Here is a 283,813-nt window from a genome sequence, read left to right as displayed (position 1 = left end):
AACGATCTGAAAACCAGGAGAAGAGCTTCCAGGGTACCAGTGCCCGGACATGTCTCAGAGAGGTATTAACCCCTCACAGCATCTCATCCTCACCCCTCTGCACTACTGTAAAATCTAGGTGGTCAAGTCTCAGAGCATTCTACTGGGCCAGGTTTCCTAGAAGTGGAACTCCAAAAGAGGACCAAGATCACAGCTTCCCAGGTGTGACCCTCTACCTGCATCTCCCTGAAGCTGGAGCAGTGGTCTTGGGAGGTGAGAGCATGGCAGAGGTCACCATATATCAGAGGGGTCAGCATGGCCCCCTCTCCTGGGACACAGCTGCCCTTACATGGACTACATTCCCCCATTTCTCACATCTCGATGTGGTGGTGGCCTAGTTCTCATAGATGGAACATGAGTGGAAGTGATGTGTCACTTTCAGGCACCTCTCCCTCAGTCTGTCTCCCCATTCACCATCAGAATGGAATCCACTCCCAGTGTGGCAGAGGAGAAGACAGTTCTTGATGATCAAACAAGCCTGGATCCCTGAGTCAGCTTGAAAGTGAGCCACCCGGCCAGGTGCGGTGGCTCACGCCTGTAATCCCAGCACTTTGGGAGGCCAAGGCAGGCAGACCATGAGGTCAGGAGATCAAAACCATCCTGGCTAACATGGTGAAACCCCGTCTCTACTAAAAATACAAAAAATTAGCCGGGGGTGGTGGCACACGCCTGTACTCCCAGTTACTCGGGAGGCTGAGGCAGAACAATTGCTTGAACCCAGGAGGTGGAGGTTGCAGTGAGCTGAGATCACACCACTGCACTCTACCCTGGGTGACAGACCCAGACTCCATCTCAGAAAAAAAAAAAAGTGAGCCACCCAATCCAAATAGGACTTTGACATGGTGAGCAAGAAATGAACTTCTATCCTATTGGGACCACTGAACGTTTTGACTTGGGTTGTTGCAGCAGCCGGTGCTCCCATAGGAAAGGTTGCCTCCCTCCTCCCATTACCTCTCTCAACCTCTCAGCCTCCCCGCCCATCTCCTTGGACACACTCTCTGTCTCCTCTATGGCTGCCAGGCCCCCAGCCCAGCCTTAGGCCAGTTCCCTGGTAGACCCTGGTAGCTTCATTCCCCCTGACTTTAATATGCTTTTTTTTTTTTTTTTTTGAGATGCAGTCTTGCTTTGTCACCCAGGCTGGAGTGCAGTGGCACGATCTCGGCTCACTGTAACCTCTGCCCCCCAAGTTCAAGCGATTCTCATGTCTCAGGCTCCCGAGTAGCTGGGACTACAAGCACCCACCACCATGCCTGGCTAATGTTTGTACTTTTAGTAGAGACAGGGTTTCGCCATGTTGGCCAGGCTGGTCTCGAATTCCTGACTTCAAGTGACCCACCCACCTCAGCCTCCCAAAGTGTTGGGACTGCAGGCATGAGCCACCACACCCGGCCTTTAGTAGGCTTTAATGGGTTAGGTTTTCCCCTATAACAGTGAGAAGATCTAAGGTTCAGGTGTTGAGGGTAAACAGACTGGGTCTCACGCTAGCCCCTATGTGGGGGCCCAGGAGGGCCATTCAGCTTGGCCCTCATGTTAATGAAGGGCCTGAAATTTAGACCCTGCTGTTATCTCTGATAAGATTATATCTACAGGCACAGCAGTACTCTGACAGGATGGGAAGAAGAAGACATTCACCAGATGGGTATCATTTGTCCCATGACTGGACCATGAGGCCTACAGCATGTTCTGAATTCATTTTATTTTTATAAACCCTATAATTATTCTGTGATGAGTACAGTTATATTGCGTTGCAATTTCTATGGGAACAGTGGTAGTTCATTAAATGCTGACATTTAAGACATCCTAAAATGGTTGATAACTGTATTTGGCATTTCTTCCTTTTTTTATATATGTGGAGCTTCAATAAATGCAAGTGGTCTAGCCTTCCTTGACCTCTGAGAGGCCCTGGTCTCATATCCTGCTTTGTTTTAAGGTTATTTGGGCCTAAGTAACTTAGGGAAATGGTGCCTTCCACCTCATCTAGCCCAGGGTTTGGATTCAAAGCCCCAGCTTTGTACTTTTTCCTTTATGCATATCTTTTCTCTCAGGGCCCCTACAGGGACGGGGCTATAATCTAGGAAAGATTTAGGGATCCCTGGATTTTCTGCCCAAAATGCTACCTTAATGTCATCATAACAGCTCCCGATCTCACCCCAGGCCCTGACCCTGGCCTGCCTCTCGTGCCTTGATCACACCCGGGTCTCCTGATCACGCCTGGGTCTCCATCCTGAGCCCCTGCCTCACCTCCTTGTGGAGCACCATGTTGCACATGCACTCGGTGGCCGCCTGCCGCAGTTGATCATGATTCTCAAACATGTAGTTCTCGATGTCTGGCAAGGCCCTCTCCTTAAAGATCTTCTGCCTAGCGTAGGATAGTGGAGGAAGAAAGACCCTTGAGTCTTCTGCAGTGACCATAGGGGTTTTCTGGCCACCCAGGGACCGTTCTTCCATTCTGGTGCTGTCCTTCCCACATCCCCAGCCAGCATGGTTGATGTGGCATCAAACTGCCCCCAGCTCTAGGAGGGGCACCATGAGCCTAAACTAAATTGTATAGCATGGCATCCTGGCCACAGCAGTGGGTTCTGGATATCACCCAACTGGAGAGCCTCTGTATTATTGCAGTAAAGAAATTCTCTCTCTCTCTCTCTCATCCTGGATGTAGATCCAAGAAGATGTGAAGGCCAGAGCTGCCCTTATAACCATGAGAGAGCAGAAAAGCCCATTGAGAATTAAACAATACAGAAAGGAGAGGAGAGACAGAGAGAACAGGAACCTAAGGCAGCTTTGTAAGCCCTGCACCAAGCCACACCTGAATCTTGTTACCCCAGACTTTTTATCTACATGAGCCAATAAATTTCCTTTATGCTTAGGGCTACCATAGTTAAGTTTTCTGCTACTGGCAACCAAAAGAATCCCAACCCAGTATATGCTGACATACTCCTGCTTCCACAGAGGAATACACTTTATCCCACTATCCACCTGGATATCTTTTTTTTTTTAATACTTTAAATTCTAGGGTACATGTGCACAACGTGCAGGTTTGTTACATAGGTATACATGTGCGTGCCATGTTGGCTTGCTGCACCCATCAACTTGTCATTTACATTAGGGTATTTCTTCTAATGTTATCCCTCACCCAGCTCCCCACCCCCGACAGGCCCCGGTGTGTGATGTTTCCCGCCCTGTGTCCATGTGTTCTCATTGTTCAACTCCCACCTACAAGTGAGAACATGTGGTGTTTGGTTTTCTGTCCTTGTGATAGTTTGCTCAGAATGATGGTTTCCAGCTTCATCTATGTCCCTGCAAAGGACATGAACTCATCCTTTTTTATGGCTGCATAGTATTCCATGGTGCATATGTGTCACATTTTCTTAATGCAGTCTATCATTGATGGACATTTGGGTTGGTTCCAAGTCTTTGCTATTGTGAATAGTGCCACAATAGACATACATGTGCATGTGTCTTTATAGTAGCATGATTTATAGTCCTTTGGGTATATACCCAGTAATGGGATTGCTGGGTCAAATGGTATTTCTAGTTCTAGATCATTGAGAGCCAAATCATTAGTGAACTCCCATTCACAATTGCTACCAAGAGAATAAAATACCTAGGAATCCAACTTACAAGGGATGTGAAGGACCTCTTCAAGGAGAACTACAAATCACTGCTCAACAAAATAAAAGAGGACACAAACAAGTGGAAGAACATTCCATGCTCATGGATAGGAAGAATCAATATCGTGAAAATGGCCATACTGCCCAAGATAGTTTATGGATTCAAATGACTTTCTTCACAGAATTGGAAAAAACTACTTTAAAGTTCATATGGAACCAAGAAAGAGCAGGCATAGCCAAGACAATCCTAAGCAAAAAGAACAAAGCTGGAGGCATCACCAGGGTCAGGTATCACGCTACCTGACTTCAAACTATACTACAAGGCTACAGTAACCAAAACAGCATGGTACTGGTACCAAAACAGATATGTAGACCAATGGAACAGAACAGAGGCCTCAGAAATAACACCACACATCTACAACCATCTGATCTTTGACAAACCTGACAAAAGCAAGAAATGAGGAAAGGATTCCCTATTTAATAAATAGTGCGGGGAAAACTAGCTAGCCATATGTAGAAAGCTGAAACTGGATCCCTTCCTTACACCTTACACAAAAATTAACTCAAGATGGATTAAAGACTTAAATGTAAGACCTAAAACCATAAAAACCCTAGAAGAAAACCTAGGCAATACCATTCAAGACATAGGCATGGGCAAAGACTTCATGACTAAAACACCAAAAGCAATGGCAACAAAAGCCAAAATTGACAAATGGGATCTAATTAAACTAAAGAGCTTCTGCACAGCAAAAGAAACTATCATCAGAATGAACAGGCAACCTACAGAATGGGAGAAAATTTTTGCAATCTACCCATCTGAAAAAGGGCTAATATCCAGAATCTACAAAGAACTTAAACAAATTTACAAGAAAAAAGCAACCGCATCAAAAAGTAGGCAAAGGATATGAACAGACATTTCTCAAAAGAAGACATTTATGCAGCCAACAGACACATGAAAAAATGCTCATCATCACTGGTTATCAGAGAAATGCAAATCAAAACCACAATGAGATACCATCTCACGCCAGTTAGAATGGTGATCATTACTACTTTAGAAAGAAGTGCTGGCTGGGTGTGGTGGCTCACACCTGTAATCCCAGCACTTTGGGAGACCAAGGCGGGCAGATAACCTGAGGTCGCGGGTTTGAGACCAGCTTGGCCAACATGGGGAAACGCTGTCTCTACTAAAAATACAAAAATTAGCTGGGTATGGTGGCGTACTCCTGTAGTCCCAGCTACTCGAGAGGCTGAGGCAGGAAAATAGCTTGAGCCCTGGAGGCAGAGGGTGCAGTGAGCTGAGATAGTGCCACTGCACTCCAGCCTGGGTGACAGAGCAAGACTCAGTCTCGAAAAGAAAAGAAAAGAAAAGAAAAAAGAAAGAAAAAAAGAAAAGAAAAAGAAAAGAGAAGAGAAGAGAAAAGAAAAGAAAAAAAAGAAAAGAAAAGGAAAGAAAAAAAAAGAAAAGAAAAAGAAGGGCCTTATAGCATCTTTTGGCTTTGGTATAGCCACTGTGTGGTTTACTAAGTGCTAACTCAAATCCCACCCCTTGCCTTTGATGTTGTCTTCGGAGAAGAGCATTCTCAGCACATTATGTGAAATTTCAAACAAACACTTTTTGAGCCACCTCTCTCCACCCCTGCCACACTCACCACACTCACCGGAGTTTGTCACTCCGCCCAGACAGGTTGGTGAGGCCTAGGAGAGCCTCATAGTTCTGAAGCCCATCCCTCTGTGTGTCCAAGAGTCTTACGAGGGGCCGCACCACCTCATATACCTGTTGGGGAGGGGTCAAGGGTTTGGTCAGGTGAGGACTTTGTTCCCTCACCTGATTATTTTCTTTACTCTATAGAAAGGATAACTGAATTTTGGAGAGGGCAATCCTGTTTGTCAGAGGCAGAACCAGGCCTGGAATCCAGGTGCCTCCATGCATCACCCTCCCTGTAACAGCACCATGCCCCTGTCCCAGGCTGGAGGTAGAATGACAAGGAGAAAGGCCTCTAGGAGCAGAGGAGACCCCTCCCATTGCCCTATCCCATCTACCCAAGCACCTACCCGCTCCCCAGGAAAAGCAATGTCCGGATTGGAGACAGCAGCTATCTTTGCTAAAGCGTGGGCTGCCTTCACCTTGCCCACATCTGTGCCCTCCAAAGCCAGGGGAATCAGGGCCTGCAAGAAAGGGCAAGGTCACTACTTAGTCACAGACATCCAGAGGCTTCCCTCCTATCCTCCTTCTCCAGGTGCTATCTGTCTGTCCCACGGGACGTCCAGGAAAACTCTGCCGTATAATCAGCCCTTACACATCATGGAAAGCAATTAAATCCTTAATCACATATTCACTCCTCTTGGTTCCCAGCGCACATTCAGGTCTTTACTTCCTCCCACCCACCTAAATATTCCTTCAGCTTTTGGAAAAATAAATAATTCAATCAACAAATTTTTTACTTGCTGCCCAAGCCAAACTCAATCTTTTTGTTTGTTTTGTTTTGTTTTTTTGAGACAGAGTTTCGCTTTTGTTGCCCAGGCTGGACTGCAATGGCATGATCTCGGCTCATTGCAACCTCCTCTTCCTGGGTTCAAGCAAGTCTCCTGCCTCGGGTTCCTGAGTAGCTGAGATTACAGGTGCACGCCACCACGCCCAGCTAATTTTTGTATTTTTAATAGAGACAGAGTTGCAGCCAAACCCAATCTTAACATGAGACATCTATTGAGCACCTACCATGAATCAATACTTTCTATATTTTCTCTAATTCTTGTGACAGTCTGCAAAGTGAAAGTGTGATTTTTCCCCTATTTTACAGATGAAGAAGCTGTGGCTGGGAGATTAAGTATTTTGCCTGAGGTTATGCAGTCAAAAATGGGAAGAGCAAGAACTCAACTACAAGTCTTCTACATCAAAGTCCAGGGTCTCTGTCTTTGCATGGTGCTTCCTTCCAATAGCAAGGAGGATAGATGCAATTCCAAAGTACATACCATCAAAGCATAAAGTCAAGCAGAAATTGGCTTGGGGCTATGAGCACAGACAGCGCAGATAACTGGTGGCCGTATTCCAGGAGGTTGAGTTGGGGCAGAGAGTACATTATTCTTGGGCTAGGCAAACAGCATGCACAAAGGCACCTTCTAGGATGGCAAGAACCATGTCCTGCCCAGTTACCTTGCCACCACCTTGAGCCACAATGGTGCCTCGGTCCTTTGGGTTGTCACACAGTGCCAGGAACACCCTGTAGGACCGAGAAGAAAGGAGAACAGTTAATGCACCAGCACACCTTCACAGGCAGCAGCAGCAGCAGCAGCAGCAGCAGCAGCAGCAGCAGCAGCAGCAGGCCAGCCAGTCAGAGCCAGTGAAACCCTGGGATGAAAAGGGAGACCATGGAAAGTGCCACTTGTGTGCCCATGCCCCAGAATTAACCACCTTGGGAAGATGACATCATGGAAATAATTGGCTGGGAAGGAAGTGAGGCCAAGTGAGGCTGCAAAGAGCACTCCTCACTATCACTATTTAGGGACACAACCACCCAGGAGAAGCTTTTCAACATGGATGTGCCCCAGGTGCTCCATGATCTGGCTCTGGCCTCCTCTTTTGTCTCATCCAGCACTAGCCCTTCCTATGCATTCTCTGCCCCAGACATATTGCAGGAGAACCCCAAATTCACTCATTCTCTCTCCATCCTCAGTGTCTTTGCAGATGCTATTCTCTCTGCCCGGAACCTTCCCTCTCCTGCATTTAGGTGGCTCCTTTCCTTCCTTCACAGATTGAGTTGTCACATCCCCCAGGAGGACTTACCAGCTGCCCACCCACCTCCCCTCCAGTCTGGCTGGTTAGGGGACACTGCTTGTGCTCCAACCAGCCCTTTGTGCTTCCCACATCATGGCACCCATTGCATCGGACTGTAGCTGTGATCTTGCCTGCCTCCCTGGCCAGGCTGCACACAGACTGTGCCTTTAATCTCTGGGAACAAGGTAACAAGAAGGAACAGAGGCCTCCTTTCTCCTGATGCAAACTTTCACCTGTGATGACCTGCCCAACATGCCACTTCTCTTCCTTCCTTTCCTTCTTTCCCTCCTTCTTTCCTTCTCTCCCTCTTTCTTTCCTTCTCCTTCCTTCCTTCCTTTCCTTTCCTTCCTTTCTCTTTCTTTCTTTCTTTTCTTTTCTTTCTTTCCTCTCTCCTTCCTTCCCTCCTTCCTTCCTTCCCTCCTTCCTTCCCTCCTTTCTTCGTCTTTCTTTCTTTCTTTTTCTTTCTCCTTCCTTCCTTCTTCTTTTCCCTTCTTTCCTTCCTTTTTTCCTCCCTCCATCCCTTCCTTTCTCTCTCTCTTTCCCTCTTTCTCTCCTTCTTTCTTTATTTCTTTTTTGTATAGAGACAGGATCCTGCTCTGTTACCCAGGCTGGAGTGCAGTGGCACCATCATCATTCACTGCAGCCTTGAATTCCTGGGCTCAAGTGATCCTCCTGCCTCAGCCTCCCAAGTAGCTGGGAGTACAGGTGCACACCACTGCGCCAGGCTAATGTAAAAATTTTTTTGTACAGATGGGGTCTCAATATGTTTCCCAAGCTAGTCTTGAATACCTGGGCTCAAGCAATCCTCCCACCTCGGCCTCCCAAAGCCCTGGGATTACAGGCATGAGCCACCACCCCTGGTCCCATGTCACTTTTCAAAGCTGATGCCCTCAGACCTTTCACCAGGCTTTCCCAGTAGTTTATCTTCTCATTTAGGCCCCCACCATTTCTATCTCCCTGCCCAGTGTGCTGCACTCTAGGCCCCTCAGCCCCCAGCCCTAGTTCCAAGCTTTGGTCCACTGTAGCCCCACCTGGCCAGCAGCTCCTTGGTCTGGTCAGTGAGGATGGCACTATCTGCTTTCACCATGCAAGCCAGGGCAGAGATGACACCCGCCTTCAGAAGCCGCTTCACCCGCATGTCTATAAAGTCCTTCTTGTCCTGGGGAGATGAAAAGACGGCAATGTGGGAGGGTCCTGGGTGCCAGGCCAATCTGTATTGGAACCAAAGATGGTACTTTCTGAATTCTTGGGGCTGGTTGAATAATGGCCTCCAAAGATGTCCATGGCCTGGCCGGGTGCGGTGGCTCACGCCTGTAATCCTAGCACTTTGGGAGGCCGAGGCGGGCAGATCACGAGGTCAGGAGATCAAGACCATCCTGGCTAAGATGGTGAAACCCCACCTCTACTAAAAATACAAAAAATGAGCTGGTCGTGGTGGCGGGCGCCACCAGCTACTCAGGAGGCTGAGGCAGGAGAATGGCATGAACCCAGGGGCGGAGCTTGCAGTAAGCCGAGATCGTGCCACGGCACTCCAGCCTGGGCGACCAGTGAGACTCCGTCTCAAAAAAAAAAAAAAAAGATGTCCATGGCCTAATCTCTGGAACCTGTGAATGTGGGACCTTACATGGCAAAAGGGATTTTGCAGACATGATTAAGCTAAGGATTTTGAGATGGGGAGGTAAGCCTAGATGTCTGTGTGGGCCCAATATAATCACCAGGATCTTTATAAGAGGGAGGCAGGAAGATCAGAGTTAGTACTAGGAGATGTAACAATGGAATGGAAGTGAGGTCGGAGTGGTTCAAGGTCACCAGCCAAGGCATGTAGGTGGCCTCTAGAAGCTGAAAAAGGCAACAAAATGATTCTCCCTTAGAGCCTCCCAAAGAAACCAGCCCTGCTAACACCTTGACTTTAGACGAATGAGACTCATTTTAGGACTCTTGACTTCCAGAGCTATAAGATTTTTAAAACTGGGCCAGGCGTGGTGGCTCACGTCTGTAATCCCAGCACTTTGGGAGGCTGAGGTGGGTGGATCACTTGAGCCCAGGAGTTTGAGACCAGCCTGGGCAACATGACGAAACCCCGTCTCTACTAAAAATACAAAAATTAGCTGGGCATGGTGGAGCATGTCTGTAATCCAAGCTACTCAGGAGGTAGAAGCAGGAGAATTGCTTGAGCCCAGGAGGCGGAGGTTGCAGTGAGCCAAGATTGCACCACTGCACTCTGCCTGGGCGACAGAGGGAGACTCAGTCTCAAAAAAAAAAAAGTAAAAATTGTGTTGTTTTAGGCCACAGAGCTTGTGGCAATGTGTTTTAGAAACAATAGGAAACTAAGACACTTCTCCAGATTCCCTCTTCCCAAACAACTGCCAAGAGGTATATAGCATGCCCTGCTGTCGTGTGTGACTGTCTCTCCTCTTCCTTGCCTTCCCTAATCCCAAGACAGAGCCTGAGGAGCTGATAGCATAGAAAACCAGTCCCGAAGATTCTCTCATTCACAGAGGAATGAAATAAAAGGAGGATAATCCAAAAGACTAAATGATGCATATATTGTTTTTCTTGGAAAAGGCTGGGGTGGGAGTGGAGGTAGAGAGAGGGTATAGGCAGGAGAGAAAGAACACAGTGGATGAAGCCGCCATAACAATGGATTGGGTTTGCTGGAAACCCAAAGTCAACCCAGGGTTAAAGAGTCCCTACAGACAATCCCCAGAGTGGGGAGTGATGGGGAAGGGGCTGACAACCCTGGGCAAGCCCTGGAAGCCACACTGGAACTTCACAGCCACAGCACATGCTCTGTACCGTTGCCTGGATGAATCATGCAGCTTTCAAAAATGATTCAGAGGCTGGGTGCGGTGGTTCACGCCTGGATTCCCAGCATTTTAGGACGCCAAAGTGGGTGGGTCACTTGAGGTCAGGAGTTCAAGACCAGCCTGGCCAACATGGTAAAACCCTGTCTCTACTAAAAATACAAAAATTAGCTGGGAGTGGCGGCACATGCCTGTAATTCCAGCTACTCGGGAGGCTGAGGCAGGATAATCACTTGAATCGAGGAGGCGGAGGTTGCATTGAGCCTAGGTCTCACCACTGCCCTACAGCCTGGGTGACAGAGCAAGACTCTGTCTCAAAAAATAAATAAAATAAAAATGATTCAGAGAATGAGATGGCAATGTGAAAAACATATTTTTCCAAAATCGGGCACAAAATGATAAATATATTCTGATTATAACTGTGAAAAGAAAAAAGATACATAGAAAAAAAGCCTCTGGTAGGTAATATAACATCAAAATGCCAACAGCAGTCATGTGGAGATGACGTAATCATGAGTGGTTATTTTCTTTTCTCCACATTTTAACTCGTTTTGCAGCATGATTATATTACTTTGATCATTAAAAAAACTAAATGATTTTATTGGCTGGCAATATCTTGCATATATTCTTATGCAAATCACACACAAATCTATCTTCATGTGCAGGGAATTGTTGGAGAGGGTTCCGGGGGATCTGTGACTTCTGGGCTAATGCTGACCATGCCTCTCCTCTCATGATTCCTACTTAGCACCCATGTCACAAAATCCAGAAATCTGAGAAAATCAAATTGTTATCTGTTGGAGACATGAAATAAAACTGTCTTTTATCCATAAAATCAACAACACAAATTGCAAAGTGTCCATCATGGCTCCGTTTGTTTTCTCAGACTATAAATTGTTGGATTTTTTTCAAAATAGAAAATAAAAACAAATAAAAAGCATGAGCACCATCTGGTGGGAAAGTTTACCATTAACATATTCAGTGTACATGTATCTTACCCCCAACCACCCAAACACACACCGTGCCACTCCTGACACTACTCCTTTTGCCGTTCCGCCTCCTTTGGAGGCCTAGTGGCACAGACCAGACCCCTCCCAGGTCACGCCTGAACCTACCTTGGGGTGTTCCTCCGGCACATGCTGCTTGGAGAACTTGGCGAGCTGGACAAGCTCTGGGATGACCTCCTTGACATCGTAGCTGTTGGTGCAGTTAACCAGGGTGGTGGCCACCGAGTACAGGATGGTCTTGTCACTGGTCTGGAAGGCACAGGGTTGGGGAGAGGGAAAGCAGAAAGGAAACTTTAGGACAAGCCTCTGCTTCCAGGATGCTCCCTTACATGGCCGGCAGGTTGGTGTGGGAGGAGTGCAGTTGGTAGGGCCCATTCCGAGGAAAGACAGCAGCGCAGGAGAGGAACAGCTCTGCCCATAAAGGCAGGCAGCAGTGTCTCCTGCACCCTCCACAGTAGCTCTGACAGTATGAATAGGAGCTGTCCCACAAAGATCCTCGCTTTGTGCCTCTTCCACAAGCCCAGTCTAACACTTTCCCATCCAACTGGAGATGAGGCGGGAGCTGGACATTTTCCGGTCCTGGCGAAAATCTCTCCCATGCTTCCTACCTTTACTGGTAGACAAGAGCCAGGGAGTTGGCCCAGCAGGTGAGGAAAGGAGTCTGGGAGGGCCTGGGAGGGAGGGCAGGTTCCCAGAAAGGCCAGGCACAGCCTCTTTTATGTATTTATTTTCTTGAGGCAAGGTCTCTCTCTGTCACCCAGGCTGGAGTGCAGAGCTGCAATTCTAGCTCACTGCAGCCTCGATCTCCCAAGGCTCAAGCAATCCTCCCACCTCGGCCTCCCGAGTAGCTGGGATTACAGGTATGTGCCACCACACCCAGCTAATTTTTATATTTTTTGTAGAGATGGGGTTTCACCATGTTGCCCAGGCTGGTCCTGAACCCCTGAGCTCAAGCCATCCGCCCGCCTCAGCCTCCCAAAGTGCTGGGATTACAGGCGCATGCTACGATGCCCCGCTATTTTTTTTTTTTTTTTTTTAGTTGCCTCAGGTCCTTCAAGACCTCACCTCCTGAGGGCCCCAGGAAAACAAACTGCCCTCCTGTGCATCTTCCCATCTCTGGAAGGCATTGGGAGTCGGGAGTCCATTTTACAATCAGGTAAAATGAGGGCCAGAAAGGGGGAAATAACCAATCACATTTACACAGGGGTAAGGAGTGGAGCCAGGAGGAAGACTGGGATCCATTCCCTGTGGGTCTGGACCCAGCAGACGTTTCCTGAGGTTTGTGGTCGGGCCAGACTCCCCGACACTTGCCTTGGCCAGCTCAAACATGGCCTGCAGGGCAGGGACGTCCTGGACAAAGTCGTCCTTCACATCAGCGTCCAGCGTGAGGTAGGCCAGGCCCTCCACTGCCCAGCGCCGGGTCCGGGTGTCTATGGACGTATTGCACAGCCACCTGGAAGTGAGGAGGGAGCACATATGGGAAGGGGCCCAGGGCTCAGGTCAAGAGGGTGAAGCGATTTCAGGGTGGTGAACCAGGGGTGAGGTCCCTTTCACACTCCACTGGAGCACACCCCAGAGACTCTTGCCCGAAGGCGCGTGAGGAGGTGGAGGGCCTGGGAAACACAGCCCCCTTACTTGCGACACTGTTTGGCCAGTTTTTCTGTCGACCCTTCTGCAAACTGCCTGAGACCGTAGTCTGTGCCGCCTGCAGAGCCGAGCTTACAGAGCCCCTGTGGAGGAGAGGAGACAGCAGACACATACAGGATCAGAGACACCAAGGCTTGGGGATGAAGCCTTGCTCAAACAGGTTTCTATGGCCAGAACACTTCGCCCCTCTTTCTTTGCTTGGATCCACCTCTGTGCAGACTGTAAAACTCAGCTCAGGTGTCACCTCTGCTGAGATACTTTCCCTGATGCTCTGGGTTACGGTAGAGGCCCATAAAGTTGCAAATTCTTGACCTGCCCCCTTCCCCCACCATTTTGACCCCACAGATGTATTGTGCCTGCCATTTTGAAAAACCAGCAAGACCAAGTTAACCACATCTGAAGCTTCAATGGGGAACCTTGTTATGGCACAGAAACTGACAGAGAAATCCTATCTTCTGGATAACAGATTCAGATGTGCAAAATTTTACCCAGACAAAATTGGACTTTTCTTAGGGGGGCGGTTTCATAAGAGAAAATTCACTTTTGTCAGAAGCTAGAATTTGTTTTTAAAAAATTGATGCTGGGTGCAGTGGCTCACGCCTGTAATCCCAGCACTTTGGGAAGCTGAGGAGGGTGGATCAGTTAGGCCAGGAGTTTGAGACCAGCCTGGCCAACGTGGCAAAACCCCATCTCTACTAAAAATACAAAAATTAGCCGGGTGTGGTGGCAGGCATCTGTAATCCCAGCTACTTGGGAGGCTGAGGCAGGAGAATCGTTTGAACCCAGGAGGAGGAGGTTGCAGTGAGCCGAGATCATGGGGGTTGCAGTGAGCCAATATCATGCCACTGGACTCCAGCCTGGGCTACAGAGGGAGACTCTGTCTGAAAAAAATAATAACAATAATAATAATAATAATATTAATAATAATAATTTCAGGCCAGGCACAGTGGCTCACGTCTGTAATCCCAGCACTTTGGGAGGCCCAGCGGGGTGGATCACCTGAGGTCAGGAGTTCAGGACCAGCCTGGCCAACATGGCGAAACACCATCTCTACTAAAAATACAAAAATTAGCTGGGTGTGGTGGCACATGTCTGTAATTCCAGCTACTCTGGGGGCTGAGGCACGAGAGTCACCTGAACCTGGGAGGCGGAGGTTGCAGTGAGCTGAGATTACGCTGCTACACTCCAGCCTAGGTGACAGAGTGAGACTCCATCTCAAAAAAACAAAAAGTAAAATGAAAGTGGAAAAAAAAATACCTTATAGAAACTGATTAAAGAAAGTGACTCTTCAGAATTTGCTCTGAAAATGCATTCTGGACACAAGATCATCAGTGTTCATGTTGTTCATAAGCAGGGAGACGAACGTCCTCAGGGTTAAGCAGCAGAGTTCACTGTTCTGAATCTACATCCTCACAAGCCCCCTGGATATTGCCCTGTTCTGCAGGGGTCTGTGGCTGGGTCTGGTGCCCCCTTGAACCTAGTCTCCTCAAGGACAGCAGCCTCAACTCATTCATTTTGGTGTCCCTGGTGCCTGGCATGGCACCTGGTCCTGAGTAGGAGGGTGGTACCGAGCCCACTCACCACCAGTGTGCGGATCTTGATCTTCTCATTTTTGGTGGTCTTGTAGATCTGTTTGAGCAGTGACACTCCATTGGTGATGATGAAGGTGGCGCGGCTGAGCTTGGTGGAGGCATGGATGAGGGCCTCCACAGCCACCAGCTGGTCCGTCTCGCGCTCTGAGCCACATAGTGCCACCATCATCTCCATCACACCTTTCAGTCCCAGCAGCTGGTTGCCCAGGTCAAAGGGGCCCTGCAGGATCCCTGACACCGTCTGGATGGCATTCAAGTTCTTGTCCATGTCCTGGGGGTCAAACTTGCCCCTAATCAAACGACAAGGGTGGTCAAGAAAACTGGCCCAAGAGAATGGAAAGAGTGTGAGATTTGGAGGCAGACGGATTTGGATTTGCATCCTGGCTCCACCACTCATGTGCTGTGTGATATTGGGCAATTCAGTGAACCTCTCTGAGCCTCAGCTCCTGTAAACTGAGGATAGTACTACTAGTTCTCAGAGTTGTGGTGAGGATAAATGACATAATAGATGTGTCACAGGGTGTGCCTCTGGGAAATACACTCTGACTCAGGGATTGATATGCAGGAAGTTTATTAGAGGGAGCTCTTGGGAAGAGAAGGAAGCAGGACTGGGGCAGAGGGAGGCATTTTGCAGTCACCACAAAGCCTCAGCCTCCAAGAAGTTCTGGAGCTGGAACACCCTTTGCAATTGTTTCAAGTTGGAGTGAGTCTTTTTTTTTTTTTTTTGAGACTGAGTCTTGCTCTATTGCTGGAGTGCACTGGTGCCATCATAGCTCACTGTGACCTCAAACCCCTAAGCTCAAGCAATCCTCCCACCTCAGCCTCCTGAGCAGTTGAGACTACAGGTGCACACAATCATGCTCAGATAATTGTTTAAATTTTTGGTAGAGACGGGATCTTGCTATGTTGCCCAAGCTGATCTCAAACTACTGGCCTCAGGTGATCTTTCCACCTGGCCTCCCAAAGCACTGGTATTATAGGTCTGAGTCACCTCAACTACCCTGGTGTGAGTCTTTGCACACTGGCTTCCCTGGGAAGGGTGAAACAGCTCTCTCCAGCTGAGACAAGTCCCAAAGAGAGATAACAGCTGAGAGCTGTCAGCTGACAGCCTTTCCAGCAGCTGCTGTGTCTGGGAGGACAGTACAGCATTGACAACAACACAAAAAGGCCTAGCGTGATGCCCGGCACACTGTATCTCTCTGTGACATGGCCTGGGCCAGTCACTCCCCTCTGGTGATCTGGTCTTAGTCCCTTCCCCTGTTGGTGAGCATGTGGGCTAGATATCCAGGAACGTTCTGCCTTGCTTTCAGAATCTATTACCATCTACTCTAGGGGAGAATCTCTGCGTGGGAATGTCAGAGGTGACATGTCTTCTGATGCTTCTCATCTGCCCAGGTTGGTGCATTGTGGGAAACAGGGCAGATGTGCACAGTGGAAATGCAGCTGTGTATAAATGCAAGAAGGCAGCATGGACTGGTCAGGAGAACTCCACACCGAGAGTCCAAGACCTGGTCTCTGGTCCCATGTCTGCCTCTGATTGCTGGAGGATCTCGGGCAAGTTCCCCTAGGGAAGAGGACTCGGCTTTGGAAGCTCTGAGAGCCCCTCCAGCTTGAGCATCCCATGTCCTGTGCCTCATCTCTCCACTCAGTGCCCAGGGAACCAGCATCCTTCGTAGTTAGTTGGGGTCTGACCTTTGAGCTGGCACTGGGTCCCCACACAGCCCCCACCCCGATGAAGCGGGGTGTATTCCACTCTTGCTAGGGGCAGGTTTGGGCACCATTTGATGAAGGCAGCGACCCCTCCTCTCAGCATTCCACAGGCTGACAGGAGGGGGCCTCAATCAACAAGCCAAAACAAGAACTAGCTGGATGACAGGTAATGGAAGTCAGTTGGGGACCTCATGAGGGACTCAAGAAGTCAGCAGGAAAAGTTGAAACTGAGGTAGAGAAAGAGAGAAGCCTTGAAAAGAGCTAAGTGAACCAAAGTCAAGGTAAGCAGAAGCCATGGGGTAGAGAAGCAGTTGACAAATCCAGGGAGTTGAGAATAGCTTTCACCTTATTTTATTTTATTTGAGACAGGGTCTCACTCTGTTACCCAGGCTGGAGTGCAGTAGTGCATTCCCGGCTCATTGCAGCCTTGACCTCCTGGGCTCAAGTGATCCTCCTACCTCAGCTTCCCAAGTAGCTGGGACTACAGGGGTGCGCCACCACACTTGACTAATTTTTATTTTTATTTTTTTGTTTTTTATTTTTTTAGAGATGGGGTCTCTCTACGTTGCCTGGGCCGGTCTCGAACTCCTGGCCTCAGGCAATTCTCCCACATTGGCGTCCCAAAATGCTAGGATTACAGGCATGAGCCACCACACCTGGCCAGCAGCTTTTTGCATTTTTTTTTTCTTTTTGAGATGCAGTCTTTCTCTGTCGCCCAGGCTGGAGTGCAGTGGTGCAATCTTGGCTCACTACAACCTCCACCTCCTGGGTTCAAGCGATTCTTCTGCCACAGCCTCCCTAGTAGCTGGGATTACAGGCATGTGCCACCATACCCGGCTAATTTTTGGTATTTTTAGTAGAGATGGGGTTTCACCATGTTGGTCAGGCTGGTCTTGAACTCCTGACCTCAGGTGATCCGCGCACCTCGGCCTCCCAAAGTGCTGGGATTATAGGTGTGAGCCACTGCGCCCAGCCAGCTTTTTGCATTTTAAAGCATTTTTTAAAATATGTTGACAGAGACTTATATGTCCCACAAATACTAAAATATTTACTCTCTGGCCCTTCATAGAAAAAGTTAGTTGACCCCTGGAATACAGAAAGGAAAAGCAGAGTAAAGGCAACGTCTTCACCCACCTAAGACTCACCTGGAGTGCTTTTAAGCATGCAGCTTCCTGAGCCACACCCGAAACTACCGAGTCAAGAGGGGATGTCTCAGAAATCTGAATAATTTACAAGTCTGGGAATCATTGCAATAAAGAATTAAAAAGTCATGCACTGGAGTCACACTGATGCTGGAGCACCAGTGAGGAGACTCAGGAACTGCAGCTGCTGAGGGCCCTAACCCCTGTCGAGCTCTGCAAAGCCACATGAGTCTTAGTCTTGAAAGAACCGGGCCTCCCTCCTTGACAAGCTGACATTTGTTCCTTTCAACCACAGAAGCCAGTGGTAGGTATAAAATACGTCCATGGCTGGGCAAGGTAGTTGATGCCTGTAATTCCAGCACTTTGGGAGGTGGAGGCAGGAAGATTGCTTGAGCTTGGGAGTTCAAGACCAGCCTGGGAAACATAGCAAAACAAAAAATACAAAAATTAGCCAGGCGTGGTAGTGCACACTTATAGTCTCAGCTACTCAGGAGGTTGAGGCAGAGGCAGGAGGATCGCTTGAGCCCAGCAGGCTGAGGCTGCAGTGAGTCATGATCATGCCACTGCACTCCAGCCTTGGTGATAGAAAAAAAAAAAAAATTAGCCCAGCATGGTGGCATGTGCCTGTAGTCCCAGCTACTCTGGGAGGCTGAGGTAGGAGGATCACATGAGCCCAAAAGTTTGAGGCTGCAGTGAGCTATGATTGTGTCACTGCACTCCAGCCTGGGGGACAGAGTGAGACCCTGTCTCAAAAAATAAATAAATAAAATATGTCCAAAAATATGTTGGCACCCCTCCCTTCAAAAGTTGAAACCTAATTTTTTCCCCTTAAATGTAGGCCAAACTTACTGACTTGCTTCTAATGAATAGAATGTGGCAGAAGTGATGACATGTGTCTTCTGAGGCTAGATAGAGAAGACATCTCCCTGCTGCCTTGCTCCCTCTTGGATCTCTTACTGTGGGACAAGCCAGCCGCATGCAGTGAAGACGCTTCAGCAGCCTATGGAGAGGTCTGCAGGGAAAGGAACCGAGGCCTCCCACCAACAGCCGGCACCAATGTGCCAGCTGTGTGAGTCCACCATCTTGGAAGCATTTTCCAGCCCCAGTCAAGCCTTCAGATGGCTGCAGCCCCAGCCAGCATAGGACTGTAACTTCATGAAAGACCATAAGCCAGAGCCACCCAGCCAAACCACTCCCAAATTTCTGTTCTGGTGTGAGATAATAAAACATTATTGTTTGAGCTGCTAAATTTTGAGATAATTTGTTACACAGCCATAGATAACTAAGACAGAGCCCGACCCCGTGAGGCCTCCACGAAACTTACGTGATGTATTCCTCGCAGATCTTGCGGAAGTGATCACGCTCCGGGTCACAGCGCAGGTCATCATAGAGCTTGTTGATGAGGACAGAGGCCAGCATGCGGGTGTTGTCAGTCAGGGGCAGGCAGGACGGCAGATCTGGAACCTGCCCCACGACCTTCAGGATCTTCCTCAGACCTGCAGGGTAGACAGTGGCAAGCCTAAGATTCCTGCTGGGCTCCATCCTCACACACACCGCTCACTCAGTGACTTGTTATCATCAGCTTCTCTCCAGCCCTGTCTGTAGAAAACATGTGGTTCATCTAGAATGAAGGGCCCTAGAATGGGGTAAAAGGACCCAGGTTATACAACTGACACTGCCCCCAGCTTGACCAATTCACCTCCCTTTAGGGGCCTCTATTTTCATATGTACAAAATCAGGACTAGTTGATCTCAGAGGACTCTACCAGTGCTGACATTCCATGGGCTGATGTATAGTCTTCTCCAAATACTATTTCATATTCTCTTCCTCAAGCCTCAGCTTCTTCATTTGTAAAATGGGAATAATACTACCTACCTCATAAAGTTTGAGGGCTCAATGAGATAATGTATGGAAACCCTACTGTCAATCCAGACACATTATTATCACTCAATAAATGTTTATTATTGAGTGTGTATTTATTAAGTATTTATTTAGTAAATGCCATATTTACATTTATGATGATGATGATGATGTCTTCTCATCTCTTCTGTTGAAAAATCTTCAATGGCTTCCTATTACCGTCAGGCAAATTCAACAGTCATGTCTTTGTTAAATAAATGAGCATCTTTGGGGTACTGGCTACCAAAATAACAGATACGATCCTGACCTCAAAAAGCTCACAATACAATAGGGAAAACTGACATATGAAGATTACAATGAGATGTGATAAGTACAGAAGGGTAACGCTGAAGATGAGGTGATTCACTTCAACAAAATAAGAGCTGCAATTTATTCTGAGCACTTACTACGTGCCAAAAGCTTTATACACATTAACTTCATGTAATCCTAACAATAACCCTACTGGTTAGGAATAATTATTTCCATCTTTCAGAGGAGAAAAACAAGACTTAGAGAAAAGTCAAGTAAGCTGCCCAAGACAAGTCAAGTAAGTTGCCCAGTGACATAGCAAGGACACGCTCCCAATCACGTCTTATTTCAAAGCCTGTGATGTTAGCTGTTACACTATGTTGCCTCTGGGGCAACAGACAGGTGGATTTCAGAGCCAGGTTTTAGAGGTGGCTTGGAGCTGGTCAGACCTTGGGTAGTACAGGTAAGTGGGAGGAAGAACATTCCAGTTAAAAGCTGGGAGGCATGAAACTCTAGATGTTAGGAGGGAATTAAAAGTGCCTGGAACCACCCTGGCCAACATAGCAAAACCCCACCTCTACTAAAAACACAAAAAAATTAATTGGGCATGGTGGCGGGCACCTGTAATCCCAGCTGCTTGGGAGACTGAGGCAGGAGAACTTGGGAGGTGGAGGTTTCAGTGAGCCGAGATCACACCATTGCACTCCAGCCAGGGCTACAAAGGCCAAACTCCGTCTCAAAAAAAAAAAAGGGCCTGGAAGTGGCTTGGTGGCTCATGCCTGTAATTCCAGCACTTTGGTTAGGCAGAGGTGGGAGGACCACTTGAGCCCAGGAGTTTGAGACCAGCCCGGGCAACATAGCCCATCTCCCCATAAGAAAGAAAAAGAAAAAGAAAGTGCCTGGCAATAAATTTTGTGCTATGTACATTTTACCACTTAAAGGAAAACTTCTGTTTCCTCCCTAAACTACTTCTACTCTCAGAGCTTACTTCTGACACCGGATGGGTGTCCTACAATTCAACGCTGACACTAACTACTTGGGGTTAGCACAGACCCCACAGGTTAAGGGCTCAATCCCACAAGACTACCCTCCTTTAGATGCCAGCCTCAAGTCCAAGTTGCCACCTGTGCTTCTGACTGGCCAACTATAAATCAGAGATTCCCACGACCCTCTCCCTCAGGTTTGATAATTTGCTAGAATGGCTCACAGAACTCAGAAAACCAGTTTAGTTACTAGATTACCAATTTATTATTGAAAAAACAATAACAGCAACAAAAACAGAAACTCAGGGACAGCCAGATGGAAGAGATGCAGAGGGCAAGGTATTGGCAAGGGGCGTGGCACTTCCATGCCCTCTCCAGGTAGCCATCTCTCCAGCACCTCCGTGTGTTCACCAACTTGGGAGCACTTTAAGCCCCTTTGGCTAGGGATTTTTTTTAAATAGAGGCTTCATTATGTAGGCACGGTTGATTAAATCATCAGTTATTCGTGATGAATCCCACCTCCAGCCTCTCTCCCCTTCCTGGAGGTAAGGGTTGGAGGGCTGAAGGTTCCAATCCTGTAATTGCATGGTTGTTTCCCCTGGCAACCAGCCCCCATTCTGACATTCTGAGGTTATCTAGGGGATCCCAGCCACCAGTTATTACATGAGCATACAAAAAGATACTTATCACTTCAGAGGTTAGCTGCGTGCCAGGAAACAGCAGCAGAGACCAAATATGTATATTTCTTATTATGCAACAACCATGCATTTAAAAAGTGCTCAGTAGGGCTGGGGAGTAACAGGAAATGCCTGATGAGCCAACACAGACTCCCCAGCCTGGGTCCCAAAAGCATCCCTCAAATGCACCTCTCCAATCTCATCTCCCAGTCTCCCCTTCCATTCTTGCCCACGCCTTGAGCAAATCATTTCTCTTCTGTTCAAACACTCTAGACCTTCTTCCTGTCTATCTTTGCCCCTTCTCTCACCCAAAAGCTCACTTCGGGTTTGACATCCTGACAGCTCCCTTACCGTGCCTCCCAGCCCAGTTTGCACAACACATAACGCCTCAACATTGCAGCTTTGTATTCGAATATCTGAATTTTAAAATCCACATTATTTTTACCCAAGTGCTGTCCATGTTGGTGCCCTTTACAAAAAGAACAGAACAAAAAATACTGCTCTCCACCTGTCCCATCCCATAACACGTGGATGAGCCTAGATCCTGGTGCAGAGAGAGAAGATCTGTTGTTAACGCTCACATTTCATGATATATGCAGAGAAGACCAGAATGAGGCAGGGAGGAAGTGGGATTTGGGCATTTAGCAGTAGAGTAATGTGTTAAAGTGTAAGCACTTGCACATGCACTTTGCTGAGGTCTATAAAAACCAAACAAGGGAAGTGCAATATCAAGATATTTTTTAAGCTGGGAAGAGTTGATCTGAATCTTTTAGAACAAGGTATAGTCTGTGTGTCATAAAACCTATGGAAGAATTTACCATAGCAGATCATGAAACCACAGGTATGATTCCTTAGCAATCAAAGAAGTTGACTGAGGAGAGAGGTAACACCTCAGAGCTGACAAATTGAGTGACTATCTGCTAGAACATGTGAAAGGAAAATAAAATCTTGGCCCGGTGCCATGGCTCGCGCCTGTAATTCCAGCAGTTTGGGGGGCCCAGGTGGGAGGATCACTTGAATCCAGGAGTTTGAGACCAGCCTGGGCAACATAGTGAAACCACATCTCTACAAAAGAAAAACATTAGCCCGGCATGATGGTGCGTGCCTGTGGTCTCAGCTACTCAGGAGGCTGAGGGGTAGGAAGATCGCTGCAGCCCAGGAGTTTGAGGTTGCAGTGACTATGATCACGCCACTGCACTCTAGCATGAGCAATAGAGTGAGACTCTGTTTCTAAAAAGAAATAAATAGACAGATAAACAAAAATAAAATCTTGGGACCCCCAACTCCCTAAACCAAAGGAAAAAAATTAAGCTGAAAGCTGAATCATGGCAAGAAACTGCCTTTCCTTTTATTCCTAAGCAGATAGCTACAGATAAAAGGTTAAATATCTCCAAAGGTTTAATAAATTACTCTAGTGCTTAAATATGTCCATTCTATGTTCACCTTATCTTATGTAAAGTAGTCATTTACTGAGCAGGAGACAAATACATAATTGACTATTTGACTATTCCCCTACCTCCTCCTTTCTCTTCCAACATGTGCATTTATGTAATGTGACCATATCTTCCCTCTTTCCCCTCCAGGCTGTCCTTCCCCTTGAAATACTGAAGCCCTTAAAATCATCTTTGGAGAAAGGCTCAGACCACAGACTGTTTCTGTGATTCTGTGTTTCCTCTCTGTGGGGCATGTCCGTAACCTTGGCAAAATAAACTTCTAAATTGATTGAGACCTGTCTCAGATACTTTTGGGTTTACAAACGTACTCACTGTGCTTTATATAAACTATACTTGATGCAATTTCCTCCCTTTTGAAAGGCCTGTGAAGTATTTTACCAACCATGAGACTTCTGGAATTTTATCCTGTGGTTGGTGGAGTCCTTGTCCCCATTTGCTAGGTTGCTCCACCCACATGTTTTGGGGATGTGTTTGGGCACTTCCTGGACGTGTTCAGGCTCTGAATTCAGAGGCTTGACCTGCACCTTCACAGGACCACTGGTGGATCCTGATGTGCCAATGCCTTTTCTCACCTTTTCAGTTAGAACTGAAGACCCCTTCAAAAGCCTCACATCTTCCATTTTCTGTTCAGTGCCCTGGTGCCCACTTAAAAGGCTTGAGCAAGCCCCAAACCTTCCCCTCTTCTCACCGTTATCCACCACATAGATGGTACGTGAGTTGTCGTGAATGGCAAGGTCCTTCCTGGGGACATTCTTATTGAGCAGGTTCAGCGCCTGATCCCTGCCCTGGCCAGACACCTTCTTGCTGACTAGCATGTCCAGCAGGTGGCTGGTGATCTGCTTCAGGACCTTCTTGGTGTCTGAAGAACAAGAGGACAGGGATAAGTAGAGAGGGGTAGGAAATCTCACATATATATGACCAAGAAGAGCAGCAGCTTCTAGACCCTGGAAATACTGAATCCACTACTTCCTGAATATGTGAATTCCCAGGGGAGTATAGTGTTGCCCATCTCACCCGGAAAAAGGGAGAGAAATCCCTAGACAACACCCCCAAGCGGTCCTCCAGCCACCCTGAACACTGACTTCTACAACAGCTCATTCCATCCTTGAGCAGTTCGGATTCTTAGAAAGTTCTTCACTCCTACCAGTGACTGGCAGAGATCCAGGGATGCTTTATGTGGTTTCTAATAAACTGATTTAATAAAATGCTTTCCAGAAGGGGAATTTATACTCTTTAGAGACATTTCACTCCCCACAGATTCAGGCATGCTGGGAGCCTGAATTCAAGCTTTTGCCTGTGACGCCTGGACTTCCTGTCCACTGGTAGATCTTAAAAGGAAAATGCCTTTTTTTCTGATTTTGCCCTCCCTGATACTTAGAGATTTTTGTTCTCATTCTAGGATGGAGCCCAAAGGTGGGCAAACCAAAAAGTAAAGCTCTCCAAACCATGTCAGATAAATAACTGATGAAGGAATACAGCTCCATCGCCTAAAGAAGGAAAGATGTAAGCAGATGTGACAGCTCGTCTTCAGACAGAGGCATGTCATGAGAGTGAGATAACAGACTCCTTCTGTGAGGCTCCAGAGGGCAGACTTTGGACCAGAGGCAGATGGAAGCTACAAGGGGGTAGAGTGGAAATCAATATGTGGAAGAATTTTGTAGCAGAGATGTTCAACCAAAGGAAGTCATGGAAGATTGTGAATTGGTGTCTCCCCGGGAAACACGACTCTCACTATAAATGCTCTTGGGTAATCTCCTCCCACACTGGCCCTGGGCTGCTTTTGTGACCTGTGGCACAACCAGAGGCTTACATGGCACTTGCACATTGGGGCTTGTCCATTTAGAATCCAGCCACCATGTTCTATAGAAACCCAAGCTGGCCACTAGCAAGGCCACAAGATCAACAAGGTCACAAGGCCACAAGGTCAACATTTCCAGTTGACTGCCAGCCATACAAGCAGCGCCATCTTGGATCTTCCAAAAATTCTAGCTCAGAAAAGGAAAGTGACTAGCTGACCATTATAATAATAGTAAGTCAGAGTCACATCAAGAATCCAGGACTTCAGGGCTGGGCGCAGTGGCCTGTAATCCCAATATTTTGGGAGGCCACAGCAGGAGGATCACTTGAGGCCAGGGGTTTGAGACCAGCCTGGGCAAGAAAGTGAGACCCTGTCTTTATGAAAAATTTAAAAATTAGCCAGGCATGGTGGCATGAGCCTGTAGTCCTAGTGACTCCAGAAGCTGAGGTGGAAGGATTGAGCCCAGAAGTTTGAGGCTGCAGTGAGCTGTGATTGCATTACTACAGTCCAGCCTGACTATAGTCTTTTGAGACAAGACTCTTGTCTCAAAACAAAACAACAACAACAAAAAAATTCTTATAAACAAATAAGAACAACATCAAGAAATAGGTAACAACATGAACAAACCATCCAAAGACAAAGGAATCCAAATGGCTAATAAAGATACAGAAAAATGATCAATCTGATGAATAATTTAGTTTGAATCTAACATGATAATTTTTAATCTACTGGATAGGCAAATATCTTTAAGAAGGATAGCATTCAAATCTGATGAGAATGTGTTAAAATGGAGACTCTCATCATTGCTTGGTGAGAGTATAAATTGATGCAGTCTCTCAGAAAGGAATTAGAGAGCAATATAGAGAAAGAACATTAGTTATTTTCATAGCCTTTGACCTAGTGCTTCTTTTCTAGGAATTTGACCCCAGGAAATAATTATAAATGTGGCCAGGCATGGTGGCTCACACCTGTAATCCCAGTACTTTGGGAGGCAGAGGCAGGCGGATCACCTGAGCTCAGGAGTTTGACACCAGCCTGGCCAACATGGCAAAACCCCGTCTCTACTAAAAATACAATAATTAGCAGGAGGCTGAGGCAGGAGAATCGCTTAAACCCAGAAGGTGAAGGTTGCAATGAGCTGAGATCGTGCCACCGCACTCCAGCCTGGGCAACAGAGCAAGACTCCATCTCAATAAATAAATAAATAAATAAATAAAAATAAAAATAAATTATAAATGCAAGCATAGATGCAAAAATGGCTCCTGGAGAGTTTTGTATAAACATGCAAATTGGAAATAACTGAAATCTCCAATAATATAGAGCTGATTGATGAATTATCCATACAAGGGAAGATTATGATATCCTTGAAAATAAAGTTTTCTGAGTGAACTTGCCTCTTTGACCCTCCCAGCCAGAGCAATATCTTCTAAATTGATGCCTAGGACCTGGATGTACAGGGAGAAGCATGAGTCTGTATGTGCATATGCAGGAAACAAATGTAAAATTAATTATTAAAATCAAAGGAATCCTTTTTAAGAATATTAAATGGTATGCAATATTAATATAATGCTCAGTGCAAAAAAAATATAACTATTCATAGCAGAATTTCAATTTTGTTAAATATTGATGATTTTAAAAAAAAAAGGAAAGATACGTGTGGTAATGGTAATAGTGATTACCTGAATGGGTAATTATAGGCATTTATTCTCATTTTTACATAGTTCTATATTTTCCCAAATGTCTTCAATAAGCCTCTCTTAGTTTTTGTAAGCTGTGGTAAAATTTACATAAAATTTACCATTTTAACCTTTTTTTTTTTTTTTTTTTTTGAGACGGAGTCTCACTCTGTCACCCGGGTTGGAGTGCAGTGGTGCAATCTCAGCTCACTGCAACCTTCGCCTCCCGGGCTCAAATGATTCTTCTGCTTCAGCCTCCCAAGTAGCTGGGATTACAGGCATGCGCCACCATGCCCGGCTACTTTTTGTATTTTTAATAGAGACAGGTTTTCACCATGTTGGTCAGGCTGGTCTCGAACTCCTGACCTCATGATCCATCCACCTCGGCCTCCCAAAATGCTGGGATTACAGGTGTGAGTCGCTGCGCCTGGCCCCATTTTAAACATTTTTAAGTGTTCAGTTCAGTGGCATTAAGTATATTCGCATCATTGTGCAAACATCAGCACAATCTATCCACAGAATGTTTTTCATCTTGCAAAACTGAAACTTTGTCCCCATTAGAAAATAACCCCCCATTTCCCCTCTTCCATCCTCTGCCAAACACTATTCTACTTTCTATCGCCATGAATTTGACTACTCTAAGTATCTCATATGAGTGGATTCATGCAGTATTTGTCTTTTTGTGGCTGGCTTATTTTACTAGCATAATGCCCTCAATGTTCACTGACGTTGTCACATGTGTCAAATTTTCCTTTCTTTTTAAGGCTAATATTCCATTGTATGTATATACCATATTTTGCTCATCCAGTCACCCACCAATAGACGCTTGAGTTGTATCCATCTTTTAGCAATTGTGAATAATGCAGCTATGCCTGTTACTTTTATAATCAGAAAATACATATAACAGGCCAGGTGCAGTGCTCATGCCTGTAATCCCAGCACTTTGGGAGGCCAAGGCGGGCAGATCACCTGAGGTCTGGAGTTTGAGACCAGCCTGGCCAACATGAAGAAACCCTGTCTCTACTAAAAATACAAAAATTAGGCAGGCATGATGGTGTGTGCCTGTAGTCCCAGATACTCGGGAGGCTAAGGCAGGAGAAGTGCTTGAACCCAGGAGGTTGCAGTGAGTCTAGATTGCGCCACTGCACTCCAGCCTGGGTGACAGTAAGACCCCATCTCAAAAAAAGAAAAGAAAATACATAAAACCAAGCCACCCCCACAAACAGGGAATGCCCAGTCTGAGGTGGCAACTGACCTTTTCTTTCCCCATCCCCTTGAATCAAAACTGAAAAATGTTTCCTACCTAGAACCAGGGCCTCCTCCTTCCCTCGATGCTCCCGCTTGTCCTCCCCAGACAAGGAGTCAATGATGGCTTGGAGCAGGTTGCAGACAGCCAGAGACATCTCCTCATTCTCCACGGCCATGAGGCTACAGATTCGGTCTGTCCGCACTGCATGCAGAATCACTGTGGCCTAGAACCCCAGCAAGAACCATGGTCAGCTGCCTTGCCCCTCCCTTCCAGCTGCCATGCAGGTTAGAGAGGGTATGATAATCCTCACCACCCCATCCCATGCAGTAGAGAAATCAGCCCAGGCAGCCATTGCCTCATGGGCCCCTCGGTCCTGGAAACCTCTTGACACAAGCCATGCCCGTCTCCATAAGTCAGAGCTGTGCCATCCCATGCAGCGGCCACTGGCCACATGAGGCGGTTGAGCTCTTGCACGGTGGCAGGACCATATGGAGATGTGCTGTAGTGTAAAATACACTCTGGGTTTCAAAGACTTAGCATGAAAAAATGTAAAATATCATAGCCTTTGCATTCACCACTTCTGCCTTAAGCACTTTCAATAATTTGTCTTTGCTTAGTCAAACTCATTTCCAACTCAAAGGGAAAAAGAGACTGGAGCACCCTTTGACTTTTTATCTGATTCCATTGATGCCAGCCACAGCCCTGACCACACGTCACCCTCCAGATCCTTGGACCAGCAGTCATCTGCTCCACATGCCCCATGGCCAGGCACTTACCCTGGCTCGGTGGCCGCTGCACATGCCCGACAGGGTCCGCACTGCAGCCAGCACCAGCTCGGGCTTCTTAGTGTCCAGAAGCTGCAGTAGCAAGGCTACTCCATTGTTCTGGAAGATCTTCTCAGCCCCTGCTTCCTCACAGCCTAGGACAATGAGATTGTTGGCAGCCTGAAGGAGGAAGAGGCAATAAGGGTTACGAGGGAGGTATGGCCACCCAGGCCTGGACCGTGGGCCAAGTACAAGAGCCAGTGCAAAGACTGGATCCTCAGAACATTGTTCTATTATCTCACCTTGTAATCCTCCTCCTGGAAACACAGCCCAAGAACATAATTCAAGAAAAAAAGCCATGTAACTTGCATCAAGACCAACTGGATGAAATATATTGCAGCCATTAAAGTCATGAATAAAAAGACTAAGAGCGATGGAAAAAGCATTGGTATGCAGAATCAGAATCAAATGTTTACTCCAATTACACTTATGTTAAAATAAAGATGTATATAATGCTTATAGAGAAGGACTAGAAAAAAGGTGGAGAAATGAAGTGTTTTTACACGGATAATCATTTCCTTAAACATTTTGTTGATTTTCTGTTCGGGGGACTCTGAAGTTCCCAGGAAGTGAGCAGCAAAAACACTAGATGGGACCTGAAAGCCCTGGGTTTGAGTTCTGATTCTGCTCCCTGCTAGCTGTATGAGCTTGGGTGAGTCACGGCACTTCTCTGGACCCCAGACTCATCTGTAAATTTAGGCAGTTGAGCAAGCAGGTTCCCAAGTCTCTTCCCACCTAAAGCCTTCCAACTTAAGGATGCATGAACCTTAAAATAAAAGGCTCCAGGTCTCAAGCAGGACCTGAGAACCCAGGGCTGAGAAACACAGGAGGTGGAAGAAGGGGAGGAGGTGGGCAAAGAGATGTTGAGTTGGGTGCTGGGGAGAGGGCTGATTAGAGAATTCCAGGCAAGCGTGACCAGAACCATCACTATCAACTAAGGGCTTTGTACTTTTCCAAAAAAAAAAAAAAAAAAAAAAACCAAATAAACAACAAAAAAAAAAAACAAAAAAAACCTTATTTTGTCTATAACAACTTATTATGTTCTCAGAAGAGTTTGTTAGGAAAGATATTTGCCTAGTTTATGGATTTATTGAACATAAAACTAACAAAAATTCCCCATTGTCTCTCAAGTTCTTGCAAATGTAAAACACTCAAATGTTCCATTTTTTTCCTCTGCAGAAACACTAGAAGAAAACATTAAAAAAAAAAAGTCCCTCCCCCTCCCCCTCCCCCTCCCCCTCCCCCTCCCCCTCCCCTTTCTTCGGTCTCCCTCTCCTTCTTTTTTCGGTCTCCGTCTGTTGGCGAAGCTGGACTGTACTGCCGTGATCTCGGCTCGCTGCAACCTCCCTGCCTCGGGCTCCTGTGACTCTCCTGCCTCGGCCTGCCCAGTGCCTGGGATTGCAGGCGCGCGCCGCCACGCCTGCATGGTTTTTGTATTTTTGGTGGAGACGGGGTTTCGCCGTGTTGACCGGGCTGGTCTCCAGCTCCTGGCCCCGGGTGATCTGCCTGCCTCGGCCTCCCGAGGTGCTGGGATTGCAGACGGAGTCTCGCTCACTCAATGCTCAATGGTGCTCAGGCTGGAGTGCAGTGGCGTGATCTCGGCTCGCTACAACCTCCACCTACCAGCCTCCTGCCTTGGCCTCTTAAAGTGCTAAGATTACAGCCTCTGCCCCGCCGCCGCCCCGTCTGGGAGGTGAGGAGCACCTCTGCCCGGCCGCCCATCGTCTGGGATGTGAGGAGCCCCTCTGCCCGGCCACCCCATCTGGGAAGTGAGGAGCGCCTCTGCCCGGCCGCCATCCCGTATAGGAAGTGAGGAACGTCTCTGCCTGGCCGCCCATCTTCTGGGATGTGAGGAGAGCCTCTGCCCGGCTGCCCCGTCTGGGAAGTGAGGAGCGCCTCTGCCCAGTCGCCCAACGTCTGGGAAGTGAGGAGCGCCTCTGCCCGGCCGCCCCGTCTGGGAGGTGAGGAGTGCCTCTGCCCGGCTGCCCCGTCTGGGAAGTGAGGAGCGCCTCTGCCCGGCCGCCCCGTCTGGGAAGTGAGGAGCGCCTCCGCCCGGCAGCCACCCCGTCTGGGAAGTGAGGAGCGCCTCTGCCTGGCCACCTCGTCTGGGAGGGGAAGAGCGCCTCTGCCCGGCCGCCCGGTCTAGGAGGTGAGGAGTGCCTCTGCCCGGCCGCCACCCCGTCTGGGAGGAAGTGAGGAGCACCTATGCCCGGCTGCCCCGTCTGGGAGATGAGGAGCACCTCTGCCCGGCCGCCCTGTCTGGGAGGTGAGGAGCGCCTCTGCCTGGCCGCCACCCCGTCTGGGAGGAAGTGAGGAGCGCCTCTGCCCGGCTGCCCCATCTGGGAAGTGAGGAGCGCCTCTGCCCGGCCGCCACCCCGTCTGGGAAGTGAGGAGCGCCTCTGCCCAGCCACCCCGTCTGGGAAGTGAGGAGTGCCTCTGCCTGGCCGCCACCCCGTCTGGGAGGAAGTGAGGAGCGCCTCTGCCTGGCTGCCCCATCTGGGAAGTGAGGAGCGCCTCTGCCCAGCCGCCACACCGTCTGGGAAGTGAGGAGCGCCTCTGCCTGGCCACCCCGTCTGGGAGGGGAGGAGCGCCTCTGCCCGGCCGCCCCGTCTGGGAGTTCTCAGTCAGGCACGGTGGCTCACGCCTGTAGTCCCAGGACTTTGGGAGGCCGAGGCAGGAGGATCGCTGGAGTCCAGGAGTTCGAGACCAGCCTTGGTAACGGCGAAAATCCATCTCTACTAAAAATACAAATAATTAGCCAGACATGGTGGTGGGCACCTGTAGTCCGAGCTACTCTGGAGGCCGAGGTGGGTCAGGATTGCTTGAGCCTGGGAGGTCGAGGCTGCAGTGAGCTGTGATTGTGGAGGCTGAGGCAGGAGAATCACTTGAACCCCGGAGGCGGAGGTTACGGTGAGTTGAGATTGCGCCCTTGCACTCCAGCCTGGGCAACAAGAGGGAAACTGCTTCAAAAATTAAAATAAAATAAATAAATAGTGTGTCTTCACTGGCCCAGCGCGGTGGCTCACGCCTGTAATCCCGGCACTTCTGGAGGCCGAGGCGGGCGGATCACCTGAGATCAGGAGTTCGAGACCAGCCTGGCTAACATGGTGACGCCCCGTTTCTACAAAAAATAAAAATAAATAAAAATAAAAAAAAAGCCGGGCGTGGCGTGCGTAGCCCCGGCCATTCGGGAGAGCTTAGGCAGGAGACTCGCTTGAGCCCGGGAGGCAGATGTTACTATCAGCTGAGATCGAGATCGCGCCATTGCACTCCAGGCTCGCAGATGTTGCTATAAGCCGAGATCGCGCCATTGCACTCCTCGCTGGGAGCCAGACAGAAGAGACCCCGAGACCTCGTCTGGGGATAGGGGTGGCGGGCGGGAAACGGCGACAAAACAGACAGCTAAAAGGAAAGAGAATACAAAAATAGACAATAGGACGTATACAGAATCTCTCTAGCCCAAGACTAAAATTTAGAAAACCACCCACGAAAAACACAATAGCTGCAACTGACAGCATACAATGCGAAAAAATCTTTCTAGAGAGCATGCTAGGCATAACCCAACATGCGAAACCATGGAGACTGTTTTCTGTTGTTAAACTCCCAAAAAAAAGAAAACCACTCAGACTGCGTTTTCTCTCTCTTACTCTCCAAACAGAAGACAAGAACGATCATCAACAGCTCACGGCAGTCATACTGAAACAACACCGAAAGCAAACTTCACACTCAAAAGAAAAAAACCTGCATCTCTTATTCAGGGCTTCCAGTACTGTACGCATTCAGGGAAACTTCTCTAGTAACAAACTATACAAATGATCTCTGGAAGTATAGTTTTAACATTCTGAGCTCAGCCTCTGCTGGGTCTACGTCAGCTGCACACTTTTAACTGATGGCGAGATACTTTCGCTATTTCCGATGCCATTATGAAACAAATAGGAAAATAGTTTGGCAATAACATCTTTTCGAATATTATCACTTGACAGATTTTGACGTTTTAGGTGGAAACGTAATTTTAAAAATTGTTTTAAGAAGTTTAAAAGCCGGCATGCTTAATTAGCATAATACTGAATGACAGCCAATCACAAACTGAATTTTTGAAGCAGGAAGTGTTTGCTTCTGGTGCGGTGCGCCCGCCTGTAATCCGGGAATCCCAGCGTTTTGCGAGCCCACGCCCAGGCCCAGGAGGGAGGATCCTTTGTTCTATGAGTTCGACACCAGCCTAGGCAATATAGCGGAATCCCGTCTCTACCAAGCGCGGGGGAAAAAATCAACAATGAGCTGGGCGTGATGGCACGGTCTGTAATCCCAGCTACTCGGTAGGCTGAAGCGGGATGATCGTTTGAGTCAGGGAAGCTGGCTGAGTTCAAAGCTGCAGTGAGCTTTGATCAGTCACCCCACTGCACCCCAGCCTGGGAGACAGAGTGAGATCTTGACTCTTAAGAACAATTTTTTTTAGGGGGGATGGTATAAAATAGATACAAAATTTACCATTTTAACCATTTTTCACATATACAACTCAGTGGCATTAAGTACATTCATGTAGCCATTGGCATGTAACCATCACCGTTATTTATCTCCAGAACTTTTTCGACATCCCAAACTGAAACTCTACCCATAAAACAAACTTCCCTTTCCTCCCTCTGCCCAGACCCTTTTAATCACTATTCTACTTTCTGTCTCTATGAATTTGATTCTTGTAGGTACCTCTATAAGTGGAAACATGCAATATTGTCCTTTTGTGTCTGGCTTATTTCACTTAGAATGACGTTTTCGAGGTTCATTCATGTTGTAACATGTTGCAGAATTTCACTCCTTTTTCAGGCTGGAGTGCAATGATGCATGACATGACAGCTCACTGCAGCCGTGACCTCCAGGGCTCAGGTGATCCTCCCGCGTCGGCCGCCTGAGTGGCTGGGATTGTAGGCACATGCCATCACGCTCGGCTAATTTTTTGTATTTTTTGTGGGGAGGGGGTTTCGCCACGTTGCCCAGGATGGTCTTGAGCTCTTGGGCTCAAGGGATCCACCCGCCTCGGCCTCTCAGGGGTGTGGGACTGCAGGCGTGAGCCACCACGCCCAGCGGTTTTCTTAATTACATTTTTGAATTGTTCCTTGCTAGTGTATAAAAACAACTGGACCGGGCGCGGTGGCTCACGCCTGTCGTCCTAGCACTTTGGGAGGCCGAGGCGGGTGTATCACCAGGTCAGGAGATCAAGACCAGCCTGGTCAACGTGGTGAAACCTCGTCTCTGCTGAAAATGCAGAGATTGGCCGGGCGTGGTGACGCGCGCAACTGTAATCCCAGCTACTGGGGAGGCTGAGGCGGGAGAATTGCTTGAGCCCTGGAGGCAGAGGCCGCAGTGAGCCAAGATCGCGCCACTGCACTCCAGCCTGGGTGACAGAGTAAGACTCCGTCTCAAAACAAAAAAAAAACACATTGACTAGCAGACTAGCTGTGGTAAAAGTGAACCTCTGTGTCTCGTTCCTGAACTTAGGGGGAAAGCTTTTAGTCTTTCGCCCTTAAGTATGATGGTAACTGTGGGTTTTTCACAAATACCTTTTATAATGTTGAGGCAAATCCCCTTGTTTCATAGTTTTCTCTATGTTTTAATGATGAAATGTTAGAATTTCTTAGATGCTTTTTTCTGTGTCAGCTGGAATGACTGTTTTTTTCCCTTTGTTCTAGTAATGCGGTATATTACATTAATGGATTTTCTTATGTTGAACCACCCCCTGCGTTCCTGGGATAAATCCCTCCCATCCCCTCAGCTGCAGCACCTGGTTAAAGCCTTCTTCCTTGGCAATAATAGTTGTTTTATGGTATGAGGCCACCACTTCTCCTGTTGTCCTTCCCAGTTTCTCCCCAACCTCCCCTTTTCCCTAGTTTGTAAGACAGGAGAAAATGGAGAAAGCAAAAAGTTGAAAAGAAACAGAAGTAAGATAAATAGCTAGACGACCTTGGCGCCACCACCTGGCCCTGGTGGTTAAAATAATAATAATATTAACCCCTGACCAAAACTACTGGTGTTATCTGTAAATTCCAGACATTGTATGAGAAAGCACTGTAAAACTTTTTGTACTGTTAGCTGACGTATGTAGCCCCCAGTCACGTTCCTCACGCTTACTTGATCTATTATGACTTTTTCACGTAGACCCCTTAGAGTTGTAAGCCCTTAAAAGGGCTAGGAATTTCTTTTTCGGGGAGCTCGGCTCTTAAGACACGAGTCTGCCGACACTCCCGGCCGAATAAAAAAACCTCTTCCTTCTTTAAAAAAAAAAAAAAAAGGTAACAACTTTGGTTAAGAGGATGATTATGTCGGTAAATATTTAAATTTTTCAGAATGACTTCTTTCAATATTTTTTAATAAAATAAAACATTATTTTAATGGGCCGTTATTTCTTAGGGCCGAAATTACAGTGAGGCAAGTGAGGTACTTGCCTTGGGTGCAAAATTTAAAGGGGCACCAAAGAGCTCAATAATCGAATAATAATCAATGCTATATTTTTAAAAATCAAAATCAATGCCAAAAAAATCCATGATGAACAAAACATCAAAATTTCAAATAAAGACAGGATCCAACCTTGCTGCATGACTCTCCTCACTAGATTCACCCAAATCGCAGTGCTTCTTATGGTTTACACTGTGTTCCAATGTGCTTAACCTTTGGCCAATTTTCCTTCCTGGGCTGCAAAGACAGGCCTCCGGTCCCCCTTCCCCCTCGGAATGATGCCACTGTCCAGACTGGCGGGTCCTTCTGCTGGCTAGATGTCATTGGCCAGCACTCACCTTTTCCCGCTTATCAGCCTCACTGTTTTCGTCCAAGAGGATCTCAAACATCTTCTGTACCCTCGAGTCTGTGGAGAACTGCACTCGGAGCTGAGGAGAGAGGAGGGAGTAGGGAAGGAGGCAGGTGGGGTCCACGTCATTTCAGCTCCACATTCAGTTCATCTCAGTAAATATCAGGGTGTCTACTCTGGACTCCCGCACATACATTCATTCATGTATTCATTCGACAAACATTTACTGGATAACTACATTGAATTAATAAATACAATAGAATTGTGAACAAAATCAAGTCCTTGCCCCTGAAGGCTCACCATCTGGTTACATTTGTTATCCCATTTAGACATCACAATAGTCTGGGAAGGCCTATAGGGTCTTCAGCCCAGTTTTAGAGTCTAGTAAACAATCTGCTATTAGACATTTAAATAGGGATAAACAGAAATATGTTTCCATACTCAGAATCCTGAAGCAGCTTTCTTTTTTTTCTTTTTAACACACCTGAAGTGTAGATGAAGCAGCTTTCAAGCTGTTTCAAGCAAATCGAACTCATTTTGTTTGGATATCTAGTCCCTCACAGTCCCCACTCCAACCCCACTGCCCTGGGTCTTCCATAAAGTGACCTAACTGATCATCATCCTTCACTCCGCCAGCTCGTTTTGAACCTCCTGTTACTTTGTTTGGGGGGTCCACACTACTCCCACCTACTTCTGAGCACATATTTAATTTTTAATTTTTTTTTTTTTTTGAGATGGAGTCTTGCTCTGTCACCCAGGCTGGAGTGCAGTGGCACGATCTCGGCTCACTGTAACTTCTGCCTCCCAGGTTCAAGTGATTCTCCTGTCACAGCCTTCCGAGTAGTTGGGATTACAGGCATGTGCCACCATGCCCAGCTAATTTTTATATTTTTAATAGACACGGGGTTTCACCATGTTGGCCAGGCTGGTTTCGAACTCCTGATGTCAAGTGATTCACTCACCTCGGCCTCTCAAAGTGTTGGGATTACAGGCGTGAGCCACCACACCCAGCCTATTTTTAATTTATTTTTAATTTTTGGTAGGAACAGCATCTCTCCCTATGTTGCCCAGGCTGGTCTCCAACTCCTGGGCTCAAGTGATCCTCCCGCCTTGGCCTCCCAAAGTGATGGGATTACAGGCGTGAGCCACTGCACCCAGCCCTGTGCTCATTTCCTTTGGGGGTGCGGAGAGGTCCTTCCTTCACCTATCCCTCTCTGAATCTCTCCTTAGTTTATATTTCCTCAGTCCTTGAGTCTGCACCCTGGACAGCATGCTGTGGTCCTACCACAGGGCTTCTCCAGATGTGTAGAAGTTACTGAGTCTTGGAGCAAGGGGCTGAGTGATCAATTACCTTACTGCTCTTACAGAGAGGAAACCAGCACCCCAAGAGATGCCCCACAAAACTAGCAGCTGAGCCAGGACTAGGGTTCAGGATTTCTCACCTCTGGTCCAGGTTCTCCCCACCCTACTCCATTTCCTAGCAAATATTTTATGCTCCCGGCTCACATCAGTAATCCCAGCACTTTGGGAGGCTGAGGTGGGTGGATCACATGAGGCCAGGAGTTTGAGACCAGTCAGGCCAACATGGTGAAACCCCACCTCTATCAAAAATACAAAAATTATCCAGGTGTGGTGGTGTACGTCTGTAATCCCAGGTACTTGGAAGGCTGAGGCACAAGAATTGCTTAAACCCAGGAGGCAGAGGTTGGAGTGAGCAGCTGAGATCATGCCACTACACTCCAGCCTGGGCAACAAAGTGAGAGTCTGTCTCAAAAAAACAATCATGCTCCTAATGGGGCCTGGCTCTCCTCTATCCCTCATCGATGTCCTCAATTCCCAGGTATTTTGTATTTTATAATACCTAGGAAGAGAGAGAGATCATGTTGCAGAAATACTAAGTTATAATAATATTTCTAAGCCTCCATCTGGAATTTTTTTTGAGGGGTGGGAGGGACAGAGTCTTGCTCTGTCGCCCAGGCTGAAGTGCAATGGCACATGATCTCAGCTCACTGCAACCTCCACCTCCCAGGTTCAAACAATTCTCCTGCCTCAGCCTCTTGAGTAGCTGGGATTACAGTTGCCCCCACCACACCCGACTATTTTTTGTATTTTTAGTAGAGACAGGGTTTCACCATGTTGTCCAGGCTGGTCTCAAACTACTTGACCTCAGGTGATCTGCCCGCCTCAGCCTCCCAAAGTATTGGGATTATAGGCATGAGCCACTGTGCCTGGCCCCATCTGGAATTTAAAAGACCTGTGTTCTAGCCTTGGCTGGCTTGTGCCCTCAAACAAGCATCACAGATAGAAGCACCTGCTTAGCTGTTCTGTGCAGCCTGCCTATGCCACTTGCTGTCTGTATCTCAGAGTGTGGAGGTAGGGCTAGCCCTGCCCTGATGACCCACCTCCCTAACCCATTCCTACTGGGAATGAAGAGAGAGGCTGGGCAGCCAAGGGTTGTGGGAAGAGGCCCAGCTTACCTTCTCCTGAATGCTGGTGTTGAGTCTCCTCAGCGTCTCCTGGAAGTTCTGGTTCCGTGGCTCGAGGGTGGCACAACGCTGCACGTCCTTGAAGGCCTGGTCCAGCTTCCCCAGGTGCTCCAGTGCCTGGCATCGCCGATACAGAGCCTTGATGTCCGAGGAGTTGATGTCGATGGCTATCAAGGGGAGACAGGGGATGAGGGCCTTAGGGAGCCAGACTACAGACCACCAGCCCCACTGCCCCAACTCCAGGAAGCATGCTCTTGCTGCGCTTCTGTGTCTTCCTTGGAGATTATCCACCCATGTGGACTCTCTGGCCCTTACCTCCCCTTTGTTAGGGAGACAGTAAGATCCACAGAGTTTCAAGGTGGGAAGACAGCTTCACGGTCATGTCATCCAATTCCTGACGCTCTAGTCTCTGCTACAGGATCCCTGCCAGGGGCTTAACCAATTGGTGCTTGCATACCTCCAGCAGTGGGGAGCTCCCTCCTTCTCAAGACAGCCAGGTGGGCCTGGCGCAGTGGCTGACACCTGTAATCCCAACACTTTGGGAGGCCAAGGTAGGCAGATCACGAGGTCAGGAGTTTGAGACCAGCCTGGCCAACATGGCGAAACCTTGTCTCTACTAAAAATACAAAAATTAGCCGGGCGTGGTGGCAGGCGCCTATAATCCCAACTACTTGGGAGGCTGAGACAGGAGAATTGCTTGAACCCTGGAGGCAGAGGTTGCAGTGAGCCGAGATCGTGCCATTGCACTCCAGTCTGGGCAACAGAGCAAGACTCCATCTCAAAAAAAAAAACAAAACAAAACCCAAAAAACAAAACAAAACAAACAATGACAACAATAACAAAAAAAGACAGCCAGGCAGCTTAATCAGAAAACATTTCCCTCTCCCTACCTGAAATGTGTTCCCTGTAACATTGCCCAGCCCTGGAACCCCTGAGATGAAATCCAATCCTTCTTCCTTGTGACAGCCTTTTAGGAATTTGAAGGCAGCTCTCTGTCCCACCTGGGAGTTGCCTTTTCTGGGCTAAATATTGCAGCTTCCCTCAACTGCTCTTCACAGGATATGTTTCCAGTCCCTTCTCCAGCTTGTTCTCTCCCTTCTGAAGACACTCCATACTCACTGTTTCTTCCCCCAAAATGGTAACTAGATTAAAACCCAGGCCACGCAGAGGAGAATGTGACAGGGCAAGTTTGGGGGTGGGAGGGGCTCACCTCTGGAGGCATCTGAAGCTGCCTGGACATAGCTCTCCTGAGGAAAGGGGAAGGAGAAGGAGACTCGGTTAATGTGGGCCCAATGCAGAGATGGCCAGAGAGTGTCCCCACAGTGAGGGGAGAGGGTTTGCTGGGGGAGCTGCAGGCTGTCAGAGGCCCAGGGCATGCTCCTCATAGGCATGGCAAAGAGGACAGGCTTTGACATCAGGCGAACCCAGGTTTGAATCTCAGCTCTGCTACTACTTGGGAGAGCTTGGGCAAGTTAATGAAGCCCTCTGGATCCCGAGTTTCTTATCTGCAATAGGGGGAGGACAACAACAGCTATCTCACGGGCCATTAGTAAGATGCCATGAATAACACATGAAAGCACCTGGCATTGGGCTGATTCTGCTCTGGATGAATTTCTGTCTTTCCAGGGCATGAGTCGGGGGGTTGGAGGCACCTTTCTCCAACCCCAGGCATCCAGGAGAGTCGGCTGGGATAAAGGGCAATTCCTATCAGGGTGAAGGGGCTGCCACTCAGCCCCAAGGCCCCTTTGCCTCACTCCCACCCTGTGCCCTGCCCTGCCCCAGACCGTTTTCAGGCCACAGGCTGCCCGGTTCCGATAAAGCGTGGCCAGCAGGGCCTTGTCCTTGGTCAGCTTCAGGGCCTGGCTGTAGCTCTTTGTGGCGGCCTTGTAGTCCTGCAGCTGGAAATGCCGGTTCCCTTCCTCCTTCAGCTGTACGGCTTCCACCTCTGCCATCTGCTGGGACAGGAGCAGTTCTGTCTGGTCAGCCCCTCACTGCAGACCCAGGGCTGGGCTCCTGGCCTGAGGTCTGGAGCTCCAGGGTCCCCTCACACCAGGGAGGATGGTGGGGATTCTGCCTGGAAGGGATCCACCCCCAGAACCCCCAAATCTATTGCCCCATGAGGACATTATAGCATTTGCTGAGAGCTTGGCCCAAGTTGAGAGTCCCTGTGCCTCACTCTCTGTCCCTCCCAGCCTGAGCAGGCAAAGCCACTCAGTTTGTGCCAAAGGCCTGAACTCTCGTTACAGGTCTTAGAAGTCTGCCGTCTCCCTCCCCAGTCCAGGGCACACCCCAGGCCCCTGCTCACTTTCTCAGTGAGGACAATGCTTTCAATCTGCCCTCTTGTGATGCTGCTCCCCTGAGCACTCCTGTGTCAACCTCCAGCCAGCCAGCCTCAGTCTGCCCCTCCCAGCCCCCACCCAAGAGATTTTCTTGCCTCAGCCAGTGGCTCTGGACCATATTTGGCCACAGGGGCAGGTGTCCCTGGAGTCTGTCACTGATACTTAGGGCCCTCCCCCTCCCCAGACTGGTCAGTCATGACCACGTGGAGGTGCTGACCAGCCTCTGCCCAAGCACCCCACTCTGGGGTATCCTGGGGGGGGCTTAGGCACTAACATTCCAAAGAGTGACAGAAAGATCCAGAAGGGACAGGAACCCCCCAGTAGACTCCCTCCCTGGGCACAGCTCTAATGCACTTTTCCACATCTATCCCAGATAAACAGCTTCCTCTCCTTCCCCTCAACCATTGCTATTTTTGGGAGCAGAGTGACAGCTGAGGGGCTGACAGACTGGGACACACAGCAGTTGCCCAGATCCCAGACCAACTGGAGACTTCCAGAAATACCTTTCTGGAGGGAGGGGGGAAGGAACAGGGGAAGAAAGTTCCTTCCCTTTTCCACTTTTGCGCAACACCTCAACCCACCCTGCTTTCACGTGTTCAAAATGTCTTTGCTTTTCAGAAAGACCAGCAGGACTTGCTAACTCAGTTTAGTGTTGAGTGAGTGGTTCGCTAGTTTCGGTCCACATGCGGTCTGCTGTTCCTCCCCCTGTGTATAGAGTGGATCTATTCAGCCTACCTCTCCCATCTGACTGGGAGCTCCCAGAGAGTGGGCTTTGTGTATCCCCCATCAGGCTGAGATCTCTTAGGGCAAGGGCTGGGTCAGACTGGGAATTCCCCCGAGACCAAGGGTCCCCCCACCCGACTGGAAACTATCCTGGGACACACTGAGGCTCCCTCCTCAGAAGGGGGTCTTCCTGGGACAAGAACTATGTATTCACCATTGCAGAGGGGCCTCTCCTGAGGCAGGAATGTTTCTCCTTAGCTAACTGGGAGTTCCTGAAGCAAATTATGACGTTGTCCCCAGTTGGACCCAGAACTCTTCTGCCTTTCAGTGCCCTCAAGCCTGGGCTGTGAGCTCCCTCCTGGAAGGCAAAGACAGCATCCCATGTAGCTTGTCCCCCAACCCCCTTCCTGCACAGGTTCTGGCACAGTCGGTGTCCGAAGTGTGTTTCCTGAATGGAATGAATGGATGAATGAATGAATGAATGAATGAATGAATGGTGTCTTCATGCGGATGATTTCCTCCACTCACCTCTCGTCCCTCTCCCCTCCACCCCACACATATCTTCAAACTTACCTGGCCAGAGCTGAGAAAGACACTGAAGAAAATCCCAGGTAGAATCATTCATACTAGATTCTACTCGCAGACCTGTGACCTTGGACACACAGCTATGTGACCTTGGACAAGTTGTAATGCCCTGCTGGACACAAAGCCCAGCCCTAACACATGTTTGTTGAATGAGCAAATAAATGAATGAATAGATAGATGAATTCCCTGCCTTCATGTTATCGCAAGCCCTGGGCCCCTCTGTGGGGCAAGCTCTCTGCAGCAATGAGGTAATAGGATAAAGGATCCTGACATTGGCAGAGACCTGCGGTTCTGTGACTTTAAGTCCAAGGGATCTTATATTCAAATGCCGATTCAGTAATTCATTCCACAAGCATTTCTTAAACATCTTTTTTGTTGTTGTTGTTGTTGTTGTTGTTGTTTGAGACAGAGTCTTGCTCTGTTGCCCAGGCTGGAGTGCAGTGGTGTGATCTCGGCTCACTGCAACCTCCACCTTCTGGGTTCAAAAGATTCTCCTGCCTCAGCCTCATGAGTAGCTGGGATTACAGGCATCCACCACCATGCCTGGCTAATTTCTGTATTTTTAGTAGAGATGGAGTTTCACCATGTTGGCCAGGCTGATCTTGAACCCCTGACCTGGTGATCTACCTGCCTAGGCCTCTCAAAGTGCTGGGATTACAGGCGTGAGCCACCGCGCCTGGCCCGCATTTCTTAAACATTTATTATGTATGAGGAACTGTGAAGCATAGAATACTCGTGAGGGCAAGGATTCGTGTCTATGTTGTTCCCTCACATATTCCAAGCATTTGTAATGGTGTGGGGCACAGTGGCTCACACCTGTAATCCCAGCACTTTGGGAGGCCAAGGCAGGCAGATCACCTGAGGTCAGGAGTTCCAGACCAGCCTGGCCAACATGGCGAAACCCCGTCTCTACTAAAAATACAAAAGTTAGCTGGGCATGGTGGCGGGTGCCTGTAATCCCAGCTACTAAGGAGTCTGAGGCAGGAGAATCGCTTGAACCCCAGAGGCAGAGGTTGCAGTGAGCCGAGATCACGCCACTGCACTCCAGCTTTGGTGACAGAGCAAGATTCCATCTCAAAAAAGAAGAAAAAAGAAAAAGAAGGTGCTCAATGCTATTTGTTGAATGAATGAAATAATTCCATGGATCTGTGATTCTGTGATTTCTTTCTTTCTTTTTTTTTTTTTTTTTTTTTTGAGACGGGGTCTCGCTGTCACAAGTGGAATGCAGTGGCATGATCATGGCTGACTGCAGCCTTGACCTCCCAGGTTCAAGCAATTCACCCATCTCAGCCTCCTGAGTAGCTGGGACTATAGTTGCATGCCACCTGGCTATTTTTTTGTAGAGACATGATCTCACCATGTTGCCCAGTCTGGTCTCAAACTCCCGGGCTCAAGTGATACTCCCACCTCGGCCTCCCAAAGTGCTGAGATTACAGGTGTGAGCCACTGTGCCCAGCTGGATCTGTGATTTCTAAATGTGAGGTATACCAGGCTGTTTTGAAAACATACAACAGGGAAATATGACATCATTTCAAAGGTTTCCCTGCATAAGTGATAAATGAGTTAATATACATAGAACTCCTACAACGTCTGGCAGAGAGTAGGCACTCAATACATTTATTGGATGAATGAATAAATATTCAAGGCAAGACCTGAAGAATGAGGAACTATTCCTGTATTAGTCGGCTCTGGCTGCCTTAACAAAATAGCACAGACTGGGAGGCTTCAACAACAGAAATTTATTTTCTCACAGCTCTGGAGTAGACAAATCCAAGGTCAAGGTGCCATGAGGGTTGGTTTCTGGTGAGGCCTCTCTTTCTGGATGCAAACAGCCACCTTCTCACTGTGTCCTCCTATGGCCTCATCTTTGTGTGTGCTCAGGGAGGCAGTGGGGGTGGGAGAGACAGAGAGAGAGCACTCTGGAGTCTCCTCTTTTCACAAGGGCACCAGTTCTATCTGTTTAGGGTCCTACCCATACAAACTCACTTATTAACCCTTCCTATGTCCTTACAGGGCCCATCTCCAGGCCAGGCATGGTGGCTTACACCTGTAATCCCAGCACTTTGGAAGGCCTAAGACAGGAAGATCATTTGAGGCCAAGAGTTCGAGACCAGCTTAGGCAACAGAGTGAGAGCCTTGTCTCTACAAAAATTTTAAAAAGTTAGCCGAGTGTCAGGTACAGTGGCACACACCTGTTGTCCTAGGTACTCAGAACACTGAGGTAAGAAGAGCACTTGAGCCTGGGAGTTTGAAGCTGTGTGAGCTATGATCACACTACTACACTCTAGTCTGGGCAACAGAGTGAGACCCTGTCTCTAAAAAAAAATAAATAATAATAATAATATATCCTATCTCCAAATACAGCCACATTCAGAGCTCGGGCTTCAATATATAAATTAGGGCAGAGGTGTCCAATCTTTTGGCTTCTCTGGGCCACATTGGAAAAAGAATTGCCTTGGGCTACACATAAAATACACTAATGATAACTGATAAGCTGGAAAAAAAATCGAAAGAAAATCTCATAATGTTTTAAGAAAGCTTACGAATTTGTGTTGGGCTGCATTCAAAGCCATCCTGGGCTGCATGCAGCCTGTGGGCCAGGGGTTGGATAAGCTTGAATTAGGGGAAGGGCACAATTCACTCCATAACAGTTCCAGACAGAAAAAACTGCATGGGCAAAATCACTGATGCAGGAAGAGCCATGCCTTGTAAGAACTCAGAAAAAGCCAGCAAGATTTAACCTAAAGAGAGGGGTGGCTGGACATAGCAAGGCTGAATGGACCATTATAAGGAGTGTTCTTTTTTCCTGCATGTAAGGGAGCCATTGCAGGGTTTGAGGGTGAAGAGCAACAGGCCAGATTTTTGGTCTGAAAAGATAACCCTGGCTGCATCGTGGAGAATGGGTGGAAAGAGGCAGGAATGGAAACGGGGGCTCATCAGGAGGCTGTTGTAGTGGTCCAGGCAGGTGATGATGGTGACTCTGACCAGAGTGAGGCAGTGGAGATGGGGAGAGCAGATTCAAGCTGTGTTCATGAGGATGACTTGGCAGAGCTTGAGACTGCCTGAGCAGTGGAGGGAGAGAGAGGAGAGTTGGCAAGGGAGATCCTTCGTTTCAGGCAAGAGAGCTCAAGTTCATTGCTGTCTGCTTCAGCTCCTCAGTAATATGGGGAGAAAAGGGTTGTAAGAATTAAATGAGTTATGTGGGAAAAGCACTTAGAACAATTCCTGACTCATTGATGTCATTATCACTATTATTGCTTTACAGCATTGATGATTGTAGAAATGGTTTGCTTTTGTACTCGAGTATTATTAATTTAATTGAGTTGATCCATTTTATTTATTTATTTATTTATTTATTTATTTATTTATTGAGACAGAGTCTTGCTCTGTCATCCAGGCTGGAGTGCAGTGGTGACAGCTCGGCTCACTGCAACCTCTGCCTCCCAGGTTCAAGAGAATCTACCACCTCAGCCTCTCCGGTAGCTATGACCACAGGTGCATGCCACCACACCTGGTTAATTTTTTTGTATTTTTAGTAGAGACCTGGTTCACCATGTTGGCCAGGCTGGTCTCGAACTCCTGGACTCAAGTGATCTGCTCGCCTGGGCCTTCCAAAGCGCTGGGATTACAGGTGTGAGCCACCACGCCCAGCCTTGACTTGATCCATTTTTTAAAAGGATACTAATTTCTAGGCTAGGCGTGGTGGCTCACACCTGTAATCCCAGCACTTTGGGACGCTGAGGCTGGGGAGTGGGGGAGTTGCTGCTTGAGTTCAGGAGTTTGAGACCAGCCTGGGCAACATAGTGAGACCTCGTCTCTACAAAAAATGAGAAAAAAATAACCGGGCAGGGTGTCATATGCCTGTAGTCCAGGCTACTCTGGAGGCTGAGGTGGGAGGATCGCTGAACCCAAAAGTTCGAGACTGCAGTGAGCCGTGATGGCGCCACTGCCCTCCAGTCTGGGCGACGGAGTGGAACTCTGTCTCAAAATAAAATTAAATTAAAATGGGGCAAGTATCCCTGTTGTGAAGAGTCAAAAGTTTACTGTGTCCTCTAAGACCCTGGCGAAAAATAAATATGAAGGCTGTTGAGGGGCGGGAGGAGCACCGGGTAAGCCAATTTCTAATCCCTGAGGCCGTGCGCAGCGGGACGCTTCTCCTCCCCAACAGCAGAGGGCGATGTGGCCGGCGGCGACCCCGCCCGACCACGGAGACGGCGCTCTGTCTTCCGGGCTCTTTCTCCTCCACGTGGGGACGCAGGATGGCGGCGGCAGTGGCGGTGGGTGTGCGTGGATGGGGGCGGGGGGCGTCGCCGCGGGGCGCTAGGGCCCGGGTCCCTGAGGCCTGAGAGAGGCGAAGTGGGGCCCTTCTGGGCGGGCGACGAGGCTGACTCCCGCCCCACTTGCTCGCGCAGGACGAGGCGGTGGCGCGCGATGTGCAGCGGTTGCTAGTGCAGTTCCAGGATGAGGGCGGGCAGCTGCTGGGTTCCCCGTTCGACGTGCCCGTGGACATCACCCCGGACAGGCTGCAGCTCGTGTGCAACGCGCTACTGGCCCAGGTAAGTGGCTGGCCAGGGCGGCCTCACATCTCCACCCCCGGGCGGGTGCGGTGGGGGAATCAGATTACCGAGGGTCTGCGGTTCATGGTCCCCCGCTAACGGACTGTGGTGACCCACCTGGCGTGAGTTCCCACCTATGTCAGAGATGGAATCAGTGGCAAAGCGCTTTACACGCCAACCAAAGGGGTCCACCTGCGGAGAGGGGCCTAGCTTTGAACGCACTGGATGCTGTATTTCATTGATTCTTTGTCACAGTCCCCCAGTCTGGGACACGTTAATATCCCCATTTTACAGCGTGGCCCGGAGGGACTCAATATTTTGCACGATGCTATGTAGTAGGTAGCAGATTTGGAATTGGAACCCAAAATTATCTGAATACCCATGCTTTTATTTATTTATTTACTTTTTTTTTCTTTTTTTTGAGACGGAGTCTCACTTTGTCGCCAGGCTGGCAAGCTGGAGTGTAGTGGCGTGACCTCTGCTCACTGCAATCTCTGCCTCCCAGGTTCAAGCGATTCTCCTGCCTCACCCTCCCGAGTAGCTGGGACTACAGGCGCGCGCCACCACACCCAGCTAATTTTTGTATTTTTAGTAGGGACTGGGTTTCACCGCGTTGGCCAGGATGGTCTCGATCTCTTGACCTCGTGATCCGCCCGCCTTGGCCTCCAAAGTGCTGGGGATTACTGCAGTGAGCCACCGCACCCGGCCTTTGCTTTTAACCTTTAAGCCAGTGTGTTTACTGAAGAGCTGCCCTGGGGACAGGGGAGGTCCTTAAAATTGCAGTTCCTGGACCCCATCCCAGGCTTACTAAACCAAACTCTGGGATGAAGCAGAAAGTCTACATTTTTTAACAGGCGTTTTGGGAGCTTTTTACACAAATATAGTGTGGTGTGGTAGTTTGGGAAACACTGCATATGCTATATGCTAATCCTATCTTGGACCTAAAGAACCTGAATTAATCATTGGCAATAGGACATTGAACTAATTACTTAGTTGTTCTGAGCCTCTGCTTTTGAAAACTGTCAGTGGGAATATTAGTATCTACTTCCCAGGGTTGTTATGAGATGCAGATAAAGAATTTCAGGCCAGGTGCAGTGGCTTATGCCTGTAATCCCAGTACTTTGGGAGGCTGAGGTGGGCAGATCACTAGAGGTCAGGAGTTCGAGACCAGCTTAGCCAATATGGCGAAAACAGTCTCTACTGAAAATACAAAAATTAGCCAGGCATGGTGGCAGGTGCCTGTAGTCCCAGCTCCTCGGGAGGCTGAAGCAGGAGAATTGCTTGAACCCAGGAGGCAGAGGTTGCAGTGAGCTGAGATCTCACCACTGCACTCCAGCCTGAGTGACAGAACGAGACTTCATCTCAAAAAAAAAGAAAAAAATTTCCAAGTGCTGTGTAAGTGTCCTACAACTGCTGTTCAGTGACTTAAAAGGTCTTGCTAGGCTGGGCACAGTGGCTCACGCTTGTAATCCCAGCACTTTGGGAGGCTGAGGCAGGTGGATCACCTGAGGTCAGGAGCTTGAGACCAGCCTGGCCAACATGGCAAAACCCCGTATCTACTAAAAATATAAAACTTAGCCAGGCGTGGTGATGGGCGCCTGTAATCCTAGCTACTCGGGAGTCTGAGGCAGGAGAATCTCTTGAACCCAGGAGGTGGAGGTTGCAGTGAGCGGAGATTGCTCCACTGCACTCCAGCCTGGGTGACAGAGCGAGACTCTTGTCTCAAAAATAAATAAATAAATAAATAAATAAATAAATAAATAAATAAATGGTCTTGCTCAATGGGCAATGATGGGGGTATCCCTAGCACGGTGGCTGAAAAGAAGAAGCTTCACCTCCCACAGCTCAGTGGGGAGCATCCCTGGCAGAGGGTGCCCCTGCACATCCTTTGATGCAGGTTTGTCCTTTACCATTGTCCTTCAGGAGGATCCCCTGCCACTGGCTTTCTTTGTCCACGATGCTGAGATCATCTCCTCACTGGGGAAGACGTTGGAGTCCCAGGCAGTGGAGACAGAGAAGGTCCTAGACATCATCTACCAGCCACAGGCTATTTTCAGAGTCCGGGCCGTGACTCGCTGCACCAGCTCCTTGGAGGGTCACAGTGAGGCAGTCATTTCTGTGGCCTTCAGCCCCACGGGAAAGTAAGGACAGCTGCAGACTCATGGAGGGGGTATGTGGGGGTGCAGTCTTTGCCTGGTTTGGGGAGGGTCCCCCAGAGTTATAATTGATGGGGCCTCAGGGCTGTCTACCATAGACCCATGCTCTGGACTCAGCTTGCAATTAAGGGACTTCCTCAGTAGGGCATGGTCCCCAAAGGCTGCTTAAGGACCCCTGCCTTGGACAAACCTTTCCTAGACTTGATTTTTCAGGATCTGAGCTGTGTGACTTGTATAAATCACTTAACCTTTCTGAGTTAATTTTTCATCTGTGAAACTCGGATTAGTTACTTCTTTCAAAATTAGAAAGGTAATGAGAAGCTTCAAAAGCTGGTTATAGCTGTGGAGAGGAAAGAAATGGCCTCCTGATGTATTCTCCCAGAGGACAGCATCAATATTGTCTTTCTCCCTTCCAGGGGCGAGGAAAGAGTCCAGTTCCATATTCTATTCACAGAAAGTGATTGAATAGGTGGCAGAAATGCACATGTGCAGTGTCAAGCATCCTCTCTTCTTCCCCAGGTACCTGGCCAGTGGCTCTGGAGACACCACCGTGCGCTTCTGGGATCTCAGCACAGAGACACCACATTTCACATGCAAGGGTCAGTATGCAATTAGCCATTTAGGGGGTCTTCTTTTTTTTTGAGACAGGGTCTTGCTCTGTCGACCAGGATGGAGTACAGTGGTGCAGTCACAGTTCACTTGAGCTCCTGGGCTCAAGCCTTGAACTCCTGGGCTCAAGCAGTCCCCCTACTTCAGCCTCCACAGTAGCTGGGACGACAGGCACTTGCCACCACAGCTGGCTCGTTTTTTGTTTTCATAGAGATGAGGATCTCACTTTGCAGATTACAACCCCTTAATATCCAGTTGGCAGCTGTCTGTTTCTAGGTAGAGACCATGTCCTTGAGCCCAGCCAGCCACTTAGACACAAGCAGAAACTGCACCAAGGAGTCAATATGGGACATGGCGAGAGGCTGACTGACTGGTAGCAAGGAGAACCTGGTTTAAATCCTGCCTCTGCCACAGTGGTTTTCAAACTTGAGCACAAATCAGAATTGCCCCACCTTGGGGGCTTGTTAAAATGCAGATTGCTGGCCAGGCGTGGTGGCCCATACCTGTAATCCCAGCACTTCGGGAGGCCAAGGCAGGCAGATCACTTGAGGTCAGGAGTTTGAGACCAGCCTGACCAACACAGTGAAACCCCATCTCTACTAAAACTACAAAAATTAGCCGGGCATGGTGGCGTGTGCTTGTAATCCCAGCTACTCGGGAGGCTGAGGCAGAAGAATTGCTCGAATCTAGGAGGCAGAGGTTGCAGTGAGCCGAGATGGCACCACTGCACTCCAGCCTGGGTGACAGAGTGTGACTCCATGAAAGAAAGAGAAAGAGAGAGAGAAAAGAGAAGAGAAGAGAGAAAAAAATACAGATTGCTGGGTCCCACCCCCAGAGTATTGGGTCTGGGGTAGGGCCTGGGAATTTGCGTTTCTAACAAGTTCCCAGGAGATGCTGATGATGCTGCTCTGGGGACCACACTTGAAGAACCACTGCTATACCACAGATTAGTTAAGTGATCTTGTGTGTGTAGGGCATGTTCCCTTTCTAAGCTTCAATTTTCTCATCTGGAAAATGGGGATGATAATTCTTGCTTTGCTCCATACCTTAGAGCTCTTTTGAGAAATAACAAGGGATGACATGTACAAAAACACTTCATAGTATGTGTCACATAAGGAATCATTAGAGAGTGATGGTGTTATCTGTGCAGCATGATGCAGAGCTCTAACACTTAGGGTGCGTTCTGTCCATCCCCAGAAAGCCTCATCACTCCTTTTGTTCAATCATTCATTTATTCAAATGGTTAAAGAGTACCTGGCACCTGACAGGCACTGCTGGGCACTGGGGATAAAGACAGATGTAGTCCCTTATTTCTCCCTCCTCTGCTTTCTTAGGACACAGACACTGGGTCCTTAGTATATCCTGGTCTCCAGATGGCAAGAAGCTGGCCTCAGGCTGCAAGAATGGCCAGGTAGGTGGTTCTCAGGGTAAATAGGCAGAGACTCAAGGGGGCCTTCCTAGGGGACAATTCAGAATCAGGTTCAGGAGTCTTTGGGGAGGGTTGGGTGGGAAGTTGTAGGCAGGGATTTTGGTGGAGCCAGAGACCTGTTGGGGAGGATTATTCAGTGAGCTTCTGTCCTTCAGATTCTCCTCTGGGACCCAAGCACAGGGAAGCAGGTGGGCAGGACCCTCGCTGGCCACAGCAAGTGGATCACAGGCCTGAGCTGGGAGCCCCTCCATGCGTAAGTGACACTGACGGAGCTGGGACAAATGACCCAGGGGATCAAAGCCATCCCCTTTCCCTGCCCAATGCATAGAAGTTTTATGTGAGGGGACAAGATGGGCAGCCTGAATGACCGCGATGGCTTGCCAGGCATGGGAGAAGGGTCTCGGGCAGACCTGCATTGCTGCTTGGGAGAGGCTCTCATCACAGGGTCTGCTGGTTGCAGTCACCTTGCAGTGCAGCCGGGTCTTAGTGTCAGAAAGCTGTCAAAAGATCGTCCATGGCCTTTAAGTTGGGAATGGGGAGGTGCCATGGGCAGACAGATGTTGCCAGGTCACAGATGAGGTCACATCTCCCTTCTCTCCAGGAACCCTGAGTGCCGCTATGTGGCCAGCAGCTCCAAGGATGGCAGTCTGCGGATCTGGGACACAACTGCAGGCCGCTGTGAGCGCATCCTCACCGGGCACACCCAGTCGGTCACCTGTCTCCGGTGGGGAGGGGACGGGCTTCTCTACTCTGCCTCCCAGGACCGCACCATCAAAGTCTGGAGAGCTCATGACGTAAGTGCTGGGAGGGTTCAGAAACCAGTCCAGAAAATCTCAAGTCACAAGATGCTGGCACTCAGAACAACCTTGACATCAGCGAGTCCAGTGTTTCCCAGATGTGTGCTGGGAGCCCTGGTCTAGGGAGGTGTTTTGGGAATGAGGAGTTCTGTGGTTGGTGTTGCACCATAGTGGAGATTGCAGAGTCCCCATGAGATTGTCACACTCTGGAAATTCCTCCTATAGGACACCTGTTGGGCTTTATCTGATCTACCATATCCCAAATGTATTGGACTGGAGCCGTTTACTCTGACATCCCTAACTCGTCCTCCATGAAACATTTTCATGATCTGGACTCCATTTTACAAGTGGGGAGAGACTTGACCCCAGAGGGGTGGTTTGATTAAGATCACAATGCATGAGTGATGATGATTCTTAGTCTTGTACCACCCATCTCCTGGGGCTAATTGCCCAGGCATGGGGAAGAGTGTGTGTGTCTGACCTGACTCGCTCTCCCGTAGGGTGTGCTGTGCCGGACTCTGCAAGGCCACGGCCACTGGGTGAACACCATGGCCCTCAGCACTGACTATGCCCTGCGCACTGGGGCCTTTGAACCTGCTGAGGCCTCAGTTAATCCCCAAGACCTCCAAGGATCCTGTGAGTGACTGGGAGAAGGAAGAGCGGGGGCTGATTGGGAAGGAGCCAGCTCTCTAGCTTAATGGGGAGTGTTTGCTCTTTGTGTTGGATTTTCTAATCGGCCTTCTTCCTCATCTCCTTTTCTCCCCTCCGGTACTTGGTCACAGTGCAGGAGTTGAAGGAGAGGGCTCTGAGCCGATACAACCTCATGCGGGTGAGTGTGTGCCAGCCACATGCACCCCTAGCTCTGTACCAGTCCTTAGCCGATCACTAAAACCCTCTCAGACCCTTCTCCCTTCTAGACCCAGCTCAGAATGTACCTATTCCAAAAAGTTGTTCTTCATAATCCTAGTTTGCAATCCTAAAATACTAATGTGCTAGAGATCATTTTATTTTGTTTTTTGTTTAGTTTATTTGCTTGTCTATTTATTACATTTCCAACATGCTTCTTTTTTACTTTAGTTTGTTGTTTTATTTAAGATTGTTTACACATTCACGTTCAAAAAATACAAAAGGTAGATCGCAGAGTCTCCCATCTCTATTGTAGCATCCAGTGCCACCAGTATCCTGAATCACCTTCCAGAGATTTAATATACAGACACGTGTCTATATACGGTATATATGTATAAGCACACACATGCATACATACATAAAATCCTTAACACATTATTTTGTGCCTTTTTCTGTAACTATGTATCTTAAAATTTTTTTCTACATGCATGTAGAGTTTCTTTTTCCTTTTGGATGAAGTGACTTGCCTGGGGTCACGTGCGAGGGAGTGGCCAACCCAGTCCTCATTGCTCCTAGTGCTGGCCTCTCTGTCCCTGGCATTGAGTAATCAGGGTGTATGTTTGCTGCCAAAGTCGGGCCCTCCTCCTTCTTTCTGAGACCACACCCAACACAGTGTGCTTTCTGCCTCCCTTAGGGCCAGGGTCCAGAGAGGCTGGTGTCTGGCTCAGACGACTTCACCTTATTCCTGTGGTCCCCAGCAGAGGACAAAAAGCCTCTCACTCGGATGACAGGACACCAAGCTCTCATCAACCAGGTGCTCTTCTCTCCTGACTCCCGCATCGTGGCTAGTGCCTCCTTCGACAAGTCCATCAAGCTGTGGGATGGCAGGACGGGCAAGTGAGTAGGGGTGGGTACTGCTCCTCTGTAAGGAGTGAATGGTGGGAGGGGCTTGGCACTGCCACTTACTAGCTGTGTGGCCTTGGCAGGTGTTTGGATTTTCTAAGCCACTGTTTCCTCTTTGGTAATATGCAGACCCCTTACCTCTCAGCTTTGTTACAAGGTGTTTGTTTTTAGAGATGACTTTCACTCTCTCGCCTGGTGTTCAAGTGGCTCGAGTGCAGCGGCACGATCTTGGCTCATTACAACCTCTGCTTCCTGGGTTCAAGTGATTCTCCTGCCTCAGCCTCCCAGGTAGCTGGGATTACAGGCCTCCACCACCGTGCCTGGCTAATTTTTGTATTTTTAGTTGAGACGGGGTTTCACCATGTTGACCAGGCTGGTCTTGAACTCCTGAGCTCAAGTGATCCAACTGCCTCGGCCTCCCAAAGTGCTGGGATTACAGGTGTGAGCCGCCATGCCCAGCCTAGTTACAAGGATTTAATGAGACAGTATGTTTAGGACCTGCACTAAGTGGTCACTAAAAATGCTAGTTCAGGCTGGGCGTGGTGGCTTATGCCCATAATCCCAGGACTTTGGGAGGCTGAGACAGGCAGATCACCTGAGTTCAGGAGTTCGAGACCAGCCTGGCCAACATGGCAAAACCCTGTCTCTACTAAAAATACAAAAATTAGCCAGGCGTAGTGGCACGTGCCTATAATCCCAGTTACCCTGGAGGCTGAGGCAGGAGAATCGTTTGAACTTGGGAGGCAAAGGTTGCAGTGAGTCGAGATCACACCACTGCACTCCAGCCTGGGCAACAGAGTGAGACTCTGTCTCAAAAAAAAATGCTAGTTTATATCTTAGGAGAGAAGTGATCTTAGAGCTAGCTGCTGAAGGGGTAGGGCTATAGCCCTGGAGAAGGTGAAGTGGTAGTAGGTAGGCTTGTGGTACAATTGTTACTTGGCCCTCCTCAAAGTGTGGGCCACAGACCAGCAGCATCAGCATCACCTGGGAGCTTGATAGAAATGCAGAGTCCTGGCCCCAACTCAGACCTTGTGGATCTGATTCTTCATTTTAATAAAGTTACCAGGTAACTCTGCTACCCACTCAAGTGTGGGAACCTTTGGTGTTATGAGGCACAATGCCCTTGGAGTTAATCGGATCAGAGGAGAGGCAAAGACACAGGCAAGGGGGGAGAAAAAGAGCCAGGGAAACCTTGTTGGGGCTGAAGGGGGGACCTCTGCGTCAGTCACTGTGTTTTTACACAGCAACCCTTTAAGATAGATAATTGGGTTCCTTTTTAAAATAAGGAAACTGAATCTCAGAGAGGCCTGATGGTTTGTCCAAAGAAACAGCTAGACTGTGTTGACGTGAAAGTTCAGTGGGCCCACTGTTACTCCATGCCACCTGTCAGCAGGCACCTGCTGTTTGGGGGGATGACAGGCAGATGGGCTAAGCAGATGGCCACGTTGGAGTCTAAGGCATGCAAAGTTGTGCAGGTATGGAGGGCAAGCAAGAGGCATGCTAGAAGCTACTCATTTGGAGAAGTTTTACAAATTGTAATGACTGGTAATGATTAAAATGGTCTGGGATGGGGACCAGGCAGTGTGATTTTCTAAAAGTTCCCAGGTATTTCTAACAGACAGCCGAGGTTGAGAACCACTGCCATGAGCATAGGGGACCCTTCAGATGTGTTGAAAGATCTAATTCAGACTAAAATCCATTATCGTCTTCTCCTGGACCAGGTACCTGGCTTCCCTACGCGGCCACGTGGCTGCCGTGTACCAGATTGCGTGGTCAGCTGACAGTCGGCTCCTGGTCAGCGGCAGCAGTGACAGCACACTGAAGGTGTGGGATGTGAAAGCCCAGAAGCTGGCCATGGACCTGCCCGGCCATGCGGATGAGGTAGGGCCAGCCCTCAGGCAAAGGAGGGACTGGGATTGGAGCCTGGCTGTCTCCCTCTCACCACCCCACCTGCCTTCCTTTAGGTATATGCTGTTGACTGGAGTCCAGATGGCCAGAGAGTGGCAAGTGGTGGGAAGGACAAATGCCTCCGGATGTGAGTGTGGGGGAAGTGGTGGTTGGCATGCACAGCCCTCCTACCCCTAAGGTCCCTCTTTGCACACTTTCCATTATGGCATAGAAGTCCGCAGGGCCCCTCCAGGTGCTCAGACTGTCTTGAGGAGGTGTGTGGAGCCAGAGTCTCAGTGGGCAAGTGGGAGGGCCACTGGAATAACAGAGGCCATAGGACATCTCTTAGAGGGCACGTCCAGGTCTTTCTATCACTGGACTTCAGAGTCGCAAGACCTGAGTTCAAATCCTGGTTCTGCCAATGAGTAATCACAGAGAACTTGGTTAATCAGTCTCTTGGGAATTATCAAACCTTCACAGACAGGATCAAAAACAGGAGGGTCAACACTCTGGAAGCCAAAGTGTTGTGTGCTTATAAGGGATTGTGACTGTTTGCTGGTGGGCATCCCGAGGGCCAGGCCCTGGGTGGAGGTCCTGGTGGCAGCAGGCAGTGAGTGGGCAGCCTGAGTTTGGGTGGCCAGAGCAGGGACGGTCACCCGGCTCTTGGTGACTCTGAGGGTGGACCACAGGCCGTCCGTCAGTTGACACTGGGATTATATGACAGCCTCCCTTTCCTAAGGTGGAATCCCCATCCTGACACCCTTCCCTTCTCCACAGATGGAGGAGATGAGAAGGCCTGCAGTTCTCTCTGACCCTCACCTGGACTCGGCCTCTGCCAGCTGCCTTCCCTGCCAGAGAACAAAGGCTGAGATGGCAGTGCACACACCCTCCCCACCAGTGGGGACCTGAGAATGCGTGTGGCCTGCTGTCCTTGACAGACCCGAATGGGGTCTTCCCACAGATCCCCTGCCTGTGGCACACCCCAGAGCCAGAAATCGAAAGTCACAGGAAGTTGTCACTGAACTTGGCCTGTGTCTGCTACTCTCTACCTTGCTGGTACAGACAGGGGTGGTGGGCGGCCAGGCTCTATGACTGGGCCCCTAGTGTCAACTCTGTACAGGGTCAGACCCCAGGTTCTGTGACGAAATAAATAACTTATGTTTTGTGTGTTGGGTTCTAATTCCTTGTCCTAGAATCCCCATGACTCAATCAAGGACTGTGCTAAATCAGATTGTCCAGCCCCCTCCCTTGCACTGGACTATGCCAAAACCACACTGACCAGGCACTTGCCTTCCCTCTCTTCCCCCATGTCGGTAAGAGAGAGGCCAGTTGTGATAGTGGCCAAGGAGAATCTAGGGCTGTATTGTTGTCCACTGCAGTAGGCACTGGCCACGTGGCTGCTGGCATGAAATAGAAGTGCAGTTCCTCCGTCGCACTGGGTAAGTCCTCCAGTATTGGACAGCACACACAAAGGTTTTCATCATCAAGAGAGTTCTGCTGGCCAGCCCTGCTCCAGGGGATGCCTCTGCCTTCCCATGGCACACTGCTTGAGGCCCTGCCAGGCATCAAGCACTGCCCTGGGCCCTTGGGATAGAGCGGGGAAGGTGATGGCTCTTCCAGAGGATTCCCTCAGATGGGGAGGCAGCAGAATGAGCTCTGAGCAGAAGTGGATATGGTTGATACAGAGGATAGTTCTTTGCCACAAGAGAACTTTCAAGTAGTGAAAGGAATTCCCATCAGGACTCAGACCCCAGGCCGAGATCTTGCCCTGAATGTACCCTGCCTCCGCTTTCTCCTGCTTCCCATGCTAAGCAGGGTCATGGTATGAACTACTCAGATTGGATTTCCAAACCATCCTTATGTAAACTGCTCAGAACTAGCATCTTGCTCCTTCTTAACCCTCCTCCACCCTTGTCTGTGCTTTTGGGTTTTGCCCGTCACCTAGCTGCGGTGCTTGGCCTCCACCTTGCACATCTCTGCAGTGAGGCTACATAAGAAGCGAACAAAGCTATCAGCCACTGAGCTCCTTGGTGCCAGGTGTTTGTCTGCTGTGCTCTCAGACTGCACCAGGCCTGGAAGGTTCTCAAGCTCCAAAACTTTTGATGAGGAAACAACATAAGAAATTTAAATGATTAGCCCATGCCCTCACATCCAGTAAGAGGAAGAGCCGGGATTAAACCAGGCCCTGCCCCAAAGCTTATTGTGCACTTTGTACCACATCCCTCCCTCCAGAGCTCAAGCTAGTTTGACAGCTCATGGGCCACCATGTCTGTCCATGACAGCTATTTCTGTATTTTTCTGGTGTAAGAGCCTTTTAGTCTTAGATCACCAGTCTCCCTGCCCTCCTCCCCCACCCCACTGGGGAAGGGGTAATGGCAACATCCTATTGCCTAGCTGCCTGTTTTCTATCTCCCTAGCCATGTAGACTCCGTCCTGGTGGAAGCTAGGAGGTAGGTGTCAGCCAGCCCATCTGAGGCTGTCTGCAGGGTAAAGCAGACTTTAGGGTGCTGGATGACCTGCAGTTCTTTAATGAGGGACCTGGACCCAGCCCAGATTTGAGGGAGGAGGGAGTCCAGCAGCTGTGGGCAGTGGCTGAGCCTGGCATGGCCTGGCCTGAGATGTCTCCAGGTGAATGGGGCCCCTATCTAGCCTAGGCCCCAGCCCATACCACTCTGCCAGGCCCCGGGCCCGCATGGTGCTGGTGGTATGGTAGGTCTCATGGTTCTGGTTCCTGAGGGCCTGGGGTTGAAGCTGAAAGTAGGTGAGAGGTGTCCTGGGGCCCTCCCCCTTAATAGGGAAATAGGTATTCCAGATCCTCCAGCCTCCGCATCTCCTCCGGCCTGATGGACACGATCTTTCGCCGGGGTTCCTTGCGCTGCACGGTGATCTGGATGGGATAGTTCTCCGGAAAGCTGCTGAAGTCAGTGGCCAGGGTTGCAAACTGAAGTGAAACAAGAAAACCCTTCAGAATTCCTTCCCAGATCTGAACCTGGCTCTCTCTCTCTGTCTCTATCACCCCTTTTTTTCTGTCTGCTAACTCAGACCTTAAACAGCCTTATCCAACCTAGCCATTGATGCAGGAAATTGGTGCAAAGATGCATGACTCAAGCCTGTGCCTCCTCCGTTATGGGATATTTCCAACCAAAGGGCTGTCTGTACTCAGGCCTCTATACCCCCGTACCCCTACCCATACACAGGCTGTTCCCTTCTTCGTCCCCCTTTAGCCTCTTGTCTTCCCTGTTTCTTTCAATGCCCTTGACTTCCCAGCCTACTCACAATCATTGGCACTGAGTTGCAGAGTCTAAAAACCAATGGCTTTGGAAGGGGAACATTAGAGTGATGCTGAAAAATGCATTCGTTTGCATTCCTAGTGGGCCCCAGAGTGGCTTAATCCTTAAACCTCCCAGAAGCATGCATTCTGGAATTGATGCTTCTTGACCCAGGCAGAAGGAAAGCTAGCCAGATGAGTCATGTGGGCATAGCGGTGTTCCCAACCTCCAAAGCCCTGGTTCCCTGGCTTCGGACTTCTCTCCACCCCCAAGGCCCCTCTTTTCCCAGGGCTCACTTTGTAGGGCTTGCACCACTTCCCCACCCCAGCTGGGTTGGCTGCACGGACACTGAGGCAGTAACACGTGTTAGGCTTCAGCTCCATCAGCTTGACAGTAGTGCCCAAAATCTTGTTGAAGATCCATGGACGATTCTTTGCCTCGGGCAACTCATTCTCCTGTGTCTTGGCCACCTCCTGTAACAGGAGCTGGTAGAAACTGACCGGCTGCTTGCCCAAGGCGTAGGTCCAGGAAATCTAGGGGAAGAGAGATCCCTGAGGATTCCTCAGATATGTCTTATCCTTCCTGTCCCCTCACCCTCCCAACTGGGGTCAGGACGTCCTACGCCCATCCCCTGCTCCTGCTGGGGCCCAGGCAGGTCAGACGGAAGGCGCAAGGTACTGCAGCACTGAGTGTGGAACCCCTGCCCCGAAGCATGTGCTACTCTCCTGGGCAGCCCCACCCACTTTAGAGTACACCCTCATTCCATATTTCTTCTACGCCAGGGGTCCCCAACCCTTGGGCCATGGACTGATAGCAGTCCATGGCCTGTTAGGAACTGGATAGCACAGCAGGAGGAGATTGGTGGGCGAGCAAGCGAAGCTTCGTCTATATTTACAGCTGCTCCCCACGGCTCACGGTACCACCTGAGCTCTGCCTCCTGTCAGATCAGCAGCGGCATTAGATTCTCATAGGTGCGTGAACCCTATTGTGAATTGCATGGGAGGGATCTAAGTTGAATGCTCCTTATGATAATCTAATGCCTGATGATCTGTCACTGTCTCCCATCACCCCCAAATGGGACCCTCTCGTTGCAGGAAAACAAGCTCAGGGCTCCCACAGTTTCTACATTATGGTGAGTTGTATAATTATTTCATTATATATTACAATGTAATAATAATAGAAATAAAGTACACAATAAATGTAATATGCTTGACTCATCCTGAAACCATCCCCCCAACCTGATCCATGGAAAAATTATCTTCCATGAAACCAGTCCCTGGTGCCAAAAAGGTTGGTTCTAGACTCTGTCTAGACTCTGTCAGCTGAGAGGGACCTTAGAGATCATCTTATCGACTAGGTCCAGAGAGGGCAAGTGACTGGTCCATCATCATACGGCAATTAAGTGACAGCCAGGGTTCAAACCCATAGCTCCAGAGCCCATACACTTTGTACTACAATGGTTGCCAAGCCTGGCTAAGCATCTCAGGGAGATTTTATAACTGCAGATTTCTGGGCCTGCTGCCTCCTGTCTGGTTTCTCCTCCATCTAGGCCAGTGGTTGTCAAACTTGGTGTGCATTCGAATACCCGGGAGGACTTATTAAAAGATAGATTGGGAGGCCCAAATGTGGTGGAGGGAGATGAGAATTTAAATTTCTAACAATTTGCTGAGTGATGCTGACATTGTCCATCTGGAGAGCACTTTGAGAAACACTGCTCTGGGCCATCCAACAGTGGAATTCCAGGCATCTTCCCAAGATACAGCTCGAATTGCTTTCATCATCTGATGTGAAGCTTTATACAAAGCTGTTCCCTATTACTTACAGAAAAGTCTATAAAGTAGCCTAACACTGGAGGACTCTGGAAGATGATCCCAGACTAACATTCCCTGTCCTGTCCCCTGTCTTCACTTCCCATAGTGTAGGACAGTGTTGTTTGACGTGTAGTCCGCGGACGGGCAGCACCAGCATCCTCCGGGAATCTGTTACTAGTGCAAATTATCAGGCTTCACCCCAGACCCTTTAGGGAGGAGGCTCAGCAATTCCGAGTAGCCTCACTTGATCCCAGGTCCTCATCCAGGGCTTCTCACGCTTTCTTGTTCCTACAGATCACCTACCATCTTGTTCAAATTGAGATTTCCTCCCACACTTTCCTGTGAGCTTTTGCTAGGGTCCGCCCCTCCAGGGAATGCCTCCCCTCCTCCACCTCTAGATGTTTACATGCTACCTCTACGTCCCAGCTCAGATGTTACCAAAAGCCACCAAGCTTATTCCCGCATCTGGAAATATCTTTCCCTCTGAATTCCTGGTGGTACTTGCTCTGAACTTTTCCTACAGCACTGTACCCTTTCTGTCTTGCACTGGAGTTTTTACAGACACGTCCTCTCCCTTCCTAAACCATGAACTTGAGGTCGACATGCAGGTGGCAGGCACCTTCTCACTACCCATGGAGCTCAGCTCAGTGCCTGGCACAATAAGCCTCTGCTGAACTCATGAGCAAGGGAAACGCACCACAGCTGTGGAATTGTTGACGGTGTGCTCAAAGATGAAGGGGGTGTCCGGCAGCTCCACAACCACAGAAGATTCCGAGTGTGTTGAGGAGGTTTCTGTCTCCAGCTCAGGGTTGTCAAGGTCCAGCAGGCCCCTTGTGGCCATTTGGGACTTCAATGGGCATGGGCAGGGGCTGAGGGCCAGGTCCTCGTTTTCTGTATTCTTGGCCACTGGGGAGAAGCTGAGTTTGTTCAGCTCCCCCTCCAGCATCCCTGCAAAGAAGCTGCTGTTGGGCTGGGTCACAGCTAATTTGATAGGGTTCGGCAAGGTGGATGAGAAGGCAGAGATGCTGGTCTCATCAGAGCTGCAATCTGAATCCTCCACTGGCAGTGGCTTCCTGTAGCAAAAGGGGAGACAGGTGAGTCAGATGAAGGAGGCCACCCCAGCCCGTTCCACCTGAGGGCTCCTGAGGGCAGGCCTTGGGCCTGACTTACCAGCATCCCCAGCCATTTGCAAACAGCTTGAAACAGCCTCATTGCTCTATAGCATTGCATTAGACTCACCAGGGCACTTACTAAAATGCAGACTTTTAGTCCTTGGTCCCCAATTAGCATGGGACTAAGGAATCTGCATCTTTAATAAGATCCTGGCTGGGCGCAGTGGATCACACCTATAATCCCAGCACTTTGGGAGGCCGAGGCGGGCAGATTCAAGGTCAGGAGTTAGAGACCAGCCTGGCCAACATGGTGAAACCCTGTCTCCACTAAAAACACAAAAATTAGCTGAGTGTGGTGGCTGTCGCCTGTAATCCCAGCTACTTGGTAGGCTGAGGCAGGAGAATTGCTTGAACCTGAGGGGTGGAAGTTGCAATGAGCCGAGATCGCACCACTGCACTCCAGCCTGGGCGACAGAGTGAAACTCTGTCTCAAAAACAAACAAACAAACAAAATCCTTAGAAAATCCTGATGCAAGTGTTCTGCAAACCACAATTTAAAAAACATGCTAAAATGGCAAGTCCTCCCTCCAAAGTGGGGTGCAAATGCCCCAGGGAATAATCACAAAGATCTACTCGGGTATAGAAGTAATACATTCAATTTCACTAATGTTTATTTACTATTGTTTAAATTTTAATGGAATTACTAATATTTACTTACATTTTAGTAGCATTTAATAATACCTATTAATATCTAGCACGTAAAATTAACACGAATACAAATACACATATGGGCCAGGCGCGGTGGCTCACACCTGTAATCTCAGCACTTTGGGAGGCCAAGGTGGATGTATTACCTGACGTCAGGAGTTCAAGACCAGCCTGGCCAACATAGTGAAACCTTGACTCTACTAAAAATACAAAAAATTAGCTGGGCACGGTGGCAGGTGCCTGTAATTCCAGCTACTTGGAAGGCTGAGGTGGGAGGATCACTTGAGCCTGGTAGGTGGAGGTTGCAGTGAGCCGAGATCCTGCCACTGCATTCCAGACTGGGCAACAGAGCGAGACCCTGTCTCAAAATAAATATACATATGTTGGGGTGGATGCTCAAAAACTTATTTCTTCCACTCTGAATTTTTAAAAATTATGAAGTATTTTAGTCTTATACAAAAATATCAAGAATATTATATTAAACCTCCATTTACTCCTCATCTAGCTTTAGAAATAAAACCTTATCACTATGGGTACAGCCCCCCCCCCCCGGACACTTCTGTCCCCCACCAAAATCCTCATCCTTTGACCGAAAAGTAACGACTATAGTAAAGCTTAAATTGTGTATTTATTACTCAATGTATGTCTTTATAGGTTTCTTACATATTTATGTTATCCTTAGGCAAGATCTATTATTTTTCACGTTTGTAGACGTTGTATAAATAAAAGATATTATTCAGCACATATCTATCTGCAACTTGCTTTTTTCACTCAACTTTGTGTTGACATTCATCTATCTTGATACATATAGCTCTGGTTCAGTCATTTTTACTGTTATATGATTTTCCATTACATGGATATTTGTTTTTGTTTTTTGAGACAGTGTCTCCCTCTGCTGCCCGGGCTGGAGTGCAGTGGCGCAAACTCCCGGGCTCAAGCCATCTGTCCACCTCCACCTCCTGAGTAGCTGGGACTATAGGTGCACATCACCATGTCTAGCTAATTTTCGTATTTTTCTGTAGAGGCAGGGTTTTGCCATGTTGCGCAGGCTGATTTCAAACTCCTGGGCTCAAGTGATCCTCCCAAAGTGCTTGGATTATAGGTATGAGCCACTGTGCCCGGCCTATATGGATATTTGTATTGTTATGAGTTATTTGCTATTACAAAGAAAAGCCTTGTACATGATCCCCACCACTTAACATTTTTTTTTTCTGTTTTTACTCTTTTTTCTTTTTCTTTTTCTTTTTTTTTTTGAGCCGGAGTCTTGCTCTGTCACCCAGGCTGGAGTGCACTGGTGTGACCTCGACTCACTGCAACTTCTGCCTCCCTGGCTTAAGCGATTCTCCTGCCTCAGCCTCCCGAGTAGCTGGGATTACAGGCCCACACTGCCACATCTGGCCAATTTTTGTATTTTTAGTAGAGATGGGGTTTTACCATGTTGGTTAGGCTGGTCTCGAATTCCTGACCTCAGATGATTTGCCGGCCTCAGCCTCCCAAAGTGCTGGGATTACAGGCGTGAGCCACTGCCCCCAGCCAAACAAAAAACAATATTTTTTTAACTGATGAAGAACACCAAGCTGAAAAGTTTGGCTTTCAAATCTTTTTTTACCTTTACCCAAAGTAAAATACACTTCCCATGGCAACTTAGTACATGCATATATACACCTATAACTAAAACAAACATTTCACAGACCAATACTTACTCTGTGTGCAATGGGCTCTGGAATTTCCAATGCTATTATAGTTTATTTTAATTAATTAATTAATTAATTTATTTATTTATTTATTTTTGAGATGGAGTGTCACTCTGTCAGCCAGGCTGGAGTGCAGTGGTGTGATCTCAGCTCACTGCAACCTCTGCCTCCTGGGTGAGAGTGATTCTCCTGCCTCAGCCTCCCGAGTAGCTGGGACTACAGGTGCGGCCACCATGTTCAGCTAATTTTTGTATTTTTAGTAGAGAAGGGGTTTCACCATGTTGGCCAGGATGGTCTCGATCTCTTGACCTCGTGGTCTGCCTGCCTTGGCCTTCCAAAGTGCTGGGATTACAGGCTTGAGCCACTGCACCCAGCCAGTTTATTTTTATCATAGTGGTCTTCACCAACTAGAAGGACTTCTTGACCCATTAATAGGTCACAATCCACAGTTTGTGGATCCCTTACTCCCATCCAGCCTCCCACGTCTTGGTTGATGAATGGGCCAAGTTTTTCCTCCCCAAGTTCCAGCCTCATCAGCCTCCTCCTGAGAAATCCTGATTAGCCCAGATCCCCTATGCTAGCGCTTGGTGGACATTTGGAATAAATGATTCCCCCACCAAGGTCTTTTGTAGACTGAAGAGTCTGGGTATTAATGTCATATGTACTTTAGATTGTCCTAATGAATTAATATTTCAGATTCACTTACTGCAAATGCTGGTACTGATGCAAGCACAGAAGGCCGCTAAGCACTGGCTACATGCTGAACATCTCCTCCTCCTGATGTTCACAACAGCTCTGCTGGATGGGTGTTAGCCCCATTTGGCAAATGAGGGGCTGAGGGTCCCTGATCTGTTGTTTTTTTTTTTTTAAATAGAGTCTTGCTCTGTCTCCCAGACCCCTGGCTGGAGTGCAGTGGCACAATCTTGGCTCACTGCAACCTCCACCTCCCAGGTTCAAAGGATTCTCCTGCCTCAGTCTCTTGAGTAGCTGGGACAACAGGCGCATGCCACTACATCCTGCTAATTTTTATATTTTTAGTAGAGACGAAGTTTCACCATGTTGGCCAGGCTGGTCTCAAACTCCTGACTTCAAGTGATGCAACCGACTCAGGCTCTCAAAGTGCTGGGATTACAGGCGTGGGCTACCCCATCTGGCCTCCGATCTTAATTAACTTGTCTAAGACCATAAATCTCTAAGTGGCAGAACTTGGATTTGAATTTGGGCTTCTAGCCCAAGATTCCCAGTATACCATGAAGTTTCCTACGATCATCCATCACTTTAGCCATACCTGCTTGCTTAAAGGCACTTTGGGGAATGGACACCACATCCCTCTCACATACTCAAGACCAGCTATGTAGTCTGTGGAGCCCAGTGCAAACTGAAGTACCTTGAGCCCCTTATTCAAAAATTATGAATTTGAAGATAGTAACAGCAAAGCATTAAACTAAGCACAGGCCCCTTGTAAGTGCAGGGCTATTTGTGACTGCACAGGTCATTCACCCATGTGGTCCCTCTGGTCCCTCAATGGCACTTACCAGACCATGTTGTATCATGATCCCCATCCTTTCACCCCTGACCTCCACATGCCAGACTGGGAGCTCCTTAAAGGCAGGGACTGTGCTTTCCAGCTCTGTGTTCCCAGAACTTAAACACTGGGCCAGACACCTTGCAGGTGCTCAAAGAGTTTTGTGGAATGAAGTAGAGGAAACCCAGACTTGGTGAGGAGGAACAGCAAAACCCAATCCGAAGGAAGGCAGGCTACTGGGGAACAGTCAGGTAGATGAAGGTACCAAAGAGAGAGGGTTGAGGAAGAGGAGCCATGGGGGTGTCGGGGGTTTGGTGATGGTGAGGACCATAGCCAGACAAGACAGGATAAGGAGCACTGTCAACAAAACTGACTAATCCAAGAAGGCCTCCTGGAGTGGGAGCTCCATATGCCTCCAAGAAGTGATTTGGGGCTCAGGAATACATAAATAGATCCAACCTGTCCACATGCTCTTCTCTGGGAGTCAAGGAACTGGGTTGTGACAAGTCATGGAAGTATAGCTTCTTTAAGTCTCTCTGCCCAGCCCCCGGCTCCAGCCTTTCTTAGAAACTGTAGGCATGGTGGCTCAAACCTATAATTCCAACAGTGTGGGAGGCTGAGGCAGGAGGATCGCTTGAGCCCAGAAGTTCAAGACCAGCCTGGGCAACATGGTGAAACCCTGTTTCTACAAAAAAAAAAGAAAAAAAAGAAAATTAGCCAGGTGTGGTGGTGGCACGTCAATAGTCCCAGCTACTTGGGAGGCTGAGGTGGTAAAATCACTTGAGCTCAAGAAGTCAAGGCTGCAGTGAGCCGAGATTGCACCACTGCACTCCAGCCTGGGTGACAAAGCAAGATCCTGTCAAAAAAAAAAAAAAAAAAAAAAAAAAAGAAGGAAGGAAGGAAGGAAGGAAGGGAGGGAGGGAGGGACCAGATTTGTGTCTTACGGTAGGTTGATGGTATCTTCCTTCAAGAAGTTGACCAAATTGCCATTTGAGGCTAGTGGGAGTCCTTTGGTAGTGATGGTCCGGTTCATAGACTTGGGGTTTGGAAAGGGTTTTGGCAGTTGGTCGAGGGCATTCATCATGTTGAAGTTTTCTTTCTTCAGTACAGCCTCCTCCCCATCTCCCACTTGATGGAGTGCCTCTGATGCCATCTGGTTTGTTTGGGATGACACCCGTCACCATGCAGGACAACCCAGCTGACCAGAAGCAGAGAGAAACTGTGGGGGCACTGGCCCACCTTTAGTTTGGGCAGTCTGCAGGTGCAGTGAGCTGACTTCATAATCATCACAGAGTGTAACAATTACAGGCCAGCCTCCCCCCTTGATTTGAGGCTACTGCTGCCAGGCTAGCTATGTGGCTGGCCAGACCAAGGGCTAGTGTGACTGTGAAGCAGTATCATGAGAGGGGTAAAACCAAGGAGCAGACGGCATGAGCCCTTGGGCCCCTTCCAGCTCTAATACTCCGTGGTGATAGCAGCCCTGCCCTTCTCTGATGATCTCAAAATGCCTGACACCTGTGCCCTTCTGCACTGCCCTGGGAAGGAGAATAAGGATGGTGAGAGATGGGCACGGGATGTAGAGGACGGCAGTGTGGCCCTGAGAGACAGGCAGTATTGGAAAGTGTCTGTTGGGGAGGGAAACTTTGTCCATAGAAGCTAAGGCTCTCTATCCTGAAACCACAGGCGGCAGACTCCACTGTGCCCAATGGGTTAGCGAAAGGGAAAGCCCACATGGTTCATAGGGGTTCATGGCTCACATATGATCAGACTTCACTGCTAGAATTCTAAATGTGCCACACCCACACTCCCAAGTACTTTCCTGTGTGGAGTGACAATGGTGGCAGTTGCAGTGGGATACAGAGATGGGCCACACATGATCTCTGCTCTCAGAGAAACCACCTTACAGTAGGAAAACATGTACACAGCTTCAGGGGTGGGGAGGGGGGCTATTAGAAAGCACTAGCTTTGCAGAGTCAGATGTGGATGTGAAGTCCAGCCCTGTGCTGCCTAGCTAGGTGACCTTTGGCAAGTGATTTAACCTCACTGAACCTCAGTTTCTTCATTGGTGAAACACGGATAAAAAATAGCGCCTCCCTCACAGATTTGTGATGAGATAACCATGTAAAGTTTTATTTCTTCCTGTGGATGAGGTAAAGCAAAGGACATTTAAAAATACCAAATCATATCTTTTTGTGTGTGTTCTATATAACCAAGGTTTCTTGCCCTTAAAAAAAATAAAAAATAAAATAAAAAATAAAGGCCAGGCACGGTGGCTCACACCTGTAATCCCCGCACTTTGGGAGACCAAAGCAGGAGGATTGTTTGAGCCCAGGAGTTCGAGACCTGCGTGGGCAACATGGTGTAACTCCATTTTGTAGAGGCGAAACCTCTACAAAAAATACAAAAATTAGCTGGGCAAGGTGGCACGTGACTGTAGTCCCAGCTACTCAGGAGACTGAGGCAGGAGGATTGCTTCAACCCAGGAGGTCGAGGCTGCAATGAGCTGAGCTCTCACCAGGGCACTCCAGCCTGGGCAGCCGACCGAGACCCTGTCTCAACCAAAACAAAACAAACTTTTGAAAAATTGACGCAGGTGCCCTCTGGGTGCTCTGCTGCTTCTTGACACCTGTCGTATAATCTGTAATGATGTGATTTCTGTGATTCCCTTTCATTGTCTATCTTTCCCTCGTTCACAGGTAAGCTCCCTGGGGGTAGGGGCGGGTCGTCTTGTGTCGCATTTTGTCCCCAGCGTTTGGAAAGGAAGCTGGCACACAGAAGGCTCTTTAGAAGGTCGGTGTGTGTGTTGCGGCAGAAGGTAGAGGCCGAACGTGGCCGTGGGTGGCGTGTTGAGCACGGAGGGGGTCGTGGGACTCGGGAACCTGTGCAGGCGGTGGAGAGCGGCGCAGCGGCTCTGCCCCGTGCGGCCCGCAGATGGCGCTGCAGGCCAGGTCCTCGCCGCGCGCCAGCCTGGAACCCGGAAGCAGCAGCGCGGCGCGACCCGGAGGGCGGGCTCTGGGCGCGGGAATCCCGGCGGATCCCGGGCGGGCGGATGACCCCCAGCCCTAGCCTTGGTGCCGCCGCCTCCTCTCTCCTTTCGCCTCCTGCACCCAGCGCGCCTGTGTCCTCTCTAGGAAGGGGTGGGGGAGGGGCGTCTGGAGAGGACTCCCGCGAATGCCCACGTGACGGGCAGTCCCCCTGGGGCTGTTCCGGCCTGCGGGGAACATGGGCGTGCTCAGGGTCGGACTGTGCCCTGGCCTTACCCAGGAGATGATCCAGCTTCTCAGGAGCCGCAGGATCAAGACAGGTGACCGGGTGTGCGCGTGCCAGGGAGCCACGCGGGCCTCGCACAGCCTGGGCAGGCCCCGAGGGCTGGCGCACTGCCCTGACATACCTGCAGGGCGCTTCCCCTCCATTCCTAGAGGGCCACGCTTCTGGAGAGGCTCAGGAAGGGTGGGCGTGGGGAGCCAAGCTCTAAAACAGGGTAGGGGATTCCTACTGTGTGCAGGGCACCGTGCCGGCTCCTGCAGCTTTGTTATTTCACACTGGCCTCCTGAGACGGCCTGTCGGGAGGTCGAATTGACACCCCATTTGACAGATGAGGAAAAACCAAGTGTGGGAGGGCCCAGGCCTCTCTGCCAATCCGCTATACGTATTTTGTTTTCAGTAGTGGACCTGGTTTCTGCAGACCTGGAGGAGTTAGCTCAGAAATGCGGCTTGTCTTACAAGGTGAGCTCCTGATCTCCACACTCCAAACCTGAGTGTCTTTAAAAAAACGTCCATCCCAAGCCAGCTGGGCGCGGTGGCTCACGCCTGTAATCCCAGCACTTCGGGAGGCCGAGGCGGGCGGGTCACTTGGAGTCAGAAGTCAGGAGTTCGAGACCATCCTGGCCAACATGGTGAAACCCCGTCCCTACTAAAAACACAAAAATTAGCTGGGTGTGGTAGCCCATGCCTACAATCCCAGCTACTCGGGAGGCTGAGGAAGGAGAATTATTTGAGCCCGGGAGGCAGAGGTTGCAGTGAGCCGAGATCGTGCTACTGCAGTCCAATCTGGGCGACAGAGTGAGACCCTGTCTGAAACAACAGCAACAAAAGTCCATCCCAAGCCAAAGGGAGCAGAGGGTTCTCAGATATTGAGAAGTGGGGTGAATGACACCTTGGGATACCAGCTTCTACGGGCAATTCGTTGCTGATTAGTCTGGGGCCCTTTGGCAGGCCCTGGTTGCCCTGAGGCGGGTGCTGCTGGCTCAGTTCTCTGCTTTCCCGGTGAATGGCGCTGATCTCTATGAGGAACTGAAGACCTCCACTGCCATCCTGTCCACCGGCATTGGCAGGTTTGTGTGTGTACTTGGGGAAGAAGGAGAGAGGCAGGAGGATGGGGCCGCCTCTCAGCTCTGCTTTGGATGCTTGAGTCTAGACAGGAGGGTTTTTTTAAAGCAATAATGGATGGGAAGGAAAGGGGTCAGGACATCTGAGTTCTTATCCTGTAACAGGGTTATGGGGTTTCTCAGCCTTGGCATTGTTGATATTTAGGGACAGGTAATTATATGTTGGGGGGTGGAGGCTGTCCTGTGCAGTGTAGGATGTTTAGCAGCATCCCTGGCCTCTGCCCACTAGATGCTAGTAGCACCAGCCCTGCTCCAGTTGTGACCATCAAAAATGTCTCCTGACATGGCTAAATGTCCCCTGGGAGGCACAATTGCCTCTGGTTGAGAAGCACTGTCCTATAACACAGGATGTCAGTATCTCATTATTTTCACCATCTTCTCTGGCCCTACTTCTTGTTTTACTTAAGGATATGGCAAAAGAGAATATTTACTGAGTGCCTACTATGTGCAGGCATTGCCTGTATGTTCTAGGTAATCTCTTCAGTGACTACCGGTTAATTAACCCTACTTGAGTTTAGCCTAAGAGAAGCAAGTGGCAAAGGTGAGGCTCAAGCCCAAGAGTATGTGGCCCAGAACTTGTTCACCACATCTGCAGCAGTAGGGAACAGGAGAGTTCAGATAAAGAAGGAGTTGCGGTCCGGATGCAGTGCTCATACCTGTAATCCCAGCACTTTGGGAGGCTGAGGCGGCAGATCACTGGAGGCCAGGAGTTTGAGACCTGCCTGGCCTGCCTGCCCACCCAAAATGATGAAACCCCGTCTCTACTAAAAATACAAAAATTAGTCGGGCATGGTGGCTGGTGCCTGTAGTCCCAGCTACTTGGGAGGCTGCAGCAGGAGAATCGCTTGAATCTGGGAGGTGGAGGTTGCACTAAGCCAAGATCGCACCACTGCACTCCAGCCTTGGTGACAGAGCGAGACTCTCTCAAAAAAAAGGAGCAGTTATGTTCCGCCACGTTGTTTGGTGGGTTGGGGAAGAGTTGCAAAGACGACAGACGTTTGCTGGCCAGTGAGTCTTGACCTTTTTCCTGGTCCGTTTGTTCAGAAATTGATGAATAACTGCCACCATAAAGGTCTTTGGATTGGTTTGGCCCTTTCTGTTTCCTTAACACATTCTCTTGGCAGGGTTCATGCAGCGTGGTGCTTGCTTTCCTTGGTTGGGGGTCTGAGTCTGTGATCCATCAAGCACTGGCTAAGGGCCTGCTGGATGCTTGGTATGTCCAGATGATACATACACGAATGAGGCAAGGCCCCTGCCCTTAAGGCCTCTAGTTGGGTGTAGGGGAAAAGCAAGTGAATACAAGAGAAGTGTAAGCACCGAGGGAGGCAGCGGTGAGGAGGGAGTGGTGAACAGGAAGCCAATTGGACCTTGGGCTTCGGGAGTTTATAAATCCAACAGACATGGAGGGTGCACTCAAGTGGTAACCTGGGAGGATTGCAGCTGCCTCAGGTCCCCACAGGGAGATCATGGAGTGGGGTCAGGAATGCTCTGAAGAAGGCAGGACTTGGGTATGGAGGAACAGATGGACTTTCGCTGAATGCTTTCTATGAACGAGGCACTGCGCTCAGCACTTCGTGGTACATTATTTCATTTATTCATCACAACCACCAATGAACATGTTACTGTTTAAATCATCATTCTAGGCAGGGCGCAGTGGCTCACGCCTGTGATCACAGCACTTTGGGAGGCTGAGGCGGGTGGATCATGAGGTCAGGAGATCGAGACCATCCTGGCTAACACAGTGAAACCCCATCTCTACTAAAAATACAAAAAATTAGCTGGGCGTGGTGGCAGGCGCCTGTAGTCCCAGCTACTCGGGAGGCTGAGGCAGGAGAATGGGGTGAACCCGGGAGGTGGAGCTTGCAGTGAGCGGAGATCCCACCACTGCACTCCAGCCTGGGCGACAGAGCAAGACTCCATCTCAAAAAAATAAAATAAAATAAAATAAAAATAAATCAACATTCTATAGGTGAAGAAATTGGGACTCAGGTTAAATGACTTGCTCAAGATTGTGCAGTTAGCAAACGGCAGACCAGTTATTTGAGTTCATGCTTGTCACACTCCTGAGTCTAAGAACGCGGCTCTTAACTCATCTGCCCGGCTGCCTCCCTGGAGGCGGGAGGCCATTGTGAAAGCAGGGTTATAGGCAGTGGGGTGGAGGTGTGCAGGGTGGAAGGGTGGCAGAGGCCAAGCAGGGCCCTGGCAGTGCTGGCCTGGGGTATGTGAGTCCAATCTAGGACAGTGGGAGACATGTTGAAGAGGAACTGTGACAAGGCCTACTACCAGGAGGAATGTATTGTGAAGAATCAAAGCTGACTCACCAGGTTTCTAGCCTTTCTTTCTTTCTTTCTTTTTTTTTTGACGGAGTTTGGAATGTATTGTGAAGAATCAAAGCTGACTCACCAGGTTTCTAGCCTTTCTTTCTTTCTTTCTTTTCTTTCCTTCCTTCCTTTCTTTCTTTCCTCCTTTCCTTCTTTCTTTCTTTTTTTTGACGGAGTTTCACTCTGTCACCAGGCTGGAGTGCAGTGGTGTGATCTCGGCTCACTGCAACCTCCGCCTCCCGGGTTCAAGTGATTCTCCTGACTCAGCCTCCCGAGTAGCTGGGACTATAGGCGCGTGCCATCATGCCCAGCTAATTTTTTGTATTTTTAGTAGAGATGGGCTTTCGCCATGTTGGCCAGGATGGTCTCGATCTTCTGACCTCGTGATCCGCCCGCCTTGGCCTCTCAAAGTGCTGGGATTACAGGCGTGAGCTACCGCACCCGGTCTCTAGCCTTTCTTATGGTGTACTGTGGACAGTTAATGGTGTAACTTTAGAACTTAGGAGGAGGGGAGTTCTGTAGTCAAAAGTTTGAGAAATGCCTGACTAATCCAAATTAAACAGCTTTCTCTGTTGTAGGCCGCCTCAGAGCCTTTAGTGCTGAGGTGCAATGATTCCTTACAGAGTGTTATAGCACGTAACGTACCTTGGGAAAAGCTATGTTGATGAGGGAGATTGATTATTCCTTACAGGCCAGAGCTAGGTCTATTCATCCCAGAGTCCCCTCGTTTTAGAATAAGACTGTCAGGAAATATGAGGCATTGAAGTGGTGTGTGAATGGATGACTGAAAGAATCGCTAAAAGGCAGTTTGGAGGGAAAGGCAGAGGATAAGTCCCAGAAATCACCTGTATTCTAGGCAGTGGTAAAACCCAGGTGTACTTCTGCTTCACGGGGCAAGACACGGGTCTCTCCCTGTTGACATGCGGAGTTAGAGGTAATGGGGACATATTGGTAGGAAGGTCCTCTGGGCAGTCGGAGAGGCATGGAATGGAAACTCAGGTGAGAAGTTGGCTGGAAGGTGGATTTGGGAATACCTTATACAGACTGATCTCCACAGCCAAGGATGTGGTTGATTCTTGACTAGAGTCAACACCAGTGCTTCAACCCCAGCTGCACGTTAGAATCATCTGGGAAAATTGAGATATCTGTGGTCCCAACTCTATAAATTTTAACCTAATTAGTCTAGGCCAGTGGTTCCCAAACTTGTGTGCCCATTGGAGTCACCTGAGGACTCTTTTAAACATTACGAAGTCCAAGTCTCCCCCAGACCAATTAATCTCATTCACTGTGAGTGGGACACAGGCATCAGTATTTTTTAATTTTTTAATTTGTTTTTTAGAGACAGGGTCTTGCTCTGTTGCCCAGGCAGGAGTGCAGTGGTGCACAATCATAGTTCACTGCAGCCTTGAACTCCTGGCCTCAGGCAGTCTTCCTGCCTCAGCCTTCCAAGTAGTTGGGACTACAGGTGCTCACCACCATGCCTGGCTAATTAAAAAAAAATTTTTTTTTTTGTAGAGACAGGGGTCTTGCTATGTTGCCCAGGCTGATCTCAAATTCCTGGGCTGAAGCAATCCTACCTCGGTCTCCCAAAGTGTTGAGACGACAGGTACAAGCCACCATGCCTGGCCAGGCATCAGTATTTTTTTGAAGCTCCCGGGTGAATCCAATGTACAGACAACTTTGGGTACTGCTGATATAGGCATTTTTTTAAAAACTCCCCTGATTTTATTTTATTTAATTAATTTATTTTTTTGGGATGGAGTCTTGCTCTGTCACCCAGGCTGGGGTGCAGTGGCGCGATCTCGGCTCACTGCAAGCTCTGCCTCCTGGATTCATGCCATTCTCCTGCCTCAGCCTCCCGAGTAGCTGGGACTACAGGCACCTGCCACCATGCCCAGCTAATTTTTTGTATTTTTAGTAAAGACGGGGTTTCACCGTGTTAGCCAGGATGGTCTCGATCTCCTGTCCTGGTGATCCACCTGCTTCGGCCTCCCAAAGTGCTAGGATTACAGGCGCGAGCCACTGCACCCGACCAACTCCCCTGATTTTAATGTGCAGGCAGGAGTGAGACTAACTACTCTAGTCTAATGGTTCTGAAACTTGAGCATGCATCAAAATCACTTGGAGGCCTTGTTGAAATTCAAGTTTCAAGTGTGGGCTGCATTCCCAGAGTTTCTGATTCAGTAGGTCTTGGGGAGCGGAGCTGTAAATTTGCATTTCTAGCTAGTCCTTAAAGGTTGCTGATGCACCTGGTCTGGGGACCACACTGGGGTTCCCCTGATCTCATTGAGAAGAATGGAATCAGGAGTGGCAGAGGCTGGATGCTTATTAAACAGAGATGGGGTGAGCACAATTATCTCAGGAAGCCACAGGGCTAGAGTGCTAACCAGAGTGTTTTGACTGGCAGGAACCTGTGGGTATAATTATGGGGAGTCCCTGGAATTCAAATGGATGGGGGCCAGGCGCAGTGGCTCATGCCTATAATCCCAGCACTTTGGGAGGCCAAGGCGAGTGGGTCACCTAAGGTCAGGAGTTTGAGACCAGCCTGGCCAACATGGCGAAACCCCCCCATCTCTACTAAAATTACAAAAATTAGCCAGGCGTGGTGGTGGGTGCCTGTAATCCCAGCTACTCGGGAGGCTGAGGCAGGAGAATTGTTTGAACCCGAGAGGCGGAGGTTGCAGTGAGCCGAGAGCGCACCAGTGCATTCCAGCCTGGCGACAGAGCGAGACTCCGTCTCAAAAAGAAAAAAAAAATGGATGGGATGCTTATTAAAGTGCTGCTCGGCATATACAGAGAGGTCATGGGAGGTCATCAAGAACCATCTCAAGGACTGGAACCTGGGAAGGTGATTGTAGGGCTAGGAAAGGGATGCATGTGGTCAGGCATTGGTACAGGCCGTGGCATAGAAGAAGCTTCAGCCTAGAGATAGGGCAGGGCATGGAAGGTAGGTGGTGACCTGTTTCATGTGGTTGAGGGAGAGAACCTGGATTAGGAATTGGCATGTCATGAGGTTTATCCCAAGTCTTTCACAGCCAGTGTTGATGATACAGAAGCTAAATAAAAGTGATAGCACCTTTCTGTTACTCGTTTTTCTGGAATGATTATTGGGTGCCTCCTGTGTTTCAGGCACTGTGCTAGTGCTGGGGATGCAATAGGGATAGGACCCAGTCAGTCCTTGCCCCATGGTGCTCTCAGCTAGATGAGCAAGACAAACAAAAACAAGCAAATAAAAAATAATTACAAACTCCTGGGACTAGTGAGGATACAAGACCAACACATACAAATCAACTGCATTTCTCTATACTCACAATGAACATGTCAAAACGAAAATAAAAAACACTTACCATTTATTGGCTGGCCACAGTGGCTCATGCTTGTAATCCCAGCACTTTGGAAGGTCGAGGCAAGTGGATCACCTGAGGTCAGGAGTTCGAGACCAGCTTGGCCAATATGATGAAACCTGGTCTTTACTAAAAATACAAAAATTAGCTGGGCGTGGTGGTGGGTGGTTGTAATCCCAGCCACTCGGGAAGCTGAGACGGGAGAATCACTTGAATCTGGGAGACGGAGTTTACAGTGAGCGGATATTGTGCCACTGCACTTCAACCTGGGTGACAGAGTGAAACTGTCTCAAAAAAACAAAACAAACAAAATGGCCGGGCGTGGTGGCTCACACCTGTAATCCCAGCACTTTGGGAGGCCGAGGTGGGCAGATCACAAGGTCAGGAGATCGAGAACATCCTGGCTAAAACAGAGAAACCCCGTCTCTACTGAAAATACAAAAATTAGCTGGGTGTGGCGGCGTGTGCCTGTAGTCCCAGCTGCTGGGGAGGCTGAGGCAGGAGAATGGCGTGAACCTGGGAGGCAGAGCTTGCAGTGAGCCGAGATTGCGCCACTGCACTCCAGCTTGGGCGACAGAGCGAGACTCCGTCTCAAAAAAAAAAAAAAAACGAACAAAAACACAATACCATTTATAGTTGCTTCGGAGAAAATGAAATACTTGGGTATAAGTCTAACAAAGCATGTGTAGAATCTGTATGCTGAAAATTTTTAAATTGCTGATGAAAGAGATCAAAGATGACTCGGATAAATGGACGACATGTACTTTGTTCATGGATTGGGAGACTGAACATAATGAAGATTTCAATTGTCCCCAAGTTGATCTGTAATTTAATGCAGTTCCTATTAAAATCCCAGAAAGGTTTTTTTTTTTATAGACATAGACAAACTTATTCTAATAATTACGGAAAGACCAGTTTTACCTAGATTAGCTAAAACAATTTGGAAAAAGGATAGCTGGAGGAATCAGTCTACCCAGGGTTAAGACTTGCTATATAGCTACATAATTAAGCCTAATGTGGTATTGACCAAGGGACAGATGGACACAGATCAGTGGAACAGAATAGAGAACCCAGAAATAGACCTCCACAAGTATACACAACTATTTTTTTTTTTTTTTTTTTGAGACAGCGTCTTGCTCTGTCACCCAGGATGGAGGGTACTGGTGCTATTACAGCTCACTGCAGCCTTGACCTCCCTGGGCTCAGGCAATCCTTCCACCCCAAGCCTCCCGAGTAGCTGGGACTACAGGTGTGGAACACCATGCCTGGTTATTTGTATTTGTATTTTTTTTTTTTTTAGACGGAGTTTCTCTCTATCTCTTTTTTTTTTTTTTTTTTTTTGAGATGGAGTTTCGCTCTTGTTGCCCGACCTGGAGTGCAATGGCGTGATCTCGGCTCACCGCAACCTCCGCCTCCCGGGTTCAAGCGATTCTCCTACAGGCACACGCCACCAGGCCTGGCTAACTTTTTTGTACTTTTAGTAGAGACGGGGTTTCTCCATGTTGGTCAGGCTGGTCTCGAACTCCTGACCTCAGGTGATCTGCCCGCCTCAGCCTCCCAAAGTGCTGGGATTAGGTGTGAGTCAATGCGCCTGGCCGGAGTTTCTCTCTTTTTGCCCAGGCTGGAGTGCAATGGCGTGATCTCGGCTCACTGCAACCCCCGCCTCCCGGGTTTCACCTGCCTCAACCTCATGGGTAGCTGGGATTACAGGTGTGTGCCACCACGCCCAGCTAATCTTGTATTTTTAGTAGAGACGGGGTTTCACCATGTTGGCCAGGCTGGTCTTGAACTCCTGACCTCAGGTGATCCTCCCGCCTTGGCCTCCCAAAGTGCTGGGATCACAGGCGTGAGCCACCGCGCCCAGCCTGTTTGTATTTTTTTATAGAGATAGGGTTTCACTATGTTGCCCAGGCTGGCCTCGAACTCCTGGGCTCAAGCAATCCTCCTGCCTTAGCCTCCCAAAATGCTGGGCTTACACACAATTGATTTTTGACAAAGGTACAAAAACAATGTGATGGAGGAAAGACAGCCTTTGAACAAAGGGCGCTGGAGCTATTGGACATCATAGGCTGAAAATATACAATAATAAACCTAAACCTTATACCTTATACAAAAATTGAAAATGGATCATAGACTTAAATGTAAAACCAAATTGTCTAATTTTTAGAACAAAACAGGAGAAAATCTAGGCAAAGAGTTCTTAGATTTGACACCAAAAGTATGATCCATGAAAAAATTTTTGATTAATGGGGCCTAATCAAAATTTAAAACTTTTGCTGTGCAAAACAGATTGAAAAGAGAAGTACAGAATGGGAAACATAGTTGCAAGCCATGTATTCAACAAAGGACTTGTATCTAGAATGAAGAAAGAATTCTTAAAACCCAACAGTAAAAAATCAAACAATTCAATTAGAAAATGGGCAAGGGCTGGCTCACACCTGTAATCCCAGCACTTTGAGAGGCTGAGGTGGTCGGATTGCTTGAGCCCAGGAGTTCAAAACTGGCCTGGGCAACGTGGCAAAAACCCTGTCTCTACCAAAAAAATACAAAAATTAGCTGGGTTTGTTGGCACATGCCTGTAGTCCCAGCTACTTGGGGGAGCTGATGTGGGAGGATCACCTCAGCCTGAGAGGTCAAGGTTGCAGTGAGCTGTGATCATGCCACTGAATTCTAGCCTGGGTGACACAGTGAGACGTGAGACCCTGTCTCAAAAAAAAAAAAAAAAAGAAAAAAGCCAGGCGCGGTGGCTTACGCCTGTAATCCCAGCACTTTGGGAGGCCAAGGCGGGTTGATCACCTGAGGTCAGGAGTTTGAGACCAGCCTGACCAACATGGAGAAACCTCGTCTCCACTAAAAATACAAAATTAGCCGGGCGTGGTGGCGCATGCCTGTAATCCCAGCTACTCGGGAGGCTGAGGCAGGAGAATTGCTTGAACCTGGGAGGTGGAGGTTGCGGTGAGCCGAGATCACGCCACTGCACTCCATCCTGGGCAACAAGAGTGAAACTCTGTTTCAAAAAAAAAAAAAAAGTTCAACACTATTAACTATTAGGGAAATGCAAATTTAAAACACAGTGAGCTATTATTACATACCTATCAGAAAGACTAAAATAAAAAAATAGTGATAATACCAAATGCTGATGAGGATGTGGAGACACTGGACTACTCATATATACATTGTTAGCAGATATGTAAAATGGCATAGCGACTCTGGAAAATAGTTTGTTAGTTTCTTATAAAATTAATAATGCATTTACCATACCACCCAGCAATTGTATTCTTGGGCATTTATCCCAACGTTGTAAAAACTTGGGTTTATACAAAAACCTGTAAAAATGCTTATAGCAGTTTTATTTATAATAGCCCCAAAGTGGAAACAACCAAATGCCTTTCAATGGATGAATCGTTAAATAAACTGTGATACATCCATACCATGGAATACTTTTTAGCAATAAAAAGGAATGAACTATCCATATATGCAACAACTGGGATGGATCTCTAGGGAATGATGCTGAGTAAAAAAAGCCAATCGCGGGGCCAGGCGCGGTGGCTCATGTCTGTAATCCCAGCACTTTGGGAGGCTGTGTTGGGCAGATCACTTTGGGTCAGGAGTTCCAGACCAGTCTGCCCAAAATGGCAAAACCCCGTCTCTACTAAAAAATACAAAAATTATTCAGGTGTGGTGGTGGGCGCCTGTAATCCCAGGTACTCGGGAGGCTGAGACAGGAGAATTGCTTGAACCTGGGAGGTGGAGGTTGCAATGAGCTGAGATTGCACCATTGCACTCCAGCCTGGGCGACAGAGTGAGACTCTGTCTCAAAAAAAAAAAAAAAAGAAAAAGAAAAAAAGCCAATCACAAAGGTGACATAGTGTATAATTCTATGTACATAACTTTGTTCTTGAAATAACATAATAGAGATTAGTGGTTGCCAGGGATTTGGGATTAGGGGTGAACGGGAGGAATGTGGCTATAAAAGGGTAGCAGGAGGAAGACTTATAATGATGGAAATGTTCTGTATCTTGATTATAGTAGTCGTGTAAATCTACATATGTGAAAAAATGGCATAGAACTAGACACATCAACACACGTGCTTGAATGCTAGGAACACTGGTGAAATCTGAATAAGCTCTGTGGATAGTACCAACATCAGTTTGCTACTTGTGATATACTATAGTCCTTTTTTTTTTTTTTTAAGAGAAAAGGGTCTTGCTATGTTGTCTGGGCTAGACTTGAACTCCTGGACTCAAGTGATCCTCCCACCTCAGCCTCCCAAGAAACTGGGACTACAGGCCCCTGGCTAGTACAATACATTTTGTAGTACAGTTGTTATTATTAAGGTAAACCAGGTGAAGGGTTCATGGACTTTTTGCAACTTCCTGGGAATCTATAATTATCTCAAAGTTGTTTTTTGTTGTTGTTGTTTGTTTTGTTTTTTGAGACAGAGTCTTGCTCTGTCGCCAGGCTAGAGTGCAGTGGTGCGATCTCGGCTCACTGTAACCTCCACCTCCTGGGTTCAAGCGATTCTCCTGCCTCAGCCTCCGAGTAGCTAGGACTACAGGCGTGTGCCACCATCAAAGTTTAAAAAAAAAAAAAAAAAGAAACGACAAATTTTGGGAAACGCTATCAAGGAAACCCACAAACAGCTGGGCATGGTGGCTCACGTCTATAATTGCAGGACTCTGGGAGGCCGAGGCGGGTGGATCGCTTGAGGTCAGGAGTTTGAGACCAGCCTGGCCAGCATGGTGAAACCCTGTCTCTAATTAAAAAAACTAGTCGGGCATGGTGGCGGGCACCTGTAGTGCCAGCTACACAGGAGGCTGAGGCAGGAGAATCACTTGAGCCTGGGAGGTGGAGGTTGCAGTGAGTAGAGATCGTGCCACTGCACTCCAGCACTCTGGCCTGGACAACAAAGAGAGACCCCGTCTCAAAAAAAAAAAAAAAAAAAAACGGAAACCCACAGGGCCTGAGATGAAAAATGAAAGGAGGACCTTCTGATGGGGTGGCAGAGGCCTCTCTGGAGAGCTGATCTTTAAGAGTGAAGGGATGAAGAGAGACCAGAGAAGGAACATTTGGGCATTCCCTCCTTCCCAGAAGAAAACACCAGGAGAAGTCTTCTGGCCAGTGATGTTCAAAGACAGAACCAGTGCTTGAAAGAAATGTGTTACTTTTCTTCTTGGTACCTTTTCCCCTCTCTTTCTCCTAAACTCTTGTGTTGATTTTCTTCTCTTTTGCCATCAGCCTTGATAAACTGCTTGATGCTGGTCTCTATACTGGAGAAGTGACTGAAATTGTAGGAGGCCCAGGTAGCGGCAAAACTCAGGTACATGTGAGGCCAGCAGTCAGGAGGATTTAGGGATGAGGGTGGTAGATACATAGCCCAGGGTCCCTGGGGGAGCTTCAGCGTACTAATGGATTCAGAGCCCTACAGAGAGAAGATGGGTGATAAGGAATGGGGCTTGTACTCAGCCCATTTGTGTTGGTGGAATCTGGGCAAGGTTTGGTGGGGAGCTCCCATTCTGGACCCTCTCTGAAGTGTCAAGTTCATCCAATGCCCCCACCCCCAGGTATGTCTTTGTGTGGCAGCAAATGTGGCCCATGGCCTGCAGCAAAACGTCCTATATGTAGATTCCAATGGAGGGTTGACAGCTTCCCGCCTCCTCCAGCTGCTTCAGGCTAAAACCCAGGATGAGGAGGAACAGGTAAGGGCAGAATGCTGGGTTCCATTGAGATTCTGACACAAGAAAACCCCATTATTCCTTAACATTGTAAGAATTTGGGTTGAATAGTCATTCCTTGCCTTCAAACTTGCTGTTCTATTAATACATCCCGTATTCCTTAAGCCACCCCTGTTGATGCCTTCATCCCATTTGGGATGCTACTCACACCGATTCTTCCAGGAAACCCTCCCAACTCTTTGCATGCCCTAAACCAGGGCTGGCAAACACCAAGCTTTGTGTTTCCAGTCCATTTCTCACCCATGAGAGGCATCACTAATCAGTCGTATCCCTCTTTCCCACTGAGTTCTGAGTACTTTACAGCTCAGCACCCAGGCAGTCACCACTGTGACAACTGACCCATTAGACAAAGCTCATTTGCCACCCTGGACCTGAGTCCTTGCATCCAGGTGCCTCTTCTTTCTCAGCCTTACCTCGACCCCCTACTCCCTCTTATCCAAAGCCCTTGCTTCTCTTTTCCACCCCTTCAGGCAGAAGCTCTCCAGAGGATCCAGGTGGTGCATGCGTTTGACATCTTCCAGATGCTGGATGTGCTGCAGGAGCTCCGAGGCACTGTGGCCCAGCAGGTGAGCCTGCTGTTCTGCCCCTCCTTGCTTAATTCAGCTTTCCAGGTGCTATCTCTGTGGGCAGGTGTCCTACTACAGACTGTTTGGAAATGCAGATGTGCAACCTGGTGACTCCAACTATGCTTGCTACTCCCACAATGGAATTCCTGAGCACCTAAATCACATACCTCATTGTTTACATGTTCATCTTCCCTGCTGAACAGTAAAGCCCCCTGAGTGGAAGGATCATGTCATATTTATGTCTGCATTCCCCACTAGGTGAGTGAGGAATACTTTTAGCTGCAAGTAATAGAGGTTGTCTGACAGAGACTTGAACCTTGAGGACATTTAATTATGTCACATGAGTTGGGAGGTTGGCAGGTCCATGCTATCAGGGCAATAGGTTGTGTGTCTGATTTTCTTGTTCTTCCCCTGATGGTTGCAAAGAGGCTGCCAAAGCTCCAAGCATCTTGTCTTCACACATTCACATCCATATTCAGGGCAGTAAAAGATAGATGGTTCTTTTCTTTACCTCCTCCCTTTTATCAGGGATGAAGAATCTTTCTCCAGAGCCCACTAATAGACATCCCTCTTCCCCTTACATCTAGTTGGCCAAAATGGGGTTAGGTGTGTATCTTGGACTAAGGCCTGGGCCCACCATCCCTGAAGTCAGATTTCTGCCCAGTCCCTGAACACATTCAGAGTCATGTTAATGGGGAGGATTTAGAATGGCATTTGGGTTGGTACTTTGCTACTCATGTTGGGTGCTTAGACAAGATTTGGTGCACTGATTTATAAATGACTAGATGTGGAGGATACCTTAAAGATAGAATAGTTTATCTCAAACTTTTCCTCTCACCCCAAAGCATGACATGTTCACACGGGCATCCCCACGACTATATATAAAGTCAATGATTTTAACAAACTTTAGAACATATAATAGTTGAACAAGCTGGGAGCGGTGGCCCACACCTGTAATCCTAATGACTCGAGAGGCTGAGATGGAAGGATTGCTTGAGCCTAGGAGTTGGAGGTTGCAGTGAGCTATGATCATACCACTGTACCTTAGCCTGGGCAGCAGAGCTAGACCCCATCTTTAAAAAAAAATGTTGAACAAATACTTACCTCAGAAGTCATAGCTGGTTATGACCCACCAGCTTGTTGAGACATGAAGCTGAGTAGTGCTTACCCCACTTTTAGGGATGAGAAATGTGAAGGCCAGAGAAGTGAAGTGAGTTGACCAAAGTTGACCATGTATTTAGGACAAGAACTAACCTTATAGCCCAAACCTCTCAATTCCAGATCAGAAGACTGTATTTTTTACTGTAGGACCATTAGATGATATATCTTCTATTATTGCATAATAAGTTACCAAAACCTTAGTGGCTTAAGACAAAGTATTTCTTATCTCACAGTTTCTAGGGGTTAAGAATCTGAAGCTGGGAGCGGTGGCTCATGCCTAAAATCCCAATGCTTTGGAAGGCCAAGGCAGGAGGATCACTTGAGCCCAGGAGTTCAAGACCAGCCTGGGCAGCATAGCAAGACCCTGTCTTAAAAAAAAAAAAGAAAGAAGAAAAGAAAAAGAACCAGAATCAGGATATAAGAAGTAAGGGAGAAGAGAAAAGAAGCATCAAAAACAGTTTAAGTCCAGGGAAACCAGGAGGAGTCTCCTGCTTGTGTAAAGACAGAAAATTATGGTTAGAAAGATGGCACCAGGCTGGGCATGGTGGCTCATGCCTATAATCCTGGCCAGATCACTTGAGGCCAGGATTTCAAGACCAGCCTGGCCAACATGGTGAAACCCCGTCTCTGCTAAAAATACAAAAATTAACCAGGTGTGGTGGTGTGCACCCGTAGTCACAGCTACTTAGGAAGCTGAGGCATGAGAATCGCTTGAACCCAGGAGGCAGAGGTTGTAATTAGCTGAGATTATGCCACTGCACTCCAGCCTGGGTGACAGAGCAAGACTTAGGGAATTTATTTGGAGGCATTTTAGATATGGAAGATGAGGCCTGGAGGCATGAAGGAGACAGTGAAGTAAAGAGAAGGTTAAACTCTTCAGCAAAGGAAGTTAGGAATTTGAGGGTGGTAGTTAGCAGGACAGGGGAAAGAAAGGAGGGAGTCAGAAAAGGAAAAGAAGGGCCTTACCACCGTGGTGGGAGGCTGGACACAGGAGAGAGATGGCTGCTGAGAGATCCATGACCAGAGGCCTCCGGACTCTATGCGGAGCTTTCTGAAATTTGTTGACTTTAATGTAGTTTTTAGTTAACTAATTTTTTTTTTTTTTGAGACAGAGGCTTGCTCTGTCGCCCAGGCTGGAGTGCAGTGGCGTGATCTCAGTTCACTGCAACCCCCGCCTCCCAGTTTCAAGCGATTCTCCTGCCTCAGCCTCCTGAGAAGCTGGGATTACAGGTGTGCACCACCATGCCCAGCTAATTTTTGTATGTTTAGTGGAGATGAGGTTTCACCATGTTGGCCAGGCTGGTCTCGAACTCCTGACCTCAAGTGATCCGCTGCGTTGGCCTCCCAAAGTGCTGGGATTACAGGCGTGAGCCACTGCGCCCAGCCACTTTAGTATAGTTTTGATGTCCTGTGATTTAAACCCTTTCTTTCTACCCAAGTCTTCATTGAAGGCTGTTACACATGCCAATGGGACGAGGGAGACATTGCTGCTGATGACATTCTGTGATGCCTGTGCAGCTTGCTGTATTTGGGATGAGGGGGGCTATTTCTTACTAGTTTTAGACAGAAGAGCAAGCTTGTCCTGTAATGTGTCCTAGAGGCTGACAGGTTCATGAGTGCTTCCCCCACATTTCTTCAGGTGACTGGTTCTTCAGGAACTGTGAGGGTGGTGGTTGTGGACTCGGTCACTGCGGTGGTCTCCCCACTTCTGGGAGGTCAGCAGAGGGAAGGTGAGTGATGTGGCAGAGCCTGGGGCCAGTGGAATGTGACCTCGCCTCCCAGCTCTGGAGTCTGGTCTCTGGCCAGCCCCATCCCTGGTTCCCCACTGCCCTCCCTCTCTGCTTTTCCTCCTCCTACAGGCTTGGCCTTGATGATGCAGCTGGCCCGAGAGCTGAAGACCCTGGCCCGGGACCTTGGCATGGCAGTGGTGGTGAGGAAGCAGGCTTGGCCAATGAACTTGATTTCTAGTTATTGCGAGCTCTTTATTTCCCTTAAATGTCAGCTTCTGAACCCCAAAGTGGCCCTTTAGGAAAGGGACATATCCCAGCTTCCCTGGGTCAGCTACAGCTTTGCACCATAAATAGCTAAGGGAATCAGGAATTGTCTTGTTTTTTTGTTGTTTTGTTTTGTTTCTACATTTTTTCTTTTTAGTCAGGTTTACTGAGGTATAATTTACATAGAGTAACTTTCTCCTTGTTTGAAGTTTGACTGATGGATATAGTTGTATCCAGTCTTGTGACCCCACCAAAAGGTCCCCCAGGCCCAGGCAACCACTGATCTGTTTTCCATCCCAATAGTTTGGACTTTTCCAGAGCTTCATATAAATGGATCTTTTTGATATTGAAGTAACTTTTTCTGCTTATTAGGTAGTTTTTTTAAAGTCTGTATGCTTCTCATAGAAAGGATAAAAGATAAATATAAGATTCAAATTTGTCATCTATCTCCATATCCACAGAAACCATATTAATATTTTTACATGTTTCCATACAATACTTTTTCTGCATATTTACTTATACTTTTAGCCAACTTTCTTTTTTTCTTTTTTTTTTTCTTTTGAGATAGGGTTTCGCTCTGTTTCCCAGGCTGGAGTGCGGGGGCACAATCACAGTTCACTGCAGCTCGACCTTCCAGGCTCAAGCAATCCACCCGCCTCAGCCTCCCAAAGTGTTGGTATTACAGGTGTGAGCCCACACTTAACCAGCTTTCTAACTAAACTAACCTCATGAAAAAAAAAAAATAGGCCAGGTGCAGTGGTTTATGTGTGTAATCCCAGCACTTTGAGAAGCCAAGGCTGGTGGATCACCTGAGCCCAGAAGTTCGAGACTAGCCTGGGCAACATGGAAAAACCCCACCTCTACAAAAAATACAAAAACTAGGTGGCCTTGGTGGCAGGAGAATTGCTTGAGCCTGGGAGGTCGAGGCTGCAGTGAGCTGTGATCATGCCACTGCACTCCAGCCTGGGCAACAGAGCAAAACCTCATCTCAAAAACAAACAAACCAAAACAACAACACAAAAAAATACCATCTGAGTCCATTTCCTGTGTTTTAAAATAGATTTTTTAGAAATATAATTTTTAGCAGCTATATATTTTTTCCAGTTTCTTTTATTGTGGTAAAATACATATAACATAAAATTTACTGTCTTAACCACTTTAAGGTATACAGTTCGGTGGTGTTAAATACATTCATAACACTGTACAACCATCACCACCATCCATAACTCTTTACCTTGTAAAACTGAAACTCTGTACCCATTAAAAATAACTCATTTCCCCCTTCCCCAGCCCCTGACAACCACCATTCTACTTTCTGTATCTATGCTTTTTGACTACTCTAGGAACCTCATATACATGGAATCATATGGTATTTACTTTTTGTGACTGGCGTATTTCACTTAGCATAATGTCCTGAAGGTTCATCCACTTTGTAGCATGTGTCAGACTTTCCTTCCTTTTAAAGGCTGAGTGGCTGGGCGTGGTGGCCCACACTTGTAATCCCAGCACTTTGGGAGGCTGAGGCTGGTGGACTGCATGAGCTCAAGAGTTTGAGACCAGCGTGGAAAACATGGCGACATGTGCCCCATCGCCTTCTGGTTCGGTTCAAACTTGAGGCATCGCGATTTAGTGGAAAGAGCGGGGCACAAGTCAGGAGGCCCAGGTTCTAGTTCCAGACCTGCCGTTAGCTTTTGTAACCTTGGGGAAGTTATTTCTCTGTGCTAGGCCTCTGTTTTCCTCTCTGTAAAATGAAGCAGTAGTAATAGATGTCCTCTATACTAGCATTATGGATCTGTAAGTCTGTTTCTGCTGCAGGTGACCAACCACACAACTCGAGACAGGGACAGCAGGAGGCTCAAACCTGCCCTTGGACGCTCCTGGAGCTTTGTGCCCAGCACTCGGATTCTCCTGGACACCATCGAGGGAGCAGGAGCATCAGGCGGCCGGCGCATGGCATGTCTGACCAAATCTTCCCGACAGGTGAGCCAGCCCCAGGAAGATGCCAGTAATCTTGGGCCCTGGAGGGTGGTTTCCATACCCACAGATGTCTTCGAGAAGAACTCTTTAGAGGCTGAAAACTTACAACTAAAGAAGCTACCCACTTGGGTTGCTTAACTCCACTGACTCCTTATTTCTTCTTCCAGCCAACAGGTTTCCAGGAGATGGTAGACACTGGGACCTGGGGGACCTCAGAGCAGAGCGCCACGTTACCGGGTGATCAGACATGACCTGTGCTGTTGTTTGGGAAACAGGGAAGCATTGGGGACCCCTCCCAACTTTTCTTCCCAGTAATGCCTGCTGTTTACTGCCACCTGGCACTGGTGACTACAGACATTCTCAGGCTGGCCAGAAGAGACATCTTAGGTTCCTTGGCCTCACTCTCTGTAAGCATATAAACCACAGGCGAAAGAGGATGCTGCATTGCGAGGACCCAGAAATTCATACTGGTGCCACGTTTCCTTCCCTTATTTCTAACGTGTATGTTTCGGGTGGAAACCAAGTTCACCCTGGCTGGGAGCATCTCTGAAGAGGCATGCTAGCGACTGGGTGGATAATCCTGTGCATCACCATTGTGTCCTGTGCTCCCTCCTAGCACAGTGGCCAAGCCGGGAAAGCCTCTAACTTGCCTTTGCTGCTGCTGCTGCTGCTGCTTTTTTTTTTTTTTTTTTTTTTTTTGTCTCTGCCTTTCCATTTGTTAGATGGGGGCCCACTCTTCCTTAGCTCTGTCTCTGAGTTACTGGGTGGAAATAACCTTATAAATGAAATACTCTTCTTCATCTCTGTTTTGCTCTTAAAAATATAAAAAGGCAATTCCCCGAGCCCTAGAGCCACCTGATTTCCCCTTAGAAGGCTGTTTTTCAGTTTCCGCCAGTGAGGCCCAAAGAACAGTTTATTCCTCCTTTCCTCTTGCTGATTCGGTTTCAGACCTGCCTGCATCACCGTGACTAGGTGAGAACGTGTGGGCTCGCTGCAGTCCCAGGGATATAATTTAACAGAAAGGGAGGATATGACCTGCTCCTGGTGAATCCAGCCACTTGTTTAATATGCATGGTGCCCTGTGGGGCCCCTCCACAGTACAGTGTAACCAGAGGTGCTGAACCATGGCCTTGCCCATAAACAGACAGAGGAGAATTTGCACAGTAAATAGAGCCAGCTGGGAAAATTGATGCTGATGTAAATAATACATGGCAAATCTAGTCCTTTAGGCAGAAATTCATTGCTGGTGGCTCCAAGATGCAATATAATTACACCTCTCTTCCTGCCAGCTGTACCACAGCTAGTGCCCTAGTGTATGAAATAATCCCCCTGTCTTTCACCAGCACTGTGGCCATCCATCTGAGAGCCATGACCCTGGCTGGGTGGGGAGGAAGACACCAGGGAATGGAAAATAAAAGGAAAAGTAGAGAAATGATCAGGATTGTTTACTGGCCATGTCTTTTAAAGGAAGGTCGTCTTTGTTGATTAGAGAGCCTGTTGTGTAATTAATCAGTTATGTCTTGGCTGCAGGAAAGGAGGGTCAGAGTTACACTCAGAAAGTAATGACTTTTAGAGGTGATGAATGCAGCAGGGATAGAACCATGGAGGCTTGGGAAGGAGTGGCAAACTGGCACCAGGGTGTTGGATTGAGGACAGGGTTGGTAAGCCTAAGCCTGGGGGAACCCTAGTGCTTGCTTTCACGGAAGACCCCAGGAGAAATTAATCTTCAGTATCTTTATACCATGAGTGATTGGCACATTCCTGCAACCACAGTAAGACGCAATACATGAAGCTGGAAATTGCAAATTCCTGCCACTCAAGGTACTATTTGGGCATCTTAAGCCCACAGCAGACATCACCAATCAGGCACAAGCACTCTTTTTTGTGGAAGTCAAAGTGTTTTTAGAAGTTTTTCTCAATACGGCACTCCAGGGAGCCACTACCAGTCAGTTGGAGTTGGTATTCAAGGTGGATTCTGGTTGCCATCTCTGCCCTGTTCCCATTATGTAGTGAGTTCAGGTACTTAATACCTAACTGAGGACCCTAGGACTGCAGTTTGAGATCATCTGGGGCCAGGCACAGTGGCTCACACCTATAATGGTAGCACTGTGGGAGCCTGAGGCAGGAGGATCACTTGAGCCCAGGAGTTTTAAGAGTTTAAAATCAGCCTGGGCAACATGATGAGACATCATTTCTACAAAAAAATTTTTTAAATTAGCTAGGCATGATGATGTGCACCTGTGGTCCCTGCTACTTGGGAGCCTGAGGCAGGAGAATCACTTGAACCTTGGAGGTTGTGGCTGCAGTGAGCCCTGATTGCACCGCTACACCCCAGCCCAGGTAATAGAGCAAGACCCTGTCTCAAGGAAAAAAAAATCATCTGGCCCATCCTGTTACTTAACAAAGAAGGCACCTGAGGCCCAAACAGGATGACTGACAGTCCTAGTGGCAGAATGGAGGTGGGATCTGGAACCCAGAACTTGATTCCTAGGCCAGGACTTTTTTTTTTTTTTTTAAATCCCCACATTGGCCGGGTGTGGTGGCTCATGCCTGTAATCCCAGCACTTTGGGAGGCCGAGGTGGGTGGATCACCTAAGGTCAGGAGTTCCAGACCAGCCTGACCAGCATGGTGAAACCCCATCTGTACTAAAAATACAAAAATTAGCCAGGCATGGTGGCCCATTTCCTGTAATCCCAGCTACTCAGGAGGCTGAGGCAGAATCGCTTGAACCTGGGAGGCGGAGGTTGCAGGGAGCTGAGATGGCACCACTGCACTCTAGCCTGAGCGACAGAGTGAGACTCCGTCTCAAAAAAAAAAAAAATAAATACAAAAATTAGCCAGGCGTCGTGGTGCATGCCTGTAATCCCAGCTCCTCGGGAGGCTGAGTGGGGAGGATCACTTGAGCCCAGGAGGCAGAGGTTGCAATGACCCGAGATCATGCCACTGCACTCCAGCCTGGGCAACAGAGACTCTGTTTCAAAAAGAAAAAAAAAAAAACAAATACCCACATTTTATTTAATTTCCAGTCCATACAGTTCTCTTCCTGCTAGGGCTGTAACTCCAGCTGAAGGCACCATATCTCTCACTCAAGGAGTTTCTGTGGCCATGGGAAGGTGTTGCATTCACTGCTACGTCAGACCACCACGTGACATTCCTGCAGGCTGTGCCCCTCACAGCCGGCTTCATCCTTTGGCTCCTCCTAGACCAGGGCTTTGTCTTGCCTGCCTGCTGCCACTGCACTCTCTGTTCGGGCCACACCACACTGTGCAGTCCCCTGGTAGGACTTGGGCTAGGCTGGCTCTCCTGTCCAAGTGCCTTTTGCTCCCTTTGCTTATGTGTCTGTCTCTGCCCAGCTCCCACTGTGTCTGGTGCACACCCACCCTGACATCCTTTTTTATGCCTCAGCTGTGATCTAGATAGATGCTTACAGTAACTCCCCTGTATTATTTATTCACTTGTACTTTCTGTTCATGTGTCTGCCTACAGGCTCCCACTTTTTGTCACTTTTTCTCTTTATACATTATGGAAGCTCAGTAATTATTAAATAGATGAATGATGTTTTAAAAATATATTTTAAAAAAAGCAAAGGACTGGCTGTATCTCAGGGGTTCCTTCCATAAAGTGTCAACTTTCAATTTCCCCTGTGGGGGTGGTTTGAGACCTGAGGGCACTCTCTAGTTCTTAGGAAAAAAATATACATATATATACACACACACACACACACACACACACATATACACATATATACACATATATATACACACACATATATACACATATATATGTATGAGCCAGGCGCAGTGGCTCACGCCTGTAATCCCAGCACTTTGGGAGGCTGAGGCAGGCCGATCACTTGAGGTCAGGAGTTCGAGACCAGCCTGGCCAACATGGTGAAACCCCATCTCTACTAAAAATACAAAAATTAGCTGGGTATGATGGCTTGCACCTGTAATCCCAGCTACTTGGGAGGCTGAGACATGAGAATCGCTTGAACCTGGGAGATGGAGGTTGCAGTGAGCCGAGATTGTGCCACTGCACTCTAGCCTGGGCAACAGAGTGAGACTCCATCTAAAAAAAATATATATATATTCACATACACATTGAGTCCCCAGAGTGTCTTCTTACATATGTTTTTACAGGGCATACTATTGTATGCCCTTTGTCTGACATCAGACGAAATTAATGTTGAGATCCTACTATGTGCTAGCACTTGATGGCCTTAATTAAAAATCAGGCATTTGAATTCCCAAGGACTCAGGCAGAAGGTCCATGTATCATTAAGGCTGCAAGTAACAAAACCTAGCTTAAAGAAGTGTAAACACTAGGGACACTTATTTACTTATATTTATTTCTTTTATGTTTCAAGACAAAGTCTTGCTCTGTCACCCAGGCTGGAGTGCAGTGGCACAATCACGGCTCACCGTACCCTCTACCTCCCAGGCTCAAGTGATCCTTCCACCTCAGTCTCCCAAGTAGCTGGGACTACAGGTGTATGCCACCACACCTATCTAAGTTTTGTATTTTTTGTAGAGACAGGGTCTCTCTGCGTTGCCCAGGCTGGTCTTGAACTCCTGGGCTCAGGCGATCTACCCTCCTTGACCTCCCAAAGTGCTAGGGATTACAGTCATGAGCCACCATGCCTGGCAGGGACACTTATTATCTCTGATACCAGGAAGCCTGAGGTTCGTTAATTTAGTGGCTTATTGTCAAATGGCATAGGGCCTTTGCATCCTTCTGCTCTGTTCTTTTATGTTGGTTTTGTCTTCAAGCTTGTTCCCCTTATGAAAGCTTGGCTGCAGCCATTTTGAGCATCAATCCAGACATGACAATATCTACAGGCAGAAGGATCACCTCCTGTGTGTCCTTTAAAGAACAAGGTGTTAACATGCCAGGAACTGTGGCTCCTGCCTGTAATCCCAGTACTTTGGGAAGCCAAAGTAGGAGGATCGCTTGAGGCCAGGAGTTCCAGACCAGCCTGGGCAACATAGCAAGACCCTATCTCTATAAAATAAAATAATAAAAATTAAGAAAACAAGGTGTTAAAAGACAAAATTAAAGCAAATATAGTTTTGCAGATTGTAATTGACTTTTATTTGCAATTCTAGAATTGGGCTGCCCTCAGAACCAGGACAGGTTCAGAGAATTCCAGAGCTGCAACATAGTCTGAAAGCATTTATGGTCAGAAAACAGAAATGAGATACAAAGACAACTAATTGGTTACAGCTCTGCCTTTGCCTTATTTGAAAATGGTTTGAATAGTTGGCTGCCTGGAACCCACTGAAGCTGATGATGTGATTGGCTGAGCCTCAGCAATCTGTTACAAAAGTATACTCCTAAGTTAGATTTTCAGTTAGTTTGCATACTAAGGCTGCATGCAGTTTGTTAAGGGCCCAAGTAAAGCCTCCTCAGGTCAATTTTTTTTTCTTTTTGAGATGGAGTCTTGCTCTGTTGCCCAGGCTGGAGTGCAGTGGCATGATCTCAGCTCACTGCACCTCTGCCTCCTGGGTTCAAGTGATTCTCCTGCCTCACCCTCCTGAGTAGCTGGGATTACAGGCACGTGCCACCATGCTCAACCTTTTTTGTATTTTTAGTAGAGATGGGGTTTCACCATGTTGGCCATGGCTGGTCTTGATCTCCTGACCTCAGATGATCTGCCTGCCTCGGCCTCCCAAAGTGCTGGGATTATAGGCATGACCCACTGTGACTAGCCCTCAGGCCAAATTTAGCTTTTGTTTGTTTGAGACGGAGTCTCCGTCACCTAGGCTGGAGTGCAGTGGCACGATCTTGGTTCACTGCAACCTCTGCTTCCTGGGTTCAAGCAATTCTCCTGCCTCAGCCTCCCGAGTAGCTGGGATTACAAGCATGCACCCCCATCCCCGGCTCTTTTTGTATTTTTAGTAGAGATGGGGTTTCACCATGTTGGCCAGACTGGTCTCAAACTTCTGACTTCAGGTGATTCACTTGCCTCTGCCTCCCAAAGTGCCTGGATTACAGGCGCTTAGTGAGGTTAAGGACATAAAGCTAATAAGTGGCAGCACAGGAATCCAGACACATGTCTGCCTGATACCAAACCCATTTCTTCCCATCTGCACGCTGCCTTCTGCTGTAAATATGTAAGTGTTTCCACAAAATTTTTTCATACTTTGCCCTGATAGCAGCAAGGGCTGCACATCCCAACCTCTTTTCAGCTTAGCTCACCATAAAAAGCGGGATCAGAGATCTACTTTCTCAGCTCTTTCTGATTTCCCCCAGGGAAGTTACAAAAGAATGATAAAAACTTGGAGAAGGCAGATATCATTAGTATTAAAGAGAACTGGAGGTTCAGGGGGAAATAAAGCTGAATAAAAAACAACAGGACCGGCTGAGCGTGGTGGCTCACGCCTGTCATCTCAGCACTCTGGGAGGCTGAAGTGGGTGGATCATTTGAAATCAGGAGTTTGAGACCAGCTTGGCCAACATGGCGAAACCCCATTTCTACTAAAAATACAAAAATTAGCTGGGCGTGGTGGCGGGTGCCTGTAGTTCCAGCTACTCAAGGCTGAGGCAGGAGAATCGCTTGAACCCGGGTGGCGGAAGTTGCAGTGAGCCGAGATCACGCTACTGCACTCCAGTCTGGGTGACGGAACAAGACTCCATCTCAAAAAAAACAAGACAAAACAGGGCCTATGCATCCCTGAGATGTGAAGTAGGGGGAGATAAGGGATTTAGATGCATATCCTACTAGGTTTTTGCTGTGTTCTGCCATGCAGTTGTCTGGGCAGGATTTATTTATTTTGTAATTTATTTCAGGGGCCATGCTAATCTTCTTTGTATTGTTCCAATTTTAGTGTATGTGCTGCTGAAGCAAGCAGTGGGTAAGGTTTAAACTGTCTAATTCTGTGTGTTGGGGTTTGGCATTGGAGAAGGCTCTGCGATGCATACACCTTAAATTAGAGTTAGGTATGTTATTAATCCAAAGTGATCCTGAATGCTTTCTATCATTTTTTCTTGTCCTATTGCACTGGCTAAACTGACTTTTAGTACTACACAGAATAGAAGCAACAATAACAATCATCCTTGTCTTGTTCCTAACTTTAGTGGACTATTTACAATATTTTACTGAGATAGATGCCTTAGGTTCCATGTAGCTGCTCTTTATCAAAGACCTCACTGGGTTTCCCTTCAGTCTTGGAGGAGTCTGTGTACTGGCCAATGACATTTGCCATGAATGATGGAGTTCTCTCTGCCAGGTCCTCATGCCCTGGAGCTGTATGGCTGCGCTTCAGCTGCTGCACGTTTGACTTTTTGAGTAGCCCTTGAATCTCTGCTCTTCCTTGGCCTCTTTATAGTTTTTGGTATAATAGCCGCAGCTTAAGTTTGAGTTTTGTAGGAAAACAATGGGCCTATGCTGACAAAGATACAAAGTCAAGGAACAGGATTTTTTATATCTCAACTAACTTGGTCCTAGCTTTGACATTTACTTGCCATATAACACTGGATGAATAGCAGTCTCTTTAAGCCTTAGTTTCATCCACTGTGAAATGGGAAAAATAATATCTGTTTCATAGAGTTGTTTTAGGATCATGTAGCTTATGTAAAACACTGAATAGTTTTCCAGGCATGACATAGGCACTCAATCTCATATTATGAATAAGCTTATGATGCATGGGGGGGTTACTGATGATAGCTTTCTTCTATCCAGGCAGGCCCAGCTACATGGTGGTATGACCAGTGCAGTCACACAGGGCCCCATGCTTAGCAGGGCTCTGCACTTAGTTTAATGCTCTGCTGTTGCCATCTTGCAATTCTTAATTTTTAAACAAGCGTCCCATATTTTGCACTGTTTCTTGCAAACAATGTGGCCAGTTCTGTCTCCAGGAATGGATCCAGCACTAGTACTGGCCCTTCTCTTTGGGAAACATCCTTCCATTGATTTCTTAGGGAGTAAATCCCTTGAAGAGTAACCTCCCATAGAAAAATTAGGGTTAGCACACTGTGTATGTTTATCTCTAACTGTTCCATTCTCAGTAACCTACACATCCTCTCTCATTAAAAAAACAAAACAAAACAAAACAAAAAACCCTTTATATTTTACAGAAGCTATTAGATCCAGAGAAGCCAGTAGGGGGTGCTGGTGAAATGGAATGGTGATTTGGGATTTTGGAATCAGGAAAAATATCTAAGTTCAAAACCCTGCTAGTCCCTTTCTGGCCGAGTTACTTAGACAAGGTAATGTCTCTGTCCTACTGGTAAAGTGTATGTTGCAGGGGAATTACATTTTCTTTGTTGGTAAAATATATGTCTCAGGGGAATTAAACAGATAATTTATGTAAAGTGCCTTTCACAGAGAGTCTGGCACATAATAGGTGGTCAGTCACTATTAATTCTTCCAGCTCTTGCCAGAAGTAACTAAAATCAGGGCACTAGGACTTCCAAGCCATGCTGCTACTAATAAAAGAAATAATATGATTTATTTTTTCACAACTGTTTGGGGAAAGGCCGGTGCTTCATAAATATGCATTGGAAAGTACTTAGCAAATGAGTAGAAATAATAAAAATATGTCTAAGTAAACAGCTCCTATAAATATGTCACTTGGTAGACAAATTCGTGTTTTATCACTACTAAATACTATTGCTGGCTGAAAAGGATTTCAGATTGCTTGCATAATGGATACATTATTGAATGCCTCTGTGGAAGGGCATGATAAAGATGAAAAATAGTGATGGTGGTAATGCCTAAGGTGGAGAAAGGAGGAGCGTGGATAAACAGCTCGGAGGCCTCTGTGCTGCAGTGATATGCACATTATTTAGCAGCATTCCAATGATTTGCTTGTAATATGGACCAGAGGGCCCAGAAAAAAATGATTTCCACAGGATGTCATGAATCCAAACTTCAATTATTGGATCCAATCAGTGGATTAAGTGCACCGCCTTTCAGAACTGAACCTTCAGGTTGTAAACTAAGTTTACAAAAAGACATCCCCAGGTCTCACCCCACCCTTGTTCTGGACCTATTAACTTTTTTTCTGTTTGTTTGTTTTTTGTTTTGAGATGGAGCCTTGCTCTGTCACCCAGGCTGGAGTGCAGTGGCACGATCTCGGTTCACTGCAACCTCCACCTCCCAAGTTCAAGTGATTCCCCTGCCTCAGCCTCCCGAGTAGCTGGGATTATAGGCGTATGCCACCACGCCTGGCTAATTTTTGTTATTTTTAGTAGAGATGGGGTTTCACTACATTGGCCAGGCTTGTCTCAAACTCCTGACCTCAAGTGATCAGGTCTCCCAAAGTGCTGGGATGACAGGCATGAGCCACCGCGCCTGGCCTGGACCTATTACTTTCTATAGCTATGATTTCTATCAAGAGAAAGAGTGATGTGGTGGAAAATGCTGTGCCTTCATCACAGCTAGGAACCTGTTTCAGAATTGAGAGGATGGACAAGGTCCTGGCATATCTAGGGAAAAGGAATTAGAGGGAAAGGAGGAGACCATAAATGCCTTTGGAGGGTAGGGCTGGAAATGAAGACTTAGAGAAAAGCAAACCAGACAGAATTGCATCAGGGAAAGTTACAAAAATAGCCAGGAAGGAAAACGATGGGTACATTTAATTCGGATGTGGGAGGCCTTTAGCAGGTCAGTCTTTCCATGCATTCCAGGTGATTGAAAAAATCCGTTTTAAATTCCAGCTTTTTGGGGCGCAGTGGCTCATCCCTGTAATCCCAGCACTTTGGGAGGCAGAGGCGGTAGATCGCTTGAGGTTAGGAGTTTGAGACCAGCCTGGCCAACATGGTGAAACTCTGTCTTTACCAAAAACAGGCAAACGAATAAAGAAATTAGCCCAGCGTGGTAGCGAGTGACTGTAGACCCAGCTATAGGGTGGGAGGATCCTTTGAACCTGGGAGGCGGAGGTTGCAGTGAGCGGAGATCACGCCACTGCATTCCAGCCTGGGTGACAGTGAGACCCTATCTCAAAAAAAAAAAATAAATAAATAAATTGCAGCTCCGTGTATTCAAGACACTTCTGGTTGAAAGAAAAAAAAGCAATACATTCCAGCTCCACCTTTTTCTAACCATGTGGTTTTGGGTAAATTATTTAATATGTAGATCCTCATTGATAACATGGGAATAATAGTACTCAGTTTGCTGGGTTGTGAGGATTGAAAATAATACTTGTAAAGTGACAGAGTCTGATATGTGTACGTGATCTTATTATTATTATTTTTGAGACGTCGTCTCGCCCTTGTTGCCTAGGCTGGAGTGCAATGGCGCGACCTTGGCTCACTGCAACCTCTGCCTTCCGAGTAGCTGGGATTACCGGCACCCGCCACCATTCCTGGCTAATTTTTTGTATTTTTAGTAGAGATGGGGTTTCACCATGTTGGCCAGGCTGGTCTCGAACTCCTGGCCTCAAGTGATCCACCCACCTCAGCCTCCCAAAGTGCTGGGATTACAGGCATAAGCCACCACGCCTGGCTCATGATCTTATTTTCCTTACGATATTCCTTGTTTGAAAATACAAATTGCTCAGAAAAACTGGGAGTTCTCAATAGAACCTAAAGCCTAAGAAAACTGTGTCACTAGACACCATTTAAAAGAAGGATTATAACTTAATATTATGTTCATGACTAGGCATCGTAGCCCACGCTGGCTAACCATCCCCTGGGCCGCCCGGCTGCTTGGCGGTTTACTAACCACAGTTACATGCATGCGCTCACTAAATCCTTACGCCAAGCTGCGTTTCTGGGATGAGAAAACCAGAGTTCGTAAAGGTTACGTACCTTGCTGAAAGGTGCATGGGTGAAGGGCAGGGATGGATCCTTGCTGAGTCATTCTCATTCTACCACAGCCTTCCTCAGCAGCTTCCTGACCTTCCTGAGGGGAAGTAGGTAGTCCTAGGGGTTTAGACTGGGCGGTGCTAGAGTGAGTGGGACAAGCATGGGTATTTAGGTCCCACAGACCCGGCTTCTAAAACCTCCCAGTTGTGGGACGCTGAATAAGCTCGTAACCCCTAGTGGAGCTGGGTTTCTGCAATCATGAAGCGGGGGAAACCATCGCCTGCTCATAGCACTGACGAGAGAGTCAATGAGACATGAAAGGCACCTTTCAAAGTTTTATGACATGCGTTCAGAGGTGTTGAGGGACTCGCTCAAGGTCACCAAGCCGGGTCTTGACCCAGCTGAAACTTGGACCTGGACCCTTGGGCGCCTCCCGCAGAGTCTTGTGACCAAGGTAACCAGCAGCGGCCGACACCATGACTTTGGGGAAACAACGCCTCCTACGGTCCCACGGCTCAGGCCAGCCCGGCCCCGCCTCCGGGAGCCTCAGCTCCGCCAGGGGGCGCGAGCGGAGGCCGCGCTCGAGGCCGCCGGGCGCCTCGCTCTTCTCTATGGTGGCTCGGGCGCGGCGGGAGCGGAGGCGCGCTCCCGAGAGGGGGCGGGGCCGAGTCAGGGGCGGGGCCGCGCGGAGGGCGGGAGCGGCCGGGCCGGGCCGGCTGGGGATGGGTTGGGGGGGCCGACTTCCTGGGGCCGCCAGTGAGGATGTCGCGACCGCCCCCGGGTGCCCCTCAGCCCCAGAGACGCCGCCGCGGCGGAGTCCGCAGCCTCCCTGCCTGAGGCGTCCGCGGCCGGGATCCGGCCCCTCCCCTCGCCTCCGCTCCTAGGTGCCGGCCGGGCGGGCGGCGGCAGCAGGTGAGGAGGCGGCGGCGGCGGCGCTGGGGGCCGCTGGGCGCCCGGCCTGGGGAAGGACGGGAAGGGGTACGGTCGGGGGCCGTCAGGCTGTGGTCTGGGGGCCCTTCCTCTGTGTGGGGCGCGGCCTGGGACTCTCCCTGCCCTACAGAGGTGGGGGGAAAGCCCTTTGCTGGCTGGAAGTCCCCGCCTTCAGGGCAGCCCACACCTGTCCTTTGAAAAGTCCCCTCAAAGAAAGCGTTTCACCTGTGGGGGCAGTAACAGGAGACGTGCGTCCTCGATTATCCCCAAGCGCCCTGCAGACCGGCAGGTCTAGTTGGCTTGTGGGGAAAAGATACCTCTTTGTACGTCAGAGGAAACTGAGGCAGGTCCGCGGCGGCCTGCTTACCCCTTTAAAGGAACCAGCCCGTCCCTACCTCTGTCTTAGACGGAGGCGGCTGGAGGAGGGAGGTTTGGAGTTTGGAGGTTTGATGGAGAAGTTTGGGAATGCGGTTCTCCCCGCAGGGTCCACTGTTGCCTCGCTTGGGAGTTGTCCTCTGTTCGCGATGTGTGTGAGGTCGCCACTGTGCGGCAGCGGTCAAGACCGAGAGGGAAATGGGGCCTCTCTTCAGCCGGCTGCCCAGGAGACAGTTGACCAGACATGGGGAAGTCTGGCGAACCAGGGGAGCCAGAGTCTCCGCTGGCACGTCTGCTCAGAGCTTGAGTTCAGGCTGGCAGAAGAGATAAACAACAGCATATTTTCTCCTTTTTGTTGGTCTGTCATTTGTTCTAGGGGGAAAAAAAACTGCTTGTGTAATCAAGAGTGTACCGTGCACCCCCCAGTCTACCATAAGGAAGGATAATTGTTAGCTTGGAAATAGGGTTTTACCCACAACTGTCACTTTGCTCCCTGGTTAAAGGCCAGAGTGACGTGATGAGCAAACATCCCGGGGTGCATGTGGCCTTCTAAGAAAGCAGTAAGTTGCTTATGTATCCCTTTGATTATTGGTTTGGAGGACAGAGAGACTTCCTGTTACCACTGTCGCTGCAACTGTTTGGGGTGCCTTATTTTCCCCGTGACAGTTCAATTTACTGAAATGTGGGCCGGGTTGCCCATTTATTATACCATTCTTCTAGGAATGGGAGTAGGCAGGGGACAAGGTACTGGGCTGAATTTGTGTACAGAGTTCTAGGGCTGCAGCCTAGCTGTGACAGCTCCTTTCTGTTCAGGGAATTTCAGGTTTGACAACTTCTTTATCCTTTTCTCTGATTACATTCTCTTTCACATTCAAGGAAGTAGATGATGGCAAAGGTTTCTGAACTTTCATTGTATATTTCCTAATTCTGAATTTTAGAGTACAATTCAGAAGTTACAGTTTATTTAGAGGTATTCTTAAGTTTGAAAATATTTGGGTATATTTTCATAACAATTGCAGATTGGTGTGGCAGGGCTAATATCTTGATTGTGTCTGAAGAAAATGTTCATGTAATCTAGGACACACTCATTTTAATGCCCATCTAATTACAAAGACCAGCCCGTTAAAAACTTTCATACGGATCAGGTAGACAGTTGTAATATCTTGTTTACATCGGGATCAAGGGTTGTAAATATTTAAATCGACCAGTTTAACCAGCTGCCAAAATAACATGCACAAAAAAAAAAAGCTCTTCTCAGAAACCTTAAAAATCAATTTCTTTCAAACCTTCTCTCACGACCAAGCCAGTTGACATAACTCTGCTTGGTACCATCTAATAGGAACACCTTTTTTTTTTTGGAGACAGAGTCTCACTCTGTCACTCAGACTGGCGTGCAGTGGCATAATCATGGCTTACTGCAGCCTTGACCTCCTAGGCTTAGGTGACTCTCCCTTCTCAGCCTCCTGAGTAGCTGGGACCTCAGGCATGTGCGACCACACCCAGCTAGTTTTTCTATTTTCTGTAGAGATGAGGTTTTGCCATGTTGTTGGTCATGAACTGGGCTCAAGCGATCCTCCTGCCTCGGCTTCCCCAAGTTCTGAGGTTACAGATGTGAGCCACCGCTCCAGGCGGGAACACCTCTTAAGGGTTGTGGAAAAGGCGTTTTTAGTGACCAGCGTTTAAGAAGACAAAACAAACAGCAACAATAACAAAAAAGGGCACAATTTCTTTTTTAATTACATGTGCATTGTTATTTAAATACAGTCACACCCATCTTTATGAGCGTCATGCCTAAGACTTTCTGAGAACACCTCTGTAAACCTAAGAAGTTGTTAGGGGGACTAATTCCACCTTGATTTTTTATTCTTGTCATAGAACCTTTAATACTGCCATTGTTTTAAGGATAGAGACTTTTATACCAAACTTGTACTAGTTATAGTGTTTATGTTTTTGGAGGAAAGATTTAACCTCTATACCTTAGACTCTCATAACTTGTTAATACAATAACAGAATTAAGGTATTAGAGTTTAATGAGAACACATAGGTTAAATTGCTATTGGTGAACTCTCAAGCGAGGAGCTGCTTCATTGTTGTTTGGTAATGGTTACTGGTTTAATGATGATTAATGGTTATTTTTTTTTCACTTCTGGTTATTGGTAATGGTTATTTGGTGTTTGTGTAAGAAAGATTTTGGCAATTGTAAATAGTCTTTTTTTTTTTTTTTTTTAATTGAGATGGGGGTTTCACTCTTGTCAGCCATGCTGGAGTGCCATGGAATGATCTCAGCTCAATGCAACCTTGCCTCCTGGGCTCATGCAATCCTCTTACCTCAGCCTCCCAAGTACCTGGGACCACAGATGTGCGTCACTACACCCAGCTAATTTTTGTGTTTTGGCTGGAGACAGGGTTTTGCCATGTTGCCCAGGCTGGTCTCAAACGCCTTGAGCTCAAGTGATCCTCTGGCCTCGGCCTCCCAAAGTGCTGGGATTATGGGTGTGAGCCACTGTGCCCAGCCTAAAGACAATCTTTTCATATACAAACAGACTCCCGGTTCTTTAGTAAGGAAATATCTGATTAACTTCTTATTTTGTGACTTTATATTAGTTAAGCAGTTTTAAAATAGTAAAACTAATTTGGCTGTTAGTAGGATATCCTATTATATCTCACATAAAAGCCATCTCAGATAGGTAGGATTTGGCCTCATGTATTTAAAGACCTCTGCCCTCCCTGTTTCCAAGATTTAACAGCTGCCATCAGGACAGCGGTCATAGCTAATCCTTTTATGCCAGTCTTAGTTTAAACCCATTATCCTTTCTCTTCATTAAGACTGTCATGAAGTTCCTCCTTTACTTTTCTTATGCAGGGTGAATATTCCACATTTTTAATGTATTTGGGCCTGTTAACATTCTGAAGTGAAGCTAAGCAGTTGGTTAAAAGAGTCATGCATGTTCTTAAACAGTTTCCTTTTTAAAGCATAAAATCTGCATCTTGGCTGGGTGCGGTGGCTCACTCCTGTAATCCCAGCACTTTGGGAGGCAGAGGCGGGTGATCACCTGAGATCAGGAGTTAGAGACCAGCCTGACCAATATGGTGCAACCCTGTTTCTACTGAAAACACAAAATTAGCCGCGCATGGTGGTGCATGCCTGTAATTGCAGCTACTTGAGAGACTGAGGCAGGAGTATCACTTGAACCCGGGAGACGGAGGTTGCAGTGAGCCGAGATCGCACCACTGTGCTACAGCCTGGGCAACAAGAGCGAAACTCCATCTCAAAAACAGCAACAACGAAAAACTGCATTTCCTCTGGAGTAAAACCAGCTTTTTGAATCTGATAATAAAACAAAAGCTGTTTTTTCCTGCTCTCTACTAATAGAAAGTCTTTATTAACTTTACCTTACTGGTTTTGTTAGTACAGTGACTAGTGACTGGTAGTAAATGATAACCTAGTGGTAATGGGAGATCCTGAAGTCTCCTGAATCATCAGTGACAGGTCACATTGTGTTTAGTGCAGCTTTAGCCTTTTGAGCGTGTTTTATTGTAAGGAGTTCCAAAAGCCAGCCACTCCTTGAAAGATGAGGTACCTGGTGATTTGCTGCTGAGTCACTGACCGAGATATTCTTTAAAAATGCAGATTTCCTAGCCCCACTTCCTGGAGATTTTGATTGAGTGGGTAAGTGATGACCAGGGAACTACCTTTTATTTTTTCAATTTTATAATTTATTATTACTACTATGAGGCCATACCACGTAGACGCTACCTTTTATTTTTGTTATTTATTTTTATTTTATTTCATTTTATTTTGAGACGGAGTCTTGCTCTGTCACCCAGGCTGGAGTGCAGTGGCGGGATCTTGGTTCACTGCAACCTCTGTCTCAAGCAATTCTCCTACCTCAGCCTCCCAAGTAGCTGGGATTACAGGCACCCACCACCACACCCAGCTAATCTTTGCATTTTTAGTAGAGACGGGGTTTTACCACATTGGCCAGGCTGATCTTGAACTCCTGACCTCATGTGATCCGCCCGCCTCAGCCTCCCAAAGTGCTGGGATTATAGGTGTGAGCCACCGCACCCAGCCTATTTATTTATTTTTGAGACAGTCTCAGCTCTGTCATCCAGGCTGGAGTGCAGTGATGTGATCTCGGCTCACTGTAACCTCCGCCTCCCAGGTTCAAGTGATGCGCCTGCCTCAGCCACCCAAGTAGCTGGGACCACAGATGTGTGTCACCACACCCGGCTAATTTTTGTATTTTTAGTAGAGACGGGGTTTTACTATGTTGACCAGGCTGGTCTTAAACTCCTGACCTCAGGTGATCTGCCCGCCTTGGCCTCCCAAAATGTTGGGATTACAGGTGTGAGCCACTGCATCCTGCGGGAAGCTAGCTTTAAAAAATCTCCCTTGCATCTTTATTTTCAAAAAGCTCCCCAAGTGCTTTTTATTTATTTATTTTTTTGAGTTGGAGTCTCTGTCACCCAGGCTAGAGTGCGTGGCATGATCTCGGCTCACTGCAACCTCCGCCTCCCGGGTTCAAGCAATTCTCCTGCCTCTGTCTCCCAAGTAGCTGGGATTACAGGCACGCGCCACCGCACCTGGCTAATTTTTGTGTTTTTAGCACAGGCAGGGTTTCACCCTGTTGGCCAGGCTGGTCTCAAACTCCTAACCTCAGGTGATCCACCTGCCTCGACCTCCCAAAGTGCTGGGATTACAGACTTGAGCCATTGAGCCACCGTGCCTGGCTTCCCAAGTGCTTTTGATGTGCAGTCAAGTTTGGGAACCACTGTTTTATTGCATTGATACTCTTTTTCAGGGTGGGGGGGGGCATTATCTCCTGTACATCAGGCCCCATGGAACTTTGAAAATTGGGGTTCACTTTTCTTCCCTTTTCTTTCTTTTTTTTTTTTTTGAGACAGAGTCTTGCTGTCTCACCTAGGTGCAGTGGTGTGATCTCGGCTCACTGCAGCCTCTGCCTCCTGGGTTCAAGCAGTTCTCCTGCCTCAGCCTCCCAAGTAGCTGGGACTACAGACATGTGCCACCATGTCCAGCCGATTTCTGTATTTTTTGTAGGGATGGGGTTTCACCATGTTGGCCATGCTGGTCTCAAACTACTGACCTCAAGTGATCTGCCTACCTCGGCCTCCCAAAGTGTTGGGATTACAGGCGTGAGCCACCGTGCCTGACCCGCTTTTCTTTTTTTAATTTTTAGAGTGAAATTATGCACATTGAAATTCCTTATAAATTGGTAGTCCCTCTAATAGAATCGTTATGCTATCCAGGATGTTTGATTTGCTAGAATAGCCCATTTCCTACTCATGACAGATAACAAAGAGCTTTTATAACTTTTATGTAAATTGCTTTACAGTGAGGCCCCCTCTGCTGTATTATCTATCACGAGTCATGAGGGAGGGTTTTTGGTGAAAGTAGCTTCGTTTATCTCATGAGTGGACAAATGAATGATAATGTGGAAACAACTAGAGGTCTGAATAGGTAGTTGAATCTAGTTACGATCATCAGTGTTGGACGGCAGAGATGCCTGGGAATTCTCTGTATGTCAAATTTTAGAATAAAGTCAGTTTGCCTGTTTTATTTCTACACAGCTGAAGCCTTTATTGAAAATAATAGGTGCGTAACAAATAGTTAATAAAATTTAGTCAGCAGCCGTTTGATGAGTTCATGGGAGGAAGAATAATTGCTGAAATATAGAACCATCTGATTTAAAACAGATTCAGGCACTAGATACGTTATCCCTAACGTAGTTTGTTTGTATAGACAAACCTGGTTTTGAATTCTGACTCCCCCACTTCCTGGCTGTGCTACCTTAGGCAAATTACTTAACCTCTGTGAGCTTCAGTTTTTTCATCTGCAAGATAAAAATACCTGGTAGGATTGTTATGTGGATTAAAAGGGGGAAAATATGCATGGGAGGATTAAAAGAGAGAAAAATATGTTTTTTGTATATTGTAGGCAACTCAATAAACGTCCCTTCTCCCACTTCCTGACACAATTTTTATTCTGTAGGCTTAAGATGCTTTTCTAAATCCAGCTTTCTCTATATCTCTTTCCAGGAATATCTATTCAGTCAGCTCTTTTAGAAAATGTATGAAAGAGTGAGGACTAAAGTTAAGAACCAGAGAATATGGGTAAGAAGAATGAGTCACAGGACAATTAGCAACACTTTAAACAATTTTTTAGAATGAGTGGAGTGTTGGCATGTGCCCAGAGTTACTATCTGCAGGAATAAATGAATAACATTACCCAAATTCTGCCATCTGTATTTGGACGGTAGCCCAGATTAGGCTAGGAGCCTCTGAGGGTGGCCCCATTAAGTAGCACCTGACATCCATTTCGTTCATTATCTTCTTTTCTCCCTTTTGGTCTTCGTTTCTTATTCCCTATCTCCTCCTTTTCCCTCTTTTAAAGCTGTCCTTCCTTTAGACTTGCCAATCATCATCATAGATGCAGGCCCAGTCCCTGGAACTTGAGGCTAAAAGAGGTTTCTGGTTGCTAACACCTGTCTCCTAGCTAAATGAATAAGCTCTTTTGTGGGCAGGATGTTAAAAAAGCTGATTAGTACAATACCAGCTTAAAGGGCCTATTAATGATACAGCATATGTAAATCACAGTAATTTAAAGCCATTTTAGAGATTAATTTCTTATATATTTATTTTCTATATTGAATTATGATGTCAGTTGAATTTTTACATCTAAACCATGAATCTGTTTATTGCCTAAACAGACTAATTTCTGTCATATTGATTGGGAATCATTTATATTCTGAAGAAGTTTCTACCCTTAAGGGCCTTTGTATTGTTTGGCAAATGTCTAACTAGTGTGTAATACAATTAAAGTTTTGTTCACTGCACTGCTGCCATAACTAGTTTAATTTCTGCTCCTTATATATTTCTGTTGGCAGCTGGAAAATTAAAATACTAGATGTTCCATAAAACTGATTTTTTGAGGGGTGATTTTACTGTCATTTGAATGGACTTAGGCCCCAGGGTACATTTTTTTAAGATGTCTTATTCAACTTTCCTGTAATAGTCTCTCTCTCTTTATATAATTAATGTATTAGACAGATAATTGGCTGTTTAAGCATTCAGAAGAGACAATGTTTGGCCTTTTACCCCGAGATTATTTGTTTCTACATCTCTTGAGGAAATGTGTGTCATTTTTGGAAACTCCTAAGTATATTACAGTTACACTAGCACGTGAATTTTTGCAAAGACTGGAGAATGAACAATTCCCAAATCATTCTATTCTTTTTAGATCATAGTGTTTCCAACCTGATGTGAAAGTAGAAAGGCTGTGATGTGATGCCTGGTAAATCCTCCTCATAATTTTTCTATATGTTTCACAGAAATATATAGTCTTCAAGAACTGAAGTTACTCTCAAGGAGACTTTACATTTAATTACTCAGTCCACACTTAATCTCCTGCAAGATTCTTGGAGAGACACTCACCAGGTTGCTGATTTCATGGAGTTGTGACCTACACAGGTTTTTATCTCTGTTAAAGCTACTAACCCCCACTTTTTTTTTAGGTTGAAAAGTGAGCTTGGTCTGGTAATTTCTTCATTGTCCTCTCCTCTAAAAAGATACAGCAAAACCTTCTTGCTCTCTCAGCAGCGTTTTTCAACTGCTACTACCGCCACGTGCTGAATTTGAATTTGAGCACACTTCAGTATATGATTTTGTTGAGCTAATGTTATCTGACTTTTTAAAGCTGCCGCTCTGCAATACTACAGTTAAACCTACATTTTCTGTTTTCATGTTCACATGCCTTTTCTAGAATTACATATAAAAATATGTTTTCATTATCTCTGGGTTGTGGAGTGTTCCCTGGGACAGTCACTTGTTTCTACCAGTGGCTAGTTCTAAGAGTAGGGGAAATCCACCTGGATTTGAACTACTTGCAGCCAGTATGATCTGCTGAAACATTTTAACTGTCTTGGTCCTTTTTAAAGAAATGCTGCCTAGTCATCTTGAAACTTACAGGAAGTTAGGCCAAGTGGAGGCTCTGCTGGCTTCTGAGTGGTTAAATGCAACTTATTAGTGATCAACACCATTGTTTATTTGCAACTGCTGGATTATGTTGAAAGATTTGAAAGGAAAAAAAGCTTTTCTTAAGTAAATCGTGCATCCTCCTCTCCCACCTCACCCTCTTCTTGTTTTACTCTTAATTTGCTTTGGAAAATCTTTCCAGTCTTGGTACCGATCACATGTATATAGTCTTAGTGGTAATTGAATCAGTGTATTTTATCCTAAAATATACAAGAAACTATGTGCCCTACCCTCTGCATTTTCTGCTAATCCTCTCGTGCTTTTTTACTTTCATAATGATTAAAATATGTGCCTGAGAAATAACCAAGCTTCATCCTCTATCAACTTCCAACCCTCTTCTAAGTCTTGTGTCAGTAGATGCATAACCAATTGCAGTTGGGTTGGATTGTACCATCTTAACTATACTAATTATTATTTTACACGGTGTGGAAGATCAGCCAGAGCATATGCTTTATTCTAAAATGCTGGGCAAAGGAATGTTCTAATTTGGGGAGAGAGGAAGGAGTGTTTTCTAAGGACTTAGCAGGAGTAGGTCCACTGAAATTCAGCTAGTTTGAGGAATCTGGATTTTTGTCAAGGGGTGGAAAGGAATAGTTAGGGGCTAAAATTATGTGCAAGCGGGGGTGGGAAGGAATAATTTATGAGATGAGGGCTTTCCCAGTCCACAGTGGAGAATTCTTAATCTTTCAGATTCTCTTATGTTTGTCTACTTATCATATACTGATGGAAGAGTTTGCATAATCCTTCTATGTCAGAGCTAAAGTATACCTTAGCCACTGTTTACTGAGAGGGTGAGAAGAGGGATGTCAGAATATTCTCAGCTTGTCAAAGGGCATTCCACCTTCCTGTTGTACCCTTGGCCATATGGTTGAATCCAGCACTTCAGATGATTCTGAATCATCCCCACCACTCCCATTGATCTAGTTCAGTGTTTCCCAACTCTGAAATGTTGACACAGTTAGAGACTAGCAGCTTGAGGAATAGTGACTGTGAACCCACCAATTAATGGGGGACATTAAAATGATAGTAGTTCTGCAGCTTCACCTCTAGGTGATCTTCATCAGATTCCTAAATTGCATTTACTTGATAAAATCTTCACCACAGCACATCAACATGTCTCTTGCACTACCCAAAAGCAGTATTAAAAAGGAAAATATGTTGACAATTACTATCTAATTTGGTTTTTATTTGAGATACAGGCTATCTATAACTGTGTTGTTATTTGTGGAAATGCTAGCAAAAAGCAGACTGAAATCTTTCTCCTTATGTTGTCGTTTTAGAAACAACACAAACAGGTTGGATGGTGGCTCACGCCTGTAATCCCAGCACTTTGGGAGGCTGAGGTGGGTGGATCACTTGGGTTCAGGAGTTCAAGACCAGCCTGGCCAACAGGGTGAAACCCTCGTCTCTACTAAAAATACAAAAATTTGCCAGGCATGGTGGTGCATGCCTATAATCCCAGGAACACAAACATTATAAAAATAAGCCTCTAGTTTTATTTGGGAGGGATCGATACACCATATTCGAGTTCTGAATATCGTGTCAGGAAAGCAGTTTTTGATGCCACTAGTTAAATGTTTGTGTGTTTTGATATACAGTTGGTCTTCCCAACCAAACATCACTTTTTTTTTTTTTTTTTTTTGAAACAGAGTCTCACTCTGTCACCCAGGCTGGAGTTCAGTGGTGCCATCTCGGCTCACTGCAACCTCTGCCTGCTGGGTTCACGTGATTCTCCCATCTTAGCCTCCCAAGTAGCTGGGACCACAGGCGCATGCCACCACATCCAGCTAATTTTTGTATTTTTTGTAGAGACGGGGTTTCATCATGTTGGCCAGGCTGGTGTCGAACTCCTGACCTAAAGCAATCTGTCTGCCTTGGCCTCCCAAAGTGTTGGGATAAGTGCTGGGATTGCAGATGTGAGCCTCTGCACCCAGCCTATCCCTTTTTAAGATGGGGAAAAATGGAAATTTGCTGTTATGTATTACACATATTATGAAAGCATATTAAAATGTATTTTCTGGGCTGGGCGTAGTGGCTCATGCCTGTAATTCTGGCACTTTGGGAGGCCAAGGCAGGCAGATCACTTGAGCCCAGGAGATCAAGACCAGCCTGGGCAACATAGCAAAACCTTGTCTCCAAAAAATGCAAAAAATTAGCCAGATGTGGTGTTGTGCACCTGCAGTGTCAGCTCCTCAGGAGTCTGAGTTGGGAGGATTGCTTGAGTCCAGGAGTTTGAGGTTATAATGAACTATGTTTGCACAACTGTACTCTAGTGTGGACAACAGAGTGAGACTCTGTCTCCAGAAAAAAAATAATAAAAATCAAATAACTTCTGTATTGGAGATTACATACAAATTGTGACTTTTTTTTATTCCTAAAGTCTTTAGTAAGGTTATATGTTTACTGCAATAGATCTTAAATTTTAGTATGGATCAAAAATCTCCTAGGTGCTTGTAAAAAATAAAGATTCCTGGTTCCTAGCCCAGCCCTACAGAATCAAAGTGTTTTGAATAGAGATGTGGGATTCTGATGTAGCTTATCTGCAGACCGCACTTGGAGAAAGAATTTATGTGAGAAAGAACCACACATAAAAAAAAGATTGAGAAATGCTATTATTTTGCAGAGGAGGAATTTAAAGCACAGAAAAGTCAAGAGACTCAGACTTAACTAGGATATCCAGCTAGTTATTTGACTCTTGCAGACCAGAAGCTAGGTTGGCTGACTACTGTGGATTTGTGCTCTTTCCATTAGATTATAGTCTGGGGTGTGCAATCTTTTGGCCTCCCTGGGCCACATTGGAAGAAGAAGAATTGTCTTGGGCCACACATAAAATACACTAACACTAATGATAGCTGATGAAAGTTTATGAATTTGTGTTGGGCCCAGAGGATGAAGCTTGGATTATGCCAGGGTGCCTCCTTGCTGGTTTATCTAATTGCCTTTAAATCAGAAGCTGTAAGATAATGAGGGCAAAGGTACTTTGATTCCTTCAGAACAATAATGACTGAACTGGCACTTCATAGTGTGAAAAGTTTGTGCTTCTTAAACTATCTGTGGTGAAGGACCAGCTTTGTAAGGGTTTCCCTTCACCCCTAATCTGTTGCCAGCCAATAATTTTGTAAAGTACAAGAAAAGTGAATCACCAGAAAAATCATGCACTTGGATGTCACAGCAATGTCAAGTGCTAGAAAAGTTTCTAAATGCTTACTGTGATTTTCGTGTTTTATCTTGACATGAATGGGCCTCCAGCAGTCTGACACACACACTTTGAATAGCATTGTTCTAGGTCGTTCTTAGGACATCTTAAGAACTTGATATCAGAGGTCCTTGATCATTTTCTTCCTCATGCCACCTATAACTGAAGCTACCATCTGAGAACTCCCATTCCTACCTAGGGAGAGAAGTTTCATGGCTTGGTGATTTCCTAGGTCAGAACCAAAGTTGATAATACTTAGGGACTAGTTAAGGAACTATATACTTAATTTATTTAATTATAAATAATTTATATATATTTAATATATACATAATTTATTTTACCATATTTTATTTTTATTTTTAAAAACCAGAACATTTATTGCATGACTAATTGTTGAAATTCTTAAGATGAACTGGATGCTGCAGCAGTTGCCCTCTTGGGTTTAGGTGGTGTTCTTTCACAGAATCCATGCCTGAATCTGCTGTATACAATTTTTAAGTGCCTCATTTGACCAGTTCCAGTGGTGTTTTGTCCTTTAGCCTTGGCACTCCAGTTATACTTCCTCTTGCGCTTGGCAACGTAGCCACGTTTGCTACAGGTCGACTTCTGAAGGTGGTAGGTCCTGTCGTGTCTTATTGTGATGCTTTCCAAACGATGATTTTCCCTTCATCATCTCGCTTCTGTTACTATTATTATTATTATTATTATTTTTTGAGACAGAGTTTTGTTCTTGTTGCCCAGGCTGGAGTGCAATGGCGCGATCTCGGCTCACCGCAACCTCCGCCTCCCGGGTTCAAGCAATTCTCCTGCCTCAGCCTCCCAAGTAGCTGGGATTATAGGCATGCACCACCACACCCGGCTAATTTTGTATTTTTAGTAGATGGGGTTTCTCCATGTTGGTCAGGCTGGTCTTGAACTCCCGACCTCAGGTGATCCGCCTGCCTTGGCTTCCCAAAGTGCTGCAATTATAGGCATGAATCACCACGCCCGGCCTTTTTACTATTATTTTTAAAATTACTGCTCCTTGCAGAGCAGGGCTACCCTGTAGGCAATGTGCGCACAGTAGCCAACCTTTAATATATTTAAGAATAAATTGAGGCTGGGCATGGTCGCTCATGCCTGTAATCCCAACACTTTTGGAGGCCTGAGGCGGGTGGATCACTTGAGTTCAGGAATTCGAGACCAGCCTGGCCAACATGGTGAAACTCCATCTCTACTAAAAATACAAAAATTAGCCGGGTGTGGTGGCACACACCTGTAGTCCCAGCTACTCGAGAGGCTGAGGCAGGAGAATCCCTTGAACGTGGGAGATGGAGATTGCAGTGAGCCAAGATCATGCCACTGCACACTCCAGCCTGGGAGACAGAGCAAGACTCCGTCTCAAAAAAAAAAAAAAAAAAAAAAAAGGATAAATTGATAGAATTTGCATTGGGTGCTTGTATTGGGAGGCATATTCCCCTCTTTTGACTAAATACTGGAAAGGAGTTTCTAACTTCTTGGCCTGTAACTTAACTCACAGTTAAGATGCTTAAAGATGGGAGACAGAAAATAAAATTTAGGGGTGTGCAATTTCTTCGAGACACTTTTGTGTTTGCTTTTTAGAAGGCTTTTGTGAACAGTCTACGAGGATGCATTATTAGTTTTTGTGGTTATAATGTCAAAATTAGTGTTGATTTGGAGCAGGCAGGGAAATCTCTCCATGCCTGCTTTTCATCCTGATTTAATTGCTTAGTTGGATGAAATGTCAAACTTGATAGATGATTGGAGCTGTTATTTTGGTAGTTAAACAATAATGAAATTGTTTGAATGTTTTTGGAGAACACTGCTTCCTGTGTCTGGACTTTGCACTGGAGAAAGTTTCAATTGTTCACAAGCAATACTGGTTAGAAAATGCAGCTTCTGTGGCTCCTAACACAGCTGTCTAAATTACTAGCTATATGGGGGCCTTTGGACAAGCACTGCTTAACACTTTTGGAAACAATTTGTTTCGGATTCCACAAATGTCGATGGTCGTTCCCTGAATACTTGAGAAAACTAGAAATGGGAAAAAGGTATTGCATGTGTGTAGGTTATGCCAGTCAAGTGTTTTTTCTTTAAGCATCTCTAGAACAAATTTACCTTTTTAGCTAAGGATGAGAGGTTTATGGAAATGTTGTAGCAGCTCCCTGGGCCTTTCTTTCCTCCTTGAAGATTGTTCAGCAGGGTAGCATGTTGTCAGCTTGTGTGCCAGCTTACGGAGGGCTTGGGTTATTATAACCTTGATTAGGAAAGAGGGATGGGGAACAGGAGTGAGAGGACAGATGTGTTTGAAAGTCCCTCTGCCTGCTATGTGAAATCTTGAATTTTCACTTTGAACTTCACTGTTGTTTGGTGACAGATGTTATAAAACTGTCTTTACAAACAATCCCCTTATTGAAATTGTATGTTGGCCACAGGAGCTAGGGAAGCATTGGGCATGCTCAGCAGGATTTATTTCACTCATTCCACTGTGTCAGATGATACTTTTTCTGAATGAAATTGTATGCATTCTTCAGTGGGAGTTAGGGGAAGGCTTATTCTTGTCTAAAAGTGTGGGAGAATTTGTGTAAGACTGATCAAAAGACTGGCACTTCTTTTGCTGTGTGATACTTCTCTTTGTGCCATATTTTACCTGTAGGAAAATTACCAACGGTTATTATGTGCTCTCCAGGTGCCAGGGACTTTGCTGTATTAACAAGTTTAATCCTCCCAACAATCCTATGAGGTGTGTAGGTGTTATCTGTGTTCCACAAATGTGAAAATGCCGTACAGAGAAATTAAAGAGGGAGCCCAAAGCCTCACAGTGTTGGAACCCAAGTATTCCAGCTGTAAAGGTTGAGCTGTCAACTACTGGGTGACAGCTGCCTCACACTCCTTCAGGATGATTACCTTTTGAATAAGTCTTTACAAATATGTGGGCTGCAGAAGTAACCAGTCCAGAATAAACGAACTCTCACCGCAGTTTTAGCTCAGCAAGCAGTGCCTGCTATCAGAAACATCCAAAAACAACAGCAATTAGACAAATAAATTGTGAAAGATTTGGTTTCCAGGTAAGATATGTGACAGGCTTCTTACTGCAAATAGTTTTTCTTACAAAAGGAGAAAGACTGGTGGGAGAGATGGTGGAAAAAATGAAAACAATGTTTCTTCTATGATTCTCTGGGCCCATCCTCACAGGACTTCATATGTAGTGAAGGCAGAATATTTGCCTCAAGCCCAGATGACCAACTTTTACTTTCTACACTGACTCAGGCTTCTTGCTAAAAATGGTGTTTCATCATTTATTCCACTAACATCACTTTTTAATTCTTAAAATAAAAAAGAATAGTTTTATTCATAAAACTACATGAGCCTACTTGTGTGGAATGTGATTTAAAAATGATGTTAGCAATACTTGTTACTTATTTTACTAGTTTTAGCTTTATTAGTGCTGAAGGATGTTTTATAGTTTATTCTAAAATTGTAAACGTTTTTGGTATGTAAGCCAGTCACCCTTAAAAGCACATTTGGCTAAATAAATAAAGCATTGGGTTAGAGAAGAGTTCACTGGTGGTTATTTTTTATGTTTTTTGTGTGTGTGTGTGTGTGTGTATCTGTGTGTGTGGTCTTCCTGTTTGTCAATAGGCCTTCCCAATGAATTGAATTTTACATAAGATACATAGATGTTAGTGCCCCATAGGTCCTCATCTTGTAAGTGATGTTAGTGGAGTAAATGGTGATATACCATTTTCAGTAAGAAGCGTGAGTCAGTGTAGAAAGTAAAAGTTGGTCATCTGGGCTTGAGGCAAATATTCTGCCTTCACTACATATGAAGTCCTGTGAGGATGGGCCAGAGAATCATAGAAGAAGCATTGTTTTCATTTTTTCCACCATCTCTCCCACCAGTCTTTCTTCTTTTATAAGAAAAACTATTTGCAGTAAGAAGCCTGTCACATCTTACCTGGAAACCACGTTTCATAACTTATTTGTCTAATTGCTGTGGTTTTTGGGTGTTTCTGATAGCAGGCACTGTCTGCTGAGCTAAAATTGCAGTGAGAGTTCATTCATTCTGGACTAGTTACTTCTGCAGCCTTCTGGCCCATTACTCATGGCTTTGGTGAGGCTCGATAAAAATATTGTGATGGATAGGGCACAGGTAGGTAGTGCCTGAATGTATTTCAGATAGTTGGGCCAACAACCAATCTATGCTTAAATAATCATCTCTCCTGCATAGTAGAGACTGCAAAATAGTATGAAACATGCTATACTCTATAAACATTTAGCTTTTTTTAGTTCCCCGTAGTGGCTGGACAGTTGACTGAATAATTTCACTTTTTTATTTTTTTATTTTTTTTGAGATGGAGTTTCACTCTTGTTGCCCAAGCTGGAGTGAAATGGCACAATCTCGACACACTGCAACCTCTGCCTCCCGGGTTCAAGCGATTCTCTTGCCTCAGCCTCTTGAGTAGCTGGGATTACAGATGCACGCTACCACGCCTGGCTAATTTTGTATTTTTAGTAGAGACGGAATTTCTCCATGTTGGTCAGGCTGGTCTTGAACTCTCGACCTCAGGTGATCCACCCGCCTTGGCCTCCCAAAGTGCTGGGATTACAGGCGTGAGCCACTGTGCCCGGCCACTTTTTTTTTTTATACTTTATTTTTAGGTAATTATAGATTCACAGGAAGTTGCAAAAACACTACACAGTTCCCATGTACCCTTCACCCGTTTTTCTCCCATTGGTTATGTCTCATTTAACCATAGTACAATATCAAAACCAGGAAACTGACATGGTGCTCTGTGTGTATGTGCGTGTGTATGTGTGTGTGTAGTTTTCTGCCGTTTTATCACAGATATGGATTTGTGTAACTGTTCTACCACCACAAAGATACCCCTTGTGCTACTCCTTTATTATCACGCATATCCCTTTTCCCAACTGTCCGAATCTCTGGAAACCAGTAATCTGTTCAGTGTCTCTATAATTTTGTCATTTCAGAAATATTATGGAAATGGAATCATAACAGTATGTGACCCAATATGTGACCTTTTAAGACTGGGTTTTTTGTTTTTTACTTTTATATGCATAGAACAATTGGAACTTTTTTTTTTTTTTTTTTGAGACAGTGTCTGGCTCTGTCGCCCAGGCTGGAGTGCAGTGGCGCAATCTCAGCTTACTGCAACCTCTGCCTCCCTAGCTCAAGCCATCCTCCCACTTCAGCCTCCTGAGTAGCTGAGACTACAGGTGCGCACCACCACACCCAGCTAATTTTTGTATTTTTTGTATAGACAGGGTTTCACCATGTTGCCCAGGCTGGTCTTGAACTCCTGAGCTCAAGCGATTTGTCTGCCTCAGCCTCCCAAAATGCTGGTATTACAGGTGTGAGCCACTGCGCCCAGCCTCGAATGTATTTTTTTGTAGAGATAGGTCTCACCGTGTTTCCCAGGCTGGTCTCGAACCCGGCATTTTTCACTTAGTGTCACACCCTCCATCCAAGTTATTGTGTGGCAGCAATAGTTTGTTCCTTTTATCTCTGAGTAGTATTCCATGGTGTGTATATACCACAGGCTGTTTAACTATTCACCTGAAGGGCATTTTAGTTGTTACCAGTTTGGGGCTATTACAGATGAAGCCACAATGAACATTTGTGTACAGGTGATTGTATGGACACAAGTTTTAGTTTCTTTGTGTTAAGCATCCAGGAATGAAATTGCTGGTTCTTAAGGTAAGTGTGTGTTCAGTTTTCCAAAGAAATTGCTAAACTTTTTTTTTTTTTGACAGAGTCTCACTCACTCCATCACCCAGGCTGGAGTGCAGTGGCGCGATCTCAGCTCACTGCAACCTCTGCCTCCTGGGTTCAAGCAAGTCTCCTGCCTCAGCCTCCCAAGTAGCTGGGACTACAGGTGTGCACCACCACTACCAGCCAAATTTTGTATTTTTAGTAGAGACAGAGTTTCACCGTGTTGGCCAGGCTGGTCTTGAACTCCTGACCTCAAGTGATCTGCCCACGATGTCCTCCCAAATTGCTGGGATGACGGGTGAGCCACCGTACCGGGCCAAAATTGCTAAATTCTTTTCCAGAGTTGCTGTACCATTTTACAGTCTCACCAGCAGTGTATGAGATCCAGTTTCTCTGCATCCTCACCAGCATTTGATATTGTCACCATTTTTAAATTTTTTTTTTTTTTTTTTTTTGAGATGGAGTCTTGCTCTGTATCCCAGGCTGGTGTGCAGGGGCATAATCTTGGCTCACTGCAGCCTCCGCCTCCCAGGTTCAAGCAATTCTCCTGCCTCACCCTCCCAAGTAGCTGGGACTACAGGCATGTGCCACCATGCCTGGCTAATTTTTTGTATTTTTAGTAGAGACTGGGTTTCACCCTGTTGGCCAGGCTGGTGTCGAACTCCTGGCCTCAAGCAATTTACCTGCCGTGGCCTTCCAAAGTGCTGCAAATACAGGCATGGGCCACCGTGCCTGGCCACCATTTTTAATTTTAGCTATTCTAATAGGTGTTATATCTGGTTTTTAAGTTCATCAGATTACTTAGTAAAACTGATTTGACTGACAAAGACAGAAGATTTTTGAATTGTATTTTTAGCTCTCTGGATGAATCTGCCTCCATACAGTGTCACACTGGTTTGCTGACTGGCTTTTTAGCACCCCTGCCATGGTTTCCTTGACAGCAAGAGCCTAGACAAACTCTTTTTGCCCAGCAATAGATAGCACAGCACTCCCAGTACAATACTGTCCATGGACAAATAATACAATTTCAAAACTGTGAATTTCTTGTTAATTTTTTATACTTTGCCTCCATAACTGTAGCTTTAAATGTACTCAAAATTTGGCTTCCAAAGGCCCTGAAAACTTTTTCAAATTGTTTTGGTTTATATTATCAAATGGTCTTAGGTACTTTATTTCTAATACGATGAACTTAAACTGCTCACACCTATAATCTCAGCACTTTGGGAGGTTGAGGCAGGAGGATTGCTTGAGCCTAGGTGTTTGAGATCAATCTGGGAAACATATTGAGACCGCATCTCTACAAATAATAAAAGAATTAGCCAGGCATGGTGGCATGTATCAGTGATCTCAGCTACTCGTGAGGCTGAGGTGGGAGATTGCTTGAGCCAGGGTGGTCAAGGCTGCAGTGAGCTGTGATCACACCACCGCACTCCAGCCTGGGCGAGAGAGTGAGAACTGTCTCAGAAAAACAAAACCAAACCCAGCTAAAATAGCATAAAGCAGAAGTTAGACCCCCATCCCTACTAGGAATAACTGCTATTAAATGGTTTTAGTATATGTGTGCGTGCTCGCTTGCTCTTTTGCACGTGCGCGTGCTCTCTCTCTCTCGGTGTGTATGTATATATATGTATGTGTGTATCTATCATATATATTTAAATATATATTCCCCCCTGCTGTTCACAGTGCTTTTTTTTTCAAATGGGTAATGTATTATGGAGCATTTTTTAATGTGAATTTTTTAAAGCATTTAGGACCTGGGATGGAGCTTTGGGTTCCTTTCTCCAACCCTTGTCTGTTCTGTTATAAAAGGGATAAGAGAGGTACCTTTGAAAGACCTAAAGAAAATACGTTTTCTTCCTTGTTACACAGGTTTCAGTTGAAATAAGGTTTTAGCTTTATTTGTGAGTAAATCAGTAGAATACTGGATGTTAGGATGCATCTATCCACTTTATTATAAATAATGCAAGGCTGATTTTATGATGTGATCTCTTGCAGATCCTTGGGGGAAGTGAGAACTGTGAGCACAATAATCTTCAGAGAATGCACAGTCCTTTGGGTATTTGTCTACTCATCAGCTGCTTAGTCAGATGGAGTGTTTTCCTAAGTACTACTGAAGTACACAGTTCGGTCTTTATTTTGAAATCTCTCCTTCTGCCTTCTCTCCCTCTTCCATTGCTTTGATTACCTTGATGGGACATTCAAGCTGTGCAGTCGTATCCTTTTATTTCTATAGCCTGCAGAAACCAGGTTGAAGATTAACTGTAGGTGAACAGGTAATCTTATCTACTTGGCTAGAAATCACCCTTCAAGATGAAACACGTGTTGACAAAGGCCCCCTAGACTTGGGGACATGAACAAAGGTAAGTTAATCTTGGGGCATTATTAGTGGAAACCAGGGTAGATGTTTAGGAAGTTTGACTTATTGGAGGCAGGGCATGTGTGTCAGGGAGACAGAGCATGTGAGTGTGTGTATTAGGAGAAGAGACGAATTCAGAGGTATACAGTAAAGAAGAATGATGAATTCAGGCAATCTTCAGAGTTGAATTACAGAATCTTTTTTCTGGGAGTATGGTTACTGGGGCAAGGTAGTAATAGGACATGAGCCTGCTAAGTCACTTCATTATGAAGCTATTAGAGTTTAGGTGATGGAGTTTGATGACAGGGGTCTTTTCCCTGCCCTTCTACTGTATTAGCTGCTCAGGGAAAAAAAACAGAAAACTAAGAAATAGCCTTATATAGAAAATTATACCCATCAAATGGTTCCAAGATTTCTGTTGCTGGGTTTCTGAAATGAGCTGCCCAAGATGGCAGTTTGGTCACGTCGCTGACTTCTTGCTGACTTCCTTTCTCCCAGTCTTGTCATTGGGTCCTCAGGCTGGGTCCTCACCCCTCTGGATTCTTTCTTTTCCTGCATGCTTGCTACTTTTTCAATTACTGACATACAGGAACCTAGTATTTCATTGTGCCTGAGGTAGGCAGTTGCTAGCCTCTTGATATTGGATACCTTTTCTGAGCTATGAAGTATTATACCATAGTGGATAATAAAGTACTCACAATTGCATTATAGAATAGATTCTGGTAACTGCACCAGTGGGGACAGACTGGGTTAGCATGCCCTCACACAACTGGGGGGTTGTTTTGCAGCAAAGTGCTGTGAAGCAGGTTGAGCCTCATGCAGTGCCAGTTCCTGTGTCTAAATGTGAAAGTGGCTTGTTAAAGATTAAAAGGACTGCCTGGTCCTTCTGGCCCCAAGATGGAATGATCTCTGCCATGGCGACAGCCTGTATCTCCCAGGAGAGGCCATTTTATACAGCAGGTTTGTGCTTCCAAATGTTACTGTAAGCCTGCACTGGCTGATACTCTGGTGATAAGTTGACATTTGGGCACTCTCAAGACATATGAGCTATATAGCATCCCATGGTTTGAATTTCTGGGCAAAATTGGCTCATCAGGAAGTCAAAAGCCTCTACTTTCAACCTGTTCCTTTGGGGGAGGTTTTCTCCTTTGTTTTATTTGACTATTCTGTTGCGTCAAGTGAACTTTAATTTTTAGCCATAAAAATTCCATTAAGCCCCTTGTATTGCATCCAGGTGTGAAAATGTCTCAGTATAACAAGACTGTGGGTGACAGGTGAAATCCTTAATGGTAGTTAGGATAATTGTCTCCGAAGGCTTGAAGAAAATAATGGTCCAGCCAACAAAGTAAATACAGTTTGTATTTTTTGTGGTTCTTGTGGGTGAGGGGACTTATGTTTAGGACCTGCTCAGTGTGACTACTGTTCAGCTTGGAGGTCTTTGAAAAAACTTTTTTTCATTTTACTCTAGACAGTGCTTAGGGAACATAGCTGTGTCCTTTTTCTCAAAACATGATCCAAGGCCCATCTGTATCAGAATTGCTTGGAAGACCAGGCGCAGTGGCTCACACCTATAATCCCAGCACTTTGGGAGGCTGAGACGGGCGGATCACTTGAGGCCAGGAGTTCAAGACCAGCCTGGCCAACATGGCGAAACTCCTTCTCTACTAAAAATACAAAAATTAGCCAGGCATGGTGGTGCATAGTAATCCCACCTATTTGAGAGGCTGAGGCAGGAGAATCGCTTGAACCTGGAGGTGGAGGTTGCAGTGAGCCGAGAGATTGTGCCACTGCACTCCAACCTGGGTGACAGAGCAAGACTCTGTCTCAAAAAAAAAAAAAGGCTTGGAAGAGAGAGATACTTATTAAAAATTCAGTTTTGGCCAGGCATGGTGACTCACGCCTGTAATCCTAGCACTTTGGGAGGCTGAGGCAGGTGGATCACCTGAGGTCAGGAGTTCGAGACCAGCCTGGCCAACATGGTGAAACCCTGTCTCTACTTAAAATACAAAAATTAGCCAGACATGGTGGTGCACGCCTATAATCCTAGCTACTTGGGAGGCTGAGGAAGGAGAATTGCTTGAACCCAGGAGGTGGAGGTTGCAGTGAGCTGAGATTGCACCATTGTACTCCAGCCTGTGCAATGAGAGAGAGATTCCGTCTCGAAAAAAAAAAATTCAGTTTCTGGGGCCTCCCTCCATGTCTGCTAATTCAGAGTGTCTGAGGGACTGGGATGAGAAATGTTCATTTTCAATAAGCACCCCTGTTGATTCTTAAGTACCCCTAGAGTAAATTGTTGGGTATCATAAAGTTTACTTCATTTTTCATGTTTAATTTCTGTGATTTATGAGATGATAAATGTTTGGTTGCCATCATATTGTTTTTCTTAAATAGTATGTTCTATAGTTAAAAAAAAAAAAGTTGTAAGGTCACTGAACACCAAGATTAGAATTTGGCAATCATTAATTATCAACAAGGTGAGACAGGCACTGATTCCTGGAAATGTGCATTTATCCATTCACCGACTTCTCAGTTAGAAAAAGGATGTGGACACAAGTAAGATTAATTTTGTTAAAAATAAGAAATGTGCAGTATCATTTAGGATGCTAGGGGTAGGGAAGTAGATAAAAGGGAGATGTTGAGAGGAAAGAGTGTGAAGAGAGAGTAAAGCAGTTTGTAAGCGATACAAACTTTAAAATTTTAGCTGAATTTTAAACTACCAAGTCATATTTGAATATATGCTTGTTGTAAAAAAATTTGATTTTTGGGGGGTAATTTGGATAAAGCTAAACATAGCTATTTGATCTTTATTCCTATTAAAGTTCTCTCCCTGCTATGTGCATCCTCCCAGATCTTCTGTATGTATTTGGTAATTTTCTGTAGATTTGGAAGACTACAGAATCCTGAGAAATGGATATTTTAATTTCTCTTTTGAAACCTGCTTATTATTTATAATGTCAAGATCTGTTGCAGAAAAGAAGGTAAATCTGGGATGTCAATGACATCACATATTTCTGTTCAAATGAAACAATGGGCACACACACATATGCACACTCATTAAATATCTGTTGGGACCACCCTATTAAAAAAAGCATAAATAATTTTGGGTGCTAAGTTACTTGAATTTTAAAATAATGTATTTTCTGTTTTTGTTGTTTTTTGTTTTGAGATGGAGTCTCCTTCTGTCGCCTGGGCTATATTGCAGTGGCGCAATCTCGGCTCTGCAACCTCCATCTCCTGGGTTCAACCGATTCTCCTGCCCCAGCCTCCAGAGTAGCTGGAGTTAGAGGTGTATGCCACCATGCCTGGCTAATTTTAAAATAATGTATTGAAAGAACTTAATCAGAAAGCCACAGTTATTATTTCTCCCATAGCCTCATATTCTCATAATTTTCATATAACCTCATAAAACCTCAAGTGCCTGAAACCACTAGTTCAAACGAGTACCTTTTTAAGCTCTAAAATGTAATCCTCAACCTTTCCACTTTAAAAGGAGGAACTAGGATGGAATGTGGCTATAATTTGGGGAAGTTGGTTAAAACTGTATCAGAGTCCCAAAGAGGGGAATGATAAGCTGCAGCAGCTCTGTTCACTTGCTCAGTGGTATTTCTCTTAGTCAAGTTAGGAGTTCCATGCCTTTGGCCTTTAGGCTGCTCTTCGTATAGTTCGTATCTGTCTCCTGGGCATAGTACTGTCTGGATTTTCTATTTTTTTTTTTTTTTGAGATGAGATTTTGCTCTGTTGTTGCCCAGGCTGGAGTGCAATGGCACAATCTCGGCTGACTGCAGCCTCTGCCTCCCGGGTTCAAGTGATTCTCCTGCCTCAGCCTCCCAAGTAGCTGGAATTACAGGTGTGTGCCACCACACCTGGCTAATTTTGTATTTTTAGTAGAGATGGGGGTTTCTCCATGTTGGTCAGGCTAGTCTTGAACTCCCGACCTCAGGTGATCTGCCCACCTCGGCCTCCCAAAGTGCTGCAATTATAGGCTTGAACCACCGTGCCGGGCCCTCTTTCTTATTTAAAGTTCACAAATATAGAACAGGTCAGGAACTTTTCTAATCATTTTTTTTTTTCTGAAGGAGGTTCCATATTTGTCTGTACCTTGAGAGTTGTTTCATACTAGAATTGTAACTTATCGTCAACTACAGAAATATTTTTTTAAAGTGTGGTTGAAGAGATAATGGTTGTCAGCTGCTTTAAAGATGTGTTTATCATTTGGAAAGGACTAATTAACATGCACTATAGGGAAACTTCTTTAAACAAAGCCGTTTTCTGAAAGGAAAACACTGAAGGAGAGGAAATAAAACAGGGAACATTTTATAATACCTTATAAAAGCTCAGCGTGGCGATCCTACTGGAATAATGTAATTAAGGAGAATTAAGTGAGTTGGATAAATAACTTTTTAAAACTAGCCCCTTGAATAGAAAATTAAGTAGTACAGTTTTTAAACCCAAATTCTATCTGCTTGTACATTTTAATTAACCTAACATTATTGAATGACAAGCTGAGTTGGCAGCTACATCCAGAGTTCATGCCATGTGAGACCTACCTTAAAGGATGAACGAAGCTAGGTGCAGAGGCCTCAAATGCCCTGCTAAGAAATAGCTGATGGCCATGGGGAACTGTCATACATTTTAAGCAGGAAACAGAAGGATCTAATAGGAACTTTAGTTTCTCTCTTGTCAAATTAAAGCACACAAAAAGCAAGGACTTGATTTTTGTGTGTGTGTGTGTAAACCAATGTCAATTCTAGCCTGTCAGGGCAAATTCAATAATTAATAGCTGTTGATGAGCCAGTCATTCTAGAATTGATTTTTTAAATAAGCAGGCTAATAAATGAGAATTGACATAAATTTAGGGATTTCTCTTTTCAGAGCAAGTGTTAAGGTGATTTTCATAGTCTTCTGTATTCCCTATGCATCCAGTAGGTGTGATGGTAAATGATTTGGCTTTAGCATAGAGACTGTGGCAGCTGATTAAAAAAAAAAAAATTCCAGTGCATCTATCTTAATGAGAGAACTTGAGTTGTCTAAAGAAATAGAGAGGTCAGAGGAGTCCTAGTGGGAAAAAAGAACAATGAGCCTGGTTAGAACTAACAAAAATTCACCCTAATGATTTGACTGGCTAATGATGACTGGGCAAGTTCCCTGAGTCCACTGACCCAGATGTTCTAATTTGTAAATGCAAAGTGACTTATTTATCAGCCTCCTGGGGAAATCTTCAGAGCTGTGAACCTGCTATGATCAGTAATCTTGCTGGCCCCAGCCCCAGCCTGTTCTCAGATGAAATTTTAGAAACTGGCCACTGGAACTTTTTGGGTAAGGGCTCTGGAGGTGGCCAAGTTACCAGCAGTGGGGGAATGAGGTTTACCTGCCCCCAGTAATCAGCACTTGATTTAAAACAATCAGTGAGGTGCCTCTTCTTTCCTAGGTTGCAGTTGACTGCGGTTGGTTCAGGCTGAGTTGTTTGGGAAATACAAATTTTGCCCAGCGTGAGTCAGCACTGCCCTGGGTAAACTCCCTGCTCTGTTGCAATCTTGCTTACCAAAGATACATCCCCAGGCGGCACCATTCACTTCACATGAAAGCCGCTGCTCTTGGTTCCTGAGATGATCTCATCTGAACATGGCTCCAGCGACCTCAGCCACAGGAACTAGAGACAGCTTGCTTTCTGTCACGGCAATGTTTTGAAACTGGCAAAATCAGGTAACCTCAGACTGTTTTCTTAAGTTTCATTAGCTAGATGAAGCTGCATTAGAAACTGGGAAAATCCTGTCTTCAGAAGTGAGTCAGGTTTTTTTTTTTTTTTTTTTTTTTTTTTTTTTGAGACGGAGTTTCACTCTTGTTGCCCAAGCTGGAGTGCAGTGGTGTGATCTCGGCTCACTGCAACCTCCACCTCCCGGGTTCAAGTGATTCTCCTGCCTCAGCCTCCCAAGTAGCTGGGATTATAGATGTGAGCCACCACGCCGGGCTAATTTTGTATTTTTAGTAGAGACAGGGTTTTGCCATGTTGGTCAGGCTGGTTTTGAACTCCCAAGCTCAGGTGATCCACCCTCCTCAGCCTCCCAAAGTTCTGGAATTATAATCAGCCTAGAAGTCACCTCTTCCACAAAGCCTCTTCTTACTTACCAGGGTTGAGTACTCAGGAGAACCTGGTATTTACTCCAATCATAGCATGTATTGAGAATCAGGGTCTGCTTTGTTAGAATTGTATCCATGGTACGTTGCACATAGTAGGTTCTCAGTAAGGGTAGAATGAGCAAGAGCCTGTACTGTACTTTCTCAACTCCGATCCTCTTATCAACTCTTTTTTTTTCCCCCTGAGATGGAGTCTTGCTCTGTTGCCCAGGCTGTAGTGCAGTGGTGCGATCTTAGCTCACTGCAACCTCTGCCTCCCTGGTTCAAGCTATTCTCCTGCCTTAGCCTCCCATGTAGCTGGGACTACAGGCACGTGCCACCATGCCCAGCTAATTTTTGTAGTTTTAGTAGAGACATGGTTTCACCATGTTGGCCAGGATGGTCTCGATCTCTTGACCTCGTGATCCGCCTGCCTTGGCCTCCCAAAGTGCTGGGATTACAGGCGTGAGCCACCGTGCCCGGCCTTGTTCATTCTTTTTATGCTCACATCTTTAAATGTGCTAAAACCTGTTGATTTTATTGGAGTACTGTTTGATGTGTGGCTTTTCTTCATTCCCACTGTCATTGCCTTAATTTACCAGAGGTCAAAACTGGACATTTAAAGTCAGGCTGGGCGTGGTGGCTCATGCCTGTAATCCCAGCACTTTGGGAGGCCGAGGTGGGCAGATCACCTGAGGTCAGGAGTTTGAGACTAGCCTGGCTAACATGGTGAAACCCCATCTCTACTAAAAACAAAAAATTAGCTGGGCGTGGTGGCATGTGCCTGTAATCCCAGTTACTCAGGATGCTGAAGCAGGAGAATCACTTGAACCCGGGAGGTGGAGGTTGCAGTGAGCGAGGATCACACCACTGCACTCCAGCCTGAGCAACAGTGAGACTCCATATCAAAAAAAAAGAGAGTTTGAGACCATCCTGGCCAACATGGTGAAACCCCATCTCTCTTTAAAAAAAAAAAACAAAAAAACAGCACACCACGCATGGTGGCCAGTGCCTGTGGTACCAGCTACCCAGGAGGCTGAGAAAAGAGAATTGCTTGCACCCAGGAGGCGGAGGTTTCAGTGAGCCGAGATTGTGCCACTGAACTCCAGCCTAGGCACAGAAGGAGACTCCATCCCAGAAATCAATCAATCAGCCTAAGGGCTTAAAATTTTGTGTGTGAATACTTTTAGGCACCATCAGAGAGAGGGCCTGTACTCTTCAAAGATTACAGATACCACCATTTTCTGACATCTTACACACTGAAGACTTAGCATTTTACCTGCATTGCCTCTAGGAATTTGAGTTTGTAACTCCTAGTTCAGACCCTTATCAAATGGCCACTCCTCCATAAGTCTTTCCTTGCTCCTGTCTTCTCCATATTGTTGCCCAAGTTATCTTTTTAAAGTCTACATCTAATCTTTTCATTTAAGGTGCCATTTGTTCCCTGTTTTCCACTTAGCTTGACTTCTAAAAGCTTTCACAGTTGGATTCTTTCCTACATGTTGCTGTTAACCATCTTATCTCCCTCTCCCCTGGCCATTTCTCTCCTCTCTAGCTTCACTGAACTTCTTATTTTAACATTCCGTGGATATACGATGTCTTTTAGGACTCTGCCTTTTCCCAATGGACTCTCCCTTCTCTAACTGGCAAGATACTCATCCCTCAGGACACTTAGTTCATATATGCATCTTCTCTGACTTCTCTGTCTTTTCTGACAGACAGCACTGTCTGTCTCTTCCACTAGACTGTTGAGTTCCTTGACTGAACTTGGTGTCCCTGGACTAGAGCTTGGCACCATCAGAGAGTGGCTGACTGGGATCTCCAGGGTCAAACCGTTATTCTTTGCAATATTAGAAAATCCATAAGCTTTTTTGTTAGATGGCATGGTTTTCATTCCTATTTGATGAACATGAGCCCATGGCTGCTTATTTTGTATGTGTTACCTGCAACCATCAAGTAATCATTCAAAGTTAATTTGAAGATTTAAAGGGTTTGCTGAGATCTAGTCCTGCAATATCACATTTTTATGGTGTTTTACAAAATTATTTCCCTCATATGGTTTTATTTGCGTTGGGTAGGCTTTATTTATTATCCCTATTTTACCAGTGATTATAAAGCTCGTCTGATACCAAAGCATATATACATTCAGGTAAGACTTAGAGAGAAAACATGGTTCTTACACTGCATTAAGCAACTGGTTTGTCTCTTAATATAGTAGTTAAATATACTCTATCAGGTTCCACAGAAATGGTGCCTTTGCTCGACAGGCAAGTGCTAATGGTCTTGCCTTTTACAAGGCTACTTTATCATCAAGGTAGGAGGAGGAGGTACTCTGAACCTGCCTGACCTATGGGAAGGCCCTGGTTGTGGTTAGAGACCTTGATTGAAATTAATGGTGTGCCCCCTCCAACCTCTCAAGTTTTTCTGTTATACTTCAAATATCTGGAAGTTGTGAAAACCTGCTGCCCTGGTGGAGTGTCAAACCAGGCTGGTGAGTGAAAGCAGTCATCCCAAAATGGAGTAAGCTGAGTGTTAAGGGCAGAAAACCTTTTATAGTTATAGTAAGTAATTAACTTTTTAGATCACTTCACAACTTTTGGAGTGCTAAAATGCCAAATTTGGGACTATGAGAAATTCCATTATAAAAAGATGAACCATTAGAGCTAGGAAATAATCTCTGTTAGATATTGGCATATGGTGTTCAATTTTGGGTCTGTCATACTTGAGAGGATAATTAAGATGATTAAAAGGTTGAAAAATAGGTCTTATCATTATAAGTTTTAAAAAGGGGGGAAAGATTTTAGCCTAGAGAAGGAAAAGCTAAGGGATAACTTCATTATCATCTTCAAATACAAGAATAGTTTTTGCCAGGGGGATTTTTATTAATTATTCTTCATGAACTTCAAAGATTTAAGAGGAAATGGTCTTAAATTGAAGGAGGAGCAATTTTGATGAATACGAGAAAGAGTTTTTTGATCATCAGAGCGAGGAACTGTTTGAATGACTGCCCAAGAGAGTGTTGAATTTCTGACTGTTTCAGTTGTCTATTGTGTGACAAATTACCCAAAGACTTTTGGTGGCATAACATGACAACCATTTTATTGCCTATGATTTTGTGGGTTAGTAATTCAGGAAAGGAGGACATATTTTTTTTTGTCCCATATGATGCTGATTGAGCTGGAGGATCCAAGAAGGCTGCACATGTCTGTACCTTTGGAGCTAGCTGTTGGCTGGGATATCTTGGTTCTCTGTGAGTTCTCTTTCTTGGTCTCTCATCACTTATAAACCTATATTGAATGGCCGAGTGTGGTGGCTCATGCCTGTAATCTCAGCACTTTGGGAGGCTGAGGTGAGTGGATCACCTGAGGTCCAGACCAGCCTGACCAACATGGTGAAACCCCGTCTCTACTAAAAATACAAAAATTAGCTGGGTTTGGTGGTGGGCACCTGTAATCCCACCTACTTGGGAGGCCGAGGCAGGAGAATTGCTTGAACACGGGAGGCAGAGGTTGCAGTGAGCCAAGATTGTGTCATTGCACTCCAACCTGGGTGACAGAGCGAGACCGTCTCAAAAAAAAAATGGGCCATAATGGAAGCTGCAGGATCTCTTAAGACCTAGGCCTGGCAGTCATACATCATCACTTTTGCCCCATTCTTTTTGTCAGAGTAAGTCACAATTATAGCCCAGATACAAGAGGAGGGGATGTTGACTTCACCTCTAAAGGATAGAGGGTAAAAATCACATTGCAAAAGGGCATGCAGTGTGGTTGGGATTATTACCACCAACTTTATTTTATTTTATTTTATTTTTTGAAACAGAGTCTTGCTCTGTCACCCAGGCTGGAGTGCAGTGGCGCGATCTTGGCTCACTGCAACCTTTGCCTCCCGGGTTCAAGTGATTCTCTTGCCTCAGCCTCCTGAGTAGCTGGGATTACAGTTGCTTGCCACCACGCCTGGCTAATTTTTGTATTTTTAGTAGATACAGGGTTTCACCATGTTGGTCAGCTGGTCTCGAACTCCTGACCTCATGATCCGCCCGCCTTGGCCTCCCAAAGTGCTGGGATTACAGGCGTGAGCCACCGGACCCGGCCTACCACCAATTTCAGTTACAATTTACCACACTGACCTTAGAGATTTTTCATGAGAGAATAATCAATATATGTTTATTAAATGGGTAGTTTGGGCATATGATTTACAAATTTGGCTGCATATAAAGTCATCTGGGAGCTTTTTACGAGCATAAGCTCCTAGGTACCAGACCAGTGACTCAGTATCTCCTGGGGGTGTTGTGTTGGCACATAAGAGACACTGTGTGTCCTTTCTTTCAGGTAACTATCAGTAAAATGAGTATGGTGGGGGGGATAGATAGGTATAATATGTAAGGCAAGATGATATGTACATTGAGATAGATCTCATCTCTCCTGCTTCTAGGACTTGATTGAATCCTATCTAGCATGCTCTTCCTTCCAGTCTGCCTAGTGTAAATTATATTTCATTAAATCAGCCCATCATCAGAACAGTGTTTCTTGATGCCTCTCATTTTTTTCTCATGTTTTCTGGCATTTTTCCTTCATTACTTTTTTTTAGTTCATAATTCAATATTTATATGATTGATGTATAATAGACAAAAACACATCTGCTTTGCTTTCGAGTATCTAACAGTGTCTGCCTCATAAAAGGCACTCAGTAAGTACTTGTTGAATGAATAAGTGGTTGATTGAATGCATGAATGAATGAAGTGATATTTGAATTAGCTTTAAAGGTGATTGGAATTTTGGACAGGTGGAGCAAATGAACGGGAAATTTATTGTTCTGAAGTGGAAACTGTGGATCATATTGCTCATGTAATTTCAGAAAACTGGAGAAACTGGTTTGGGAAAATGGAAGAGTTGGTTTTATATCTAGTATGCTAAATTTGAGGTATGGAAATTTAGCAGGCATTTAGAAATGAAGCACTGATCTGAAGGGTGAGATTGATTCCAGATATTCACTTTTGGGAGTTACCTGACTAGAGAATGTGAAATCTGTTCCTTTCACAAATACCTGGTAAGCTCCTACTGTGTGCCAGACAGCTATGTTACAGGGAAGGTGAACTGCAGTCTGAGAAGGAGCCAGTCTTGTGAAAAGAGCTAGAGAAAATGTTTCAGTCAGAGAAGGAACCCAAGTTTGTAGGCCCTGGAGCAATAAATAATTTATAATTTTTGAGGAATTGAAGGAAGGTGACCGAAGGACAGAGCGAGGTGAGTGAAGTGGGAGAGCTGCATGAGGTAAAGTGGGAGAGGCAGGCAGAGCCCACATCACATGGGGACTTTGTGGGCTAGATAGTGAGTCTAGCCTTCACTCAAAAGTGTGGTGGGGCTGGGCATAGTGGCTCACACCTGTAATCCTAGCACTTGGGAGGCTGAGGCAGGTGGATCACCTGAAGTCAGGAGTTCGAGACCAGCCTGGCCAACGTGGTGAAACCCCATCTCTACTAAAAGTACGAAAAATTTTAGCCAGGCATGGTGGCTCATGCCTGTGATCCCTGCTACTCGGGAGGCTGAGGCAGGAGAATTGTTGGAACCCAGGAGGTGGATGTTGCAGTGAGCTGAGGTTGTACCACTGTACTCCAGCCTGGGTGACAAGAGTGAAAACTCTGTCTCAAAAAAAAAGAAAAAGGAAAAAAAAAAAAAGGGTGGTGGGACACCATTGAAGGCTTAAAACAGAAAGTGACAAGCAGAGATTCTTTTTCTAAATAAAAGTTTACCCTGGCTACTCTGTAGAGAATAGAGAGTCACAAAGAAGGGACCAGTAAGGAAGTGTTTGTCTCCCTTCTTGAGAAGGATCATGGCAGATAGGGCAGGGTATGGCAGTGGACATAGAACGGGATAGTTGCAGAATGCGTTTAAAAAGTAGAACCAGGCTGGGCCTGGTGGCTCATGCCTGTAATCCCAGCACTTTGGGAGGCTGAAGTGGGCAGATCACCTGAGGTCAGGAGTTCGAGACCAGCCTGACCAACATGGAGAAATCTCGTCTCTACTAAAAATACAAAATCAGCCATGCGTGGTGGTACATGCCTGTAATCCCAGCTACTCAGAAGGCTGAGGCAGGAGAATCATTTGAACCCAGGAGGCGGAAGTTGTGGTGAGCCGAGATCATGCCACTGCATTCCAGCCTGGGCGACAGAGCAAAACTTTGTCTCAAAAAAAAAAAAAAAAAAAAAAAAAAAAAGTGGAAGTAAAATTCACTAGAGAAGGAAAGGAAGAAGGAAGAGTAAGGAGTACAGAACCCTAGGGCCTATGTAGGGGGCAAAAGAAGGAACCAGGGAAGGAAAATAAGGGAGCAAGAGTGGTCATTGATGTCAAAGGTAAGTCAGGCTACTGCGCTTGCAGTGGGAGCCAGTGTGGGAGAAGGAGTCTGTAAGGGGAATTCAAGTGTATCCAGAGTAAGTGTGCTGCCTGATGTGTGGCAAGTCAATACCCAAGACCTTGGGGGGGTGGGGGGGGCGTGTTATTTGTTGGGCTGCAGAATGAGGAGATGAGAGGGAACTGCAAATCCATCCTCCTGAGGAGTTTGGAGCTAGGGTTTTTAAGGATTTTGGAGTGGGCTGGAATGTGGAGATTGTTGAGTGGTCAGAGAGAGAAAGGTGAAGTAATGGGACCTGGAGATGAAAAAACTGTATTATGCTGATTTTGTTTCTCTCTGAGGGTCTTCAAACTGGTTGGCATCAGCTGTTTTACCAGAATTTGGGATCTGAAAAATACCTCAAGCAATTCTTAAAAAAAAAAGCCTTATGCTTCTAATGTCAGAGATACTATCTTTAGAAACAATAGGGATACAAATGGTCAGTGTCTAGTGCTGTGTGACTTTCGGTTACAAGGAAATGCATCAAAGTCCAGCCTGATTAATGTTTTTTTTTTTTTTTGAGATGGAGTTTTGCTCTTGTGGCCCAGGCTGGAGGGCAATGGCATGATCTCGGCTCACTGCAACCTCTGCCTCCTGGGTTCAAGTGATTCTCCTGCCTCAGCCCTCCTGAGTAGCTGGACTACAGGTGTGTGCAACCACACCCGGCTAATTTTGTATTTTTAGTAGAGATGGGTTTTCACCGTTTTGGCCAGGCTGGTCTCGAACTCCTGACCTCAGGTGATCCGCCCACCTCGGCCTCCCAAAGTGCTGGGATTACAGGTGAGCCATCGCACCTGGCCTAATGCTTAATTAAAGTTATATTTCTGTCCATAGTTCTTGGTAACCCTCTGAGGACAGCTTCATAAGGAAGAATTTGGGTAGGTTTTGGGTGTATGGGGCTACAGGGAGTCATGAAGGTTGAGGACATAGGAAAGAGTCACACATTTATCCATCAGAAGATCATTGGTGACCATTGGCCGGGCGCTGTGGCTCACGCCTGTAATCCCAGCACTTTGGGAGGCCGAGGCGAGTGGATCACGAGGTCAGGAGGTCGAGACCATCCTGGCTAACACGGTGAAACCCCGTCTCTACTAAAAATACAAAAAATTGGCCAGGCGTGCTGGCGGGCATCCGTAGTCCCAGCTACTCAGGAGGCTGAGGCAGGAGAATGGTGTGTACCCGGGAGGCGGAGCTTGCAGTGAGCTGTTAGGTACTTCATTTTACAGATGAGAAAAATGACGCTTAGGGAATTAATCACCTTAACAGGTCACACAGAAAGAAGACTATGAGTTCTGTCTGACCCAGGCCCCATGCTCCTAAACCTTGCATGACACTGCTCTTTGGAAAGTCCTATCAGGACATCAGCTAGAGAGGAATGAAAGGTTTTTAGAGTCCAGTGATGGCTTAGCCCCAGCTGTATGAATTTGTTAGCAACCCAGTTAAATAAAGTCTTCTGATTTTTCTATAATAATCTGGCAGTTTAGGAATGGAGAGGTGGGGGAGGGAGGGGAAGATAAGGATAGAGTAAGAGTTCAGTAAATTAGAAAGGGGATTATTTTGTTGTTCATAAGTGTAATGATTAGATTTTCATGCACATGTATGAGATGTGCCTCCCTAAAGCCTTGTTACTACAAAGTCAGTGCATTACCCATCTGATGTGGGAAAAATAAATCAGAAAGAGGCCTCAGCTTGTGGGAATGGTGGAATGCAATGGCTTGTGTTGTTAAGCAAAATTGTGTTTTACAGTAAATATTTATTGTGGTTCTTTTGATGCAAGCTATATTGGGATATGGAGGAAAATGCAAAAATGGATAAGATGGTGTATTTGACCTCTACACAGTTAGAGAGGAAGGTAAAGTGCTTCACTATAGTGCTTGATTGAAGGGTATGAGAGGGGTGGAAGGTGGAGGAGAAGTATGGGAAAGTATTATACAAGTTAGCTTGTAGAGTCAGGGTGGCATTACGTAGGGCTGGCCAGGGTGGTGCCAATCTAGCTTCTCAGGATGACCCCTCAGGATTTTGGTCACTGTGTTGTCAGTCTAGTCTTGGGTCACACAATGTATTTTGTGGAGAACCTGGAAATAATTAGTCTTGAAGACAGGATTGTATTCAGACTTGAGTGATTGAGCTCAGAATGGAATGCCAATTTATTATTTTAGAATGAAGGATTCCTTTTCCGTTAACAGGATTCTGGAATTTGTTAGGATAATTGCTTTTCAATATCAAGAGATCTGGCAATCAAATTTAATAATATCAAGCTTGCTTGGTGAGCATGGATTTATAAGATAGAGTGGTTTGTGGGGGAGAATACAGTTACAAAAAAGATTATTGTTTCCCTTAATGCCTGGTATTGTATTAAGTACTTTGCATACAGTAGGGCATTTCATTGTCCCAGTGATCCTCCTGCAAAGTAGGTAGAATTATCTTCAATTTACAAATGAGGAAACCAAGCTCTCTTCAAGCTGATAAGATGCTGAACTGAGATTTGAACCAAGTCCCTCTGCCTCTAAGAGCCCATACCCCTTGTTGCTACTATATGCTGTACCCATCTAAGCTTCGTGAAATAACCTTGTTCCACTGCAGAGAAGATGTTGTGTCACCTACCTGTAGTATTTCTCGGCTTTGGGCAGTTCTGGAGTCAAAATGCCGCTCCCTGTTTTTTCTAGATTTTTCCAGATTTCTTTGCTAATCAGTCTTAGATGTGGTCACATTCTTTGTTTAAATACCTGTGTATTAATATAGTCATCCAAGCCTTTTTGTCCTCTTCTTGCTTTTGGTTTGGAAGATACTCTGTCTCTTTGGGGGAACTTTACATATCTGTGCACATTGATTTTGTGTTGATTTTATTATCTTAATTTTATGGGTTAAGTTTTTGAGTTTCCTCTGGCTCCTAGTCCATCAGCTCCTCCCTGTCCCCTTCCTCTTCCACCAGACTTAAATTCAGATACTAATGCCAATTTCTGAATACTCAGTCTGGCTCCAGTCTACCTATCCAATTTAGACATGGCTCTCTGGATCACTAGCTATTGCCAGTTACTCACTGCTCCTGTATGTCCTTGATTTCCTACTTGAATACCCTTGTTTCTGTTGTGCTTTTGGCTTGGAATGTCATTCTTCCCATGAAGTCTCTCTGGTTTGATCCCTCACTGGGAGTAATCACTTCTTCCTGAGTCTCATAGCAGAGAATTCTCTTTTATGTCTCCTTTGTGGCACATTACACTTTCTGCCATCTATTATAGTTGTTTGTGTACATACCCATCTCCTATTAGACCATGGCCTCACTGAGCAGATCTGTCTGGTTGACCTTTGTCTTTCCCCTAGTGTCTAGTTCAGTTCCCTGCACATAGTGGGCATTCAATATCTATTGGATGAATGAATGAATAACTGAACAGAATTTCAGATTTTTAAGTTTCTGCTCATTGTTTTATTATAGATTCCCTCCCTTTTTTGCTTTTCTTCTTCCTTTCACATTTCCTTTTCTTTCTTTTCTATTAACCTGTGTTTTCCCTTGCACTGACTCACTGAACTTCTCTTTACCACTCCCTTTTTTTTACCCACATTTTGCCTCATTCTCTCCCCATTAGCAGTCACTGTGTGGGTGTGCCACATGCTGCTGGTCAGATTTTCTCCATCCTTTTGTGGCTTGAGTTCCTCCATGAATCAGATGAGCAGCGTAGGAATTGACTGGTGATTACATTAAGATCTTAATAAAAGACCATGTATAAAAAACAGTACTTAAAATTTGTCAGTATATTGCTTTCAAGAGGGAAATTTTCCAATGCATGTTTCAAGTGAAAGGGAAAGGGAAAAAAAATCTTTGGGTACTGGGGAGGTAGATCAGGGCATTTTATTCACAGTGTGGGATGTGGGATGTCAAAGGCATCTTATTTGACCAAAGAAATAATGCAGGAAACCACAGAAACTTCTGCTAACCGTTAATATTGAATCCTCAAATTTTTCTACAGCTGGAGAAAACATTAGAGATGAGTGTAGTTCAACCTTCCTGTTTTCCAGATGAAAAAACAGACCCGAAGAGGCTAAATGACTTATCCATTAAGCTGGGGTATTTGTTGCCCAGTGTTTACTTCTAGAACTGAATGTGGCCTGGGAAACCACCAAATCTTTGAAAGTAGTGGAAAGTTACACTTGAAATGGAGGCTTTAGGTGTCTAAAATTGAAGGCTTTTGTAATGCTGAAAAGTAGACTTTGTCCAGTTGGTAGCAGGTTGGATTTGAGGCAGTGTTCACCAAAGGGCCGTTTAACTGTCTCAGTCACTCCCTTCTGGGAATCTGTTCCTTCTGCATTTGAAAAGGGGCCAACGTTTAATTATTAAAACATTTTCAATTTTTCTTGCTCTTTTTCCCAGTCCTCATATTCGAAGTTTTGTTTCAGGCTTTATTTCCTTCTCTCAGCACTGTTTGTGTTAAGTTTTTATTGCTTAAGTCAGATGTCAGTACGAAGCATTGGAAATCCAGAAAGTGTCTTAGACACTCATGATTGGTTTTTGGTGCTTGTTAGGTGAATCTTTTACCTGACTCATATAATAATGTACTTTATTGTCACTGAAATACTGTCTAGTGAACCAGTTGGCAGCAGATATGAAAGGTTACCCACTTGTTGAAGGTCTAGGGTGCAGCAGTGGAAAGAGATCAGATAGCCCAAAACAGGAAGTCAAGTGCAAACAGGATGTGTTTGTCTACTGTAACTCGTGTGCCTGTGTTTTGAAACTTGGTGCTGTTAAAAAGTCAAGACTTCTAATATTTGAGCTTGGCTGAAGAAGTCTCCATTTTGGGTTTGAAAAGAAGCTAACGTAACTAGTCCTTTACAGCCCTTGCCTTTATCCATATGCACGTCTTTCTTGTAGGGACCATCCTTTCTTCCTGGGCATGGTTGTTTATCCTAGTTTATACCGTACTGCATCCATATGGTTTATAAAATGAAGCCACTGAATTGACTGCTGATGTTACTTTTGGTAGATATGGGATTCAGTCTGTGTTTGGCTATTTTTTTAAATAACAATGAGAAATTTTAGCCTGTAATTCACCATCCTTTTATTTATTTATTTATTTTTTATTGTTTTGAGACGGAGTTTCACTCATGTTGCCCAGGCTGGAGTGCAATGGCACGATCTCAGCTCACCACAACCTCCGCCTCCCAGGTTCAAGCGATTCTCCTGCCTCAACCTCCAGAGTAGTTGGGATTATAGGCATGTGCCATCACACCTGGCAAATTTTGTATTTTTAGTAGAGACAGGGTTTCTCCATGTTGGTCAGGCTGGTCTCAACCTCCTGACCTCAGGTGATCTGCCCGCCTCGGCCTCCCAAAGTGCTGGGATTACAGGCATGTGCCATTGTATTTTATTTTAATTAAAAATTTTTTTTTTGTATTTTATTTTAATTAAAAAAAATTTTTTTGTAGAGCCTGGGAAGTGGCTCATGCCTGTAATCCCAACAGTTTGGGAAGCTGAGGCGGGAGGATTGCTTGAGCCCAGGAGTTTGAGACCAACCTGGGCAATATAGTGAGACCCCCGTTTCTACAAAAATAAAAGTAGCTTGAGTATGGTGGCATGTGCTTGTAGTCCCAACTATTCAGGAGGTTGAAGTGGGTGGATCACCTGAGCCCAGGAGGTCAAGGCAGCAGTAAGCCAAGAGTGCATCACTACAGTCCAGCCTTGACACCAGAGTGAGGTCTTGCTGTGTTGCCCAGGCTGCGAGCTGGTCTCAAACTCCTGGCCTCAAGTGATTCTCCTCCCTTGGTCTCCCACAGTACTGGGATTACAGCTGTGAGTTACTATACCTGGCCACCACCTTCTATTTTTTAATTTTTATTTTTTGAGACTGGGTCTCCCTCTCACCCAGGCTGGAGTGCAGTGGTGCAATCACAGTTCACTGCAGCCTTGATCTCCCAGGCTCAAGTGATCCTCCCACCTCAGCCACCCAGTAGCTGGGATTACAGGTGTGAGCCACTACAACAGGCCCTTTTTTTTTTTTTTTTTTTTTTTTTTTTTTTTTTTGAGATGGAGTCTTACTCTGTCACCTAGGCTGGAGTGCAATGGCATGATCTCAGCTCTCTGCAACCTCCGCCTCCATGGCTCAAGCAATTCTCTTGCCTCAGCCTCCTGAGTAGCTGAGATTACAGGTGCCCACCACCATGCCTGGCTAATTTTTGTATTTTTAGTAGAGACAGGGTTTCGCCATGTTGGCCAGGCTGGTCTCGAACTCCTGACCTCAGGTGATCAGTCCACCTCGGACTCCCAAAGTGCTGGGATTGCAGGCGTGAGCTACCACACCTGGCCCATTCTTTTAAGTAACAGTCTGCTTTTGTTGGTTTCCAGAATTTTTAGCCTAACTTTTGAGTGTTTTCTGAGTGTGGTGGTTTACGAATGACTACCGGGTGTTTGTGAACTTTTTTTAGTCTTTGAATTCAAACTTTCTTTGAGTACTGGAGGCTGCATCTAATGCTAGCTGCTGAATTGCTTCACCTCTTGGCAAGTCTCTGGAGAAGAGATTAAGTAAGTAATTTGCTTGGGGTCACTCAGCTGATAAACAATCTCAGCAGCCCGTATTTTCTGAACCCACCTCCCATTTCCCATTGCTTCCTACTGTGAAATCTGCTCTATTACATTCATTAGAGGACTGGATTGGTTCTAGGATAATCATCTGCTCGAGTCTTCTCGGGATCTTTGTGGATTATCACAACCGCTTGAACCAGGTCCATTCTGCTGGTCTCATAATATGGGACAGGTAAAGGTTTTGATAATGTGGTGTGTGTGTGTGTGTGTGTGTGTGTGCGTGTGCGCATTCTGTACCTTTGCCATATTGCGAAGAAAATCATCTGTCCTTCCACTTTGTAATTCCAGGAGCAAAAGAGTAAAGTAGCAGCATATCTCAGTGTGGATGGTCTAGTGACTGTGTGTGAAAGCAGAGAGAACAACACGCCTTTGTGCTATCAGCACAGGTGTCTTTTTTCTTGACTCTTATCAAAGGGTGGGAATATGAGGCATTTTGCACTTTGTTGTGGGATGTAGGCAAATAGTAAAACCTGAAGATCAGGCTGAACACAGGTGTTCTTGGCAAGGAGAGAATATGGTGAAAATACAAAGGTTTTTGTGACACCAAGAGAACTAGAAATCTCCATTTCTGCTGCTTGGCGTAGATACTGGGTAGATCACATCCTCCTGGCAGGAGCAGAAAACATTTCAGAAAGTCAGCATAATTTTCAGATTGAGATCAAACATCAAACCAAGCTAAAAGTCTGTGGGAGGAAGGGGGTGCTTAGTCTGAATTCATCCTGGATTTATCACCAAATCCTATCTGACTTCAGTGCAGTGCAAGCAATTACAGTGCATCAGGTGGAGGCCAGAGGCATACGTTCATTCTTTGAATTTGGCAGAGAAGGGTTGAGGAGCTAAGGGAGAAATTCTAAACTGGCTGGACTGCAGGGTTGTGGGGAGTAACAAACTCATTAGCAATGGGGTGGAATTGGGAAGAGATTTAACAGCCTGGGGCTGCAAGGAGGATAAAACCACTCTGACCACCTCTGAGAAGTTTTTCAAGGGATTATATAATTAAGAACTGGTGGAAGAACTGTAGTCATTTAATTCTTAGAGGAGTGGTTCAAAAACTAAACTGAACCTGATTAGAGGTATTGGCATACCTAAATTTTTATTTTTTTAAATTTATTTATTCCTAAATTTTTTTTTTAAATTAATTAATTAGTTTATTTTTTGAGATGGAGTCTCGCTCTGTCGCCCAGGCTGGAGTGCAGTGGCGTGATCTCGGCTCACTGCAAGTTCCGCCTCCTTGGTTCACACCATTCTCCTGTCTCAACCTCCCAAGTAGCTGGGATTACAGGTGCATGCTGCCATTCCCGGCTAATTTTTTGTATTTTTAATAGATACGGGGTTTCACCGTGTTAGCCAGGGTGGTCTTGATCGCCTGACCTCGTGATCCGCCCACCTCGGCCTCCCAAAGTGCTGGGATTACAGGCATGAGCCACCGTGCCCAGCCCCTAAATTTTTAAAAAGCAGATAGAGGAATAGAACTGATAAACGTCTTTTTAAAGAACCTTAATGGGCTGAGTGCAGTGGTTCATGCCTATAATCCCAGCACTGTGGAAGGCCAAGACGAATGGATCGCTTGAGGTCAGGAGTTCGAGACCAGCCTGGCCAATGTGGTGAAACCCCGTCTCTACTAAAAATACAAAAATTAGCTGGGCATGGTGATGGGAACCTGTAATCCCAGCTACTTGGGAGGCTGAGGCATGAGAATCGCTTGAGCCTGGGAGGCAGAGGCTGCAGTGAGCCAAAATCACGCCACTGCATTCCAGCCTGGGTGACAGAGCGAGACTCTGTCTTAAAAAAAAAAAAAAAAAGAAAAGCTGGGCATGGTGGCTTGCGCCTGTAGACCCAGCTACCCAGAAGGCTGAGGTTGGAGGATCACTTGAGCCCAGGAGGCAGAAGTTTCAGTGAGTGAGACCATGCCACTGCACTCCAGTCTGGGCGACAGAGGGAGACCCTGTCTCAAAACTAAGTAAAATAAAAAAGTTAAGAACCTTAATGGGCCTTTCTGTGTTAAAACAACAACAACAACAACAAAAATAACCTTAAAAATTAAAAAAGTACTTTCTTTAAATTATTTACAGCCAATTTCTGTTGAACATCCATTATTTGCTGGGCTCTGGGTTAAATGCTTTGACATGCATTATTTTAATCCTTTCAATTATCTTTTCAATGTAGCAGGTTTTAATTAAAGGAGTTAAATAACACCAGAATTCATTCTATACCATGGTACATTTGGCTGCAGTAATTTTTGTGCAGTCCACTTTGGAAAAGTAAATTGCATAATTTTGAGCCTAGACAGAATTCCTGTCCTGAAGTGCCTTCTTTTCCCAGTGCTTTGGAGTGCCAGAAACCCCTTCACCTAGTCCCTGCCTTCATTTAAAAAAAAATCCTGGTTACCCATTAGTCAGTCATTGTGATAATATCTTGTGAAAGCAGCTTCTTCAGTAGAAGGTCCAGAAGAGCTTACCTGGTCAATCCTGTTTCCTGCACCAGAGTAGTAGGGGGATCAGGGTCTCTTTATTCTTGATGAGCTTTGTCATCAGTTTCGATGGAAGAAGGATCCTGCTGTAATTGAACTGCAGGTCCATTTATTCTGTTTTCAGCGTTGTTAGAAGACTTTACTCTGAACTGCTTTGTTTCCTGATTGACTCACCTTTTGGGGCAGAATGCCTGGGTTGAAATGAAAGCATAGGTTTCTCTGCTGCAGTGTTCAATCTGTCATCTCTCCTAAACTCCACACTAAGAAGCAGCCATTTAATTGGTCAGACCCCAGGGGTGATATTTTGGCACAGCTCCATTGGTCAGAATTACTTTTCCCTGAACTTCGTAGCAGATGCTGAGGTCCCTCTGCAGATATTTGTCATAGAATAGTTGAAACTAGGGGTTTCTGAGAACATTTATAACTTGTGATTATTATGTATGTCTTTCAGTTGTTAACAGTTACCGCTTCAGAAAAAGAGCTCACTTATTGCTAGTGGGAAGTGAAATCTCTCTCCTTTCCCCCTTATTCATATTATTATTTTAACAGTTTATGCTCCAAGACCCTCTGCTCTCTCGTTTCCTGTATCATTTTGTTATGTTTCTCCTTCCACCTTGCTTGGGCTTTGCAAGTCGGGAGCAACAGGCAAAGGTATACCCAGACCTGGGTGTGTCTGGTAGAGGTCGGTTTCTTCGATTTCTAGCGTGTCTTTATTTTACATCTGCATTTGTTGTTTTCATGTTTATTTGTATTTGCAGTTCCCATTACAGCACCATTCCAATCCAAAACAACAGTGAAGGCATTGAAGCCTTCTGTGTCTTTTTAGGAAGAGATGGAAGTGACCGTGTTGTTCCTCTTCCAGGCTCTCCTTTTCTGGTTTTGTCCTTCTGTAATAACAATTTAAACCATTTTTCTTTTCTTTGGTTTTTCAAGTAATCTTAGCAGACAAAGAATTCTCTTCAGTCTTTCGTTCAAGGTATTGCTGTGGTTATGTGTGTTTAAAATCCTTAATTTACTGATCATCCTGGAATCATAATTGTGTAGTTTCTGTCTTTTTTTTTTTTTTTTTTTTGAGACAGAGTCTCACTCTGTCAGCCAGGGTGGAGTGCAGTGTGCAATCTTGGCTCACCGCAACCTCTGCCTCCCAGGTTCAAGCGATACTCCTGCCTCAGCCTCCCGAGTAGCTGGGACTATGGGTGTACACCACCACACCCAGCTAATTTTTTGTATTTGTAGTACAGACGGGGTTTTGCCATGTTGGCCAGGCTGGTCTCAAACTCCTGACTTCAGGTGATCCGCCGGCCTCGGCCTCCCAAAGTGCTGCGATTACAGGCGTGAGCCACCGTGCCTCGCCAATTGTGCAATTTTAAGCATGAATTTCTGTCCTTTTTTTTTAAAAAAGCACTCTATTGCTGTTGTCATTAGTTAATAATTCAACAAATATGTGTTGATTACCTGGCATTAAGGCTGAGAATAATGCTGTGAAATAGACTTACTCTTGTTTCCTGTTTCACTTTCCACACCCTAAATATGGAAGAAAAATACTTTAAAAAGAATTATACAGGCCGGGCACAGTGGCTCACTCCTGTAATCCTAGAACTTTGGGAGGCTGAGGCGGGCGGATCACTTGAGGTCAGTAGTTCAAGACCAGCCTGGCCAACATAGTAAAACCCCATCTCTACTAAAAATACAAAAAATTAGCCAGGCATGGTGGCACGTGCCTGTAATCCCAGCTACTCAGGAGGCTGAAGCATGAGAATTGCTTGAACTTGGGAGGTGGAGGTTGCAGTGAGCTGAGATCATGCTACTGCACTCCAGCCTGGGCGACAGAGTGAGACTCTGTCTCAAAAAAAAGAAAAAAAAAAAAAAAGAATTATACAAATTGTTAGCCAGTTGATTAGATACAGTGCTGCTAGAATGCTCTTTCCCCCAGAATGTAATCATTATGAGATTCAAGGACCTTGCCTGTTGTTGTTCCTCTTACGTTCCCCAGAGGTACAGGAGATTCATGCTAAATAGTCTGATAAATCAATTCTGGTTATAAGGAAGTATATAAGATTCTATGAGGCCAGGCATGGTGGCTCACACCTGTACTTCCAACCCTTTGGGAGGCTGAGGTGGGAGGATCACTTGAGCCTGGGAGATTGAGGCTGCAGTGAGCTGTGATCGCACCACTGTACTCCAGCCTGGGTGACAGAGTGAGACCCTGTCTCAAAAAAAAAAAAAAAAAAGAAAAAAAAAAAGATGTTATGAGAGCACAGACAGGATCAGGAAAGGTTTCCCTGAGGAAATAAATGATATGTAAGGGAGGTGAGGTGGCAGTAGTGCTCCAGACTGAGAGAATAGCTGAATAGCTTGAGGGAGGGAGATTCCTAAAGCCAAAATAACCTTGGTGTTTGAAGAACTGAAAGAACAGGATAGAGTAAGGAGTAAGGCCCTGAGCACTAAGGATTTGCTTTCATTATTATTTACTAGTTACCCAGTGACAACACTTATTTTATTTTTTTTGAGACGGAGTCTTGCTCTGTCTCCCAGGTTGGACTGCAGTGGTGCAATGTCGAGTCACTGCAACCTCCGCCTCCTAGATAAGCGATTCTCCTGCCTCAGCCTCCGTGTAGCTGGGATTACAGGCACCTGTCACCATGCCTGGCTAATTTTTGTTTTTTTAGTAGAGACGAGGTTTCATTGGGATTACAGGCATAAGCCCGCTGTGCCCGGCTGACAACACTTATTAAAAGGAGGGTAGACCAATGTGCTGGCTCATTGCCTGTAATCCCAGCACTTTGGGAGGCCCAGGTAGGATTGCTTGAGGCTAGGAGTTCAAAGACCAGTCTGAGTAACATAGACCCTGTCTCTACAAAAAAATAAAAATAAAAAATTAGCTGGGCAAGGTGGTGGGTACTTGCAGTCCTAGCTACTCAGGGTGCTGAGGTGGGACGATCGCTCAAGGCTGCAGTTTGCTATGATGGTGCCAATGCACTCCAGGCTGGGTGACAGAGACTTGTCTCAATAAATGAATCAATGAAATAAAGCATTAGTTGCAGTTGAGACACTTAAGTCAGAAAAATCTCCTCAAATGGAGCAAAGGTAAGAAGAGAAACTGAAGTACACCTTAAATATCAATTAAAGGCTTTATCTTTAGAAGGTTGGGGGTCTATATCACTGGTACCCTGAACTTGAAACTAGAAATGCAGATGACTTATGGGATGTATAAATTAAAGTTCTGTAGTCCCAGGAATGGTTTTTCTATGTATTATACTTTTTACAAGGTGCTTAAGGTACTTTTTATTGAATCCTACAAAAATCAGACCATTTTAATTCTGATTTTTGTAAGATTATTATGTTAAATAAGACAACAGATGCAAACGTAACAACTAACTTGGCACATTTTAGGTGTTTTATAATGTTTTTACTTTGTTATCTTCTGAGAAAGGACTTCAGGAACCCCAAGTTCTGAATAACTCCCCCAATTTTCCCCTTGTCCGCCATCTGAAATAATAGCACAGAAGATTATGTCATGTCTAAAGTTTCGATCCTTTATATTAAAGTATAACTTGGGGACTGGAGGAGAGAAGAGGCTCTAGTCCTTGTGTCTTTGATGTTACTGACATCTCTGTGTGAATGGAGGCTCTGGAAGCTGGTTTGGAGAGAGGCAAACATTTAATCCTCATGAGCCCATGCCTTATTATAATGACGGCTATTTACTGAATGTCTAACACTGCCCTGTGCTCTTGATGTAAGATTGAAAAGTCCAGTGAAGATATGATCCCCCTTTATACTGAGCACCACCTCTACGTCCAGCCTGTGAGGTGTAGGGAATTTATTCCTGTTACTCTGAAGCTCCTAGTGGCAATTTACTCAAGCTCATTCATTTATTCAGTGTTAGAGCCAGGATTTAAGGTCAGGTCTGACTGATTTTAAAGCCAAAGTAAAACATACTTGGGAACGGCTTTTTTTTCCCCCACCTTTCTCTCCAACTGTTCTGTCTTCTTAAACTTTAGCTCTAAAATAAAATTCTTACCTAGGAAATACGCATTTATCCGTTACCCATATCCAAAGGACTGCCTTGGAGGATAGAAAATGTCTATTAGTATTAAAAGCTTTGGAAATGTTTTCCTCCCCTGAGTTTTGGCCTGTGAAATATTCCTTGTTTATGTCCAGCCCATGCACCACTTCAGCAGGGCTCTTTATCCTAATTCAGACCTTGGGTTCTAAAGTTCTACCATATACATGTCTTCTCTGTGACTTAGGTATTCTGAATTCTTTTTTCTTTTCTTTTTCTTTTTCTTTTTTTGAGATGGAGTCTCATTCTGTCGCCAGGCTGGAGTGCAGTGATGTGATCTCAGCTCACTGCAACCTCCGCCTGCTGGGTTCAAGCAATTATCCTGCCTTAGCCTCCTGAGTAGCTGGGACTACAGGTGCATGCCACTACGCCCAGCTAATTTTTTGTATTTTTAGTAGAGATGGGGTTTCACCATGTTGGCCAGGCTGATCTCGAACTCTTGGCCTCAGGTGATCCGCCTGCCTTGGCCTCCCAGAGTGCTGGGATTACAGGTGTGAGCCACTGCGCCTGGCCACTGAATTATTTATTCTAAAATAAATATCTCAGAAATAGTATCACAGAGAACATGCTTCATTGTCCCACCCCCAGCACATGAGACCAGTTAGTAGTGTGGTTTACTTAGCAGGCTGCTTACTTACAAATGCAACAGTTGTCCTATTTTATGCTCATTGTGTTGTCATCAGCATTTTAAATCTCTACAAGTCAGGGTGGGTACCTCAGGCAGGTTTGCTGGAAAATTCCAGTAAACAGTTTCAAAGGAGTTCAAGTTGCTTGCCAGACTAACTTATTTTTAAAAGTAAGCAGCCTTCCAAGTTAAGAGATGATTTTAAATTTCAGGTGAGTTCTCAGGACATTGTGATTTTTAAATTATGTTGTTGGTATAAATCAGCTGTGTCAGGGCCTGTCCCACCAAGGGCCTTGGGTGGTAAGAAACCCAAGCTTTGGGTGACCAGAGAGAGGAGAGAGACCTTGGGCTTTCCAGCCAGTAATGCCTATGAAACATGTAGGTCATTAGCATTTTATTTTATTTTATTTATTTTTTTGAGATGAAGTCTGGCTCTGTGGCCCAGGCTGGAGTGCAGTGGTGTGGTCTTGGCTCACTGCAACCTCTGCCTCCCGGGTTCAAGCGATACTTCTCCCTTAGCCTCCTGAGTAGCTGGGACTACAGGCGTGTGCCACCACACCACTAATTTTTGTGTTTTTAGTAGAGACGGGGTTTCACCATGTTGTCTAGGCTGGTCTTGAACTCCTGACCTCAACTGATCTGCCTGCCTTGGCCTCCCAGAGTGCTGGGATTGTAGGAGTGAGCCACAATGCCCAGCCATCATTTTAGAATTATAAGTTTTAGCTGGATGCGGTAAAAAAAATCCTTTCTCAGCCTCCAGGTCTCATCTCAAGTATCACCCACATGAGGAGTCCTCCCTCATTTACACACACCAGCCCACTATGGCTTGAAGTTAACGAGTGAGAAAAGTAGCACGGCATGAATTGGAGAAGTGGTCAGGGTCTTTAACCATGTAAGAAGTGATTATTTTTATTCTAAAATGCAATAGGAGTCCATTAAAGAACTTTTTTTTTGAAGAGTTTTTAAACATTTTTATGTACAAAGAGTTAACATGATTTCTTTCATTGGGTGGATGCCTTGGATAATCCATCCAAGGAAGATCACTTCTAGGAACAAGCAACATTAAAGAGCTTTAAGTGTGTGTGTTGAGGGGAGGAGGGCAGTGGGTGATGCCTTGTGGAGAAATAGTTGGCTAGAGGCAAGAATTAAAGCTAGGAAACCTGTTAGGAGGCTGTTCTTTTACCCAAGAAGCCATTCTAGACTGGAAATTCAGTAGAGCACAAAGTTCCTGCCCTCATGGGGTTTCTATTCTAGTTAGGGAAAGCAGTTAATAAGTAAGCAAATAATATCAGCTAATACCAAATGTTATGGTGAATTTAGAAAATGACATTAGAAGGCTGGGCATGGTAGCTCACACCTGTAATCCCAGAGCTTTGGGAGGCTGAGGCAGGAGGATCCTTAGAGCCCAGGAGTTCGAGATTACTGTGAGCTATGATCAAGCCACTGCACTCCAGCTTGGAGAGAGATCCTATCTCTCTCTCTCTCTCTTTCTCTCTCTCTCACACACACACATACACACACACACACACACAAAGAAGAAAGAAAACAACATTAAAGCTGATGTTTGGATGACAAGAAGGAGCTAAGCATAGGAAGTTCTGGGGAGACCAATCCAGGCAGAAGGAACAAACAACAAATCTAAAGGGCCTAAGGAGGGAAATGTGATTAATACATGAAAGATGATGTTTTAACCTACCAGCAGGGACAGGGGAGATGAAGGTAGGAATTTATGCATCTTTGATTTAAGAAAAGTATTTTTTTTTTTTTTTTGAGAGAGAGTCTCGCTCTGTGGCCCAGGCTGGAGTGCAGTGGCATGATCTCAGCTCACTGCAACCTCTGCCTTCCAGGTTCAAGTGATTCTCCTACCTCAGCCTCCCAAGTAGCTGGGACTACAGGTGCCTGCCACCATGCCTGGCTAATTTTTTATATTTTTAGTAGAGATGGGGTTTCACCATGTTGGCCAGGCTGGTCTTGAACTCCCGACCTCAAGTGATCTGCCCGCCTTGGCCTCCCAAAGTGCTGGGATTACAGGCGTGAGCCACGGCGCCGGCCAAGAAGGGTATTTAAAGCAACCTGAGATGTGGTTGGAGAGGGAGGCCCAAGACAGCCTGGACACTCACAACATTTAAGAACAGAGGGAGGGGTAAGAAGCAGCAAAAAGGCTTTGAGGTAGGAGGAAAGCCACGGGTGCAGAGTGCTAGAAGCTAAGAGATGTTTAGAGGGGGAGAGTCGCTTGTGTCCAGCATTGCTGAGAGATTAAGATGAGGATAGAGAAGTGTCAATTAGATCTGGCCACTTGGAATTCCCTGGTGACCTTGAAGAGATTAGGAATGGTGGTTGGCTCAAGCTAGATTGAAGGTTTAAGAGTGAATTAGAGGTTAAGAAAGTGGAGTCGGCCAGGCGCAGTGGCTCACGCCTGTAATCCCAGCACTTTGGGAGGTCGAGGTGGGCAGATCACCTGTGGTTGGGAGTTTGAGACCAGTCTGACCAACATCGAGAAACCCTGTCTCTACCAAAAATACAAAATTAGCTGGGCATGGAGGTGTATGCCTGTAATCCCAGATACTCGGGAGGCTGAGGCAGGAGAATTGCTTGAACCCGGGAGGCAGAGGTTGCAGTGAGCTGAGATCGTGCCGTTGCACTCCAGCCTGGGCAACAAGAGTGAAACTCCGTTTCAAAAAAAAAAAAAGAAAGTGGAGTCAAATATTTGGAGAAATTTGATTTAGAGGAGATCGCAGAAAAAGAGCTTTACTGGGGAGGGGGAGAATGTGGGGTCAAAATGGGGTTTTATTTTTTATTTTTTGGTTATTTTTTAACAAATTACAAATATTTGACTAGGTGCTTTAAAAAATCTGTCATTGGCTGGGTGCGGTGGCTCACGCCAAAAGCCCAGCACTTTGGGAGGCCGAGGTGGGCGGATCATGAGGTTAGGAGATCAAGACCATCCTGCCCAACATGGTGAAACCCCGTCTCTACTAAAAATACAAAAATTAGCTGGGTGTGGTGGCGTGTGCCTGTAATCCCAGCTACTCGGGAGGCTGAGGCACGAGAATCGCTTGAACCCAGCAGGCGGAGGTTGCAGTGAGCTGAGATCGCGCCACTGCATTCCAGCCTGGCGACGGAGCGAGACTGCGTCTCAAAGAAACGAAAAGAAAAGAAAAAAATCTGTCATATAGGCTGGGTGCAGGGGCCCACGTCTGTAAACCCAGCACTTTGGGAGGCTGAGGCGGGTGGATTGCTTGAGCCCAGGAGTTCGAGATCAGCCTGGGCAACTTGACGAAACCCCATCTAGACAAAAAAAATAAGAGAAATTAGGTGTGGTGGTGCGCGCCTGTAGTCCCAGCTACTCGGCATGCTGTGGCAGGAGGATCACGTAAGCCTGGGAGGTCCAGGTTATAGTGAGCCATAGTCGCATCACTGCACTCCAGCCTGAGCAACAGAGTGAGACACCCTGTCTCAAAACAAAACAAAACACTCATATAAACTTTTAATTCAAATGTAACTAGAGAAGTATATAAATTATAAGTGTACAGTTCGATGAATTTTTACAAAGTCAACATATCTACATAATCAGCGTTCAGATTAAGAAACAGAATGTTACCAGAAGCCCCTTGGGCTGCCTTCCATCTGTAATCCTACCTCACAGGATGACCACTATCCTGATTTTGAACACCATAGTTTGCCTGGTTTTGAATTTTATGTAAAACGAATCATTTCCCATGTATTCATTTGTGCCTCCTGCTTTTGCTCAACATAAGATTCATCTGTACTATTGCATGTATCAGTTGTTTGTTTTTTCTCATTGTTCTGTGAACATATCATAATTCTACCGTTGATGGACCCTTCAGTTGTTTCCAGCTTGAGGCTATTACAGTAGGGCTTCCATGGATATTCCTGTATATACTGTTTGGGTGAATGTATTTCTGTTGGGTATATGCCTGGAAGCAGAATTGCAAAGCCATGGAAAGAGATGTGTGTGCGCGTGTATATGCGTGCGCGCACACACACACAGACACACAAAATTTCCAAATTGGAGTAATTTACACTTCCACCAGCAATATTAGAGTTCCAGTTGCTCTTTTTTCCTTTTTTTTGAGACAGTTTTGCTCTGTCATCCAGGCAGGAATGCAATGGTGCGATCTGGGTTCATTGCAACCTCTGCTTCCCGGGTTCAAGCGATTCTCCTGCCTCAGCCTCCTGAGTAGCTGGGATTATAGGCATGTGCCACCACGCCTGGCTAATTTTTTGTATTTTTAGTAGAGACGAGGTTTCACCATGTTGTCCAGGCTGGTCTCGAACTTCCGACCTCAGGTGATCCGTCTGACTTGGCCTCCCAAAGTGCTGGGATTACAGGTGTGAGCCACCACGCCCAGCTGCTCCAGTTGCTCTTTATCCTTATCAACATTTGCTAGTATCTCTTTTCCATTTTAGCCATTCCAGTGGTGGTAACACTTTGTGGTCGTAATTTGTACTTCCATTATGACAAAGAAGAGTTTTTAACACCTGGGAGATTCTGGAGCATACCTGTACGATGATAGGAAAGTTCCTGTAGAGATGGAAAGCAAAAGCTCAGAGGGGATGGGCCACAGGGTAGACAGATTGATTTTTTAAATTAAATCGGGACTACATCTCAAGAGGGTATGCTTCAGGGTCTAAGTGACCACAGTTCAAAGCTTGGCTTTGCTATCCTCTAGCTATGACCTTTAACAAGTTACTTAAGTTCTCCAAACCTTTTTTTCTCACCTGAAAATGGGAAGAACTAATCTACCTTGCCAGAATTGTGATGATCACATGAGATAACACTAGGTAAAAGTACCTATCTCAGTGCCTGGCAAATAAGCATTCTTCCAGCAGAGAGTGGCTACTTTCTTCTTTACTTCTCAAAATATGTAATTACTTATTAATTATTTTAGAGAGGCTTAGCCTAAGCCCTGTTGATAGACTTTTCACAGAATTTCCTTTCAAAACCATTGCAATTGTCTTTAATTGCTTTTTAATGATAATATACAAGATGAAACTAAGCCCATTCTGTACTAATGATTCGTAATGTGGGATAGTTTTCTTTATGCACTAACAACATAGATGCTTTTAACCATTCCAGAAATATGTTAGTGATAGTAGGTGTACCACCCTCAATAAACTGGACATGATTCTGTAAGGCTTGCTTTCCAGCCCTTTTCTGATTTGCCATGTCAGAAAGGCATTTCTTTAAGGTTTGGGGGCATTTTATTTAGGTATTTTAAAAGCATTTTTGTAAACTTTTATACAATGGGTGCACCATAAGTGTGTTAATTCCAAGATGTAGCTGTCTATGCTTTTGTATAAAGCCTGTTGTTGCAGAACTACCTTGGTGCACAGAGCAGTTAATTAGAATCAGAATAGATTGGATGAGAACCTCGGGAATTTTTTTACTGCCTTAGTTTTTTGGTGGTTTTGGAGTTACATTGCAAACCAGCATGGCCCTTCTACTCCTCTCTTCCCTTCATGGGAAGACCCATGACAACCACTGATCTGCTTTAAATCATTTGCCTTGGGCAGGTGAACAAGTGGAGAAGTGTTTTAAAACTACTTAGGAATCTAGGACTTAATAGGTAGAAATCACATTATCTATCTTTTTATCACAAGCGGGTCTTCACCTGGACTACCAAGTCTTACTCTACCCTCTTGCCTCTAACTATGACTGTACCAAGCCCACCTGGAATAGGAAATTTATCTTATTCTGTTATTAACACTGTTATTTTCCTGTTCAGCAGGGCTAAGTCTCCCAAGAAATACTAGCATACCTATCAAGCTGACAAAATCCTACATGCTAGCTAGCCATTCTTGCCTCATATCACAAGGTTCTTCCACAGGGAATAGTAAATGTTTTTATTCACTACTGGCCCTACATCTCCCATTTTTCTCCCTTTTAGGGAAAGTGGAAGAGGAGACCCTAGTAGGCTTCAAGCAAGCTCTGTAGGACAGCAGTTAGACACTGTTTTTGAGGATTAAATTGCCAAGTCTGTCTTTTAAGAAGAGGGTGAGGGGAGTTTGGGAAGGAATGTTCAAGCCCTGAGTGAAGATCTGATAATTTTCTTTCAAGATCAGAAGGAGGTTTGTAGATAAGAGAGAAAAGTTTTTCAGTTATCACCTTAGGGAGAATTATTTCTACACCTCACAATTAGTTCCACTTTCAGTCCTTTAATAGCATTATCAAATGCCATGTATGTATATCTATTTAGGGATGAGGAATGAAAAAAATATTCCCAAGAGAAAAGTATTTTAGCTTGTATAGCGTTGCTAGTTACAAACTCTTTCCTTCCGCCCTCTGAAATAACCCTGAACGTTATTAGGGTTAGGGCTTTCCAGTTTGGCAGGAGAGTACTTCTAACTGACCACATTAGGACATGTTTCTTTTTTGGTTTTTAAATATCTGTTAGAGTGGCCGGGCATGGTGGCTCATGCCTGTAATTCCAGCACTTTGGGAGGCTGAGGCAGGCATATCACCTGAGGTCAGGAGTTCAAGACCAGCCTGGCCAACATGGTGAAACGCCGTCTCTACTAAAAATACAAAATTAGCCAGGTGTAGTGATGCACACCTGTAGTCCCAGCTACGCAGGAGGCTGAGGCAGGAGAATCGCTTGAACCCTGGAGGTGGAGGTTGCAGTGAGCTGAGATCTTGCCGTTGCACTCTAGCCTGGGTGACAAGAGTGAAACTCCGTCTCAAAAAAGAAAAAATTTATATATATATATATATAGTAAAATATATATATATAGATATAAATATCTATAGATATAGATACAGATATAGATATATAAAGAGTAAAAGCCTAGTCAGCTGACTTTGGCAAACCTGTTCTGTTAGACTGAGCAGGTCTAAGGTATGTTAACACTGGAGAATCTTGCCACTACCTGATCTTTCCTGTAATAACCCCCTTCTCCACATATGTATATTCCTAGCATAAGACTTCATTCTCCACCTAAACTTGGAGACTGTGGGGTAACAGAATGGCAATTTTTTTTTTTTTGAGATGGAGTCTCGCTCTGTTGCCCAGGCTGGAGTGCAGTGGTGCAATCTCGGCTCACTGCAACTGCCGCCTCTTGGGTTCAAGTGATTCTCCTGCCTCAGCCTCCTGAGTAGCTGGGACTACAGGCGTGTGCCACCACGCCCGGCTAATTTTTGTATTTTTAGTAGAGACGGGGTTTCACCATGTTAGCCAGGACTGGTCTCACTCTCCTGACCTTGTGATCCACCCACATTGGCCTCACAAAGTGCTGGGATTACAGGCCTGAGCCACCGCGCCCAGCCAGCCTCCTTTTTAAAAGTAGCCAAATACTTGAATAGGCTGATAGCTCTTCTTTCAGAGATGTTCAGAAGAGGCACTTAAGGTTAGAACCAAAGTTAAGAAAATAAAAATAGTGTGGAGGAAGATGGGTTCTCTTGACTCCAGCTAAAGAAGAGTTTTCTTCTGTCTTGTATCAAGATGTTCGAGTTGAGCTATATGCCTTTCAAGGCCCCAAATCCCCTTGGGACAAGGACCTAGTCAAAATCACTTTTGGTGTTTCCAGTACCCACAATATAGCTGGTGCTTCGTAAGTACTTGTTAAAGTACATTGATTTTTGCCGGGCGTGGTGGCTCCCACTTGTAATCTCAGCACTTTGGGAGGCCAAAGCAGTTGAATCACCTGAGGTCAGGAGTTTGAGACGAGGCTGGCCAACATGGAGAAACCCTGTCTCTACTAAAACTACAAAAATTAGCTGGGTGTGGTAACTCCCTGTTGTCCCAGCTACTCGGGAGGCTGAGGCAGGAGAATCACTTCAGCATGGGAGGTGGCGGTTGCAGTGAGCCAAGATCACGCCATTGCACTCCAGCCTGGGTGACAGAGTGAGACTCTGTCTCAAGGAAAAAAAAAAAAAAAGTATGTGGATTTAAACAATATATAACTTTCCAGTTTTTCCTACTGATTGTGCCTTACCAGGTGGGTCTGCCTATTTTGTGCAAAGTCCTTTTAGGAAAAATTTACAACCTGTAGATTCCTTGTGTGGAACAAAAGTTTATTTTTTTCTTGTGGCTAAATCTATCTCCCCTTTCCTTTTTTATTTTTTTAATTTTTGAGACAGGAACTTGCTCTGTGGTGCCTAGACTAGAGTGTGCTGTGGCACGATCATAGCTCACTACATCCTCCTGGACTCAAGTGATCCTCTGTCCTCAGCCTCTCACATAGCTGGGACTACAGGTGCGTGCCACCATGCCCAGCTAATTATTATTATTTTTATTTTTTTATTTTTTATTTTTTTGAGACAGAGTCTTGCTCTGTCGCCCAGGCTGGAGTACAGTGGCGCGATCTTGGCTCACTGCAAGCTCCGCCTCCCGGCTTCACGCCATTCTCCTGCCTCAGCCTCCCGGGTAGCTGGGACTACAGGCGCCCGCCACCACGTCTGGCTAATTTTTTTGTATTTTCAGTAGAGACGGGGTTTCACTGTGTTAGCCAGGATACATGCCTCCTCCTGAGGGCTTCATTTCAGTAAGTAATTCCACCATCTATTCTGTTGTAATTCAGAGACCCTAGACTTTGTCCTAGACTCTCTTTTCTCTCCCCCTTCTCTCCCCTGCTAGTTCATTCTGCTCATTCTATCAGATCTGCACCTTTTAAAAATTTCCATATTTACACATCTTGCCTCTCTACTGCAGCAACTTCCTGCTTCCAGCTGGACCCTTGCTGATCTGTCCCAGACACTGCTTATAAGTGTGCACTCTAATATGCAAATGAGACAACAAAATGCCCTAATTGTGTCCCATTACGTATAGGATCCAGTCCAGGTTCCTTACCAGGGAATACAAGGTTTTTCCTGGCTCTTTGTTTACTACTTGTACCCTCATCTACTCCCTCCCTTGCCCCCTGACCCAACCAAGCATGTTGTAGTTTCTTTTTCTTTTTTTTTTGAGATGGAGTCTCGCTCTGTCGCCCAGGCTGGAGTGCAGTGGTGCGATCTCGGGCTCACGGCAAGCTCCGCGTCCCGGGTTCACGCCATTCTCCTTCCTCAGCCTCCTGAGTGAGCTGGGACTACAGGCGTCTGCCACCATGCCTGGCTAATTTTTTGTATTTTTAGTAGAGATGGGGTTTCACCCTGTTAGCCTGGATCGTCTCGGTCTCCGACTTCGTGATCCTCCTGCCTCGGCCTGCCAAAGTGCTGGGATTACAGGCGTGAGCCACCGCGGCCAGCTGCATTTTGTAGTTTCTTTAATGCCATGGTGCATATTACTTGTTTTCTGTTGTTGAAAATTCCTTCTCTTCTTGACTTTCTGGTAAAGTCCTAGTTACTCCCACATCATGATAGGATCTGCGGCACCTCATTTGAAAAGTCTTCTCTGGTCACCCCTCTGCCCCTGTAGAGCTGATCATTTCCCTCTGTGTAGCCTCCCAATAATACATGGTGCAAACCTCCGTTAAAGCACTGATCACCCTGAAATTTCAATTTTTGGTTTACATTTCTAGTACCCTGACTAGACCATGAACTCCTTGAGGGTAGGTACTTTACCTTCCTTACCTAGCACTGGAAACAGCAAGGTGCTGGTTTCAGTAAAAGTTGCATGCATCATGAATGAGTAGAGAATTTAACAGAAGTTAGTGAATTGGCCAGGTGTGGTGGCTCACGCCTGTAATCCCAGCACTTTGGGAGGCTGTGGCAGGCGGATCACCTGAGGTCAGGAGTTTGAGACCAGCCTGGCCAACATGGTGAAACCCCGTCTCTACTAAAAATACAAAAATTAGCCAGGCATGGTAGCAGGCGCCTGTAATCCCAGCTACTCAGGAGGCTGAGGCAGGAGAATCACTTGAACCTGGGAGGCAGAGGTTGCAGTGAGCTGAGATCATGCCACTGCACTCCAGCCTGGGCGACAGAGAGAGACTCCATCCCCCAAAAAAGTTAGTGAATTGCCTACAACCTTGTCCTCTTTGCAGGGGACAAGCCCAGAAAGCCAGATGGTAATTGTTGTGAAATCTGTAGGTTTATTAGGCTTATTTTGTACCTTTGCCTTCCCAGAAAAATTGTAGTTAAAAGCATTGTTATAAATGTGGATAACAACAACTAACGTTTATATAGTGCTTTATAGCATACAGACTGTCCAGAGGAGAAAAATGAAGTACAGAAAGTCTATTACTTGTTAGAGGTAGGTAACACAGCCCTTAAGTAGTAGAGCAGGACTTAGGACTGAGGCCTTCTTATTCCAGATTCTATATTCTTTTTATTATTACATACTGTCTCAGATTTGTCTGTCAACATGTGATTTAAAGAATTACAAAATTTGGCTGGGCATGGTGGCTCACACCTGTAATGCCAGCACTTTGGGAGGCCGAGGTAGGTGGATCACTTGAGGTCAGGAGTTTGAGATCAGCCTGGGCAATATGACAAAACCCAGTCTCTACTAAAAATACAAAAATTGGCTGGGCATGGTGGCTCATGCCTGTAATCCCAGCACTTTGGGAGGCTGAGGCGGGCGGGTCATGAGGTCAGGAGATTGAGACTATCCTGGCTAACACGGTGAAACCCCGTCTCTACTAAAAATACAAAAAATTAGCCAGGTGTGGTGGTGGGTGCCTGTAGTCCCAGCTACTTGGGAGGCTGAGGCAGGAGAATGGTGTGAACCCGGGAGGCGGAGCTTGCAGTGAGCTGAGATCATGCCACTGCACTCCAGCCTGGGCGACAGGGCAAGACTCCGTCTCAAAAACAAAAAAACAAAAATTAGCTGGGCATGATGACAGGTGCCTGTAATCCCAGCTACTCAGGAAGCTGAGGCAGGAGAATCACTTAAACCTGGGAGGCGGCGGTTTCAGTGAGCTGAGATCATGCCACTCCACTCCAGCCTGGGTGACAGAGTGAGACCCCTGTCTCAAAAAAAAAAAAAAAAAAAATTACAAAATATCTATTTCAGAGGGCTATTCCTCCTCTGTTGTCCCCATTTCTCTTGGCAGCAAAGAACTCATTTACTTTATCATACACACACTCTGTAAAGAACTCTTTACTTCATTATTCCATGTGAACTGTTAATTGCCAAGTAAAGGCAGATTACTTGCAATTCTTATTCTAGGAACTTAAGTTCCTCTTCTGGGAACTTAGAACCCTCAGACAGGTTATATCGCGTCAGAGAGAAATGTTTCTGATGTGCTGAAGATTGAACAAATGTGTGATTAGTTAAGACTTAGATATTGTATATGATTAATTCATTTGCTAGTTCTTGTTGAGCTACCTGTCTAACTGGGCACCGTTAGACTATCACAATCCCTGTTGTCGTGGAGGTCACAGGCAAGTTGGGGAGACAGGTGTTAATCAGGGACCCCTGCAAGGGAGCGAATTGTATCACAGGTGCAGTGGAGGCAGTGTTGGAAAGCTAAAAAGGACCTAGAGAAGTGAAGAGGCCTGAGGTTATGAGCTATTTGACCTAGGAAGTTACTTCCCCTTGCTGGTTCTCATTCTTTTTTCCTCTATAAAATGACCCAGGTTGAATCAGTTGGCTTCTTAGTTCCTTCCAGCTTATGAAAGTGCCCTTGTTAAAACAATGAGTCAGGAGACAGCAGAGCATTCTATTGTGTGAACTGAGTATCGAGTAATAACACTAAATGTTTCATTTATTGTCTCTGTAAGCAAAGAATTCAGGCTCAAAGTGTCTACATGGGCTGCTTTAGTCTACTGAGAAAAACATACTCATATCTCACATCAATGCTTGGCATTTGAGTGGGCCCTCTTAAAATTGTTAGGTTATTCTGACATTTGAGGGATTGGATCCAGATCCTCTTTGTTTTGTGATCGTAAAAATCATCAGCCCTTTGTCCCCAGTACCTGCATTTGATATGTACAATGGGAGTAATAAACCAACACTTTTTTTTTTTTGAGACAAGGTCTCACTTTGTCACCCAGGCTGGAGTGTAGTGGTGCAGTGGCATGATCTCGGCTCACTGCCATCTCTGCCTCTCAGGCTCTCACCTCAGCCTCCTGAGTTGCTGGATTACAGGTGTGTGCCACCACACCTGGCTGATGTTTGTATTTTTTTGTAGAGATGGGATTTTGCCATGTTGGCCAGACTGGTCTTGAAGTCCTGAGCTCAAGCAATCTTCCCACCTTGGCTTCCCAAAGTGCTGGGATTATAGGCGTGAGCCACCACACCTGGCCAACACTTCTTTTTTTTTGAGATGGAGTTTTGCTCTTGTCACCCAGGCTGGAGTGCAATGGCACGATCGCCCGTCACTGCAACCTCTGCCTCCTGAGTTCAAGCAATTCTCCAGCCTCAGCCTCCCAAGTAGCTGGGATAACAGGCGCCTGCCACCCCGCCCAGCTAATTTTTGTATTTTTAGTAGAGACAGGGTTTCACCATGTTGGCCAGGCTGCTGTCGAACTCCTGACCTCAGGTGATCCACCCGCCTTGGCCTCCCAAAGTGCTGGGATTACAGGAGTGAGCCACCACACCTGGCCCAAAACTTTTTTTTTTTTGAGACGGAGTTTCACTCTTGTTGCCCAGGCTAGAGTGCAGTGGCGCGATCTGGGGTCACCACAACCTCCACTTCCCGGGTTCAAGCCATTCTTCTGCCTCAGCCTTCCGAGTAGCTGGGATTTCAGGCATGTGCCACCACACCCGGCTAATTTTGTATTTTTAGTAGAGATGGAGTTTCTCCATGTTGGTCAGGCTGGTCTCGAACTCCCGACCTCCGGTGATCCACTCGCCTCAGTCTCCCAAAGTGCTGGGATTACAGGCATGAGCCACTGCCCCTGGCTCCGAACACTTCTTAATAAACCTACAGAGGTTCTGATTCAGTAAGGAAGCAAATATTTGTTGAGCTTCTTCTACGTGGACAACAGTGCTAGGGAACAGTACTGTACATAATGAATAAATATCCCCTGCCCTGGAGGAATTTATGGCTTAGTAGTAGAAAATAAAGAGCAAGATATACCTGTGCAAGAAAGTATAATAGGTTCTGTGACAGAAGTTTATCTAGGATTGGGGGTACAAATGTAAGAGTAGTTTTACTGGCTGGCAGGAGGGGAAATCAATGAATGGACAACATAGTATAGGGAAAAGGATGTTAGGTTTGGAGTCAGAAAATCTGGGTTTGTAGAATCTCAACTCTGTATATGAGCTCTCTATATATTAGCTATATATTTGATTTCTTTGAGTATGAGTTGCATCATTTATATAAAGCAATGAACAATAGTCTTCCCCAGCTCAGCGCCATGGCTCACGCCTTAATCCTAACACTTTGGGAGGCCGAAGTGGGCCGATCACAAGGTCAGGAGTTCGAGACTAGCCTGGCCAATGTGGTGAAATCCCGTCTCTACTAAAAATACAAAAAAGCCGGGCGTGGTGGCGGGCACCTGTAATCCCAGCTACTCGGGAGGCTGAGGCTGGAGAATCGCTTGAACCCAGGAGGCGGAGGTTGCGGTGAGCTGAGATCATGCCACTGCACTCCAGCCTGGGCAACAAGAGCAAAACTCCATCTCAAAAAGAAGAAAAAAAAAAATCTGTGATCATTGAAAACACACCCTCCCCTCTACCTTGGTGGCATGTGTGCATTGAGTATCACTGCTCACCTGTGTTCTTGGACATCAAAAGGACAGTAGAGGTGTGTCTTAACTCTGACTTTTTCCCCTTTCCTCCCTTGCACCAGATTTTATCATGTGGGCAACCTGCTGCAACTGGTTCTGCCTGGATGGACAGCCTGAGGAGGTCCCACCACCCCAGGGAGCCAGGATGCAGGCCTATTCCAACCCTGGGTACAGCTCCTTCCCTTCCCCAACAGGCTTGGAACCAAGCTGCAAGTCCTGTGGGGCTCACTTTGCAAACACGGCCAGGAAGGTGAGTGCTGACTTCTTGGCCTGCTCTGCCACTGCAGCCTATGGACCATGGGCAAGCGCCGCTGACCCCTCTGAATGCCTGCAACCTTGCCTTTCCCTGTGTGATGCTGGTGACCCAGACCTATCCCTTTCACAAAAATGTTGAAGAAGAACTGAGTAAAAGCAAAAGCAAAGCATGTCAGCATAGATTTGGAGTCAGTAGACCTAAATTCAGTTATCAGCTTTGCTACTTACTAGCTATATGATTTAACCTCTCTTGAGATTCAGTTTCCCTGTTATAAAATAGGGATGATTGTAGTCCTCATCTTTCAGGGTTGTGGGAATAAAGTGAGACAAGAAAACCATGAAAGGTGCCTAGCACGATGCTTAGAATGTCGTAGGCACTTGATGTTATTTCCTTCGTTAGCCACCATCACAAAAGGCCTGATTGCAGATTAACTTGTTCTTTTTATCAAAAACAATGTTAAGGATGCCTCAGGTACATGAAGACCATAACAAAGATTGGAGCTTATTTACTGTAGCAGATTTCATTTGAAATACTTGGGAGCCATGCTTCCCAAATGAGTGAGCTGGAAATAAAATTACTGGCTAGATAATGGTGTCTAGGTGTGCACCTTCCCTCTTCCAGAGGCAGTGAGTTATCTGTGATCAAGCATGACTAGGGCAGAAGGTAAACCCTCACCTGGATAAAGAACTCCTGTATTCTGCATTTTTTCTGCAGAATGAGAGGTTTGCAGCTCAGAATAAATGATGGGATATGATGTTAAAATGGTGATCATGGGAAATTTGAGAGGAAATCATAGTTTTAAACCATCTGCTATGTGCAAAGGACTGTTTAAGGAATTTAAATTTTTTTATTTCACTTAATCCTCACAATAGCTATGATATAGGTTTTAGAATCTCCCAAATCCCATTTTACATATGAGAAACTAGGGCTCAAGGTTTAAAATTTAAGAAGAATATTGAATGTGTTAAATTCCTGACAAATAGCATAAGACATATTAAAATACTCATTCTTTTCCCTTGACTTCAGTAGTGCTCAAGATCACATAGTTATTAAATGACAGAGCCGGGATTCAAACCCAGGTCCTTGATTCCAAAGCCCCCTCCCAGAAGACATTCAGCATGTCGAGTAGAAGATGACAGTTACAGGCCTGGGTGCCTAGGAAAGCATGGCAATGATTAAAATAAGGTGCTTTTTTTTATTTATTGGAAAATGAATTACTGAATATCTACTGTGTATCAGGAATTTCCTGGGCTAGGGAGGCAGAGCTGAAGAAGGCCATTGCTGCTTAACAGGGAGCTTGCAGTCGGACAGGGAGGTGAGGACAGTGTACACCATACGATGTGACAAAAGAAAAGTGTGTGTAACAAGAAGAGCTTCTGTGAGGGGAAGAAAAATTCCAGTTTGGATGGTAAAAGATGGTTATTGGTACAATATTTTCTTGCTACAATATTTTCTTGCTACAAAAGTATGAATTAATTTTGTGCAATTTACAGTGAATTTTGTGAATATTAAGGGTGTTTTCATCTATGAGAATTTTTCATTTGTAATTTCATGCTTAAGTGGATCAGCATTCTTATCTTAAGGGTTTGGCATTTAACAGCCAGGGGCTTTCAAAATGTCTTTTTCTAGAAGTGCTTGAATTGAAATGATTACATGGATCCTACTGTCTTTTTCTTTTCCTTTTTCTTCATTATGGTCAGTATTTTCTGAAAGCTTATTGGGTGCAAAGCACAGATAACATTCAGGACTTTATAGACAGACTATAAGTAAGATGTGGCCCTTGCATTCCCTGAGTTTTCAGTCCTAAAGAGAAATGGCAGGCTGTACTTTTGCCACAAGCCAAATACCCCATCTCTGTTGGTAATACCTCCCTGTGGTTTAGCAGCGACCCTGACAGTTTTGGAGGGAGTCTGGCACCCAGCCTCTTTAGTTGGACCAGTTGGAGGATGAGGTTATGCTTGGAGCCATGGAAGTGATATTCAGATCTCAGAGTGTTAAGAGAGGACTGGGTCTTAGGTGCTGGTAAGGGGAAAGAAAAAGGTAACCGTGTTACCTTTTCTGGAGCATCCACCTTGTGCTAACGTTTTATATACATTCCCTCATGTAATATTTCCCATATTCCAGGGAATAGGGTGGGAGGGAGTAGGAGCAAGGGAAGGGCAGTTAGCAAACGGGAGCCAGCAGAATCCTGCACACGGCATCCTTGAAGGGTGGTGTCGGCCTGAGGCACCACGGCCAGTTCTGTGATGCTGGATATCTCAGTACACTCTGGGCGTTTCTGCAGGCATGTTGGTTGCCTCCACTAATTCATCTTTCATGCTACCTGGTTACTCAGTTGTTTTGAACCATTCGGTAGAATTTATACATAAGCGTGTCCTTTGCTCATTCTGCCTGCATTTGTTGACAGCCCTTTTTTCCTTTCTTCTTCTTCTCTCCTGCCACTGCAAACCGGAGTTTTAGCCTCAAGCCCTATCCTGTTCCTGTAGGGTATGTTTCAGATGCCAGCTTATTTCAGAGTTCCCTGTGAGCCAGCGGGTGCATAGAAGCTAGGTTGTTGTCTGCATTCTGATCTTGTATCCAACAAGCCACACACATTTGAAGAAAGAATAGAGAGTTGTTTGGATCTGGCTGATTGAGCAATGCAGGCTTTATAATTGTGTCAAGCTAGGTCTTGTCCAACTGCATCGACTTAAGTAATATTCCATGTCAGGCCCACAGGTTTATGGCATTGAAGCCTCTTTGTTTCAGTCTCAGTCATCCTAAACAGACTTCATTTCCCAATAGAAAAGCTTTAGATGTGAATGAACCCCAAATACCCGAAAACATCCATTTTCTGCCTGCATGGTTACTGGTCCCAGAACCGTTAACAATGCTAGTGCAGCCATGCATCCTTTTAAGTCCGTCTCTGAACAGTATTGTTTGGTTATAACTGTGTGGAGAATTAGGGAGCTTGATATATGTCCCTTTGCAATGCCTTCTAAGTCTTAATAGCCAAAACTGGGTGGTAAATATTTTTTCCTTTTCCCTTTACTATGTGAATGATACTTAGACAAAACTTATATAACTATCTTAACTATGCAGACATTTACTTCAGCCCAGAGTGTCTGTGATCTTGACTATGAGAATCTTGTCTCTAGAGCTTTCTTTTTTAGCTTGAACAGCTTTCTATATTTCGAAAAGATTGACCAGAAATATTTAAGTTATTTCTTAAGTCAACACAGGATGAAAAGTTTTTAACTTCTTTAAAGGATTAGTGAGGGTGCCCTCGAGGCCAATCCCAGTGTGCTCAGGAATTACCTCTCTTGTTGGGGGTGTGACATGCTCTTGGCCAGAACAGAGCTCAGCCAGATGTCACTGTGCTTGCTCAGCCTGTGGGGTGAGAGGCCGAGGATTGCTTCCTGTGGGCTGAGTAAGCCTTCCTGTGTTGTCAGCGACTGCCAGAGTAGCTGCTGCCAGGCAGTACCAGCTTGCCCATCAGGCGCTCTTGTTGCCTAACTGAGACACTCTGTGCTTTCAGGAACGAGAGTACCCTGATGTCCAGACGGCTTCCCGTCGCTGTCTAAATATTTGTCTTGGATATGCTCGTAAGCACCACTGGGTTCCCAGCACTCTGAATGGGCCTTCCTGGAGTGGGGAGCCTGTGTCGATGGGGCATAGGGTGGGGAATTTGGAGATGGGAAGCCAGGCCCTTGACTCAGAACTGCTCTGTGCTTGAATGGAACTGAGCTATGCAGTATGGCCTGGTGGAAAGAATGTGATCATGGGCATTAGCCTCCGACAGACCTTGAGTGTGAATACCCACTCTCCTGTTTATTGCCTGACCTTGAATACAATAGTTGATCTCCCTAAGCCTCGGTTGCTTTGTCTGTGAATCAGGGAAGAACACTAATACCTACTTTGCAATGTTGCTCTGAGAATTAAATGACAAGCTAGCATATAGAAGCACCTCAATAAATTAATAGTAATTGTAACAACCACCACCACCATAACCTTCATGCAGAAATAATTAACAGTTTAGGATTTGAATCCTGGCTCTTGCCGTTAGGTAATATTTCGTAGCTGTAATAAAACAGCTTACACTTGTTGAGGACTCATTTTGTGTTAGATATGCTAAATGGGTTCTCTCTTAATCTTCACAACAACCCCATGAGGTAGATACTGTTATCACCCCCATTTTACAGATGTGGAAACTGAGCACCAGAGAGGCTAAATTACACACCCAAGGTGACACTGCAAGAAATAAGGGAGGTAGGCTTAATAAAAATGCAGAGCTTTTTGATTCTAAAGCTGATGGTCTTGATTAATACCTCAGGTGCTTCATGAGTAAATAAACTAAGCCTCAAATTAAATAATAAATGTGAAGTGTCCTGTACATGGATATACACAATACACACTGGAGGTCTGCCACCCCTGAGTGGCTTTTAGTCTAAAATCTGAAAGTTGCTTGCACCCTTAGATATGTGAGAGAGCTTAGTAAAAGTAAGAGTGACTGGAGGAGATCCTGCTGGGCTTGGCAGCTCTGAAGCTGCCATCTCACTCTCTGTCTTGTTCTGTCAATCTGACATGGTTTCCTGTGTCTTTTGCTCTAAGCAGCAGACCTGCTTGGACTGTAAGAAAAATTTCTGCATGACCTGTTCGAGCCAAGTGGGGAATGGGCCCCGCCTCTGCCTTCTCTGCCAACGGTTTCGAGCTACAGCCTTTCAGCGAGAGGAGCTCATGAAGATGAAGGTGAAGGACTTGAGGGACTATCTCAGCCTTCATGACATCTCTACCGAAATGTGCCGGGAGAAAGAAGAGCTGGTGCTCTTGGTCCTTGGCCAGCAGCCTATAATCTCCCAGGAGGACAGGACTTGTGCCTCCACCTTGTCCCCAGACTTTCCTGAGCAGCAGGCCTTCCTGACCCAGCCTCACTCCAGCATGGTTCCACCTACCTCACCCAACCTCCCCTCTTCATCTGCACAAGCCACCTCTGTTCCCCCAGCCCAGGTTCAGGAGAATCAGCAGGTAAGGGCCCATTTGTAGTCTCTGCCAGTCTGTGCCAGTTTGAGGGCTCATTTTCATTTTCCTCTCCTGCCTTTGTTGTGAGAATGGGGTATAAGGCTAAGTGTTCTGATTATGTGAAGCCTTTCTGACTACTGGTGCACCAAGTGTTTTCTGGGTATCAGATTCATGTTTTGGCTTTCTTCAGAGATGATATGCACAGTACCAATTTTTTTTGTTTGTTTTTTGTTTTTAATACACACATATCCTAGTTAGACATTTTTTAAAGTTCATCATTCCAGAAATATTTTGAGAAAAGTAACCATTAAGCCATCAAATTTAGTTCTGTTCCAATTTGTCTTTCAACTTAACTCCTTTGTTGCAGTCTTCATTGGCTGGATTGGAAACTTAGTTCCTTAGTAACCATCACAAGGAATATAGGAAAGCAAAGGGCTATATGGAGGCAAGGGAGGGTGGGGAAACAGACAAAGACACTGCTTCTCTTACCAGTCACTGGCTGGAAGCAGGAGTAGTTGGCACGCTGTACTTGCATGCTGCTGCTTCATTATCCTGGGGGGCTTGGAAGTGGTAAGCTAAGAGCAGCACATCAACTGAATCATGACCCAGGCCTGGGGAGTATAGAAATGAGTAATATACTGTCTCTGTCCTCAAAAAGCCACCAGAAGAGGGAAGGTAGACAGGTAGACCAACTAACTACTGGATTAGAGTGAGGCCAGCGGACATAACTGTTGTATAAGAAGTGATGATGTTGCACAAGTGCCTTAAGTGACTCTGTTATTTATAGCAGCGGCCCCTAACCTTTTTGGCACCAAGGACTGGTTTTGTGGAGGACAATTTTTCCACAGACTGGGGTGCATTGGTTTCGGGATGAAACTATTCCACCCAGATCATCAGGCATTAGTTAGATTTTCATAAGGAGCATGCATCCTAGATCCCTCACATGCACAGTTCACAACAGAGTTCACACTTCTATGAGAATCTAATGCCACCGCTGATCTGACAGGAGGCAAAGCTCAGGCAGTAATGCTCACTTGCCAGCCACTCACCTCCTGCTGTGCATCCGGGTTCCTAACAAGCCATGGACCAGTACCAGTCTGTGGCCCAGGGGTTGGGGACCCTTGATCTATAGGGCTTGGGCAATATGGGGGAATTAGGAACTACAAGATCCAATTTCCACATCCACTTTTGTCACTGACTTCTTGGTCCCCTTGGGCAAATGTTGAGCCTACAACAATGAAATGGGGTTAGTAATCACAGACCACTTTTGATCTTGCCAGGATGTTGAGAGACCTGAATGCGTGATACCATGTCTAAAAGAGCTCCGAGTTACTTAGAGCTGGTATAGTGCTAGTGCTGTTGGTTCCCATACATGATGTGGATGGCTGCTGCCACTTGTTTATGATCACCTCCTTTGCCAGGACTGGGTCCCCTGATTCAGCTCTTGACAACCACTGAGGCATAAAGGCCAATGTGATAGCATAATTTAACTGCAGTAAAATCATTTAACTCCCTTTTTGGCCCGAACATGTTTTTCTCCACAGCTGGACTTTAACTCTTTCCTAAGCTCTGACTCTTGGTCTGCTAGACAGAATTTAACTCCTGCTATACATTCTTCCTTTTGCTTGTGTTTTTTTTTTTTTTTCACTCTATGTATAAGGAGCCAGGAGAAGAACTTGAGGAATTCTTTTTCTGTAAAGAACCTTGGCTGGGCATGGTGGTTCATGCCTGTAATCCCAGCACTTTGGGAGGCTGAGGCAGGTGGATCATTTGAGCCCAGGCATTTGAGACTAGCCTGGCAACATGGCAAAACCCTGTCTCTACAAAAAATACAAAAATTAGCTGGGTGTGGTGGTGGGCACCTGTAGCTACTCAAGAGGCTGAGGTGGGAGGATCATTTAAGCCTGGGAGGTCGAGGCTGCAGTGAACCATGATCATGCCACCACACTCCAGCCTGGGCAACAGAGTGAGATCCTGTCTCAGAAAACAAAAACAAAAAACCAACCAAACCTTCAGGTAGATTTTTCAATGAAAGATTATAAGCTTCCTGTCATTAACCAGAAATTTCCAGATTGCACCTAAAGGTCACCCTACATACAAGATCTAAGTGGGTACTTTTCCTCTGAGATTTTCAAGAGACCTTAATGTCTGCTTACATCCCCTGTTCTGGTGAGAGCTGCACTTTGCAAGCAGGAAAAACAGGCATGGAAGAATTAAGTAACTTACGCAGTGCTGTCTGACAAGTTCACAAGTGAGCTGCACCTAGAATGTAAATTTCCTTATAATACTTGCTCAACCAGAGTTCTTTCTTTCACCTTTAGTGCCCTAGCAATCAATAGTTGCTAGGCAAGGAAGTGTATACAATAAGCACAACTGTGGACAGGTACTAGTTTTGGGTTTTTATTTAGCCAGTGGGCAAACTGGAAAGACAAGAGCATGCTTTGCAGCATGAGGTCGTTTCTCTTTTTAGGAAACAGGACATCTGAAAGATATCTACTTAGGAACAGGTTAGGCTCTGAAGGATTCCAGGGTAATTCCAAGGTGACACTACCTGAGAGACCAGTGAGGATCTAGAGTAAGCTAAGAGAAAACGTTGTTGATGAAGACATTGATTTGGATCCATCCCCATACATGTGTACTATGCATTTGATCTTGCCTTCATTTGGCATTTTGTTATTTCTACTTTTCATTTCCATTGCAGTTGGTTGCCTCTTCTTGATTAGCTCCATATTATGCATCCTAATGTGGGGTGAGAGGCTGGGGTTGGTGGGTGTCTTTGGTTTCCCAGATTGTCCCTTCACTGCCATCCCCAGAATCTGGTGGAAAAGGCCTGTGAGCTCAGACACCTCTTTGCTCTGAGCTCACAGCAGGCCCTTTGCCTGCAGGGAGCAGTGGGCGAAGAGGATCTACTTAAGGGGTTTGTGGCTTAAATGGTGATGGAATTAGGAGGCTAATAGTTGTGCCTACTCTTTGGCCAAACCTCCTAAAGGAGTACTCAGGAGGAACCTTTTGAGAAGTGAGAATTCTAAGCATAATGAAATTCCGTAAGCATAGGCAGTGTTTTATATAGTGTTAGGCTAATAGATTCTTAGATACATTAAAATACTCTTTGACTAGGTCTGGACATAGCACTTAATAGTGTGCTCAACATGGGGAGCACATTTCCAGAATGTGAGAGTAGTTACTAGGCAGAAAAGAAAGACACTAGGGTGGTGATGGTCTGGAAACTTTGTCCCATCAGTGTCAGATAAGGAAGCCAGGGAGATTTAGTGTGAAGGAGGGGAAAACATGGTATAAACAGTTTGGGACAAACAAAAAAAAACCCCAGTAGACTGTGGTCTGAGGAGCAGAACCAGGGATAGGGATGGCAATTTTGGATCAGTGTCAAGAAAAACCTTGTTGCCAGATAGAGAGCAGTCCAGCAGTGGAATGGACACAGTGACCTTCCCTTCACCTGTGGTGCTCAAGCTGAGATTAAACTGATGGTGAGTTGTGGCTACTGCCATCCTGGTGTGTGCAGAATTAATGCAGTTTTGTTCTAGAGGGCAGCTTTGTCTATTGAAATGTATTTGTGTTGTTTCTCTGCTTGACAAAGTTGGTATGAGAGAGCAGGCTTTTGTAATGATGCTGTAAGAGGCTTCGGATTTCTGGGCGTGACGGGAGTACATTCTGGACATTGTGTGAGTTGAAAAGAGGCCCATGCTATGCAGATCTCTGGGACATCTCTAGATGTGATGTTACTTTTCTCTTCCCACAGGCCAATGGCCATGTGTCTCAGGATCAAGAGGAACCCGTCTACCTGGAGAGCGTGGCCAGAGCACCTGCTGAGGATGAGACCCAGGTGGGGCCTCTGCTTGGGTCTGTGTCTTCACCTTTCCTCTTTCACTGGTGTTCTTAGGAACCTCTTAGCAGACTCGAGTGGAGAGAGAATAAATGTGTGATGATAGTGCTTCCGAAATTACATTTTTGGGGTAGGGTTTAGTGTTAGTGTTCCAGGTTAACTTGTGAAGCTGTCAGTGTGCTTATAAGGAGTTGTGAGGTCACAGTGGAGACTGAGAAGCCTCATGGCCCGTTGTATTTCCAGTCTCTTGACTTTCTAAGAGCTGCCAGAGAGCAGGCTTGTGGTCCTGCTGTGAAAATCTTGTTCTTTTCTTGCTTCTAGCACACTGTAGCCGTTGTCAAGGGAAGGAGATCAGACAATTAGCCAGGCAGGGCCAGTCCAGAGCACAGACCAGGGAGCTGTGGCCAAGGTTGTGTATAGAGGAGTACTTGCCAGGGAAATGTGCCTCTTGTGGGCAAGCAGAAGTCTCCAGGGAAGAAGGGCCAGCACCATGCTGGGTTTTATGTGCAGCCATATTTAACCTCTACAGGACCCCTGTGGGGTAGGACTGCCCTCTCCCCTTAATGGAGGGGCAAACAGGCTCAGAGTGGTAACCAACTTGCTGGATATTATTTAGCATTAACAGCAGAGGAGTCAAGATTCAAAATTAGGGTCACATGACTCAAACCAGCACTCCTTCTACTATATTTCTATCTAGTACTATATCACACTGATTGGTTGGTCTGTGTCTGTTTGCTCCTGAGCACAGAATCATGGGTCAGGAAGAGATTCTAGTATATTTTGCAATGCAGAGCACCATGCCAGGTACTCATCCTGTCTCTGTTCCTACCCTTCATGAGGTCAGTCACCAAAATTATGATGTGGTGACTGCTTTGGGGTCCTTGGAGAAAGAGCTTGGGGAGGTAAGAGCTGAGCACACTGATCTCATCTTTGCCATTGCAGTCTATTGACTCAGAGGACAGCTTTGTTCCAGGCCGAAGGGCCTCTCTGTCTGACCTGACCGACCTGGAGGACATTGAAGGCCTGACAGTGCGGCAGCTGAAAGAGATCTTGGCTCGCAACTTTGTCAACTACAAGGGCTGCTGTGAGAAGTGGGAGCTGATGGAGAGAGTGACCCGGCTATACAAGGATCAGAAAGGACTCCAGCACCTGGGTGAGGGGCTATCGGCATGGTAGCTATACAGAGCTCAGGAGTGTTTGCTGTCACTCCAAAGCATGATGGCATTGACCTGACTCAATTTCCACACTTTTAGCCATGGAAGGAGACATCTTACATATTTGCACCATCTAATAATAGCTGTCATTTGTGGTTGAGTGTCAAAACTAGATTAGGCATTGCATGTATGTATTTATTCCTTAGAGCAACCTATGAAATAGACATTATTAGCATCACCCTTTTATCATGGAGCCCAGTTTTAACTGAAAATTTTATGGTCTAAGTCCATAGCCTTTCTCACCATATGCTATCCCCTCCCTACTCACCACCACCTTGTAAGTTTTCTTACCTTAGACTAAGAATGCTTGCTCTGAAGATTTGGGAGGTAGAAAGTGAATCTACATACATGGTAGGAGAAGATATCTGTTCTGTCTGCACTTGGGCTCTTCCTTTTGTTCATTTCCCAGAGCATTTTACACTGTATCATTCAGGAGATGCCCAGGAAAATATCTGGGTCTGTGGTTAAATGAGTTTAGGGAAAAATACCTCATATCTTCATTACTGATTTATGGTAGATTTTTATATTAAAGGCGGAGAAGTCCTGCAGAAGAGAAATGTGTTTTGGCTGTTTTGAACTTAGCATTTCCTGAAATTATTTCACCACAGAATCTTCTCCTTTCCTCCCATCCACAGTTGATTTGGTTCCTACAGAGCACATACTGATTCCTTGCTTGATAAGAGTGGTTGAAGTCAGGTTTCAGGCTCTCTTCTACCAGTAGCTCAAATTCATCAGTGTTAGGGGACATCTGACTGACTCTTCACCTGATTACAGACTGAGGCCTACTGACATGGAGTCTGTTTTCCCTTTGGGATTGTTTCAAGAGTCTTCTCTCGAGTTGTCAGGACTTGGGGAACAGAACAGATGACTCCACGTGGGAACTTTATCCAGATTCTCTGACTGACTGAAACAGCTAGATAGTTCATTCTTTCTTGACTTTAATGCTGGCTTCAAAATAGAAAAGGATATTGCACATATACAGTATCCTTCTACTTGGCAGTTTGTGCAAACTGGTGGAATACCTTTTCCTAAGAGTAGACCAGGCTGGGTGTGGTGGCTCATGCCTGTAATCCCAGCACTCTGGGAAGCTGAGGCAGGTGGATCACTTGAGATCAGGAGTTCAAGACCAGCCTAGGCAACATGGTGAAACACCATCTCCACCAAAAACAAAAAATTAGCCAGGAGTGGTGTAGTCCCCAGGTACTCAGGAGGCCGAGGCAGGAAAATCGCTTGAACCCATGAGAAGGAGGTTGCAGTGAGCCAAGATCATGCCACTGCACTCCAGCCTGGGCAACAGAGTGAGGCTCCATCTCAAAAAATAAAAATAAAAAATAAAAAAGTAGACCAGATGCACTAGTAGGAGCTTTGTGTGAGTTCTGAGCATGTAGAGTGAGTAGAGGGCAGATGTCCATCTAGGCTCTTGGCAAGCCTGGTTCCCAGCAGGGAGTGGTAAGAGTTCAGAAATGATGTCAGGGCAGTAAGAGACTTTGTACCATCATGCCTTACCTATTCAGACATCCTTCTCTTTCCTTTTCAGTCAGTGGTGCCGAAGACCAAAACGGTATGTAGTTGTTTCTGTTTGGGAATGGGCTTAGGCCCTTTTGTCCTTCCCCTCCTTCAACCCCAATCCCTTTAGTAGTCTAAGAATTCTGAGCATTTGAGCCTCCAGAGAGAGGGTGTGTGGGAAACTCACTGAGACCCAGGGGAACTCTCACCATCTTTAGAAATTCTCTCTGCTCACTGTGCAGGAAGCAGAGTGGAACATACGTAGGGGCAGACTGACTGAAGTGCATGTCCCTGGGCTACCTGAGCTCAGAAGCCAACATTTGTAAAACACTGAAACAGAGGAGGGTGGCATGTATCACACCCAGCTCATTTTTAAAAATCCTGGTGTGTTCAGTTCTGGTCTGGGTAGGGAGGGTCTCTGTGTGCACCTTCTGGGGAATCAGGGTGTTTAGCAGCTTCTGGTACTAACCAAAAAGAAAGGGTGGTGACCTGAGACAGCCCTGTTTGTACAGGGTTGGTAATGGTTAGAGCTACTCTGGAGCTAACACATGTGCTAGCCTCTGGGCACAAGCTATGTATCTCAGCTCAGCTGCCATTCACTTAAAGACCACCACTGGGCCCTCAGGTACTCCCAGAACACACTGCAGAACTCCTGACCATCTGTGGGGACATTCTAAAATATGCTATGTGTTTTCAAAAGCCTCAAGGGTATATGGTTGTGAAATCCCTCCCAAGAGAGAACGTTCTTAGAGTAGTGTTGGACTAGCCTGCAGCATTTTAAAACTTATTTCAGAAGACTTCCCGAATTTATTTAGTAAAATGGCCTTTTGCTCAGAATGGGCAATTTTATGTCTGATTACTTCTAATCAGACATAAAAAACAGTTGAGCTTTTCTCAATTCCCCAAAACCATTTGGAGTTCTAGACCTACCTCCACCCCCCAACCCCCCAGCATCACCTGGTACCAAGATCAGGCTGATCTACTTGGTGCTTCCTTTCTTTTTCTGATTCCCTGGGAGAATGCTGACAACTGAGTTAATGTGTTTGTTGTTACTCCTGAGAGAATGAGTAACTGAAAATTATAAATTATTCCCATTCATCTTAGGTATTTGTATAGTCTCCAAACCTCTGTTAGGACCAACGGCACCTCAAAAGAGGCAAGCAGGTTTCACTCCCTTTCACACCCAGCCTACCTCCTAGGGGGAAGTATTTCTTAACTTTTTAATAGTCCAGAAAAGAGAAAGTATAGACGCAATAAGGGAGAATTCCTCTATGGGTTGGCCAACCCCCAGATGGTAGAGGTGACTTGGGTGAGATCATTTCCTTTTTATGTGTACCTACTTCAGGCTACAATTTAAGACATGTTGGAGATGGCTGGGCTTTTGAACATGATTTTTTCTGTTTGGGTCAGCTTTACTAGGATACTGGTCATGCCCACTATATTCTGCTAGTGACACAAGCCAGTTAGCATTCATTGAGAACTCTGTGCACTCGGCAGTTGATACTGTCTGGATAGTTTCTACTCTTAGGGCAGTTAGGCAGAAGGCCATTCTAGAGCAGGAGCTGTGGGGCCAGCCTGCCTGGGTTTGAATCCTGTCTCCTCGACTTAGCAGCTTTGTGCCCTTGGGCAAGCCACTTAACTTTTTTGCCCCACTTGGCCTCATCTATAAAATGAAAATAACGAGAGGTGCTACTTTATACTTTTTGTGAGGCTTCAGTGAGTTAACATGCAAAGCTTTCAGGACCCTGCCTGGCACACGGTAAGCATTCAGTAAATGTGGGATGTTGTCATTCCCTTGGGAAGATGTTCATTCATCAGACATTTAGAGTACCTACCATATGACTGGCACTGGGGGCTTCAAAGATGAATATCTAACCTCGGAGCATGGAATAAATGCTAAACATATAATTGTAAAAATTGATTGAATACGTTGAATTAAAGAGCTCATAGTCTACTCTGGGAGTAAGTAGGCAAACTCAAAATTTTAATCCAATGTGATAAGCAGTCATGGGGGTATAAAAAAGTTTTGTGGGGGTAGAAAGAGGGAGCAATAACCTCTGCCAAGTTTCTCCACCAGGAAGTTTCCTCAGGAAACCTGGGAGTAGTTTGTGAGATAGCAGAGGGGTCCCCCATGATCCTTGACTTTATTAAATGGAGGATATGTTTATAGATAAGCCTTGTGATCCTTAATGAACCATTCATCACAGTTCCATTTCTATCTAAACTTTTCTGAACCGGTTTTATCTTTTTAGCCTGTTCTGCCTCAGGGGATGAGTCCCTACGTGCCACTCACACACTCACTATATTACAGCCCCAACTGTCTGAAAATTATTTCTTTTAAGCTTTGAGAACTTTGCCTTAGTTCTCATGTTCTGGGATGTATCTGATCCACAAGTACTGCACTTTTCAAATCTATACCTGTTGGAGGGGATGAAGTGTGGATTAAACAAGTAACCAGAGTTGGTTATTGAGGAAATGTTTCCTTGGAGGAGCTCTATTTGAGGGAAGCATGTGCATTGAGAGTTTGTTCACAATGTACCTGTTATCTCCCACCTCCCTCCCCCAGTCACCCCTATACACTTAAGACATTCTCCTCACTTACTCCTCTGCCCCTTTTTTTCTGCCCTGTGTGTTTGTACAGGGGGAGCAGTACCATCAGGCTTGGAGGAGAACCTGTGTAAGATCTGCATGGACTCACCCATTGACTGTGTTCTTCTGGAGTGTGGCCACATGGTAACCTGTACCAAGTGTGGCAAGCGCATGAATGAATGTCCCATCTGCCGGCAGTATGTAATCCGAGCTGTGCATGTCTTCCGGTCCTGAGAGCTTGCATCGGTTTCTTCAGTGCCTTACAGGGAAATAGCCTGGGGTGTCTGGGCTCAGGGTTGGCTAGCTTGCAGAGGAGCAAGCTAGTAGAAATATTGCAGGGTTCCCAAGACCAGGGCAAGCAAGATGCCATGTCACCCCTGAGCATGCTTGTCTTGCCAGGGGTGTACCTCTTGGCTGGCAAACCCCAAGGCCAGTGGGAACTTGTATAAATCACATGGGTATGTTCTTGGTTCAGTGATCTTGGAGTGATGATGGTAACTGATGAACAGAGAACTTTCCAGAACTTGGGTCCTGTCTTCCTCCCTGAACCTAGACAGTTTCACCCCTCCTCCTGTACCCAGCCCATCCCCATCCCATATGGGAGATGCTTGCCCATGTGTTTCATCAATCAGAAGGCCTCCTCCCCAGCACATTCGGATTTAAATTTCTGGTCTCTCCGGCTTTCTGTGCTTTAACTATCTTTGCTAAAGTCTCTTGCTACATTGCCTAAATCCATTTGTTTCTTTGGACCAGAAATGTTAGTTTACCAGACCGATAGTGGTCCTTAGGACAGATTTTAGACCAGTAAACTTATCTTTGGTGAGAAATGAAATACAAATGCTATAGAAAAATTTCAAAGTTGTTAAAAGCCGCTTCCTTAAATGCTGGGATTGGAAGCTGTTGGTCTCCTGACCTGACTCTGGGAGCCAACAAAACATCAGGCTCCCAAACTGCTGGGAAATTCGTTTCTGTCTGCAAGGGATAGTGCGTGCATAATCCCTGCTGCTGCTTCTCTTGGGACCTGATTTGCACCATCCTTAGTTTATGCGGAAAGGGGAAGCAATGGGTGGAGGCAGTGGCCTTCTCCTTAATTTTGGCTTGGCTTCTGATCCTTTTCCCAACTAGAAGAAGTCTTAAGCCACTTTCCCCTGAAAATGAAATCCCTCCCTTATCCATGGTAGTTTTAAATTTGGTCTCATTGAAGAAACAGATTTAGGCAAAGAGCCTGTGCTCTTCTCTGGCCAGACTTCTGTTGAAGTTCCTGGAGAGCAAACGTTAAGACAGCACTTAAGCGCTTTCAGGAGGTACTGAATGAGACTGGATTCTGTTGTAAGCCGACAGTTCAAGTCTTTATTTCCCAGGTTGGTGGGGAGTGAGGAGACCCTACTTTCATTCCCTTTCCTAGCCTACTGATTTTTGGGGGCAGGTCAGGGAGAAAGCATTTTTTTTTTTTTTTTTTTTTTGAGTCTCACTCTGTTGCCCAGGCTGGAGTGCAGTGGTGCAGTCTTGGCTTACTGCAACCTCCACCTCCCGGGTTCAAGCTATTCTCCTGCCTTAGCCTCCAGAGTAGCTGGGATTATAGGCGTCCACCACCACACCCGGCTAATTTTTGTATTTTTAGTAGAGACGGGGTTTCACCATGTTCACCAGGCTGGTCTTGAACTCCTGACCTTATGATCTGCCCGCCTCAGCTTCCCGAAGTGCTGGGATTACAGGCGTGAGCCACCACACCCAGCAGAAGAAAGCATTTTCTAGGCTCTTTAGGAAGGCCCATGCAATGAGTAGGTGATGTTTTTAAGCCCTCACAGTCTTTACACCCCTAGAGGAGCTGGAGGGCTTAAGAGTTTGCTGGAGAAGTGTGGCCAAGCACAAAACACATGATCAGGAAAGCAGAGTGTTTTCCCATTACCAATGGATGAACTATGCAAACCTTAAACGTCTTGGCAGACAACTCCCACCCCTTACCCCTCCCATGCAGCTGAAAAATCTGAGACTAGAACCAATCATGACTCTGGATGGCAGAGGGAAACCTCTAAAGGGACTTATTACATTGGTACAGACATATTTATGCTTTCCTCCATCACCAACCACTAAACCCCTTTGGAGGAATGAAATAGCTGCATAAAATAGTTGTCAACTGAACACTGGGCCACTTACCTCAACATTATACAAAGTCCTGGATGATTTGATTCTGAACCACAGCCTTTGCAGGAGTTGGGGGAATCAGATTTGCTCATGAAGACATCCCTTTCCACTTTTGTTATGGGCAGTAAATACTATAGTTTACAATGCCTACCAATTAGCAAAGGATCATTCATTCAGCTACTCAGTTCCTCTGTAAAACAGGTCTATGTATGTGCAATTTAGCTAAGATCTAGCAGTAACTTAAGGGCAGAAGCTGGCTCTCTACTTACAACCTGCTTTCTCTGCTGAAGCCTTACCTCCTCTTCAGTTTCCCTCCTAGACACAAACCGAAAATAATATACTGATAGCTGGTTAGTAACCTCAGTAAGAATTAAAACTGAGGTTGTTTACTCATTTTGCCTTTAAATCTTTTATCCCCTTTTGGTGAAGGTTTCCCTTTAGGAAAAAAGGTGTCAAACAACCCTGATTTTTTTTTTGTTTGTTTTGCATCATTTTTATTACACCAAATAAAAGTTGGGAGTTCCAAGATCCCACTCCAGTTAATATTTAACCAAGGTCTAAAATTTGATTTTTTTAAATCTTTGAATCCTCCCTTCTGCCCCTCGTGGATCCTTGGTTTTAATGATATGGAAACATCTAATTCTTACAATTATTCTGTAGCTTTTGCTGATTGCTCTGAGATTTCAGTTAAGACTTGTTTCAAAAGACAGATAGCTGACTGGTTCATAATACATTGGAATAGTTGGATCCAAACTAATAAGAATAAGCTGTACAGGAACTAGTGCTCAATATACATTGTATAAATTTGTGGAAATTTCTTGGATGTGAATTGTTACTTCAAGTGGCTTTTATTAAGATTTTCTCAGACTTACTTGGAGGTTAAAGCAAACCCAAATGTGTATTATTTTGTTACAGAGCTCTGCTTTATAATTTTGTAATAAAGTTTCAATACAGACACCTGTCCTGTCTGGTGTGAAGATGTTAGAGGCTGATAGGACTGACAAAAAGAGCCTGACAGTGGTTCATGCTATAATTTCAACACTTCAGGAGGCCAAGGTGGGAAGACTGCTTGAGCTCAGGAGTTTGAGACCAACCTGGGCAATGTAGTGAGACCTTGTCTCTACTTAAAAAAACAAACAAGGCCGGGCGCGGTGGCTCACGCCTGTAATCCCAGCACTTTGGGAGGCCGAGGCAGGTGGATCACAAGGTCAGGAGATTGAGACCATCCTGGCTAACACGGTGAAACCCCGTCTCTACTAAAAATACAAAAAATTAGCCAGGTGTGGGGGCACCCCCAGCTACTTGGGAGGCTGAGGCAGAAGAATGGCGTGAACCTGGGAGGTGGCGCTTGCAGTGAGCCGAGATTGCGCTACTGCAGTCTGGCCTGGGCGAAAGAGCGAAACTCCGTCTCAAAAACAAAACACAAACAAAAAACCCAAAAAAAACCAAAAAATTAGCCGTGCATGGTGGTGCATGTGGGTAGTCCCAACTACTTGGAAGGCTGTGGGAGGATCACTTGAGCCAGGAGATTGAAGCTGCAGTGAGCTGTGATTGCCACCGCACTCCAGCCAGGGCGACAGAGTGAGACCCTGTATTAAAAAAAAAAAATTGACAAAATAACTGATAAACCACAAGCTAATCCTGGGATGTGCACATGGCCTGGGATTAGCCTGTGGTTGGGCCAAGTGACCTTGGTCAAGATGCTCAGTGTTGTAACTTGCTCAAGACCACAAATGTAATATGTGGAAGAGGCCATGGAACAGCCTAGAAGAGAATAAGAGCTGGGTAGGAAAAGGATGAATCAATCCCAAGACCAATTGAGTTGAAGCACCAAGTGAGTTCAGATATTTACACTGATCTAGAAGAGATGGGCCTTAAAGATCTGAAATGGAAAGGAATCTGAGGACAGTTAGTATGCCCAGTTAGGTCTTCAGGTTACCCTGGGAGATACATGGTACCTTTTGGATACAGCTGTAGTACAGCTGGACTATGGCTCAGAAAAGGTTGGCCCAGGCTGGGCGCCGTGGCTCATGCCTGTAATCCCAACACTTTGGGAGGCTGAGGTGGGTGGATGACTCGAGGCCAGGAGTTTGAGACCAGTCTGGACAACATGGCGAAACGTTGTCTCTACTAAAAATACAAAAACTTAGCTGCGAGTGATGGTGTGTGCCTGTTAAGTCTCAGCCACTTGGGAGGCTGAGGCATAAGAATTGCTTGTGAACCTGGGAAGCAGAGGTTGCAGTGAGCTGAGATTGCACCACTGCACTCCAGCCTGAATGACAGAGCAAGAGTCTGTTTAAAAAAAAAAAAAAGGTTGGCCCAGCCTCGTGACAGACTGCTGTGTGTGCACAGGTTAGTACAAACCTCCCTGACCAGGCATCCAAGGAGCAGGGAAAAGACTCCTGAGAATGCAGCCCCTGGGAGAACAAGATTATGTGTCCATCTGCTCTGTGACTGAGAAGAGAAAGGAATGTTGCCAAAAGGGCATAAAGGATCGAGGATGAGCCACAACACTTTGCTCACATTGCCCTAGGGAGCTGACCTGTTCAGTGCCCAGTGATGACCTCTGCTTGATGCCAGCCAGCAGCATGTAGAGGTTCAGAAGAGGGAGGCCTCCAGCATTCTGCTGGAGAGATTTATGATGATGATGTTGAGGGCTGCATTGAAATACATGAAAGAAATACATGAAAGGATACAAAATAGTATATATAGTCAGATCTCAGCAGCAAAGACTGGAAGAAAATACATAAAAAACCACTGACATTGAAATGGCAATAACACACACTAAGGCAGAGAAGGGACAAGATGATCACCTGCAGCCAGCAGAGCCCCTTTCCTGTGAGTGCGCACTCTGGGTATAAGCAACCAGTAAGGGCAGTGGGGCTGGGTCCAGGTTGGAGAGGACAGTGCCTTTGGCAGGATCCTGAGGAGACAGCCTTATTCTGCTGCCCTGTCCAGTTGTTTGGCCTGAGGCTGAAGAGAGAAATGGAAATCTATGTAGGTCAGTACTCAAAGGAGGAGCAGCTTTTTGTCTCCATAGAGGATGGAATAAAAAGTATCTTATTCCTAATACTGAAGCAAGGCTGAATGGTGCCTATTCAAAAACACCAAATGTCCTGGGCTAGAGTCAGGAAAGTAAACCCCTCCCCCATGCTGTCCCTACTCCCCCAACATACACATTTTAAACAGTAGGTGGAAGCCAAAGTCAATCAGCTCAAAGTTGGGGGGGGGGGTGGGGTGGCCAGGGGGCGCAGTGGTCCTTGATCTTATAGGCCCAGAGCCTGCTAATTTGTTCATAAGGTGAGAACTGACCCTCAAGAGCTGGAAGGATTGGGACATGGAAGCCAGTTTACAACCATATGGTGTGCTGATGAGCCTGCACTCAGAGTGGAGTGTTAGCTGGAACATGCACACCTGCAACTGAAGGTTCTAAAGTCATAGGCTAGGCCCTTCTCCTGGGTAGGGTCTGGACATGCACACCAGCAGTGACGTTCCCAACTCTAGATAACTATGTGCTAGGCTCTGGGCTAAGTGCTTTACATAATGTTGCTCAGGACAACAGGACAACCCTATGATTTAGGTGCAATGGCTATTCCCATTCTACTTGGAGGGATTGAGGCTTAGATGTTGCGTAACTTGCCTAAGGTTAGAGCCATTAAGTTTCAGGACTCTGATCTGAACTCCATCTACACCTGCACTGTCCAGTGTGGTAGTCACTAGTGACATGTGACCATTTGGAGTTGAATTAAAATAAGAACTTCAGTTCCTTAGTTGTGTCAGCTTCATTTCAATTGCTCAGCAGCTATCTGTGGCTAGTTTGGTTGGACAGTGCAGATTTTATGGATATTTCCACTGCTGCAAAAAGTTCTATTGAATAGCACTTGTCTACACTAAATTGTCTGTCTTCCTTTTGTTCTTCAAATAAATCGGCCTCAGGTAGCACAGGAACTGTTCTTTGTAAGCAGGTTGTATGGATCTGTTCTCAGGTGTGGATTTTTATTTTTATTTTTTCCCTGCAGATATGGAGTATATTTTCTTTAAGAAATTAAAAACTAAGAAGAAAATGCCACTAACATTGTTGGTATTATCAATAGGTCAGCAGGAAAAAAAAAATACTGTGATAAACTTGTCTCTCTGATACCAAGAAGAAATTCTAGTCCAAGGTTCAATATGCTTCCTGTTTTTTTTGCTAGGATTTCTTTTACTGCTGCTCTTCATTCTTTCCCACATTTCATATTGGAGGATTGGTACAGCCTTTAGAACTTCATTGACAGGAGCAAATCCAGTAGCCACTGATTTCTTCTCAAAGGCACTCTAACCCATCAGATAGCCCGGCAGTTTCATTCACATGAATACTCCAGCCATGAAAAAACTCAGTAGGACACAGACGAATCCAATGAATAGAAGAAAAAACTCGATTGAGTTTTGGGATATTTGGTGCATTTGATTGGTCCAGGATTATGAAACCTAAACCTCCCATTGTAAACAGGAAGCTGGATGCAAGTCCTTCCATAATATACTGTCCATTTACTTTGTAGGCCAAGAAAGCTACTGGCCTCTGATGCCCACGTTCATCAGCCAATACTTGGGGGCTCAACAATATCATATAATTATTCCTCCAGTCATGAAGAAGTAAGACACCACCACCAGAGCACACACAGTCATGGCTGATGGCATGTGCAGCCAGGGTGGCTTCTTCAACTTCAGGTTGGAACACTCGAGCACTAAGAACGGGACATGGTACAAAGTCTCCATGTTGGTGGCAGCAAGGGCTGTTCTTGGCCTCAAGCCCCACGTGGATTTTTATTCTTAAAGAACAGTCTTGTTTCCAGGTTTTGGGGATGCAGATCTTCCTGGAGCCCTCTATCCCTCCAGAGGAGTGGCCCAAATAACCTCCCCTTTCTTCATAAAGGCCTCATTTTCCTACCTGACCCTAGTCCCCTCCCTTCAAACTGGGGATCCTCACCCTGTAATAGGAGAACACAGAGAAGAAAGTAAAAAAATTCATTTTGTTTCCTTTCACATGAGGGTTTGTTCCTGGCAAAGGGTGTCAGGCTGAATACAAGTTCTGCTAAATAGAAGCATTTCCGAGGGCAGTCCTTTAAATACAACTTTAAAATGAGCCTGGAAGTACAAAGGAACAGGCAAGGATGGGAGAGAAGGCTTTGTGGACACAACTGCCATAGCCCAGCCTTTACTCCTTAATCTCTAGGGAAATTATTGGGGGTATAGGTGGGGAAAGGACAAAGATAACTGCAAGATATTTTATTTATAAAAAACGTAACTAAGCTGCTTTTCAAAGAAAACAAAAAGATGGCAAACCCAGCACCCAGCTCTGAAAGATCTATTTAAACCAGCAAGAGAAACTGACTTCAGCTGTGGCACCCACAGCAACTAATTCCTGGTCCAGAAGAGACCGTGGAGAACTGGTGCGTTTGGGAGAAGCAAGCCCATTCCCCCTATACTGTGTCTATCTGCCTCCAGCCTGAGTCCAGTCCAGTAGTATGGTAAAGGAGAGTATGGCCTGAGGGAGAGGGAAGACAGCAAACCTAGCAGGGAGCTACCAGTCTCCGTTTCCGGATACATGCCCAAATCCACTCTGGGGAGACCTGCTGGGCCGCAGCGTTCTTGTCCCTGCTACCCAGCACGTGCGTGGCTGAAATCATATCAAATTCCTGTACCAGGTCCCCGTCGAATGCCACAAAGTAGCGTCTGAGACGGCTGAAGTCTGGTGTGGAGGGTGGCAAGTAAAGCCGCACCCCAGTGAAGATGTCCAGCAGTACCTGCAAATGCAGAGGGGTCAGGGTGGGGTCAGACCTACACTGGGTACAGATGGGTCTTCACCCAGATAAGCATGGGACAGAATGAGGGAGCCTAGAGTTAGGACACAAGCAGAGGAGTTTACTGGAATACCATGCATCAATACCCCCACCCCTCCAGTCACTCCACATTATACAGGACTGACACGCCCCTCCATCCCTGCCTAGGGGAAAAGGAGAGTGGACAGGCCTCGACATCTGGGACCTGGAGATGGGAAGAATACATGTGTATAAGAGCCACCCAGTCATGGTGGGCAGGCGGAGCTGGCTCTGACTTAGTGCCCTCAGACTCAGTGATGTCCCGAGACCAAGCAGTCTACTCTGTACAACCTGCTAGACTGAGGGGTCAGGAGTCCTGCTTACTACTCTCAATGGGTTCAAGGACTTCAGGCTGGGAAGAGAGAGGGGAAAGGTTTCTACAGGTCAGTTGGGGACCGAGTTCAGGCCTTGAGCTGTGAGACTTCTATGCTTACTCCTGGATGGCGGTGGGGAGCATGGGGGTGCAATGACATGGGTGTAAATCATATGTTTACTTCTCTATCTGTCCTTTGAGCCATCAGCTCCCCCAGAGTTGAGCCAGTACTAAACCTAGTTCTTGGCATCAGAAAGTGCTCAAAAGAGGCCGGGTGCGGTGGCTCAGGCCTGTAATCCCAGCACTTTGGGAGGCCAAGGCAGGCAGATCACTTGAGGTCAGGACTTTGAGACCAGCCTGACCAACATGGTGAAATCCCGTCTCTACTAAAAATACAAAAATTAGCTGGGCATGGTGGCACATGCCTATACTCCCAGCTACTCGGGAGGCTGAAGCTGGAGAATCGCTTGAACCTGGGAGGCGGAGGTTGCAGTGAGCCGTGATTGCACCACTTCACTCCAGCCTGGGCGACAGAGCGAGACTTATCTCAAAAAAAAAAAAAAAAATTGTTCAGGAGATGTTGCCAAACCCAAGACTGACAAGTAAGTGTAAAAGGGAAAAGGCTCCTCAGGTGGGAGGAGAGTCACCAAGCCAGTGACCTCTCCCCAACTCACTGCTCGCTGGACCTGCTTCCACCCTGACCACAAACTCAATGCTGCATTCCCACACCCAGACTGGGCTCTCCCCTTTAATGTAAATTTTGACTTGGGGCCAGCAGCTGAGTGAGTCCCTGCAGTCTCTCCTGGCTAGGCCGGGCTGTTCTATCTCCTGCCTGCTGGCACAGTTCTTCCACTCTGCTCACTGGCTGGCCGCCTCTGCAAGGCAACAAGAGGACACAGGGTGAGCAGCAGCATTGCTGACCCTGCCCATGACAGAGGAGTGGATGCAGGCAGGGAAGAGGTTTAGCTGATGCTCCCCAAACACTTTGCTCATCCTCTTTCAAACTTCTCGTGCAGAAGGTTGGGAACACAACCTGGGCTAAACTGGCCCAAGTGGTGTGTTGCTGTTTTTACCCTCACCTTTGTTTGGCACAGGGTCTCATCAGCAGCTTTCCGCTTCTCCCCTACTTTCACTGGAGAAGACTTCATGGCCGGCTTCTCTCCCACCTTCATAGTGGAAGGCTTTGCAGTCAGCATGTTGCCTGCAGGACAGAGAGAAAGCTGGGTGTGGTGGTGCACACCTACAGTCCCAGCTACTCGGGAGGATCAATTGAATCCAGAAGTTCGAGGCTGCAGTGAGCTATGGTCATGCCACTGCACTCCAGCCTGGATGACAGAGTGAGACCCTGTCTCTAAAAAACATAAGATACAAAAGAACTAAGAGGGTAGAGATTGCTGATAATGCTCCCTGAAGTCAGGGGCAGTAATGGGAAGGACCAGGGCCTTTCTCTGCTATGAGCACAGGTGAGAGGGGAGTGAAGAGTTATCAGCTAAGCCCTTTACTCAAAGGTAGCTTATTCCCTGGTCAGACTAGCTGTCCCCAGGGTACTGCTCCATTCAGGTTTGCTGAGCAGATACAGGGTGCCCAGCAGAAGGGTCTCTGGCCCATGGCTGGACACGTACCAGGAATGCAGTCCGTGTCCACTGCAGTGGACATAGATAATCATGAGATCTCAGGGCTGGAATGTGAGACTGGGTCCCTGCCCTTGGATCTCTGCCCCTCACACCACCCTCTTCACCATACCAGCCCCCTCCCTATCCTTACCGTCTTTGCTGTTGGAGTTACTCAGCTTCCCTTCTGCTTTCTTGGTACTGGCTGAGGGCTTGCTGGGGGCCTTGCGGGACACAGCAGACCCTGAGGGACCCTTATTCTCTTCACTGCTACCCCCTGTAGTGGAGCTCCCCTCATCTCCAGCCACTACAGTGAAGTCTGCCTTCTCCTTGGACAACTGGTACAGCTCCTGAGGCGGGGAGGGACAATGTCAGAAGGTTTCATTGCCTTCCCAGTCTGGCCTCAGAGGTGGTGTGTGTGGTGTATTTTAGGCGCATATGGGAACAAAGATGTGAGAAAGATAAAAGAGCAAGGAAAAGAAGTTGGCTCCCTTGGCACCATTCCAAAGTATGGCCCTATAGCCTGAGTAATCAGGGTACAAATCATTGTTCTCTGTACAGCAAAGCAGGCTTTGCTGGGGCAACAGGAGCAAACTCTTATTCCCCAGACTAAAGGCTGTTCAGTGGGGCCTCGCAAATGCAAGGTTCTCTACTCAGAGATGGAGGGAGAAGGAGGTCTAGTGCTATGCCCCTGGCCCAGCAGCAGTTTGTCTCCCTCTCTAATTGCCCTCGTTGCTCTGCCTCAGGAGAATGGGGGAAAGGAGAAGACAGAGGACATGTGAATGGTCCAGATGCCCAAGGCTCCAAGGCCTGGACAGTGGGGTGGAGAATACACATACAGCCTAAGAGCTGCTACCTTGAGTTGGGGAAGGTTAGTGGCAGATTTCCAGTCCTTATCATCGCGGATTCGGGTGCAGCGAGGGAATCGGATGGAGATCCCGTCAGCTGTATGAGCCTCCGATTTGGAGAATTCAGCTCCTGTGATCTCCCACACGGCAGCTTTCTGTCAGGAGTAAGCCAGCAGGTCATCACTAGTTAAGAAGATAGTATCAGTGGCCAGGCGTGGTGGCTCATGCCTGTAATCCCAGCACTTTGGAAGGCTGAGGTGGGCAGATTACTTGAGGTCAGGAGTTCGAGACTAGCCTGGCCAACATGACGCAACCCCATCTCTACAAAAAATAACAAAAATTAGCCAGGCATGGTGACGTGCGCCTGTAGTCCCAGCTACTCAGAAGGCTGAGGTATGAGAATCGCTTGAACCCGGGAGGCAGAGGTTGCAGTGAGCCGAGATCATGCCACTGCTCTCCAGAATGAGACTGTCTCAAAAAAAGAGAGAAGCAAGTATTGGCCGGGCGCGGTGGCTTGCGCCTGTAATCCCAGCACTTTGGGAGGCCAAGGTGGGTGGATCACCTGAGGTCAGGAGTTTGAGACCAGCCTGGCCAACATGGTAAAACCCTATCTCTACTAAAAATGCAAAAATTAGCTGGGCGTGGTGGCACCCCTGTAATCCCAGCTACTTGGGAGACTGAGGTGAGAGAACTGCTTGAACCCAGGAGGCGGAGGCTGCAATGAGATAAGATCTTGCCACTGCACTCCAGCCTGGACAACAGAGTGAGACTCTGTCTCAAAAAAAAAAAAAAAAAAAAAAGTATCTCCCAACCAGCTAGAAGCAATATAGAACAGTTAAAACCAAAAAGGTGGCTGGGTGCAGTGGCTCACGCCTGTAATCCCAGCACTTTGGGAGGCTGAGGCGGGCAGGTCATCTGAGGTCGAGAGTTCAAGACCAGCCTGACCAACATGGAGAAACCACATCTCTACTAAAAATACAAAATCAGCTGGCCATGGTGGCACATGCCTGTAATCCCAGCTACTTGGGAGGCCGAAGCAGGAGAATCACTTGAACCCGGGAGGCGGAGGTTGTGGTGAGCTGAGATCATGCTATTGCACTCCAGCCTGGGCAACAAGAATGAAACTCCGTCTCAAAAACAAAACAAAACAAAAACCAAAAAAGCTTTGGCTAACAGCTGGGAAACTTGGGTCCTAGTTCTGCTGCTGCTGCTGCTGAATAACCTTAGGGAAGTCCTGTTTGTTCTCTAGATCTCTTTCTTGGTCAGTACAAGAAGGGATTGGGCCAGATTACTTCTAGAACACACCCTTTGTGCTGAGGGGATAGGTACTCTCTTCTTCTTCTCTCTCTCTTTTTTTAAAGCAATTGTATTGCAGAAAGAATTCTATTCAAAATTCCTCAGAGTTGTCTGGTTGTCCCTGTGCCTATCACTTGGCTGGAAATCCAGATCCCCATCCCTGGGTGGACTTTCAGCGAGGTGAGATGGATTCTCTGTGGCACTAGAGAACCTGCAAGCTAATTCTATGGGCTGGGGGACCCCAAGCCACTGGGTTGATACCTTTGGGTCTGGGACGATGAAGTCAGGATAGTAGATCTTGTTGATCTTCAACCAGCTGGGTATTTTGCTGGGGTCCTAGAGGAGAAAAGATGCTATTTTGGGCTGTTCCCAACCTGGAACAAGGCTTAAATCCCTTCTCTTGGTAATGAGATTATAAGAAGCCACTTAAACAGCTAACGTTTGAGCCATGTGATCCTCCCAGCCCAGAGTGGGTATGACCTAGAGGCACGCAAGCCATTTTCCACAAGGAAGGCATTCAGAGATTTTAAGGCCCAATCCTGCTCCCCTGAGCAAGCTGCAACCCTTTCTGGGGAGACAGAAAAACAATACCTGTAGTCCCCAAAGCACAGCCTCTGTCTCAGTGATGACAGCCAGTCCAGAGGCCAGGGCCAACCAGGTCCCTTCCTCACCTTGCTGATCTTCACCATGTCTAGTTCCTTCTGCAGGCGGGCAAGCGTGGCATCATCATGGCCTCCTGCACACTTGGTGACTGTGCACCACTTCTGGCTGCCAGGGTCGTAGCAGCCCATGAGGAAGATTGACATCATGCCGCCTGGGAGGGGAGTGTGAGACAAGTGTGGGTTGGAGGAGCCATCTCTGCCAGTCCCAAGAGCCCAGGGCCAGGGAGAGGACCTGGGTCCTGGCCGTCAGAGTGCCAGAGTTTACCTCTTGGAACTACCTCTTACTAGCTGTGTAATTTTAACCTTTATAAGCCCCAGTTTCCTCTTCTGTAAATTAGGGATAATCACACCCAACCTGTTGGGCTCTGGGGCATTGAACTGTGTTGGACACATGATAGATTTTGGACACATGATAGATTGCTTAAAAGTATTAGTTCCTCAGACTCCAGCTTCCTTTCCAGTCAGGAAAGAGATTTTCCCTGAGGAGAAAGCTGTCAGGCCCTGACGCAATAATTGGTGGTAAGCGTCCTTCTGCTAGCTAGCATAGGGTACTCTATTCTGACTTCTCCCTAACCGAGTAAGCAGCTCTGCCTGAGGTGACTCAGGCCAGCTTGGGGCCCTAGATCCCAGGACTCCGGAAGTCATAACTGGCCATGCTGGCAGATCAAGCCAGTAACAAGGCCAGCCTGTACCTCAAGCGGTGCCTTCTAAAACAGTACCACCCCAGGGAGCAGAGGCCACCCTGACCTTTGCTCCCTTGCCCATAGAAGGCCCCAAGGACCACCAGGTCAGCTGTGTCGGCCATGGCCCCCTCGTTCAAATAGTCTTTCTTCACTTTCAGCCAGTGCCGCTTCCCAGGCTCATATGTACCCTGAAGGGAAGCAAAAGAGAGACCACAGAGTAGAAAGGCAACTCCATGAGGATGGGTTCACCCCTTCACTGCTACACACCAGATCTAGCCCAGTGCCCCTCCCTTGGGGTAAGAGCCCTCAGGCTCCAGGCACTACAGGAGACAGACAAACCAGTCCTCCAGATCCAGGACACATCTGCCCACACTTCCCCAGCAGCCACCCCAACCACTGCAGGCTGCCACCGCCATCTCCTGGTCAGGGCTGGAAAGGCTCAGGGGAGAGGGCTGCGAGTGAGTTGACAGGAGAAGCCAAGCGGGGCCACTTTACCTTCACATCCTTCAGCACCAGCCCCTCCAATCCCTCCCGGATCACCCGGGTTATCATGTCAGCCAAGTCCGAAGCTTTCTGAGGGACAAGAGAGATGCTGAAGTTGGTGTGAGAGTGGAGAAGGTGGTGCGTGAGTGGGGGTTGTTCCTTTTCACACACTAGTTAAGTGCCCAGTGGAAACACCCTTACTTGAAATATAAGGGACAAAGGGTTAGAAAGCAGGTTGCTTCTCATCCCAAACAGAGGGCTGCTGTGGCTTTGAAACACAGGAGGCTTACCCAGGAAGGATTTCCATGCCCTACCTTTCTGGGTGAAGACTAGCAGACAACATATACAATAGTCAAAGGCAAACATTATCAGGAGGCTCCATAAGACATTAAGATTTATTCTTCCAGTCGCACTTGACCCAAGGAGTTCTCTGCCCTGCTTTCAAACTTCTAGGACACTGCCTAGCATAGGGTCTTCACTTACTGTGACTCGCTTCATTTCTGAGAACATGATCCGGTTTGGAATTTCAACCATGTTGTCATGAAGAAACTTCCGCCGCTCACACAGAGGTCTGAGGAGAACAGGAGAGCTGAGGTTAGGCCGGGATCCTCCCTCCCTTATTAGGAATTCTGAGGAAGGAAGGGCCACAATGATAAAACTGCTACTTCAAGAAAGGGTTTGCCATGGATCAAAGACCTCATGTGTAACAGTTGTGCTGTCAAGGGCTGCAAGGGCTCCATCGTGACCGAAGATGGACAATTGTGAGCTGTGGCATAGAGCCAGTTCATAGTTGTAGTTCCTATTTCTACTTCATCAAGCGAGCCAAGGGATAACTGGCCTGTAGCCCAGATTGTATAAATTCTGGTCCCACTTGAAAAACGACTCCAACTCTCATTTTTTATCCCCTGCACCCTGCTTTGCCCCGATCCCAAGGCCAACCCCTGGGTAGGCAGGCTGAGACAGGCCTTGGGACCCAAACCCCAAATCCTACCCCCACCAATTCCTTCCCTCTCTACTTCCTTCTCCTTCCCTGATCAAGGATGTGGCTGCTGCAGGAGGAATAGGGGTAGAGATACATTTCTAAGTGAGGAAAGGGCTGATACTGGTTTCTCAGGCACAAGCATATGGATGCAGCTAAGTCAAGACTGTTAATTCTCTCCAAGATGGTCCCACCCATGGCCTCCCCTATAATCTGGAGCTTCCTGTTGTCAGTCTCTTCTGAAATCAAAACCTCTGAGCTGAAAACCATCTGCCTTATGCCCCCAGGGGTGCCACTGGAGCCCCCAGGGGTGCCATTGGAGAAATAAACTGAAACCCCATATGCTCACAGTCTATTTCTCTGCAATAGTCCATTTTGCTTTAGTAGAGAAACTTCTTCGGGGGTTTGGGTTTCTTCTGTGACTTAAGCTCTCAGAGAAGAGATGGAGTCAACACATGGGCTCTTTCTGACACTGAATGGGGAACTGATCATGTAGCAATTGTGCTTCCTCTCAGCTCCCTCTTGCCATTGCCTTTGGCAAGCTCCTGAGCACAAACGTATGTGCCAGCTGCTTCCCTGTACCCTCCTTTCCAACCTGAAGCCCCCATCTTCCTCACCCAGGAAATGAAAACAGATTCCTGGCAGTTTCTGGGTTTAAAGATGCTAGCCAACTCACCTGTCCATCAAGCTGACATCATTAAAGTAGATACAATCAAAAACAAACAGGCAGACATTAGCATCCTGGAAGGCTGCTTTCTGTAAGGAAAAATGAGGTAGTAGTATACAAAGGACAAAAGTCAGTGTGAAAAAATAAGGAGTACCAGTCCACTTCTGGAGGCCCCCTGAGGCACCGGATGAAAAAGTCCTATTTCTGCTCTGAAGCACCTGGGCCATAAGGGCACTGAGCAGATAGTGCTAAATGGAAACCAACCCAATTATAAGTTGGTTCCCAATACCAGCCCCTTTTTAGGAGAAAAACAAAAGACAAAAAACCAAACCAGAAACAGGTCAGAAGCGAGAATAAGGCCCACACTAAGGGATATTTCCTCCCTTTTCAGACTGCAGCGTGCACCCACATGTACATACTGACACTCATTCATTCTTGCACATATGGCCCTGAGCTAGTACCTTGTGCACTCCCAGAGTCCCAAAGGGCAGTGGTTTGCCTGTCTTGTTGTCAATCAGAAGCACTTCAGAATCCAAGATCATGCTGTGGCCCCCAGGAAAAGCCTGGGGAATGTAGTCCTTAAAGTGGGCCACCTGAAAGCAAAAGGGGAGCTTTGGTGAGGGATGACATGGCAGCAGGGACCCTAAACCATGCCATGGAGGGCAAAGCCCAGGCCCAGACAGGATACAGAACAACATGTGGAAGGCCCAGCTAATGTGCAAAACATATAGCTAGGCCTTGCGAGCCACCTGGACAAGAGGGAGAGGCCATCTGTTTCAGTACTTCTGTCCAGGCCCAAGAAGAGGTCAGCCCATGCTGAGTCACTTTCTATGGACTGTAGAGAAGGTACAATTTTTGAGGAAAATGGAAGAAACAGATTAAACCTGTCGGGGGAGGAGGAGGAGGGTAGGTGGGCAGAGATTAGTGCCTACTGCAGAAGATGTGTGACTATCAGGCTGGGGATTGGATTAGGGGAGAACAGACTACTTGAAACCAGAAAGGTAGAAATGAACCCCCTCAGGTGCAGCAAGGAAACTAGAGCAGTGTCTTCTCTGAGTGGGAGCCCTGAACCCATAGCCATCACTACCCAGGATGCTTAGAGCAGGAACAGGAAAGGCCAGCACATCCATGCCATTCCCCTTCAATCCCTAACCTAGCCCTTTAAGAACCCAAATCACAGGAGAGGCGAGGGATGAGTGAATACTGGGTAAGGGAAAATTAAGGAAAGGACTAAATCTGGAAAAGTGTGCTCAGACTTCTTCCTGGGTCACAGATGGCGTCTATTTAACACCAACCTCACCAGAAGCAGCTCCTCAGTGATTTGCAGTGCTTCACAGAACACGTGAACCTGCACTAAAGCTCCACAATGAGGCCACTGCTTAGCCCTCTTCTTGAACATATGAAACAAATGGCCTGACTACTTTGTTCCCAGTGCTCCAGCAGGAAGGCAAGGCTGAGGTAAGCACGGGCCACACAACACGTTCCCCTGAACCCCCTGAGGCTCTGAAAAACTGAGTCTGAGTTAGGAAAGAAAAGGATAGCAAAGATAGGAATTCCATCTGCTCACAAGCTACTGGAGCCAGATGTTCCAGCTGCTTTTCCCTGAAGACACCCCCAAAGGCTCACAGTATCCTTGGGAGTGGAGAAGGGCTAAGGAATAAGGTTCCAAATGCCACCCCTGATTAGAATAGGAATCTAGGCTCCTAGATGTCCCCATAAGACTGTGTTTACATCAGAATGTAAGCTTCATGGTGGCCAGAACTTTTGTCAATTTTTTCCACTGCTATATCCCCACTAGCTGTAACAATGGGTAAGCATCTGATAAATAATTGTTGAACAAATTAATGAATGACAGCCCAATAGCCCCTGGTATATAAGCCTTAGTCTAGCTCACAGGAAGCATCTGGGACATGGAAACACAAAAGACACACAGCAACTCACCAACTAAGCTCACTGTCCCAATATCACTGTGAGCAAAAGAAGTATCACTGTTCCAGGGAGCTCTACCCTCACGAACCCAAGTCAGGGCTCTTTGGCTCTCCCTGCTGAGCAGCCCTTCATTATTGGAAGACTCCAAAAATGAATAAATGAATTAATTCATTCAACAAATAAAAAACAAACCCTTATTGTGTACCACAGCTGGAATGGCTATGGGACTCTGGCCCTGAGATTGTTAGAGGCAGAAAGGGGAAAGATGGTCCTGGCGGAAAGGAAGGCACTCATACCTTGTGAGGAAGGACAGGCTTGAGACTGCGGCTGAAGTAGCTGAAGTGGTCTCCATTCTTATGCACCTGGACTCGCTCTCCATCGTACTTGATTTCAGAGAACATGCCATTGGGACATTTCTTCATTGCATATTCAACGGACTTGCAGGCCTCCGCCTTGGGGTGGGGAAAGCAAAGCCTGGAGACTTTCAGTGAGGGGCTGCTAAGCAGCGACAGCCAAAGACCTTGCAACTGGGTTAGTGAGGGCAGGACCTGGGTCTCGGGACTGACTGCCCACAATTAATGCTCAGGGAAGGCTGTTGAAGAGGTGATGGGAACGGAAAGGGCTGGGCAATGTTGTATTCTGCCTATAAAATAATCACCAGAGCTGACATAGGAGCTTGCCTTTTGAGGAATATGAATGCTATTCATTGTACAACAAGTAAAAGCCCAGTGAAACAAGATTTAATTTTTTTCTCAATAATTCAGGCTCTTGCAAGGCCTCTGGCTTATTATTAAACACATCAGTTCTCCCAGTAAAAGAGGTATGTGAAGCTAAGGTTAAAGAGTGCAGGTGACAGTGAGGCTGGCAGGGTGAGTGATCGGGGGTCCCTACAACAAACAGGGTTTCCAGATATTGGAGCGCTTACTTACATGCCTACCTGTGCTAGCCTAACTCAAACAACAATAGCTACCATTTTGGGAGCACTTCACATACATAATCTCATTTCATCCCCGATGTGACATCCTATGTGACAAATATTGTTTTCATATTTGGATGATAAAACTGAAGGTTAGAGAGAATAGGTGCTTGCTTAAGTTACGCTAATAAATGGCAAGAATGAGATTTGAATCTAGGTCCACCTATAAAACCTGTGTGGTTAACCAATAAGCTATATAACCCATGCCAGTCTTTAAATGACAAACTATAGAACAGACTCCAGGAGGCACTTTTATGAAAGTCAGAAAGGCCACTACTGCAGGTGGCTGCAGTCCCATCTCTGGAATAGAGATCTCACTGTTTTGATGCTGGTTATCCCACATTCCTAGCAGGGAGAGAACACTTGCCTATCTCAAACATAAAACCCTAAACCAAGGCTTTAGTATGACAAACAAGACAGTTTCAAAAAAAGCACTGCATATCACTCAAAAATCCAAAGAATGTCACAGTAGGCATGGCACCATATGTGGTGGGCCCTGTCACACAGGAAAACCAACGCTGGAAAGGAAACCCCATTTCTTATGAAATAAGCAGAGGCCTAAGATGATGTCTGTCAGAGTCAGCCTTCATTCCTTATGTGTCCTCCCTCTTCCCAAGTCACCCTGTCACAGGAAGCCTGGCTCTGCCACCAACTCTCAGATCTACTTTGCAGTAGGTCACACAATCTCAGGGGTTACTTAATACAACTATCTGTCTTCAGGTAAGATAACAGATAAACCATTCTAGGGGGATGCCTCAGGCAGTCTCAGACATCATCCACACAGCAGACTGAAGGACAAGCGAGTCTAAGTCACTCATTTAAGATTCTACAGCTTCTTGGTGGCGTAGCTGGGCCTACAGCTCAGGTCTTTCCACTAGATCCTCTGTCTTCTCCTTTGCCTTCACCTCCTACTGAGAAATACCCCCTTGCACCTCCCTCTTCCTTCCCTAAACTCCTCCAGTCAATTTGCAAGCGCTCTCAACACTCATACCCTATCTGATCTCAGCCCGAAGGATGTGGAGCTTGGAGAGGCTGGAAAGCAGAGGCAGGGCAGCACTCCTCACCAACATGGGCTGCACAGGTGTCATCGGCGAGGCCTGGACGCTCAGAGCTCGTCTCTGGCCCGGCTCCTTCTCTACCTCCTGCGCGTTGTGAAGGACCCGCTCCACCACATCCTGCAGGTTGCGTGAGGCTTTGAAGGCTTCATAGGCATTGGGGTCAAGGGCGTCTAACCTGCCAAGGGGTACAGGAACAAGGAAACAAAACCACTGCCTTTGTTTGACTCCATGGCTTTGGACAGCAATCTGTCCTCATAGAAGAAATCCTCATCTGTAGGGAAGGGGTTGTGTTTTATTGTCTAAAGACTTTCACAAGAGGAGAGAAAGCTCTTGGAAAATTCAGCTCTTTTGAGATACTGTGCCTATGTGGATGCCACCTTAGCGAGGAGGGGGCTGGAGTAGGCAAGAGACTCATACTATACTCACTGAACGTATGCCACACTTCAACTGTAACAACTCTGTGAGAAAGGTACTGTTATCTCCATTTTATATGGGAGAAAATGGAGGCAGAGACAGGTCAAGTGACAGATCAGGGTCCCACAGAAAGTAAGAAGGTGGAATGGGGATTCAAATCCTGATTGGGACTCAAAAGTCCTGACACCAGTTGGGAACAAACAAAGCTAACAAATGACAGCTCAGGCTGTCAGAGGAGCTGCTACTTACACATGTTTTGCACCTGAGTTCATCTTCAGATCATGTTTGATCAACCTGATGATGCATTTAAGGTCATTGGCTGTACACCTAGGGGGATAAGGCACATTTAACTTGGTCTTGAAGAGCTCTGGAACCCCAAGGGAACCTTCCCTTCCCAAGAGAGTTCATCTCTCTATGGGCATGGTTTGACGGAGGCAGCTCCCCCACCTGGAGGCAATGTCCTGTAGTGCCTGTTGCTGCTCATCCTCCTTGGTTAGCTTGGACAGCCGCAGAAGGAACTCATCCACTTCCTGGATGGTAAGGAGGCTCTTGGCAGCTGGGGGGAAAGACTTGCTCTGCTCAAAGAAGACTTTGATTGTCTCTGACACGTCACCCTGTCTCCAAAAACCAAAATGCCACTGCTGCAACCCTAGGGTGGCCAAGTGTATCCCCCAAGACCCAGGACTGAAGATGAATCAAGAAATTTCAATCATAGCTCCTATCCCAACTCAACATATCTAGCCCACTTCTTAGAGACAGTAGCCTATCCATAATTCCTAGAGGGGGATGGAAACTTGCCATGGTACCAGGGATAGAGTCACGAACAAACCAAAGCTTGGTAAACCCAAGTTATAGGAGAAAAAAAGCAAGAAAAAAGAGTCCAGAATAAAAGCCCCAGGAGAGACAGAGGGGGCAAGTCTCAAATTCTGACTTTAGAGAACCAGGCCTTTGTGGTTCAGCAGTTGTATGGTTTCTACCCTCAGAAACTTACGAAATTAACAGCTATAGCCTCACATTCAGCTCCCCCTATAACGGAAACTTGCTCAAATGGGTTTCGGTTTCCTAAAACAGTATGTGTCCCAACCAGAAAAAAAAAAAGAGGCTGCAGGCGCCTGGCTTGGCAAAACCCCACCTGGAATGTAGCCTACCCTCCCTCCCCTTCCTCTGACCTGCTCTAGGTCCCGTGCCATATCATCTGGGTTGCAGTTAAAAATGCGACTGAAAAGCTTCACAATCTGCTTATCATTCAAGTTGTAAATAGTCTTAATGACTCCTGGCAGCAGCAGCTTCACTGTTAGGTACACATCACCGTGGAAACCATCTGGAGACAGAAGAAAGGAACCCTTCTTGAGAAACAGAGCTTAAACAAATAAATATATAAACTCAAAGAAGGCTGGGCAAGGTGGCTCACACCTGTAATCTCAGCACTTTGGGAGGCCAAGGCAGGAGAATTGCTTAAGCTCACAAGTTTGAGACCAGCCTGGCAAAAAAGACCCCATCTCTACAAAAAATTAAAAAATTAGCTGGACACGGTGGCATATGCCTATGGTCCCAGCTACTTGCGGGAGAAGACAGGAGGGTTGCTTTAGCTCAGGAGGTCGAGGCTGTAGTGAGCTGTGATCACATCACTGCACTCCAGCCTGGGCGACAGAGCAAGACGCTGTCTCACACACACACAAAAATAAATAAAAAAATAAACTCAGACTGTGCATGGTGGCTCACGCCTGTGATCCCAGCACTTTAGGAGGTTGAGGTAGGCAGATTAATTGAATCCAGGAGTTTGAGACCAACCTGGGCAAAATAGCGAAACCCCGTCTCTCAAAAAAATACAAAAATTAGCCAGGCATAGCGGCACATGCCTATAGTCCCAGCTACTTGGGAGGCTGAGGCAGAAGGACTGCTTGAGCCCAGGAGGCGGAGGTTGCAGTGAGCTGAGATTGCACCCATGCACTCCAGCCTGGGCAACACAGCCACATTTTTTGTCTCAATAAATAAATAAATAAACAAACAAACAAACTCAAAGAAACAGAGACCAAAAGATATCTATATATCGCTGCCCATGCTCCTATAGTACCCTGTGCATAGCGCTACAGTAGGAGACAGCATGGAGTTCAGAGGCTAGTGAATTGTGTGTCTGCCTCACCTTTAGCCTACAGATGAACTCTTGTTGGACAGAGTGGTTACTTTCACTTCATGTGCCCAGTGACAAGGACATTAGAGATGCTCATTGACAATTTGTTAGATAAATGAAAGAAACAGAGTTGGAAGATTCTATTCCAAGCTGTGTATATGGTTCACAAAAACCTAATTAAATATGTAGGACAGTAAATTTTCTAACTAGTCAAATAGGATGGGTTCCTCTGGCCTCCTAGGAGCAGAATAAGGGGAGAGGAAGAAAGATGCCAAAGTGCTCTGAGAAAAACTGGCTACATAATTTGTGGAGTACAGTGCAAAATGCAAATGCGAGGCCCCTTGTTCAAAATTATTAAGAATTTCAAGACAGCACTATAGTACAGCATTAAACCAAGCATGGAACCCTGGGCAACTATACAGCTCACATGCCCAGGAAGGCAGCCATGGCCTTGAGCTCTCTGGAGGAAAGGCCTATTCAGGATGCTCGTGCCACACCTCCTGCTGAGCCTTTCCGCAGGAAGTCCTGGATGATCTGGGTCTTCGTGTTGTAGCTAGGATTATCGGCCACCATGGCGCATAACTTTCGAAACTCCCGTAGCAGACAGTCCTTATGCCTGGGGTCACATTTGCTTGAAGACAGACTTCTCTTAGGGGTGGGGCTCGAGGGGGCTTCCCCAGAGTTGTTGGGCTTGGCTGTTGGAGAAACAACAGAGATGAATTCATTCTGCCTTTCTGAGAAGAAAGAAAGGGAAGGAAGGAAACTAACAGATATTCTGCTGGTACTTTAGCTTTATTTAATCTCCCCGAATAGACCTTTGGGGTAGATGTCATTATACCCATCTTACAGATAAAGAAATGGAGGCCAAGTAATTTTCCCAAATCTTACAGCTAATAAATAACGTTAAAGGAACAATGGCCTCCTTAGACCCAAGCAAAAGACCAGACTGATGTGCATCTCTTTATGTGAGCACTTCACTAAAGAATAAAGACCGAAGTCATGCCAAGAATGATCAGGACCGGCTGGGCACAGTGGCTCACGCCTGTAACCCTAACACTATGGGAGGCCAACGCAGGAGGACTGCTTGAGCCCAGGAGCTCGAGACCAGCCTGGGCAACATAGTAAGATCCTGTCTCAAAAAAAAAACAAAAAACAAAAAGTGGTCAGAAGGATCTCAGAGCAACTGTAAAGCTGACCCCAGAAAAGCTGACATGAGAAAGGGGTAAGAATTCAAGGTACGTGTTAGTCAATGTGAAATTACTGCTATCACAGGTTGTCAGAGCTGGAAGAAGCCTTAAAGATTATCTAGTTCAATGTTCTCTTACTGATAAGGGGACTGAGGTCTGAGAAGAGCAAATGACTTCCCGGCCCACTTCCTTGTTGAAAGAGCCAGGACAAAGACACTACTAAGAAAGTCAGATCGCATTAGTACACTCAACATCCCCACCCCTCGCGGCTTCAACTTTTCTTACTGTCAAAATAAAAGCCTGCTCCCCAAGGAGCAGTTATAAAAGAAAAAAAATACATTTTTACAAAAGATGGTCAAGGGGCAGGGATTTCCTCCAGACACTTAAAAATAATTATGTGCAACTCATCGGTGATTCCCTTTCACCTCCTTGTGAGCATTTACAAAGCAAATTTTATTCTGCAAACTTGTGGCAGAGCCATTACTAAGCTAACTGCTGCTGTACACTGCTTCTTGTCTGGGCTTTGTAAATTATAAATCCATCCTCATCTCTGATCCGGAATCTAAATATGATTTTAGGGGACAAAATCTCCAAAGTGTCAATGTTCAACCAGGTTGCAAGAACTAAAACACTCTGTTTCTCTCAACTCCTCCCAAATTCCATCCCCAACACTGGAGCCCTTCCAGAAACATGCTGTCCTTATCATCACCTGGACTCTTCTCTATCTTTGGCCTACCAGCAAACAACAAACCAACCAACCTCAGAATTTTAAAATAATAAAAATCCTATAGAGCCAGGCACTGTTTTCGCAATGTTATCTCTTATAGTCCTCATGAGAACACTATGGGGTAGATGAGGCATGGAGATATGATGAAGCTTAAACAAATAAATATACAAACTCAAGGAAGCAGAGGGGAAAGTAATCTATATATTGCTGCCTATGCATAGTGCTGCCTGTGCATAGCACTATGGTAGAAGAGGCCACTGCTGCTTCATAGACAGAAGCTAAAGAGAGATAAGGATGTGCTCAGGGATCTGAGCTGTCAAGGACCAGAACCCAAGTCTTCTGACCTCAGGTCTAGGCTTTTTTCAATCACATAAAATGTCTTTCAATCTCCAAATGACTTCTAAAATAAGGCCAAGTGATTTGGCTTTATTTATTTTCTTCAACTGAGTCAATCACAAGAATGTCTCCAAACAATAAAAGCAGCAACACAGTGTAGTATAAAAGAGCACAAGTACTGGAGTCAGACTTCAGTGCAAATACTAACTCCATGATAACCCTGAACTTCAACTTTCTCAGTCATAAAAAGGGCCTAATAAAAAGTACTTCCTAAATAAAAGTACTGTCTAGGGTTAACTGAAGAACAAATGAAACTACATATATAAAAGCCCCTAGTCCAATGCTGTCTGTTTACATAAGGCCAATAAATGATCCTGATCTTCTCAACTCCTATCTATACCACATGCCCCAGCAAAGTCTTCCTGAATCCCTGTCTATGAAATAGTAATTCCATATTTTATATAAAGGAAACTATATATGTGTATATACACATGTGTGCATGTGTGTATTTTAGTGAAGAGAACAGGAAACTTAACACTTTATTGTTCATCTGTCCTACAAATATACAAATAATAGCCACAGTCCTCCCCTTTAGGAGATGGGATTTGAACCCAGAGCTCACTGATTCCAAAGTCTGCAAGCTTCATCCCTAGGCTGTACTGCCTCCCAACAAATAGCAATATCCCTCAGATCTTTTTTTCCTTCCTTTGTGTTCCATAAAGTTCCAGTGTTTTGAACAAACAGTTTTAAGAATCAAGAAGGGAGATCCATGCATGACATCTCTTCTTTCATACTTTCATTTCTAGGCATATTCAGGGATACAATTTCTCAAAATTCTTTCATTATCAAAACACAAGGAAGTAAAAGACAGGTTCTAATAATCTCTGTCTGACCCAGGTAACTATTTCAAGGGGAAAAAGTCTTGACAAAACAAATCTTTCCACTGCAATAGAGGTTAAAGTATACAAAGAAATGCTATACAAGTGGAATGCTGGCCGAGCGCAGTGGCTCATGCCTGCAATCCCAGCACTTCGGGAAGCTGGGGCAGGTGGATCACCTGAGGTCAGGAGTTTGAGACCAGTCTGGCCAACGTGGCGAAACCCCGTCTCTACTAAAAACACAAAAATTAGTCAGGCGTGGTGGCACGTGCCTGTAATCCCAGCTACTTGGGAGGCTGAGGTGGGAGAATCGCTTGAACCCAGGAGGCGGAGGTTGCAGTGAGCTGAGAATGTACCACTGCACTCCAGCTTGGATGACAGAGCAAGATTTCATCTCAAAAAAACCCCCAAAACCAAAAAACAAACAAACAAAAACCAAGTGGAAGGCTTAGAATTAGCCATTACCAGTCTCTGCTAAGACAGAAGCAAATTATTAATGAGATGAGATAGCACAGAATTTTCACTCTTTAGCCAGAATCCTAAGTAGAATACAAAATAAAAGCAGCACTATAACAGCTAAAGTAGCCCTAACCTATCTTACCTGAAAAGCCAGAAAATTTCCGGGGATTGGTACTGGTGACAAATGAGGCGCCTTTCACTGGAGAAGTCACCTGGCCAGTGGTTGTCAACTTAGCCTGGACAACAGCTTTCTTCTTTGGTGTACCTGCTGCCTTAGAAGACAGATCTGTAGGATCCCAAAAGAGTATAAAATATCCTTCAGTGAACGATCTCTGAAAAAAACATCCAAAGAATCTATCAACTGCTCCTAGGGCCTTGCTTGTTAAGTCACTACCCTAGCACTAGCCCAAGCCTGGCTGGTGGCTGGTATTTTTTGAGTGGGGTAGTAGATAATAGGGTATTGTGGGGACAGGAGGGAAGGATATGCTGGAGACAAAAGATCCAGTTACCATTTATCCCTATTAGTAACTTAAATTTTCATCAACATTCTCCACTTCTTATCCCATATGTAAGTCTCCAGAAATAACAATTTGGGGGAAATCAGAAATCACCCTAGTTTGATGGATAAAACTTAAGGGAACCCCAACCCCACAGAATTAGCTTCAATTTAGAGATGAACAAAAAGTAAATGAGGATCACAGAGCATGTCAATCTAGCACAGGAAGGAAAATTTCCAGCTGCTTAGTTATCTGAGTCATGAACTCTACCTGTATTTCTCTTCCTCCAAATGAAAGATGGGTCAAGAAGTAACAAAGGCCGAGGCCAATAGCTAAGGCAGTGCAAGGTGGGATGGGGAGCCTGAGAATAAAGTATATGGGAAGTACAGTTTTCTTTCCTGGAAGTCTTTTTTCCTTTCAAAGAACAAGGACAGATACCCATTTTTAGAGCCATTGTTAACTGTCTTCCTGTGGTGACCAGAACTAAGTTGAAGATATGAACATTATTTTAAAGATGCTGAAGGTCAAAGAGGACTAACTGGATTTGGGGGTATTGGCATAAAATTTCTAAAATATGCATATGTAAATATGCATGTACATGCAAACATGTTATATATAGCCATATATAGGTATGAACTTTACATGCATATACACGCACATATTTTCTAGCTCTGTCTGCTAAAAGGGCTTAGAAACAGACACGCCATGGCTAGGCGCTCAGGCCTGTAATCCCAGCACTTTGGGAGGCCAAGGTGGGTGGATCACTTCAAGTGAGGAGTTCAACACCAGCCGGACCAACATGGTGAAACCCTGTCTCTACTAAAAACACAAAAATTAGCTGGGTGTGGTGTCAAGTGCCTGTAGTCCCAGCTACTTGGGAGGCTGAGACAGGACAACTGCTTGAACCTGGAAGGCAGAGGTTGCAGTGAGCTAAGACAGTGCCACTGCACTCCAGCCTGGGTCACAGAGTGAGACTCTGTCTCAAAAAAAAAAAAAAAGAAGAAACAGATACCCCATGACAATGTGGACACATAGTATCTGGGTTTTACTCTTTAATACCATTTCCCACTAGCAGGATAGTGCCACTACACTCCAGCCTGGGTCAGAGTGAGACTCTCAAAAAAAAAAAAAAAAAAAAAAAAAAAAGAAGAAACTGATACCCCATGACAACGTGGATACATAGTATCCAGGTTTTACTCTTTAATAGGGGCATTTCCCACTAACAGGAATCCCCAGAGAAATTGCGAATTTCAGGGCTGGGGAAGGATACATACAGGATAAGACTAAAAGCATCTTGCTATGCCCAAGAGTAAAGAAGTACATTAAAAAAAATAATGAAGGTATACAGGACACAGAGGACAGTGTAAAGGGGTTCCTAATTGGCCAAATATGGGACAATTAAGTATCAAATTAGTTAAGTACAGTAATGAATTATATGCTACAAGAAAAAAAGTAAAAGACGATAGTAATCGGTACTCTATTCTTCCAAAATATCAATGTCATAAAAGAGAGACTATGGAAATATTTCAGATTAAAGGAGGCCAAAGAAACATGACAACTAAATGCAACACCTGTTATGATCCTAAACTGGGATCCTATACTGCAGGAAAAGGCTATTGAAGGTATGACTCAATCCACTGACAAAATAGTGTACAGATGGTAGATTAAAGTATTATATCAAGGACAAATTTTCTGAAGATGATAGCTATATTATAGTCGCATAATGGTCATATATCCTATTCTTAAGGTATATACACTGAAGAATTTTAAAGGGCCATGATGTATACAACTTATTCTCAAATGGTTTAAAGTGAGTGCACGCACGCATGTGTGTATGTATGTAGAGAGAGAGAGCACATGAACAAATATGATAAAGCAAATAGAGTAAAATATTAATAGGTAAATATGGGTAAAAGGAATATGAATGTTCTTTGTACTATTTTTAATCTTGCAACACGTCAGTGAGTTTAAAATTATTTCCAAATAAAACGTTAAAGGCTGGGCATGGTGGCTTGCGCCTGTAATCCCAACTACTTGGGAGGCTGAGTCAGGATGACCTGAGTCTAGCAGTGCAAGGCTGCAGTGAGCTATGAATGTGACATTAAACACTGGCCTGGGCAACAGAGTGAGACCCCATCTCTAAAAAAGCAAAGTTAAAAAAAAGAGAAAGAAAGCAATTGAACTCCTTATCCCTTTTTCTCTCAGCACCACTAAGATGAGAAAGCAGTGTTCTCTACCTTACCTGCAATGTGCTGGGTTATCTGTTCCTTCTCATTATCTTCCAGCTCTTCCCAGCCTTCCAGCTCTGTGAGGTCCTCGATTTTTTTTGTGGTGGCCCGGGCCCGCTCTAGTTTCTCAAACATGCATTTAATGTGGTACCACTCTTTCATATCACCCCCAGACTCTGAGAAGGGATTGGGCACCACTTTGCCAATTCGGCATATGCCCTTCACAATCTTTTCCTTGCATTTTTTGCAGCCAGCTGTGCCACGCTTGGCATAGTCCACACAGAACCGTTGCTCAGCCATCTCACAGGGGCCACTGCAGAGTCCCACATGCAACCCTGGCAAGAAAACAAGGCAGGTGGCACGTGATCTTAGATGGCTTCCCTGGAATGACAGAACAGGCTTTCTTCTCAGGAAGAGGGGATGTCCCTGAAGCAGAGCTGTTTCTGACCACTGGCTGAATTGTCTTACATCAGGCCAGTGATGTTTTCGGAACAGGCACAGTTCTTTTCGGCTGAGTGCACGGAGGGTTTGTGGAAAGAGGATCTTGAAAGCCAAAGACATATAGCTGTACGAAAGGGTAGGAGGCCAAAAAAAAAAAAAAAAAGATATAAACAAGGAGATAGGCTTCCAATTTTCCAAAGGCCAGCGTCTTATATAGTCCATGATGACTAATCAAACACTTTCCAAAGTATTACATTCATTGTCTACTCTACAGCATGAAAGAGTTCTGATACAGGAAAAGCCAGCTCGCAAAAGGATGTTCAATTATCTAATGCACACATGTACATCTAGTAAATCACAATGAAGAAAATCCAAATAACATAAAAGCTTTTTTTAGGCCATCAGCAACATATGATACTCATAATGGATGATGATGACCTTTAAGTATTACAAGATCCTGAAGTTTCTTTTTTTTTTTTTTTGAGACGGAGTTTCACTTTAATTGCCCAGGCTGGAGTACAATGGCGCAATCTCGGCTCACGGCAACCTCCTCCTCCCAGGTTCAAGCGATTCTCCTGCCTCAGCCTCCGTAGTAGCTGGAATTATAGGCATGCGCCACCACGCCCGGCTAACTTTTTTGCATTTTTAGTAGAGACGGGGTTTCTTCTTGTTGGTCAGGCCAGTCTCCAACTCCCGACCTCAGGAGATCCGCCCGCCTCGGCCTCCCAAAGTGCTGGGATTACAGGCGTGAGCCACCGTGCCCGGCCGTGAAGTTTCTTTTTAATCACCAGTAAAAATTACATTATGTTCATGAAGTTTTTATTGTGAAGTTTAACACATATGCCATCCTCAGAAATCAAGCCACTATATAGATTTGGAATTGAGTCAGAATCCCTATATTCAGAGACAACTAAAGCAGAGCCTGGAATCAGACTGCCTGAGTTCAAATCCTAACTCAGCCACTTACCAGCTGTATAGCCTTGAGGGGTTACTTACCTCTGTTTCTGAGCTTCCTCATCTGTAAAATGTGGCTAATTATGGGGCCTAACTCAAAGAGCTGTTCTAAGAGTAAAACCCTTAAAACAGTTGGGCACACAGCAAGAGCTCTCAATAACGTCAGCTCCTATTATGATCGGTGACGTCGTTATCTTTCAAGAAGAGGCTCCCGATGTGCAATTAACCTGTTTATAATTCAGCAACTTGAATCAGAGAATGCTGAAGTCACTGGGCAGCAAGACTCACAGGAACTCATAAATCAATCCAAATGGAAAACGATTATATCAGCATCTTCTTATATTCATGTTTTCTAAAGCATTTTATAAGTCCTAGTTTTAAGTATACTGGAATTATGTTCAGTCTGCACACGCTGTGAAGCAAAATTGCTATCACGTTATAATAAAAAGCAGGCTTTGCTTACTGTAGTGCAACATGATGTGAAGGGAAAGCTGGTGGACCTGGAATAAGGGATGGGAGTGCAAGTCTGACTGTACAGTTCACCGACTGTTACCTCGGAGAAAACTCTTAATTTATCTGCATCTGTTTTCTTATTTCTAAAACAGGGTAAATAATACCTACCTCACAGGGTAGTTGGGAAAATTACAAGGAATCCATGAATGCGCTGGTTGTGGGGAAGGGAGGCGGTTCTGAGCTCTCTAAAAATATATACAAAATGTACATTCGAAAATGCAGTTTTTTGGAGGAGGTCTATCACTTTCGTGACATTCACAAAGGGCTATATAACTCCCAAAGTTTAAGAACCACAGAGGTGAGGTAAGTGGAAGTACGGCAGACCCATAAAAGGAGGTCAGAACAAGTGAGTTTCAACACTTTTCCTAGAAGATCAATTTACAGAGCAACCTCTAGGGCCCCAATAATGAAAGGAGTGGACTTGAGGGAGGCTCGGGAGGCGCTGGGCCACGAGGAGGCACAATGCAGCTTTGAGGAAACCCGTCTGTCCCTCGTTCCGCACCCTCACAACTGCCGCAGCCCGGGGCCCGAGAAGGAAATCGCTGAGGCCTGGCCGCCGCCGCTTTTCTCGAAGGGCTTCCCGCGCCGCTGTCGGAGACTGGCGGGGACAGTGGGGTCGGCGGCGTAGGCCGCGACCCCCGGCGAGGCAAAAAGGAGCGCTCCTCCACCGGGACCGGGACGCAGGTGGGAAGTGATCAAGGCTCCCTGAGTCCCACCCGAGCGCGCCCGGTTCAGCGCAGGAGGACGCACGCCGGGCCAGGGCACAAGAAGGCCCCGTGGGTTCCGCAGGGCGCACAGTCCGGGCGCCGGCCTCCCCGCCTCACGCGGCCCCGTGGGGGTCCCGGGGAGCCGCGAGCCTCCCCCTGGGCTCCCGGGAGGGCCGCCACGTCACGGAGGGTGTGCCCCGGGGCTCCGCAGGCGGGCGGGGGAGGAGCCGGGGGGCTGGCTCCCCGGCCGCGCCGAGCTCCCCGCCCCGGCCCGCTGCCTTCCCCACGCCGGGCCCCGCCGCAACGTGCCGCGCTGCGCCGCCCCTCACCTGCCTCTCCGGCTCCGGCGCTCACCGCAGGCCTCGGGACTTGCTCACTACAGGCCGCGGGCAGCCCACGACGGTTGGAGCTCCTGTCTCTTTAAATCCGGGTCCTAGAGCGGGAGGCAGCGCGCAGGCGCAAGAGCCAAGGCTGCGGCCACGCGACCGGTCCCCGCCCCCGTCTGCCACGTGGGTCGTAGCTACATTCTGCCTGCCCTGTGATGTTTGGGAGTAGTTTTCAACCTGCAATCGCGGCCCGGGAAGCGGAGGTGAGGGGACGTGGCGGCTCCTTGGAACGCAGCCTGGCCTGAACTTCCGAGGATCCCCTTGATTTTCTCATACTGTTAGAGAGGATATAGTTTTTAAAGATATTGGTGGAGAAACTATATTGTAGTGAGGTCGGGGAAGGCAAAGATCGCGTCAATCTATTTTTTAAATATAATCCCTCTGTTTGTGTCCCGCAGACTCCCTAGTAAATAGTTTGTATTCAGTAGCTTTCGTGGAATTGAGACGAGGCACTAAATAGCAGGTAGATATAAAATGTAAAGGAGTGATGGAGGAGAAACTCCTTGATTGTATATCACTCAAAGTGTATTATCTCAAATCTGAAGCCAGCTCCGTGAGAGTTGGGATGGCGATTTTTACAAGTGTAGCAGCCTGAGGATAAGTGACCTTTTCAGAGTCTAGGAACAGCAAACAATTGGGCCTTGTTAGGTAAGCAAAGAACAGGTTCCCGAGAGAATTCTGTGCTGTGTGATGAAGACTTTCGTCTTTACTCTGTAGAGGATGGAGAGCCATGAAGAGTCTTAGGGAATACTGTTGAAGCTGGGTGGGGAGAGACTGAGGCAAGGGAACAAATCAGAAGGCTCTCATAGTGACCCATGTGGGAGATGAAATTCAGCTAGTTAGCGTGGAGAGTAAAGTGCGTTTTTGAAGATCATTTAGAATTTAAATGATCTTCTAGATAAAGTGCTCATTTATGGATAAAATAATAATAATTTGAGTGAGCAGCTACATAATGGTACCATCAACTGAAATAGAAAATAGAGAGGAAGAGGAGGTGTTAGGGGTAGAAAGATGAGTTTTGTATTGGACACCTTGTTTGTTTGACTAAGTTTAACTGCGATTCTACTGTTTGGAGGGGAGTAAAGCCTGTTTTTAATGTGCAGCAGAATGAACCAGGGCTTTGGTTCATCCAGGGAATTGGAAGGTCGCTGGAGACTCACGTCCTAGCTATGATAATTGAGGGATCTTGAGCACATCTCTACAACTACATTTGCTACATTTTTTTAAGTCTCCTCAACTGTATCTGTCTTTTTCCAATACTGTAATCACTAGCCATACGTGATTATTGAGCACTTGAATGTTGCATGGAATTGAGATGTGCTATAAGTGAAGAAAATACACACCAAAAAATTTATACTAAAAAACGTAAAATATCTCATTAATAATATGTACCACATAATGACATTTAGGCCAACAATGGACCAAATATATGAGGGTGGTCCCATAAGATTATAATGGAGCTGAAAAATCCCTATCATATAGTGACAGCACATTACTCACGTGTTTGTGGAGATGCTGGTGGAAACGAACCTACTGCATTGCCAGTTGTATAAAAGCATAGCACACACTATTATGTACAGTATATAATACTTGATAATGATAATAAAGGACTATGTTGCTGGTTTATATATTTAGTATACTATACCTTTTATTGTCATTAAATTAAATTAATTAATTTATTTATTTTTGAGACAGAGTCTCACTGTGTCGCCCAGGCTGGAGTGCAGTGCCACGATCTCAGCTCACTGCAACCTCCGCCTCCTGGGTTCAAGTGATTCTCCTGCCTCAGCCTCCCGAGTAGCTGGGATTACAGGCCCTTGCCACCACGACGGGCTAATAATTTTTTTTTTTTTTTTTTTTTGCGACAGAGTTTTGTTCTTGTTGCCCAGGCTGGAGTGCAATGGCAGGATTTCGGCTCACTGCAACCTCTGCCTCCTAGGCTCAAGCAATTCTCCTCCCTCAGCCTCCTGAGTAGCTGGAATTACAGGCACCCACCACCACTCCCGGCTAATTTTTGTATTTTTAGTAGAGACGGGGTTTCACCATGTTGGCCAGGCTGGTCTCGAACTCCTGACCTCAAGTGATCTGCCTGCCTCGGCCTCCCAAAGTGCTGAGATGACAGGCATGAAACACTATGCCCAGCCTTATTGTTATTTTAGAGTATACTACTACTTATTAAAAAAAAAAAGCTAACTGTAAAACAGCATCAGGTAGGTTCTTTAGGAGGTATTCCAGAAGAAGGTGTTGTTATCATAGGAGATGACAGCTCCACGTGTGACATTGCCCCTGAAGGCCTTCCAGTAGGACAAGATATAGAGGTGGAGGATGGTGATATTGATGATCCTGACCCTGTGTAGGCTTACTAGGCTAATGTGTGTGTTTGTGTCTTGTTAACAAAAAAGTTTTAAAAGTAAAAGGAATTTTTTTTAATAGGAAAAAGCTTATAGAATAAGGATATAAAGCAAAAATATTGGCTGGGCACAGTGGCTCACATCTCTAATCCTAGCACTTTGGGAGGCTGAGGCAGGAGGAGTTCAAAACCACCCTGGGCAACATATTTATAAGAAATAAAAATATTTATTTAAAAAAAGAAAAATATTTTTATACAACTGTGCTGTTTGTGTGTGTGGTTTTATTTATTTATTTTTTTTGAGATGGAGTTTCGCTCTTGTCACCCAGGCTGGAGTGCAATGGCACGATCTCAGTCCACTGCATCCTCTGCCTCCCAGGTTCAAGTGATTCTCCTGCCTCAGCCTCACAAGTAGCTGGGATGACAGGTGCCCACCACCACGCCCGGATAATTTTTTTATACTGTTAGTAGAGACGGGGTTTCGCCATGTTGGCCAAGCTGGTCTTGAACTCCTGACCTCAGGTGATCTGCCCGCCTCAGCCTCCCAAAGTGCTGGGATTACAGGCGTGAGCCACCGTGCCCAGCTAAGCTTTTTAATTTTTAAAATACTTGATTCTTTTGTAATAACCTTTAGTTTAAAACACAAACAGGGCCCATCGCAGTGGCTCACACCTGTAATCCCAGCACTTTGGAAGGCCGAGGCGGGTGGATCACCTGAGGTCAAGAGTTCGAGAGCAGCCTGGCCAACATGGCGAAACTCCATCTCTACTAAAAATACAAAAATTAGTCAGGCATGGTGGCATGCGCCTGTAATCCTAGCTACTCAGGAGGCTGAGGCAGGAGAATCTCTTGAACCTGGGAGGCAGAGGTTGCAGTGAACTGAGATTACGCCACTGCACTGCAGCCTGGGCGACAGAGTGAGACTGTCTCAAAGAAAAAAAACAAAAAAAAAAGAAAGAAAAATTAAAAAGCTTATAAAGTAAAAAAGTAAACAGTAAGCTAAGGTTAATTTATTATTGAAAAAAGAAGAAATTTTTAAAGTAAATTTATTGTTGCCTAAGTGTACACTTTATAAAGTCCAGAGTAAGGCAGAATAATGTGCTAGGCCTTCATATTCACACACCACTCACTCACTGACCCACCCAGAGCAACTTCTAGTCCTGTAAGCTTCATTCATGGTAAGTGCCCTATGTGGTGTGGTGTACCATTTTCTTTTCTTTTTTTTTTTTTTTTTTTGAGACGGAGTTTCAGTCTTGTTGCCCAGACTGGAGTGCAATGGCGTGATCACAGCTCACCACAACCTCTGCTTCCCAGGTTCAAGCGATTCTCCTGCCTCAGCCTCCCCAGTAGCTGGGATTACAGACATGCACCACCACGCCCTGCTAATTTTGTATGTTTAGTAGAGACGGGGTTTCTCCATGTTGGTCAGGCTGGTCTCAAACTCCCAACCTCAGGTGATCCACCCACCTCGGACCATTTTCTTTTATACCTTTGTGTGTGTGTGTGTGTGTGTGTGTGTGTGTGTGCACGCTGTACTTTGCTTATGTTTAGAGACACAAATACTTACCATTGTGTTACAGTTGCCTACAGCATTCAGTATAGTAACATGCTGTATGGGTTTATAGCCTAGGAGCAATAGGCTATACCATATAGCTTAGGTATATAGTCAGCCATATCATTTAGGTTTTGTAAGTACACTATGATATTCCCATCACAAAATCACTTTATGATGCATTTCTCAGAAGGTATCCTGTTGTTAAACGACTCATGACTATCCTATCTTTATGTTATTTATTGAAATGATTTTTTTTGGATATGTTATGTCAAATAAAATATATTAAAGTTCATCTCACCTGTTTATTTTTACTTTTTTGAAAATGTGGTGACTAGAAAATATAAAACTGCATGTTTGGCTTACACTATATTTCTGTTAGAGTGCACTGCCTTAGATTTCAAACCTACATGTAGAGGGTGGCATCTGTGCCATACGCTCAGTGCCTAGAACAGTGCTGGGCACATAGTAGATACTCAACAAATATTTGTGAATAATGAATGAAACTCATGAGAGAATGGAATGAATGAATAAAACTCTGGAAGTGATAAGATCCCTTAGAAGGATGTTTATTATATCATAACAATATTTGATATAAACTTGCAAAGACTCAGGCTCTAAATGATTTTTGCTTGATGAGAGCTCCCTGAACCCCCTGATTCTCTCTGATTCAGGTCCCCTGCTGTGAAATAGAACTAGGTACAAAAGAAATGGAACTAGGTACGAAAGCTGGCAGTTGCATTTCTTTAGAAAAGTGGGAACTGGCTGGGTGTGGTGGCTCACGCCTGTAATCCCAGCACTTTGGGAGGCCGAGGTGGGCGGATCACAAGGTCAGGAGTTCGAGACCAGTCTGACCAACATGGTGAAAGCCTATCTCTACTAAAAATACAAAAATTAGCCAGGTGGTGGCATGCACCTGTAATCCTAGCTACTCAGGAGGCTGAGGCAGAAGAATCGCTTGTACCTGGGAGGCGGAGGTTGCAATGAGCCGAGATCACGCCACTGCACTCCAGCCTGGGAGACAGAGTGAGACTCCTGTCTCAAAAAAAAAAAGAAAAGTGGGAACTGCTCTACCAAGGAGAATGAGGCAAAGTGTGGTGGGAAGAGCAGGGCTTTGGATTCGCACAGACAGGTTTGAATTATGTTCCACTACCAGCTGTCTGTAACTTTCATCTATTTTCTTAACTTTCCGGGTCTCAGTTTTCACCATGAAATGGGGATAGTTTTACATTTAGATCCCGGATCAATTTTGAGTTTATTTCTGTGAAGGGTGTAAGATCTGTCTAGATTCAATTTTTGCCATATGGATCCCTTGTTGATCTAACACCATTTTTGAAAAGACTTTTCTCATTTGTATTGCTTTTGGTCATTTGTCAAAATCATTGACTATATTTATGTGAGTCTGTCTGTGGGCTGTGTATTCCGGTCCATTGGTCTATTTGTGTTTTCTTTGACCAGTACCACACTGTCCTGATTCCTGTTGCTTTATAGCAAGTCTCAACTTAGATAATGTCAGTCCTCCAACTTTGTTCTCTTCCTCTAATATTGCATTGGCTATTCTGAATCTTTTGCTTTTTCACATAAGCTTTAGAATCAGTTTCTAAAGCCAATATCCACAAACTAACTTACTGGAATTTTGATTGAGATTGTATTGAATATACAGATTACACTGGAAAGAACTGACATCTTGACAATATTGAGTATTTGTATCCATGAACATGGAATATTTATTGATTAGTTTGTCTTTGATTTCTTTTATTAGAGTTTTGTAGTTTTCCTCATATACCTCTTGTACATATTGTATTAGATTTATGCTTAAGTATTTCATTTTTGGGTTGGTGGTGAAATGAGGATAAAAATAACTCTTGGGATTGTAGGTGCCAATTAAATGAGATGACTGATGTCAACTTGCAAACTGCTTGGCACTTAGAGGCATTTCAATAAATGTACATTCTCCTGCACTACCAAGCCTGGATACATTCATACCATTACAGAGTGTAACCACTCAGTCATTGATTGGTCAGTCAAGTATTTATTGAGTGCCTACTCTGCATCAGGCACATTTCCAGGAGTGTAATACAGTAGCAAAACAAAGCAGATAAAAATCCAGCCCTCATGGAGCAAACTAGTGTGGGAGATCAATAACAAACAGGGAAGTAAAATGCATAAGGTGTAAGAAGTGAGTGGGTGCCATGGAGAAGAAGAAAGCAGAGGAGGGTGGGACATGAGGGGCAGGGGCAGGGCGGCAGTTTTAAATAGAGGTCAGAAAGGCCTCACTGACAAGTAACAACTGAGAAAAGATTTGAAGAAATGAGTCAGCCTCATGCAGATTGAGGGTAGAGGTAGCATTAGATAAAGGCCTGGAGGCCAAAAATGTGACTGTCCATTTAGGATGATAGCAAGGAGATCCATGTGGCTAGAGCAGCTGGAGTTAAGGTTGAGAAGAGCAGGGAGACAGATCTTGTAGGGTCTTGTAAGACATTGCAAAGACATTGGCTTTTATTCCAGGTGAGAAGGGAAGCTAGTGGATTGTACTGAGTAGAGAAGTCATGTGATCTAACTTAAGCTTTAACAGGCTCACTATCACTCTGGTTGTTGTGCAGAGAAGTTGGGAGATGAGTCAGGTAGCTATGGTAATAATCTAGGGGAGATATGAAGGCAGCTTGGGTGGTAACAGTGATAGTAAGAAATAACTGAGGCTTATAGACCCCTAGGGGAACTGTGGATGGGCTCAGGGGTGTCCTTGAATTTCCTGAAATTTTATATAAACATTTGTGTGCATGCGCATTTTTGGTGAAGAGCTTTTATGGAGTCTCAAAGCAGTTTTATGATCCAAACAAGAACTAAGTTGGGTGGTGAATAATCAGGCTATCTCATGCTTGTTCCTAGCTATTCAAAGTCCTCAATTAAGTTCTTTCCACAGACCTTGACTGTAAATCCTCTAGGGCATCTATCCTGTTTGTGAGCCTCTTAAGAGTTTTGACTATCTCCTTTAACACTGTTCTATCCCTGACTTCCAGTTAAGACTCATCAGAATTGTTACAAAGAAAAAGAGCCATAAGGAAATGGGTAGATTCTGTTCATGCTCTATGCTACTAACTGTGGTAGCTTGGGAGCCACAGGCAAGAATCGGGAAAAGGCTTGACACCTTCCTAGAGATAGTGAGGGGCACTTGTGAGGCTAGTCTGTTCTCTGTGGGTTCTCTTTTTTAATAAGCTGTGGTCTATGAATCACATAAATCCCAGCAGCAAGAGCTGATTTTATGGGTTGGTTTGCTTAATAGTCACACAATTAAAATAAGTTGTAAAAAACGGTGGTGGTATTTGCCAGGATAAATATTTAAAAGGGAACAGCTGTAGAAAGATATAATAATTCAAATCAGCTCATCGTTCTTCATTCTCAATAAAGGCTGCGGAGGTTGGTTCTTAACCAGGGGGGTTTCTTGGCCTCTCCTTTGAATATGTTGTGCTACAGCTGTCAGGTTGAGAAAGGCCAGAGCTGAGAGGAGTCATACTTGCCTTTGGGAGTAGCTGATCCATGACAGAGAGGTTCTGGGACGGGGTTAAGAAGAGAGGGTTGAGGTCACAGATGTGGTGTGAGGAAAACTCAAAGTTGCCACCATCTTCCTTGAACTCCTGGGTTGGGTTTTCTAGTGTGAAGTCCTGGTGGTTATGTTTTTCAGGAGACAAGTTAATAATTTTCAAAGGAAAATATATTTTATGAAGAGATGAGCCTATTTGGGAGGTAGACTTAAGTTCTCCTTTACAGGGCTCTGGGGCTGGTTGATAAGGTAGTTTTGATGATAGTTGGTTTTTTAGCTTTGGTGCAGTGGCAGAGGTTGAAGACTGGGCTGAACACTTTACCTCTCTTGTTCCTCCTGCCATTCCTGTATATGGGGAGAGCGTCTACCCCTTTTCTTTCCTTCTCTAGATGTGCCACTTTAGCCCTCTTGAAGCATTCCTGACCACCCATGCTGCCACCTCCCCTGCCTACAGCTCCTGTCTTGGTCTTGGTGATGGATCCTCTTGGGAGGGTCCTTAGTACCCAGACATAGCCTAATACTCCAAGAGGATAAAACTAAGGCTCAGGGAGCAAACTGACCAGGTAGATATCACAGCTAATTGGTGGCAAAGTGGGACTCAGACCCTAGACTTTTGATTAGCCCTCTTTACACCGCGTATAACCAGTAGTTTAATATTTTGATCCCACCCAATTTCTTTTCTTTTTTTTTTTCTTGGAGATGCAGTCTTGCTGGAGTGCAGTGGTGCCATCTCGACTCACTGCAACCTCCACTTCCCAGGCTCAAACGATCCTCTCACCTCAGTCTCCCAAGTACCTGGGACCCACAGGCGCACGCCACCAAAACTGACTTTTTTATATTTTTCATAGAGACGCGGTTTCACCATATTACCTTGGCTGGTTTGGAACTCCTGAGCTCAGGTGATCCATCTGCTTCTCCTCTCAAAGGCTTCGGCCTCTCAAAGTGCTGGGAGTGCACCACTACACCCGGCTAATTTTTATGTAGAGATGGCCTCTCGCCATGTTGCCCAGGCTGATCTTGAACTCCTGGCTTCAAGTGATTGTCCCACCTCAGCCTCCCAAAGTGCTGACGTTACAGGTGTGAACCACTGCACCTGGCCCCTGCCCAGTTTCTTATATACTATTTATAATACAACCAGATTGTAATTTCCTTGAAGATCAGGGCCACTTTTTCACTCATTTATTCAATAAGTATTGTTTGAGTGTCTTCTTTGTGCAGGGCATTGAGTGAATAAGATAAACTCAGACTCTGCCTTCAGGGAGAGGTTGATATATACCTTTGAATTCCTTGCAGACCCTTGTACCATAGTGTACACTAAAGAAGTACTCAGTGAACACTGATTACCGTTAATAAGTATTATTGAGGGCTTCTTATATGCCAGTACTAAGCAATTTGTGTGTATGCATTTAATCTTCACAGTAAACTTGTCAGGCAGGATCTGTTATCAACAGATGAATAGGTTGACAGGTTATGTTATTGCTTCAAGCATTGGTTTTTGCCACTGCAGAACTACGTGAAGAATTTGTTTAACATACTGTTTCCGATGCCCCAACCTAGCCCCACTGACCTAGAATCTCCTTGAGTAGGTCAGCATAGGGCATTGGATATAGTTGGGTTAGGGAACCATTGTCTTTGAAATGGGCCCATTTGGACAGAGTAGGTGAGACAGCCCTTCATCCAGAACCTGCACACTGATGTCTGATGCTGCAAATGTTAGCCAGGTGTCCTCCTGCCCAAGTATCTATCTAAAACCTAAACTCTCTTTAACTTGGGTTTTAGCTGTGTTCTGTACTTTTCTATTTCTTAAAGAAATTTTTGGGTAATGGGTACAGGATGTTTGTTATATTATTTTCTGTACTTCCCTGTGCGCTTCTATTTCCTAAACTTTTTGAAAATTAAAATAAAAAGACATCAACCAAAAGAATATATCAGTTTCTGCTATGAGAGGTTTTCAAGTAGCTTCAAGGACTATTTGGAGGAGTAAAATTGAGTCTTTTTCTTGAGTGAATCTTGTGTTCTAAAATAGGAGGGCTTCTCTAGTTTTTCTTCCCTCTTATTTTGAGGAGTATAGAAGCTGTGGGCTGAAGAGCCAATCCATAACTGGAAAGAAAATCCAGATTAAAAGAAGGAATTTTTCATTTTTGTTCATCATCTCTATCTTTTCCCAGTTGAGGATGGTAAGTCTTTCCAAGAAACGAATGTGCTTTTTTCTCTTCCTTCCCACGCTGGATTTCTGCTTTCAGGCTGGAGTCTAAATTGCTTAGGATCACACGCAAGGTTCTTTCTAAATCTAGTACCAGTGGACTTCCTGTCCTATTTCTACCACATCCTTCCATGTACTTGAGGCGACAGTTTCCCCAGCACTGCATACTTTCCATGTCTGTGTGCCACTGTTAACCTTAGTCCACAATACTCATTCCGTCCTTCACTGCTTGGCACAGTCTTTCTCATCCTTCAATGCTGAGTGCAAATTTTGCCTCCTCAGAAGGCTTTCTGAACCCTCCTCCCAACAGTCAGTTGCTCCTCCGACACACTGCCCACTCAACACTTTGCACAAACATATTTTATCATATTATATTATAGTTAGTTGTAAACAGACCAGTAGATCTCAACTGGGGGCTACTCTTAGCTAACACGATGAGGTGATGGGGTTGTGACAGTGCCACTGGCATTTAGTGGGTAGAGGTCAGGGATGCTGCCAAACATCCTATGATGCACAGGACAGACCCCAGCCCAAATAATTATCCAGTCCCAAATGTCAATAGTGTAGAGGGAAGCCTGGTGCGGTGGCTCATGCTTGTAATCCCAGCACTTTGGGAGGCTGAGACAGGAGGATCACTTGAGTACAGAAGTTCAAGACCAGCCTTGGTAACAGGGAGACACTGTCCCTACCAAAAAAAGGGGGAAAAAATAGCTGAGTGTGGTGGCTCATGCCTGTAGTCCTAGCTTCTCAGGAAGCTAAGGCAGGAGGATCACTTGAGCCTGGGAGTTCAAGGCTGAGGTGAGCTATGATCACACCACTGCACTCCAGCCTGGGCGTCAGAGCGAGACCTTGTCTCAGAAAAACAACCAACCAACCAATCAAACAAACAAAAATAGTGATGGGGTTGAAAAGCCCTGATCTAGACTGAGATCCCTTTGTTCAGGGCCACATTTTATTCATCTTTGAATCCCTAGGAACTCTCATAGAGTAGGTTCTCAATAAATGTCAAATATACAAATGAGAGGGAGTGAATGGAAGCAAGTGGGTCTAAGCCACCTTGGGAAATAACTCTACTTAATCCAGTGCCTCTTCTACTTCTAAATTATCCCCAAAAGAGCAAAAGCATTTTCCCTCAGATACCCTCTGCGGATGGTCACATGGAGGAAGGGCAGTCTCCTAGAATACAGACACCATACAGTACAATAATAACAGGCAACACTTAGTGAGTGCTTACTATATGGCTCAGGTGCTATACTAAAAGCATTGACATGCGTTTAACTCATTTAATCTTAGGAGACAGGAACTATTACTCTCCTTGGATTATATTAATAGTTGAGGAAACTAAGAGTGAAGTAACTTGCCCAAGGTCACCTTGTCAAAAAGCGGTGGATCACAGGGCACTTTGTAACTGTTGTTTCCCATTGGGATTTCTGAGAACTGAAATCATCATTCTTCCTCCCATCAGAGACCACTAAGGAGTACACGCTTTATTGCTGGCAAAATGGGGTAAGGCAGAGCATTGTGGGAGTGTGTGGAGAAAATCTGAGGATAACACCCTGCAACAAAGAGGACTTCCCAGCCTAGCAAGGGATTGTGAAAAGCACTGAACTCCTTTAACCTTGACAGCAAACTTCCCTCATCTTAATTCTTGCTATTTTGGGGATCCTGTCATGTTTTGCACATTTTATTATTAAATATAGAAAATATATTTGACTAGGAAATCAAGTTACATCTAGTCTTAGTGATTAACTTACTGAGTGACCTTGGACAAGTCATTAGACATCTAAAATGGAGTGATAATAGTTGTTTCACTTTTGGTGGGGGGTGGTGAGATTAAAAAAAACGGATGTAAAGTTTGGTGTATTAGTCTGTTCTCATGCTGCTGATAAAAACATACCCGAGACTGGGCAATTTACTAAAGAGAGGTTTAATGGACTTACAGTTCCACATGGCTGGGGAGGCCTCACAATCATGGTGGAAGACAAGGAGGAGCAAGTCACGTCTTACGTAAACGGCAGCAGGCAGAGACAGAACTTGTGTAGAGGAACTCCTCTCTTTAAAACCATCAGCTCTCCTGAGACTTATTCAGTATCACGAGAATAGCACAGGAAAGACTTGCCCCCTTGATTCAGTTACCTCCCACTGGGTGCCTCCCACAACACGTGGGAATTCAAGATGAGATTTGGATGGGGACACAGCCAAACCATATCAGTTGGTGAGTAAAAAATACTCTATGCAAGTATATATTAATATTAAATAATAATGATGCAGTGTAATAGTGGGAAGAACAAGGGCTTTGGGATTGTTGCCTTGAGTAAGCTGTTTCACTTCAGAGCCTCAGCTTCCTCATCTGTAAAATGAAGATTTCATAAACTTTACAGGGTTGTGAGGATGTGACATGGTGTATACCAAACCCTAGCATAGTACCACCCATATGGTAGGTATCCAGTCAATGGTAGCTATTATTAATAACCCGATCAGCTGGCTTGATTGATACTACCGTGTAACTACGCTTGGCAAAACAACAAGCAAACAAACAATACACAACAATGAAAACAACAAACACTACCATCATCAATCACTTCGTGTGGTCCTCCTTATTCCCCTAAAGATGATTCTTGGCTTCCCAGTGTGCTTGAAGCTCAACAAATGCTGCTAGCAAAATGGAGGTACAGCCAGATGGAGCTGGTTTCCTCCTCTGAGAGACTGGGGGTACTTACAGTGAAGGATGGCTGAGTGCATAGATGCACTCTGAAAGGTTTTGACTGCCAAGAGACAAGGGGTGAGCCAAATGAAATGGTGAGGGCTGAGCGTGGCTGGGGGTTGGTGAGTGCTTGTTGGCTTTGTGATCTTGCCCTGCCACTGAGTAACTTTCTTCCTTCTGGTATCAAGGCTGCCCAAGAGCTCCCGCTGACATATGGAGGTCCCTCTTTGCCTATTTGGTGCCATGAGGAATTCCTGTCAGCTAACTGTGAAGGTGGCCCATTGCACCCTAGAGGCTGTTGTGTATACCTCCTTGCCCTGTTGTGTGCTCAGAATAGGTAAAGGCTTCATGTGCCAGAGAAGTAAGGAAGACACATAGTTGGAAAAAAGTACCTCAGCCCTCTGTTCAAGCTGCTAACTGGCTTTTATGCTGGTTCTGATTTCTGTAGTCAGCTTGATCTTTCTGCCACTTTCCCAAGCAACTTCCAGCTATGTGGGTGGTATTCATTCAACAGGTGTTTACCGAGCCCTATTATGTGTCTGACATTATTTTAGGTTGCAGCTAAGACAGACAAGATCCCTGCTCTCATGGAGTTTACATTCTAGTGGGGAGAGATGTTAACTTAGATACAAATAAACAAGCTAACTTAAGATAGTGATAAGTTTAGTGAATTCATAAAGTATTGCGAGTGATGGGTGGCTGTTTATGCCATCTGAGAAAGGGACTTTAGAGCTGAGAACTGACTGATTGAGAAGACTGCCATGCTATCTGAAGTCACATTCCAAGCAGAGAAAACCACAAGGGCACAAGCCCTGAGATGTCACATCTGAGGGCTAGAAAGCTAGCCAGTGAACTGGGACATAGAGAATTAAGGGGAAATGTGTAGTAGATGAAGTCAGAGAGGTATGTCACAAGGTGGGGGCCCACAGATCACACTCAGCCCACAGTGTTTTTGATATTTCACTAAAAAACAATCCTGACTTACAATTTCTCTTAAGTTAAAAAAAAAAAAAAAATTTGGGCCGGGTGTGGTGGCTCACGCCTGTAATCCCAGCACTTTGGGAGGCCAAGGAAAGTGGATCACAAGGTCAGGAGATGAGACCATCCTGGTTAACATGGTGAAACCCTGTCTCTACTAAAAATACAAAAAAATTAGCCAGGCATGGTGGCAGGCGCCTGTAGTCGCAGCTACTCAGGAGGCTAAGGCAGAATGGCATGAACCTGGGAGGTGGAGGTTGCAGTGAGCTGAGATTCCGCCACGGCACGACAGAGCGAGACTCTGTCTCAAAAAAAAAAAAAAAAACCACAAAAAACAAAAAAAACAAAATGGCCATGTCACTATGCCAGGCCATTATTCCTGAATAACAATTGCTTTCAACATACAGCAGTTATGCTCTCCTGTCCCCTTCCACGCCACTTTAATGGGGCTTACTGTCATCAGTTTGTAAGTAGTAGACATTTGAATTAGCAATCCCTGGGTACCATGTGGGCTTAATAAGGGCTTGGATTTCTTCCCCACCCCCGACCCCGCAGTGTGATGGAAGCATATAATGAATGGTTTTAAATGATAGAGTGACTTGATCTAAAATTTTAAGATCATTCTGACTACTTTGTGAGAATAGATTGTGATGAGGGTAGGGAGATAGGCAACAATGAATGAGATGTTGGTGGCTAGGGCCAGTGGAGAAAGAAGTGGACAGATTTTAGGCATATTTTAGAGGTGGAATGGACAGGACTTAACTAGTGCATTAGATTTGAGGGAAAGGAAAGAGAATGAATGATGGCCCCCAGAGTTTGTCTTGAGCATCTGGGTGGCTAGTGGTGCCATTTACTGAGACAAGTCTCAGTAAAATTTACTCAGTAAAGTTTACTGAGACAAGTTCTCAGTAAACCTGAGAACAGGTTTGAGAAGAAAATCAAAGCTCTGTTTGAGAGTTATTATATTTTGGACACCTACTAAACCTTGAAGTGGGATGTTAGGTAGGTACTTAGCCAAGCCAGAAGCTTAGGTGGAAGGCCAAGGTTGGAGATATAAATTGGGAATCTTCACTACATAGGTGATATTTAAACCCATAGGAAGGGATCAGATCACTGAGGGAGGAAATGTAGATATAAAATTGAATGCGAGGAGTTCTGGGATTTTTTTTTCCCCTGTTCAAACTTTTTTTTTTCTTTTGAGAGACAAAGTCTTGCTTTGTCGCCCAGGCTGGGGTGCACTGGTGTGATCTCAGCTCACTGCAACCTCTGACTCCCGGGTTCAAGCGATTCTCCCATCTCGGCTTCCCAAGTAGCTGGGACTACAGGCATGCACTGCCACGCCCAGCTAATTTTTGTATTCATTTATTTACTTATTTTTAGTAGAGATGGGGTTTCACTATATGTTGGCCAGGCTGGTCTCAAACTCCTGACCTCAGGTGATCCGCCTGCCTCGGTCTCCCAAAGTGCTGGGATTATAGGCGTGAGCTACCCAGCCCAGCCCTTGTTCAAATTTAAATCTTCTATACTCCTGGTATTATACAGGCTAATAGACTATTAGTTTGAAAAAGCAATCTAAGGTTATCTATCTAGTCATCATTCCTATGAATATTTACTCAAACCCCCGGCACAACATCTAGCCAAACAGCTAGCCAATTGGTGCTTGACAGGAAATACACTATTTCCATTAAGACCCTCCATTCTGTGTTCATCAGAATGAGTCCATGTCTTGCTGGACTCTCACCATACCCCTGTGAGGAATTACATATCTTCATTTTATAGTGGAGCAAACTAAGGCTCAGAGACATGACTTGGCCAAGCTCATTAACCATTAAAAACTAGAGTGGAAACTTGAATGCAGGTCTTCTGTTCCATGGTTCTTGCATTACTACACACTAATCTAGTGATTGTTACTATTAAAGATTTTAGGCCTAAATTACATTTTCTTCTGCAATTTTAATTCCACAGCCTATTTTGTCCCCTGGTGTGTAAAAAGCAGTCATTACTTCCATCAATAAATGAAAATTTTAAGGCACTGGACACATATATATTTGAAGGCTAGTTGGATCAGCAGTTTTTTTTCTTCTTCCAAGTTAGGGGTATTGATTTAAATTGATAAGTGAAGTTGGGTGAGAGGATACCTTTATAGCCTTTACACTTCTATATTGTGATGACGGCTGAATTAGGGGGCATTCTAAAAAGAGAAGTGACTGGAAGGAGTTCTTGGGACCAATTCTTACAATTTAGGAACAATGATGGTATTCAGTCAAATGCCAAAACCTATTTGACTTAGCTCAGAGAAGGTATAATAATGGAGCTTTCCAATGTATAAGTGGATCAGAAAGATGCACTAGCTACTATAGCTGCTTACGCTGACCTCAAATTCAACAAGGACTCATTGAGCACTGATTATGGTCAGGGCCCCATTTCTACTGCTCTGGAATATAGAGCATAGGGAATCAGATTTTGAGGGCTTTTTGGCCTTCCTGAAAGCCCAATGGGGGTTCACATGAGTAGTAACACACACCTGGCACTTCTTAAGCACTTCTTTGACTGTGTTACAATTAAGGACTCAATCTACAAGGATAAATTGTTAACTTAGAAAGTTCAAATTCCTTAGAGCTTGGCATTCAAGGTCCTCCACATGTTCCTAATGTACCTTTTCAATCATAATTCCCACTGTTGCCAGGAGTGAACCCTCTGCTCTAGTTAAATTGGATGCTCACTACCTCCTGAGCATGTTTATCTTTTCACCTGGATACCTTACTCTTTAGCTCTATGCTGTTCTTTATAGTAGCCACTAGTCACATATGGCTATTGAGTACTTGAAATGTGGCCAGTCTAAACTGAGATGTGCTGTTAGATACACCTAGATTTCAAAAATGTAGTAAAAATAATCAATTTTTAAATATTAATTACATATTGGAACATTAATATTCTGGACATAGATGAAATAAAACACATTAAAACTACTTTCACTTCTTTTTACTTTGGCTACTAGAAAATGTAAAATTTATGTATGGCTTGCATTATATTTTTTTTACTTTTTGAGACAGGGTCACACTCTGTCACCCATGTGGGAGTGCAGTGGCACAATCACAGCTCACTGCAACCTCCACCTCCCCTGGCACAGGTGATCCTCCCACCTCAGCATCCCAAGCAGCTGGTACTACAGGTGAATGCCACCATACCCGGATAATTTGTTTGTATTTTTTGTAGAGATGGAGTTTTGCCATGTTGCCCAGGCTGGTCTTGAACTTCTGAGTTCAAGTGATCCACCTGCCTCGGATTCCCAAAGTGCTAGGATTATAGGCATGAGCCACCACACCCAGTCACATTTTATCTTTAGTGGACAGTATTCCACTAGATTGTTGGCCAAGGGAGTACTGGGCCCACCATTCAAACCCATATTTGTACTTTCTTGCTAGAGTAATAGTGATGAATGAAGGGAAAATTCTGAGTAACACTGGGTTCACACATTTGAGGCAAGCAAGCCGTGTCTCATCAAATAGAAACTGCTATCACTGATCAGCTAGCAGCTCAAGGAGGAAGACTGCCCAAGGCAGCAGGGCAATTATTAATAATAATTTGTGGTACACAGCAACTGTTCAGTAAGTGTTAGACAACTCCTTTTAGGCAGTGACACTAAATACAAACAAAATCTTGAATCCCATATTTATCCCTCCTGTTTTTCTTCTTCCACTTCTAGTCACTAAAATTTAGCTATTCTGGCCAGGTGTGGTGGCTCACGCCTGTAATCCCAGCCCTTTGGGAGGCCGAGGTGGGCGAGGTCAGGAGATTGAGAACATCCTGGCTAACACGGTGAAACCCCGTCTCTACTAAAAAATATAAAAAATTAGCTTGGCGTGGTGGCGGATGCCTGTAGTCCTGGCTACTCGCAAGGCTGAAGCAGGAGAATGGCGTGAACCTGGGAGGTGGAGCTTGCAGTGAGCCGAGTTCCCGCCACTGCACTCCAGCCTGGGCGACAGAGCGAGACTCCGTCTCAAAACAAACAAACAAAAAAAAACCAAACAACAAAAAAAATTTAGCTATTCCTATGAAATGCTTTCCCCTCTATTCCTTTTCTTCCAATCCACAGCTAATCAGTCTTGTCACCTTGCTTTTGAAAATATAGTTTTCAAATAGCTCCTAGCTTCCTTCTACCCTCTGTGTTCATTCCATTCTATATACTGTTAATAATGTCCCATGATATTTCTTTGCAGATGTAGTTCTTCGCTTAAAACCTCCATTTTCATATGAATTTCACTGAAAATTTTCACTTAGCATTCAAGGCTTTTCAAACCTTATCTCTTGGTATTCCTCCCCATAAAAAAGGAATTTAGGGAAACCAGATTGAGTTAATATATGTAAAGCACTTAGAACCATGCCTAGCCCATACTAAGAAATATATAGGTCTTAGCTATTATTATTATTGCTGACTTTTATTTGAATATGCTGTATGCATTTCTACTCCAGAACACTGCTAATTCCCTTTTCCTATTTGAGTACCTCAATCTCTAAAGGAAGGAGTGATTTAAACTATCAATGACCAGCAAGAGCCAATTGTTACTGCTGGAAAGACAACTTAAATATTCTTTCTACAACAGATAGGACCCGCAAACAAGGAACCCTAATTTACCACCAAATAACAAAATTTAAGGCTGGATGAAATAAATAAAAGATAATATTTCCTTCATTCAAGAAACAGCAAATTTATGGAATGTGTTATTTAAAGAAAAAGAAAAACCTGAAAAACATAAATGGGTTCCGGATTTAGGGCAGTTACTCTCTAACCCTGGCATATATTAGAATAACCTGGGAGCTTAAAAGACACAGTTGCCTGGGCCCAATCCCAGATTTATTGAAGGGGAAGGCCTCAGACACTTGAATTTATTTTAATGCTTCATAGGTGATTCTCATGTGCAACCACATCTGACCATCATTGGTCTACTCAAGAGAAACTTTGGTTTAGGGAGGCTGATCATGTTTGGCATATAGTTTTCTCATGTTTTTAAAATAAAGCATACTAAGAGAACTGATTAACCTACAATGACTTATGTGTTTATGAAGTGTTCTAAAAAACCAAACAAAAACCAAAGAAACAAGAAAACAAACCTTTTCAACTTGATGTAGGGTTCAGAAGATACATACATTCCAAATACCACAGTGAGCATTCATCTGAAAGTTTGCCGGTTGGTCTATTAATTAAAAAAATTCAAAACAGAATACAGATTTAACTATGTACAACATTCACAACTTACAGATTTTACAACGAAATTATACAGTTAAGTCTGTGGTGGAAAAGTTGGCATTTTGGTATATAACACTTCAGAAATTTCAAAAACAGCTTTACCTCAAAAACATTTTACACAAATTTTCCAAAGTGCTGTAGCTCACTGGCTCATTTCATCTCAACAATCCAGTTTAGCAATCCAGGTACCCAAATCTTTAGGCATGAAGTAACCGATATACTACTGAGAGACAGCACTTTTTATACAATAGCAGAGGCTGTTAGAAACATTGGGTCTTTAAAACCCTATAACAATGCCCCTTTCACCCTCCAATCCTGAGACAACAAATCCTGTAGTTCCCCCTCATCATCGCTGTCAGCATTCTCTTCTTCCTTCTTCTGCAGTTCTTTTATGGTCAGGATTTCTTTAAGTTTATTTTTTATTTCATCCTGGCGATTCCGTAGCTTTTCCACCCTTCGGTAACACTCTATCTGCTCATCGATCTCCCCAATCTGGCGGTCCAACCGTCCCTCCTCATCCTCTTCGGCAACTATGGCTTCGGAAATAGTGTTGACCTGCCTCATGGCTTTTTGGAATTCGTCCCACTCTTTGTCCATCTGATCTTTTGGGGCATCAACCTTTCGTACTCTTGCATCTACCTCAGGGTCGTCAAAAAAACCTTCCGGTAACGCTTCCGCGGTGTTTTCTCTCCTTTCCACCACTTTTTCATGTATTTCTGCTTTCTCAATTGACCCTGAATGAGGAATTATGGGGGCCTTGGGAGGATTAGTACTAAAGAAATCGTCTGGCAGCACACTACTTGTTACCTCCCGCGAAGAGGAAACTGAGTGCTCCTTGCCCTGTGCGTCGGAGAGCGGCTTGCTGGCGTCCCCCCTTTTTCTTTCTCCATCTCCTTCCTCCTCCTCTTCCTCCTCCTCCTCATCTTCATAATCGGGTAGTAAACTGAGTCCTGAAGGCTTACTGGGAGTCGCTCTAATGAACTCCTTTCCTATTTTGTCAAAGTTGGTGGGCAACGCAGATGTGGAGGGCTGTACCTGAGGCACCAAGGTGGCCTTCGCTCTCTTGACATCTTGGTCGTCTGCGTCCGGCGCTTTCCTCTTGACGGACTGAGGCGCTGAACTGGCGGACGAACCCTGGCTGGCTTCCTTCGCGCCTTTCAGGTCGGCCACTTTCTCTCGGTGCTGCTTTCCCAGGACGTGAGTCTGCCACAGGAGCTCGCTCTTAACCGGAGTGTTACACAGGGCACAACTCAGCTGCCCCAAACGGTTGTACTTCGCGAATGGAGATTCTATCCGTTTCCGATTGGTGCTCAGACGCTGCTTCTCCTTCATTAACCGCCGCAATTCTTCCTGATTTACCACTCGCTTTCCTGCCGGAGTCCGGGCGGAGGCGGAGGACGCCATCTTGGCGACCAGACCCAAAGCGATTCTGGCTTCCGTCGGGCGAGGCATGATAACGTCACTTCCTGTAAGGACGATGATTGGCAGAGGCTCAAGAGAGCGTGGCGTCGCATTGCCCTTTTTGCTCAGAATCGCGACTAAGGCTTTTTTTTTTTCTCCCTCTGAACGATTAGGCTATGGCTGCGATAAAGGCCGTGAACTCCAAGGCTGAGGTGGCGCGGGCCCAGGCAGCTTTGGCTGTCAATATATGCGCCGCCCGAGGGCTGCAGGATGTGCTGCGGACCAACTTGGGTCCTAAAGGCACCATGAAAATGTGAGACGGCAGTTGGAGCGGCCGTTAGGCGGCTGGGGGCCTGTTGGTGTCCTGGCGCCCTCTGAGGCAGCCGTCCGCGGAGCGCTGTGGATGTTCTTGCGAGCTTGATTTCCCTCGTTCTCATCCCTGCTCTGAGGGTATTTCTCGCCTGGTGCAGGTGGAGGAGAAAAGCCTCCTCTAGTAGAGGGCCCCAGGAGTGAAACTGTGGCGCTTCCCTGACGCCCCATTTGTCGTCAAGGTTCATATGCAGTTAGAAAGTCAGTTAATTTAGTGTCCCATTGGAAACAAAGCATTTAACTCCTCTGCTCTTTAAGACTGTATACCCTTGGTCCATAAATTCAACAAGTAGTTTTGTGTTTTGTATGGCAATGTATTGTAGTGGAGAGGACTCAGGCTTTGGAGCCAGGAAGGCGTGGGGTCAAATCCAAGTTCTACTTGAATACCCGGTGTCTATGGTTGTTCATATCTATTCATCTTTTCAGTATATATTAAGCACCCTTTTCTATAAACAAGAGTGAAGAAAAGAGACCAGTGAGGGCAAAAGGGTATAAGAGGAGAGACACATCCTCATAGTAATGAACAAAATAATATTAATGGTAAAATAAGTCACTTAGGTACTAGTTGCTGGGACACAGAAATGATGAAGATACAGTTTCTGTTCTTAAGGAGATGTGGTAGAGATGGATGTGGTAGAGTAGGATGTGCTAATTATATATAGATGCATATGATTATGCTGAGGAACGGGACTAATTGATGGCAGAAGGAAAAGCATCTTAAGTAACATGTTTGATCAGAGTCTTGAAAGAAGAATAAGACTTCACTAGTTGGAAGAGGGAGTAAAGGCCTGGGCAAAATAATTTCAGGAATAAGAAAGACCAATGGTGCAAATTCAACAGAAACAAAACAAAACATGGTGTATTAAGGGAACCAGAAGATTTGCTTGTGGAAAAGTAGATGAGGCAGGGAAGATATTGGGAAAGGTCAAGTATGTCATTGCTGTGTTTGGATTTTAACTTGAAAATGATGGAAAACATAAAAATCATTGGAGGACTTTTGATCAGGGAAGTGACTGAATCACGTTGCCTTTTAGAAAGAAAAATGTGTGGAGGATATATTTAAGTTTGGAGATATCCGGATGCCATCCAAAGTAGAGATAATAATAGTGGAGATGGAGAGAAGGGGGCAGATTCAAGAGATATTTAGGTAGTAGAATTGATAGAACTTGGTGATCTAATAAATGCAGGGATAAGGGAAACTAAGTTGAGTGACTGAATGAATGAAAACATTCACCAAAATAAAAACCTGCAGGAAATTTGCGAATTTGTGCTTTGTAGACTTCCAAGTATTCTTTGACCAAACCACTGTTCATAACTCATCAAGTGCTTTTATCTTTAAACCTGTAAATGGTCCATTTGGAGTGAAATCTCCATAAGCTGTCCATCTGGGGAGAAATGATTCTGTGAGCTGCAAATGGTGGTAATTACCATGGCGTATTCCCATGGTACAGTGGAAGTTTTCCAAGCCCAGTTCCCTCTATTAAGGATAATGTAGTGGCAAGCACTGGGAGTGTCTTCCTACCACACAAAGTTAATATCATTCTTCTCTGAACAGGCTTGTTTCTGGTGCAGGTGACATCAGACTCACCAAAGATGGCAATGTGCTGCTCCATGAGATGGTGAGCTGATGCTGCTGACTTTAATAAACTTTAATAAGCCTTAATTAGAAGCATAGTAGAACTTGTGTATCTTTAAGCCAAGGCTGTGAGCTAAATACTGCAGTCTTGAGATATGCTGAAGACTGTTGAATTAGACCTCAATAAAAAAATTTTTTTAGCCGGGTGTGGTAGCTCACTCTTGTAATCCCAACACTTTGAGAGGCTGAGGTGGCCAAATTGCTTGAGCCCAGGAGTTCAAGACCAGACTGGGCAACATAGTGAAAACCGTCTCTACAAAAAAAAAAAAAATTTTGCTCAGTGTGGTGGCATATGCCTATAGTCCCAGCTACTCTGGAGGCTGAGGTGAGAGGATCACTTGAGCCCAGGAGGCCAAGGCTGCAGTGAACTGAGATCGTGCCACTGCACTCCAGCCTGGGTGGCAGAGTGAAACCCTGTCTCAAAAAAAAAAAAAAAAAAATTTTTTTTGGCTGTTTCCAAGTCTTTGTATACTTAGGCATACTTATAAATCAATAATATCTTTTAAGGGCGCTGCCTTATGTTCTTTGTAATTATGGAAAAATAAAAATATCCTTTGCAAATTTAATAAATGTATTCATTTTGAGATTGAATGATTTAATCTCAAATGAAATAATTTTAGAAATGTCATTGCATTCTGAAGCAAAGACTTTTATGAAATGTTCAGGCCTCATTACCTGTCACTTTTAAAATTTTGGACTTGACATTTAGGTATTGATAATACAAAACTTGTAAACTTGTAGAATGAAACTTATTTCATTTTTTAATTTTGCTACTGACCCCTAGGTTATCTTGCTTTTGGTGACCTACTTCCTTATCTCATCCTCTCTTTTTAAATCTGTTGCTTGCTTTTTTCCAGCAAATTCAACATCCAGCAGCTTCCTTGATAGCAAAAGTAGCAACAGCTCAGGATGACGTCACAGGAGATGGTACTACTTCAAATGTTCTAATTATTGGAGAGTTATTAAAACAAGCTGATCTGTACATTTCTGAGGTATTAGAATTTCACAGAGTTTATATGTTATTTTGAATGGCAAGTTATTTTTTTAACTAGTAAAATGGTTGAGTTTTAGACAGTTAATTTTGTTTTATTTAATTAATTAATTAATTAATTTTGAGATGGAGTCTCACTGTGTCACTCAGGCTGGAGTGCAGTGGCGGAATCTTGGCTCACGGCAACCTCCTTCTCCCAGGTTCAGTCAGTTCTCCTGCTTCAGCTTCCCGAGTAGCTGAGATTACAGGCATGCGCCACCATGCCCGGCTAATGTTTGTATTTTTATTAGAAACAGGGTTTCACCATCATGGCCAGCCTGGTCTTGAGCTCCTGACCTTAGGTGATCCACCTGCCTCGGCCTCCCGGAGTGCTGGGATTACAGGCGTGAGCCACCGTGCCTGGCCTAGACAGTTAATTAAGATATTCTTGGACAATTATAAATGGAAATAATAATGAACTTTGTTGGCCAAAATAATGCCTTTCATTGGAATTATATACCTCTTTTAAAAATGAAATATTTAACGGACCTAAAAAAGTAAAAAATTACTCATGTATCCATGGGTAATTAAGAAAGAAAACACCATAGATAAAGTTGAAACCAAATTATGCACCTTTATAAAACAACTGGAGAAAAATTATTGAAGGTTTTTCTTATTGTGAATTTACCTTCCTTTCTAGTTTCATTTTTTCTTTATAAATCATCTACTTCAGCCAGACTCCTCCATTCACTGGCCTCTGAAAACATCATGTACATTTCTACCTTTCTCTAATTAAGTATCTCTTTTCTCCGTATCTGAATTTTTTCTCTCTTTCAGGGACCATTTCAGCAAAGAATAACCTGGTCAAAATGATTCTCTGTGTTTCGTTTAGTATTGGGAATTTTCTGTTAATTCAGTACTTGCAACTTAGGATGCTTTTGGCTGTAAACAACTTGACTAAAACTCACTTGAACAATAAGGAAATGATTATCTCCCATAATAGAAAATTGAGAGATAAGGCAGACTGTCAGGTTGTGTGATAACAAAATTCAGTCATCAGGTACACAGGTTCTTTGTCTCTTAGCTCTTCCACTCACATTGCTGTTTCATCCTAAGAGTATTTCCATCTTGAAAGTAAGAGGCCAGGTGAAGTGGCTCATGCCTGTAATCCCAGTACTTTGGGAGGCCGAGGCAGGTGGATCACCTGAGATCGGGAGTTCGAGACTAGCCTGACCAACATGGATAAACCCTGTCTCTGCTAAAAACACAAAATTAGCCAGGCGTGATTGCGCACACCTGTGATTCCAGCTACTCAGGAGGCTGAGGCAGGAGAATTGCTTGAACCCGGGAGGCGGAGATTGCGGTGAGCCAAGATTGTGCCATCATAGTCTAGCCTGGGCAACAAGAGTGAAACTCCATCTCAAAAAAAAAAAAAAAAAAAAGGAAAGAGAAAAGAAAAAGAAAGTAAGACTGGCTGGGCACAGTGGCTCACGCTTGTCATACCAGCACTTTGGGAGGCTGAGGCAGGAGGATCACTTGAGCCCAGGAATTTGAGACCAGCCTGGGCAACATAGTGAGACCCTGTCTTTAGAAATAATAAAAAAAAATTAGGCTTGGTGGCATGCTGCATGTGGTCCTGGCTACTTGGGAGGCTGAGGCAGGAGGATTGCCTGAACCCAGGAGGTGGAGGCCACAGTAAGCCATGATTGCACCAGTGTACTCCAGCCTGGGTGACTGAGTGAGACCCAGTCTCCAAAAGAAAGAGAGAGAGAAAAGAGAGGAGAGAGAGGACAGAGGAGAGAGAAGAAAGACTGTCAGAGGAAATTAGGCAGAGGGCAAGATAAAGCCATTCAGGAGGCTTTTCTTTAGTATGATTGGGCCAACTTTAGTATTATGTCCATCCCAAGCCAGTAATAGTTTTTATGGGAATTGACTTAGACTAATAAGGATCTACTGCTTGAGCTGGGGATAAGATCAGCTTTGTCCAAAGCACAAGTGGGAGAGGGAAACCCAAACTGAATTAGGGTTGGGTTAGGAAGAAAGGAGTTTGGCAAGGGTGAGATGCTAACAGACATTATGAAACTCTGTGGCCGTACAGTGATAGAGCTGGGCACAGTATATGATAGAATCACTGAGGCTGGAGGGACGTCCTAAACTAGACTGAAGTAGTCAGGAAAAACTCTCTGGAGGAAGTAAGGCCTGGCCTAAATCTTCAGGATGAGGAGGAGTGAACCAGACAAAAGAGCAAGGGTTGAGGAGAATGGCTTTCCAGGCAGAAGGAACAACATAAGCAAAGCCACAGAGAAGACAAGCAACATGGTGTTGTATGAAGCTACAAGCATTTTGGTGTTGCTGGAATTTCAAGTGATGTGAACAGTAGTGGAGAAGAGGCTGGAGAGGGAAGTGGGAGCCAGATCAGAGGGCATGTAGTATGCTAACCAAGAAGCTTAGATTTCATCCAGTGGTATTACAGACCAAACATAGAAATATACTAATGACTGATATGGTCAGGTTGGCATTTTAAGTATTTGGGGGATGGTTTTAAGGGAGTCTGGACCAGAGGTTTTCATAGTAGTCTGGATGAGAGATTGTGGGGTCCTAGCTTGAAGACATTTTTGAAAATGGTTAATAACATAGGCTCTAAAGTCAGGTCTCATGGGTTTAAACAGCCTGGTTTCACTTCTTATTATCTTGGTGATCTAAGACAAATTACATTATCCGTTTAAGCCTCGGTCTTCTCATCTGTGAAACAGGAAAAATAATAATACCCACTTCATAATGTGGCTAGAGAATTAAATAACTTGTGTAAAACTCTTAGTCATGTCCAGCACAAATACTCAATGTCAACTTTTAAAGATTAAGGATTGATGTAAAGAAAAGAAGTGAGGGAATGAATTAGACTAAGTGCTAGCTTTCACAAAGTTTGTGTATTATTTTATGGAACAAAAAATACTATTAAAATATTTTGTCATAATTTTAGACCTATAGAAAAGTTGCAAGCATACTACAAAGAATTCCTGTATACTTTTTACCCAGATTCTTCAAGTATTTTCATTTCTCTCATTCCCTGCCTGCCCTGTTCTCTTCCTTAGTATCAGTGTACATATTCTTTTCTAAACTGTATGTTGCAGACATGATCTAAATATTTTAGTGTATATTTTTTAAAACCAGGGAATTATATAATTGCAGTATAGTTATAAAAACCAGGAAATTAATAATAACATTAACACATTGATACATTACTGTTATCTAATCTGCATTCTATTCAAATTTCACCACTTGTATTAATAGTGTTCTTTATAGAAAAAAAGATCTAAGTTCATGCATTGCACTCAGTTGTCGTGTTCCTTTAGTATCCTTTAAGCTAGACTAGTTCCTGAGCTGCCTTTTATGCTTCATGATATTGCTACTTTTAAGGAGTACCAGCCGTTTATTTTGTAGAAAGTCCCTCAGTGTGGATTTGCCCATTTCCTCAATTAAACTTAGGTTACAGATTGTTGGCCAGAATACCATAGAACTGTTGTGTTCTACTGAATGTGTCATATCAGCAGGCATGTGATGCCTGTCTGTCTCATTATCGTGATGTTAACTTTGATCACTTGGTGAAGTGGTAGACACCACAGTGTTCTGTCTGCCACTTTTCCCCAATTCAGTGGTGGTTCTTTTCCTCTGCATTGAAAGGAATCTTTTTATGTGTGCCCATTCAGAAGGGCACCACATAACAACAATGTAGTCATAATTTTTGGAAGTAAAAAGGACTTCTGTAATTTTTTATACTAGACTTGAAGCTTTACTGTTAAGTTTGAGATTATTTCAAGTATGAAGCACTAAAATGACTTATAAATTATGTACACTTATATTTCATGGCATTAATGTGAGTAACTTTTTTTGGAAATAATAATCAGACAGGTTGGTTACTTTTACATTGGGTAACTTATTTTATAATTTATAATTTTATGTTCATGTAACAGGGCCTGCACCCTAGAATAATAGCTGAAGGATTTGAAGCTGCAAAGATAAAAGCACTTGAAGTTTTGGAGGAAGTTAAAGTGACAAAGGAGATGAAAAGAAAAATCCTCTTAGATGTAGCTAGAACATCACTACAAACTAAAGTTCATGCTGAACTAGCTGATGTGTTAACAGAGGTATGTTATTAAACTTTTGCATTCAGAACAAATATAGCCTAATGCATGGTGATATTTTTCTTTTTCTGTAAGATAATCAAGTATTTCATGTGGTTTTTTGGACATAAAATATGGAAGACAGACAATTATTGTATAGGCCTAACTGTAGATTAGATTTGACTGGTCAGAACAGTATTCGTAATTTTCAGAAGTATCATACTAGGCCTTTTTATTTATTTATTTATTATTATTATACTTTAGGTATATCTCCCAATGCTATCCCTCCCCCCTCCCCCCACCCCACAACAGTCCCCAGAGTGTGATGTTCCCCTTCCTGTGTCCATGTGTTCTCATTGTTCAATTCCCACCTATGAGTGAGAATATGCGGTGTTTGGTTTTTTGTTCTTGCGATAGTTTACTGAGAATGATGATTTCCAATTTCATCCATGTCCCTACAAAGGACATGAACTCATCATTTTTTATGGCTGCATAGTATTCCATGGTGTATATGTGCCACATTTTCTTAATCCAGTCTATCATTGTTGGACATTTGGGTTGGTTCCAAGTCTTTGCTATTGTGAATAATGCCGCAATAAACATACGTGTGCATGTGTCTTTATAGCAGCATGATTTACAGTCCTTTGGGTATATACCCAGTAATGGGATGGCTGGGTCAAATGGAATTTCTAGTTCTAGATCCCTTTGGAATTGCCACACTGACTTCCACAATGGTTGAACTAGTTTACAGTCCCACCAACAGTGTAAAAGTGTTCCTATTTCTCCACATCCTCTCCAGCACCTGTTGTTTCCTGACTTTTTAATGATTGCCATTCTAACTGGTGTGAGATGGTATCTCATTGTGGTTTTGATTTGCATTTCTCTGATGGCCAGTGATGGTGAGCATTTTTTCATGTGTTTTTTGGCTGCATAAATGTCTTCTTTTGAGAAATGTCTGTTCATGTCCTTCGCCCACTTTTTGATGGGGTTGTTTGTTTTTTTCTTGTAAATTTGTTTGAGTTCCTTGTAGATTCTGGATATTAGCCCTTTGTCAGATGAATAGGTTGCGAAAATTTTCTCCCATTTTGTAGGTTGCCTGTTCACTCTGATGGTAGTTTCTTTTGCTGTGCAGAAGCTCTTGAGTTTAATTAGATCCCATTTGTCAATTTTGGCTTCTGTTGCCATTGCTTTTGGTGTTTTAGACATGAATTCCTTGCCCATGCCTATGTCCTGAATGGTAATGCCTAGGTTTTCTTCTAGGGTTTTTATGGTTTTAGGTCTAACGTTTAAGTCTTTAATCCATCTTGAATTGATTTTTGTATAAGGTGTAAGGAAGGGATCCAGTTTCAGCTTTCTACATATGGCTAGCCAGTTTTCCCAGCACCATTTATTAAATAGGGAATCCTTTCCCCATTGCTTGTTTTTCTCAGATTTGTCAAAGATCAGATAGTTGTAGATATGTGGCGTTATTTCTGAGGGCTCTGTTCTGTTCCATTGATCTATATCTCTGTTTTGGTACCAGTACCATGCTGTTTTTGTTACTGTAACCTTGTAGTATAGTTTGAAGTCAGGTAGTGTGATGCCTCCAGCTTTGTTCTTTTGGCTTAGGATTGACTTGGCGATGCGGGCTCTTTTTTGGTTCCATATGAACTTTAAAGTAGTTTTTTCCAATTCTGTGAAGAAAGTCATTGGTAGCTTGATGGGGGTGGCATTGAATCTATAAATTACCTTGGGCAGTATGGCCATTTTCATGATATTGATTCTTCCTACCCATGAGCATGGAATGTTTTTCCATTTGTTTGTATCCTCTTTTATTTCCTTGAGCAGTGGTTTGTAGTTCTCCTCGAAGAGGTCCTTCACATCTCTTGTAAGTTGGATTCCTAGGTATTCTCTTTGAAGCAATTGTGAATGGGAGTTCACTCATGATTTGGCTCTTTGTCTGTTGTTGGTGTATAAAAATGCTTGTGATTTTTGTACACTGATTTTGTATCCTGAGACTTTGCTGAAGTTGCTTATCATCTTAAGGAGATTTTGGGCTGAGACAATGGGGTTTTCTAGATATACCATCATGTCGTTTGCAAACAGGGACAATTTGACTTCCTCTTTTCCTAATTGAATACCCTTTATTTCCTTCTCCTGCCTAATTGCCCTGGCCAGAACTTCCAACACTATGTTGAATAGGAGTGGTGAGAGAGGGCATCCCTGTCTTGTGCCAGTTTTCAAAGGGAATGCTTCCAGTTTTTGCCCATTCAGTATGATATTGGCTGTGGGTTTGTCATAGATAGCTCCTATTATTTTGAGATATGTCCCATCAATACCTAATTTATTGAGAGTTTTTAGCATGAAGGGTTGTTGAATTTTGTCAAAGGCCTTTTCTGCATCTATTGAGATAATCATGTGGTTTTTGTCTTTGGTTCTGTTTATATGCTGGATTACATTTATTGATTTGCATATATTGAACCAGCCTTTCATCCCAGGGATGAAGCCCACTTGATCATGGTGGATAAGCTTTTTGATGTGCTGCTGGATTCGGTTTGCCAGTATTTTATTGAGGATTTTTGCATCAATGTTCATCAAGGATATTGGTCTAAAATTCTCTTTTTTGGTTGTGTCTCTGCCAGGCTTTGGTATCAGGATGATGCTGGCCTCATAAAATGAGTTAGGGAGGATTCCCTCTTTTTCTATTGATTGGAATAGTTTCAGAAGGAATGGTACCAGTTCCTCCTTGTACCTCTGGTAGAATTCGGCTGTGAATCCATCTGGTCCTGGACTCTTTTTGGTTGGTAAGCTATTGATTATTGCCACAATTTCAGCTCCTGTTATTGGTCTATTCAGAGATTCAACTTCTTCCTGGTTTAGTCTTGGGAGAGTGTATGTGTTGAGGAATTTATCCATTTCTTCTAGATTTTCTAGTTTATTTGCATAGAGGTGTTTGTAATATTCTCTGATGGTAGTTTGTATTTCTGTGGGATCGGTGGTGATATCCCCTTTATCACTTTTTTATTGCATCTATTTGATTCTTCTCTCTTTTTTCTTTATTAGTCTTGCTAGCGGTCTATCAATTTTGTTGATCCTTTCAAAAAACCAGCTCCGCCTTTTTTTAAATGTGACTTGAAAGTTGGGAGAGGTTTGGCTGCCTGCAGATCATCTCCTGCGGAAGCTCTTGAATAGTATACTGGTCTTTTTAAACTTAGAGGTCCATATTTTATTATGTGAGATGACACACAAGATAGTTGTTTTAGCAGTGTACCTTGTAGATAAGGTTACCAATATAATGAAATGTGATATGATATATTAATATATTAATATTCACATATTGGAAATGTATGTTTGTTTATTTATTTCTTTTATTAATTTTTTTGAGACAGAGTCTTACTCTGTCACTCAAGCTGGAGTGCAATGTCATGATCTCAGCTCACTGCAACCCCCGTCTCCCAGGTTCAAACGATTCTCCTACCTCAGCCTCCCGATTAGCTGGGATTACAGGCGCGTGCCACCACGCCCGGCTAATTTCTGTATTTTTAGTAGAGATGGGGTCTCACTATGTTACCTAAGCTTGTCTTGAACTCCTGACCTCAAATGATCCACCCGCCTCGGGCTTCCAAAGTGCTGGGATTACAGGCGTGAAGTCACCACATCTGGCCAGTGTTTTGTTTATTTCTAAAGGTAGAATATATGTTATATAGGCTGGGCCCGGTGGCTCATGCTTGTAATCCCAGCACTTTAGGAGGCTGAGGTGGGAAGACGACCTGAGGTCAGGAGTTTGAGACCAGCCTGGCCAACATGGTGAAATCCTGTCTCTACTCAAAATACAAAAATTAGCTGGGCATGGTAGCAGGCACCTGTAATCCCAGCTACTTGGGAGGCTAAGGCAGGAGAATCACTCTGGGAGGGAGGGGGAGGTTGCAGTGAGCTGAGATCATGCCACTGCACTCTAGCCTGGGTGACAGAGTGAAACTTTGTCTCAAAAAAATATATGTATATTTTATATAAAGACAAGATTGGCTGGATATTTTGGGAAGGCTTTTATCAGGTGGCAATGATTTGATATCATTATTATTTTTCAGCTTTGTAATTTCTGAAACTTGAATACGTTTGTTTACCAGGAAGAATGATAAATTCTTAGGAAACAAATTCGCAAGACATTGACATACAAAGCAGAATACTATCTTAATAATTTACTTTGAGAACTACAAATGCCAAATGTACTGGAATACTTGAGTTGTTTCTGGTCGATTCTCCTTACTGTTAAAAAAAACAACTTGGGAAATCAGATTATGATCAGACAATTTCTTGATGAGCAGAATCAGAAGAAAGGCTCTGCTGTGTTTTCTGCTGTTAGAGTACTTCGATGGCCCCAACTCTTCATGCTGCTAGGGCACCCATTCTGTTTTAGAGTTACAGAAACAGTGATATTCTCACTATCCAATGGCCTTTGTCCTATTTGTTATTTGCCTCTAAAATAAAATATTATGTTACCTCAGGCATAGTTTTCTAAGATACAGTTTTTTTCTGCTTTATGTATATTTTAGGGTAGTTATAACTTAGCTCTTAATTTCTGCAGTTAATTATTTTTATATCATTTTCTGAGCTAAGCAATAAGATGTGTTGTGCTATGCTTCTTAAATTGTATATCCCTGGTCATATGTGACAGAATAAATGAGACGTATCTTTCTGGAGTGTCAATTTTACTTTACAATTTTGGGGGAAAACATTATTTTTACATTGAGATAAACATATTATGGGATGACATGGAAACTTTTCATGATAAAACATGAGACTTTAACATTTCCTGTTATTATAGCCAGCAAATTGGAGCTATTACCTTAGATTACTTTTCCTTCTTTTCCATTAAGGTGTCCTTTGGTGGAAAAGTTTGGATAGTCTTGGTATGATAGAAAGAGTAGTCGCTGGGCAGTTAAGGAGCCCTGAATTCTAGTCCTGGCCCTGTTACTAGCTGTTAGATCTTATTTAAAAACTGTGACTTCTTAAGGTCTTATCTCAGTTGCCTTATATGTAAAATAAAAGGTTTGGACCTAATGATCTCTGAAGTTTCTTTAGACTCTAAAGTGTCTGTTGGCATTGGCTATTGTTAGCGTCCATAGTAAAGTGGCACATATTGGTCTTGCCCTAGGTTTTGAATCCTGAAGGCTTTTATCTCCTTAGTCTGGTGATAGATTGTTTGGGCCCTTGGTTTATTTTAGTAGTCCAAATAACTTAACTGTTCTCATTCATTTCTCTTTCAGGCTGTGGTGGATTCTGTTTTGGCTGTTAGAAGACCAGGTTACTCTATTGATCTCTTCATGGTAGAAATAATGGAGATGAAGCATAAATTAGGAACAGATACAAAGTAAATTACATAAGCTTTGACAACATATGGGTTCTAGAATTTTTTAAAGATATTCTTTTATTAAATTCATTACTTACTTTTATTCAACATAAATATATTCATTCAACATATATTAAGTCACTGCTCTAGGTAATGGGAATGAGAGTAAACAGAACAGAATTTCTTTCCCCAAGAAGCTTATGTTTCTAATTGAAATAGAAAAAAAATCATGTGTGTGATTTTATAGTGGACAGGGAAGACTACTCTGATAAGAACCTGGAGAGCTAAGAGGTCTCTGAAGAAACAAGGGAGCTAGCCATGTGCACATCTGGAACAAGAGGGTTCTAAGCAGAAGGAATGACCTCTGAAAAGGTCCTAAGGCAGAGGTGTGACTAGGTTGTTACAGTGTACCTGGAGCAAAGGAGAGGAGGTGAGGCAAAAGGGACCAGATTATGGAGTACCATGTTGATTTTGGATTTACTCTTTTAAAACTTTGTATTATAGAAAATTGTGAACATATATAGAGAGAAAAGAATAGGGAACTTCCACACACCTGTTAGCTATCTTTATCAATTTCCAACATATGAAGCGATCTTATTTCAACCATACCCTTCCCTCTTTCCCCCTCCCACCCAGGATTATTTTGAAGCAAATCCAGATATCATATACCACCTGTAAATATCATATAATCCATAAAACATAAACCCCCTGCTTTTACCTAATATATCCACAAAACATTATAACACCTTAAAAATGAATAACTCATTAATACTATCACATTTCCAGTTTATAGTCTAACAGTTGTCTCAGATTTTTTTCAGTTTTGTTTGGATTAAGATCTACACACAGTCTGTATACTGCACTTAGGTGATATCTCTTTTAAGTCTCTGTTAATTTGTTAATTTGTAGGTTCTTTCTTCCTCTCATTGTTTTTCACCTTGATAATTATTTTGGAAAAGTCTGATTATTTGTCTTGAAGAGTTTTTGTGGGAAGATTTTTGATTACTCATGCAATTTTCTTCTTCTTCTTCTTCTTTTTCTTTTTTTTTTTTGAGATGGAGTCTCACTCTGTCCCCCAGGCTGGAGTGCAATGGTGTGATCTTGGCTCACTGCAATCTCTGCCTACTGGGTTCAAGTGATTCCCTTGCCTCAGCCTCCTGAGTAGCTGGGACTACAGGTGTGCGGCACCACACTCGGCTACTTTTTTGTATTTTAGTAGAAACGGGGTTTCACCGTGTTGGCCAGGCTGGTCTCGAGCTCCTGACCTTGTGATCCACCCACCCTGGCCTTCCAAAGTGCTGGGATTAAAGGCATGAGCCACCGCACCTGGCCCCACTCATGCAATTTTCTTAATGGCTATAGGACTAGTTAGGTTTTCTACTTATTTTTTGAATCATTTTGGTAAGTAATGTTTTCTTAGAAATTTGTCCATTTTGTTTAACTCTGAAATTTTTGGTATAAAATGTTCATAAATATCCTTATTGGCATAAAATTTTTATAAGGATCCTGTTTGCAGGCTCTGTAGTGGTATCACCATTTATTTCTGGTGTTATTTGTGCCTTTCTTTCCTTTTTTTGATAATTTTTTCCCAGAGGTTTGTTTTTGTTTCACAGTGTCTTTCTCTTTATTATTTAATTTACTTTTTTGGAATTTTGTGGGGACTTTTTTGCTGCTTCTGTTTTATTGTGATAGCTACTTAGGTTATTAATTTTCAGTCTCCTGCTTTTGAATACAGTACTTAAGACCTTAAATTTTTCTTGAAGTACTATTCAGCTGCATCCTTCAAGTTTTTATATGTAATCTTATAATTTTTATTCAGTTTAAAATATTTTCTAATTTCAACTAGAAGTGTGTTTCTTAACATGGCGAAATTTTAGTTATCTTATTACTGATACCTAGCTTAATTACATTGTGGTCAGAGAATATGCTCTGAGATTTTTGCTCCTTTGAAACTTGTTGACACTTGCTTTATGGCTCAGTGTATAGTCAGCTTTTGTTATGTTAATGTTTCATGTACTTGAAAATAATGTATACTGCAGTTGGTAGGTACGATTTTATATACATGTCCATGAAGATCAAGGTATCCTGTTAATCCTGTTGTTCAGAACTTCTATATCCTTATTGATGTTTTGACTGCTTATTCTGTCAATTACTGAGTGAAATGTATAAATATCTTTCAATATTATTGTGTACCTGTTTATATTTTACTTTAGTTTTGAGAGTTTTGCTTTATATATCTTGAGACAATCTTTTTAGATGCATAGTTTTTAAACTGTTACATATTTCCTGGTGCATTGAACTTTTGTACTGATATGAAGTGACTTTTTTCTAGTAATGTCTTTAAAAGTATAATTTATCTGATATTGATAATTATATTTAAAACATCTTTACATGTTAAAAGCTGTTGTACCAGCTAGCTAGCTTCCTTCCTTCCTTCCTTCCTTTCCCTCCCTCCCTTCCTCCTTCCCTCCCTTTCCTTTCCTTTCCTTTCTTTCTTTTTTTTTTTTGAGATGGTGTTTCTCTCTTGTTGCCTAGGCTGGAGTGCAATGGTGTGATCTCGGCTCACCGCAACCTCTGCCTCCCGGGTTCAAGCGATTCTTCTGCCTCAGCCTCCCTAGTAGCTGGGATTATAGGCATGCGCCACCATGCCCAGATAATTTTGTATTTTTTTTAGTAGAGATGGGGTTTCTCCATGTTGGTCCGGCTGGTCTTGAACTCCCAACCTCAGGCGATCCACTCACCTCTGCCTCCCAAAGTGCTGGGATTATAGGCATGAGCCACCGTGCCCAGCCTTTTCTTTTCTTTTCTATTCTTTTCTCCTTTTCTTTTCTTTTTTCTCTTCTCTTCTCTTCTCTTCTCTTCTCTTCTCTTCTCTTCTCCTCTCCTCTCCCCTCCCCTCCCCTCCCCTCCCCTCCCCTCCCCTCCCCTCCCCTCCCCTCCCCTCCCCTCCCCTCCCCTCCCCTTCCTTTCCTTTCCTTTCCTTTCCTTTTTTTTTCTGAGACAGGGTCTTGCTCTGTCACCCAGGCTAGAGGGCAGTGGCACAATTACAGCTCACTGCAGCCTTGACCACCTGGGCTCAAGTGATCCTCCCACCTTAGCCTCTTGAGTAGCTGGGACCACAGATATGCACCACCATGTCTGGCTAATTTTTGTATTTTTTGTCAAGACAGGGTTTTGCCATGTTGCCCAGGCTGGTCTCAAATTCCTGAGCTGAAGGGATCCACCCGCTTGGCCTCCCAAAGTGCTGTGATTACAGAACAGAATGAGCCACCATGCCAGGTCCATCCAGTTTTTTTTTTTTTTAGAGATGGAGTTTCACTCTTGTTACCCAGGCTGGAGTGCAATGGCGTGATCTTGGCTCACTGCAGTCTCTGCCTCCTGGGTTCAAGTGATTCCCCTGCCTTAGCCTCCCAAGTAGCTGGTATTGCAGGCATGTGCCACCACATTCAGCTAATTTTGTATTTTTAGTAGAGATGGGGTTTCACCATGTTGGTCAGGCTGGTCTCAAACTCCTGACCTCAAGTGATCCACCCTCCTCGGCCTCCCAAAGTGCTGGGATTACAGGCATGAGCCACTGTGCCCGGCCCAGTTTTCTTTTAATTAGTATTTGCCTGTCATATCTTTGTGTATGTTTTTACTTTCAGTCTTTCTCTCTTTACATGATTTTTTGTGTCATATAGGTAGAGTAAAATATTAAATCTGATAATCTTTGTTAACAGGAGCATTTAATCCTTTATATTTAAAACAGTTATGGATATATTTGATTTAAAATTTACCATCTTAACAGTGAACTTTGGGGACCCCAGGGGGAAGGATGGGAGGAGGATGAGGGATAAAAGACTACACATTGGGTAGAGTGTACACTGCTTGGGTAATGGGTGTACCGATATCTAGGAAATCACCACTAAAGAACTTAGTTATGTAACCGAACACCACCGGTTCCCCAAAAAGCTATTACAATAAAAAAAAGCAAATTAAAAAGTTTTCCATCTTGTTTTATACTTTCTACTTATCCTTACTTATTTTTCTTTTTTTTTTTTGGAGGTGGAGTGTCACTCTGTCACCAGGCTGGAGTGCAGTGGCTTGATCTCAGCTCACTGCAACTTCCGCCTCCCAGGTTCAAGTGATTCCCTCAGCCTTCCGAGTAGCTGGGACTACAGGCGTGCACCACCACACCCATCTAATTTTTTGTATTTTAGTAGAGACGTGGTTTCACCATGTTGGCCAGGCTGGTTTTGAACTCCTGACATCAAGCAATCCACCTACCTCGGCCTCCCAAAGTGCTGGGATTACAGGTGTGAGCCACCGCGCCCAGCCATCTATGTAGCTTTTTCATCTCAGCCTTCCGTTTGGGATTGCTTTTCTTCTGCCTAAAGTTCATCCTGTAGATTTTCCTTAGTGATAGTTTGTTGGAGGCATACTTTCAGTTTTTCTTTGCCTGAAAATGCCTTTATCTTTATTCTTTGGTACTTTCATTGTGTGTTTACTAGGTTGGCAGTTAGTTTCTTTCAGTTGATTAAAGATATTGTTCTGTTGATTTCTAGCTTTCATTATTGCTGTACAGAAATTAGCCATGAGTCCTTTATAGCCACGAGTCCTTTATTTACCTAGGTGATTTTAAGATATTTCTCTTTGTCTTTGGTGTTGTATACTTTTAGTCTGATGTAGCTAGGTATGGATTTCTTTTTGTTTATTCTGGTTGGCATTTTCTGGCTTTTTGAGTGCTATCGTTTATCTGATTCTGGAAAATTTCCATCCATTATCTGTTTAAACATTTCTTTTGTTCATCCCTTCTTCTCCTTCTCCAGTTGAATATATGCTTGATGTTCTTAATTTAGTTTTTTATGTACTTTTTGTCTTGCTGTCTTTTGTGTTGCATTCTGGATAATTTCTAGTGATATATTTTTGTTGTTTGCTAATTTTCTCTTAAACAATGTCTACTGTACTTTAAAACCAATCCCTTGATTTAAAAATAAACTTTCTAATGAAGTGTAACACACACTGAAAAATGCAACTATCATAGCAATATGGCTTGATTAATTTTCCAAATATATCTGTGTAATCAGCACTCTTACAAGAAACAGAACTACTAGTACCTTAAAAGCCCCTCTTTTGCTTCCTTTCAGCCATATTTCTTCTAGAGTAATCTGAATTTCTGCAGCATAGATTGTTATATGTTTTGTACTTGTATAAGGAATCATAAGGTAGGTACTCTTTGTTTCTGACCTTTTTCATTTAGCATTGTTTGTGAGACTCATTTGTATTTTTGTGTGATTAGTAGATTGGTCATTCTCTTTGCTATTTAGTATTTTCTTGTGTTAATATACCACAGTTTATTCATTCTGCTGTTGATTGGCATTTAGGTAGTTTGCATTTTTTACCTATTATTAATAGTGCTGTTATAAACATTGTAATATTCTTTTATTAGACATATGGATGTATGTCTGTTGTTTTCTTGAATTTTTTTATATCTGTGTGTATACGTGTGGATGTCCTTATTTACTATTTATAGAAGTTCTATTTGGTTCTTTCTTAATTCTGCCACATGACCTTTTATGGTGTTCTATCCCTTGCAAATCTTTCCAAACTTGCCCTTTTTTCTTTCTTGAAACATATGTTTAATATGTTCGTGTTTGATAATTATAATATCTAAAGTTTTGACTTGTCCCTTTCTGGTGTTTATTATATTTTACTGGTTCTCACTCATCATGCTTTGTGTTCATATGTGCCATTCATTGTGCTTGAAAAACGTATTGGTAGAAATAATTTGAGACCTAGAATGAAGCTGCCTTTCTGCAGAGAGGATTTGCATTTGTTGCCTCCCTAGGGACTACTTTAAATTAAATTCACAGCTTGAGGTTTTTGGGAATAGCCATTTGATATGAATTCCAACTGTAAGTCCATGTGAGGGCTGATTATTTCTAGCTCTTCCTTCTGGATAATCTTGAGTATGTAGCCCTTTGTGGTTCCAACTTAATGTGAAGAGGGTCTCCTGTAAACACTCCACCTTGGATGAGCTCTGGGCTTTTAATTCTGTTTTCTTCTCATTGTGAAGACATTGAAACCGAAGTTCAGATTTGCCTGGATTGTCAAATGACTTTAAGATAAAAGAACCTACTGTTCCTGCAGTTCTCTACTTACCTGTTGGAGTTTCTGTTTTATTTCAGTTTTGGCCTCGTGATTATATACTATCTTATAGCTCTTCAATGTTGCTAAGGTTTTTTTGCTTTTAAGCCAGCATGTTTAGTTGTTTTTGATAGTAGGACTGATCTCAGTTAGCCTACTATTGCTGAGGATAACAAGTTCTTGATTTATACTTCAGAAGGTTATCTGTGGTTTTTGTGTGGGGAATACACACAAAACGGCTGATTGGGAGGTAAAAGAGGGCCAAGGGCAGAAACCAGAGACCAGTTAGGAAAGTTGGTATAGTACAAGTGAGAAATGAAAATGGTTTGGATTAGGGTGTACTTAGAAGGAAAGGGCAATAGGATTTGTTGACGGTTCAACATAGGACATGACAGAAACAGAGCGGTCAGAGATCTCTCTTGGGCTTTTTCATGATCAGCAGGAAAAGTGGAGGTGCTGTTTCTTGAGATGGAGAAGACTAGGAGGAGCAGATCTGGGGAGATAAATCAAGAGTTCAGTTTGAGAATGTTATATTTGAGGTACCTATTAGACATCCATGTGGAGATGTTGAGTAGGAATTTGGAGAGATGTGTCTGGAGTTCAGACTAGAGGTCTGCACTAGAAGTATGTATTTGAGAATCATTAGTGTATAAATGACTTAAAGCCATGAGTTAATGAGACCATCTGGGAAGTGAATATAGTAAAGGAATATAGTTTAAAGCATGATCCCTGGGAACTTGGATGTTTAGAGTTTGAAAAGATGAGGTGGATTCAGCAAAAGGGAGTGAGAAGGGGACAGTCAAGGAGGCATTAAAGCCAAGGGAGAGTGGTGTCCCAGAAGCCAAAAGAATAAAGTATTTCAAGGAGACAATAATCAGCTGTGTCATATGCTGCTGAAAATTTGAGTACATTGCTGTGAACTGGGAGTTGATTGTTATATTTGGAAAACATTTACTTTTTTTTTCTTTTCTGAGACGGAGTCTCACTCTGTCGCCCAGGCTGGAGTCCAGTGGCGCGATTGCGGCTCACTGCAAGCTCTGCCTTCTGGGCTTACGCCATTCTCCTGCCTCAGCCTCCCGAGTAGCTGGGACTACAGGCGCCTGCCACCAGGCCCAGCTAATTTTTTGTATTTTTAGTAGAGACGGTGTTTCACTGTGTTAGCCAGGATGGTCTCGATCTCCTGACCTCGTGATCTGCCTGCCTCGGCCTCCCAAAGTGCTAGGATTACAGGCGTGAGCCACCGCGCCTGGCCGGAAGACATTTACTTTTTTAGTGGCTTTAATGAGAGCTGATTGAATAAAGAGGTGGAAATAAAAGTCAGATTGAAGGTGGCTCAAGAGAGAATGGTAACTGAGAGAAGTGTAGTTATAAAGGAGAACAGAGAAATGGGGCAGTAGCTAGAAGGGAATATGGGAATGGGGCTGAGGGAGAAGGATTTTTTGTGTTAATGATAGGAATTGTTACTGCAAGTTTGCATGCTGATAAGGATGGTTCTTTAGGCGAGAAGAATTGATATGGGGGACTAGGGGACAGTGCAAGAACAGAGAGGGAAATGGAATCCAGTACACAAGTAGAGAGGCTACCCATAGAGAGGAACATGGACAGCTCATTCATAGTAGTAGGAGCTTCGGGTTCAGGTGCAAGTGGATTGGTAGAGGTAGTCATGGGACAATGTTTCTATTTTCTCAAAGAAACAATGTCATTTGCTGACAGTAGGGAGGGAGGAAAGTGAAGGAGGCTTGAAAAGTGAGGAATGTTGAACATAGTGTTTTTGTTTCTTTCTAGATATATTTACATTCTGTTAAGAGATGGAGTAATCTAGTTAAAGTAAAATTTTGAAAACTTCCTTATAGTTATGTTGAACTAAAATAGTTTAAAAATATATAACAAAAATTAGTGATAAAGGATTCATAAGTAGAAATTCCATCCCCTAAATGTTTTGTAAATGAATTGTATAAAGTTATAAAAATATTGACTCTTGAAAGATTATTTGGAAAACAGAAAGAAACACCTCCTTTCCAAATCATCTATATTCCTACTACCCATGCATAACCCCTACTCTTAGGTCCCTCCCATTTTTTTTCTTTTTAATGCCAAGTTGGTTTTTTTTAAATTAATTAATTTATTTATATTTTTATTATACTTTAAGTTTTAGGGTACATGTGCACAACGTGCAGGTTTATTACATATGTATGCATGTGCCATGTTGGTGTGCTGCACCCATTAACTCATCATTTAACATTAGGTATATCTCCTAATGCTATCCCTCCCCCCTTCTCCCACCCCACAACAGGCACCGGTGTGTGATGTTCCCCTTCCTTGTTTGTTGTTAAAAAGAACAGTTATAGTCATGCTTCATATGCAATTTGTCATTCTATGCTTATCAGCTAGCCCTATAAATATTTTTCCATGTTATTACATACTTTTTATAACCATCAGATAGTTGGGTCATTGTTTGCTGAATAATACCCTATTGTTGGACATTTAGGTTAACAATTTTTAGTTGTTCCATATAATCATTTTGAATAAACGTTCCTAAGAAACTCATTGTATACATACCTTTCATTACTTGATAAGCTGTGTCATATTTTTGAATCACATAACTTAGAAAATAATTCTGGCTTGACTTTTTATTGTGACTTCATAGTCACACTGTGTTAAAGTAGATTCTCTTTCCTAATTTTACTAATTATATGTTAGGTTTAAAGTCAATGCAAGGAGGTGGGTGAGGTGGTGCACTCCTTTAGTCCCAGCTACTTGGGAGGCTGAGGCAGGAGGATTGCTTGAGCCCAGGAGTTCGAGACCAGCCTGGACATCATAGCAAGACCCCATCTCTGAAAACAAAAAACAAAAACACCAAAAACTGTTAAAATTGGTACAAGGAAACAATGTGTGTCCTGGAAGTATTGATGTAACTTTAATAGTATAATGATAATTTTATACCAAATTTTAGAGTATATATTCAAAGTAAGAAACATTAATATTTTTAATAGGTTGATCCAAGGATTAGTTTTGGATCATGGTGCCCGTCATCCAGATATGAAGAAGCGAGTAGAAGATGCGTTTATCCTTATTTGCAACGTTTCACTGGAATATGAAAAAACGTATGTGTTACTTTCTCGTTATAACTTTTGAATTTTTTTTTTCTAAAGGTGTTTTAAAATCTCTTTTTCCTTCCAGATGTTTGGTGTAGACTGCTTCTATCTTTTTTCCTTTTTCTTCCTGCCTTTACTAGCTGGTTTTTATTAATCTTTTAGAGAGGTGAACTCTGGTTTCTTTTATAAGACTGCAGAAGAGAAAGAGAAATTGGTAAAAGCTGAAAGAAAATTTATTGAAGATAGAGTACAAAAAATAATAGACCTGAAGGACAAAGTCTGTGCTCAGTCCAATAAAGGATTTGTCGTCATTAATCAAAAGGTGAGAAAGAAAGTTTAGATTTTAGTTATTTGTAAATGTTCTTAAGCATTTCTTGAAGTGTGGTCTGTGGACCCCTAAGAATCCCTAAGACTTTTTCAGAGAGTCTGTGAGGTCAAAAACTATTTTCATAATAATAATTACACCTTTTACATTGTGTTGACATTTGCAATGATGCTGCAAAAGCAATCTGTAAAACTGCTGGCACCTTAGTACAAATCAAAGAAGTAGCACCAAACTATACTAGTAGTCATCACATTCCTTATTGCTGTACCACTGCACACTTGCAGTGAAAAAAAAAGGCAGTATCATTTGAGAGTGTCTTGATGAAGTGGTAAAACTTATTAATTTTATTAAATTTTGATTCTTAAATATGCATCCTTTTATTATTATGTATGACAAAATATGAAGTATGCACAAAGCACTCTTTTTTTTTTTCTTTTGAGATAGGGTCTTGTTCTGTCACCCAAGCTGGAGTGCAGTGGCACACTTATAGATCACTACAGTCTTGACCTCCTGGGCTCAAGTGATCTTCCCACCTCAGCTTCCCAAGTAGCCAGGACTACAGGTGTGCATCACCATGCCTGGCTAATTTTTAAGTTTTTTCGTAGAGGCTGGGTATTGCCATGTTGTGCAGGCTTGTCTCAAGTGATCCTCTTGGCTTGGCCTCCCAAAGTGTTGGGATTATTGGGCTAGGAACTTCAAAGCTCTTCTATTGCATACCAAAATATGATGGTTGTCTTGAAGGAAAGCACTTGTGTAATTGTTTGAATTGCAAGGTAAACTAGCCACTTTTTCATGGAATGCCACTTTTACCTGGAAGAATGACTGACAGACAAACTGTGGTTATCTAGATATGGGTATTTGGTAGATTTCTCTCAAAAATGAATGAAGAAATTCTGTGACTTAAAACAGCTGACAGTATTTGTTGTCAATAACATTTGAACTTTTTAAAAAAATTAGAATTTCAGAAAACTTGTATCTGCCACATGAACTTGACAGCTTTCCAATACTTAAAAGACTTTCCTGATAATAGTGATATTAACAAATGTGAGTTTTTGTTCACTGAGAGAGGCAAAGTTTCCACATGTATAACATGACACAGTTTCCACATGTATAACATGACACAGTTTCCACATGTATAACACAACATGTTATACATGAAATGTGTCAACATGTGGAAACTTTGCCTATCTCAGTGAACTGATGCTATCTACATGACTAAAAATGCATGATTTTTATAAAATCATACATGGATAAATAATCCATTCAGTGTGCAAGTTACACCAATGTGTTTTAATGTGAGATAGTATGAAAAGTTCATTGCTATGGTTCCATAGTGAAACTAACCTTTGAGAAACTATTACTTATTGAGTTTTGGTATAGTATCAAAGAAGAATTTCCATAATTATCTGAAAAGCCTATTAAAATATTACTCCCTTTACAATATTTATCTGTGTGGGGCCAGATTTTCTTCATAAACTTGAACCAAAATAACATATCATTCCAAATTGAATACTGAATGAGATATGAGAATCCATTTGTTTTCTGTGAAGATAAATATTGAAGAGATTTGCAAAAATGTAAAGTAATGCCACTGCTAGCTCACTATATATATTTTTGTTTTCAAAAGTATAGTAAATTTTCATTTAAAGTGTTATGTGTATTAACATAAAATGGGCTTGTTATTTAAATGAATTAATAAATATTTTAAAAATTTGTCAGTTTTTATAATATAAATATTATAGATAGAGCTTACATAAACAAAAGCTCTTTGAGTGCTTAATCATTTTTAAGAGAGTAAAGTGGTGCTGAGACCAAAAGGTTTGAGAAATACTGGTTTAAAATATGTTTATAATTTTTATGTTAATTTGATTATAGGGAATTGATCCGTTTTCCTTAGATACTCTTGCAAAACATGGAATAGTAGCTCTTCGCAGAGCAAAAAGAAGAAATATGGAAAGGTAAGCTTGCAGATAATTATATATCCTAAGTTTTTAACAGAGTAAATGGAAACTATACCATGTGTTTTCCTTTTAGCTTATGTATAAATGTTGTTGAACTGAACAGTGGCATAAAAAAAATCCAAATTTTGTTTTTAGTTTCAGTAAATAATTGAACTGTCAAAAAGCAAGGTTGTTAACCTACTGCAGAACTTTGTTGAAGTATAAGGAAAGTTTTTATCTTTTTAAAACAGATTTTAAAAACAAAACAATACAACATAATACAGCATGATCTCACTTTTATATATGGAATCTAAAAAAGTTGAACTCATAGAAGTAGATAGTAGAATGGCGGTTACCAGGGGCTGGGGCAGTGGGAGGGGAGGGGCACTGGGAATATGGGGGTCAAAGGATACAAAATTTCAGTTAGTTAGGAGGAATAAATTCAAGAGATCTATTGTTCAACATGGCAACTATAGTTAATAACAATATATTGTTCTTTTTAAAAATCTTTTGCAAACCCACCCGAGAATGCACAATGTGTTGGATTCTTGAAAAATGCTGAGAGTAGATTTTAAGTATCCTTACCACAAAAATGGCTAAATCAAGCCTCAGATAGGCAATATGTATGTTAATTAGCTCGATTTAGCCATTCCACAGTGTATACATATTTAAAAACATCATAATGTTGTACTCAATAAATATAGACAATTTTATTAGGCAATTAAAAACCCAAAACAATACAATACAGTAACAATACAGTCTTCTGCATTAGATATCTTTTCTCCTCTAAGAAATTAGTATTAATGTTCTCCATAATCAAGCTATGGTGACATATATGTAATTTCAGACTCTCTCTTGCTTGTGGTGGAATGGCCTTGAATTCTTTTGAAGATCTCACCGTAGATTGCTTGGGACATGCTGGTCTTGTGTATGAGTATACATTAGTGAGTATTTCTATGAACAGTGGTTATAAAGTGAATACTAAGCCCCCTTTTTTAAAGAAAAATACTACTTGACCTTTTATTTCATGTTTTGTGTTTTGAGATCTAATTCACAGAACAGATTTTACAGTTTATTTACCTAAATGTTTGTTAAGAGTTCAGATATAACTTAACTCCCTTAGTTATGCTTGATAAGAAAAATTCAAATGAAGATTGTATTCTAGTATAAATTGTTGATTTTATAATGACATCAAATATTAAAGTTATATATTTTTGTGCCACCCTTTAGGGTGAAGAAAAGTTCACTTTTATCGAGGAGTGTGTTAACCCTCGCTCTGTTACCTTGTTGGTTAAAGGACCAAATAAGCATACTCTCACACAAGTCAAGGATGCCATAAGAGATGGACTTCGTGCTATCAAAAATGCCATTGAAGATGGTAAGCTCTTTCTTGTGATTGATATGAACCTCACGTATATGTGTGTATATATGTATATATATACACACACACACACCTATGTGTGTATATATGTATATTTTTAGACAGTCTTGCTCTGTTGCCCAGGCTTTAGTGCAGTGGTGTGATCTCAGCCCACTGCAACCTCCGCCTCCCAGGTTCAAGCGATTCTTCTGCCTCAGCCTCCCAAGTAGCTGGGATTACAGGCATGCACCACCACACCCGGCTAATTTTTTGTATTTTTAGTAGAGATGGGGTTTCGCCATGTTGACCGGGCTGGTCTCAAACTCCTGAGCTCAAGCGATCTGCCCTTCTTGGCCTCCCAAAGTGCTGAAATTACAGGTGTGAGCCACCATGCCTGGCCTTTAAATTTTTTTTAATTTTATTTTTATTATTAAGCTATTTAATCTATTTATTTCTTTTGAGACCAGGTTTTGAAACTGGCTAATTTTTGTATTTTTGGTAGAGATGAGGTTTCACCATGTTGCCAAGGTTGGTCCTGAACTCCTGGGCTCAAGGGATCCACTTGCCTTGGCCTCCCAAAGTGCTGGGATTACTGGCATGAGCCACTGCGCCTGGCTGCAAACTTCACATATATATATTTTTCTCGAGACATGGTCTTGCTCTGTCACCCAGGCTAGAGTGCAGTGGCACAATCATGGCTCACTGCAGCCTCAAACTCCTGTGCTCAAGTGATCCTCCCACCTCAGCTGGACAATAGGTGCATGCCACCACACCTGGCTAATTTTTAATTTTTTTTTTGTAGAGATGAGGTCTCTCTCTGTTGCCCAGGCTGGTCTTGAACTCCTGGCCTCAAGCAGTTTTCCCCCCTCAGCCTTCCAGAGTGCTTGGATTTGTAGGCATGAGCCACCACATTCAGCCCATGTTGAGCATCTTTTAATGTGTTTATTTGCCCTCTGTATATCTTTGGTGAATTTTCTGTTGAAATCTTTTGCCCTTTTAAAAAATTGGATTGTTGGCCATGCACAGTGGCTCTCACCCATAATTCCAGCTCTTTGGGAGGCCAGGATGGGAGGATTGCTTGAGCCCAGGAGTTGGAAACCAGCCTGGGCAACATAGCAAGACCATGACTCTACACACACACACAAATAGCCAGGCGTGGTGGCCTGTACCTGTAGTTCCAGCTACTTAGCAGGCTAAGGCAGGAATATCACTTGAGTCCCAAGAGTTTGAGGTTACAGTGAGCTATGATCACACCACTGCACTCCAGCCTGGGAGACAGAGCGAGACCCTGTTTCCAGAAAAAAAAAAAAAAAAAAGAAAAGATAAAGATTTGTGTTAGTTTTCTGTTGTTGAGTTTGAGAGTTCTTTGTATATAATTTGGGTACAAGTGCTTTTTCAGATATATAATTGGCAAATTTTTCTCCTCTATGGCTTATTTTATTATTAACAGTGCCTTTCAAAGAGAAGTTCTTAATTTTGATGAAGTCTAATTTATTATTTTTATTCTCTCATGGATTATGCTTTTGGTGTGGTATCTAAAAAATCTTTACCTAACCTAGGGTCACAAAGATTTTCCTCTAAAAGTGTTATAGTCTTATGTTTTACATTTAGATGTGTGATTCATTTTAAGTTAATTTTTGTATATGGTGCAAGTATGGATACAAGTTCATTTTTTTCATATAAAGGTATCAGATTGTTTTAGTCTTATTTGCTGAAAATACTTTCACCACCGAATTGACTTTTCTCGTGTACAAAAAATCAGTTTTTCATATTTGTGTGGTTCTATTTCTGTGCTCTTTTTTCTGTCCTACTGATGCATTTGTCTATTTTAATGTTAATATCATACTGTCCTGATGACTGTAGCTTTATAATAAATCTTGAAATCAGTATTGTTAACTCTCATTTTTTTTAAGTTATTTTGGTCATTCTAAGTCTTTGGCATTTCCATATGACTTCCATATGAATTTTAGAATCAGCTTGTCAATTTCTACCAAAAAAACTGTTGCTGTGATTTTGATCAGAACTTTTTTTTAAGAAAGGATCTTACTCTGTCACTCAGTCTGGAGTGCAGTGGTGTGATCATGGCTCACTGCAGACTCGACCTGCTGAGCTCAAGTGACTCTCCCACCTTAGCTTCCCAAGTAGCTGGAACTACAAGTATGCGCTACCATGCCTGGTTAATTTTTTTTTATTTTCTGTAGAGACAACGTCTCGTTATGTTGTTACCCAGGCTGGTCTCAAACTCCTGGGCTCAAGTGATCCTCCCGCCTTGGCCTCCCAAAGGGCTTGGATTACAGGTGTGAACCACTACACCCTGCTCGATTGGAATTTTATTAAATCTGTAGATCAATTTGGAGATAGTTGATATTTTAATAATGAGCCTTCTAACTCATGAATATCGTCTTATCTATTTATTTGAGTCTTCTTGAATTTATCTCAGCAATATTTCGTAGATCTTAGTATATGAGCCTTACACACTTTTTTCCATATTTATCTCTATGTATTTCATTTATTTTGTTGCTATTAATATGCTATTTTTAAAATTTCCATTTCTGATTGTTAGTTGCTAATATGTAGAAATATATTTTATTTTTGTACATTGATCTTGAATTCTGCAACCTTGCTAAATCACAATTAGCTTTCTTATTAGGCTGCATTGAATTGTCTATATAAGTGATTACATTGTCTGCTATACAGTTATACTTTTTTCTTTCCAATATGGATATTTTAAAATTTTCTCCCTTATTTCATGGGCCAGAACCTCCAGTATAATGTTGACTAGAAATAATGAGAATGGACATCCTTTCCTCATCGCTGATCTTAGGGGGAAAGCATTCACTCTTTCTCCATTATGTATGATGTTAGCTATAGGTTTTTATCAGGTTGAGGAAGTTCTCCCTTCTGCACCTAGTTTGCTGACAGTTTTTAATCAAGAATAAATGCCAGGCTGGTCGCGGTGGCTCACGCCTGTAATTCCAGCATTTTGGGAGGCTGACGCAGATGGATCACCTGAGGTCAGGAGTTCGAGACCAGCTTGGCCAACATGGTGAAACTGTCTCTACTAAAAATACAAAAATTAGCTGGGCATGGTGGCAGGCACCTGCAATCTCAGCTTCTCATGAGGCTGAGGCAGGAGAATTGCTTGAACCTGGGAGGCGGAGGTTGTAGTGAGCCGAGATCGTGCCACTGGACTTTAGCCTGGGTGACAAGAGTGAAACTTCTTGTTGTTGTTGTTTTTTGTCAAAACACACACACACACACACACAGACACACACACACACACGAGAATAAATGCCAAATGCTTCTTGTGCATCTATTGAGATGATCATATGATTTTTTTTTTTTTTTGAGATGGAGTCTCGCTTCGTTGCCCAGGCTGGAGTGCTATGGTGCAATCCTGGCTCACTGCAACCTCTGCTTCCCAGGTTCAAGCGATTCTCCTGCATCAGCCTCCTGAGTAGGTGGGATTACAGCCATGCACCACCATGCCAGGATAATTTTTGTATGTTTTAGTAGAGATGGAGTTTCACCATGTTGGCCTGGCTGGTCTCGAACTCCTGACCTCAGGTGATCTGCTTGCCTTGGCCTCCCAAAGTTCTGGGATTACAAGCGTGAGCCACTGCACCCAGCCCTCATTTAGTTTTTTCGTACAGTAAATTACATTGATTGATTCAAATGTCAAACCTTACATTCTTGGGATAAACCATACTTAGTTATAATGCATTTTACTTTTTTAAAAATTAATGGATTACATTTTTTAAATTATTTTTTAAATTGTGATAAATATACATAACATAAAATTTACAGTTTAACAATTTTTAAGTGTACAGTTCAGTGTTAGTAAGTGCATTCACATTGTTGTGTAACTATTATCACCACCCATCTCCAGAACTTTTTTTCCTTGCAAAACTGAAACTCCGAACCCATTAAACAATAACTCTCCATTCTCTACCCACCTCCCCAGCCCTGGGTAACCACCATTCTACTTTCTGTCTCTATGAGTTTATTCTATGTATCTCATATAATTGGAATCATACAGTTTTTGTCCTTTGTCTGGCTTATTTCACTTTGCATATTGTCATCAAGGTTCATTCATGTTGTAGCATGTGCCAGAATTTCCTTCCTTTTTACCATTGAATAATATTCTATTGTATGTATATACCACATTTTATTTGTCTATTATTGGAAACGTGTTGCATTTACCTTTTGGCTATTGTGAATAATGGTACTAGGTGTATTCTCCTTTTTATGTATTATTTGATTTAATTGGCTAAAATTTTGTTAAGAATTTTTACATCTGTATTCATAAGGGGTATTGGTCTGTGTATATTTTTTCTTGTAATGCTTTTATCTTTTTCGGTGTTAGAACAATGCTGTACTCATAGAGTGAATTGGAAAGTTTTTCTTGTTCAAATTTCTGAAAGTGTTAAGTTGTTGTGGAGAATTGGTATTATTTGTATTGTTTCTTTCTTAAATGTTTGGTAGACTGTCAATAAAGCCATCTGAGCCTGGAGTTTTCTTTGTGGGAAAGCTTTTAATGACACATTCAATTTTTTTAACAGACATAGGGCTATAAAGGTTTTGTTTTTTTTGAGTGAGCTTTAGTGGTTTGTAGTCTTTCAAGAATTTGTCCACTTCATCTAAGTTAGGATCATCAACTACTATCTATGAACTAAATCTGATTTGCTGCCTGTTTTGGTAAATAAAGTTTTGTTGGAATGTGGCCATACTCATTTGTCTATATATTGTCTGTGGCTATTTTTATGTTACAGTGGCAGAGTTGAATAGTTGCAAAAGAAATGGTATGGCCTGAAAAATATTAACTGGCCTTTTGCAGAAAGTTTACTAACTTCTGATCTACAGTTTCAACTTTATTGTTATAAAGTCGATCATAATATTCATTTATTCTTTTTAATATCTGTATAATCTGTAGTGATATAAATTTTCTCATTTCTGACATTTGTCATTTGATTAATTTCCACTTTCATCCTAATTATTTCCTTTCTTTTGCTTATATTAGGTTTCATTTGTGCTTCCTTTTCTAGTTTTGTTTTTTTTTTTCTTTTTGAAACAGAGTCTCGATCTGTTGCCTAGGCTGGAGTGCAGTGGCATGGTCACGGCTCACTGCAGCCTTGACTTCCCAGGCTCAGGCAGTCCTCCCACCTTAGCCTCCTAAGTAGCTGGGATTACAGGTGTGTGCCACCACACCTGGCTAATTGTTGTGTTTTTTGTAGAGATGGGGTCTCACTGTGTTGCCCAGGGTGGTCTTGAATTTCTGGGCTCAAGTGATCTACCTGCCTTGGCCTCCCAAAGTTCTGGGATTATAGGAGTGAGCCACCAGACCCTGCCCTTTTCTAGTTTCTTAAGGTGGAAGCTGGGGTCATTAGTTTGAGAACTTTCTTCATTCCTAATATAGGTGTTCCATGATATAAATTTCTCTTTAAGTACTGCTTTAGGGATGCTAAAATTTTGATACGTTGTGTTTTCACAGGGAATGGGATCAGGGAAGTTTTCAAAGTTTCAGTAATCTCTTTCATAAGCTGGGTGGTAGGTACATGGATACATTTGTTTATTTGTACATTTATTCTTTATATCTTATACATATAAATATTCTTTTGAGTGTATTCTGTATTTAACAAGGAACTTTTAAAAAATGTGAATGGGAGGTAATGATGTAATCATCTGGTGGGTGAACAACTCCTTGAGCAGTTATGTTGTGAAGTGAAGCAGAGAAAGTGGGTAGTAATTTTAAAATGATGTGAGATAAAAGGGGAGATTGTTTTCATATTGTTTTGTTTTAAAGCACGTTTGCTGATTTAAATAAGAGTCATAAACTTTATGAAACCATACAAGTAGCAGATATAAAAGTCATATCCTGATGTGAAATTTGATGTGTTTAACCAAAACTCTTGCTTTAGAATAATAATACCACTTAAATTTTTTCTTAGATAGCAATTTGAGTTCTGCTCCAGTACAAAAAATGAATACTTCATTGAGTTCCAAGAATTCCCCATCAAAAACTAGAGACAAATTATCTTGGTCTAAAAAATTTTCATGTCAGATATTGTAATCAGTTACCTGTCAATATAAATTATAAATACCTCTTAAAAGTAGCCATAAGGCCGGGTGTGGTGGCTCACACCTGTAATCCCAGCATTTTGGGAGATGGAGGTGGGTGGATCACTTGAAGTCAGGAGTTCAAGACCAGCCTGGCCAACATGGTGAAACCCCGTCTCTATTAAAAATACAAAAATTAGCTGGGTGTGGTGGTGCACGCCTGTAATTCCAGCTACTTAGAAGGCTGAGGTAGGAGGATCGCTTGAACCTGGGAGGCAGAGGTTGGAGTGAGCCGAGATCATGCCACTGCACTCCAGCCTGGGTGATGGAATAAAACTCCATCTCAGAAAAAAAAAAAAAGTAGTTATAAAAAAGTAAGATGAAGGTAAAAATAAATTATTCTTGTTTACCAGAGGATAAGGAGCAAAATAAGCTGTTTACAGCCAGTTATCTGTTCTATGCCTATTTATTTAATGACATATAACTTCAGGATGTTTCATAGGACAACTGAGTAATTACTAAGCTGTGCAATTTATTTGGTTTCTGTAGATAACAGAACATACTTAAATAGTGAATAGCTTTTCTCTGTCTCTCTCTTTTGGTCTTTATGGCATGTCTTGGCAATCATATTTTTTCTCTCCAATAGGTTGTATGGTTCCTGGAGCTGGTGCAATTGAAGTGGCAATGGCTGAAGCTCTTGTTACATATAAGAACAGTATAAAAGGAAGAGCTCGTCTTGGAGTCCAAGCTTTTGCTGATGCCTTACTCATTATTCCCAAGGTACAACTACCCTTTCAGCTAAATAACAACTGCTTAGACATAAAGGTGTTTAATTACAAATTGCCCATATTATCTGATAGGTAATGGAGTAGACAGATATTTATATGCATTTCCTTACACAGTTTTCTCTTAGACATTTTACAACTAAAGCAGGGAAACTTTTGGGCTAACAGCCCAGAATCCTTGCACGATCTCATGAAATAGCCAACTTACCCCCTTGCTTCTTTCTCTGAGTTCCAAAAATTAAAGCAGCTCCAAAAATTTCCTTCAGAAATGACTCATGATTAACTAATCATAATGAAAAATTTTAGAATTTAAAATTTAGTTAGATTTTATGGTACATCTTTGTTTTGTTAGTGGTATCCAAATGTAATCAATTTAAATTGTGGAGAGGGAGAGCTTGAGGCTCTTTAGCATTCCTAGATACAACCTTACATTTGTCATCATCATTATAGTTCCTAGAAAAGGAGAAAACAGAATTTTTGCATGTGGCAACCTAAGGACAGAAAGCAACCATTCCTTTCTCTTTGCCTTAATTGGTTTCAAACCACCTTAGAAATATAGTAAAACTACTTCAAAGATGCTATTACCGTGAATTAAAACATTATTAACAATGTTAGCAAAATCTCTTTGCTAATTTTTATTAAAATTTTTCATAATTTGTGAAATCTTTGTGAATTAGATTTCCTATTTTTTCTTTCCCCAGAGCAGCAAAGTCAGTATGATCCTGTTGTTGACAGAAATTGGTAACCCCAGTATACATTGGTGGTACCTTTTTCCTCATCAGCTGGTGATTTGGGGCCACTTGGAAATGAGCCTGGTTTGGAGTGCGGATATTTCCAGTCCTGTTACCACAGGTTGTGACTCTCCTCATGAAGATGAGGGGCACAAAGTTGCTGCAAATATTCTGGTTTCCTTAGCAAGTGCCTATGAAGAACTGGAGGGCGTGTGGCTAGCGGCACTAGAGGAAACAAGAATATCATTCTACTTCCTTCCATGCTAAAAAAAAAAACAAAACAAACCTTTTGCAAGGAGGGAAATTAATGTAGTAGGGTAGAAATGGGGGAACTCTGATGTCCTCAGAATTTAGTGTGATGTGCATAGGGGAAATGTTTAAGTAAATATAAAAACTACTAGATAGATGAAATAATAATTTGATTTAGATTAAAAGTGGAATTCTTCAAAAGGAGATGATTGCCATGTTATGGATGTGTTTTTACAAGAGTAAAGAGTATTTTTATATTTGATATATGTGAAGGTATTATGCATAAATATATAATATATATTGTTATTTTTATTCCTAAAGGTTCTTGCTCAGAATGCTGGTTATGACCCACAGGAAACATTAGTAAAAGTTCAGGCTGAGCATGTCGAGTCAAAACAACTTGTGGGCATAGATTTGAATACAGGTAAGAAAGTGAAGGAAAATTAGCTGCTTAATAAAGAAAGAGGTTATTCTTTAGTTACCCAGATCTTATGGTAAAGGAGTAGAGGTTTGGGTAACTTTAATATTTAAATTTTGGATGCCTTTAGTTTATTTTTGAGCTTCTTAAAAAATGTTCATTCATTTAAGAAATAGTTATTGAGTGCTTGTTTTCCTCTTGGGCTTCACACAGAACAAAACAGACAAAAATATCTGCCCCGGGAGCTTATGTTGTAGTGGGAGAAGGTAGGCAGTAAATAACTTTAATAAATAAACTCCTTCAGCATTTTAGAAAAAGTAATGAATTATATGAAAAAAGGTGGTATAATAATGATCATGAACGCTAGTACAGGAGGGTGGAGAGAGAATGACAGCTTAAAGGGTTGGTCAGGGTAGGCATCATCAAGATGTCTGTTGAAAAAAAGTGGAAGGAAGTGAGGAAATTAGCCATGTAGGCAATTGGGGTTAAGTGTTCTAGGGAAAGAGAACAGCCAGTGGAAAAGCCGGTGTCTGATGTTTTTGAGGAAGGAGGTGAGAGACGTGACAGAAGGTCAGATCATTCAGGGGCATTTGGACCAGTTTCAGGACTTTGGCTTTTACTTTAGAGGAGCAGGGAGCAATTTTGAACAGAGGTGTGACATGGCCTAATTAATTAATTTATGAGACAGTCTCGTTCTGTCACCCATGCTGTGGAGTGCAGTGGCATGATCTCGGCTCACTGCAACCTCTGCCTCCCAGGTTCAAGCAATTCTCCTGCCTCAGCCTCCGGAGTAGCTGGGAATATAGGTGTCTGCTGCCATGCCTGGCTGATTTTTGTATTTTTAGTAGAGACAGGTTTTCACCATGTTGGCCAGGCACATGGCCTTATTATGTTTAAGAGAATCACTCTGGCCACTCTCCACTTTGTAGAGAAGTCAACTGAACAAGTAGAAGGTTGGAGTTTCAGTCAACTGTGGTGGAGAAGACTAGCTGGAGCAGGCTGTGGGTGAGAGGACATCAGCATTCAGTTTTGGCAGAGTCAAGGTTGAAGCATCTGTAATCTTTTAATTAAAAAAGTTGGATATATGGGTCTGGAGTTCAAGGAAGAGGTCTGGGTTGGAGATTAAAACCTGAGAGTCAGGCCGGGCGCAGTGGCTCATGCCTGTAATCCCAGCACTCTGGGAGGCCAAGGTGGGTGAATCACTTAAGGTGAGGAGTTCAAGACCAGCCTGGCCAACATGGTGAAACCCCATCTCTACTAAAAATGCAAAAATTAGCCAGGGATGGTGGCAGGCACCTATAATCCTAGCTACTTGGGAGGCTGAGGCAGGAGAATTGCTTGAACCCAGGAGGTGGAGGTTGCAGGGAGCCGAGATGGCGCCACTGCCCTCCAGCCTGAGTGACAGAGCAAGATCCCTGTCTCAAAAACAAAAACAAAACACCAAAAAAAAAAAAAAACAAAGAAAACAAAAAACAAAAACACCCAAAAAACCTTGAGAGTCACCAGATATGTATGGTTTAAATCTAAAAGTCTGGATGAGATCACCTAGGGATTAAGGGTAGAGAGAAAAGAGGCTAGGACTGAACTTTTGGGTACTCCAACGTTAAGAGGTCAGGGAGGAAGAGGAAGAAGCAGCAAAGTAATCAGAAAAGGAGCCACTAGTGCAAAAGAAAGAAAACCAGAGGAGTGTGGTATCCTGGAAGATAACACAGAGTAGGCGGGGAGAATGTGATCAACTGTGTTAAATACTGGTAGATGAGGCCTGAGAATCAACCATTGGATTTAACAATATGGAGGTCATTGATGACCTTGACAAAAGTAGTTTTGGTAGTGTATTAAATGTTTTTAGAAGATATCAATTAATATTAATAGCAAATACTAAGATTTTGGTATGAAAATTGTTTTTACTTTTCAGGTGAGCCAATGGTAGCAGCAGATGCAGGAGTTTGGGATAATTATTGTGTAAAAAAACAACTTCTTCACTCTTGGTAAGTTCATATGAACATAAAATGAAAGACCTGTAGAGTTATAATTGATAATATTAAGATGAAATTTTTTCTATTATTTTTGTCCCTGTACAGTGGAAAAATTGTCAAGTGTATGAAAGGTGTGGTATTCAGTTATTAGGACTAGCTTCTGTCATTTTATAGTCCATAGTCCCTTTTATATTTTAGATCTAGCAGTGTTAAGTTCTAAGAAAAATTAATCTTACTATTTGAGGGGGAAAGAAAAGGGGAAATTTACTGAAATAGTAGCACATGCATGATGGAGAAAATCAAATGATATTGTAAAAATAAGCTCAATTTTGCTGGAATATAAATCAGGAATGCACCTTATCAGCAAAGGAGTTTAAATTATAATACAAAGGGTGACATTTGGGCCGGTGCGGTGGCTCACGCCCGTAATCCCAGCACTTTGGGAGGCCGAGGCGGGTGAATCACCTGAGTTCAGGAGTTTGAGACCAACCTGGCAAACATGGTGAAACCCCGTCTCTACTAAAAATACAAAAATTAGCCAGGCATGTTGGCGGGTGCCTGTTATCCCAGCTACTCAGGAGGCTGAGGTGGGAGAATTGCTTGAACCTGGGAGGCAGAAGTTGCAGTAAGCTGAGGTCTTGCCGTTGTACTCTACCTGGGCAACAAGAGTGAAACTCCATCCAAAAAAAAAAGGGTGACATTTGTATTTGTATTTATAATAGCCTTGTCTCATAAAACATCATACTAACATCATTAAAGAACAAAGTACCCTACATAGGTAAAGATTGCTGGGGAAAAAAGCTAAGAGTGGGTTAGTAGGCTTTACTCACCCTCTCGTCTTTTTCCTTAGCACAGTGATTGCCACCAACATTCTCCTGGTTGATGAAATTATGCGAGCTGGGATGTCTTCTCTCAAAGGATGATTGAATTCAAAATCAACCCTTCTAGAAGATGAAATTTAGTACACTTTACATCTGACTACTATTGTGTAGCCTGAGCCATTCTGAATTTCTACACAATAAATGCAGTTTATGTCTTTTGGGGCTTAATAGTCTCAAAAATATTTCATCAAGGTATAAAGAACACAATAAATACTTTTACAGTAAAGGAATAATAATTAAATGTTTCCCCAAGAGTCCTAACTCCCCACCCTTTGTTATATGCTATTGCAGTTTTTATAGCATAGGACCTTTATGATTCTTAGACCTTTTGGCAAGTTTTAATTAACAAAATAGAGGTTTTAATACACCCAAGTAAATTTCCAATTTATCAGAGGGTATAAATGTAGTAGGACAGAATGTTTCATTTTCTCTCAAAATTCTTTCAGTGACTTCTTGCTGCCACTCTTCCCTCTTATAAATATGGTGTGTAGCTTTGGGTTGCATTGTTTATAATATCTGACTCAATTTATTTTGTATATCATTTGTTATATTTTACCTGGCTTTTTTTGTATGTGTGATCAACAATTTATGCTACTGTGCTAGCTCTGGTAGCTCTCTGTCTAGATGGTGAGATAGAACAGGTCTCATCTCGAAAGATGAGAATTGTTGACACCAGTGGTGGGAAATAATTGTTTTTGGCTTATAATACACCTGTTCAGTATAGATATTATAGCAATATCTTTCTTGTTTGAAACTCTAGAATTAATCTATTATGCTTTTTATTTTTATTAGAGTTCTTGTGGTTAACTTCTTTCCATGGATGGTAGTTGATAAGAGACTAAAATATGGCAGGTGCATTAATGGAACTTTGGCCTGTTTGTGCATATAGGAGAAGGTTCCTTTAACCCTATAATTTTATAGCCTGTTTTTTCCACTTAATATGCTGTCAGCATCTTTCTAAGGTAGTATCCAGACTTCTTCTTCTTTTTTTTTTGGGATGAAGTCTCACTCTTCACCCAGGCTGGAGTGCAGTCATGATCTCGGCTCATTGCAACCTTTGCCTCCCAGGCTCAAGTGACTCTCCTGCCTTAGCCTTTTTAGTAGCTGAGATTACGGGTGTACACCACCACGCCTGACTAATTTTGTATTTTTAGTTGAGAAGGGGTTTCACTATGTTGACTAGGCAGGTCTCGAACTCCTGACTTTTGGTGATCTGCCTGCCTTGGCCTCCCAAAGTACTCGGATTACAGGCATAAGCCAGCACACCTGGCCCAGTATTCAGACTTCTGAACCATCACTTATTTATGGTTACATGGCATTGCATTGTATGGTTATACCACAATTTATTTTACTAATTTTGTTTTCAATTTTTTTTTGCTGTTATAAAGAAAGATCTCCTTTTTAAACTTGTCTTTATTCTATAGGATAGGCCTTTTAAAATGGGCTTACCATGCATATGGCCAGATCTTTTCTGTGTAACATTGTTTAAATTTTGAAATATTTAAAATATACCAAAAAGACAGAAAGTAATATAATAAACACATTTGTACCCTCCACCTAGCTTTAACAAATAGTAACATTTTGCCATATTTGTTTCAGATTTTCTTTTCTTTTCTTTTCTTTTTTTTTTTTGAGGCAGAGTCTCCCTCCTGTCACCCAGGCTGGAGTGCAGTGGCACCATCTCGGCTCACTGCAACCTTCACCTTCTGGATTCAAGCAATTCTCCTACCTCAGCTTCCCGAGTAGCTGGGATTACAGGAGCCTGCCACCACGCCTGGCTAATTTTGTATTTTTGGCAGAGATGGGGTTTCGCCATGTTGGCCAGGCTGGTCTCAAACTCGTGACCTCAAGTGATCTGCCTGCCTCGGCCTCCCAAAGTTTTGGGATTACAGGCATAAGCCACTGTACCCAGCCAGATTTTCTTTAAAGAAATACCAAAATACAAAATGTTAAGATGCCACTTCCCCCACCCACTCCCCATCCTGCTTTTTCCACCCTTCCTCCCTAGAGGTGATCTTTATTGCCTATTCACTTTTATTTTTCCCACTCTTTGTTCTTTTTTTTTTTTTGAGACAGTTTCGCTGCTCAGGCTGGAGTACAGTGGTAGGATCGCGGCTCACTGCAACCTCCGCCTCCTAGGTTCAAGTGATTCTCCTGCTTCAGCCTTCCGAGTAGCTGGGATTACAGGTACCCACCACCACGCTCGGCTGATCTTTTGTATTTTTAGTAGAGATAGAGTTTCACCATATTTGCCAGACTGGTCTTGAACTCCTGACCTCAGATGATCCACCCACCTCGGCCTCCCAAAATGCTGGGATTACAGGCGTGAGCCACTGCGCCCGGCCACTCTTTATTCTTTTGCATACCTGTGACAACATAAAAATTTCGTTTGGGGTATTTATTTATTTAATTTATTTAGAGACAGGGTGTCACTGTGTCACCCAGGCTGGAGTGCAGTGGCACAGTCAGCTCACTGCAGCCTCAAACTTCTGGGCTCAAGCAATCCTCTCACCTCAGCCTCCTGAGTAGTTAGGACTATAGGCACATGACACCACACCTAGCTAACTGGTGAATTTTTCTTTTTTTTCTTTTTTTCCATTCTTTCTTTCTTTGTTTTTTTTTTTTTGTTTTTTGTTTTTGTTTTTTTGTGGAGATGGGGTCTTGTTATGTTGCCCAGGCTGTTCTTGAACTCCTGGCCTCAAGCAGTCCCCCTGCCTTGGCCTCTCAAAGTGGTGGGATTATTGAGTACCCAGCCTTTTCTTGGGTTTTTAAAATGTATAAATTGTATCGCTCTGTAGATATACTTTTGTGCTTTTATTTCCCACTTAATGGTTTTGAGACTTATCCATTCACTCATTTTAGCAGTTTGGGAGTATTCCAGTGTATTTCTTTTTTAAAAAAAAGTTACACAAACTTTTATTTAATAAAACACAAAAATACAGCCTTTTTTCACTTCAGTTATATGGTATATTGCATTTTCCAGTTAGTTCAATGCTTTAATGCTCAAGGATGCCTCTGCTTTCGATTGTCCATGGGCCTGAAGCATCCTAGGTTTTGGCAAGCAGACAGGAGATTCAACAAAAACCAAAATAGGAACATTAATGCAGGGCACATCTGTAAACATATTATACATTTGCAAATTACAATATCAGTCGAAGTGACACAGTTTACAGGTGAAATGAAACTATCTCGATCTGCCTTACCACAAGTTTCTGAATCTGGACTGATATAATGAGTTATATATATATAATGTATTTTAAAAGTTTTGTTTACATCAAGTGGGATTTGCAATCTATGCTTATACTTTTAAAATCTAAGCAGGGCATATTCCAGTATATTTCTTGTATGTGTGTATGTGTATATGTGTGTATGTATGTATGTATATATGTATGTATGTAGAGACAGGGCCTCACTGTGTTGCCCAGGCTGGTCTTGAACACCTGGCCTCAAGTGATCCTCCCACCTCAGCCTCCCCAAGTGTTGGGATTACAGGTGGGGGCCATCCCCCCGGCTTTCAGTATGTTTCTGTGCTACAATGTCATGTTCCAGTAAGTTAAAGAAAAAAACTTCAACATCAAAATTTTCAGAATATGTGTCAATGGCTTAGAAGAAAATACCAGAGATAGTAGTAGAGACTTTTTCATGAAAAACATTTCATGTTGCATTACCACTTCTTGATGGTGAGAATGAGTGTCAGACTCTAAGTTGAAAAGTGATTTAGAAGAGTTGGACTCTTGATTATGAAGCCTTAAAAGAGTATCTTACCTTATTTATTTTGCCTATGTTATTAATGCATGGGAATGATATATGATAAAAAATTTTATGTGTAAGTTTAAAAAGCTCTTACAGTAAATATAAAAAATGTATGAATGATAAAGTATTATGTCATGGTTGAAGTGATAGCATTTTCTTTTAGTCTATGAAGTAATGGGTGCATCTTATAATGAGTGACATTTTAGATTCAATGAAATATGGTACTATTTATACACTGCTGGACTCAATGCTAATATTTATTTAGGTTTTTACATGTGTTCATAAGAACTGTTGGCCTATAATTTTACTTGTTCTACTTCCCTCTTCTAATTTTTACATCAGTGACATATTAGCCTCATAAAATGAGTTGAGGAATTATTACTCTTTGTTTTCTGTGGAAGTTTGAGTTGGTAAAATGGAGGGTTATCTATTTCTTGACAGTTTGGTCTGAGCCTAGTAGTTTTTTAGATGGGAGGGATAGATTTTTGACTACTGATTCAATTTTCTTTATTATTTTAAGTCTCATGTTTTCTATTTCCTTTCGAGGCTGTTTTGATTATATTTTTATAGAAATGCTTTATAAAATGATACTTTTTCCCTTAAAGTTTTATTTTGTTTTATATTCATCTAGCAATGCCAGCTCTATTTTGGTGCAGGGGATAGGGAAAGGATACTATTTTTCTAGTATGTTTTCCCATCCTTTTATGAAATTTCTTTGTTTTCAGGTATTAAGTGTGTCTCTAAAAACACATTATTGCTAGATTTTATTAATTTAATAACTCATTGCAACCTCAATCTCCTGGGCTCGAGGGATTCTTCTACCTTAGCTTCCCAAGTAGTTGAGACTACAGGTGTGCACCACCACATCTGGCTCATTTATTTTTTATTTTATTTTATTTTTAGTGGAGATGGGGTTTCACTATGTTGCCCAGGCTGGTCTGGAACTCCTGAGCTGGACTGATCCTCCTGCCTTGGCCTCCCAAAGTGCTGAGATTACAGGAGTAATTGGGCAGTATCTTTTAACTGGTGAGTTTAGTTATTTTTGATGATTAGTGATAGATTTATTTCTACCATATAATTTTGATACTTTTTGTTTACCCTTCTTTTTAAAAAATGCTTTCTCTTTTTACTACCTTCAATTAGATTGATTCAATTTTGTCTACTCCCCATTTTTTTCTCTTTGATGGTTTGGAAATGATATATTCTATTTTTATTACTGTAGGGTTAATTTAAAATTTTTAACTTGCATACTTAACATAGTAACTCTGCTCCTCCCTAATAATACAAAGTCCTTAAAACATTTTAAATACAGTAATTCCTCCTGCGTTTAAATGTGTTCTCATTCAATATTTTAGTTCCTTCTTGTTTTTAAATCTCTTAAATTAGTTATAGTAATAATCACTATTATTATTATTATTTTTTTTGAGATGGAGTCTCGCTCTGTCACCCAGGCTGGAGGGCAGTGGTGCAATCTCAGCTCACCACAACTTCTGCCTCCTGGGTCCAAGCGATTCTCCTGTCTCAGCCTCCCAAGTAGCTGGGATTACAGGCACGCACCACCACACCCAGCTAATTTTTGTATTTTTAGTAGGGACGGGGTTTCACCATGTTGGTCAGGCTGAGAATCACTATTCTTTTATAAAGTTGGTTTCTGTTTAGACTTTCCATATGTTTATTCATTTCTTTGTTCATCACTCTTTCTTGCAACTGTCTTCTTCCTTCTGGATTCACTTTCTTTCTTACTGCTACTTATTCTTTCTCCTTCTAGTGTACATCTGGTAGTAATACTCTCTTAGTTTTGCTGCCCTCAAAAGGTCTTTATTGCTCCTTACTATTGAATGATAATTTACTAAGTTACCCATTGTTTTCTCTCAGCACTTTGAAAATATTATCTCATTGTTTTCTGCTATTGTACAGGCTTTGTTATTATGACACTTATTTCCAAATTCCCTTCCAGAGGGTTTATACCAGTTTGCACTCTCATTGGCAAGTTATAAACATGGGACCATTTTTACCTTTTTTTTCACCTCAGGTGGTATAATTTCACAATCCACACCTGAGCATGGTGTAGGCCTAGAGCTTCAGTTTCTTACAGGAATCCTGAGCAGAGCAAGTTTTCCCATTACTTCACTTGGGTGGGTGGAGTGCGTCCAGCCTCTGCATTGGCCTCCGTAAGTGTGCGTTTTTAAGGCTCTTGTTTCATTTAGGGGCCTTAGCTTCAACTCCTTCCTTCAAGTGTGGCCCTGTTTCTGTGTGAGTGTTAAAAGCCTGACATCTAGACTAGATCTTACATCTAGTTTCTTATTTTCTCTGGCTTCTATAGTTCACCTTCAGAGTTTGTCACTCTGCTTTGACTTCCTTTGGAAGGAAATTTCCCTTTCTCTTTTGTAAGCTCAGCCATATAGTTTTTGTTTTTGTTTTGTATGCTCTTTATTTATTTATTTTAATAGTAAAATATACATAACATGAAATTTACCATTTTAACCACTTTTAAGTGTATAGCTCACTGGGATTAAGTATGTGTGCATTGTTGTGCAACCATCTCTAACATCTGTCTCTAGTACTACTTTTCCATGCAGACCTGAAACTCTGTACCCATTAAACAATAACTCCCCATTTCCCCCTCCCCCTGGCCCCTGTTAATCACATTCTGCTTTCCATCTCTATGAATTTGACTACTCTATGTACCTCATATGAATGGGATCATACAGTCTTTTGGTGACTGGTTTATTTCACTTAGCATAATGTTGTCTGTGTTCATTAATATTGTAGTGTGTGTTAGAATTTCTTTCTAAGGCTGAATAATATTCCAATATATGTACCTACCACATTTTATTTATTTATTCATCCATTGATGGGCACTTGGGTTATTTCTACCTTTTGGCTATTATGAATAATGCTGCTATGAACATGGGTGTGCAAATATGTTTGTCCCTACTTTCAGTTCTTTTGAATATATACCAAGAAGTGGTTTTGCTGGATCACATGGTAATTCTATTTTTAATTTCTTGAGGAATTTCTTTACATTTTTATACTCACCAGCAGTACACAAGGGCACTAATTTATATCTTCACCAACATTTGTTATTTTTTGATAACAGCCATCCTATTGGGTATGAAGTGGTATCTCATTGCAAGCCATACATTTCCTCTAGCATTTTTATGTTTGTAAATTAGGGGTAAGGTGGAGGGTGGTCCACATTAGCTAGACTTCTATGTGCTAGAACTGCCAGACCTATCTATTTTTAATGCAGGTGTTAGTCCATTTTCACACTGCTGATAAAGACATACCTGAGACTGGAAAGAAAAAGAGGTTTAATTGGACTTACAGTTCCGCATGTTTGGGGATGCCACAGAATTATGGTGGGAGGCAAAAGGCACTTCTTACATGGCGGTGGCAAGAGAAAAATGAGGAAGAAGGAAAAGCAGAAACTCCTCATAAACCCATCAGATCTTGTGAAACTTACTCACTATCACAAGAATAGCGTGGGAAAGACCAGCCCCCATGATTCAATTACCTCTCACTGGGTCCCTCCCACAAAACATGGGAATTCTGGGAAATGCAATTCAAGTTGAGATTTGGGTGGGAGCACAGCCAAACCATATCATTCTGCCCCTGGCCCCTCCCAAATCTCATGTCCTTACATTTTAAAACCAATCATGCCTTCCCAACAGTCCCCCAAAGTCTTAACTCATTTCAGCATTAACTCAAAAGTCCACAGTCCAGAGTCTCATCTGAGACAAGGCAAGTACCTTCCGCCTGTGAGCCTGTAAAATCAAAAACAAGCTAGTTACTTCCTAGATACAATGGGGATACAGGTATTGGGTAAATATAGCCATTCCAAATGGGAGAAATTTGCCAAAACAAAGGGGTTACAGGGCCCAAGCAAGTCCAAAATCCAGCGGGGCAGTCAAATTTTAAAGCTCCAAAATGATCTCCTTTGACTCCAGGTCTCACATCCAGGTTATGCTGATGCAAGAGGTGGGTTCCCATGGTCTGGGGCAGTTCCATCCCTGTGGCTTTGCAGGGTACAGCCTCCCTCCTGGCTGCTTTCATGGGCTGGCGTTGAGTGTCTGTGGCTCTTCTGGGTGCAGGATGCAAGCTGTTGTTGGCTCTACCATTCTGGGGTCTAGAGGACGGTGGCCCTCTTCTCACAGCTCCACTAGGCAGCGCCCCAGTAGGGACTCTGTGTGGGGGCTCCAACCCCACATTTCCCTTCCACACCATCCTAGCAGAGGTTCTCCATAAGGGCCCTGCCCCTGCAGTGAACTTCTGCCTGGGCATCCAGGCATTTCCATACATCTTCTGAAATCTAGGTGGAGGTTCCCAAACTTCAATTCTTGACTTCTGTGTACCTGCAGGCTCAATACCACATAGAAGCTCCCAAGGCTTGGGGCTTCCACCCTCTAAAGCCACAACCTGAGCTCTATGTTGGCCCCTTTCAGCCAAGTCTGGAGCAGCTGGGACACAAGGCACCAAGTCCCTAGACTGCACACAACATGGGGACCCTGGGCCTGGCCCATGAAACCACTTTTTCCTCCTGGTCCTCTGGGCCTGTGATGGCAGGGTCTGCTGTGAAAGTCTCTGACATGGCCTGGGGACATTTTCCCCATGGTCTTGGGGATTAACATTAGACTCCTTGCTACTTAGGCAAATTTCTGCAGCCGGCTTGAATTTCTCCCCAGAAAATGTTTTTTTCTTTTCTATCACATAGCCAGGCTGCAAATTTTCTGAACTTTTATGCTCTGTTTCCTATTTAAGGCTGAATGCTTTTAACAGTACCCAGGTCACCTCTTGAATGCTTTGCTACTTAGAAATTTCTTCCACCAGATAGCCTAAATCATCTATCTCAAGTTCAAAGTTCCACAGATCTCTAGGGCAGGGGCAAAATGCTGCCAGTCTCATTGCTAAAACATAGCGAGTCACCTTTGATCCAGTTCCCAACAAGTTCCTCATCTCCATCTGAGACCACCTGAGCCTGGACCTTATTGCTGATATTATTATCAGAATTTTGGTCAAAGCCATTCAACAAATCTCTAGGAAGTTCCAAACTTTCCCACATTTTCCTGTCTTCTTCTGAGCCCTCCAAACTGTTCCAACCTCTTCCTGTTACCCAGTTCTAAAGTTGCTTCCACATTTTTGGGTATCTTTTCAGCAATGCCCTACCCTACTGGTACCAATTTACTATACTGGTCCATTTTCACACTGCTAATAAAGACATACCCAAGACTGGGAAGAAAAAGAGGTTTAATTGGACTGACAGATCCACACAGTTGGGGAGACCTCAGAATCATGGTGGGAGGCAAAAGGCACTTCTTACATGGTGATGGCAAGAGAAAAATGAGGAAGAAGGAAAAGCAGAAACCTTGATAAACCCATCAGATCTTGTAACCCATCAGATCAGTATTCTCACTATCATGAGAATAGCAGGGGAAAGACTGACCCCCATGATTCAATTACCTCCCACTGGAACCGTCCCACAAAACGTGAGAATTCTGGGAAATACAATTCAAGTTGAGATTGGATGGGGGCACAGCCAAACCATATCAATGCAAATTACTTAACTAATTTTTCTGTCTGTTGGAGAATATCCAACTTTTAAGTACATAAAAAATTCATGACAGTTCCCTTAAAAATAAAAAATACTTTATCCTAAGATTGTTTCATAAATCTCCCAGCTACAGTTAAAGTATCATGAGCCAAGAATCAATATCCCCCTGTCTGCCATTCTCCTAACTGCTTGTTTCTAACCTATCTTTTTTTACAGTCCTTTCTGTAACAATAACTATTTCTTTGCGATCACTTTATTGGTGCCATCACTATTGCTTTATGTTTTGATCCTGTCTCATAGTCATACATTACTACCCTCCCAGCCTCCCACAATACCACTGCCATCCCAGGGTTTTGGTTCTTGAACATAATTCAGTTTAATATTTCTAGGTATTAAGGCCTTGTAACAATCCATTCACTCTTCCTTTATAGCTGCCTATATAATTGTCAAAGAGATCTAGGGGAACAAGGATATAATCATTAAGGACATCCCCAGTGACTCTGTAAATAGTCTTGCTTTCCTTATTCTATTCTAGATTGAAGTCTTTAATGAGGAAATCAAGTGCCCCAGAATTAGATTTAATCTTCAATCATACTTTTTCTGGCCTGATGTTTAGGCTAATAGGAAAGGGACAGAGATGGGAACCTGGAAGATCAGTGTTTTTGGTTGGATTTTGTGAAAACAAAAACAAAAACATATGTTGCTAAACATTTTATAAAGATAGCCTTATAGTATTGAATTAATTGTGGATTCCTGACTACCCTGCTCTTTAGCTACTTCATAAACATTAGCCCTTCTTTAAAGAGGACACTTGGGGATCCGAGTTGGGCCTTTACTGAGGAATATTATGTTTGAGGACAGAGAAAGAAGGGAAGTGCCAGGGTGCAGGTATTTCCGTAGAACCCACAGATGGTAAGAATGGTTTTCCCATGGGCCTGACTTTCCATCTTCTCCATGCTTGGCAGAGTTCTTGGCATTAAAGAACTGAGCTAATGATGGTCACAGTGAACAATGACTACAGTCTCCTTCCTTCTGAGACTTTCTCAACATTTCTCAATTGCTTAGTCCAAGAATCACCTGACATATCCCTATGTCTGTTTGCTGCCTGGGCCAGGATGAAGCCAAGTGCCTTGTTGGACAAATATCCTGTGGGCCTGTATCTGGCTTCTGCCCTTAACTTGGAGATAAATTTAGATGCAGAGGGTGAGAAACAGGTTTTGGCCATATGCTTGCCTGGCAGGAGCTTCACAAAAGCTCAAAATGCATAAGGAAAGGCTTTGAGGGCAGTGAGCTTAAAACGATTTTTCCTATTGCCTCTTTCTTCTATAGTCCTAGAGCTGTATACAAGGGCCAGTTGGTCATGCAGTATTAGTGGGGGCACACCATTCATTGTGCTTGACTGTTCTATCAATTGTAGAACTTTCTAGAGATTGTAGGATGTTTCACACCCCTGGCATCCAGGCACTAAAGGCCAGTAGCACCCTCCATTCTTTGTGACAGCCAGACGTACCTTGTGTTTCCAGATGTGCTCAGGAAGATGGTACCACTGAAGAAAGCTTTAACTGTTCAGGAGTCTACCTACTAGTATATCGTTTGGGTTACTTGGTTCTTTGTCTTCACTAAACCTTAGTCTTAAAAGTACTCTTTTCTACCCTATGCCCCAATCTAGGTTGGAGAATGTGGTAGACTATCCTATGGGGAGGACAATGTTGGAAACCCTTCTGTCATGCAGTTGTCTTTGTGAAACAGGTTTGTGTTGGCAATTAAAAATGTTGAGGCTGGGCTTGGTGTCTCATGCCTGTAATCCCAGCACTTTGAGAAGCTGAGGCAGGAAGACTGCTTGAGCCCAGGAGTTCAAGACCAGCCTGGGCAATATGGCAAGACTTCATCTCTAGAAAAAATAAAAAATTAGCCAAGCATGGTAGCATGCACCTACAGTCCCAGCTACTCGGGAGGCTGAGGTGGGAGGAGCGCTTAAGCCCAGGAGTTCAAGGTCATAGTGAGCTTTGATTGTGCCACTGCACTCCAGCCTGGGTGACAGAGCAATACCCTGTCTCTAAAACAAAAACAAAAACAAAACAAAACAAAACAACTAAAAAGAAGAATGTTCGCTCTGGAACCATATTCCACCTCTACCATCTATCAGCGTTTGACATGGGGCTAGTCACCTAACCTCAGTTTTCTCATCTATAAATGGATTATAATATTTTACCTATCTTACAGGATTGTTGTGAGGATAAGTCAGTATGTGTTGATTGCTATACACAGTGCTTGAGCCATACTTTGTGCTTAACAACTGCTTAGCTACTATTATTTTTATTATCATCAATAGTTATGCATCAGTATGCATTGGGCATGCAGTTTGTTACATAAATAGAGCAAAATCAGCTAATGACAATAACTCCGCAAACTTTTGCCTCTAGCAGTGGAGAAGTGTCAACACTACTTTGGCTGTGGGACCAGGATCCTGCTGCCTGGAGGCAGATTGGTGAGTGTGCCACAGGGGTTTGCCAAATACATGTGTGCTTTCCTGTTTCCCCCTTTGGCATTCTCTCAATCTCTGCCCCAGAACTGTGACTGATGAGATGTGCAGTTTGGGGGGCCTAATGTTGCCAAAAGGCCACAAGGCCTATAAAGCCATTTTTCCTACAGTTCAGGAAAAATATTTCTGCCTAAGCACTGCATGACATGAGGTGAGAGACCTTTTCGGTTACTTTGTTATTATCACATTAAACTTTCTAGAGATGCAGGCTTAACCTTACACCTATATGTGGATAAGCTAAGGGACTATAGTTTGAAGGTACCAAGAATGTCCCGACATTCAAACTCCCTACCTCCTGTGGCTAAAATCCCAACATTAGTATTTCTTTTGGTCTGGGTTTTTGTTTTAAAAGCAAGTATGTAGAAAAGAGTTATAGCAGGCCCAGGTTTTATCCTTTGAAAGTCCTGCTTTCAAGCTTGGTCCTTGGTTGGTATCTGGGAATTTGGATTTGGGAGTGTTCTCACTACCCTATGTTCAGACTGTCAATATTATTTATACTGAATACCTGCTTTCCTTTTGGACGTCTGGAATTTTGGGTACATTTGGGTATGTAGGCATGTAGTTCCTATATAATCAGCCTCTAAAAAAGATCCTGGACTCTGAGTTTCTAATGTGCTTTCCTGGCTGGCAACATTTTACGCACTGTCAGTTTGTTGCTGGAAAAATTAAGAACATCTTGCCTGACTCCACGAGAGAGGACCTTGGAAATTTGCACTTAACTTTCCTCTAGACTCATCCCATGTGCCAGATGGGATGATTTGCTGATTTTGCTTTGTATCATTTCTCTGTAATAAACTATAGCCATGAGTATAACTACATGCTGAGTTCTGATCCACTGAACCCAGAAGTGGTCTTGTGGGCCTCTGACACAGCAAGTATTCCTGACATCAAAGAAAAGAACACTACAGAACAATATCTGAGCAAGATTCTTCAAAATATGAGCAAACTAAATCCAGCATCATATAAAAAAGATTATATAATATGACCAAGTGGGATTTATCCCAGGGATGCAAGGTTGGTTTAATATCCAAAAATCAATTAATATAATATACCAAATTAGTAGAATAAAGGACAAAACTACACAATTATCTCAATATACACACAAAAATTATTTACAAAATCTATGATAAAAACTCAAACTTAGAGTAAAGGAAACTTCCTTAACCTGATAAAAGGCATCTACAAAAAACTTACAGAAAACATCATACTTCAGGGTGAAAGCCTGAATGCATTCTACCTAAGATCAGGAACAAAGCAAGGCTGCCCACTCTTACTTCTTCAACATAGTACTAGAGGTTTTAGCTAGTGCCATTAGGCTAGAAAGGGAAATTATTTTCAGACAACATGATCCAGTGTCTAGAAAATTCTAAGGAATTCATAAATATAAGTATTCCTGAGAAAAGAGCATGTTGTCAAGTTTGCATGAGAGTGAGTTTATAGGATTTTCTGTGGGATCCCTGAAAGATTCTGGCAACTTGGAATTTGGAGGCAGAGGAGATGTTAACTGGGAAATTAAAAATCTCCCTTCTGTCTGGTATGTGGTTAACTTACCTACTAGAGTGCATAGGTAAGGTGGAAGACAATCTGCTCTGATGTGCACCTCTGAGACAAGAGCAGGGGATGTAAAGGTTTTCAGCTGTTCTAAACTCTACTGTAGTGTTTGTGCCTTCTCATGAGTTAATGAGAGTGAATTTTCCAAAGGGCTGTTACCAGAAGGATTGGAGGAGTATAGCTTTTGGAACTAGAAAGATTCAAATTTGAATCACACTTCTTAACTGTTGGATTTTGGGCAACCTGTCAGCCTGTTTCCAAATGGGGATGATGGTAAAGCTAGTGTGTAAGTCAAGACATGCATTTGGCTGCCTGAAGTTGAGATCAGGAATGATATTAACTTAAGCAACACAGGAGTTTATTTTTCTCGGGCCGGGCATGGTGACTCATGCCTGTAATCCCAGCACTTTGGGAGGCCAAGATGGGCAGATCCCATGAGGTCAGGAGTTCGAGACCAGCCTGGCCAACATGGTGAAACCCCGTCTCTGGGTAATAAAAAATTACCCAGGCATGGTGATGTGTGCCCGTAATCCCTGCTCCTCAGGAGGCTGAGGCACAAGAATTGCTTGAACCTGGGAGGCAGAGGTTGCAGTGAGCTGAGATCGTGCCACTGCACTCCAGCCTGGGGTGACCAGAACAAGACTCTTTCTCAAAAAAAAAAAAAAGGTTATTTTTCTCTCATGTTCGGAGACAGGGAAATCAGGATTTATGTATAGTGGTTTCTCACTATTATTTGAGGCCCAGGCTTCAAATTTTTTTGTTCCACTCTTCTGGGCACATAATTTTCATCCTCAGAGTTGCCTTAATGATCTGCAATGTCTGTTGGACCTTCAGCCATTATAACTGAATAGAAAGGGCCTACCTCAGCAGTCTCACTTCCTTTTTTTTTCTTTTTTTTTTGCGGGGGGACAGAATCTTGCTCTGTCACCCAGGCTGGAGTGCAGTGGCGTGATCTTGGCTCACTGCAACCTCCGCCTCCTGGGTTCAAAGTGATTCGCCTCAGCCTCCTAAGTACCTGGGATTACAAGTGCACTCCACCACGCCCGGCTAATTTTTGTATTTTTAGAAGAGACAGGGTTTCACCATGTTGGTCAGGCTGGTCTCGAACTCCTGACCTCAGGTGATCCTGCCCGCCTCGGCCTCCCAAAGTGCTGGGATTACAGGCGTGAGCCACCACACCTGGCCTTCACTTCCTTTTAAGAAGCTTTTCTAGAAGTCTCACACAATGACTTCCTCTGACATTTCATTAGCCAGAACTTAGCCCTATGGCTACATCTAATTGCAACAAAGGCTTTAAAATGTAGTCTTTAGTTAGGCTCATTGGCAGAAAAACCAGGGTTCTTATGCTGAGAAGGTAGGAAGAAGGATGCCAGACAGGTAAAGCAGCCTCAGAAAGAGCTCAGCAGCCTCGTCTACCCTGCTGAGCTAATGGAAGGGGTCAGTGATGGAATGCAAGAAAAATGCCAAGCACACAGCAGGATCTCATGAATGCTCCCTTGCCCCTACCCGCTCCACCCCTGCTCATGTGCTTCAGCCAAGAGTAAGATGACTGTTCCTTATGGGTCTGTGTGTAGGGTGTAAGTGAGAGGGGCACCACCAAGGGATCCTTCCAAGGGCAGTGTCTTTCCCATGTTCAAATACTTTTAGCTCACTGCCTGCCACTAAACAGGTACCTATAAGTACCTTTTGGATGAATAAAAGAGCATGGGAAGGAGAGACAGACAAACCTTGTATTTGAATCTTGTCTTTGCCATCCCTAGTAAGGTTACTTAACTTCTTGAATCTCAATGTCCTCATCTATAAATTGATGATGATAATAACTACTCTACAGAGTTGTTGAAAGGATCAGATAGAAAGGCACTGTGTCAACTTCCCAAGCACCAAATGGATAGCATCACCATTTAATTTTATGGGGAGAAAATAGGCTGGGCGCAGCTGCTCACACCTGTAATCCCAGCACTTTGGGAGGCCGAGGCAGGTGGATCTCCTGAGGTCAGGAGTTTGAGACCAACCTGGCCAACATGGTGAAACCCATCTCTACTAAAAATATAAAAATGAGCCAGATGAGGTGGCGTGCCCCTGTAATCCCAGCTACTTGAGAGGCTGAGGCAGGAGAATCGCTTGAACCTGGGAGGCAGAGGTTGCAGTGAGCTGAGGTGGCACCATTGGCACTCCATCCAGCATAGGCAACAAAGTGAGAGTGTCTCAAAAAAAAAAAAAAAAAAAGAAAAAGAAAAAAAGGAAAGAAAATAGTATGAAAGGCAACATTTATCCCCTGAGCCTTCTCACCTACCCCTTGCTCTATCTGCTTCTCTTCAAGCCATCTTTGTCCAGATTCCTGTCCTGTGCATCCTAATAGTTAGGAACACAGACTCTGAAGCCAGCCTACCTGGTTCAAATCCCAGCTCTGCCACTTAACTGGTTGACTCTTTGGGTAAGTCACTTAACTTCCCTGTGCCTCAGCTTCCTCATCTATAAAATGGAGATTATAACAGTATCCACCTCATAGGGTTGGGAAGATGAAGGGACTTCAAATAAAGTTTTAAGAGCAGTGCCTGGTGCATAGTGTTAGCTACTATTATTATTGTTACTTGGCATCTTCCCTTCTCTCTGTCTGCTTTGTCTAAATTTTATAATCTTTTCCTTTCTCCATGGAAATCCATATTCTCTTGTCTCCCATGAATAATGAACCACTTCTTTCTCCCTCGCCACAGCCATCTAATGAGCCCTTCCTCACCATCCCACTTCTGGGATGCCTCAGTGGACAACAAATATTTGTCACCTCCATCTCAGCACACTGCAACCTCCGCCTCTGGGATTCAAGCAATTCTCCTACCTCAGCCTCCTGAGTAGCTGGGATTACAGGTTCGTGCCACCATGCCCAGCTAATTTTTGTATTTGTAGTAGAGAGGGGGTTTCACCATGTTGGCCAGGCTGGTCTTGAACTCCTGACCTCAGGTGATCCTCCCACCTCGGCCTCCCAAAATGCTGGGATTACAGGCAGGAGCCACTGTGCCCAGCCGACTTTTCTCTTAGCCAAGAACACTCTTTCCCCAGACTCTCACAGGGCTTACTCCCCCAACTCAACTTAGTTACCCTTTCTTTTGTAAAAAAACAGCTCCATCTCCTGCCATGTTCTGTATCTTCTGCTTTATTTTCTTTGGAACAGTCATCACTATTAAATAAAATCCTGGATTTGTTCATTGTTCATCTCCCCCCAAATCAGATTGGAAGATGCTCTCTGTTCCCAGTGGATTTCTCCCTGGCACATCTGGGGACTTTTACTGATTGAGTAAATGGTTAAGGCTGACCTAGGTACTCCATCTCTGGCCATGCTTTCTTTTTGAGGGATGAGCAAATACTCCAGGAGGTGGGGACAGACTCTAGGGTGGGATAGGGTCAGGGAGGCTGGTTGTGGTGGGCTTCCACAGCCAAGGTTGGGATGCTGTGTGGAGCCCCTGTCTTAGCGGACTCCTACATTCTCCTCTCTTGGCTCCAGAGCCTCTGCTTCAATAATTAAAAATAGCTTCAATCAGTGTTCAAAGCAACTCCATATATGTTGTCTTCTCTTAATCTTCACAAATATAAGAATTAACTCAGGGAGGCAGAGCTCCCCTTGTTTTCTAACAAGAGTTGACCACAGGTAACACTGGCTTTGGAATGACTCTGGGAAGTAATGAGGACCCTGGCCTCAGAGACCAGGCCACCTCTTGGCAGGAGAGTTTTGGTAGCTATGCAGGTGCCTGGGTTGAATTACATGGACTTTGTAATCCTGTCAAGCCTGGAGGTTTAGGATTCCCCAATCCTGTCTTGCCCATGAGGATACTAAGGCTTGCTCAAGGTAGAGATCTGGGGAGGAGAGGGGTGTGAGATACTTAAAGCAAGGTCTGCAAAGTCCCTTCAGGACCGTTTGATTTGTGCACAGCGGCATGTTTCCACCTCCTTCGTTTCTCGCATGTGGGTGCTGGGGAGAGAGAATCCAGGGTGCGCGGTCTTTTTCTCAAGGCCGCCAGGGCGGCCCAGGTGCTGCGTGCCAGGACGGCCACTGTGGAGGAGACAGGGCTGAAGGGCTGGGCTCCCTCCCTGGCCCAGAGCCTGCTTAGTGCCACTCCCTCCCCTCCCCAGCCTCCACATTTTGCTGCAGGCTATTAAGGGCCCCCATCTGTACCACCTCTCATTAATTAAAAATGCTACAAACCATCTGTTTAAGGAAGCCTCAGAGAGGGGCTGCCTGCCCAAGGCAGCATTCTCTCATACTTCTCAACTTTAATTGAAAATGTATTTTTCGAATAAAACCCAGCCCCATAAACCCTTCTTGCTGCTGTTGGCAGTGATGGTGGAGAGGTGAGTCTGATGAGCCCAGAGCCAGCAGAAGCTCTGGAGTCGGGGACCGTGGTGTTGGCAGAATTTAGGGGGCATGTGCTTTTGCCAGCTTGCTCGAGTGAAGGCACTCCAGCCTCTGGCGGATAGCAGGAGAGAGGAGCTGAGACGTAGATGCTGGCCGCTAGAAAGATAAGGACAGAGACATAGAGGGGCCCAGCTTAGAGGAGCACACCTTGTGCATGGGGGGAGCCAGAGGGCCCCTAACTCTGAGAATCCTAACTCTGCCCCCACTGGGTGTGGGACCAAGGGCACTTCCCCAAGTGAGCTACTTCACCTCCCTGGGATACTAGAGTCCAGATGGGCCCCTGGCTCTCAGCAATGGGATGGTTTAGTGTTGGACATGTGCTCGAGGGTCTGGGCCCCCCACCAAGGGCCCTCTGTGGGGAGCAGGACAGACCCCGGGCCTTTCTCCTGGCTGTCACTCTGCTTTCCTTGGCTCTAGGTCCATTCCCCATTGTTCTTGTCTTACCTGTCTCCCTGGGAATATTTTAAAAGTTTGAGGTCACTGTCGCTTATGAGATGGGGGCTGGGTGTGGTGGAAATTTCAGCCCAGGGCCTGGCCTGTGGTTACTCTGTCTCATGGCTGGATTCCTTGGAGACAGACAGGGCAGCTCCCTGGCAATGGAAAAGATGGTAGCCCTTCTCCCCCAGTCCATGTACAAAAGGCCCTGGGGCTCACTAATTATGCTCTTTTTGACTACCCTGCAGTGAGGCAGAATAAGAATTATCATCCCCACTTCCCCATTTCCAGGGAAGGAAACTGATGGTTAGAAACAGAAGGTGGCTCAAGATCACACAGCGATTCAAGCCAGAGCTGGTTCCAGCATCCGGGCCTCTGGCACCAAGGCCAATTCTCCCATCACACTTCTCTTCTGGTTTTCCCCTCCTCTGGGTCTTTTTGGAGCAGAGGCGATGGTGGAGGCAGGGACAGTATACCCTGAACCCAGAATGCCAACCTAGCCCAGTCCATGGTGGGCACTCCTTGCCTTTGATTTTCCTGAGCATGTCTTTATTGCCAGCCAGAAGCAGCTAATTCATCTCTGTTCCTGGTACCTCCTGCAGAGCCTCATATAGATCCTCAATCATATGTATGGAGTGAAGAGGTGAGTGAATAAATGGATGAAGGAAAGAAGGAAGGAAGGAAGCTTGTTCCCTCTAAGGTGAGCCATTCTGCCAGCCTCTAATTCATAGAAATCAGAGAAATCATGAAAGGAGAGACCACTTAATGAATCTACATTAGTCCAACCCAGTCATTTTAAGGAAGAGGCACGGTGAGAAGTGGCAGGCCCAAGGTCACAAGTTCCCTTCAGGAGAGCCAGGCCTGGAACCTGGGTCCCCCGACTCCTATTCTTTCCTTTTGCCCTGGGCAGGGATCAAGGACAGGAGGATCTGAGCCGATTAGAATGGGCTTCACGTTAAGTCACGGCAGCCTCTCTTCATCTAATCTCCCCAAATCAATTTGCAAAACTTGCATTAATACTGTCAGGAAATCTGCAAGCTGTTTAAAGCCAGGGCATCATGGTAACTGCCTGTGTAATGGCTACCTCGGGGGAGACAGACATTAACGGGATAATTGAAGATTAGTGTGGCCTTGGGCAGTTCAACAAAATTTACCTTTCCCAGTAGCTGATTTTGGAAAAACTTCATTGTAGAGGAGCCTCATACTAAGGGCTGGGCCAGGTGGTTCTCTGCCACCCCTCTTATTGACACTGTATTTGCTCCCAGGAGGCCAGGGGTCTTCTGGGAGGAGGGACATTGGAGTAGCAGTTCAGCAACTTGTTTTGCCTGGTCAGGTGAGATTGATCCAAAGTAGCACTGCAGAGCAGGGCTTCTCACACTCTGGTGGCAGCCACATCACCTGGGCCTCCTGTGAATGCAGATTCTCATTCAGAAAGGCTGGGGTAGGGCCAAGACTCTGCATTTCTTTTTTTTTTTTTTTTTTGAGACGGAGTCTCGCTCCATCGCCCAGGCTGCAGTGCAGTAGTGCGATCTTGGCTCACTGCAACCTCTGCCTCCCAGGTTCAAGCAATTCTCCTGAGTAGCTGAGACTACAGGCGTGAGTCACCAGACCTGGCTGATTTTTGTATTTTTAGTAGAAACGGGGTTTCACCTTCTTGACCAAGCTGGTCTCGAACTCCTGACCTTGGGTGATCCACCCACCTTGGCCTCCCAAAGCACTGGGATTACAGGCACGAGCCACTGCGCCTGGCCTCTGCATTTCTTTTTTGGTTTGTTTTTTGTTTTGAGACGGAGTCTTGCTCTGTCACTCAGGCTGGAGTGCAATGGTGTGATCTCAGCAACCTCTGCCTCCCGGGTTCAATTGATTCTCTTGCCTCAGCCTCCTGACTAGCTGGGATCACAGGCATGCACTACCATACCCGGATAATGTTTGTGTTTTTAATAGAGATGGGGTTTCACCATGTTGGCCAAGCTGGTCTCGGACTCCTGACCTCAAGTAATCTGCCCATCTCGGCCTCCCAAAGTGCTGGGATTACAGATGTGAGCTGTCGTGCCTGGCAGACCCTGCATTTATAATAGACTCCTAGGTGACACCCATGTTTTGAGTTCTTGGACCACATAGTGAGTAGCAAAGCTGTGGAGATAAGTCCAGAGATGAGGACAAGAGCTGTGGCCCAAATGCTAATGAACACAGGAAGAAGAGGCCAGCCACCAGGCTGTTTCAATAATGTTCTAAGCCAGCCCCATCGAGGGGTACTTATATGGAGTACTAGGGATTAAGACAGATGACTCTAAAATTCCTACTGTCTCAGTTCAGAACGTTGGCTCCAGTGTTCAGCCCCAGAAGATGGAGATAATAGCAGTACCGACTTTATAGCATTGATGTAAGGATTAAATGAGATCATTCATTTAAAGCATTGGCTCTGAGCATGTAGGAAGTGCTCTGTGTCGGGGTGAGGTATTTTCAGTCCTCAAAGACAGTTTTTAAGCACAGAAAAAAATTTCAGAGATGCTTTGGTTTTTGGAAGGAATGTCTAATTTATTAAAGTTATACATTGTATAAAAATCTAGTTTTTCCTTACCTAGTACGATTTACCAAATTTTGGCTGGGTGCAATGGCTCATGGTTGTAATCCCAGCACTTTGGGAGGCCGAGGCAGGTGGATTGCTTGAGCCCAGGAGTTTGAGATCGGCCTTGGCAACATAGTGAAACCTCATCGGTACAAAAAAGGCAAAAATTAGCTAGACATGGTAGTGTGCACCTGTGGTCCCAGCTACTCAGAAGACTGGTGTGGGAGGATCGCTTGAGCACTGGAGGGCGAGGCTGCAGTGAGCCATGATCGTACTACTGTGCTCCAGCCTGGGTGACAAAGTGAGACCCTGTTGAAAAAAAAAAAAAGATTAACCAAATTTTAGCAGTAATTTTAAAGGGGCTTTTGGATGGTGGTGTCTGTTCCATTTACAAACTTAATAAAATACCTTCACATATTTAAAATATCATTTTATAAATTTAATATATTTCATTTTTAAACGCTATACTAACCCAACTGACTACTTTTTTTCCAAGTAATTCTTACAAATCTAAGAGAAACTTAAGCATGTATAAAGTTAATATGATTTTTTAACTTAAAATGACAAATCAAACTCAATTGTTAAATTATATTTTAGATTGGAATTAAAGGCTGACCAATATTCAAGTAGGCCAAATTCTCAAACATTATACACACTTAAGGTACCAAATACACTCAGACTCTTTCACATCTAAAAATATTCATCCTGTGGGTTTGAGAATCTCAAATATTTCTATATTTAGGGATGAAAGAGCCTTACCACTAAGGAGATAATTATAGCTTCCCAAGTAGTTTTGGGGGTCACCTTCTCAGACAATTGAGTTTGCACAGTAATCAGAATTATTGGCCACAATGTCGGCTGGATTCTTATCAGTGGCATTTATGGAAGCCACTAAGCTCCTTTTTTAGATGCTCTTTGTCAGGGACTCCATAAATTAAAAAAGGTGGTGTTCACGCACAGTCCACGCCCCAATATTCTCAGTTCTTTAGTCAACTCACAGAGATTGGCAACCCCCTCCTAGACCACCACAGCACGTGAATGGATTTTGCATTTGTTGACTTCTTGGGATATTTGAATATCCTTCTGTTTCCAGGCTCCAAAAAACTTCGGCTCTCAGGGCATACTACAATTCTGTTTATATTCTTTATATTTCTTAGAGTCATACTTCCCTAGATGTAGAGATGGCATCCTTTGGAAATCTGGTTCTCTCTTGGGGTTTGGTTTAACTTTGTGGTCACCATTCCTAGGGACATGCTCTGATAAATAAATATTAGCACTAATAATTACCATTGTTGACACTGATCATCTTAAAATGAAGGGGAGGGGACTCTCTGGAGGCCCCTGGGGACAAAGGAGGATGCTACACAGTGGCCCTCAGACTCCTTGGGTCCTGAGGATCTTTGGTTGCTTTTTTTCTGTCATTTATGGTGCAGAGGAAAGAGCATTGGCTCAGGGGCAGGTCAGAGACTTGGGGCAAGTAGCTTTTCCTCTCTGAGACTCAGTTTCCTTGTCTGTATGGTGGAGATTGTAGTATGTTAGTATATCCCTGGACAGGGTTGTTAAGAGCAACTGATGAGATGGATAACATAGCATGGCCTCTGACACTTTGTAAGTGCTGCAAAAAGTCATATTCTTGTTCCTTCAATCCATTTTCAACATAGCAGTGGATTACACACACACACGCACATGCACGTGCACACACACGCACACACACACGCACACACACATAGACAGATGGCTCCTCAACTTTGATGGGGCTGTGCTTTGATAAACCCATCATAAATGGAAGGTGTCCTAAGTTGATGCATTTAATACACCTAACCTACCTAACATCATAGCTAAGCCTAGCCTGCCTTAAACATGTTCAGAGCACTTACTGTAGCCTATAGTTGAGCAAAATCATCTAACACAAAGCTTATTTTATAATAAAGTGTCAAATATGTCATGTAATTTATTGAATACTATACTGAAAGTGAAAAACAGAATGGTTCCCAGCAGTGCTGGAGAACATTGTACTGCATATCGCTAGCCTGGGAAAAGATCAAAATTCAAAATTCAAAGTGTGGTTTCTACTGAATGGGTATTGCTTTCACATGATCGTAAAGCAGAAAAATTGTAAATGAAGGACTGTCTGTATACATATCTGTAATTCCATAATTATAGAACCAATCCAAGCCAACAGACCAGACATCCCTTTTTTTCAGAAAACTACCCACATACACTACCCACCATGGCTGCTGGCTAGGTGAGAACATCACGCTGGCAATGTGTGTATGTTGGATGGGGTCTCCGGGGGTGGCGGCTGGCTGGCTTCAGGGACCCAGCACCATCTGTCCATCATCTCTCCTTCACCCCACCGTGCACCCACTCTACCCTCGCTGCCTCTCCTGCATACCCTTCTCGTGGGAAACAAACTGGCATCTCTAGAGGCATAGAAGGAGCACAGATGTTAGAGCCAGACAAACCTGTGTTTGAATTCCAGCTCTGCCATTTCCTGGCTGGGGAGACCTAGGCAAGCCATTTTCACCTCCTGGGCTTCTGTTTCCTCATCTGCAGAATGGGTATGACACAACAACCCCCGCTTTATGAGGGTGATGTGAGTGTAAATAAGATGAAGTGTGCAACAGCACTTTGCAAATGGTAAAGCTCTGTATACATGTTCACCATAAGGACGATTGCAGTGTTAGAATGCCATTATTAAAATGACATTTTTCCTCCCCAGGTTATCTGCCTGACAAATTTCTGAGGGTTAGCACAAATGCCTAATCTACTGCAAAACCTTTCATAGCCAGAGTGAAGCCTTCCCACATCCTTGTTCCCTTGGAACCCAGAACACTCCCTTGAGAGTTTGTGTGATACTGTAATCCAGCTAGTGGTTTGTAGGTATGGCTCTTGCACTGCATGGGGAACCTTGGACTGTATGTTTCTCATTTCTGTCTTCCTGATGTACAGCAGGCCTGCCTCAATGGATACTAGTTGAATGAACAAATAATTAACTCACTAAGGACATAGTAAAGCGAGCTGCGACCTATTCTTCCAAGAATTTTTTCTCAAGCTGCCTTCCCTTCCAAGTTCCTCCCTGGAGTCCACTGGCCCACCCACTGCCCCTGGCTGGCTGGCTCCCTCCCTCCTCATTTTATGCTGGGAACCAGATGTGTAGCTCCCGCTCCCTGTCTGAAGGATTAAATGCAGGGATGAGAAATGTGTTTTCTTATTGTTTTAGGAAACTGAGCAGGGTAGGGGAGAGGGAGGAAGAAATTGAAGCAGAGGCAACAATTTATCTTGTGTTAAAGGGACTACAAGGATTCCAGGAAGCCAGGCACTGACTACCCACCCGCCCACCAGTGCAGACCTCTCCTTTATTTGGGAGGTAATTAGCCAGGACCTGGCAATTCACATGTGTCTGCCCTTGTGTGGGAGGAGATGGGGCTCAATGGCTTGAAGGGAATTCTGATTCTGCTTGGGAACTGCTTGTCATCGTAGGAGCATGCAGGAAGACCTATTTCACCTGGGGTCACAGCTTTGCCTAAGTCCCTCCCTGCCATCACAGCCTTTGCTGAGGTTTCCTAGGCATTGAGGTGCCTGGGGAGATGCAGTAGGAAGGACACAGGCAACTTTGGTTCTGCTATTGCTGGGTGGGCCACATAGAGCCTCTGTTTCTCTCTCTCAAAATATGGTAAGGACAGAAATGCATGCCTCACATGGGCTGGCTGGGTCCCATGACCTGGCCCATGACTTGCTAGGCTCAGAAACCAAATTTTGTCCTTACGCTCAAGAGGTCATGCCTTTGAGGCCAATTCACATTGACAGAGATCTACAAGAAGCAGATGCACACAAGCCA

General features: G+C 44.6%; 8 protein-coding genes, 2 non-coding genes and 2 pseudogenes across 44 annotated transcripts in view; 5 read left to right on the top strand and 7 right to left on the bottom strand.

The window, feature by feature from the left end:
• Positions 1 to 39,814, bottom strand: part of UNC45B (unc-45 myosin chaperone B) — a 45,665-nt gene extending 5,851 nt beyond the window's left edge. The window contains exons 1-18 of one of the 3 annotated variants that reach the window (XM_054458385.2): positions 39,721 to 39,814; positions 39,200 to 39,370; positions 38,626 to 38,662; positions 37,407 to 37,582; positions 34,919 to 35,008; positions 28,086 to 28,253; positions 27,364 to 27,532; positions 23,275 to 23,445; positions 18,649 to 18,820; positions 14,462 to 14,762; positions 12,869 to 12,963; positions 12,545 to 12,686; positions 11,342 to 11,482; positions 8,454 to 8,581; positions 6,802 to 6,868; positions 5,703 to 5,816; positions 5,309 to 5,424; positions 2,281 to 2,398 (exon numbers count right to left, since the gene is read on the bottom strand). In XM_054458385.2, coding sequence (XP_054314360.1) covers positions 2,281 to 2,398; positions 5,309 to 5,424; positions 5,703 to 5,816; positions 6,802 to 6,868; positions 8,454 to 8,581; positions 11,342 to 11,482; positions 12,545 to 12,686; positions 12,869 to 12,963; positions 14,462 to 14,762; positions 18,649 to 18,820; positions 23,275 to 23,445; positions 27,364 to 27,532; positions 28,086 to 28,253; positions 34,919 to 35,008; positions 37,407 to 37,582; positions 38,626 to 38,662; positions 39,200 to 39,367 — 2,373 coding nt within the window. In that variant the 5' untranslated portion in view covers positions 39,368 to 39,370; positions 39,721 to 39,814. Of the gene's footprint in view, positions 1 to 2,280; positions 2,399 to 5,308; positions 5,425 to 5,702; positions 5,817 to 6,801; positions 6,869 to 8,453; positions 8,582 to 11,341; positions 11,483 to 12,544; positions 12,687 to 12,868; positions 12,964 to 14,461; positions 14,763 to 18,648; positions 18,821 to 23,274; positions 23,446 to 27,363; positions 27,533 to 28,085; positions 28,254 to 28,375; positions 28,568 to 34,918; positions 35,009 to 37,406; positions 37,583 to 38,625; positions 38,663 to 39,199; positions 39,371 to 39,720 lie in introns of those variants that run through there. The other 2 variants (XM_054458384.2, XM_054458387.2) reach the window with 2 other exon arrangements.
• On the bottom strand, positions 31,751 to 31,968 carry LOC129018581 (small nucleolar RNA U3). Its single transcript, XR_008495388.2, has one exon. It is a non-coding gene; the product is annotated as a small nucleolar RNA U3 (small nucleolar RNA).
• Positions 39,815 to 45,250: 5,436 nt separating the features above from the next.
• NLE1 (notchless homolog 1) lies at positions 45,251 to 55,412 on the top strand. Of its 4 annotated transcripts, XM_054458365.2 has the most exons (13): positions 45,251 to 45,339; positions 45,475 to 45,618; positions 47,542 to 47,759; positions 48,294 to 48,373; positions 49,718 to 49,794; positions 49,968 to 50,065; positions 50,414 to 50,606; positions 51,110 to 51,245; positions 51,392 to 51,438; positions 52,150 to 52,352; positions 54,080 to 54,239; positions 54,323 to 54,393; positions 55,023 to 55,412. In XM_054458365.2, the coding sequence occupies exons 1-13, from the start codon at positions 45,322 to 45,324 to the stop codon at positions 55,033 to 55,035; spliced, it is 1,458 nt and encodes a 485-aa protein (XP_054314340.1). In that variant the 5' UTR covers positions 45,251 to 45,321; the 3' UTR covers positions 55,036 to 55,412. The 4 variants fall into 4 exon arrangements, with proteins under 4 accessions (XP_054314340.1, XP_063511478.1, XP_063511479.1 ...); XM_063655408.1 differs by having other exon boundaries at positions 54,080 to 55,412; XM_063655409.1 differs by lacking the exons at positions 45,251 to 45,339; positions 45,475 to 45,618; positions 49,968 to 50,065 and having other exon boundaries at positions 47,666 to 47,788.
• A 1,341-nt stretch (positions 55,413 to 56,753) lies between these two features.
• On the bottom strand, positions 56,754 to 66,139 carry FNDC8 (fibronectin type III domain containing 8). Its single transcript, XM_054458383.2, has 4 exons — positions 65,309 to 66,139; positions 60,023 to 60,398; positions 57,811 to 58,047; positions 56,754 to 57,186 (listed from the first exon to the last, which is right to left on the bottom strand). Exons 1-4 carry the CDS (start codon positions 65,515 to 65,517, stop codon positions 57,034 to 57,036), a joined length of 975 nt encoding a protein of 324 aa, XP_054314358.1. The 5' UTR covers positions 65,518 to 66,139; the 3' UTR covers positions 56,754 to 57,033.
• A 1,138-nt stretch (positions 66,140 to 67,277) lies between these two features.
• Positions 67,278 to 89,438, top strand: RAD51D (RAD51 paralog D). Of its 4 annotated transcripts, none has more exons than XM_054458380.2 (10): positions 67,341 to 67,668; positions 68,029 to 68,090; positions 68,580 to 68,698; positions 79,656 to 79,737; positions 79,982 to 80,116; positions 80,623 to 80,718; positions 83,519 to 83,609; positions 83,739 to 83,809; positions 85,689 to 85,853; positions 86,018 to 89,438. In XM_054458380.2, the coding sequence occupies exons 1-10, from the start codon at positions 67,587 to 67,589 to the stop codon at positions 86,099 to 86,101; spliced, it is 987 nt and encodes a 328-aa protein (XP_054314355.1). In that variant the 5' UTR covers positions 67,341 to 67,586; the 3' UTR covers positions 86,102 to 89,438. The 4 variants fall into 4 exon arrangements, with proteins under 4 accessions (XP_054314356.1, XP_054314355.1, XP_054314357.1 ...); XM_054458382.2 differs by lacking the exon at positions 68,580 to 68,698 and adding an exon at positions 70,151 to 70,329 and having other exon boundaries at positions 67,377 to 67,668; XM_054458381.2 differs by lacking the exon at positions 79,982 to 80,116 and having other exon boundaries at positions 67,278 to 67,668.
• A 3,162-nt stretch (positions 89,439 to 92,600) lies between these two features.
• On the bottom strand, positions 92,601 to 92,698 carry LOC129018469 (U6 spliceosomal RNA; annotated as a pseudogene).
• Positions 92,699 to 96,794: 4,096 nt separating this feature from the next.
• Positions 96,795 to 174,555, top strand: RFFL (ring finger and FYVE like domain containing E3 ubiquitin protein ligase). 7 transcript variants are annotated; one of them, XM_054458370.2, is made up of 8 exons: positions 113,915 to 115,053; positions 116,886 to 117,250; positions 157,112 to 157,299; positions 161,899 to 162,309; positions 166,061 to 166,144; positions 167,087 to 167,297; positions 168,896 to 168,919; positions 171,506 to 174,555. In XM_054458370.2, exons 2-8 carry the CDS (start codon positions 117,241 to 117,243, stop codon positions 171,685 to 171,687), a joined length of 1,110 nt encoding a protein of 369 aa, XP_054314345.1. In that variant the 5' UTR covers positions 113,915 to 115,053; positions 116,886 to 117,240; the 3' UTR covers positions 171,688 to 174,555. The 7 variants fall into 7 exon arrangements, with proteins under 7 accessions (XP_054314347.1, XP_054314352.1, XP_054314345.1 ...); XM_054458371.2 differs by lacking the exons at positions 113,915 to 115,053; positions 116,886 to 117,250 and adding exons at positions 118,055 to 118,206; positions 122,675 to 122,949; XM_054458372.2 differs by lacking the exons at positions 113,915 to 115,053; positions 116,886 to 117,250 and adding an exon at positions 96,795 to 97,054.
• LOC129018535 (small nucleolar RNA U13) lies at positions 131,296 to 131,402 on the top strand. The gene has a single exon (XR_008495354.1). It is a non-coding gene; the product is annotated as a small nucleolar RNA U13 (small nucleolar RNA).
• LOC129017710 (oligosaccharyltransferase complex subunit OSTC-like) lies at positions 174,065 to 178,353 on the bottom strand (annotated as a pseudogene).
• Positions 178,354 to 178,848: 495 nt separating this feature from the next.
• LIG3 (DNA ligase 3) lies at positions 178,849 to 202,896 on the bottom strand. Of its 17 annotated transcripts, none has more exons than XM_063655398.1 (21): positions 202,762 to 202,887; positions 201,834 to 201,910; positions 199,832 to 200,382; positions 197,235 to 197,378; positions 194,003 to 194,200; positions 192,544 to 192,695; positions 191,822 to 191,988; positions 191,624 to 191,701; positions 190,967 to 191,135; positions 189,223 to 189,378; positions 187,459 to 187,590; positions 187,007 to 187,086; positions 185,835 to 185,922; positions 185,364 to 185,441; positions 184,933 to 185,056; positions 184,195 to 184,337; positions 183,785 to 183,859; positions 182,236 to 182,382; positions 181,534 to 181,729; positions 180,849 to 181,021; positions 178,849 to 179,381 (listed from the first exon to the last, which is right to left on the bottom strand). In XM_063655398.1, exons 3-21 carry the CDS (start codon positions 200,376 to 200,378, stop codon positions 179,148 to 179,150), a joined length of 3,081 nt encoding a protein of 1,026 aa, XP_063511468.1. In that variant the 5' UTR covers positions 200,379 to 200,382; positions 201,834 to 201,910; positions 202,762 to 202,887; the 3' UTR covers positions 178,849 to 179,147. The 17 variants fall into 17 exon arrangements, with proteins under 17 accessions (XP_063511468.1, XP_054314326.1, XP_063511473.1 ...); XM_054458351.2 differs by having other exon boundaries at positions 180,849 to 180,970; XM_063655403.1 differs by having other exon boundaries at positions 199,832 to 200,152.
• Positions 202,652 to 259,920, top strand: CCT6B (chaperonin containing TCP1 subunit 6B). Of its 5 annotated transcripts, none has more exons than XM_054458363.2 (14): positions 202,899 to 203,021; positions 224,720 to 224,783; positions 225,658 to 225,792; positions 229,742 to 229,915; positions 235,138 to 235,241; positions 244,340 to 244,450; positions 244,604 to 244,763; positions 246,642 to 246,724; positions 247,554 to 247,650; positions 247,937 to 248,084; positions 254,770 to 254,903; positions 256,210 to 256,312; positions 258,222 to 258,294; positions 259,133 to 259,920. In XM_054458363.2, the coding sequence occupies exons 2-14, from the start codon at positions 224,781 to 224,783 to the stop codon at positions 259,203 to 259,205; spliced, it is 1,398 nt and encodes a 465-aa protein (XP_054314338.1). In that variant the 5' UTR covers positions 202,899 to 203,021; positions 224,720 to 224,780; the 3' UTR covers positions 259,206 to 259,920. The 5 variants fall into 5 exon arrangements, with proteins under 5 accessions (XP_054314337.1, XP_054314338.1, XP_054314339.1 ...); XM_054458361.2 differs by lacking the exon at positions 202,899 to 203,021 and adding an exon at positions 222,856 to 223,108 and having other exon boundaries at positions 259,138 to 259,920; XM_054458360.2 differs by lacking the exon at positions 202,899 to 203,021 and adding an exon at positions 222,856 to 223,108.
• On the bottom strand, positions 221,317 to 222,851 carry ZNF830 (zinc finger protein 830). The gene has a single exon (XM_054458379.2). It carries the CDS (start codon positions 222,844 to 222,846, stop codon positions 221,680 to 221,682), a length of 1,167 nt encoding a protein of 388 aa, XP_054314354.2. The 5' UTR covers positions 222,847 to 222,851; the 3' UTR covers positions 221,317 to 221,679.
• Positions 259,921 to 283,813: the final 23,893 nt, after the last annotated feature.

Source organism: Pongo pygmaeus, chromosome 19 (genome assembly GCF_028885625.2).
Source record: "Pongo pygmaeus isolate AG05252 chromosome 19, NHGRI_mPonPyg2-v2.0_pri, whole genome shotgun sequence".
Classification (NCBI taxonomy): Eukaryota; Metazoa; Chordata; class Mammalia; order Primates; family Hominidae; genus Pongo; species Pongo pygmaeus.
This window is presented reverse-complemented; position numbering and strand designations above follow the sequence as displayed.

What these genes read in the sequence shown, in the direction of transcription:
- FNDC8 (XM_054458383.2), bottom strand. Translation starts at nt 65,517, where the DNA reads ATGGCATCAGAGGCACTCCATCAAGTGGGAGATGGGGAGGAGGCTGTA. An exon ending in TCAACAATTCCACAGCTGTG is followed by an intron (nt 58,048 to 60,022) that starts GTGCGTTTCCCT and finishes CTCTTCCCCTAG; the next exon opens with ATTTCCTGGACCTACGCCTT. An exon ending in AGTGGTGCAAGCCCTACAAA is followed by an intron (nt 57,187 to 57,810) that starts GTGAGCCCTGGG and finishes GTTTCACTTCAG; the next exon opens with TTTGCAACCCTGGCCACTGA.
- ZNF830 (XM_054458379.2), bottom strand. Translation starts at nt 222,846, where the DNA reads ATGCCTCGCCCGACGGAAGCCAGAATCGCTTTGGGTCTGGTCGCCAAG.
- CCT6B (XM_054458360.2), top strand. Translation starts at nt 222,972, where the DNA reads ATGGCTGCGATAAAGGCCGTGAACTCCAAGGCTGAGGTGGCGCGGGCC. An exon ending in TTGTCGTCATTAATCAAAAG is followed by an intron (nt 244,764 to 246,641) that starts GTGAGAAAGAAA and finishes ATTTGATTATAG; the next exon opens with GGAATTGATCCGTTTTCCTT. An exon ending in CAAAAATGCCATTGAAGATG is followed by an intron (nt 248,085 to 254,769) that starts GTAAGCTCTTTC and finishes TCTCTCCAATAG; the next exon opens with GTTGTATGGTTCCTGGAGCT.
- NLE1 (XM_063655408.1), top strand. An exon ending in CAGGCTGCAAGAATGGCCAG is followed by an intron (nt 49,795 to 49,967) that starts GTAGGTGGTTCT and finishes TCTGTCCTTCAG; the next exon opens with ATTCTCCTCTGGGACCCAAG. An exon ending in TGGGATGGCAGGACGGGCAA is followed by an intron (nt 52,353 to 54,079) that starts GTGAGTAGGGGT and finishes CTCCTGGACCAG; the next exon opens with GTACCTGGCTTCCCTACGCG.
- RFFL (XM_054458367.2), top strand. Translation starts at nt 118,149, where the DNA reads ATGATCTCTGCCATGGCGACAGCCTGTATCTCCCAGGAGAGGCCATTT. An exon ending in CTGCTGAGGATGAGACCCAG is followed by an intron (nt 166,145 to 167,086) that starts GTGGGGCCTCTG and finishes TTGCCATTGCAG; the next exon opens with TCTATTGACTCAGAGGACAG. An exon ending in TGGTGCCGAAGACCAAAACG is followed by an intron (nt 168,920 to 171,505) that starts GTATGTAGTTGT and finishes GTGTTTGTACAG; the next exon opens with GGGGAGCAGTACCATCAGGC.
- LIG3 (XM_063655398.1), bottom strand. Translation starts at nt 200,378, where the DNA reads ATGTCTTTGGCTTTCAAGATCCTCTTTCCACAAACCCTCCGTGCACTC. An exon ending in GATAACCCAGCACATTGCAG is followed by an intron (nt 197,379 to 199,831) that starts GTAAGGTAGAGA and finishes GGGATCCTACAG; the next exon opens with ATCTGTCTTCTAAGGCAGCA. An exon ending in TGGCACGGGACCTAGAGCAG is followed by an intron (nt 191,989 to 192,543) that starts GTCAGAGGAAGG and finishes TTTTGGAGACAG; the next exon opens with GGTGACGTGTCAGAGACAAT.
- RAD51D (XM_054458382.2), top strand. Translation starts at nt 67,587, where the DNA reads ATGGGCGTGCTCAGGGTCGGACTGTGCCCTGGCCTTACCCAGGAGATG. An exon ending in GAGCCGCAGGATCAAGACAG is followed by an intron (nt 67,669 to 68,028) that starts GTGACCGGGTGT and finishes TTTTGTTTTCAG; the next exon opens with TAGTGGACCTGGTTTCTGCA. An exon ending in TGACCAAATCTTCCCGACAG is followed by an intron (nt 85,854 to 86,017) that starts GTGAGCCAGCCC and finishes TTCTTCTTCCAG; the next exon opens with CCAACAGGTTTCCAGGAGAT.